Here is a 288,358-nt window from a genome sequence, read left to right as displayed (position 1 = left end):
GCACCTCACACTCAGAAAAGGGAGGGAAAATTGGAAATATTCTTAATTTCAATACTTTCTTCCAAGTACAGTATTTTAAATAAAATTCATTTTTATTGAAAAAAAAAGTTCCACATACTGAAGTTTATGATGATTAGTTAGGGCGTGTCTCTCGAGAAGCTTGAGAGCTCATTTGAAAGCTCAGAATCCCTGCTGCCAAGCACAGGGCCTGGAACACAGTGGGTGCTCAGCAAACATTTGTGGAAATGAAGAGGGAAAGAGATAATTCAGTGGGTTGATAAGTACTTTGTTGTTAAACAACAAAAAGCATCAGGAATAGGCTACTCTATCCTATAGGACTAGACTATAAATTACTTGGTAAATGTTTATTCCCTAAAGATATTTTCTCTTTTTCTTGCTTAACAGACAATAACATGAACAACTAACAGAACAACGAAATTAGTCTTTCCAGAATCAGCAAAACGTGTAGAGATGAATCATTCAAATTTTTATGGGAAAATCCTAGACTCTATTATTTCTTCAATCAAGTATGGACAATCTTCTGCCAAGAGCCAGTTCATCAGTAAGAATAGAAATGATTTTTTAAAACAGTTTGAGCACCTCCATTCCCTGCCCCAAGTGAGAAAAAATTGCTTTGCAGTGGAGTCTCCTACCAGGTTAGGCTTCTGGTCTGGCTGCAGCTTTGCTATAACAGCTGCTGATTAGCTTTTTCTAATGTCTGAAGAGGAACACGGTGATCTAAAGACACATTACACTAAGCCTGTAAGCCCTTACAGCACATACTAAGACCTGGAGCCTCTGCAGTTCCTCAGGCCATCCTGGAGGAAGGGACAGTGCTAGTGAACTTCACAGAGGTCACTGCTGGCAGCAGCAAGGGAGAAAAGAGGCAGCCTGTGGGTAACAGACGGGGTGGCAAGACACCAGGAATCCTTTTCAATAGCTACTAGGCTAAATGCCCTTCACCTAATCAGATCCCTCCTATTCAGGCCAGCAGATAGCACTCCTATAACAGAAAAAGAACTGGACTTGAACTCTGGGGGCCTAAGCTCTGGGGCTGGGTCTGTCACTTACTAACCTTGACTAGTCACAAGCTCTCTGAGCCTCGGTCCCTTTATCAATACTGAGGATAATAATCCCAACCCTGAATCCCCTCCTCACAGGACTGTTCTGAGAACTAAATGAGACCGTGGTCAATGTGTTACTCATACATAAGAAATGTAAATAATACAGTAAGACAACAATGAAAATGCTAATCATTGTCATAACTGCACTTGATGAGTAATTGGCACAGAGCAGCAAGAGTGACAACGTTATCAGCAGGAATGACAGCAAAAACAAACCACCCTCCCACCACTACTGTTTATTGAATGCCTACTCTGTGCCAGCTCTGTGTTAGGTGCTCTACTGACATTATCTCCGTAAAACCTAACAACAAGCCTGTCGAGCAAAAATCATTATCTGCATTTTCAGGGAAGAAAATGAAGACTAAGACTGACAAGAAAGTTGCCCAAGGTCATAATCAATGCTTTCAGGTTCATATGACTTCAAAGCCACTTCCAGTTTACTCTATTACACACATTCCCTCTAAAAAATGGGCTTGAAAATTAATTGCTGGATCTGTAACTGGAAGATTTCCAGCACTAATATGCTAATCTTCTTACATATGACAGACAATAGCTCTCCTCTTCTCAGCTGGATAACTCCCAATAGGCACTCGCTCACAAACACAGAGTATCCCGCTAGCTCCACTAAAGATTTACACTCCCTGGGGGAGGAAATGAGGCCTTCCTGGCTACACTGCATTAGCCACCCTAATGCACTCGCTTTCACTCATAGTTTTCTAACCACAAGGCAGGCACATAGTGAAGTCAAGTTTGTTTCCTGTGGCCAGCTGCTCACACATGGAGCCTCCAGGCCTTCCAGGAACCGGCCAGCCCCAGCCTGCCTCCCATCAAGGGCTGTGAGGCCCCAGAGGCCAGAAATACGACCAGGGGCCGTGGTGCCTAACCTTAGCTCTGCTGCGGCCTTGCAGCCCAGAAAGCACAAGTTAAAATTTTAGAATCAAAAGATTCTAACCCAGCCCTTGCTAACTGCTATTAGCACAACCCGGCCAAAGTTACTAAGCTCCCGAGTCTCAAATTCCTCATCAGTAAAAAGGAAATAATATTACCCACCAGGTAGGGTTCTTTTTAGAATTGGTATCATCTCCTCTTCTTTATTTCTGCCTCCAATTAGCCATATTTAAAATTGGCAGAGTGATACCATGCTAACTTCCTCAGCATTACTTTACACAGGTGTCTTGTCAGCACTACAACAGTTTTATATGTACCTAATGGAAAATATGGTTTCTTACATTTATATACTACATGATTATAATGTCTGACTCTAACAGTTCTTAGCACAAGGTGTAGCATAAAGCAAATGTTCAGTAAATGCTTTATGGAACAAATAAACACAAGCAAAAATTAATATATATGTAATTCTTAGTTTATGATGCATTTTCACACGCATTACTTTACTCAACTTTTTCAACACTTTCATGAGGTATATGTTATCATGCACATTTTACAAATAAACAAAATTCAGGCTCAGGAGGTCAAATGACTTGCCCAAGGTTATGTAAGTAGGTAAAGGTAAGCATCTAGGTTATTGGATTCTTACATCCAAGAACAATTAATAAATCTTTAAACATAATAATTTTTTTTTAAGTTGACTTACCTTCGATGGAGCCTCAATATTTGGCTCAGACACTTGTAAAAGCCTGACAAGAGCACAGTGAGGTACGTGCTTTCCCTATTAAGCATGACTTCTCCACTACACCATGGGGTTTCAACCACCAAACATATACAAGCAGGTCCTAGTAGCCTCCCTCAGAGGAGCCCAACTCTATTTTCACTGGAACAGGAAGTACCTCTTTTCATCTCTGAGCCCCAATAGTCTTTGAACTATTAGTTCAAAGACTTGGTCTTTGATCTAAGAACATCCCCAGGCAACTCCCACCTGCCAACCTTCTCACTCTACAACCAATGATTTTGATGGATAGAAACCTCAGGTACTCTAGATTCCCTTCATGTCTTCTTCTGCTGAAGATAAGATCTTGGGTCATCAGGCCTTAGCAATAAGATCAGAGCCTTCCCAGCTTATGAAATGTGAGAGACAAAGAGGTGCCTCCAAATGAGAACTTCAATGTCTACTGGAATCCTGGGCACAGAGTAATGGAAGGACCACTAGATTGGGAGGCAAGAGACACATGTTTAAATCTCTTCTATATCAGATTTCTTTCCCAAGCACCAGACTTGTAAAAATAATTGTCCAGGAGTCATGTCAGCATCAAGATGGAGAGAAAGATGTTCCCTTTGTCTCTCTCCTCAATCTCTAACCAGTAAAATATCCATAACTCAACAAAGGTGCCTCTGCCCAACACATCACAATGGTGGAGAATTCTACACATCTGTATATCTAAAGGTGAAGATATGGGAACACATAGAGGAGGTGGAACCAGGGGAACCATGGAGGCAGTGAAGAATCCCAGCTCCCTGGCCTCAACAACTGAGTCCACATTCCCAGAGAACCCAGTAGCAGCAGGGGAGGTGGCACACATGAGTTTGGCTTCCCAGCTACAGTGGCACCCATGGCCACAGGTAATTAGGAAGCAGTGAACCCTACCCATCCAGCCAGAGGCACCCACAACTCCACTCCACCCCTACACACAGTAGTGGAGCCCGAGAACCTGACAACAGGAACATGGCAGAGGTGTCTACCTGACCCAGCTCCCTGCCAACTCCCACCCCCACCTGCAAGAGTGAAGCCTGAAGCTCAGCAGGTCCCAGACACAACAGAAGAGCCCATCATCTTGGTGCCCCAGGCAGCATCACCAGGAACAGTGGCAGCAGCATGGCACCAGTGACTGTGGAAGCACAAAAAAGTATAGTGAGTGCAAGGGGCCAAACTTCCAACAGACATAAAGTGGAGGATGTAAAGTGTGGACTCTCAAATATAATCAAAGGCAGGTCAGGTAAGTGAAACCAAAGACATGTGCTGTAGTGCCACCTACTGGAAAACAAAAGAAAGACCTCTAATTTCTTATCTGTTGAATTGTTAGAAACAAGTAGAAAGATGTTCACTACTTCAAATGCACTGGTAGAGGAACAACTAATCAAGCACCATGAAGAACCACAGTAACACTGTAACACACACACACACACAAAAATTGACAATTCTTCAGAAACCAAGCTTAAAGTCAGAATATTGCAATCTAACTGATAGAGAATTCAAAATGGCTGGCATGAAGAAACTCAACAAGCTACAGGAAAACTCAGAAAGGCATTTTAATGAGCTCAGGAATAAAATTAATAAACAGAGGAATAATTTATCAAAGAGACTGAATATCTGAAAATAACAAAACAAATTCTAGAGCTGAAGACTCAGTAAATGAGATGAAGAATGTATTAGAATGCATTGGAATGAGAGCAGAACATATGGAAGGAAAATTAGCAAGCTCAAACATAGAAATCTAGAAATTATAGAAGTAGAAGGGGAAAGAGAAATAAGATTTGAAAAAATGAGGAAATTCTACTAGACCTATCCCACTCTTCTAGGAAAGGCTGCATTAGGGTAATGGGTACAGCAGAAGGAGAAGAGAGGGAAAAGGAAGCAGAGAGATTACTGAAAGAAATAATAGCTGAGAAATTCCCAATACTGGGGGACAACTATACGGTCCATGAAGCTAAGAGAATACCTAATTACATCAACACAAAAAGACCTTGCCCAAGACACATTATACAAAAACTATCAAAAGTCATTGACAACTATACTACCTAAGGCAATCTACTAATTCAATGCAATCCCTATCAAATTACCAGTGGCATTTTTCACAGAATTAGAAGAAAATTTTTTTTAATTTCTATGGAAACACAAATACCATGAATAGCTAAAGCAATTCTGAGAAAGAAAAATGGAACTGGAGGAATCAGTCTTCCTGACTTCAGACTATACTACAAAGTTACAGTAATCAAAACAGTATGGTACTGGAGCAAAAACAGAAATATAGTTCAATGGAACAGGATAGAAAATCCAGAGATAAACCCATGCACCTATGGTCAATTAATCTATGACAAAGGAGGCAAGGATTTACAATGGACAAAAGACAGTCTCTTCAATAAGTGGTGCTGGGATAACTAGACAGCTACATGTGAAAGAATGAAATTAGAACATTCTCTAACACCGTACACAAAAATAAACTCAAAATGGATTAAAGACCTAAATGTAAGGCCAGACAGTATAAAACTCTTAGAGGAAAACACAGGCAGAACACTATTTGACATTAATCACAGCAAGATCTTTTTTGACCCACCTCCTAGAGTAATGAAAATAAAAACAAAAATAAACAAATGGGACCTACTTAAACTTAAAAGCTTTTGCACAGCAAAGGAAACCATTAGCACGATGAAAAGACAACCCTCAGAATGGGAGAAATTATTTGCAAATGAAGCAACTTACCAAGGATTAATCTGCAAAATATATAAACAGCTCATGCAGTTCTATGTTAAGAAAACAAACAACCCAATCAAAAAATGGGCGGAAGACCTAGACATTTCTCCAAAGAAGACATAAAGATGGCCAACGAACACATGAAAAGATGCTCAGCATCACTTATTGTTAGAGAAATGCAGATCAAAAGTACAATGAGGTACATCCTCACACAGGTCAGGATGGCCATCATCAAATAATCTAGAAACAATAAATGCTGAAGAGGGCATAGAAAGAAAGGGAACCCTCATGCACTGTTGGTGGGAATATTAATTGGTACAGCCACTATGGAGAACAGTATGGAGGTTCCTTAAAGAACTAAAAATAGAGCTACCATATGACCCAGCAATCCCACTGCTGGGCATCTACCCAGAGAAAACCATAATTCAAAAAGACACATGTACCTCAATGTTCATTGCAGCACTATTTACAATAGCCAGGACATGGAAACAACCTAAATGTCCATCAACAGAGGAATGAATAAAGAAGATGTGGTACATATATACAATAGAATATTACTCAGCCATAAAAAGGAATGAAAGTGGGTCATTTGTTCAGGTGTGGATGGACCTAGAGTCTGTCATACAGAGTGAAGTAAGTCAGAAAGAGAAAAACAAATATCGTGTATTAACTCATATATATGTGGAATCTAGAAAAATGGTATAGAGGATCTTATTTTCAAAGCAGAAATAGAGACACAGATGTAGAGAACCAATGTATGGATACCGAGAGGAAGGGGGGGTGGGAGGTATTGGGAGATTGGGATTGACATATATACATTATTGATACTATGTATAAAATAGATAACTAATGAGAACATACTGTATAGCATAGGGAACTCTACTTAATGCACTGTGGTGACCTAAATGGAAAGGAAATCCAAAAAAGAGGGAATATATGTTTATGTATAGTGGATTCATTTTCCTGTACAGTAGAAAGTAACACAACATTGTAAAGTAAATATACCCTAATAAAAATTAATTTTAAAAATAAATAAAAGTAAAATTTTTCAATTTTATTTAAAACCAGTTATGTTCTCATTATATTTTAAATAATATAGAAATATAAGGAGTTAAAGGTGAGTATTCTTCAGGGATGTGGTAAAGATGGCAGATTGAACATAGGCATAGTCTTTTAAAGCCATTAAACCTACAAGTTTGGGGTGAACAGGAAAGGAGACAAGATCAGCATATTGGTGAGCAGTAAATAACTCAAGGAGGAATCCAGTGCTGACAGTGGGCAAAACTGAAGACCAATTTATATATCTATGCTTCAGAATCCTCAAAAGGTTCAGGAATTGGTAGCACAATATGCTTCTGAAACTGGAGGAGTGGAGCAGGGGTGGGGGGTACTAAAGCCAGATTCAATGAAAGTTACTTAAATGCAGTTAGATCCCCAAACTCTTTCCCTACTCTATAACACTGAGTGATTGCCTACACCTTCCTCAGCAGAAAATTGGAGGTTTATTCTCTGGAGATGGAAAAACACAGGATTTCTGTATTAGGCAATGTAAAGTACAGTGAAATATAAGAGTATCATAGGAAAAACAGGGTAATAAAGTAAATATATGCATACTAATGTTGAGATCCCTAACCCTCTTATCTTACTGTGCTCCTGAAATATTACTCAAACTTTTATTCTCAAAGCAGTAGATTAGAAGATTCTTTGCTGGATCTGACCAGCCTAAATTCTAAACACAAAAATAAAGAAAACTGAAACTTCCCTGGTGGTCCAGTGACTAAAAATCCACCTTCCAATGCAGTGGCCTCGTGTTTGATCCCTGGTCAGGAAGCTAAGATTCCCGCATGCCACAGGGCAACTAAGCCCTCATGCTGCAGCTATTGAACTCATGTGCTCTAGAGCCTGCTCACCACAACTAGAGAGCCCATGCACTGCAACTACTGAGCCTGCATGCTCTGGAGCCCACACACCACAACTAGAGAGCCCACACGCCACAACTACTGAGCCCACGTGCTTTGAAGCCAGTATGCCACAACTAGAGAGCCTGCGAGCTGCAACTACTGAGCCCGCATGCTCTGGAACCCACACACCACACCTAGAGAGAGCCCAACGTGCCGCAACTAGAGAAGCCCATGCCTCAATGAAACATCCCACACGTCACAATGAAGATCCCACATGCCGCAAATAAGACCGAACACGGCCTAATTAATTAATTTTTGAATTTTTTATACATAGTATCCTGTCATCTGCAAACAGCGACAGTTTTGCTTGTTCCTTCCCAATTTGGATTCCTTTTATTTATTTTGTCAGATTCCACTGGCTAGGACTTCCAATACTATGTTAAATTGAAGTGGTGAGAGTGCACATACTTGTCTTGTTCCTGATCTTACAGGAAGTACTTTTAGCATTGCACCATCGAGTATGATGTTAGCTGTGGGCTTGTCATATATGGCCTTTATTATGTTGAGGTATGTTCGCTCAGTAGCCTCTTTGTTGAGAATTTTTATTATAAATGGATATTGAATTTTGTCAAAAAGTTTTTCTGCATCTATTGAGATAATCATATGATTTTTATTCTTCAGTTTGTTAATGTGGTGTATCACACTGAGTGATTGGTGGACACTGAACCATGCTTGCATCCTTGGGATAAATCTCACTTCATTATCACGTATGATTCTTTTAATGTATTGTTGAAATTAGTTTGCTGATATTTTGTTGGGGATTTTTGCATCTATGTTCATCGGTGATAGTGGCTTGTAATTTTCTTTTTCAGGGGGGTCTTTATTTGGTTTAATATCAGGGTGATACTGGTGTCATAGAAAGAGTTCAGAAGCAGGCCTTCCTCTGTAATTATTTTTTAATAGTTTGAGAAGAATTTGTGTTAACTCTTCTTTAAGTGTTTGTTAGAATTCACTTTGAATATATGATGGCACTCCCTTCAGGCCTACAAAATTTCTACTGAAATTCAGCCGATAGTATTATGGGAGTTCCCTTGTACATAACTAAAAATGCCACAAAATCTAGTAGAACTAACATATGAATCCAGAAAAGTTGCGGAATGCAAAATTAATATACAGAAATCTTGCATTTCTATACAATAACAATGAACAATCATAAAGAGGTATTAAGAAAACAGTCCAATTACAATTGCATCAAAAGAATAAAATAACGAGGAATAAATCTAACCAAGGAGGTTAAATAACTGTACTTGGAAAACTGCAGGACACTGATGAAAGATATTGAAGATGACGCCGACAAAGGGAAAGATACACCATGCTCGTGAATAGAAAAATCAATATTGTTAAAATAAACTTACCACCCAAGGAAATCTACAGATTCAAAGCAATCACTGTCAAAATGCCAATGGCATTATTCACAGACCTAGAACAAATAATTCTAAAATTTGTACAGAAACACAAAAGACCCTGAATATCCAAAACAATCTTGAGAAAGAAGTACTAAGCTGGAGGTATCATGATCCCTGACTTCAAACTATACCACAAAACTACAGTAATCAAAACAATGTGGTACTAGGCCAAAAACAGACACATAGACCAATGCAACAGAACAGAGAGCCTAGAAATAAACCCACACTCATATGGTTAATTAATCTATGACAAAAAAAGGCAAAAGTATTCAATAAGGAAAAGACAGCCTCTTCAATAAATGGTGTTGAGAAAACCAGACACCTACCTACAAAAGAATCAAACTGTATTACTTTCTCACACCATATATAGAAATAAATTCAAAATGGATTAAATAAACATAAGATATTAGACCAAAATACTTCTAGAAGAAAACTTAGGCAGTACACTCTGTGACATTGGTCTTAGCAATATTCTTTTTTTTTTTTGTATATGTCTCCTTAGGCAAGGAAACAAAAGCAAAAAATAAATAAAATTGATTATATCAAATTAAAAATCTTTTGCACAACAGAAGAAATTATCAACAAAAGGAAAGGACAGCTTACTCAATGGGAAGATCTCTTTGCCATGACATATCTGATAAGGGATTAATAACTAAAATATATAAAGAACTCATACAACTCAACATACAAAAACAAAAATTCAGAGGTCCTTAATAGACATTTTTCCAAGGAAGACATACAGATGGCCAACAGACACATGAAAAGATGCTCAGTGTCACTAATCATCAGGGAAATGCAAATCAAAACCACAATGAGATACCATCTCACACCTATCAGAATGGCTTTTATCAAAAAGACAAGAAATAACAAGCATTGGCAAGGATGTGGAGAAAACAAAAAACTTGTACACTATTGGTGGGAATGTAAATTGCAGTCCTAGTGCAGCCACTAGGAAAACAATATGGATATTCCCCCAAATATCAAAAATAGAACTCCCATATGATCCGGCAAGTCCACTTCTGGGTATTTTCCCAAAGAAAACAAAACCACTAATTGGAAAAGATATATGCACCTCTATGCTCATGGCAACATTCTTTACCCTAGCCAAGATATAACAAGCTACCTAAGTGTCCATCAATAGATCAATGGATAAAGAAGACACGCTCACTCACACTCACACATACATACACACACACACACACACACACACACACAGAGGAATATTACTCAGCCATAAAAAAAGAACAAAATCTTGCCAAATGCCACAACATTGATGGACCTAGAAGGTATTATGCCAAGTGAAATAGTTCAGACAGAGAAAGACAAATATCATATGATTTCACTTATATGTGAAATCTAAAAATCAAAACAAACATACATAGAAACAGAATAGACAAACAGAATAACAAAATAGAAACAGCCACATAGATACAGAGAGCAAACAGGTGGTTGCCAGGGAGGAGGCGGGAAGATGAAAAAAATGTGAGTGAGATTAAGAGGTACAAATTTCTAGCTATAAAATAAATAAGTCACAAGGGTATAATACACAACATAGGGAATATAGTCAACAATATTGTAATAACTTTTTATGGTGACACATGGTAAGTAGTTACCATGGTGATCATTTTGTAACATGTAAAACTATTCAATCACTATGTTGTACACCTGAAACTAATATACTATTGTAAGTCAATTATACTTCAATGGAAAAAGGAAAAAAATTATCTGGTATAAGCTTGGAATCCAAATTCTGCTACCTTTTTCTTACTGCAAAATGGAGACTGTGGGTCTTCCCTGGTGGTCCAGTGGTTAAGACGCTGTGCGTCCACTGCAGGGGGTGCAGGTTCGATCCCTGGTCGAGAAACTAAGATCCCACATGCCACACAGTATGGCCAAAAAGTAAAAAAAAAAAAAAAAATGGAGACTGTCCCTGCTCTTTCAAATGCAGAATTTTAATTAATTTATCCATGAATATAACCCAGGATTCATTCCTGCTTCTTATATATATTCTCTCAGTCCATATTCTCTGGAATTACTCTTATCTTCTAGGATTTTTCTCCTCTACATAATTAAGCTGTGGTTTCTTCTGCTCCAATCAGTCTGACTTTACCTGCTTCCTATCTTCCATGAACCTTCTGACAACGGTCCATTTATGTTCTGTTTTTGTTTTGGAGCACTGTTTTTTTTTTTTTGCTGTACGCAGGCCTCTCACTGTTGTGGCCTCTCCCGTTGTGGAGGCTCCGGACACGCAGGCTCAGCGGCCATGGCTCACGGGCCCAGCCACTCTGCGGCATGTGGGATCTTCCCAGACCGGGGCACAAACCCGTGTCCCCTGCATCGGCAGGCAGACTCTCAACCACTGTGCCACCAGGGAAGCCCTGGAGCACTGTTCTGAGTTCATTTTTTATGTATCTTTTCTGAAATTAAGAAATTTAGCATAACCAGAGAGAGACACATGAATTCACTCTACTACCCTACCCTGATCAAAATTCTTTCTAATATGGTAGTTTAGACTAAAATGCCCATCCAACTATATTAATCTCCCATCTAAAATACTTCCTCAGCTTCAGCACAAAGTCCAAGTTCTTTGGCCTGACATGATGAATCTTTAACTTGGCTTTTGTTCATGCTACCTCACACAAGAAACCACTGCCCTTCTCTCTGGCTCGTATCATTACCTGTGTTGACCTGACACTGTATTATAAATCCTTATTTACATGTTCTGAGTCCTCACTAAATTATAAGATCAAAAGCAAAGACCTTACCAGTCCTTGAGTCTTCAGCACCCAAAGGGCCTATCACATAGTAGTTGTTCATTTTATAAATAAGAATTTGGGCACAAAAGTGCTATTGAAAGAGCTGGATCTCAGACCAATGAGCCACAAATAAAAGAAGTTTAGAGTGGAAAGAACCTTAAATATCATGTTTGTTAAATGAACAAATAGTGAGGACCCAACGATTCCATACAAATTTCCTTGTAATACCAGACAGAATAAGTCACTCCATCAAATATGACCCTCATTGTACATTATTCATGTACCTCTCTTGCAGCCTTTATCCCTCTATTCTGTTGTTAATTTTTTCTCAAAGACTAAGAGAGAGCATATTCAATTTTGTATCACCAACACCTGGGCACAAAGAAGGTGCTACACAAATATTTTTGGTATGCATGAATAAATAAATGCTTAGGAGAACTGGATTTGGTATTGGTCTCTACTACTGACTCATTCAAGGGTACAGAGCAAGTCATGTAAAGTATCTGAGTCCCAATTTCTTAATTTGTGTCATGGAGATAACAATCGCAACCAATTATTTTACAAATAAAATGGAATGATTTGTGGAAAACAATGCCATGCTCCCACAATTCAAAACCACATGCCCCACATAAAACTAGCAAGGAAATAAAGAGGCCTGAGCCACAGGGGCAATATTCTGAACTGGGGGAGATAATGTCCTTGACAGCCTGAGTAGTTTTAATTGTAGATACTAAATCAGTACAGGATTTTACCAAGCAGGTGTCATCCTCTCTGCCATATGGCATGAGCCCCAGGGCCCCTCCTCCTCACCAAGGAACAACAGACCTAAGGCTTTACTGCAGTCTCCTTTATAAGACCTCTCTGACATCTTTCTCAGTTCCCTGCCACAGTGAAAAGAATGCTGGATGGGGACTCAGAAAACCCTAGATCTAATCTGGTTCTGCCACAATAGCAATTATGAGCCTTCAGGAAAGTCTGTTTTGTCACCAGCAGAGAGGGGAGGATAATACTTTCTTCACAAGGTAATTGTGAGGACTAATTATGCTAACATACATAAAGTTATTAACACAATGCCTAGCACATATTAGCTACTCAATAAATAACAGCTGTTACTCCTCCTATACAGGCATAAAGACATTTGAGCCACAAAGCACAGCTCAGCTTTGTTCTGACCCCTTCTTCAATAATTTACAGTTCAGCGATGGGGAGAAACTCCCAAAGATCTCAACATTTGCACATTCTTCCCCATCTTTTAATTCCATCTCTTCCATTTGATGAAAGAGTGGATCAGGGGAAAGTGACACAGACTGCAGATCAGATACCTTATTGTTATTAACCCTTCTTGATTTCAGTTTTATCATCTACAAAACAAAGATAATAAACCACCTCACTAAATTCCAGTGAAGATTAAAAGAGATAGTGAATAAAAAAGGACCTGGTATGCCACAAGGCATTAGATATGTGAATACTTTTTATAATTGATAAGTGTATAAATGACTCAGAGCAAACTTCCCCACTTCTGGAAGCATGCTTCAAAGTATTTGGATGGTTACTCAGTATTGTATTAGAACGTATGACCCCCACTTAAAATTTTTCAATAGCTTCTCATTACCTTAAAGTTATAACTCCTATATGATCAGACCTGTCTACCCTCATCACCCACCTCTAGTCCCTTCACACTTCACATTCTAATCATAACAAACCACTTGCAGTTCTCTGTGTAAGCCTACCTCATGAACCTTGTTACCTTAGCACATGCTAATTATTCTGTCTGCAATACTCTCATCTCTCCTTAATTCTCAACCTAAATAACTCATTTAGCTCAGACTCTACCATCAAGAAGCCTTCCTTATACATCCAACCTTTCATTCAGTAAATTGTTCCTTGCCAGATACATGGATCCGGCAATTAACAAGTGAGACACAGCCCCTGGCCTCATGAAGTTTTAGCATGCTGCACTGTAACTGTGCCTTCATGTTGTTCGCAAGATTGGGAGATTCTTAGGAGTTGGGACAATGCCTGATTCATCCCAATATTGTCACTTCTCCACACAGGACCTGGCAAAGTGTAGGGACTTTGCAAATGTTTAGTAAATCAATATGATTTAGTAAATCCATATGATTACCACCTTCGTACAAGAGACGATATCAGGTATAAAGAATAGCAGTATTCTTTTTAATGGCTGAGTAATATTCCATTATATATATTACCACATCTTCTTTGTCCTCTGTCCATGGACATTTAGATTGCTTCCATGTCTTGGTTATTGTAAACAGTGCTGCAATGAACACTGGGGTGCACGTATCCTTTCGGACCATGTTTTCCTCCAGATACATGTCCAGGAGTGGGATTGCAGGATCATATGGTAGCTCTATTTTTAGTTTTTTAAGGAACCTCCATACTGTTCTCCATAGTGGCTGTACCAATTTACATTCCTAGCAACAGTGCACCCTCTCTAGCATTTATTGTTTGTGGATTTTTGATGATGGCCATTTTGACCGATGTGAGGTGATATCTCATTGTAGTTTTAATTTGCATTTCTCTAATAATTAGTGATATTGAACATCTTTTCTACAGATTGTCATACTGAGTGAAGTATGTAAGGCAGAGAAAGAGAAATATTGTATGATATCACTTACATGCGGAATCTGAAAAGAAATGATACAAATGAACTTCTTTACAAAACAGAAACAGACTCACAGACTTAGAGAATGATCTTATGGTTACAGGGTGGGGGGGAGGCAGGGGGGGAGTGATAGTCAGGGAGTTTGCAATTGACATGTACACACTGCTATATTTAAAACAGATAACCAACAAGGACCTATTGTATAGCACAGGGAACTCTGCTCAATATTATGTAACAACCTAAATGGGAAAAGAATTCAAAAAAGAATAGATACATGTATGTGTGCATATATATATATAACTAAATCACTTTGCTGTACACCTGAAACTAACACAACACTGTTAATCAACTCTACTCCAATATAAAATAAAGTTAAAATAAAAAAGAATAGCAGTATTCTCTCAGTTATGTCACAGCTTATAAGACCCTTTCAAATACATCCACATCTCGTCTTATCTGCTCTGAAAAACAGAATTTGTAAGTTGAGAGAGACAGAGGGATCCTTGAGGTCCTTTAATCTTACTTTCTACCCAATTCATCAATGGTTCCTATAATATCCCTTCAAGTGACAGGACATGCACAACAACTTCGGAATGAATGACTTTAAATTCATAGAATCCGCTCCCTTCAACAAGTAGTCCTAATCCTAGTTTTGTAGACCCAACAAACCCAAAAGAAGGAATTCTCTTCTAAATTCAGTTATTTGAAGACATGTCAGGAAAGGCAAAGTGTATTACGCTCACTTTATTGATGAAAACACTGAAGCTCAGAAAGGCAAATTGGCTTTGCTAATGTTCAAATCTATAAATGAAAAATTGAGTCTAGCAGCCAGTTCTTCTGGTTCCAAGGTTAGGATTTCTACAACGTTAATAAACTAAAGCTGGAAGGGATGCCTACTGTTTATTAAGTCCAAGTCCTTTACTCTGAGGCCCAGGGTGGGAGAGTGACCAAGATGAGTACCCCCCAGCCCAGGCTCTGCATCTACCACACTGACTTGATCCCTAAAAATCATACCTGCCCATATCAGAATAGAGGAAATACAGGCTTACCAAAGTGTCAGAAGGACTATAATCCTCAGCTAATTTACCTCCAAAGGAAAAAGGACACTGGATTTAGTCAGTAAACAATTACAGTTAATCCCTTCTTGAGAGCTAAGGAAGCCTATTCAGTCAAGCACTTGCTAGGCTCAGAGAATAATAATCATAGTGTTATTGGTACTATAGGCCCAACAGCGTGCTAAACATGTTATACACATTACCTCCTCTAATCCTCACTACAGCTCTCAGTACTATTATTATGTCTACTTTTATAGATTTGGAAACTGAGGTTCAGGGAAGTTAAGTAATTTGCCCAGTAGTTATTTAACACATAGATTGGTAGGAATCGAGAGTTGAATCCTGGTGTACTTCTAAACACTATGCCAGAACTGTATCCGTATCAACAACTACATCCTCATCAGGCCTCAGTGGCCAAAGAGATTTCCTGCATTATAAGTGAAAGGGAAAGAATTCATGGCTGGCACTGTGCTGAGCCACCCGTAACAAATGATGACCAGACCTCCTCCTACAGAGGACCCTTCTACATCCATGTCTATTCCCCACAGGGAGAGAAAGACTAAGCCTTAGGAAAAGAGAGGCTTTAATCATCTCAAGTTTAATCAAAGGCAGGGTCTTATTTTCTAAGAATAGATCCAACTTCCTGAAAGCAGATAATTACCATAGTTCACTGATGCTTAGATGTATATTTTTTCACATTAACACGTCTGAAACAGAGATTTGTCCTACAATCAAAGGCATTCCATGGTTCAACTATTTTTCTTTAGTGGCATATAAAATAATGGTGCATTTTACAATGAATGATAGCTTAGATTTGATGAAATATGAAACATAGATCCAATGGAGATCATAGCAAAAACATAAGTTTAAAGACCAAGTATTGTGTTTCTTTTTATTCTTTAATTCCTAAAGGTCTAAGAAGAAACTGACTTCATCAGTTCATTACCAATGGAATTAAGGAGGAGAAAAGTCTACCAAATTCAACCTATTTCTCAACAAGAACCAAGCCCAAAGAATGTCCAAGATCCCAATTCCATCAGATAAGAAATTACCAGGTACAGCTTCTTGGTCCTATGACAAATCAAATCATGAATACATAAACTGTGACAATACGTTCTTAAAATAAACCTTGAACATCCATCTGTACCTTGGAGAAATCAATTCAGGATTGATTCACATTTTTTTCTTGTCCAAAAGTACATCACCTTAGACAGAACAAAGTATAATACTACACCTTCATCTTGTGCACTGGATATTCTGGTATTAAATATATCACCGCTCTACAAAAAACAGGTAAGCACTGCTCTTTTTAAACGTGATTTACAATTTCTATGTAGCAAAATCACATTCCATAGCCCAGAATGACAGAACAGAAAGTACTTTCAATCCCTTCATTTTATAAATGAATAAACTAAGGTTCAGAAGAAAAGAAACTGGTACAAGGTTACATAAATCAGTGGCAAAGTAGGGCTAAAACCCAGAACCTTGGGTTGTCTATCTAGTTTAGGTTTTGCTTATCACATTAGCTACTAATTGGTACAGAATATAAAGTGCTAAAAGAAATAGGAAACATGACAAAAATTGGCATGAAGGATTGTGCTTGGATTATAGACGGCAAACTGTTTAAGGGCCCAAGTTGAAAACACCCTTCCATCACATATCAGTTGAGTCGCTCTGAGTAAGTCACTTACTTTCCCGGAGCCTAATTAATTTGTCTGAGTCTGCAAAATCGGGATAATAATCCTTTCCCTATCAATCTCTCAAGGCCATCATGAGAATCAAATGAGATAATTCATGTGTAATCACATATAAATTGAAGTAGTTTTATCATAATTAGTAGTATGAGAAGAGGGGAAAGTTAGCCCCGGACTTCAACTTCTAGAAAATTAAAAATCCTTCACATGTGTGCATGCACACACATGCACACATACACACATGCACATATACACGTTTGCACAAATTTATACACACAGAAGTAGCTGTATGGGAACATATCTATACATATACACTCAATGTTATTCATTTATGCATGTACAGATGAACATACACAGAATTACCTGAATGTGTATATCTATACCCATATTTAGTCATAAATACTTAAATGGACTTTAATTCCAAACATAGGCGAACCCACAGAGCTATGCTTCCATATACATAAATGGCATTTGTACATATCTACACACATACACATAAAAACAGACTCTTCCAAAGACTTTGCCGCTGAGGCTTTCAAAGCCATCTTCTAATCTGTTGTCTCCATGACAAACTTTATAAAACACAAGCCTTAATCTCCTGACCAGAAAACTTTGCTACCCAGCACCCCTCAACCCCAATGACTCCTTGGAATGACCCAGTCCCTCAATGGAAGAAGTGATACAGACCCAGCAGGGCCAGATATCAGGAAGGAAACATGCTAGGATCATGCATGACCCTCTCCAGGGCACCGCTATGCAGCATGAGCAAAGCTGCAGTCTGTCGTCCTCACCATCTGTGCCTACTGCTGCAAGCCAGATACTTGCTGGGGAAAGCATCCTTCAAAATTAGCTAGCTCATCCCGGCTCTCACCTTCCCCAACAATACTGCCCTTTGAATGAGACAGCATGAACACCAGAAAAAGCACTGGACTCAGAGTTGAGACCAGTGGTTAAGAGATCACTAATTTAGCCACATTAGAAAGGCATTTTGGGCTCTAATGTTTGCAAAACAAGGGGAAACTGGAAGTGGTATATACTAAAGATACTTCTTGCCCTAACATTCTAAGATTCTATATACAAGGCAAGTTTCCAGAAATGTAGGCCTTCCTATGACTTGCCTAAGAAAAGAAAAATCTCTCTGCTATGGAGGTGCTCCAAATAGAGTTACTAGAAGCAAGTGGTAAACTGAAAAGGTACTGGTCAAGGAATTAGGAGACCTGGATTCTAATCCCAATTTTGCAATTAAAAACATTCTGAAAAACATAGTCCCTTATATATAGAGAGAGAGAAAGAGTACACCTAAAGAACATTTATTATTACTGGCCTATTTTTCATTTGATAAAAATCAGTTTCTTGAGGAAGAAATTGCGTTTGCCTACTTAAAAGATACACATTAAATGTCATCACATAATTCATTAATATTGAAAACAAAGTTTATAAGGATGGCTACATTTCCATGGTTCTGTTTTACAACCTATAAAGAACTGGGACTTCCCTGGTGGTGCAGTGGTTAAGAATCCAACTGCTAGTGCAGGGGACACAGGTTCGAGCCCTGGTCCAGGAAGATCGCACATGCAGCGGAAAAGCAAAGCCCATGCGCCAGAACTACTGAGCCTGTGCTCTAGAGCCTACAAGCCACAACTACTGAGCCCACGTGCCACAACTACTGAAGCCCGTGTGCCTAGAGCCCGTGCTCCGCAACAAGAGAAGCCACCGCGATGAGAAGCCCGCGCACTGCAAAGAAGAGTAACCCCTGCTCGCCACAGCTAGAGAAAGCCCACGAGCAGCAACGAAGGCCCAACACAGCCAAAAATAAATAAATAAATATATTAAAAAATAAAAAGAACTTCTACATCAGTGAGCTCATTTATCTGCACTACAGACTCTGGAGATTGGAATTATTATTCCCATTTTGAGCTTCGAAGAAATGAAGTGACTGTTAGAACCTACTGAGTGTCAGAATCTACATCTTCTAGCACAAAGTCTACGTTCTAAATATACAAAATACACTACTTTTAAAAAACCTGCAGTTTCAGGGGATTCCTTGGCGGTCCAGTGGTTAGGACTCTGTGCCTTCACTGCCGAAGGCCCAGGTTCAATCCCTGGTTGGGGAACTAAGATCTCACAAGCTGCACAGCACAGCCCCCCAAAAAACTAATAAAATAAAATGAACTAAAATACCTGCAGTTTCAGAGTAAAGACTCCATTTGATGCAAAAACCCATCATCTTGGCTCTCAAATTCCAAAATTCCATCTCAGTGAAAGTGCCATCTCCACTCTTTCCGATACTTTCTTCCTCCACCCCACACCAATAGGCATCTACTAAGATGAAAACCTTTTTTTTCCTAGACTGCCCTGGACACAATCCCCATACCTGTAAAGCTCTGGCTATTGGAGGTCTTCTTTGAGTTATAAAATTCCAATACACCCAGGACAGCCTGCGGGTTTTTCTTCTGCTCCAACTTGGTGATATTTGATGTCTGAAGCAAGCGGGCCCACTGCTCTGGCATCCCCTACAAGAGAGACATGCGAGGCTGTCAGCAAGGCATAATCACAGGGGATCCTGAATGAAATTCAGAACTAACTCTGATAACTGATGGCAGCTAAAGATGGGTTTAGTCATTCCTTTCTCTCTCTGCCCTCAGAGTTCCACACAGGTCTCTCTTATAACACATCTCTTACTATATCTGTCATTTCTTGTGGTATTTGCCCCTTCACCAGGCTATTCCTCCTTTACAGCAGGAATCATGTCTGATTTGTCTCTGGATCATCAGTGCCCAGCACAGAGTCTGACGCCAAGGGGCCACTTAACCGAGGTCTATTTAAGGAATGGAGATTCAAAGGCTTCTCTAGTACAACTCTGGAGGGGAGGAACGTGTCCCTCTCAAGAATATAAGAAGATAGTAATGAGGGTCTTGGGCAAAGAGAGAGGCATCAGGCAGTCTGGAAAGGATTAAATCTAACAGTGCATAGCCAGAACTCTGTAAGACCAAAGGTCTTTCTGTGACCCAGGACTTACTGTAAACTCGCCTGTGACAGCATCAAAACCAATGTGAGGGCTTCCCTGGTGGCACAGTGGTTGAGAGTCTGCCTGCTAATGCAGGGGACGCGGGTTCGAGCCCTGGTCTGGGAGGATCCCACATGCCGTGGAGCAACTAAGCCCGTGCGCTACAGCTACTGAGCCTGCGCATCTGGAGCCTGTGATCCGCAACAAGAGAGGCCGTGATAGTGAGAGGCCCGCGCACCGCGATGAAGAGTGGCCCCCACTTGCCACAACTAGAGAAAGCCCTCGCACAGAAACGAAGACCCAACACAGCAAAAATAAATTAATTAATAAACTCCTACCCCCAATATCTTCTTTAAAAAAAAAAAAACAAGAAACGTGAATCGTGTACTCAAAATCTGAAGGAAGAGAAATCTCTGACTGTTCCTTCTCCTGCCTTTTTTTTTTTTTTTCTGCAAGAGAAACAGGGAAAAGTAGATAAATCCAGGACATTATTATATTTTTAGGCTTATTTAGCTATTTGTTGAGCTCTTAACTCCTTTAGAGGCCAAGGACTGTGATTAAAAATTCACATGTGTATTTACAGAGCTCAGTGTTGGACCTAGGTTGGAGTAGACAGAGTAGTAAATTAAGCCATGATTAAAGGCTTTTCATTGATCTAAAGTGAGGGAGGGGCAGAAAGCACTTTCATCAGAGTTAATAGTCTTGGTTCTACCACTAATGAGTCAGTTGATCCGGACTCATTGGTGGTAGGTCAAGTCACTTCCTCTCTCTGAACCCTGGTTCCCTCACCTGCAGAACAAGAAGCCTCAAATAGATGGTCTCTAAAGACCCTTCCAGCCCCGGGCATCTTACATTCTATGAGCTTCTATAAGCTGCATCCCGCCATTTTGGTCCTTGATTATGGGCCATTGTAAGGTTCTCTAAATTACAGCATTTTAGATTTGGAACTTGTTTTAATAATATGAATCGCTAATATCATATCAGGTGTTCAGTAGACAGTGACTCAAGTTCTTCACATGTATTAACTTGCTTCAGCCTCACAGCAACCGTACCAATTAGATGCTATCATCCTTATTTTGCAGATAAAGAAACTGAAGCACAGAGATTCAGTGACTTGTCCACAATCACACGATTAGTAATTGGCAGTAGCCAGACCCAAACCCAGGCAGTGTGGCCCAGAGCCTGAGCTCTAACCACTATGCTATGCTGCCTCTCTTGCTAGGATCCTAAAGAATCATGAAGTCCAAATACTTGTAGTCATCCCTCTCCCATCAAGAGTCTTGCATACAGTAGATGTTCACTAAGGTCCTGATGACCTGACAGGGAAAACGTCCAATATTTAAGGAGTTGTATTGCTGAAGTACCCTTGTTAGGGGATGAATTGTGTTCCCCCAGATTCCTATGCCGTAACTCCCAGTATCTCACAATGTGATCTTATTTGGAAATAGGGCCTTTGCAGATATAATTAGTTAAGTTATAATTAGGTCATACTGGAATAGGGTGGGCCCCTAATCCAATAATTCTGGTGGCCTTATTAGAAAAAAAATTGGAGACAGGTGCACACAAGAGAACATCTTAAGATAAAGGCAGAGATCAGAGCAATGTTTCCTCAAGCCAAGAAACACCAAAGATTGCCAGAAAGTCACTAGAAGCTAGGGGAGAGGCATGGAATAGATTTTTCCTCACAGCTCTCAGAAGGAACCAACCCTACAAACACCTTGATCTTGGGCTTCTAGCCTCCAGAACAGAAACAATAAATTTCTGTTGTTTAAGCTCCTGGTTTGTGGTAATATGTTGCAGCAGCTCTAGCAAACTAACATAACCCTCTTCCAACTAAAAAGAGTTTCAGGTTCTTGCTATTAGCTAGACCTCAGCAAGCACCTGCAAATGCAACCCAGCTGAAACAGGCTTAAATACCTTCCAAGGCTCAGCCTGATAATCTTTCTTCCTAGATGGGGACCTACAGAGCCAAGATTTTATACATCTGTAGAAACCCTCCCCCCTTCCTTCAGCCAAGGTTCTTCTTCCTTCAATGTCCTAGGGAAGAGGTAGAGGACAGGACCATGTGGTCTAAACTCACAGAGAACTCCCTACATATCACCTAGGGGTACTGGTTTCAGAGGGTAACTGCAAAAGCTACCATTTATGAAGCTATTAGTATGTGCCAGGCATGCATTAAGAATTTTGTATGCGTTATTTCACTGAATACTCATGAAATGCTGCAAAACAGATATTAATATCCCCATTTTATAGTACTTCTTTTTAATAATTTGCTTGACCATTCCTATCAGTGACAAGCATGACCTGAAAGTATCCAACTTGCCATATACTCAAACCAGAAACACATTGCAGGCCTATGAGGTAAGACCAGAATATCCCCTCTTTAAGGCAAGTGAGCGAGGAAAGGCCAGGAGCCCTGAGCCTCTGGTCTTCCCCACTACCAATCTCCCAAGAAAACCTCCCGAGTTTCTCTTTGTAGGAGAAGTTATTCTCCACGCTATCACAGTCATGTCACAAAATCCTTGGCTCCATGACAAGCTAGACATTTTCCCTCCTAGAAATGCCCAGGACCATACACCAGCAAGGCTCAGCGTTAAAGAATGGAAGCCCCAAATTCACCTCTAAAAGAATTCAATGAGGGCTTCACTGGTGGCGCAGTGGTTGAGAGTCCTCCTGCCGATGCAGGGGACGCGGGTTCATGCCCCGGTCTGGAAGGATCCCACATGCCGCGGAGCGGCTAGGCCCGTGAGCCATGGCCGCTGAGCCTGCGCGTCCGGAGCCTGTGCTCCGTAACGGGAGACGCCACAACAGTGAGAGGCCTGTGTACCGCAAAAAAAAAAAAAAAAAAAAAAGAATTCAATGAGCAGTATCTGGGCTGGGGTCAGACAGGGGCTGAATGCCAGGCTTGTCTGGGCCTATCCTTGGAGTTCATATTAAAAGTATAGGCTAGGGCTTCCCTGGTGGCGCAGTGGTAGAGAGTCCGCCTGCCTATGCAGGGTACACGGGTTTGTGCCCCGGTCCGGGAAGATCCCACATGCCGCGGAGCGGCTGGGCCCGTGAGCCATGGCCGCTGAGCCTGCGCGTCCGGAGCCTGTGCTCTGCAACGGGAGAGGCCACAACAGTGAGAGGCCCCCGTATAGCAAAAAAAAAAAAAAAAAGTATAGGCTAAAGCCCATGGGCTAAAATAAGGCTCCCAAATCCACAGTTAAGGCCCCAGTGCCCAGGAAGAGCTGGACTGCATTTACATGAGCCACTTATTCTGTAACACTTGTTCTACTGCCCTTCCAGGTTGAAATGTCTGAGCCTCACTACCAGACTGAATATTCCTACAGGCCAAAGAAATTATCAGTATGTCACCGGCAAAGCCCATTAACCATTCGCAGGAAATAAACATGGAATCGGGTAATAAAGTCTAACCTTTTTTTTTCCTTTGTGCTGCTTAGTCTAGCTTCACTTGCTCATTGGGTACCGTGTGCAGAAGCCCTGCACCAAGCCCTTCAGACCAAAGCTCCTAGTGGGAAACGGCTGGTCCCGACACCGCAGCTCCGCAGGGCCACGGGCAGAAGCTCTGGCAGGACACCGCATCCAAGATGGCAGCGATGGGCCGCGAACCGAGACGCCGCGCCTGGCTCTGCAATCTTAAGCTTGAGCTGCGCAGCAGTGCCCGCCCACAAGGACTCCTCCCTCCCGCTTCCCTGCTGAGAAGAACCCGATAAAGCAGCCCCGCCCACCGCCTTTCAGCTGAAGCCGAGTCTCTAGAACACAGGCTCACACCTCTCCGTGCTTTGATCAAAGAATAAAACTTTCCTTGGCTTCTAAACCAAACTCAGTCTCATTCTGTTGGTTCAAATGACACTGGGCAGGAGGACCCTTGTTGGGGCCTGACTCAAAAGGGTCAGTAACAAGTATACCCCATAGCACTTTAGATTTACATTTCATAGTAATTACAATAATCACCTTCATCTGTGTCATGCTCTCGTTTACATTTCATAATAATTACAATAATCACCTTCATCTGTGTCATGCTCTAGCTTTGACAAAGCACTTTCACATACCGTAGTTCATTAGCACCTCAAAACAACTGTGTGACAACAGGGCAGTGATTATGGTGCCCAGCTGACAGAAGAAACAGAGGTCCCAAGAAATTAAGTAGCCTGCCCCAGTTTACATAGCAAGTTAGCAGCAGATCTGGGGCCAGGACTGAGGTCTTCGGACTCCCAGCCCCAAGGCCTCTGTATTCAGTCCTTCTGCCTCCTCTGGACAGCTGCTGCTCATGATGATGTTATTTCTCCTCTCTCTCCCAATGCATTCCACTCACCAAGTCATTAATGATTTTATCTTCTATACAGTGATCAAATTTACCCACCTTTCTCTGTCACCATGGCCACCACCCTATTCCAGCCATTGTTATCTGTGGCCTGAATCATTCTAACAATAACCTGTCACCTGCATTCTGGTCCCCTCCAATGTAAGCGGCTGCCAGGGTGATCTATAGCCTTGCTATCAAAGCAGCAACAGCATCACTTGGGAGACTGCTGGAAATGTGGAATCCCAAGCTCCACCCCAGACCTACTGAATCAGACTCTGAATTTTAATAAGATCCCAAATGATCCATGTAACTTTTACATGTGCATGTAAAAGTTTGAGAATCAAGAGAATGTGAAGAAAAACCAGAGACAGGAAGAAAATATTTGCAAAAGATACACAGTTGGCCCTCCATATCCATGGGTTCTTTATCCATGGATTCAACCAACTGTGGATTAAACATATTTGGAAAAATATCCAGAAAGTTCCAAGAATTGAAACGCTGCACTGGAAACTATTTACATAGCATTTACATTGTAGTTACAACTATTTACATAGTATTTACACTGTATTCATTATTATAAGTAATCTAGAGATGATTTAAAGTATAGGTATAGGTTATATGCAAATGCTATGCCATTTTATATAAGGGACTTGAACGTCCATGGATTTTGGTACCTGTGGGGTCCTGGAACCAATCCCTCATGGATACTAAGGGAAGACTCTATCTTATAAAGGACTATTATCCAAAATGTACAAAGAACTCTTAAAACCCAGCAAGAAGAAAACAAACAGCCTGATTAATAAAATGGGCAAAAGATCTGAACAGACACCTTACCAAGAAGATATACAGTTGGAAAAAATGCTCAACATCATATGTCATTAAGGAACTGCAAATTATAACAACAGTGAAATACCACTTCACACCTATTAGAATGGTCAGCATCCAAAACTGACAACACCAGATGCTGACAAGGATGTGGAGCAATAAGAACTTTCATTCTTTGCTGATGGGAACGCAAGATGGTTCAGTCCCTTTGGAAGACAAGTTGGCAGTTTCTTACAAAATTAAACACACTTTTACAATACAATCCAGCAATCACACTCCTTGTTATTTACCCAAATGAGCTGAAAACTATGTTCACAAACAAAAACTCGCACACGGATGTTTATAGCAACTTTATTAATAATTGTCAAAACTTGGAATCAACCAAGGTGTCCTTCAGTAGGTGAATGAATAAATACACTGTGGTACTTCCAGAAAATGAAACATTATTCAGCACTAAAAAGAAAGGAGCTATCAAACTATAAAAAGACAATGAGAAACCTAAAATACATATTAAGATCAGTGGTTTCCATGGGTTAGGGGGGAAGGAGGGATGAATTGGTGGAGTACAGAGGAACTGTAGGGCAGTAAAACCTATTCTCTATGATACTATAATGGTAGATACCTGTCATTATACATTTCTCCAAACCCACAGAATGTACAACCTGTGTAAAATGTTGTAACCCTAATGTAAAATATGGTCATAAATTGAATATGATGTATTGATGTAGGTTCATCAATTATAACAGATATGCCACCCGAGTACAGGATGTTGGTTGTGGGGAAGGTTGTGCATGTGTGTGGGCAGGAGGTTTATAGGAAATCTGTGTACTTTCCACTTAATTTTACTGTGAACCTAAAACTGCTCTAAAAAATAAGCTATTTAGGGCTTCCCTGGTGGCGTAGTGGTTGAGAATCTGCCTGCTAATGCAGGGGACACGGGTTCGAGCCCTGGGCTGGGAGGATCCCACATGCTGCGGAGCAACTGGGCCCGTGAGCCACAACTACTGAGCCTGCGCGTCTGGAGCCTGTGCTCCGCAACAAGAGAAGCCGCGATAGTGAGAGGCCCGCGCACCGTGATGAAGGGTGGCCCCCGCTTGCCACAACTAGAGAAAGCCCTCGCACAGAAACGAAGGCCCAACACAGCAAAAATTAATTAATTAATTAATAAACTCCTTCCCCCAACATCTTCTTTAAAAAAAAAAAAGCTATTTAACAAATACATTGGGAAGCTCTGCTCTGCAGACTTGTATCCTCTCTTTCATCTCCCACTACTTACGCTTCATACACTCTACACCCACTACACTGAACAGTGATGGTTCACCAAACATAATGGGCTCTTTCACATCCCTTCAGTTTGTCTCAAGTTGCTCCCTTTGCCTGTGAATCCTGCCTTTCTCTTTCCCTTCCCTTGCCGGCTCACCACACAAGCCCTTTTATTTATCCTTGTCAGGTCTCAGCTTAAAGGTCATCCCTTCTGTGAGGTCCTCCCTGACCTCTAGTTTGGGCCGTTCTTCACCGTCTCCTCCTCAGACGCCAGTATGGTCTCCCGCAGCACCATACTAGTAATTGTCTGTTTTAAGGGTTTATCTTCCCAGCCAAACTGAGTTCCAAGTGCAGGGGCCACATACAATTTACCATGAATCCCCAGCGGCTAGCAAGGGTCTGGCATAAACCAGGTGCTCAGACAATGAATGAAGAAAGGAATAAATGACCAGGCCCCAAACTCAACTGGCAAGGAGTCTAAGGAATCGGCCTAAGACATGCAAATTCTCTCCAGAGCAAGAATAAAGGTTTCATTTTTACCAGCTCTGACCTGACCTACACAATCCTGTTTTAAAACCTGCTCTATGGGAGCTTCGCACACTGGCCAAAAGATATTCTGAAGTCCTCGTGCCTCCAGGGACCCAGCACAACCCTGATGAAAGGCAGCAAAATGGGGGGACAAACAAGAAGATCTAGAGTCCAGGCCAGTTTTGCCTCTACCACACCATATAGTCCAGGTGTTCATCTCTCTTATCTGAACCATGGAAAGAATGGACTAGATGATTTTTTTATTATTGAAGTAAGTTGACTTACAATATTAGTTGCAGGCCTACAACAAAGTGATTCCATATTTTTACACATTACAAAATGATCACAACAATGAGTCTGGTTACTATCTGTCACCATACAAAGTTACTACAATATTATTGACTATATCCTCTAGGCTGTACATTACATCCCCAGGACTTACGTATTGTATATCTGGAAATCTATCTGGTCTAATGTGTCATTTAAGGCCAGTGTTTCTTTATTGATTTTTCTGTCTAGATGATCTGCCCATTGAGATAAGTGGGGTGTTAAAGTCCCTTACTATTACTGTGCTACTGTCAATTTCTCCCTTTATGTTTGTTAATATTTGCTTTATGTATTTAGATGCTCCTATGTCAGGTGCATATATATTTAGAATTGTTATATCTTCTTGTTAGATTGATTCTTTTTTTTTATATTTCACTTAATTTTTATTCTCAAATTACCTATTTTTATTCAATGTGTCAATAATAGTTTAAATTTATTGATGTATTTATGAAGCTTTATGCTCATTATTTCTTTTTGAATCTCATTCCTTTATTCTAGCTCAAGCTTTGTCTCCTGAAATGTAACCCTTTGATATAGATTTTTTAACATCTTTATTGGATATAATTGCTTTACAATGGTGTATTAGTTTCTGCTTTATAACAAAGTGAATCACCTATACATATACATATTTCCCCGTATCTCCTCCCTCTTGCGTCTCCCTCCCACCCTCCCTATCTCACCCCTCTAGGTGGTCACAAAGCACCCAGCTGAGCTCCCTGTGCTATGTGGCTGCTTCCCACTAGCTACCTATTTTACATTTGGTAGTGTAGATTGATTCTTTTATCATTATATAATGTCCATCTTTGTCTCTTGTTACAATTTGGCATTATACGTGTCGCTACCCTTGCGTTTTTTGTTTCCATTTGCATGCAATAACTTTCTTCCATTACCTCACTTTAGGCTGTGTCTTTAGATCTGAAGTCAGCTTCTTATAGGCAGCATATATATGAGTCTTGTATTTTTAATCCATTCAGCCACTCTGTCTTTTCACTGGAGCATTTAGTCCATTTACATTTAAATTGATAAGTATGTACTTATTGACATTTTATTCATTGTTTTCTGCGATTTTTTTTTTTAGTACTTTTTATTCCTCTCTTCTTCTTTTGCTCATGTTCCCTGTGGTTTAGTGTTATGTGTGGATTTCTTTTTTCTGTGTATCTATTATAGATTTTGGATTGTGGTTACATTGAGGTTCTTATATAACAACATATATGTATATATAGTGCTGATCTTAAGGTGATGATCTCTTAAGTTCAAATGCATTCCAACAAGCCTGCATTTTTACCCTGCCTACTTTAATTTTTTTTATATAATATTTTACTCCTTTGGTTTTATGTGTCCCTTAACCTCTTACTGACTGTGGATATAGTTGATTTTACTATTGATACTTTTGTCTTTTAATCTTCCTACTAGCTATAAGGGGTTGATCTATTACTTTTACTGTATGTTTGCCTTTGCAAATGAGATTTTTTTTTCTTGCTTAATTTTTGTTTCTACTTGTGGTCTTTTTTTCCACTTAGAGAAGTCCCTTTAGCATTTCTTGTAAAGCTGGTTTAGTGGTGCTAAACTCTTTTAGCTTCTCTCATCTGTAAAACTCTTTATTTCTCCTTCAAATTGGAGTGAAAGCCTTACCAGGCAGAGTATTCTTGGTTGTAGTTTTTTTCATTTCATCATTTTGAATACATAGTGCTACTCCCTTCTAGCCTGCAAAGTTTCTACTGAAATTCAGCTGGTAGTCTTTGGGAGTTCCCCTGTACATAGCTAGATGCTTTTCTCTTGCTGTTTTTAAGAATCTCTATATTTAAATATTTTGGCCATTTTAATTATAATATGTCTTGGTGTGAACCTCTTTGGGTTCATCTTGTCTGGGACTCTCTGTGCTTCCTGGACCTGGATGTCTGTTCCTTTCCCCAAGTTAGGGAAGTTTTCAGCTATTATGTCTTCATGTAAGTTCTCTGCCCCCTTTTCTCTCTTTTCTTTTCCTGAGACCCCTATAATGTGACTGTTAGTATGCTTGATGTTTTCCCAGAGGTCTCTTAAACTATTCGTATTTTTTAAAACTCTTTTTATTCTTTCTGTTCAGCTTGAGTGATTTCCACTCGTCTGTCTTCCAGTTCACTGATCTATTCCTCTGTATCATCTATTCTACTGTTGCTTCCTTCTTGTGCATTTTTTATTTCAGTTCTTCACCTCTTTCGGTTCTTCTTCATATTTTCTAAGCCTTTGTTAAACTCTCACTGTGTTCATCCATTCTTTTCCCAAGTTTGTTGTGCATCTCTATGATCTTTTCCTTGAATCCTTTATTGGATTGATTGCTTATCTCCACTTCACTTAGTTTTTCTTCTGGGGTTTATCTTGTTTCTTCATTTGGAATGTATTCCTCTGTCTACTCATTTTGCCTAATTCTCTGTGTTCTTTTCTATGTATTACATAGGTCTGTTACATTTCCCAGTTTTGGAGAACTGACCTTATGGAGGAGATGTCCTCTGGGCTTCCCCTCTGGTCACCAGAGCTAAATGCTACAGGGGTGCCCCAATGTTGGTTTTGTGGGTCCTCCTTTCATGACAAGGCTGACTATTGTGCATGCACTGGTGTGTGGGGCTGGACTCTGGCCCAGCTGGCTGTGAGGACCTGCTTCCTTCAGTGGCTGTCAGTCACAGGAGGCAGGGCCTTGTCCTAGCCTGGCTGGCTTGCAGACCAGGGGATTCTGGGTCTTGTTCCGACCTGCTGCTGGGCAAGGCCAGGTCCGATTGTGGCTGGCTTCGTGGCCATGTGGTCCCAGAGACCATGTCTGCCTGCTGGTGGGTGGAGCTGGGTCCTGGGGTGGCTGGCTGTGGGGCTCTGGAGGTCTTGTAGCTGGTGTCAAGACCCAGGAGGGCTCCAGGGCTGGTGCCAGCACACAAATGGGTGAGGTCAGGTTACTATTCGGCTTTCTGTTTGGCCTTGGGGGTCATGGACCTGGTGCTGGTACACTGACTGTGGGCAAATTCCCGGCACTAACAGGCTAGGGGGAGGACTCCAAAATGGTGCTTGCCAGCACCAGGGTCCTTGTGGTATGATGAGCTCCCCAGATGGCTGCCACCAGAGTCTGTGTTCCCATGGGGTATCTCTGTTGCCTTCTGCCTCTCTGGGAGGCTCTCCAAGGTCAGCAAGTGGGTCTGACCCAGGCTCCTTTAAAATTACTGCCTCCACACTAGACTTGGAGCTTATGAGATTTTGTGCATGCAGATTTTGTGCATGCCCTTTAAGAGCAGAGTCTGTTGTCTACAGCCCTCCACCCCTCCCATACAAAAGCTCCATTGGCTTTCAAATCCAGATAGTTTGGGGGCTCATCTACCTAGTGCAAGACTCCTGGACTGGGGAGCCTGATGTGGGAATCAGACCCCTCGCTCCTTGGGGGACACCTCTGCAATTGTGATTATTCTCCTGTTCGTGGGTGGCCTACCCAGGGGTGTGTGGTGTGTCTTGACTACACTCATCTCTGCCCCTCCTACCCGTCTCATTGTGTTTCCTTCTTTATCTTTTCAGTTGTGGAAAATCTTTCCTGTGAGTCTTCAGATTGTTCTCATCGATGGTTGCTCTGTAAATTGTTGTAATTTTGGTGTGCCCGTGAAAGAAGGTGAGCTCAGGGTCTTCCTCCACCTTCTTGGCCTACCTGGACTAGATGATGTTAAACGCCCTTCCAGCTCCTACTTTCTAAATGTCTGTGAAAACCGAAAGGTCAGTACACTCAAAGCTCTGCAGCTATATCTGTTCCTGACACAGCATCCCACAGTCTTTAACAGGTACTTCACACACATCATTTCATATAATCAACACAATCCTGAGGCTCAATTTTTACTTGGAGATAAGGAAATCGAAGTATGGGCTTACCTACAATTATTTAAGTAACTGAAATTCAAAATGTCTGGCATCACAGCCAAGGCCCTTTACATTTCTACTACTTTAGCTCCCTTAAAAAAATTTCAAGTGGAGTCAAGAAAACATACTTTGGTATGATGAGAAGAAGAAATAACATTAAATAAGAACTTACCATGTATAAGTTACCATTCACAACTATTTTCCAATCCTATGGGATACATTATTACTACTGTCATTTTACAGATAAGGAAACTAAAAAGCAGTTAAATAATTTGCCCAAGCTCATACAGCTAGTAAGAGCTGGGATTTGAACCCAAGTCTCATTCCTAAAGTCCCTTCCTCAATATCTTAATGAGAACTATTTGTCTACGTGCCAGTTGCTAGTGTTTAAGTTATTTATATAAGTGGCCATTTCCACTCCAGAAACAGCTGGTTTGAGAAAGGGAAAGCTAAGGGTGTATCAGGACCCAAATTAAGCTGTCATTTATGACATAAGCGCATCTGTCTTACTCATAGCTAGAATACATGGGACATGCTTCAGGGCTTTGGAATTGCTGTCTCTTCCTAAATTTCCTCTCATCTAGTCACTTAAAAGATTTTAGGGGGCTTCCCTGGTGGCGCAGTGGTTGGGAGTTCGCCTGCCGATGCGGGGGGCGCGGGCTCGTGCCCCGGTCCGGGAAGATCCCGCGTGCTGTGGAGCGGCTGCGCCCGTGAGCCATGGCCGCTGGGCCTGCGCGTCCGGAGCCTGTGCTCCGCAACGGGAGAGGCCACAGCAGTGAGAGGCCCGCGTACCGCAAAACAAACAAAAAAAAGATTTTAGGAAAAAAAAATTATGTTTATGTTCTATTTAGATTTTTGTTTTATATTTATATGCTTTATATTTTCATATTTTATTTCCATTATATGTTATTAATATACTATGTAATATACAATCATAGGCATGAAATGTCAAATACAAAAAATGCACAAGGAACTTTGGTAATAGTGACATGAAAGAGAGTGGCTCAGAGGATAAAGTAAGTGTATAGAAAATAGCCTCAGGGAAATGAAATCATTTAATGCATGAACAAACATATAGGGAAATGCTGAAGTTGGCTTTGCTTCCCCAGGTCACTTTTCACCCCACAACCTTTGCATATACCTCCCAGATCCCCACCTCCAAGTTTTTGCTTACTTTTCCTTCTCCTTGCTTAGAACATTGTTCCTTTCATTCTCCCTGTCAAACTCTCAACCACCATTTAAAGACTGGTTCAAGTGCCACTTCTCCCTGGAAGGATTTCCTGACCTCTCCTCTCTCTGTGAATTCCCAAGACATGGAGTCTGCCAAACCACCATGCATTTAGTCATTTCCTGATTTGTATGATTCTTTGACGTTTTTAAGACTTACCTCCTTACCTAAAATGTAATCTTCTTGAGGACCAAAATCATGGCCTACACTCATGGCTTCTTATTATGATCATTATACTTCTGAATCTCAAGTAGGACCCAACACCAAGCTTACTTAGTTCAGGAACACCTCAGAAAATATTAGGAAGTGACCTCAGAGACTAGGTTACTCTACTCCCCGAGGAAAGAGGCTTGTGTCATAGAGCACATAGCGGTAATACTCAGTTTACCTGATCAAGTCTTTTACCCTTTGTGATATCCCGGCCCCTACTGACTGATTTGACTGGAAGCAACTACTGACTGAAAGAACAGTTGAATACAGACCAGTCCTGAGGAATAATATGAGGAAGAGCTTGGCTGAAGTGGGAGAGGAGGGAAGTGTGGGGAGAAATGAAACTTAGTTGCCAGGACTTATGAGTGCTGTGCAATTTAGGCTGAGTACTTACTGGCTGGAGGCCACAGCAGAAAACTGGGTACCTGAGGCAGGAAAGCAGGAGAGAACTGGAGAAGCCATGCAATCACAGAAGCGTCTGGCACTCAGTAAATATCTTCCTGGAAGTAACAATCACTTCCCTCACATGTGTATAGCCCTTCACAAACCCCATTCACAGTCACTGTCTAACTGGCTCCTCACAAATACTCCAGGAACTGAACAGCATGAGTTATCTCCATTTTACAGCTAAGAATACTGAGGTCAGGCAATTAAAAGAAATACATCTTGCCTAGTTCATCCATCTGTAATATTGCTGTCTTTCGTTGTTTTAGTTTACAACCCCGAAAACTGTAGCAAACTGATGATAATACAAATGATCCTTGTCCATAAAAAAGAAAGAAAGAAATATATCCTGGACTGGGAGCCAGAGGAAGATGGATCCAGTATATCCTTGCCGTTAACTCACTTTACGAACCTGGGCAAGTCCCTTTCTTTCTCTGAGTTCAAATCCTCAATCTGTAAAACAGGTCAATGATCCATGCTCAGGCTAGAGAGAAAGGTAAGTAACAAATCACCTTTCTGGAGAAGATACTACCTCAAAGAACTTGTGAAGGATAAACAGGAGTTGGTCAGGCAGAGATGGGGAAGGCCATTCCAGAAAGAAACAGAATAAACAAAAACCCAGAGGAGTAGTGACAGGGATCTTTGCCCCAGCTTTCTGCCTGTCCAGCAAGCCAAGCAAATTTTATAAACTCTTACTAAGGGAAGATAAAATAAAGAAAATGAAGCAAACTCAGGATCCTGTTAGTCCCATATCCCCAGGCCACAGACATCAGGATCCCTGCGACTACTGCTGCTGCAAGCAGATGACTGGTTTTGGTTTGTCTTATGGTGACAGAAGTATGAGTCTAGAGGCATCTGACGAAAACTTGTGTCTACACAAAAACATGGAAGTGAATATTCACAGCAGCATTAGTCAAAAGAGTCAAAAAGTAGAAACTCAAATGTACCTCAGCTGATGAACGGATAAATCAAACGTGGTATAGCCATACAATGGAATGTTATCTGGTCCTTAAAAAAAAAAAAGAAAAAAGAAATCCAGATCCTTGCTACATCATGGATGAACCTTTAACACATTATGCTAAGTGAAAGAAGCCAGTCACAAAAGGCCATATATTGTACGATTTCATTTATATAAAATGTCCAGGAAAGGCAAATCCATAAACAGAAAGTAGATCAGTGGTTGGCAAGGGCCGAAGGAAGGGAGAAATGGGGTATGGATACTAACAGTTTCTTTTCAGGGTGATGAAAATATACTGTAATTAGATAGTTGTGATGGTTGTACAATCTTGTAATGTACTAAAAATCACTGAATTGTACACTTTGAGATGGTGAACTATGTGGTACATGAATTACATCTCAATGTTTTTAAAAAAGTAAATGTAATTTACCATATTAACAAAATAAAGAAGACAACATATGGAATCAATTAATGCAAAAACGGATTTGCTAAAATTCGACACCCAACTGTGATTAAAACCTCTTAGTAATCTAGGATTACAAGGGAATTTACTTCATCTAGTAAAAAAAGCTAATTACCAAAAACCCTAGAGCAAAAACCATACTAAGTGGTGAAATGTTGACAGTTTTCCCTCTTAGATTAGAAATAAGACAAGGATGTGCTACCACTACTTCTATTCATCATTATACTGAAGGTACTAGCAGTACAATTAGGAAAGTAAAAGAAGAAAATGAAGGATTAGAAAGGAAGAAACAAAACTATCACAGTTTATGGACAATATGATCATGTATACAAACATAGAAAATTCTAATAGAAAAAAACTTCATATCTTAGAGTAGGTAAAGATTTCAGATATAGAACAGAAAGCATTAGAAAGGAAATAATTAATAAATTTGACTATATTAAAATTCTATGAAAGACACCATGTCATGTATCTATCAAAGATACCATTAAGAGCATAAAGAGTACTCCTGAGCATATATCCAGAAAAGACAAAAACTCTAATTCAAAAAGATACATGTACCCCAATGTTCATAGCAGCACTATTTACAATAGCAAGGACATGGAAGCAAACTGAATGCCCATCAACAGATGAATGGATAGAGAAGATGGACATATATACAATGGAATATTTTAAGCTGTAAAAGAGAATGAAACACAGTAAGTCCCCTACATATGAACCTTCAAGTTGTGAACTTTCAAAGATGCGAACACGGAGCTTACTAATGAAGACCTGACAGAATTGGAGGCCCAGAGAAAGGACGAAGACAGACAAGAGGAAGAAGAAGTAACTGAAGAGAGTCACGACGCAGGAAATGGCAAGGGGATTTTCTTTATCTGAGGAGGCACTGTTAGTTTTTGAGGCATAGGACCCAAACGTAGAATGGTACACGAAGGTTGCAGCGGCCGTTCAGAATGCAATCCAGTGCTACCATGTCATCTATGATGAGAACAAAAGAGCTACTACCCAGACATCACTGGATCATTTTTTCAAGAGGGTAGATAGAATTGAATCCAGCAAGCAACCAGAACCTGTGCCATCAACGTCAGGCATCAATGAAATTGCAGCTTGCCCTCCGTCTCCTAAGGTTGATGATCCTTCAGCTCTACCATCTTCCACCCCCTCTCCCTCCTCCAGTCAGTAACTCTTCTTGCCTGTTCACTCGATGCCAGCCCCTGTATGCCAGCTGTTGTACTGGACTACTGTACTTTTCAAGGCACTGTACCGTAAGATTAAAAATGTTTTCTTTATTTTTTTGTTTGTTTTTTATGTATTATTTGTGTGAAAAGTATTATAAACCTATTACAGTACAGTACTATATAGCCGATCGTGTTAGTTGGCTACCTAGGCTAACTTCGTTGGACTCAGGAATGTGTTCTTGTAACAGAACGTTCTTATGTAGGGGACTTAACTGTAAAACTATTTGCAGCAACATGGATGGACCCAGAGATTATCATACTAAGTGAAGTAAGTGGGACAGAGAAAGATAAATATCATATGATATCACTTATATGTGGAATATTTTTAAAATGACACAAATGAACTTATTTAGAAAGCAGAAATAGACTCACAAACATAGAAAACAAACTTAAGGTTATCAGTGGGGAAAGGGCCAGGGGAGGGATAAATTAGGAGTTTGGGATTAACAGATACCCACTACTATATACAAAACAGATAAATAACAAGGACCTACTGTATAGTACAGGGAACTATATTCAATATCTTGTAATAACCTATAACTGAAAAGAATCTGAAAAAGAATATATATGTGAAAAAGTATCCCTGAAACTAATACAATACTGTAAATCAACTATACTTCAATAATATTTAATTTTTATTTTTAAAAGAGTCTATTACTGAAATCAACCCTATATTCATCAATACTACAATGGAAGATATTCTTATAAGAGAATATTATATAGCAATGAAAATAAACATGTATGTAAAAAAAATAGAAATATCTTATAATCAATGTTAATCTCATGAAGGCAAAAAAAATAATATACACTGCATGATTCTATGCATAGAAAGTTCAAAAACAGGCAAACTCATTTATGATGTTTATCTTCTGAAGGAGACAGATGTTAGTGCCTGAAAGGGAAAACATAGGGAGCTTACAGGGGGCTGGTTATACCCTGTTTGTTGGTCAAGGTAGTGGCCACACAGGTGGTCAATGTGATAATTCATTGAGCTGTACACTGCTGAACTGTGCGTTTTTCTATATAAAGATTTAACAAATGCAGTGGAGGAACATACAAGAATCATGGTTCATGAGCTACATATGACCTTACAGAGCATTCAGTCCAATTTATTCATTTTACAGATGAGAAAGAAACTGAAGCCCAGAGAAGGTCATGGAGTTGTCACACAACAAGTGGAAACATTGCAATAGGGACAAAGCCCCAAACAAGATATTTTATATTTTTTAACAGATGCATTTATGATTTTTTAAATAAATTTATTTATTTATTTTTGGCTGCGTTGGGTCTTCATTGCTGCACGCAGGCTTTCTCTAGTTGCAGTGAGTGGGAGTTACTCTTCGTTGCGGTGCGTGGGTTTCTCATTGTGGTGGCTTCTCTTGTTGCGGAGCATGGGCTCTAGGCACACAGGCCTCAGCAGCTGTGGCACATGGGCTCAGTAGTTGTGGCTCACAGGCTGTACAGTGGAGGCTCAGTAGTTGTGGCACATGGGCTTAGTTGCTCTGCAGCATGTGGGATCTTCCCAGGCCAGGGCTCAAACCTGCGTCCCCTGCCTTGGCAGGCAGATTCCTAACCACTGCACCACCAGGGAAGCCCCAGGATATTTTTAAATGTTATTACTTAGAGAATCGTGAACACATAGTTGGTTGATAAGCCTAACTCCTGGTATATCGTATGTACAGCAATGTTTCCAACCCTGTTGACAACAACTATGTAAGTGAATTAGGAGAACACAGAGGAAGAGAAAGAAAGAAAGGGAAAAGGGAGATGGTTAGAGTAAGAAAGACAAAAGAGTACCTGAGATTTGTAGTTTTAGAGGCTTACCTTTTCTGACCTCAGTTTCAAATACAGTATTTGTTCCAGAGGCCCAGGCCCGTGTCCAGAGCTTAGAATCCTGCTCCTGACATTACACAGAACTCTTGAGAACTCCTTAGGAAACCTCTCCTTGGGTCTGTTTAGCCTCAGTGCACAAAATTCTTTAATCTGGCCTTTCCAATAGCCCTATCTAAGCCAACAGGAAATACAGCCTATATGTAGGAAGAGGAAGGCTTTTTACCCCAGGACAATTCTTTAATTCTATATTGGAGGAACTCCACTAAGAGTTGTTATTTCTTAAATCTCATAACAACTCTTAAGTGTTAATCACAGATTCCAAAAGAAAGCCATGACTGCAAGCAATAATAGCCACAAAATTACTACCAACTCTTAATAAGGCCACAGTTTGCATAACCTTTTTCACACCTTTAGCCTTATAATCCATTCAGCAACTCTATGAGGTAAATATTATTATGTACCCATACTACGGGTAAGACAACTGAGGTGAAGGAAGGTAGAGCAACTTACCAAAGGTCGCAGAGTCAGGGATGGTCAATGGTGATAACCTCAAGTGCTTGAACTCCAATGTAGCTGCTTCTACATGCTCTGTGCCTTCCCCATATTGAAGACCAGGTGAATGTGAATGGATGTCATTAAATGCAAATTTGTTTTAAAGTTAAAAGAACTAACTAACTCATTTCTACTAAAGGCATTAGTCTGAACATCTCTAGGATGGGGAAACTTCAAATACTATATGGTGTCTGAGGACTTAGAAGAATTAAAGAGCACAGTACAGAAATCAAGAGACAATGGTTGAAATGCAGACTCCATGCACTGCAACCATGCAGCATGTGACCTCGGGCAGGTCCTTGATTCTCTGAGCCCAAGAGTATCACTGTTGTACAGTGGAAAGGTGCTTGGAATCATAGAGAAGAGCTAAATCCCAGTTCAGCCATCTTAACTAGAAGACCTTGGGCAAGTTACTTTAAAACTATGAACCTCAGTTTGCTGTCTACAGAGTGAAATATTTATCTCCCTGAAAGGATCAGTACATTTCACAAACATGAAAGTTCCTAGTATAATATGTGGTAACTAACAGGCATTCAATAAATAGTAGCCTGGTTATTGCTGTTTCTATTTTATGGTTATTACTATTGTGCTATTGCTATTTGTTATTCATATTTTTATTATTGCTGTTCTTATTATTTTGAGGATCAACTAAGGTAAAGAAAATGTATTTACTTTGTAGAAGCTAAAGAGATTTACAAACATGAGTTATCATTAAATGAAGGAAAGGGTCAGAGTAAGATTTCCCAACCCACTCATTAAGACAGAGAAACTGTGGCTGAGGAAAAAGAAGAATGAATCACCTGATTTCATGAAACTAGAGATTAAAGGCTTGAGGAAATAAAGTGGAAAAAGAAGCCTGCAACCCTATCCATCCTATATTTGGCCAAATCTATTTGCTTCCTGGTAGCATGGGAAATGAGGCTGACGTTGCCAAATCCCAGGTTGCAGTACAGCCATCCAAGTGTCATCACAGATCACTGACCTTGTTTATTTTTTCAAGATTTATTTTTAAGAAGCCCCTCTCATTAGTTCAGCTGAGCTAATCTAAGCTCAAGGCAGTAAAAACTCCAAACTGGAGAGAGAAACACTGACGTAGATCAGTTTTTAAATCAACTTTGTTAAAATCTTCCCAAGCTTGGAGAATTCCACCTCCGTTGTGAAAACGCAGCCAGAAAAGAATTCTAAACTACATGCTGTAGGACTTCTTAGAATAAACCAAAGGCTCCAGAGCCTAGCCACAGGAACCAGACTTTCCCACAGGGAAACTGCAACTCAGCGCAACCTATCACAGGCCCTCAATTACAGCTTCTTGCGATGATTTACGCATCCCCCCAGGTACACACTGAAGCCACGCTGGAGGTCAGCATTAGGTAATGCCCATAGACATTCTACCCATTGCCAGCTCAAATCTCAACCACTAACGCAGCTCACAGAGGGCTCTTCTTTCTCATCTCCCAAATCCCCTTAGACCCCAAAACTACAACTCTGGAAATTCTGATGCTGAAAGTCTGGGTGGGACCCAGGCAGCTGTATTTCAGAAAAGCACCATGAGTGAGTCAGTCGTGTAAGCTGGGCTAGGAACAACTAACAGAGGTAGAATGTTGTGACATAATCTTTAGGAAGACTTAGTTCCACACTCATCCCTGCCACTTTCCAGGTGTGAGACCTTGATCAATTTACTTTTCTCTAAGCCTCAGCCTCCCCAGGTGAAAATGAATTGTTGTGGGTATCAGATAAAACAAGAAATGAGGTTTCCTTTAAAAATAAAATAGTTCAGGGCTGGATATGGCCAAGACAGTGGAGTAGGAAGACCCTGAACTCACTTCTTCCCACAGACACACCAAAATTACAACAATTTACAGAGCAACTACCTATGAGAATAACCCGAAGACTAGCAGAAAAGATTTACCACACCTAAACATGTAGAGAAGGAACCACAGCAGGATGGGTAGAAAGAGCAGAGATGCAGTATAGTCAGGATCCACTCCCCTGGGCCAGTAACCCAAAAACAGGAGGAATATCACAATTGCAGAGGTTCTCCGCAAGGCGAGGGGTTGAAGCCTCACATTGGGCTCCGCATCCGGAGGGTCCTGAACCAGGAAGATGAGCCCCCAGAAAGTCTGGCTTGGAAAACCAGTGGGTCTTCTGTTCAGGAGAGCTGGAGGAAAGAGCCTACACTTTTTTTTTTTTTTAACATCTTTATTGGAGTATAATTGCTTTACATTGTTGTTAGTTTCTGCTGTATAACAAAGTGAATCAGCTATACATATACATATATCCCCATGTCCCTCCCTCTTGCATCTCCCTCCCATCCTCCCTATCCCACCCCTCTAGGTGGTCACAAAGCACTGAGCTGATCTCCCTGTGCTATGCACCTGCTTCCCACTAGTTATCTATTTTACATTTGGTAGTGTATATATGTCCATGCCACTCTCTCACTTCGTCCCAGCTTACCCTTCCCAATCCCCGTGTCCTCAAGTCCACTCTTATTAAAGGGGCACACTCAAAAGCTCACACACTCTGAGTTCCAGTGTAGAGGCAGTAGTTTGAAAAGACCCTGAGTCAGACACATTTGCTAATGTTGGAGAGTCTCACAGAGAGTCAGGAGGCAACTGGGACTCTCCTGGGGGAAAGCGTTGCTTCTCTGGTAATTCAGAGGAGAAATGATATCTTTTTATTGAAGCATAGTTGATTTACGATGTTGTGTTAGTTTCAAGTGTACAGCATAGTGATTCAGTAGTTTTGCAAATTATATTCCATTATAGGTTATTACAAGATATTGGGTATAGTTCCCCTGTGCTATACAGTAAATCCTTGCTGCTTATCTATTTTATATATAGTAGTTTATATCTAGTTTGTATCTGTTAATCCCATACCCCTAATTTGTCCCTTCCTCTTTCCCTCTCCCCTTTGGTAAACATAAATTTGTCTTCTATGTCTGTGAGTCTCTTTCTGTTTTATATACAGATTCATTTGTATTATTATTTTTTTAATTCATACTAAATTTTTTTTCTTTTGTTTTCTTTCTATTTTTTTTTAACATCCTTATTGGAGTATAATTGCTTAACAATGCTCTGTTAGTTTCTGCTTTATAACAAAGTGAATCAGCTATACATATACATATATCCCCATATCTCCTCCCTCTTGCGTCTCCCTCACACCCTTCCTATCCCACCCCTCCAGGTGGTCACAAAGCACAGAGCTTATCTCCCTGTGCTATGCGGCTGCTTGCCACTAGCTATCAATTTTACATTTGGTAGTGTGTATATGTCCAAGCCACTCTCTCACTTCATCCCAGTTTACCCTTCCCCCGCTCCGTGTCCTCAAGTCCATCCTCTACGTCTGCATCTTTATTCCTGTCCTGTGCTTAGGTTCTTCAGAAACACTTTTTTTTTTTTTTTTTTTTAGATTCCATATATATGAGTTAGCATACAGTATTTGTTTTTCTCTTTCTGACTTACTTCACTCTGTATGACAGACCCTAGGTCCATCCACCTCACTACAAATAACTGAATTTCGTTTCTTTTAATGGCTGAGTAATATTCCATTGTATATATGTGCCACATCTTCTTAATCCATTCATCTGTCGATGGACACTTAGGTTGCTTCATGTCCTGGCTATTGTAAATAGAGCTGCAATGAACATTTTGGTACATGACTCTTTTTGAATTATGGTTTTCTCAGGGTATATATCCAGTAGTGGGATTGCTAGGTAGTATGGTAGTTCTATTTTCAGTTTTTGAAGGAACCTCCATACTGTTCTCCACAGTGGCTGTATCAATTTACATTCCCATCAACAGTGCAAGAGGGTTCCCTTTTCTCCACACCCTCTCCAGCATTTATTGTTTTTCTTTTTTGTGTGTGTGGTATGCAGGCCTCTCACTGTTGTGGCCTCTCCCGTTGCGGAGCACAGGTTTCGGACGCGCAGGCTCAGCGGCCATGGCTCACGGGCCCAGCCGCTCCGCGGCATGTGGGACCTTCCCGGACCGGGACACGAACCCGTGTCCCCTGCATCAGCAGGTGGACTCTCAACCACTGCGCCACCAGGGAAGCCCCAGCATTTATTGTTTGTAGATATTTTGATGATAGCCATCTGACCAGTGTGAGGAGATACCTCATTGTAGTTTTCATTTGCATTTCTCTAATGATTAGTGATGTTGAGCATCCTTTCATGTGTTTGTTGGCTATCTGTATATCTTCTTTGGAGAAATGTCTATTTAGGTTTTCTGCCCATTTTTGGATTGGGTTCTTGTTTTTTTAATATTGAGCTGCATGAGCTGCTTGTAAATTTTGGAGATTAATCCTTTGTCAGTTGTGTCATTTGCAAATATTTTCTCCCATTTGGAGGGCTGTTGTTTTGTCTTGTTTATTGTTTCCTTTGCTGTGCAAAAGCTTTTAAGTTTCATTAGGTCCTGTTTGGTTTTTTTGTTTGTTTTTATTTCCATTTCTCTAGGAGGTGGGTCAAAAAGGATCTTGCTGTGATTTATGTCATAAAGTATTCTGCCTATGTTTTCCTCTAAGAGTTTTATAGCATCTGGCCTTAAATTTAGGTTTTTTAATCCATTTTGAGTTTATTTTTGTGTATGGTGTTAGGGAGTGTTCTAATTACATTCTTTTACATGTAGCTGTCCAGTTTTCCCAAGCACCACTTACTGAAGAGGCTGTCTTTTCCCCATGGTATATTCTTTCCCCCTTTATCAAAGATAAGTTCACCACATGTGTGTGGGTTTATCTCTGGGCTCTCTATCCTGTTCCACTGATCTATATTTCTGTGTTTGTGCCAGTACCATACTGTCTTGATTACTGTACCGTTGTAGTATAGTCAGAAGTCCAGGAGCCTGATTCCTCCAGCTCCGTTTTTCTTTCTCAAGATTGCTTTGGCTATTCGGTGTCTTTTGTGTTTCCATACAAATTCTGAAATTTTTTGTTCTAGTTCTGTGAAAAATGCCCTTGGTAGTTTCATAAGGACTGCATTGAATCTGTAGATTGTTTGGGTAGTATAGTCATTTTCACAATATTGATTCTTCCAATCCAAGAACATGGTATATCTCTCCATCTGTTTGTATTATCTTTAATTTCTTTCATCAGTGTCTTATAGCTTTCTGCATACAGGTCTTTTGTCTCCTTAGGTAGGTTTATTCCTAGGTATTTTATTCTCTTTGCTGCAATGGTAAATGCATTGCATTGCGGTGCACAGGCTTCTCATTGTGGTGGCTTCTCTTTTTTTCAGAGCACAGGCTCTAGGCACACAGGCTTCAGTAGTTGTGGCTCATAGGCTCTAGAGTGCAGGCTCAGTAGTTGTGGTGCACAGGCTTAATTGCTCCGTGGCATGTGGGATCTTCCTGGACCAGGGCTCGAACCTGTGTCCCCTGCATTGACAGGCGGATTCTTAACCACTGCGCCACCAGGGAAGCCCTTGTTTGTTTTTTATGTATTATTTGTGTGAAAAGTTACTATAAACCTATTACAGTATAGTGCTATATAGCTGACTGTGTTAGTTGGTTTCCTAGGCTAACTTTGTTGGCCTTATGAACAAATTGGACTTAATGAATGTGCTCTCGGAACGGAACTTGGTCTTATGTAGGCGACTTACTGTACTGGGAGGTGCACTCTGTGGTATCACCTGTCACCCATACACTGTTTTTGGCACTGCCCTCAGCCCGGACTCATCCATGGGAATTCAGGCAATCAGCCCAGGTGTCCCTCAGGCACTGTACTCACAAAACCTCTAGCACAGATCTGTTGGCACAGAACCACTGAAGTCAGGCACCGAGACTGCCACAGTCACTCACCTGGACCCACCATGGGAGCTACTGAGTCAGTCCAAACCTTGACCCCGCCTCAGTGTGCTTGCACGGCAAAGCCTGCAGCCACTATCGCCGGATCCGCCCCAGCCACAGGAACACCAGTAATCTGCTTGGATATCCCAGACAAACTGACTTTACATAGCTACGTGTGTCGCATAAGTCCCTGGGTTGCAGAACCACTGCACACTCAGATTTCAGTCCTGCTTCTGAAGTCGCTCAGCCTCTGGGGATCAGCTGGAATTTCAACCCCACCTCCACTTATGGGCAACCTACCAGCGCTTGCGTGCTCCCAGAGCTCATAGAGATGGAGCCACTCCTGCTGTGAGCAAGTTGAGTAAAGCTGCTATGGCGGGGCCCATCCCTCCCTTCGTGCACATTAACAGTGGGGCTTCAGTGGCAGAGCCCTGCCAGCTGTGAGCACGCTGAGAATGAGGCTGCTGTGGTGAGCCTCACCCCTCCCTTCGAGCATGCATGTTAACAACGGGGCTTCAACGGTGGACCTGGGCTCCTTCCTGCACACACCCCCAGTCGCAGCTTGGACCACACTCCAGCCCCTTCAGGCTGTCTCCATGAAGCCAATCCATCTTCTCTCTGGGTCTGTCCTCTGAATCCCAAGCTTCAGCACCTAGCACCTCACACACACCAGCAGACGTGTGTCTCAGGCTAGGGAGTGCAGGCAGGTGGCCAGACCCTCTGTGCCGGTCTTTCTCTGTTCTGCCTGCTGCAAACTGGCTGCTGCGCTCTCCTCCAAGCCTCTGGAGCTCTCTTTCTGTTCTACCTGATATCCCCACCAGTGAAAGCGCTTCCCAGTGTGAGGGAACATTTCCTCTTTCACAGCTCCTGCCCAGGGCACAGGTCCCATCCCAATTCCATTTTTTTTCTTTCCTCCTACCCAGTTATGTGGTGATCTTCTTTGTAATTTTGGTTTTATGAGATCTTCTGCCAGCATTCAGCAAGTATTCTGTGAGAACTGTTCCACATGTAAATGTATTTTTGATGTATTTGTGGGAGGAGGTGAGCTCCCCATCTTTCTATTCCACCATCTTGATCAGGCTCCCCTTGTTTTATTTCTGATCTTAGAGGGAAAATATTCATTGTTTCACCATTAAAATGATACTGGCTGTAGGTTTTCTGTAAATATTTTCCATCAGATTGAGGAAGTCTCATTCTATTCCTAGTTTGCCCAGAGCTTTGATCATAAATGGGTGTTGATTTTTGTCAAATATGCTTTTTCTACTTTATTTTGTTAATATGGTGGATTACAATGATTAATTTTCAAATGACATATTTATCTGGCACTGTTGGGATAAACCCCACTTACTCATGATGCATTATCCTTTTTATACACTGATAGATTCAATTTGCTAATATTTTGTTCAGGATTTTTGTCTAAGTTCATGAATGATATTGATCTGTATATTTAGTACTTGTAACATCTTTGTCAGGTTTTATATGAGTTTATTGCTGACCTCAAAGAATCAGCTGGGAAGTGTTCCTTCCTCTTCTTTTTTCTGAGTTGGTATGGGATTTCCTCCCTTCCTTCCTTCCTTCCTTCCTTCCTTCTTTTCTTCCTTCCTTCCTTCCTTCCTTCCTTCCTTCTTTTCTTCCTTCCTTCCTTCCTTCCTTCTTTTCTTCCTTCCTTCCTTCCTTCCTTCCTTCCTTCCTATTTCTTAAATATTTGATCAAGCAGTGAAACTCTTTGGCCCTGGACTTTTCTTTATGGTGAAGTTTTTGATATACAAGTTTGACTCTGACAGATAATAGGCTATTACAAATTTATGTATCTTTTCTCAATTCTAGTAAGTTTTGTATTTCAAAGAATTTCTCTACTTCAAGTTGTCAGATATAATGGCATAAAAATGTTCATAATATTCCTTTTTATGTCTAGGATCTGGAGTGATATTTCCTCTTTCATTCATCATTTATCATATTGGCAATCAAACTCTCTCTCGCTAAAAGTTTATCAATTTTATTTATCTTTTCAAGAACCAACTTTTCATTTTCTCTCTGTTTGTATCTTTTCTATTTCATTGATTCCTGCTGTCTTTAGTGTTTCCTTCCTTTTACTTAGAGAAAAATTTACTTTTCTTTTTCTAGATTCTTAAGGTAGAAAATTAATCAATATTAAACCAATCTTCCCTCTAACATTTAAAGTTAGAAATTTCCCTCTAAGTCCTGCTTTAGCTGTACCCCACAAATTCTGTTGTTGTATATGCATTATCCTTTAGTTTGAAATATTTTCCAACTTCCCTTGTGATTTATTCCTTGATCAATGGGGTGTTAAGAAATACGTTAATTTCCAGCATCTAGAATTCATGTTTGTTTCTAATTTAATTTTGCTGTGGTCACAGAACATACTCTGTAAGATTTCAGTCTTTTGAAATTCATCTATTGATGACACTTTTCACACTTTTTAATTTTATGCATTCGTTAACTAATTATTGCAATTTTAGTTATTTTTACTTTTGTCTTTTAACCTTCATGCTTGCTTTTAACCTTCATGCTTGCTTTATAAGTGATTGATCCCCTACCTTTATTATATATTTACATTTTCCAGTGAGATTTTAAGTTTTGTATGCTTTCTTATTATCAGTTAGTGCCATTTCTTTTCAGTTTAAAGAAGTCCCTTTAATATTTCATGTAGAATCAGTGTAGTGGTGATAAACTCCTTTAGCTTTTGCTTATCTTGGAAACTCAATCTCTCCTTCATTTCTGAATGATAAACTTGCTGGGTAGAGAGTTCTTGGTGAGATTTTTTTTTTCTTTCAGCACTTTGAGTATGTCCCACCACTCCTTTGTTGCCTCAAGTTATTTTTCTCTTGCTGCTTTAAGGATTCCCTCTTTATCCTTAACTTTTACCATTTTAATTGTAATGTGTCTCTTTGGGTCCATCTTATTTGGAGCTCTCTGGGCTTCCTGGACCCAGATATCTGTTTCCTTCCCCAGATTAGGAAATTTTTTAGTCACTATTTCTTCAAATAATTTTTCTGGCCCTTTCTCTCTCTCTTCTCCTTCTGAGACCCAAATGTTATTCCACATGACGTTTTCCCAAATCTTCCATATGATATCTTCACTTTTTAAAATTCTTTCTTCATTTTGCTGCTCCGTCTGGGGAAGTTCCACCATTCTTTTAGCTTGCTCATTAGTTTTTCTACCTCATCTACTCTGCTGTTGAAGCTGCTAGTGCATTTTTTCAATTCAGTCATAACTTCTGTTTGGTACTATCTTATATTTTTTATCTCATTGTGAAAGTTCTCACTATGTTCATCCTTTCCTCTCCCGAGTTTGATGAGCATATTTATGACCATTACATTAAAGTCTATCAGGTAGATTGCTTATCTCAGTTTCATTTAGTTGTTTTTCTGAGGTTTTTGTCTTGTTCGTTTGGTTAGACCATATTCTTCTCTCTCCTCATTTTGCCTAATTCTCTGTTTCTTTCTATGTATTAGGTATATCAGCTGTCTCTCCCAGGCTGTTGTATAGATTGTCATGTAGTCTATTTGGGGAAATATGCCACGTACACTTGAAAATATTCTGCAGTTGTTGGGTAAAATGTTATATGTCAATTAGGTCAAGGTGGCTGAAAGTGCTGTTCAGACTTCTATATTCTTTTTGTTTTATTTTTTGTGTTTAATTGTTCTTTCAAGTACTGAGTAAAGAATGTTAAAATCTCCAACTATGATCTCTCTTTCAGTGTTGTCTAATATGTTTTGAAACTCTGTTATTAACTGAAAACAGAGTTATAACTATAATGCCTTCCTGATATACTGACCTTTTCATCATTATGAAATCTATCTCTGTTTCCAGTAATGTTCCATGTTTTGAAGTTTATTCTTTTTCAGAAAATATTTTTATGTTTATTGTTTGCATGGCATATCATTGTCCCATCCTTTCACTTTGTAATCTATTTGTACCTTTGTATTTGAAGTATTTCTTTTGTAGACAGCATATGGTTGGGTCTTGTGTTTTTCTATCTAGTCTGACAATCTCTACTTTTGATTTGAGTATTTGATCCATTTATACTTAATGTAAGTAATTAAATGGTTGAATTAATGATGACCATGTTTCAACTTGTCTTCTATTTGTTTTGTCTGTTATTTTGCCTCCTTTGTCCTTTTCTTTCTGAATCCATCTACTATAAAGAGAGATTCTCTTGCTGGCATTGAAGAAAAATCTGCCACATTGTGAGTGGGCCAAATGGCTAGGACTGGATATGGTCTCTAAACTCAAATCAAAACCCAGTCAACAGTGATCACAAAAAAAGGGACATTTCAGTTCCTGTAAGGAACTAAATTCTGCCAACAACCAGTGATCTTGGAGACTCTAAGTCTCAGAAGAGATTGCTGCCCAGGCCAACACCTCAATGTTAGCCTGGAGAGACTCTATGCAGACGACCCAACAAACCCATGTCTCCACCTGTGACCCACACAAACTGTGAGATGATAAATTTGTGTTGTACTGAGCTGCTAAATTTGTGGTAATTTTTTCTATAGCAATAAAAACTAATACATATGGTAATAGAATCTATCCAAAATGAAGCAAAGAAATTAAATAGGCTACAAATAAACATGAACAGAGTTTCAGTCACTTATAGGATAAAATGAAACTGTCTAACATCTGTGTAATTGGAATCCCAGAAATAAGGTAGAGGCAAAAAAAATTTTGAAAAATAAAGACTGAAAATTTATCCAGTTTGATAAAAATTATACTCTGACTGATCTAAGGAGCTCAAAAAACTCCAAGCAGGATGGACACACACACACACAAACACACTCACTCACTCATATACACACTCATATACAACAAGATAAACTATAATCAAATTACTGAAAACCAGTAATAAGAGAAACAATCTTAAAAAGCAGCCAGAGAAAAAGGACATATACAAGTAAAGGAACAATGATTTTTTTAAAAAAATGGAAGATCTTTCTGGAAGACTTTTCATAAGAAACTATATGAGACAGAAGACAAAAGATCAACTTCTTTAACGGTCTGAAAAATATATCCTAAAGCTAGAGAGGTGATAAAGCATTCCAGTGGCAGCAGTAGGTGCAGCAGTACATGCCCATCTTGGAGATGGTCATGGTGCAAGATGTGACACTATGCTTAGTGTTCAAGGCTCTATTCTCCCCAAACTGAATTGGTCTGGACTGTGTTTTCGGCTTCTTTCCAGTCTTCCTTGTTCCTTGCCTGATTCCAAACTTGGTCCACCCCTTCTAGGTATCTCTTGGAGGTACTCAAACAGCCTTCTCATGCATTTACTTAGTTCAGGCAAAATTGGTTTCCCTAATTGGGCAACTAAAAGATCTTAAAAACAGGAAAAATCCTTAATTTATTTCCTACTTACCTTACTTTCTTATCATCATTCAACACAGTTGGAAGTTGGGGTCAAGTTAACTGAGTACTTTTCTAAGGCATTATAGCCATGTCTTTTATCCCAATTTAAACAGCTCTTTGAGCTTTCCTTTAAAAGTTCTCTCCATTCATGCTTTCCTCAACATTCCCATATTCTTTTCATTTCTTCACTGGATTACTGTTATGGGCTAAATTGTGTCCCACATTCATATGTTGAACCTCAAAATCTGACTATATGGAAACTAGATTAAAACGAGGCCATTGGGGTTGGCCCTGATCCAGTCTGACTAGAGTAGAGAAAATTTGGACACACAGGGAGACATGAGGCAGGGGTGGGTAGAGGTGTGTGCACAGAAGAAAGGCTGTGTCAGGACACAGAAGAAAGTGGCTATCTGAAAGCCAGGGAGAGAGGCCTCAGTAGAAACCAAACCTGCTGACACATTGATCTTGCACCTCTAGCCTCCAGAACTGTGCGAAAATCAATTTCTGTGTCTTAGCCACCCAGTCCATGGTATTTTGTTATGGCAGCCCTAGTTTACTAATAAAACTACTAAAAGTCATAAGGGAGCTGGAACATAGCCTTCAGACTTCTTAACAGCCAGCAGGGTGATCTAAAAATCCATGTAACTCAGGGTTATTTGAGATCTCTCTGTCCCTTAAGAGATTTGAGTGAGCTTGGTTTAAACCTTCAGTTTCACAGAATGAAAGTCCATTTCCTTTCATTTAATTTATTGAAATTTCTGAACTTATTTTTTCATGGTCCCTTTGGATCCACTGCTGCAACTCTAAGTAATGTATGAGTTCAACCCTCTGCCAGCTGGCACGTGGCATCTCATGATCTTTACCATTGTCCGCAATAAATTAAATTAATTCATGATTTTGTGACTGTATCAACTTTACTTAAGGCTCCAAGAGCCATGGGAAGAAAACTGTTTCTGGTACTGCACAGTCCTCTGCTTCCTAACTGGTTTTCCCCTCGACACTGCACTGGCTTCCCAAACCTGTAACTCACTGTGTGATTATACCCACAACCACCTGAATAATAAACTCTAGCTTCCATTCCCTTACTGGACCTATCTCACTTAGCCTCTGAGGTATTCTGCTGAATAATAAGTTATTCTGCTATTCCATCCCTTTACTCAGAAGTCTGCACAAGCTCCCTTGTTTGAAATTCACTTGCCATCTCCTGATTGCTTATATGCAGAGCCTAGACTCGATTCCAGCATCCCCCCTCCACAGTTTTCTCTCCACCTTCCAATATGCATCACCCACAACTGAAGCCACATAAAGCACATTCAGCCCTGGTAAGCATGGCACCTTCTCTGTCCTGGACCTAGGGGCCTAGCCTAATGGCATCAATTGCTATGCCTCTGCCTGCTTCGTCACTGCTCTCTGTGGGCCAGAACCTCTGTTCTTTTGTGTCACCCCACATAGACGGCTTTCAGTTACTTCAGTCTCTCTCACAGTGCCTGGCACAAAGTAGGTACTCAATAACTATGTGATGAATGAATATATCAACAAGTGAACAAAAAATACCCGTGTTCAAAATCTTCCAAGGAGTCTCATTGTTTAGAGGATAAAGTCCACAATGAATCCTGATGCCAAGGGCCCTCCAGAATCTGTGCCCAGCCTCTTTGTCCCAACTTCTCACTGGTCCCCACTCTTTCAACGCTTGTCAAAAACATTAAAGGCAGGCCCTGTATCCTGGAGGCAATGGGTAGGAATTAAGAGAGTGGGCTAGGCCTCTGATTTACCTGTGTGAATGCCAGTGCTCTGGAGTAATTTTTCTTTTTGGCTCTCTCTCCACCTGGAAGGAAGCAGACTATCCATGAGCCTCACAGACCTCTTCCAAAATAGGCCATAATTCAAGGCAGTGGCCAGAAAAGAACATTATCCAATCAAATTCTACCTTAAGCAGAGGGTTTGTAGTTTCCGCCTTTAAAGGAGAACTCAAATGAGGAAATGATGGGCATGATGAGGTCTAAACAACCATGGACTCTTCTAGCTAAAATTCTTCTACCAGATGTCCCCTCTCCCACCCTGAACCTTGCAATCTTGAAGCATTTTCCCTCAAGAATTCTCAAATGTTATTTTCTTGGACAGATAAAAAGACTATGGTCTGGAAAGGGGCAGTGATTTTCCCAGGGTCACCCAGAAACTAAGGGCAAAGCCACAACTAAAATCCAGGCTCCCCAGTTTGTGAACTTGCTCTTTACACAGCACTCTGCATGTCCAATTCTGTGGAAGGTGGGAAGGTGGAGACACTTGTTCTGAACAACCTTCAATCCCTGTCCTATCCCAACTGACCTACACCAAAACAGTAGTAACAGGATTTGATTAAGCTTTAGTGAGAGTCCTTATTCTTAGTATATGGTCTCATTTTTAGGAGGTAGAAGGGGTGTGAGGAGCTGCAAGCAGCATGAGAAGAAATGGGAGGTTCAGATGATAAAACCCTGTCTTCCTGAGAATTCACCATATAGAATTATGGGGAAAATGTAACTGTTTTTTCTCAAATTTACATAAGGACCATTTTTATTTTGGGAAAAAATCATTTAAAATTACAAACATATGCTTACCAATGAAAATAAAATATGGCAACAATGAAAACTGCAGAAACACAATCCATGAGAATCCACATGAACTTATAGTAACTTGGTGTCTGCAAAATAGAAAATAGTTAAAGGATTTACAGCTAGAAGGGATTTTAGATCATGTAGGCCAGGTCCCTTGCTTGGCTGCCAGGGAGGAGACGGGGCAGACCAGGCAGAGGAACCTTGATGATGGGGTTGGTCTCAAACACAGAGAGTACCTGCTGCTATCCTAACAATCCCCCCTTACATGTGCCAAAGGCTCTACAAAGGATAAAATACTTCCCACACTTCTCCCTGGACCCTCAAGATAGGTGTTTGAGGGAGTCCCAGAGATGTCACAGAGCAAGTGTATTCTGAACCCAGGACTACAGCCCAAGTTTCTTGACTTCCAGTGTTCTATGTTTTCATGGCATGGCTTCCCAAACCTGGCTGTGCATCCAAATCTACCTGAGCAGCTTTTAGTAATACAGGTTCCTGGGCCTCACTACAGACTCAGGAATTAGAATTTCTGTATTTTTAACAAGCTTCCCAGGAAAAAGCAACCAGTCTGTGAACCAGCATTTAGGAATCCTTCTCCTAAATCATCATGCTTCAGATAAATATGTTGAAATTATAATTCTTAACTAACATGCCAACTTCTCCAGTCTCCTTGCCTGAATCACCCATTTCACAGAGCTCCATCTTCTAGGTTCTCTTGTATGAGTTTTTCATTTCGCTAGTTTACTCATCCCTTTCCACCTTCATTGTCCCCCTTCTAGTATTACTTGATGGTACTGGGTCTATCATTTTTATTTTTTCTTATGCCGTTTCCACCCTATCCCATGGTCTTTCCTTGGACTGATTAACGATGATAATAATAACAATAACATGAACTATCACGATAAGGATGAGAACAACAACTAACATTAATGAGAATTTACAGGAGTTAAGGAAGCATTCCAAGCACTTCAAAGGTATTTTCACAGTTAATCCTCACAACAGCTCTACTAGGCATGTACATTAGAAGCTCTTAACCAACTTCCACTAAATTGAGGCTCTTAATCCTCTCTGGGAACCTAACTGACCTGTGCTTTGGCCTGCTTCAGGATGCCCACGAAGTGAGCTGTACCGTCACCAAGAATCAGTTGTTCTTACTACCCAAATGGCTTAGAACAGCTGTACCAGTTGTTTAAATTGCGCAGTGTAATTCAGTGTTACTTAAATCTGTAAAATCTGAGTTTAAAAAGTATGTCATTTTCAAGGAAACTAAGTCGATGCTTTGAAAAACTTGATGAAGAAAGAAAAGGTCATTAAAAAATAAACTGCTTTTGATTTAGGTATGAGAGAAACACTAGGAGATGAGGGGAGGATTATAAAAAACTGGGTGGCTTCCTCATTCCCATCATTTCTCCAAATGACTTCACGTTGTTTTATTTTTAATTTTTTAAAGTATTTATTTATTTATGTATCTTGGCTGCGCCGGGTCTTAGTTGAGGCATGCAGGATCTTTTAGTTTCGGCATGCAGGATCTTTTTGTTGTGGCATACAGACTCCTAGTTGCGGGATGCGGACCTCTTAGTTGTGGCATGCAGACTTAGTTGCAGCATGCAGGCTTTTTGGTTGTGGCATACGGGAATTTTTAGTTGCAGCATGCGGGTTTCTTAGTTGTGGCATGCAGACTTCTTAATTATGGCATGTGGGCTCTTAGTTGTGGCATGCAGGATCTTTTAGTTGCAGCACATGGGCTTCTTAGTTGCAACATGCGAACTCTTAGTTGTGGCATGCATGCGGGATCTAGTTCCCTGACCAGGGATCAAACCCAGACCCCCTGTATTGGGAGCGCAGAGTCTTACCCTCTGGACCACCAGGGAAGTCCCTCAAGTTCTTGTTGTGCTTTAAGGAAACAAAACGTAGAAATCATAGATGGTTCATTGGAAAGTATACATAAGCAAGAGAATACAGAATTCAATCAGCTGAAATACACTCAAAGGAAAGACATTGAGTCTATGTCAAAAAGTGAATGATTTAAATTAAAATGTGTGAGCTATGTATGTGGTAGATTGTTTATAAAAAAGACCAAAATATTCCTCCCAAAATGCAGGTCTATATGCAATGTGACTTTGCTGTTCCTCTCCATCAAAAGGTAAAGTCTGTTTCTTCCCTGCCCCACCTTGAATCTGGACTTGACCATGTGATTTTCTTTGGCCAATGGAACATTAGCAAACATCACACTGGGATATCCTTGAAAAGTGTATGTGCATTGGGACTTGACCTCTCTTGCTGCTGAGAACCCAATGCAACCAGGTGAACATACACAAGCTGGTTTCCTTAAGGATGACTGACCAAAAGAAGAGAGACCACAGTCATCTCAGGTAAGACCATAGACATATGAATGAGGCCATCCTACCACTTAGTCCAACCAAACTGGCTGAGCACAGAGAAACCACTCAGCCATCATAGAGAATGTGACAAACATTTGTTTGTTTTAAGCCACTAAGTATTAGGTAGGTTTTTTTTAATGTAGTAAAAAGCTAATACACTGTATATCATTTATTTCACGATTCCCCATTTTAAATTTTTGAATTAACACACCGCTAAGCAAACAGGATTATTTTGGATAAAATTGCTTCTATTGTAGTATTTTTTTAAACATCTTTATTGGAGTATAATTGCTTTACAATGGTGTGTTAGCTTCTACTGTATAACAAAGTGCATCAGCTATACAGATACATATATCCCCATATATCCTCCCTCTTGCAGCTCCCTCCCACCCTCCCTATCCCACTCCTCCTGGTGGTCACAAAATTCCAAGCTGATCCCTCTGTGCTGTGTGGCTGCTTCCTACTAGCCATCTGTTTTAGATTTGGAAGTGTGTATATGCCCATGCCACTCTCTCACTTCGTCCCAGCTAACCCTTCCCCCTCCCTGTGTCCTCAAGTCCATTCTCTACATCCGCATTTTTATTCCTTTCCTGCCCTTAGGTTCTTCAGAACCTTTTTTTTTTTTTCACATTCCATATATATGTGTTAGCCTACAGTATTTGTTTTTCTCTTTCTGACTTACTTCACTCTGTATGACAGACTCTAGGTCCATCCACCTCAGTATAAATAACTCAATTTTGTCTCTTTTTATGGTTCAGTAATATTCCATTGTATATATGTGCCACATCTTCTTTATGCATTCATCTGTCGATGGACACTTAGGTTGCTTCCATGTCCTGGCTATTGTAAATAGAGCTGCAATGAACATTGTGGTACATGACTCTTTTTGAATTATGGTTTTCTCAGGGTATATGCCCAGTAGTGGAATTGCTGGGTCGTACAGTAGTTCTATTTTTAGTTTTTGAAGGAACCTCCATACTGTTCTCCATAGCGGCTGTATCAATTTACATTTCCACCAACAGTGCAAAAGTGTTCCCTTTTCTCCACACCCTCTCTAGCATTTATTATTTGTAGATTTTCTGGTGATGGCCATTCTGACTGGTGTGAGGTGATACCTCATTGTAGTTTTCATTTGCATTTCTCTAATGATTAGTGATGTTGAGCATCCTTTCTTGTGTTTCTTGGCAATCTGTATATCTTCTTTGGAGAAATGTCTATTTAGGTTTTCTGCCCATTTTTGGATTGGGTCGTTTGTTGTTTTAATATCGAGCTGCATCAGTTACTTATAAATTTTGGAGATTAATCCTTTGTCAGTTGCTTCATTTGCAAATATTTTCTCCCATTCTGAGGGTTGTCATTTGGTCTTGTTTATGGTTTCCTTTGCTGTGCAAAAGCTTCTAAGTTTCATTAGGTCCCATTTTTTACTTTCGGTTTTATTTCCATTTCTCTAGGAGGTGGGTTAAAAAGGATCTTGCTGTGATTTATGTCATAGGGTGCTCTGCCTATGTTTTCCTCTAAGAGTTTTATAGTGTCTGGCCTTATATTTAGGTCTTTAATCCATTTTGAGTTTATTTTTGTGTTTGGTGCTAGGGAGTGTTCTAACTTCATTCTTTTACATGTAGCTGTCCAGTTTTCCAGCACCACTTATTGAAGGGGCTGTCTTTTCTCCATTGTATATTCTGGCCTCCTTTGTCAAAGATAAGGTGACCACATGTGCATGGGATTACCTCTGGGATTTCTATCCTGTTCCATTGATCTATATTTCTGTTTTTGTGCCAGTATCATACTGTCTTGATTACTGTAGCTTTGTAGTATAGTCTGAAGTCTGGGAGCCTGATTCCTCCAGCTCCGTTTTTCTTTCTCAAGATGGCTTTGGCTATTCGGTGTCTTTTGTGTTTCCATACAAATTATGAAAGTTTTTGTTGTAGTTCTGTGAAAAATATCATTGGTAGTTTGATAGGGATTGCATTGGATCTGTAGTTTGCTTTTGGTAGTATAGTCATTTTCACAATGTTGATTCTTCCAATCCAAGAACATGGTATATCTCTCCTTCTGTTTGTAGCATCTTTAATTTCTTTCATCAGTGTCTTATAGCTTTCTGCATACAGGTCTTTTGTCTCCTTAGGTAGGTTTATTCCTAGATATTTTATTCTTTTTGTTGCAATGGTAAATGCGACTGTTTCCTTAATTTCCCTGTCAGATTTTTCATCATTAGTGTATAGGAATGCAAGAGATATCTGTGCATTAATTTTGTATCCTGCTACTTTACCAAAATCATTGATTAGCTGTAGTAGTTTTCTGGTAGCATCTTTAGGATACTCTATGTATAGCATCATGTCATCTAAAACAGTGACAGCTCTACTTCTTCTTTTCTGATTTGGATTTCTTGTATTTCTTTTTCTTCTCTGATTGCTGTGGCTAGGACTTCCAAAACTATGTTGAATAATAGTAGTGAGAGTGGACAATCTTGTCTTGTTCCTGATCTTAGAGGAAATGTTTTCAGTTTTTCACCGCTGAGAATGATGTTGGCTGTGGGTTTGTCATACATGGCCTTCGTTATATTGAGGAAAGTTCCCTCTATGCCTACTTTCTGTAGGGTTTTTGGCTGTTTAATTAGGTCGAAAGCTTTTTCTGCAGCTATTGAGATGATCATATGCTTTTTCTCCTTCAATTTGTTAATATGGTGTATCACATTGATTAATTTGTGTACATTGAAGAATCCTTGCATTCCTGGGATAAACTGCACTTGATCATGGTGTATGATCCTTTTAATGTGCTGTTAGATTCTGTTTGCTAGTATTTTGTTGACTCTGTTCATCAGTGATATTGGCCTGTAGTTTTCTTTTTTGTGTGACATCTTTGTCTCGTTTTGGTATCAGGGTGATGGTGGCCTCGTAGAATGAGTTGGGGAGTGTATCTCCCTCTGCTATATTTTGGAAGAGTTAGAGAACGATAGGTTGTAGCTGTTCTGTAAATGTTTGATAGAATTCGTCTGTGAAGCCATCTGGTCCTGGGCTTTTGCTGGCTGGAAGATTTTTAATCACAGTTTCAATTTCAGTGCTTGTGATCCGTCTGTTTATATTTTCTATTTCTTCCTGGTTCAGTCTGGGAACGTTGTGCTTTTCTAAGAATTTGTCTATTTCTTCCACGTTGTCCATTTTATTGGCATAGAGTTGCTTGTAGTAATCTCTCATGATCCTTTGTATTTCTGCAGTGTCAGTTGTTACTTCTTTTTCATTTCTAATTCTATTGATTTGAGTCTTCTCCCTTTTTTCCTTGATGTGTCTGGCTAATGGTTTATCAATTTTGCTTATCTTCTCAAAGAACCAGCTTTTAGTTCTATTGATCTTTGTTATTATTTCCTTCATTTCTATTTCATTTATTTCTAATCTGATCTTTATGATTTCTTTCCTTCTGCTAACATTGGGGGTTTTTGTTCTTTCTCTAATTGCTTTAGGTGTAAGGTTAGGTTGTTTATTTGAGATATGTCTTGTTTCTTGAGGTAGGATTGTATTGCTATAAACTTCCCCCTTAGAACTGCTTTTGGTGCATCCCATAGGTTTTGGGTCATCGTGTTTTCATTGTCATTTGTTTCCAGGTATTTTTTTATTTCCTCTTTGATTTCTTCAGTGATCCCTTGGTTATTGAATAGTGTATTGTTTAGCCTCCATGTGGTTGTAGTTTTTACAGATTTTTTTCCTGTAATTGATATCTAGTCTCATAGCGTTGTGATTGGAAAAGATACTTGATATGATTTCAATTTTCTTAAATTTACCAAGGCTTGATTTGTGACCCACGATATGATCTATCCTGGAGAATGTTCCATGAGCACTTGAGAGGAAAGTGTATTGTTCTTTTTGGATGGAATGTCCAAATCAATTAAGTGCATCTTGTTTAATGTGTCATTTAAAGCTTGTTACTTTATTTATTTTCATTTTGGATGATCTGTCCATTGGTGAAAGTGGGGTGTTAAAGTCCCCTACTATGATTGTGTTACTGTCAATTTCCCCTTTTATGGCTGTTAGCATTTGCCTTATATGTTGAGGTGCTCCTATGTTGGGTGCATAAATATTTACAATTGTTATATCTTCTTCTTGGATTGATCCCTTGAGCATTATGTAGTGTCCTTCTTTGTCTCTTGTAACACTCTTTATTTTAAAGTCTACTTTGGCTTATATGAGAACTGCTACTTCAGCTTTTTTTTGATTTCCATTTGCATGGAATATCTTTTTCCATCCCCTCACTTTCATTCTGTATGTGTCCCTAGGTCTGAAGTGGGTCTCTTGTAGACAGCATATATATGGGTCTTGTTTATGTATCCATTCAGCCAGTCTATGTCTTTTGGTTGGAGTATTTAATGCGTTTACATTTAAGGTAATTATCAATATGTATTTTCCTATTACCATTTTCTTGTTTTGGGTTTGTTAGTGAAGGTCTCTTCCTTCTGTTGTGTTTTCTCCCTAGAGAAGTTCCTTTAGCATTTGTTGTAAAGCTGGTTTGGTGGTGCTGGATTCTCCTAGCTTTTGCTTGTCTGTAAAGGTTTTAATTTCTCTGTTGAATATTAATGAGGTCCTTGCTGGGTAGAGTAATCTTGGTTGTAGGTTTTTTCCCTTTCATCACTTTAAATACGTCCTGCCACTCCCTTCTGGCTTGCAGTTTCTGCTGAAAGATCAGCTGTTAACCTTATGGGGATTCCCTTTTATGTTATTCATTGCTTTTCCCTTGCTGCTTTTACTATTTTTTCTTTCCATTTAATTTTTGATAGTTTGATTAATATGTGTCTTTCTCCTTGGATTTATCCTGTGTGGGTCTCTGCACTTCCTGGACTTGATTGACTATTTCCTTTCCCATATTAGGGAAGTTTTCAACTATAATCTTTTCAAATATTTTCTCAGTCCCTTTCTTTTTCTCTTCTTCTTCTGGGACCCCTATAATTTGAATGTTGGTGCGTTTAATGTTGTCCCAGAAGTCTCTGAGACGGTCCTCAATTCTTTTCATTCTTTTTCTTTATTCTGCTCTGTGGTAGTTATTTCCACTATTTTATCTTCCAGGTCACTTATCCGTTTTTTGCCTCAGTTATTCTGCTACTGATTCCTTCTAGAGAATTTTAAATTTCATTTATTGTGTTGTTCATCATTGTTTGTTGCTCTTTAGCTCTTCTAGGTCCTTGTTAAATGTTTCTTGTATTTTCTCCATTCTATTTCCAAGATTTTGTATCATCTTTACTATCATTACTCTGAGTTCTTTTTCAGGTAGACTGCCTATTTCCTCTTCATTTGTTTGTTCTGGTGGGTTTTTACTTTGCTCCTTCATCTGCTCTGTGTTCCTCTGTCTTCTCATTTTGCTTAACTTACTGTGTTTGGGGTCTTTTTGGAGGCTGCAAGTTCGTAGTTCCCGTTGTTTTTGGTGTCTGCTGCCAGTGAGTAAGGTTGGTTCAGTGGGTTGTGTAGGCTTCCTGGTGGAGGGGACTGGTGCCTGTGTTCTGATGGATGAGGCCGGATCTTTTTTTTCTGGTGGGTAGGACCGTGTCTGGTGGTGTGTTTTAGTGTGTCTGTGACCTTTTTATGATTTTAGGCAGCCTCTCTGCTAATGGGTGGGGTTGTGTTCCTCTCTTCCTTGTTGTTTGGCATAGGGTGTCCAGCACTGTAGCTTGCTGGTCTTTGAGTGGAGCTGGGTCTTAGCATTGAGATGGTGATCTCTGGGAGAGCTTTTGTCATTTGATATTATGTGGAGCCGGGAGGTCTCTGGTGGACCAGTGTCCTCAACTCGTTTCTCCCACCTCAGAGGCACAGGCCTTGACACCCAGCCGGAGCACCAGGACCCTGTCAGCCACATGGCTCACAAGAAAAGGTAGATGGGAAAGAAAGGAAGGACGGAAGGAAGGAAGGAATGAGGGAGGGAGGGAGGGAGGGAAGGAAGGAAGGCAGGAAGGAAGGACGGAAGGAAAGAATAAAGTTATTAAAATTAAAAATTTTTTAATTATTAAAAACTAAAAAAATTTAAAGAAAGAAAAGGAAAGAAAGAAAGAAAGAAGAGAGCAACCAAACCAAAAAACCAATGATAACACACGCTAAAAACGACACAGACACACACACACACAAATGGACAGATAGAACCCTAGGATAAATGGTAAAAGCAAAGCTATACAGACAAAATCACACAAAGAAGCATACACATACACACAAAAAGAGAAAAAGGAAAAATATATATATATATATAAATAAAAAAGGAGAGCAACCAAATCAATAAACAAATCTACCAATGATAATAAACTCTAAATATTAAACTAAGATAAACATAAAACCTGAAACAAATTAGGTGCAGAAAACAAACCCCAAGTCTACAGTTGTTCCCAAATTCCACTGCCTCAATTTTGGGATGATTCGTTGTCTATTCAGGTATTACAGAGATACAGGGTGCGTCAAGTTGATTGTGGAGATTTAATCCACTGCCCCTGAGGCTGCTGGGAGAAATTTCCCTTTCTCTACTTTGTCCGCACAGCTCCTGGGGTTCAGCTTTGTATTTGGCCCCGCCTCTGCGTGTAGGTCGCCTGAGGGCGTCTCTTCTTTGCTCAGACAGGACGGGGTTAAAGGAGCAACTGATTGGGGCCTCTGGGTCACTCAGGCCGGGGGGGGGGGGGGGGGGGGGGGGAGGGAGGGTTACAGAATGCAAGGCGAGCCTGCGGTGGCAGAGGCCAGCATGACGTTGCAACAGCCTGAGGCACGCCCTGTGTTCTCCAGGGGAAGTTGTCCCTGGATCACGGGACCCTGGCAGTGGCGGGCTGCACAGGCTCCCGGGAGGGGAGGTGTGCATAGTGACCTGTGCTTGCACACAGGCTTCTTGGTGGCTGCAGCGGCAGCAGCAGCCTCAGCGTTTCATGCCTGTCTCTGGTGTCTGCGCTGATAGCCGCGGCTCACACCTGTCTCTGGAGCTCGTTTAGGCAGTGCTGTGAATCCCCTCTCCTCAAGCACCCCGAAACAATGGTCTCTTGCCTCTTCGGCAGTTCCAGACTTTCCCCCAGACTCCCTCCCAGCTAGCTGTGGTGCACTAGCCCTCTTCAGGCTGTGTTCACGCAGCCAATCCCAGTCCTCTCCCTGGGATCTGACCTCCGAAGTCCGAGCCTCAGCTCCCAGCCCTCACCCACCCCGGCGGATGAATAGACAAGCCTTTCAGGCTGGTGAGTGCTGGGCGGCACCGATCCTCTGTGAGGGAATCTCTCCGCTTTGCCCTCCACACCCCTGTTGCTGCGCTCTCCTCCGTGGCTCCGAAGCTTCCCCCCTCCGCCACCCGCAGCCTCCGCCAGCGAAGGGCCTTCCTAGTGTGTGGAAGCTTTTCTTCCTTCACAGCTCCCTCCCAGAGGTGCAGGTCCCGTCCCTATTGTTTTGTCTCTGTTTTTTCTTTTTTTTTTGCCCTACCCAGGTACGTGGGGAAGTTTCTTGCTTTTTGGGAAGTCTGAGGTCTTCTGCCAGCGTTCAGTAAGTGTTCTGTAGGAGTTGTTCCACATGTAGATGGATTTCTGATGTATTTGTGGGGAGGAAGGTGATCTCCACATCTTACTCCTCCACCATCTTGAAGGTTTCCCTATTGTAGTGTTTTTATTCCCAATTTACAAATAAACAAATAACCTGTCTGAGGCCCAGACAGGTTAACTAACATTTCCAAAGTCACACAGTAAGTGGTAGAGCCAAGATTTGAATCTGCATATTCTAACCCAGAGTGTGGGCTGCTTAGGAAAGTCCTTGGGATACTGGCCCCACCTCCCTGAATAAAGTGACTGTGGGTCCTTTAAAAAAGCCCAGGCCAGGTGTAGAAGGAAGTTTTTTACTTACATTCTTTTATACTCTTTGAATTTTGAATCACATGAATTTATTATCAATTCAAATATTATGAATTAAAATATTAAAATGAAAAGTCTTACTTAATAAAGTTTTATTTGATATATACAAAGGGACAACTTTAAGACATTACTGATTTAGGGGGGATAGGATTATGGAGGAGTGTACTGCTTTCTAATTTATAGATTTTCATAATGATTGAATTTTATATAATGAACAAGTTTACTTTGCAATCAATTTTAAAAAACAAAAATGTTAGAAAAGTATATAGTACATACATGAAGTGGGATGGTATGGGGACAGATAAGTGGAGAGGCTTTACCTATGCCAAGGGACCTGCCATCCAAGGTTTCCTTGAGGGTCATCTATAGAAAACTGCCCGAGCCACCAAGAAAGAAGAGGTAAGCAATTTTACACTGCCACCAGAGGGCCTCAGTACAGCACTGGCCCTGTGAGATTGTGCCCTTGGCCTTGATCCCCTTTCTCCTGCTCCTGACCCTGATCAAGACAGAAACAAGGGCCAGTGAACCTGGAGTTATGGAGAAAGCAACAAGAAATATTTAGGCCTCTCATTTAAAAAGCTTTAATTTTCAAGGCAGTTTAGAGTCTGGGTTATTCTCTGGACTAGACTGTTGATGCTGAACTGAGGCTTTTTGGTGACTAAACTGTACTTTAAGAAATTATCTAAGAATGACTAGAAAAGCTATGGGATCTGAGTGAGACCTCATTCAAGGGCAAGGAAAGATCTAGTTCACAGAGCAGTTTAAAGAGTCAGTGGAGAGAAATTAAGCTGTTTTCTGTTATAGATGTCCGACTCAGTCAACATACTCTACACTGATTTGAAAAACAGCTTCTGTAGCAGTTAACTGGTTAGCTGGGGTTCCCTCTACAGACAGTAAGTGGTGGGATTTAGCTGGGATTAAAACACAGGTCTTCAGGTCCCCACACTTCTGGCCATAAGCAGTAGCAGGACAGAGGTGAAATCAAGCTCGGTGGCTGGACACTCACTCTCCTTTGCTCAGGACACACAGTTTTCACTTTGGAATCAAGTACACTTGATTTTCTCCCCACACCCCATGCCACTGTCATTGTTGTTGTGCCTACAGGAAGGTGTGGCTGCAGTAACAAAACTCTGGAGTCAGACCTCATTTTGAATCTTGTATCATGTGAAGCTACAAACTTCAGATCCCCCATGGGGATACTCCTAGTGGCTAACTCAGAGGGTTAAATTACATAATGCATGAAAGGCAGTGTGAAGATTCAATATTAATTCAATTATTAAAACAACATTAATTTTTCCCTGAAAATCACAGAAGGATCTGGGTGAGAGAAAGGGGAATGCCATTTCCAATGTCACATAAATCTCTGCTCTTAAGCAACTTCCCTGGGGACTGCACAGTAGGCAGTGTAGGGGTGGGGTGGGGGACAGAGACCCCTATTATACCAGAGTTGGAAGAACAATCTGGACCATCAGCTCACCATGAAGAAGTAAGGGTGATTTATCTCATTTAGGACCTGAATGTTGTCTGTGGTCACTGAATGAATGCTGGAGCACCAGGCCAGTGAGAAAAGCCAAGGTTCATTGACGATGTATAAGTTGATGTTGATGTTAACTGCTTTATATTCTCTGGGAAGAAAAAGAACCCACAGGAGATTTAGACTTAATCTTACTCTCATCATGTAAAAGGGAAACAGCCACCATGTCTGTGAAAGGCTGTTGCTTAAATCACCAGAAGTAGTTGGTAGTAGGACAACTTATGATATGACATGCAGAATGAGCTCATGTTACGGTGAGATAAAGGACTGGATTTAATACCTTTCCTCCTGTACCAACAGTAGTAGTTTAGTAAACTGGCTTCCTAAGGGAAAGAGGAGGGAAGGAAGGAAGGAAGGAGGAGAGGGAGAGTGGGAGGGAGGGAGGAAAGAAAGGGAGATGGAGGGAAAGAAAAAAGAAGAAAAGCCCTAACTGTAGAATTTGCCAATTTCCATGGTGTAAATACTCCCACAATTTGCTCCCATAAGCTGAAATGCACCAGCTCCAGTACACTGTTTTGTAGTAAATGTACTTCCTTCCATCAGAGTACTTACCACACTCTACTCTATTTATCTGCTTTCCTATCAGTCTTCTTTACTTGACTGTAAGCAAATTAAAAGCAGAGACTGTGTCTTACTCATCTCTGTATATCCAGTACCTAGCATACCTGCCTTCAGAAATAGTTAAAGGAAGGAATGAAGAAATGAATACCAATTTGGTGAATATTTAAATTTCAAATATAAAGAATTTTTATAAGCATTGAGTAGGGGGAATGGAACACAACACTTCCCAATGTCAGAACTTCAAATGTCAGTAAATATTTGTGCACTATCTACAGAAACAGTAGAAGAACACCTAGTCAAGTTGTTATTTTCAGAGATTAAATTTCTCAGAAAATACACCATGTAAGTGCCTTCAAAAGACTTTTTAAACCCTGAGATGGTATAGCATATTGAAAACAGCTCTGTACAAGCCTGGGTTTGAATCCCAGCTCTGTCACATACTAACCTGGCAATTTCTTAGGCTCAGTGTATACACTGTAAAATAAAAATAATCATACCACCTTTACAGGAGTGCTTGCCATTAGTTACCCAATATGTTAGATTGTCTTTAAGAGAATTCTACAGATCACCTAAAGATAAATTTAAAAAATAGAAATAAGGAAATGGTTTTTAAAAACCTACTTTTTATACTTTTTGAAACCAACACATAAAAACCAAACACATTTCTATATATTAATAAACATATAGAAATTGAAATTTAAAACAATACTATTAGCAATCACTCCAAAGAAAATTAAATACTTAGGTATAAACTTAACAAAACAAGGAAGGATCTGAAAGCTGTAAACTGCATAATAGTGATGAAAGAATATGTTTAAAACATAGGAGCAATCTTTGAGATCTAAGAGCTAGACCAAGAACTCTTAGACTTGACACTAAAAGCATGATCCATAAAAGGTAAAATATAACTATTTTGTAACTATGGAATCTATTGAAGGCTTTCAACTTCCAGGGGAGTTTTGGATGGTAAGTTATAGTTAACTTTGGTTGATTTCATCACTTGGCACAGTAGCAGTTACAGTACACCAGCCCCTAGCCCCATGGCAGGCAGCTGTGCCCATGTTCCTGAAGCAGCTTGCACACACCTTGTAGGAGCCAAGGTGAGCCAAAAGGATGCTATCCTTCATATATTAGGTATCTGTGCTCTGATCACTGATTGATGCTTCCATCCAAAGAGCTGTAGACAGAGTAGGGAAGCCATGATTTTTGTACCTTCCCCCATTGTTGCAAACCCCTCCCACTCCCACTGAAGTGACTACCAGGGGTTAAAAGGGCCAGCACTCTTTCCTCCCCACCTTTTATTTTTCTTTTTTTCCCTTTTTGGGAGTCATACATTAAAGACTAGGACATGCAAAAGCAACTTTATATATGGGGAAAATTAGAAAGTGACATGTATGAGCAGGGAAAGGAACAGAAGAGATTTGAGAAGAACTCAGGCTGATCCTTGGCACAGAGACAGCCAACAACAACAAATAAACAAATAACAAAAATACAGCATACCTTGAGGAAGGGAAGAATCTGATTTCTAGAGTTACCAGATTATTAGATTGAAATATACATTTTTCAACAAAAAAAAATCACAAGGCATACTAAGAAACAAGAAAATAGGGTCCATTCAAAGGAAAAAAAATAACTTGATAAAAACTGTTCCCAGAAAAGAGCTGTTGGCAGATATATGCTAGACAAGGACTTGGAAACAAGTATTTTAAAGATACTCAAAGAACTAAAGGAAGATGTAGATAAAGTTTAAAAATGTATAAACAAAATTTAAATATTAATAAAGAACATAAATCCTAAAAGAGAAACCAAAAAGAATTCTAGAACTGAACAGTATAGTAACTGAAATGAAAATTTTATTATTAGGATCCAAAGGCAGATTTGAGCAGGTAGAAGAAAGAATTGGTGAAGTTGAAGACAGGCCAATAGACATTAACCATTCTGAAGAACAGAAAGAAAAAAATTGAAGAAAAATGAACAGCCTAAGATGTCTATGGGACACCACCAAACAGATCAATATATGCATTCTTGGATTCCCAAAAGGAAAAGAGAAATAGACCAGGACAGAAAGAATATTTGAAAAAATAATGGCTTAAAACTTCTCAAATTCGATCAAAGACATGAAGGAAAACATCCAAGAAGATCAACAAACTCCAAATAAGATGAATTCAAAGGGACTCACACTGAGATGCATTATAATCAGATTTTCAAAAGCCAGAGAGAGAATGCTGAAAGCACCAAGAGAGAAGCGACTTGTCTCATACAAGGGATCCTCAACATCACCAGCAGATTTCTCATCAGAACTTTGGAGGCCAGAAGGCAGTGGACCAACCTATTCAAAGTGTTAAAATACTGTCAATGAAGGATCTTATATCCAGAAAAACTGTCATTCAGAAGTGAGAAACAAATTAAGATATTCCCAGAAGAACTAAAGCTGAGGGAGTTCATGGCCACTAGACTCACCTTGCAAGAAAAACTAAATGGAGTTCTGCAAGGTGAAATGAATGGACACTAGACAGTTACTCAAAACTGAAGGAAGAAATAAAGATCTCAATAAAAGCAAATATATGGGGAATTATAAAAGCTAGTACTACTGTAACACTGGTTTGTGACAGTACTTTTAATTTTCTACATGATTTAAGAGACTAATATATCTAAAGAAAAAAAATTATTAGTCTAAAAGTTAGTATTATTGTAAATTTGGTTTGTAGCTCCAAAAGTTGTTTTCTATGTAATTTGAGACTAATGCCTTTTTTTAAATTACTAGTTTATGTTTTGGGGCACACAATGTATAAAGATTTAATTTTCTGATGTTAACAACCCAGAAAGGTAGGAATAGATCTGTAAAGGAAAAGAGTTTTTCTATATTATTGAAATTAAGCTGATATAAATTCAAATAAGAGTGTTAAAGCTTTAGTATAGTAAATGTAATTCCCATGCTAACCACAAATAAAATAGATATAGAATATACACCCCCCAAAAATGAGAAAAGGATTTAAACATTTCACTATAAAAGGTCAACAAAACAACAAAGAAAATTGTAATGCAGAAACCAAAGTGACAAAAAAGGTATAAGGCATACAGAAAGTAAAGAAAGAAAAAAAAACAGATGACAGAAACAAAATAACAAATACAGAAATGACAGAAGTAACAGTGTGACAAAAGCCCTCCTTGTCAGTAATTATTTTAAATATAAATGGGTCAAACTCTCTAAGTAAAAGACAGAGACTGGCAGAACAGATAAAACATATGTTTCAATTCATGATGTCTACAAGAGACTCACTTTATATTCAAAGACACAGATAGATTACAAGGGAAAGGATGGAAAGACAATCCATGCAGATAGTAACCAACAACAGCAGGGGTGGCTATGCTGATATTAGACAAAATAGGCTTTATATCAAGGTTATAAGAGACAAAGAAGGACATTATATATTAATAAGAGGTTCAATACAGCAAGAAGATACAACAATTATAAACATTTACACACCTAATGACAGACCAGCAAAATTTACACAGCAAAAACTAACAGAATTGAAGGGAGAAATAGACAGCTGTACAATAATCATTAGAGATTTCAATATCCCACTCTCAACAATGGATAGAACAACCACACCAGGTAAGTAAGGAAATAGAGTACTTAATCAACACAAGGACTAACTATATCTAACAGACATATACATAATACTCAGCCCAACACTAACAACATACACATTCTTCTCAAGTGCACACTTTGCAAGATAGACCACATGTTAGGCAACAAATTAAGTCTCGATAGATTCAAACAGATTGATACCATACAAGTATCTCCTCCAACCACAACAAGATGAAATTAGAAGTCAATGACAGAAGGAAAACTGGAAAATTCACATATTCATGGAACTTAACACACTTTTAAACTACCAATGGATCAAGAAAGAAATCACAAGGGAAATTACAAAATACTTGGAGACAAATGAGAATAAAAACACAACATACCAAAACTTATGGCATGCAGCAAAAGTGGTGCTGGGCGTAAATTCATAGTTATACATGCTTACATTTAAAAAACAAGAAAGATCTCAAATCAGCATCCTAACTTTGTAACTTAAGGAACTAGAAAAAGATGAACCAATTGATCCAACATAGCAAAAGAAAGAAAATAATAAAGATTAGAGCAGATATAAATGAAATTGAAAACAGAAAACCAATAGAGAAAATCAATGAACCCAAAGGTTAGTTCTTCAAAAAGATCAACAAAATTGATAAACCTTTATCTAGATGTACTATTAATAAAAAGAGAAACCCAAATTACTGAAAGCAGAAATAAAAGTGGGGACATTACTACCAATTTTACAGAAATAAAAAGGATTATAAGGGAGTACTATGAACAGCTGTATCCCAACAAATTGGATAACCTAGATGAAACAAATTCCTAGAAACACAAAACCTACCTTTTAATCATAAAGAATTAGAAAATGCAAATAGACATACAATGAATAAGGAGATTGAATCATTAACCAAAAACCTTCCAACAAAGAAAAGTCCTGGACCCATTGCCTTCACTGTTGAATTCCACCAAACCTTTCAAGAAGAACTAATACTAACCCATTAGGATAGCTACATCAAGAAAAAAAAAACCAGAAATCAACAAGAGTGCAGAGGATATAGAGAAATTGGAACCCCTGTGTACTGTTGGTACAGCTGTTATGGAAAGCAGTATGACAGTTCCTCAAAATATTAAAAATAGGATTACCATATGATCCACAAAGTCCACTTAATGGATATATTGCCAAAACAATTGAAAGAAGGGTCTTGAGATATTTGTACACCCATGTTCATAGCAGCATTATTCACTATAGCTAGAATGTGGAAGCAACTCAAGTGTTCATCAACTGATGAATGAATAAGCAAACTGTGGTGTATACATGCAATGGAATATTATTTAGCCTTAAAAAAGAAAGAAATTCTGCAATGGATGGATTTAACATGGATGAACCTAGAGCATTTTATGCTAAGTGAAATAAGCCAGTTGCAAAAAGACAAATACTACATGATTCCACTTATATAAATCAAAATCAGAGAAAGAATGCAGAATGGTGGTTGCCAGGGTCTGGGGGTGGGGGAGTTGGTAGGGATGTTATTGTTTAATGAGTATAGAATTTGAGCTTATAAGACAAAAAGAGTTAGGTAGCTTGATGGCAGAGATGGCTGCACAATGTAATGAATGTATATTAGAATGACTGAACTGTATGTTTACAAATGATTAAAACAGTACATTTTATATTATATGTATTTTTACCACAGTTAAAACACTTTTTAAAAATGACTAAAATCTGAATAAACTATAGACTTTTAATTTAAAAACCTTATGTTCACATGAAAACCTGTACACAAATGTTCATAACAGATTTATTTATAATAGCTCATAAACAGAAACAGTCAGATAGCCTTAAGTTGGTGAATGATTAAACAAACTTCAGTACCTCCACATAATGGAATACTACTCAGAAATGAAAAAGGATAAACTATTATATACGTAATAACCTGGATAACTCTCAAAGGGAATTATAGTGAATGAAAAAAAGCCAATCACAACAGGATATATACTCTATGATACTATTTATATTACATTCTCAAAATGACAAAATAATAAAAGTAGAGAACAGATTAGTGATTGTGGGTTTGAGGTGAGGGGAAGTGGATGGAAGTAAGGGGAGTGTAGTTATCAAAGGGAAACAAAAAGAATACTTCCAGTGATGAAACTAGTCTATGTCTTGGTTGTGGCACTGGATATACAATCCTACACATGTGATAAAACTGCACAGAGCTATATATACAATCACACACAAGATGAATATAAGTAAAACTGGGGAAATTTGAATAAGATTAGTGGATTGCATCAATGTCAATACCTTGGTTTTGATATTGTACTAAAGTTTTACAAGTTTTACCATTGGAGTAAACTGGGTAAAAGGTATACAGGATCATTTTGTGTTATTTCTTACAGGTTAATATGCAATTATCTCAAAATAAAAAGTTTAATTTAAAAAATACAATTTTTTAACATCTTTATTGGGGTATAATTGCTTTACAATGGTGTGTTAGTTTCTGCTATATAACAAAGTGAATCAGTTATACATATACATATGTTCCCATATCTCTTCCCTTTTGCGTCTCCCTCCCTCCCACCCTCCGTATCCCACCCCTCCAGGCGGTCACAAAGCACTGAGCTGATCTCCCTGTGCTATGCGGCTGCTTCCCACTAGCTATCTACCTTACGTTTGGTAGTGTATATATGTCCATGCCTCTCTCTCGCTTTGTCACAGCTCACCCTTCCCCCTCCCCATATCCTCAAGTCTGTTCTCTAGTAGGTGTGTGTCTTTATTCCTGTCTTACCCCTAAGTTCTTCATGACATTTTTTTTCTTAAATTCCATATATATGTGTTAGCATACGGTATTTGTCTTTCTCTTTCTGACTTACTTCACTCTGTATGACAGACTCTAGGTCTATCCACCTCATTACAAATAGCTCAATTTCGTTTCTTTTTATGGCTGAGTAATATTCCATTGTATCTATGTGCCACATCTTCTTTATCCATTCATCCGATGATGGGCACTTAGGTTGTTTCCATCTCCGGGCTATTGTAAATAGAGCTGCAATTAATATTTTGGTACATGACTCTTTTTGAATTATGGTTTTCTCAGGGTATATGCCCAGTAGTGGGACTGCTGGGTCATATGGTAGTTCTATTTGTAGTTTTTTAAGGAACCTCCATAGTGTTCTCCATAGTGGTTGTACCAATTCACATTCCCACCAGCAGTGCAAGAGGGTTCCCTTTTCTCCACACCCTCTCCAGCATTTATTGTTTCTAGATTCTTTCATGATGGCCATTCTGACTGGTGTGAGATGATATCTCATTGTAGTTTTGATTTGCATTTCTCTAATGATTAATGATGTTGAGCATTCTTTCATATGTTTGTTGGCAGTCTGTATATCTTCTTTGGAGAAATGTCTATTTAGGTCTTCTGCCCATTTTTGGATTGGGTTGTTTGTTTTTTTGTTATTGAGCTGCATGAACTGCTTGTAAATTTTGGAGATTAATCCTTTGTCAGTTGCTTCATTTGCAAATATTTTCTCCCATTCTGACGTTTGTCTTTTGGTCTTGTTTATGGTTTCCTTTGCTGCGCAAAAGCTTTGAAGTTTCATTAGGTCCAATTTGTTTATTTTTGTTTTTATTTCCATTTCTCTAGGAAGTGGGTCAAAAAGGATCTTGCTGTGATTTATGTCATAGAGTGTTCTGCCTAAGTTTTCCTCTAAGAGTTTGATGGTTTCTGGCCTTACATTTAGGTCTTTAATCCATTTTGAGCTTATTTTTGTGTGTGGTGTTAGGGAGTGATCTAATCTCATACTTTTACATGTGCCTGTCCAGTTTTCCCAGCATCACTTATTGAAGAGGCTGTCCTTTCTCCACTGTACATTCCTGCCTCCTTTATCAAAGATAAGGTGACCACATGTGCGTGGGTTTATCTCTGGGCTTTCTATCCTGTTCCATTGATCTATCTTTCTGTTTTTGTGCCAGTACCATACTGTCTTGATTACTGTAGCTTTGCAGTATAGTCTGAAGTCAGGGAGCGTGATTCCTCCAGCTCCGTTTTTCGTTCTCAAGATTGCTCTGGCTATTCGGGGTCTTTTGTGTTTCCGTACAAATTGTGAAAATTTTTGTTCTAGTTCTGTGAAAAATGCCAGTGGTAGTCAATTTTTAAAAATATAATAAAAATGTACTCTGGGTTTATAACAAAAATATTATTTATAACAACAATAGCACAAAGGGCAGCAGTCAATGGAATTAAGATTTTAATATTCTATACTCTATATTATGGAATAATTTAACTCAAGGTGGATTGTAATAAGATAAGGATACTTTTTATAATTCATAGAGCAACCAGTAAAAAATAATTTAAAAATGTAAGAATCCAGTAGAGGAGATAGAATAGAATACTAAAAAATAATTAACTAAAAAAAATTAAAAGGCAGGAAAAGAATGACCAAAATAAACAACCTAGAATAAAAAGGACAAATAGAAAAAAATAGTATGATGTAATATAAACCCAAGTATATTAATTATTAAACTAAATATTAATGGGCCAAACATTCCCATTTAAAAGCAGAGACTGTCCTACTAAATATAAAAGCAAGAACCAATAATATTTTATGAGATGTTTATAAAAGACGTACTTTAAATATAAAGACACAAGGCAGTTGAAAGACAAAGGAAACAAAAAGAAATATCACACAAATACTAATTATAAGAAAGCAAGTGTGGCAATATTAATAAAAGTAATCTTTAGGCAAGAATTATAACCAGAGAAAATGGACATTTCATAATGAAAGGGTGGATTCACCAAAAAGACCTAACAATTCTAAAATGCAAATACACCTAATAAAAGAGTTTAAAATATGAGAAGCCAAACAACCATAACAATCACAATAACAGAAACAAACAGAGCTAAAGGGAGAAATATACAAATCAACAATCATAGTTGGAGATACTACACCCCCTTCTCCATAACTGACAGATGATGCACAAGGAGGCCTTAATTTCTCTCTGACTGAAGAGGTTGCTCCCAGAAGAAAGAAGGAAGAAGACATGGTCTAATCTCCTTGTCAACATACCTACATATTTTCTAAATATAATAATAATATTTACCAGGAAGAGAGACCTTATGTATAGAACATTTTTTAAAAGGATGTTTCTGGTTGAGTATTTCTTTATTATATATTTTGTAAATAAATACAGAATGTGGATTTATGAGGCATGCGTCCCTGGAGAAAGTCACATAAGCCATACAACTCCCTGGGAGTATTAAATGCAGATGTTCTGTAACTCAAATGCTCTCCTTCTAAGTGAAATAACCCTGCAAACACTCACTTGGAGGCCGTATCTATTACTGTGGGCCACAGAGTATGGGTCCAATAAAGGAAGAAACCTGCAAAGTTGAAATCAATGTCTCTAACCTCTCCTTGCTTTGTCTGAGCCTCTTGATAGACTGCTGTATCTTTGAAATTAATAATAAAACTTCATAGTAGGTAAGTTCTCTGATGTGTGTGAGTTTGATCTGCAAACTAATGTTTCGTGTTAACTGAATAGAAAAAGCAGGGGGAAGATGCAGTATAAAATGCTTAAAAAGACTATCAACCAATTTAAACTAATTGATATTTATAGAATATCACACCCAACAAATGAAGAGAGCTCACCTTTTTCAGGTGGACATGGGAAGTTCACCAAGATATACAGCATAGTGGTCTATAAGAAAAGTTTAAATACATTTAAAGTATTGAAATCATGTGTTTTATAATGTTCACCGAGCACTCTTGATTAGCACCAAGGTGAGCTTTGGTGAGATTTTTTGTCATTTCTATGTGTCTGGACTACAGGAAGAAATCAATGGGGAGGAGATTTATAAATCAGCATTCATGTCAAGACAAATCAAAATAATGCCTCTATTATTTCAATCAATAAACCATCTTTATTCCCAACATCTGATATACACATTGTGTCCATCTGTTTGTATTTCAAATTGGCAGCTTTGCCTTATACCAAAACAAACCTTTCAAAGGCGTGTCAATAAAATTAAAAATTTTAAAAGAAAAAAAATAAAGTATTGAAATCATATAGAGCTGTTCTCTGGTCACAGTGACCTTAAATCAGAAGTCAATAACACTAGATAGACGGAAAATCCTCAAATTTTAAAAAAGTTAGCAACATGTTTCTAAATAATCCATGAGTCAAGTGGGAAATAAAAAAACTTTTAAATATTTTAAGTTGGATAATAAGAATATATCAAAATTATTTGTGGAATGCAATTAAAGCAATGCTTGCAGGGAAATTTACAGCCTTAAATGTTTACATTAGAAAGGAAGATCTAGAATCAATCACCTAATTTTCTGCTTCTAAAAGAAGAGCAAATTAAACCTAAAGGAAATAGAAGAAAGAAAATAATAAAGATAACCGCAGTCAAAGAAATAGGAAAGAAAATGTGCAACAGAATAAAGCTAACAAAGCCAAAATTTGGTGTTTTGAAATGGTTAGTAAGATTCATAAACCCCAGGCAAGACTGACCAAGAATCAGAGGGAAAATAAAAATGTTCAGTACCAAAATGTATTGGAACTACAGGTGACAGTTGCACAACACTGTGAATGCACTAAATGCCACTGAATTGTTTACTTTAAAATGGTTAACTTTATGTGAATTTCACCTCACTAAATTTTTAATAAATTAAAATTTTTTAAACACTTAAAAATTCCCACATCAGAAATAAAACAGAGGGCATCTCTATATTCATATAAGTTTGATCAAAGTAATGTATTTAAAGCATTCTCAGTCAAAATGGCAAGGTCACAATGTCTTGTGAGTGTGGTCTGATGGAAGTAAGCACTGCTCACAGAGAATGTATTGGAAATGTGATCATAATAAGTATTCTGGTCATGAACAGTATACAAATAACAAGTTACAACCGCTTAACTTCTTAAAATTTAGTGTTTCTTGAGGGGAATGACTTGGAATAAAGTCTGCTCATGAACTGTCACAATCAACCTTGTATTATAGGCATATGGAAGAAACCCTTATTCTTCTTATTAGAATATATAGTTTCCTTAAGAAAAAGGATGATGCCTCGCTTATGTTGACTTTTCACATAAAACTAGCATGGCGCACTGTACATATTACTACTCAGTGAATATTTGCTGAGCTAAATTAAACTGCTTGATTTTCTAATAGGACTCAGGATATGATCTCTCTTAAGTCTGATGCCAGCTGAAACTACGCCCATATAACTACGGCCAATGAATAACTAAAGGCTTATTAGTGAAAGAATTTGGACTCTGGAGTCTGTCAGGCCTATATTTAAATCTCAGTGTGGTACCTTACTGACCAACTGTATTGACTTTGGTGAATTACCCAACCTCCCTGAACTTTTCCTCTTTAGAGGCAAGATTCCTCCTTCGCAGAATGGTGGTGATGATAATTTCCAGGGCACAGCATGTAAGGATGGTGATGATAAAAGCAACATTCATACAACAACATATGAACAACATTATGTTCATACATTTGCCCAGCATTTTGCTCTGTGCATATATGCATTATGTCACTTAATCTTTTAACCATTCTATCAAGTTACTGTTATCCTTAATTTTCAAATGAGAAAACTGATTATTAGAAACTTGTCCAAAGTCACACGTGTAGCTGATGGGTAAGCCAGAATTTCAAAAAGAGCCTGTGGTCTACCAACAGAACTTGACACATAATAAAGGCTCAATAGTGGAAGCTATTATAATTATTTCCAACTACTAGATTAATCTAAATTATGGTTAGGAGAGAAGGAAATCATCTTGGAGCCATTTTCTCTTTGATAAAAAAGTAAAAGGAAATAGAAATACACTCAAAACAGAGGAGTAGTTGGGCAAAGAGAAATCTTCTGAATGGGAAAAAGAGGTAAAACATGTATAATTATCTAATTCTAAAAGAAAAAAGACATATTTTATGATCATCTCCCCCCATGGCCAGAGAGGCTGGAAAAGTCGGAACATGAACAGAGGTGTATCCAACAGCCTAGCTCATGGCTTGAGATACAGAAAGATATCTAGGGGAATTTTTACTAGCTCAAGAGATTTTGGAGATATATATGTATATCTGAACAAAATACATATACATGTTCAGACTGTCTCTGAAGCCTTTACAATTATCTGGAAAAAATTATTTTTAATCTAAGAGAAAGGGAATATGGATTAAATTAAACAGTGATTAATAATAGTTAAGTTTGAAAAAGTTACCACTTTATTCCCAGGTGCTTTTAATTCTAAAAATTTGTCTCTGATTATATATTTATAAATGTGGTGGTTAAGAATTTCAGTTTCTTCTCATACTTGGCTGTTTTAAGGGTTTTTCTAATAATGATTTAATTATGTTCTGAATTATATCTATAAGAAATCTGGCTATCTGGATTACAAAGTTATTTACAAGGTACTGCAATCCATCTAGTAATGGCAGAAGAAAATCGACAACTTTCTGAGTTCTGACTTTTCAATGATCAATTTATATAAAAACAAAAACACCAAGCATACAAAAAGGTGTGTTGAATGATGAGAGATTGAAGCATGAAGGAGGAGCTGAAGAGTATGTTCCAGGAAGAGTCTACCCTTGATAAATGTTTGTTGGCAGAGATGGAGGGAAGGGTAAGAAGATGAAAACAGGAGATTCCAAAAAGATAGCCACACACAGAAATCTTGAGGTGGGAGGGGGAACCTAAGTAGCTTGGTTGGGATACAGATTTCGTGCAAGTAAGGCAATATATGCCAAAAGAGATGTGGTCAAACACTTTCCTCAATCCACTGTAGAACAGCCTCTTGTGGTCAACATTTATTCTACTGATATTTTCTTTTATGAGGCGTTCAATGGAGAATAACTGGCCCACTTGCTGAAAACCAGGAGCTCTTTTCCTGACATACTCCCTATCAAAACCAGGCAACCAAAAAATCTGTAAGGAAAAACAGGAAGTCCTTCAGTGGATAATCCAGCTGTTTAGGTACAAACAGCCCCAAGTAGAATGGCTGGAGCCCCATTCCAGCATGGGTAACAGTCTATAGGGAGCAGAGAGATTCTAGCCCTTGGTGATAGAGTCAACCTGGCCTAATATTGTCTAATGAATTCTTATAATGGGGCTTTCACCCAGGTTGTTCTGGAGCTGAGTTTTCCCAGTTAACATCATGGGACCAAGGGTCCACTGTGTCCTCACACTGGCCAGAGTGGATGAGGAGCTGGTACGTGTGGATGAAAGGTGGGAATCATAAACATCTCCTCTGGCTAATGATGCTAAAAATCATCTTTGCAGGGGGTCATTTCCTGCCAACAGGGAATGCTACTATGACTCATCGGTGGAAATAGTTCTATTTGCAAAAAGACACATATTTGTTCCACTCATAGCTTTCTTCTATATTCTGAGAATTTAAGACATTTGGAATGACTGACTGCCCAAATGCAGAGTTGCTTCTGAAAAACATGATGAAAAAGTCTCTGCTCAAAAAGTCTCTTTATATGTCATTAACGAAAGCCAAGTCCTCAAAGCCTTAGTGTTCCATACCAAGGCTCTTTCTTTTTTCTCTTTTTTTTTTTATAAGGACCAATGGCTATAGAACTTGAGTGGCTTGGCCAATTAAATAAATTATTCCCCCCAGTGGGGAGCAGCAACTAAGAGAAGAAAGATGGGGTAGATTCTTTCTCCCCGTTACCTCGAGGCTCCTTCTAATAGCTGTATGCTGGTGATGGTGCAGGTCACATCATATAGCCATTACACACATTCCCTTTTAACAGAGTGGTGACATTTCATTTGGTTTGTAATAGCAAATAGCCTCAATGTTTTTCCCCACTGATGTAAATTTCATTGGGTCATTCTCAGATGGCCACATATAGCTGTATAAAGTAGTCATCTCCATTTTTACAGGGAGCAGAATTATTTTAGGATCCCAGGGAAGATCTACAAGGTAGGTCAGATTCAGCTGCTATGCTCCTGGGACATGCTACCCACCTCCCAACCTCTACCATAAATACTAAGACAGACATACCAGATGTTGCTCAATCTTAGAGTCAAGGATCACGCTTACTACATGGCGGACACACAAGCTTCTGTGAAAATGTCTTGGTGCAGGGGCATTAAGATCAAATATCACAGATTTTTTTTCCTTCTGTGCAAGTTCCAATAATTCAGTTAGTTTTGGAATCTTCTGATTTCCTGCTTTTTCTCTATCAGCCTCTGATAGGGGCTTCATATTGTAAAATGGTTTGAACTAAAAATAAATATATCAGAGAAAACACTGGCTCCTATCAAAGGCATTTTCCAATTCTCCTGCTTTTAGTCCCATACTCAGCCCTACCTCCATGTTGGTCCATTACCATTCAACCCACCAGGCCCTCCAAAATACTGGTCCTGAGAGAAGATTTGCCAAGAAGAGATATTAAATGTAATCTCCATAGGTAATCATGGTATTTGGATTGATTTATTCTATATTGTAGAACCTGCTGTATTTGTACTGAAGGTCCTTCATGTTCTTGTCTTGAAGTTCCTTTTCAACCTTTTTTTAACTATAACTCAAAATATTACAATCCTCTTTCAGTTGCACTGGCTTCCACATTTTCTCTCACTGTTCTAGTTTTGTGTAATGGAAAGAAAATAGGCTTTGACTTCAGACTGAATTGAATTCAATCCCAGCTCTATCACTCATTTGCCTTTGTTACCATATCCACCTGTTAAAATCCTATCCTCAAACTGCAAAGCCCAGTTCAAATGCTACCTCCTTAATGAACCCTCCCTTAAATATTCCTAAACTAAAGAGACTTCAATGGTGCTAAACCCCAATGACCCATTTTTAGGCCTTTGTAATTGTATGTCTCATTCTGCCTTCTTCAGTCATTTGTACACATCCTAGACCAGATTCAAATCCTAGCTTCATATACTTCTTGCTGTGTAACATTGGTAAAACCATTTAAAATGTCAAAGTCTTCATTACCCTAATATAAAGGGGAAGGGGAGAAGTAATCTATGTATTCACAGGATTATTCTGAAGATCAAGTATGATAAAATATTTACCAGGTCTAGGAGCATGTCTGGTACACAGAGAAGTGCACAATTCACAATAGTTCCCTCACTCTCTACTGCTTCTACTGCAGTGCAACTCCCTAATGGCAGGAACTGTTATAATTTCTTTGCAGTACACAGCATTTCATCTTATACCTCAGTCCATACATATATTAGCTATGTTAACTTTAATAGATGGCTACTTTTATTGTCATTTGCCAATTTGTAGGTAAAGTCAGTGATAACAGGCTATCTCTCAGGAGAAGGAAGCAGCAGCTACCTCACATTTTACCAAGACTCAAATAATCTCTCTTTTTCTCTATACAACTTTATCTTCATTCTCCTTCTCACACTTTCCATTTCTTCTCCATCCTTTGACTTCCTAAGCAACCTGCCCTTTCTCACCTTTTTCTCAAGAAAGAATCAATCACATTGCACAATATTCCCATGCTATACCTAAAGGCAGATCGTAAGTCTGGAATTAAACCATGGTCTACATCTGAGTAGAGGTTTATAAGTAAAGGTTTTCTTAATCCTCAGGAAAATAGAAATTTGCTTTGGAATACAAGCTTTTGTTAGATTCTACCAGATCTAGACCAACTGATGCACTTAATCATTAGACCTTCATGAGGGGAAAATTGTTAAAAGAACAGGATGGGAAAGACCAAGAAAGGATTTAAATAACTCAGCTGTGCATAATTTTTAAAATGTCCCTGAATGGGCAAAAGGAATAAGAAATGCACTATACAAGGAATTTATTTATGAAAACTTTACTTTAATGATAAAGTGGATGAAAAATTCAAAATAGTAAAACTATAAAGATTAATCAATAGGAGAGTTTAAAACTAGATTCCAGTAATCTCTAAATAGCATTACAGGGTAGATCTAATATCTGAAGTAAGTTGAGCCTCTTTTTTATATATAAAATGGGAGGACTTATCCAGAAAAATAAACTGGAAAGGGACAATGCCAGTTTAGACTATCTCCAATGTAAAGTTGAACATTTTCAAAACAGTACTAAAAAGCCCTTGGTTCTCTATGCCTATGCTTAGAAAAATTTCAAGTAGAAGAGCCAGTGGGTGATTCAATGTATCATATTGGTTTAGAAGTAGGAAAATTATCCAAAATCTGCCCAATGATGCCACTTTGAGGGAAACAATACCACTCAACAGACAATTATGAGAACTATCTGTAAATATCAATGAACAACAATACAGTTTTCTTGTTGATACAGGTACAACTACCTTTACTATTAATGTCACTACCATAGAAAATCACATTTCTCAGAGCACTAAAACCAAGAAGTGGGAATTTTTAACAATCCTAAGTCCTTTTCCATGTCTTTATCTATAACTGTCAGAAGAATACTACTTTCTTCTCTATGGCACATTCTTATAAGCTTTGTTAGGAACCTACTTTGCAAGAACCACCAGAAGAAATGTACCACAGAAAAATTATTATCAGGAGTCATAGAAAATTCTACTGCACATTATCAAATTATAACTATGGACTTGAGTATGTTGATTCAAAAAAATAACCAAATAATTGTCCACGGTACCAGAACCTAAGGGGAAAAGAGGCAGAATAATTGGAGTTAAACCCACAAGAGTTCAGATTGACTCTGTTGACACTGTTGCCTAAGATCCTATTAATGCTGAAGTTAGAAAAGATCTAAGCCAACTATAACAGGCAATATAACAAGGCTTAATTATCCCTTGCATTAGTCCAAGCAATATGTCTACTTTACATGTTTTTTAAAAAACCCAAAACTGAGATGGTGGTCTGCCACCAATATCTGTGAGCTATTAACCAAAGAGTTATACCTCATTTTCTAGCACTGCCTAACCTGAATGTACTCTCTTTGGTCCTATCTTTACTTTCTTTCATTTCCTAGCTTATAAAGACAGCCAATATTTATTGCTTTCACCAGAGCAAAATCAACACTTCACCTGGAAAGTTATGTTTCAGGCATTTATGGAAGTCCCATCCTGCTTATCTCAAGTCTTAAACCAAGATCTTAAGGATATGCAGTAACCCATACCCATCTTGAAATTCTAAGACTGACTCTATAATTCTATTCACATAGACTCTAAGGAGAAATTTTAACTCTACAAAATAACATTTCATTATCCAGGAATCAGCAAACTTACTCTGTGTGAAGGGCCATACACTAAACATTTTTGACTTTGTTAGACATATAGTCTATGTCACGATTATTCAACTCTGCTATTATATTGCAAAAACAGCCATAGACAATTCATAAGTGAATAAGTATGGCTATGTTCCAATAAAACTTTATTTATGGATACTGAAATTTGACTTTTATATAATTTTTATGTGTCATGAAACATTATTCTTTTGATTTTTCTTCAACCATTTAAAAATGCAAAAACCATTCTGAGCTCACAAGCTATAAAATAGTCAGTGGGCTGGATTTGAACAGCAGGCCATAGTTTGCAAACCCCTGACCTCAGCCATGACCTATTGGCTAAGGAGAGACATAATCTAGTGAGAGATTACAAATTAACCAAAATTATCCAAGGCCAAACACTCAAGAAAATTAAGATGATTTCTGGGATTAACTGGATGTTTTAGAGTATAGGTAGCAAGCTTTTTTGAAATAGCTCTCTGTATGATTTGACTTACATCTTGGAACCATTCTCACAAAACACAGAAAGACCTTCAGTGATCTCAAAATATTTCTTCAACCATCATCTTTGCTGATCTTCCAGATCATCATAAATCTTTCTTTTTGAAAGTAAAAGGGAAGGCCATAGTCTATGGGTATTAATTTAACGACAAGACATACATCAAAGACTCTGCCTATTAATGCCTATTCCTTGATCCAAGGGTTTCTATCTTTGCCTCAGAAAAACATGCAGTCTTAGCTAAATTAGTCTAATAATCTTCAGATCTCATAATAGGTTCATCTATTTTATGGTACCACATTCAATATAATACCTCTTGTTAACTTAAAATATCCAGTATTTTTATATTAGTTGATTAATTACAAAATACCTACCTTCTCTTTCTCATATTACCAGTTACTAATGTAACACGCTTAAGAGCAACTGTATTATCCTTATCAACAAAGGAGAATCTCATCATTTCTATAATTTGAGAACTGTCCATACCTGGAACAGATCTTTTGGATGCTCCTATATCAAATCTTGATTTAATGTTACTTATTGATAGGTTAAACTTAAAAATGAAAAAAGGTAATAATAGGCTGATTATGCAATAATTTTTCTAGATTCCCTTATAGAATCTCAGATCCATTACCAGATATCAAATTGGCTCAACTGGCCAAAATTATGGCTGTCTCTATGGCATGTGGGATTACTAAAAATAAAAGGGTAAATATATGCATTGCTTGTTTGCCTTTCAAGTGATTCACAACTTTGGAATGTTATGGGGGAAAAAATAGAGATTTTTAACCTCTTCAGTTATCTGTATTAAAAATGAATAATAAATACGCATATTACTAGATGTTTTGGAACTCCCCAAACAAATTGCTGCCCTAAAGGTAGAGCCCCACAGTAAAACAGACATTAGAGGAAATACTTTGACAGATCATCAACAGATGATCTAAACAGAATGCTCTGATTAATGTCCTTAGACAAGGGCCTCTTATAGAAAAGAAAGACCAACCTATGGAATTCAAGAATTCCATCATTAATGCAAACTTGGTAATTGAAGAGAAATTTATTCTCTCACAGTTTGGAGGCCAAAAGTCTAAAACCAAGGTGTTATCAGGCCCATGCTCACTCTGGCGGCTCTGGCGGAGAATCTGTCTGTACTAGCTTCAGGTGACTGCTGACATGCCTCGGCCTTCTTTGGCTAATAGCCACATCACTCCAGTTCCTACCTCCATGATCACATCGCTTCCCTTCTCTGTGTGGTCTCCTCTATATGTAAGTCTGTTCTCCCCTTGTCTCTCCATTACAACAATACATGATTATATTTAAGGCCCACCCAGATAATCCAGGATAAGCTCCTTCTTTCCAGATCCTTAACTTAATCACATCTTTTGCCTTTATGATAATGGTCACAGGTTCTAGGGATTAGCATGTGGCTATATCTTTTCTGGGGTCACCAATCAACCTACTACACCAACTCAATAATGATTATTTGTGTAAGTAATACCTAAATGAAGGGAAATATACTTAAGCTAGTAGAAGATTTTTTAAAATGCTTGGGGTGTAATAGCGAATGTTTGTCATGACAATTCTCAGAGAAAATATACATAAAACTTCACTAAAGTTGGTTGTGTCTCTTGTATAATTTCTGTCTTCTTTTAATATGTGGGAATCAAGCTTTTTGATGTTAACCCAGTACAAGGTTAAATGTTCTATGGGGCTGTTAGACCTCTCCAATTGTAGGACTCCCCAAACCCTTAGAAAACAATGTCTGCTTATAAAGGCAGACATTGCCTTTATATATATATATATATATATACACACATATAGGTTTTCCTAGGAAACAGCCTTCTAAGGATATTGATTCCATCAACAGGAATTGAATAATTTGAGGTAATTATCAAAAATTTGTCTTTCACTTTGGCTGATACAATAAATATATAATTTATTATAGTATTATAAATAACATAGCCCAAGCCCTTGGCATACAACATCACAGTTTAAATTCTTTAGCCTGAGTAAATATAGAAAATAAAAAAGCACTAAATTTACTTTTAACCAACTAGCACCATTGTTAACACTTTGTGTTGTAGCTCCATTGGGTGGGTGATGTTTATTAAATGCATTTATAAGGACTTGCATTGGACTTGGTTTTGTGGCAGTGGATGGTACTTGAAATGCAGTGTTTCAGGAAAATTAATTTATCGATGCCATCAACTATACATTTTCAACAACACTGAGAGAGAAGAAATGAGTATGACACACAGATTTGCTTACTAACCCCTGGATAACCATTCATTCAGCAAGTTTATGCTGTGTGTTCATAAAACACCAATCCTGCCCTCAAGATATTCACAGTATAGTAAGGGAGATCAGACAGACAAACAGACAAATAAAACATGATATAAGTTCCATGACAGTGGTCACTGAAAAAGTGACCTTCTTAGAGTTGGACTACAGTAACAATAAAATACAATATTGTTACAAATACAATGTCCGCAAATACAATTTGCGGAAAACTTCAAATGCATTATTTAATTCAACCACAGAACACTACATTAAAAATGAAAAAACTGAAGCTTGAAAGGATAAATGACATGCCCAATGGTTCAACTAATAGGTAAATGATAAGTGACACCCAACTGTGCAACAATTGATGAACAATTCCAGGCAAAAATCTAACCCTGATGCTGGGATTCTTTCCTCAGCTGTATTATTTCCCACTATAAATATGCTAGAATAAGGGTACTCAAAGTACTGGTTAGTAATGAGGTGGGGAGCTTGTACCAGGATATATTTTAACCAACTACTTTCTTCACCAAGAAATCTTGCTATGTAAAGAAAAAAGTCAACTGAACTAAACAGTGTGTTTAGTGACACAGCTGATTTAAATTAGCCGGTTGTTCTAGAATAATAATAATTAAAAAACAAATAGGTGGGTACAATAAGTTACAGAAGATTTGAGAGAAAGTGAACTATAGTTGCTTTAGTTTATGATAACTGAAAATAATGAATGTGGTAAGAATCAATTAAATACATTAAAATTTTGACAAAGTTGGTTCAGAAACAAACTCATTTAAGATTTTTTCAAGCCTTGTGAATCCTTTACCAACAAATGTTATATTATTGCAAGATTGTAATTCAGTTTTCTCTTTGTTAAAATGACAAAACTGATCTTTGAATATTCAGTCTTTTCCTTAAAATATGGACGAAATCTTTATTTACATTGTGGGTCATCTGCCCAAAATATCTGTCCTATTTTTCCCCAAAATAACTGTGTACTTTGTGGTAACCTTGGCATGCCTGGTATTATTTTTAAATAAAAACAGAAGTTCCTCACTTCTGAAGGAACTCAAGTTCCTTAAAATTATGTTATCTTCTGCTATTTTTATTTTAAAACATTGTATTACCAGTCTGCTTAATAGGTAGTAAAACTACAAACATTCATTGTTCTCAAGTACTTAATATTCTTAAGTGACCAACCCACTACAATAACATTTTTTATATCACCTTTCCAGTATAGGACTCTAAATTCAGAAAAACAGAACTCCTTGAACAACGCAGGAGTTAGAGGTGCTGATCCCCACGCAGTCAAAAATCTGACTGTAACTTTACAGTCGGTCCTCTTTATCCACAGTTCTGCATCTGCGGATTCAACCAACCACAGATGGTGCAGTACTCAGTATGCATTTTTTTTTTAAATCTGCATGTAAGTGTACCCATGCAGTTCAAGCCCATGTTGTTCAAGGGTCAACTGTAAAATTATTAAATACTTTTACAACCAGATTACGTGCTGTTTCTTAGATAGCAAAATATCAAAGGTTGAATTCTTCATGCTATATGCCATATCCTACTTACAAGCAAGAAGGATGCCAGAAACACTTAGATATGTTTGGTACGCTCTGAATTACTTTTAATCTTGGCAATATTCCTTGTTTACAAATCTATGGTAAGTGTATGTTTATCATTATAAGCAACAGCCAAATGGTTTTCCAGAGTGGCTGTATCATTTTGCATTCCCACCAGCAATGCATGGGAGTCCAATGGATCCATATTCTCACCAGTTATTGCTATTCCCAAGACTTTCTTTTTTTGAAGTCATTCTATATGTTTTACCATAGTATCTCATTGTGGCTTAAATTTGCATTTCCTTAATGATTAATTAAATTGAGCATTTTTTCATGTGCTTATTTGCCATCCATGTACTTCTTTGGTGAAGTAGCTATTCAAATATTTGGCCAATTTCTGATTTTTGAGTTTTGGGTTTTTTTTTAATTATTCTAGATAAAAGTCGTTTATCAGATATGTGATTTGCAAATATTTTCTCCCAGTCTGTGACTTGTCTTTTCATTCTCTTAACAATGTATTTCACAGAGCAAGTTTTTCATTTTGATAAGGATCAACGTATCAATTTTTTTCTTTTAAGGACCATGCTTTTGTTGTTCTAAGAACTCTTTACTAATCCAGGGTCACTGCAATTTTCTTCTACACTTTCTACCAGAAGTCTATACTGAATAATAAAAATAGAAGATTTTATTTTTAAGTGTCATTTATTCCTTCTCTGATTCTCTTTCTTTCATGTCGATCCAAGTTTCTGACCTATGTTATCTTCCTTCTCTCTGAAGAACTTCTTTTGATGTTACTTGCTAGGCAATTCTCTTGGTGACAAATTACCTCAGTTTTTGTTTGAACAAGTCTTTATTTCTCCTTTAATTTTGAAGAATAATTTTGCTGGATATATAATTTTAGGTCAGTGGGTTTTTTTCTTTCAACATTACAAATTGTATACTCTTCTTGTTTGCATGGTTTCTGATGAGAAGTCTGATGTAATTCTTATCTTTGCTCCTCTGTAGGTGAGGATTTTTACCCCTCTCTTTGGATTCTTTTGTCTTTGGTTTTCTGCAGTTTAAATATAGTATGGCTAGGTATAGATCTTTTGGGTATTTATCCTGCTTGGTGTTCTCTGAGCTTCCTGGATATGTGGTTTGGTTTCTGTCATTAATTTTGGAAAATTTTCTGCCATTAGTACTTCAAATATTTCTTCTGTTCCTTTCACTTTTTCTTTCTCCACTTGGAATTCCTATCACATGTATGTTATACCTTTTGTAACCATCCCACAATTCTTGGCTCTTCTGTTCTTTTCTTTTTTTTTACATTTCAGTGTAGGAAGTTTCTAGTGATATATCTTCAATATCACTGATTTTTCCTTATCATTTTCCAGTCTACCAATGAGTCCATCAAAGGCATTCTTTATTTCTGTTAACTGTTTTTGATTTCTAGTGGTTCCATTTGATTCTTTCTTAAAGTTTCCATCTCTCTGCTTACACTACTTATTTTTTCTTTCATGTTGTCTACTTTTTCCACACTTCTGTTAGAGCCCTTAACATATTAATTATAATTATTTTAAATTCTCTGACATTTCCAAAGTCTGTGTTATATCTGAGTCTGGTTGTGATGCTTGCTTTGTCTCTTCATACTGTGTTTTTTCTTGTCTTTTAGCATATCTTATAATTTTTTTGCTGGAAGTTGGATATGATGTAAACAGTAATAGGAACTGAGATAATCATGCCTTTACTGTCAGGTTTTATATTAATCTGGCTAGGACCTGGACTATGTTTAATGTCTGCTATAGCTATAGGTACCAGAGGATTCAGTTTCCTTCTTTTATTTTGTGCCCTATCATATTTCTCTGGGTTCCTTAAGAACTTAAACAGAGTCTGTTTAAGTTCTCTCAGTCATAATCCACTTTTATTATACAGAAGCCCTGTTCATGTAAGGTGCTGAGGAAGGGAAGTACACTATAACCTTATGATTAAACCTTTGTATTTTTTAGTGGGTCTGAGTCTGGGCTATGACTTTCAAAAGCATTTCTTAGTATTTTTTTTCTCTACCTTTACATGACAGAAAGGCTAGAGAGGGCTTCAGTTGACTGATTTCCCTCCCCATGTATTTGATAAGGTTATGGTAATGTGGTTACTTCTGGAGACTAAGCCTTTGTAATGGAGAATACTCTGGATGTATTTCAAAAGGGTTATATTCTCCTTTCCCTGTTCAAAACCGGAGATGATTTTGTTTTCTTGATCTTCACTGTAAGAACCTGATGGAGTTCCTGGAGGCAAAACCCACAAAAATGTGGGGGCCTGTATAAAACTGGGCCCTCAGGAGTTTTTAAGACTCAAACTAGTTCACACTCAGCCTTCAGCAGTTACTCAATATTACCACTTAAACTGCTCCTACCAGTTACTGGCTCCAATGGCTTCTGCTTCTGGTAAGCTGATCTTGGCTGTGATTCTCTATATTCACTTGTCTCTCCAGATTTCAGAGTAACGGTTTGCCCTACAGCTTCAATTCTCAAATGTATCCAAGAAAATTCATTGATTTTCAGTTTGCTTGGATTTTTTCTTGTTTTAAGGAGGGCAGTAACAACTTCCAAACTCCTTATATATCAAAGTTGAAAACTGGAAGTCCTCTCTGATTAGATTAAGGCGGTTTGGGGGTTTGCTTTCTTCAAATATTGACTTTGTATCCTGTGTCCACCCTAAACTCACCTATTAATTCTTGGATATTTCTGGTAGATTCCTTGGGATTTTATACATAGACAGTCAGGTCCTCTGCAAACAGAAATAGTTCTCTTTCTTCCTTTGCAATCTGTATGATTTTTTCCTTACTTATTGCACAGGCTAGGACTAACAGTATGACTTTTTTTTTCATTTTAACATCTTTATTGGAGTATAATTGCTTTACAATGGTATGTTAGTTTCAGCTTCACAACAAAATGAATCAGTTATATATATACATATGTTCCCATATCTCTTCCCGCTTGCGTCTCCCTCCCTCCCACCCCTCCAGGCAGTCACAAAGCACCGAGCTGATCTCCCTGTGTTATGCGGCTGCTTCCCACTAGCTATCTACCTTACGTTTGGTAGTGTATATATGTCCATGCCTCTCTCTCGCTTTGTCACAGTTTACCCTTCCCCCTTCCCATAGCCTCAAGTCCATTCTCTAGTAAGTCTGTGTCTTTAATCCTGTTTCACCCCTAGGTTTTTCATGACATTTTTTTTTCTTAAATTCCATATATATGTGTTAGCATATGGTATTTGTCTCTCTCTTTCTGACTTACTTCACTCTGTATGACAGACTCTAGGGCTATCCACCTCATTACAAATAGCTCAATTTCGTTTCTTTTTATGGCTGAGTAATATTCCATTGTATATATGTGCCACATCTTCTTTATCCATTCATCCGATGATGGACACTTAGGTTGTTTCCATCTCTGGGCTATTGTAAATAGAGCTGCAATGAACATTTTGGTACATGACTCTTTTTGAATTATGGTTTTCTCAGGGTATATGCCCAGTAGTGGGACTGCTGGGTCATATGGTAGTTCTATTTGTAGTTTTTTAAGGAACCTCCATAGTGTTCTCCACAGTGGCTGTATCAATTTACATTCCCACCAACAGTGTAAGAGGGTTCCCTTTTTTCCACACCCTCACCAGCATTTATCGTTTCTAGATATTTTGATGATGGCCATTCTGACTGGTGTGAGATGATATTTCATTGTAGTTTTGATTTGCATTTCTCTAATGATTAGTGATGTTGAGCATTCTTTCATGTGTTTGTTGGCAGTTTGTATATCTTCTTTGGAGAAATGTCTATTTAGGTCTTCTGCCCATTTTTGGATTGGGTTGTTTGTTTTTTTGTTATTAAGCTGCATGAGTTGCTTATAAATTTTGGAGATTAATCCTTTGTCAGTTGCTTCATTTGCAAATATTTTCTCCCATTCTGAGGGTTGTCTTTTGGTCTTGTTTATGGTTTCCTTTGCTGCGCAAAAGCTTTGAAGTTTCATTAGGTCCAATTTGTTTATTTTTGTTTTTATTTCCATTTCTCTAGGAGGTGGGTCAAAAAGGACCTTGCTGTGATTTATGTCATAGAGTGTCCTGCCTATGTTTTCCTCTAAGAGTTTGATAGTTTCTGGCCTTACATTTAGGTCTTTAATCCATTTTGAGCTTATTTTTGTGTATGGTGTTAGGGAGTGATCTAATCTCATACTTTTACATGTAGCTGTCCAGTTTTCCCAGCACCACTTATTGAAGAGGCTGTCCTTTCTCCACTGTACATTCCCGCCTCCTTTATCAAAGACAAGGTGACCATATGTGCGTGGGTTTATCTCTGGGCTTTCTATCCTGTTCCATTGATCTATATTTCTGTTTTTGTGCCAGTACCATACTGTCTTGATTACTGTAGCTTTGTAGTATAGTCTGAAGTCAGGGAGCCTGATTCCTCCAGCTCCGTTTTTCGTTCTCAAGATTGCTTTGGCTATTTGGGGTCTTTTGTGTTTCCATACAAATTGTGAAATTTTTTGTTCTAGTTCTGTGAAAAATGCCAGTGGCAGTTTGATAGGGATTGCATTGAATCTGTAGATTGCTTTGGGTAGTAGAGTCATTTTCACAATGTTGATTCTTCCAATCCAAGAACACGGTATATCTCTCCATCTATTTGTATAATCTTTAATTTCGTTCATCAGTGTCTTATAATTTTCTGCATACAGGTCTTTTGTCTCCTTAGGTAGGTTTATTCCTAGATATTTTATTCTTTTTGTTGCAATGGTAAATGGGAGTGTTTTCTTGATTTCACTTTCAGATTTTTCATCATTAGTGTATAGGAATGCCAGAGATTTCTGTGCATTAATTTTGTATCCTGCTACTTTACCAAATTCATTGATTAGCTCTAGTAGTTTTCTGGTAGCATTTTTAGGATTCTCTATGTATAGTATCATGTCATCTGCAAAGAGTGACAGCTTTACTTCTTTTCTGATTTGGATTCCTTTTATTTCCTTTTCTTCTCTGATTGCTGTGGCTAAAACTTCCAAAACTATGTTGAGTAAGAGTGGTGAGAGTGGGCAACCTTGTCTTGTTCCTGATCTTAGTGGAAATGCTTTCAGTTTTTCACCATTGAGGACGATGTTGGCTGTGGGTTTGTCATATATGGACTGCATTATGTTGAGGAAAGTTCCCTCTATGCCTACTTTCTGCAGGGTTTTTATCATAAATAGGTGTTGGATTTTGTCAAAAGCTTTCTCTGCATCTATTGAGATGATCATATGGTTTTTCTCCTTCAATTTGTTAATATGGTGTATCATGTTGATTGATTTGCGTATATTGAAGAATTCTTGCATTCCTGGAATAAACCCCACTTGATCATGGTGTATGATCCGTTTAATGTGCTGTTGGATTCTGTTTGCTAGTATTTTGTTGAGGATTTTTGCATCTATGCTCATCACTGATATTGGCCTGTAGTTTTCTTTCTTTGTGACATCCTTGTCTGGTTTTGGTATCAGGGTGATGGTGGCCTCGTAGAATGAGTTGGGGAGTGTTCCTCCCTCTGCTATATTTTGGAAGAGTTTGAGAAGGATAGGTGATAGCTCTTCTCTAAATGTTTGATAGAATTCGCCTGTGAAGCCATCTGGTCCTGGGCTTTTGCTTGTTGGAAGATTTTTAATCACAGTTTCAATTTCAGTGCTTGTGATTGGTCTGTTCATATTTTCTATTTCTTCCTGATTCAGTCTTGGAAGGCTATGCCTTTCTAACAATTTGTCCATTTCTTCCAGGTTGTCCATTTTATTGGTATAGAGTTGCTTGTAGTAATCTCTCATGATCTTTTGTATTTCTGCAGTGTCAGTTGTTACCTCTCCTTTTTCATTTCTAATTCTATTGATTTGAGTCTTCTCCCTTTTTTTCTTGATGAGTCTGGCTAATGGTTTAACAATTTTGTTTATCCTTTCAAAGAACCAGCTTTTAGTTTTATTGATCTTTGCTATCGTTTCCTTCATTTCTTTTTCATTTATTTCTGATTTGATTTTTATGATTTCTTTCCTTCTTTTAACTTTGCGGTTTTTTTGTTCTTCTTTCTCTAATTGCTTTAGGTGCAAGGTTAGGTTTTTTATTCGAGAAGTTTCCTGTTTCTTAAGGTAGGATTGTATTGCTATAAACTTCCCTCTTAGAACTGCTTTTGCTGCATCCCATAGATTTTGAGTCATCTTGTCTCCATTGTCATTTGTTTCTAGGTATTTTTTGATTTCCTCTTTGATTTCTTCAGTGATCACTTCGTTATTAAGTAGTGTATTGTTTAGCCTCCATGTGTTTGTATTTTTTACAGATCTTTTCCTGTAATTGATATCTAGTCTCATAGCGTTGTGGTCGGAAAAGATACTTGATACAATTTCAATTTTCTTAAATTTACCAAGGTTTGATTTGTGACCCAAGATATGATCCATCCTGGAGAATGTTCCATGAGCACTTGAGAAAAATGTGTATTCTGTTGTTTTTGGATAGAATGTCCTATAAATATCAATTAAGTCCATCTTGTTTAATGTATCATTTAAAGCTTGTGTTTCCTTATTTATTTTCATTTTGGATGATCTGTCCATTGGTGAAAGTGGGGTGTTAAAGTCCCCTACTATGAATGTGTTACTGTCGATTTCCCCTTTTATGGCTGTTAGTATTTGCCTTATGTATTGAGGTGCTCCTATGTTGGGTGCATAAATATTTACAATTGTTATATCTTCTTCTTGGATCGATCCCTTGATCATTATGTAGTGTCCTTCTTTGTCTCTTCTAATAGTCTTTATTTTAAAGTCTATTTTGTCTGATATGAGAATTACTACTCCAGCTTTCTTTTGGTTTCCATTTGCATGAAATATGTTTTTCCATCCCCTTACTTTCAGTCTGTATGTGTCTCTAGGTCTGAAGTGGGTCTCTTGTAGACAGCAAATATATGCGTCTTGTTTTTGTATCCATTCAGCCAATCTGTGTCTTTTGGTGGGAGCATTTAGACCATTTACATTTAAGGTAATTATCGATATGTATGTTCCCATTCCCATTTTCTTAACTGTTTTGGGTTCGTTATTGTAGGTCTTTTCCTTCTTTTGTGTTTCTTGCTTAGAGAAGTTCCTTTAGCAGTTGTTGTAGAGCTGGTTTGGTGGTACTGAACTCTCTCAGCTTTTGCTTGTCTGTAAAGGTTTTAATTTCTCCATCAAATCTGAATGAGATCCTTGCTGGGTAGAGTAATCTTGGTTGCAGGTTTTTCTCCTTCAACACTTTCAATATGTCCTGCCACTCCCTTCTGGCTTGCAGAGTTTCTGCTGAAAGATCAGCTGTTAACCTTATGGGGATTCCCTTGTGTGTTATTTGTTGTTTTTCCCTTGCTGCTTTTAATATGCTTTCTTTGTATTTAATTTTTGACAGTTTGATTAATATGTGTCTTGGCGTATTTATCCTTGGATTTATCGTGTATGGGATTCTCTGTGCTTCCTGGACTTGATTAACTGTTTCCTTTCCCATATTAGGGAAGTTTTCAACTATAATCTCTTCAAATATTTTCTCAGTCCCTTTCTTTTTCTCTTTTCTTCTGGAACCCCTATAATTCGAATGTTGGTGCATTTAATGTTGTCCCAGAGGTCTCTGAGACTGTCCTCAGTTCTTTTCATTCTTTTTTCTTTATTCTGCTCTGCATTAGTTATTTCCACTATTTTATCTTCCAGGTCACTTATCCGTTCTCCTGCCTCAGTTATTCTGCTGTTGATCCCATCTAGAGTATTTTTCATTTCATTTATTGTGTTGTTCATCATTGTTTCATCTTTAGTTCTTCTAGGTCTTTGTTAACTGTTTCTTGCATTTTGTCTATTCTATTTCCAAGATTTTGGATCATCTTTACTATCATTATTCTGAATCCTTTTTCAGGTAGACTGCCTATTTCCTCTTCATTTGTTAGGTCTGGTGGGTTTTTATCTTGCTCCTTCATCTGCTGTGTGTTTTTCTGTCTTTTCATTTTGCTTATCTTACTGTTTTGGGGGTCTCCTTTTTGCAGGCTGAAGGTTCGTAGTTCCTGTTGTTTTTAGTGTCTGTCCCCAGTGGCTAAGGTTGGTTCAGTGGGTTGTGTAGGCTTCCTGGTGGAGGGTACTAGTGCCTGTGTTCTGGTGGATGAGGCTGGATCTTGTCTTTCTGGTGGGCAAGTCCACGTCTGGTGGTGTGTTTTGGGGTGTCTGTAGACTTATTATGATTTTGGGCAGCCTCTCTGCTAATGGGTGGGGTTGTGTTCCTGTCTTGCTAGTTGTTTGGCATAGGATGTCCAGCACTGTAGCTTGCTGGTCGTTGAGTGAAGCTGGGTGCTGGCGTTGAGATGGAGATCTCTGCGAGATTTTCGCCGTTTGATATTCTGTGCAGCTGGGAGGCCTCTTGTGGACCAGTGTCCTGAAGTTGGCTCTCCCACCTCAGAGGCACAGCACTAACTCCTGGCTGCAGCACCAAGAGCCTTTCATCCACACGGCTCCTTAATTTGGGATGATTCATTGTCTATTCAGGTATTCCACAGATGCAGGGTACATCAAGTTGATTGTGTAGCTTTAATCCGCTGCTTCTGAGGCTGCTGGGAGAGATTTCCCTTTCTCTTCTTTGTTCTCACAGCTCCCAGGGGCTCAGCTTTGGATTTGGCCCCGCCTGTGCGTGTAGGTCGCTGGAGGGCGTCTGTTCTTTGCTCAGACAGGACGGGGTTAAAGGAGCCGCTGATTCGGAGGCTCTGGCTCACTCAGGCCGGGGGGGGGGGGGGGGGGGGGGTGGGGGGGGGGGTAGGGAGGGTCACGGAGTGCGGGGCGGGCCCGCAGCGGCAGAGGCTGGCATGACGTTGCCAGCCTGAGGCGCGCCGTGCGCTCTCCCGGGGAAGTTGTCCCTGGATCCCGGGACCCCGGCAGTGGCAGGCTCCACAGGCTGCCCAGAAGGGGGGCGTGGACAGTGACCTGTGTTCGCACACAGGCTTCCCGGTGGCGGCAGCAGTGGCCCTAGCGTCCCATGTCTGTCTCTGGGGTCCGCACCTTCAGCCACGGCTCTCGCCCGTCTCTGGAGCTCCCCCAAGCAGTGTTCTTAATCCCCTCTCCTCGCGCACCAGGAAATAAAGAGGGAAGAAAAAGTCTCTTGCCTCTTCGGCAGGTCCAGACTTTTCCCCTGACTCCCTCCCAGCTAGCCGCGGTGCACTAACGCCCTGCAGGCTGTGTTCACGCCGCCAACCCCCCTAACAATATGATGTTAAATAGAGTGATGAGGCATCCTCCCTTTTGCCAGGTCTTATGGAAATGAATTCAGTCTTTCATCACTCACTATGATGGTGGCTATAGGTATACTGTTAAGAAAGTTGCTTTCTGTTTTTAGTTTTCTGAGAGAGTTTATCAAGAATGGAACTTGATTATATTATTTTCTTCTTTGTGTATGTTAACATGATAAAATTCATTCATTTTCAACTGTGAACCAGACTTGCATTCTCAGGATAAAACCCCTTTGTTCATGACATGTTATCCTTTTTATATATTACTGGATTCAGTTTGTTAATATTTTGTTGAGGATGTCTACATTTTTATCCACAAGGGATACTGTTCTAAAGATTTTTTCAAATGGCTGGGACGTCCCTGGCTGTCCAGTGATTAAGACTCCATGCTCCTGATGCAGGGGGCAAGGGTTTGATCCCTGGTCAGGGAACTAAGATCCCCCATGCTGCACAGTACAGCCTAAAAAAAAAAAGGATTTCTTCAAATGCCTTTTTATGGATTTGTTATCAGAGAAATGCTGATATCATAAAAATTCATTAGAAATTATTCTCTCCTCTTCTATATTCTGGAAGGTATTTGTAGAATTGGTCTTATTTCTTCCTTGTGCATTTTGTAGAATTCACCAGTGAATATGTAACCAAGCAGGACCCCATGGGGGCCTTCCCAGGACAGACCCTCCCCCATATCCTCTGCTTTAGCTCCTCTCTGAAGTACCTAGATAATAGTATTTGATGCACATTTCCTGAGTTGTTTTGCAGATGTAAAAATCCCCCCTCTCCAACAAATGGAAGGTGTTATCTACTTGAGACCATGAGCACATAGCCCCAGGCCTTCTGGAGCCTAAGGACTGATAATGTTAATCCCTGTGACACCACCCTTATACCTCACCATCAGCCAATCAGAGAATTGTGCACAAGCTGATCACATACCCTTCAAACCCCTGCTCCCTCACCTGGCTTTTAAAAGTGCTTTGCCGAGGGCTTCCCTGGTGGCGCAGTGGTTGACAGTCCGCCTGCCGATACGGGTTCGTGCCCCGGTCCAGGAAGATCCCACATGCTGCGGAGCGGCTGGGCCCGTGAGCCATGGCCGCTGAGCCTGCGCATCCGGAGCCTGTGCTCCACAACGGGAGAGGCCACAACAGTGAGAGGCCCGCATACCGCAAAAAACAAAACAAAGCAAAACAAAACAAAGAAAAAGTGCTTTGCCGAAACCCTTCAGGGACCTCGGGGCTTTTTAGGGCATGAGCCACCTTGTCTCCTTGCATGGCCTTGCAAAAAATCTTGCTCTGCTCCAGACTCTGACGTTTCAGTTTGTTTGGCCTCAATGTGTGTTGGGCACACGAACTTATGTTAACAAATACATCAGCAACTGGAATCTTCTGTTGGAAGTATTTACACTACAGATTCAATTTATTTAATAGCTATAACACTATTTAGTTTGTGCATTTCTTCTTGAGTGAGTTTTGGTAGTTTGTGTCTTTAAAGAATTGTTCCATTTCATCTAAATTGTCACCTTTATGAGCATAGAGTTGTTCATAGAAAATGGTGTGCTGCTACATGTTTAACAATGGGCTCTCCATGAATATAAAGGCCTGATCTGTACTGTTTGCCAATTTTTGTTGCTTAAATACTACAACCATGCCTAATATCATAACTGGTTTAACAACTAGTTTCAAAAAGTTCTGAAATGTAATAACTGGCCCTCATGAGCCAATATGAGCCAGCTCCACAGTTCACACTATTTCATTATTATCCTTTTTTAATGTCTGGAGAGTCTGTAATGAGGAACATTCTTTCTTTCCTTAATATTGAAAATTTGTCTTCTCTGTTTTTGTCTTGGTCAGTTGACTAGAGGTTTATCAATTTTGTTGGTCTCTTTAAAGAATAAGTTTTTGTTTCACTGACGTTTTCTATTTGTCTGTATCTATTTCATTGATTTCTGTTCTTTATAATTTCTTCTGCTTATTTTGGGTTTAATTTGCTCTTCTTTTTCTAGTTTCCTAAAGAGAAAGCTTAGATTATTTATTTGAGACTCTTCTTTTCTAATATAAGCAGATAATCCTAGGGTTTTTCCTCTAAGAAGTGCTTTAGTTGTAATCCACCAATTTTAATATGTTGTATTTTTATCTTCTTTCAGTTCAAAGTATTTTCTAACTTTCCTTGACATTTACCTTTTATCTATGGGTTATTTAGAGGTGTGTTTTTTTAATATTTGGGAATTTTCCAATTCTAAAAAAGAACCAAACAGAAATTCTGGAGTCAAAGAACTCAACAAATGCAGTAGAATGCACTGAAAATAGAGCAGATCAGATGAAAGAGAGAACAGTGAGCTGTAAGATAGGAGTCTAAAAATAATTTGGGTAGGAGATAGAACTAAGGTTTTTAAAAAGTAAAAAAAAATCCCTGCAAGAGCTATCAGACTCCATTATTAGAGCCAACATAAGAATAATGGGTATACCAGAAAGAGAAGAAAAAGAAAAGGGGACAGAGAGTTTACTAAAGGAAATAATAGTTGAGAAATTCCAAACCTGGGCAAAGACCTGGACATCCATGAAATTAATTGATCACCTTATTATCTCAGTGCAAAAAACCTTCTCCAAGACACACTATAATGTAGCTGTCAAAAGTCAATGATACAGAAAAAAAATCTTAAAGACTGCTGTTGGGGGTGGTAGAGAGTAACCTTAAAAAAAAACAACCCCCTAGACTATCAACAAATTTCTCAGCAGAAACTCTACAGGCCAGGAGGGAGTGGAATGACATATACAAAATATTGAAAGATAAAAATTGCCACCCAGAAAACTCTATCCAGCAAAGTTATCCTTCAGATACGAAGGAGAAACAAAGGCTTTCCTAGACAAACAAAAGCTGAGGGAATTTGCTACCACTAGACCTGCCTTACCAGAAATGTTGAAAGGAACTCTTCTATCTGAAAAGAAAAGACAAAAGTACACAAAACTCTAAGTAAGGTGATAAATAGGATTAGGAAACTGTAACTCTATTTTAGAATAGGGTGTTAAACATTTGATTATAGCATAAAGGTTAATGGAAAAGAGCACTAAAATGGACTGTAGCCACTATAATTCAGTAATGAACTCACAGTATAAAAAGAGGTAATTTCTGACAGCAAAATTATAAAAGGAGAAGAACAAAAGGACAGAACCTGTATGGGCAAATGAAGATAAGTTGTTATCAGTAGAAAACGGACTAATTTATTTATGAGACATTTTATTCAAACCTCATGGTAACTGCAAAAGGAAAATCTAGTGCAGAGACATGAAACATTTAAAAAGGGGGAAACTGAGCAAACTATCATGGAAAACCAATTTTAAAAGGTATACGGAGAGCTTGGCCAAGATGACAGAGTAGGAAGACCCTCAGTTCACCTCCTCTCATGGGTTCACCAAAATTACAAATATTTACAGAGCAACTATTGATGAGAAAGACCAGAATCTAGCAGAAAAAATCTTCTATAGTTAAGATATAAAGAAGGAATCATGAGACATGTAGGAGGGGTGAGGTTGCAGTGTAAAACCATACCCCCAGGTGGGAAACCCACAAATGGGAGGTTAATTGCAATTGCAGAAGTCTTCCCCAAGAAGCAATAGTTCTGAGCCCCACATCGGGCTCCCCAGCCAAGGGATCCTGCACGAGGAAGATGACCCCACAGAGCATTTGGCTTTGAAGGCCAGCAAGGCTTACTTTTGGGAGACGCAGAGGGCTGTGGGAAATGGAGACTCCATTTCTTCTTTTCTTTAATAAATTTATTTATTTATGGTTGTGTTGGGTCTTCACTGCTGCACGTGGGCTTTCTCTAGTTGTGGCAAGTGGGGTCGTTGTGGTGCGCAGACTTCTCATTGCAGTGACTTCTCTTGTTTCAGAGCACAGGCTCTAGGCGTGTGGGCTTCAGTAGTTGTGGCACGTGGACTCAGCAGTTGTGGCTCCCAGGCTCTAGAGCGCAGGCTCAGTAGTTGTGGCACATGGGCTTATTTGCCCTGCGGCATGTGGGATCTTCCCGGACCAGGGCTCGAACCCATGTCCCCTGCATTGGCAGGCGGATTCTTAACCACTGCATCACCAGGGAAGTCCCAGAGACTCCATTCTTAAAAGGCGAACAGAAAATCTCACATGATCCAGGACCCAGGGCAGAAGCAGAAATTTGAAAGAAGCCTGGTTTAGACATACCTGCTGATCTCAAAGAGTCTCCCAGAGAGGCAGGAGGCAACTGGAGCTCATCCTGGGGACAAAAACACTGGTAGCAGCCATTTTCGGCAGCTCATTCTACCACATGGACACTGGTGCTGGCAAGCACCATTTTGCAATCCTCCCTCTAGCTTATTAACACTGGGACCCAACCCAACCCAACAGCCTGTCAGCACCAGTACTGAGACACCTCAGGCCAAGCAGCTACCTGGGTGGGGACACAGCTCCACTCTCCAGTAGGCAGGCTGCCTTAAGACCCCCTGAGCCCACAGGTGACCTGGGACACAGCCCACACACCAGTACACAGGCACTAGACCCAGGACCCCAGGGCCCTGCAGCCAGAAACCCTAGGACACACCTCTGCCAGTGAGTGGACTGGCACTAGCCCCAGGACTCAGCTTCATCCACTGGTGGGTGGGAACCAGCAACAGGATCCCTTGGGCCCTGATCCCACCAACCAGCAGGTGGACACCAGCCCCAGGACCAATGCAGCCCCAGAGCCTGCCATAGCAGGACCCAAACCACCTACCAGCAGGCTGGTACCACCCCAGGACCCCCTGGGTCAGAGCCCTACCTACCAGAAGGCCAACACCAGCTCTGAGACACCTTGGGCCCCTCACCCAGCTATCCCAGGATAAAGCCCCACCCACCAGTGGGCTGACATAAGCTTTTGGACACCCTGGACTCCAGAGCCAGCTGTGTAAGGAACTGGCTCCACCCAACAGCAAGCCACACCAGCTCCAGTACCCCCAGGACCCTGCAGCAAGAGATTCTGACACCCACCTCTACCCACCAGTGAACTGGCACTAGCCCATGATACCCTATGCCCTGGCCCCACACCAGCAGGCCACACTAGCACCAAGATACCTTGGACTCCTCAGCCAGCCACTCTGGGGTCCAGTACCACTCACCAGCAGGCCAGTACCAGTTTTGAGATACCTCGGAAACCACAGCCAGCCATGTCAGCGCCCCCACCAGCAGACCAACAAAAGCAGTAAAATCAAATACGTCTGCAATTAGCATTAAAGGATACAAAACAAAAAGCAGTAAGATATGATGTCAAAAACCATGGGGAAAGAAGACTGAAAATGCAGAGTTATTAAAATGAGTTAGAAATTAAGAGATTAGCAACTTAAAATATTTACATATATATATAAGTATATATATAAATAGATATATGTAAATAGATATACACACACACACACACACACACACACACACACATAAACACACATTGCTATTATACACCTCATGGTAACCAGAAACCACAAATGTGTAACAGATACACACACAAAAAAGAGAAAGGAATCCAAACATAACACTAAAGGTAGTCATCAAATAACAAGGAGAGAGGAAAAGAGAAGACAAAAGGAACAAAAAAGAACTATAAAAACAATTAACAAAATGACAATAAGTATATACTAATCCATAATTACTTTAAATATAAATGGCCTAAATGTTCCAGTCAAAAGACCTAGAGTGGCTGAATGAATACAAAAACAAGACCCATATGTATGGTACCTACAAGAGACTCACTTCAGATCTAATGACACAGACACAGAGAAAGCAGGGGATGGAAAAAGATATTGCATGTAAATGGAAACAAAGAAAAAGCCAAGGTAGCAATACTTAGACAAAATAGACATTAAAGCAAAGATTGTAACAAGAGCCAAAGAAGGACATTACATAATGATCAAGGGATCAACCAAAGAAGATATAAAAATTGAAATATGTATTTACCCAACATAGGAGCACCTAAATACATAAAACAAATATTAACAGAAAAACAGGTAGAAAAACATAATAATACTATGAGAATTTAACACCCCACTTGCATCAATTGACAGATCATCCATAGAAAATCAATAAGGGAGATCAGCTCAGTGCTTTGTGACCACCTAGAGGGGTGGGATAGGGAGGAAGGGAGTGAGACACCACAGGGAGGGGATATGGGGATATATGTATACATATAGCTGATTCACTTTGTGATAGAGCAGAAACTCACACATCACTTTAAAGCAATTATACTCCCATAAAGATGTTAAAAAAATAAATAAATAAAAAGATAAGTGTAAAACATGAAAAAAAAAAGAAAATCAATAAGAAAACACTGGGCTTAAATGACACATTAGACGAAATATGTATCTATTAGACTTAATAGAATATTCCGTCCAAAAGCAGCAGGAGACAGACACATTCTTTTTGAGTGCACATGGAAAATTCTGCAGGAAAGGCCACAAAACAAGTCTCAATAAATTTAAGAAGATTGAAATGATATCAAACAACTGTCCTGACCAAAATGTTATGAGACTAGGAATCAACTACAAGGAAAAAAACTGCAAATACACAAACACATAGAGACTAAACAATAAGCTTACTAAACAACCAATGGATCACTGAAGAAATCAAAGAAATTTTAAAATACCTGGAGACAAATGAAAACAAGCCAACATCTATGGAACACAGCAAAAGCAGTTTTAAGAGGGAAGTTTATAGTGACACAAGACTACCCCAGGAAACAAGAAAAATCTGAAATGAACAACCTACCCTTACACCTAAAGGAACTAGGAAAAGAAGAACACACAAAACCCAAGGTTTAGAATGAAAGAAATACAAAGATCAGAGCAAAAATCAATGAAATAGAGACTAAAAAAATAAACAAAAGAAAAGATCAATGAAACTAAGATCTGGTTTTTTTAAAAGATAAACAAAATTGATAAACCTTTAGCCATAGTCATCAAGAAAAAGAGAGCGTCCTTAGCAGGTGCAAACTATTATATATAGAATGGATAAACAACAAGGTTCTATTGTATGGCCCAGGGAACTATATTCAATATTCTGTAATAAATCATAATGGAAAAGAATATGAAAGAGAATATTTTATGTGTATATATATATATATATATATATCCAGAAACTAAGACAACATTGTAAATCAACTATACTTCAATAAAAAATAAATTAAAAAAAAAGAAAAAGAGAGGGCCCAAATCAATAAATCAGAAATGAAAAAAGTTACAACTGACACCACAAGAATATAAAGTATCACGAGAGATTACTACAAACAACTGTATGCCAATAAATTGACAATCTAGAAGAAATGGAAAAACTCCTAGAAATGTAAGATCTCCTAAGATTGAACCAGGAAGAAATAGAAAATATGAACAGACCAATTACCAGCAGCAAAACTGAATCAGTATAAAAACAAACAAACAAAAACAACAACAACAAAAACCCAATTCCCAATAAACAAAATCCAGGACCAGAGGGCTTCAAAGGTGAATTATACCAATGTTTAGAGAAGAGTTAACGCCTATCTTCCTCAAAATATTCCCAAAAGTTGCAGAGGAAGGAATGCTTCCAAACTCTTTCTATGAAGCCAGCATCACCCTAATAGCAAAACCAAAGATACAACACACAGAAAAAATTACAGGCCAATATCACTGAATAACATAGGTGCAAAAATTCTAAACAAACTATTAGAAACTGAATTCAACAACACATTAAAAGGTCCATACACCATGATCAAGTGGGATTCATCCCAGGGATACAAGAATGGTTCAATATCCACAAACCAATGTGATACACCACATTAACAAATTGAAGAATAAAAATCATACGATCATTTCAATAGATGCAGAAAAGCTTTCGACACGGTTCAACATTCATCTATGATAAAAACTCTCAACAAAGTGGGTATTGAGGGAACATATGCCAACATAAGAAAGAGCATGTATGATAAGCCCACAGCTAACATCATTGTCAAAGGTGAAAAGCTGAAAGCATTTCTTCTAAGATCAGGATCAAAACAAGGATGCCCACTCTCACCACTTTTTCTATATACTAACAATGAACTATCAGAAAGAGAATTAAGAAAATAATTCCATTACTGTACCAAAAAGAATAAAATATCTAGGAATAAATCTAACTAAGGAAGTAAAAGAATTGAACTCAGAAAACTATAAGATGCTGATGAAATAACTGAAGACAACACAAACAGATGGAAAGATATACTGTTCATGGATTAGAAAATTAATATTATTAAAATGACAATATTACCCAAGGCATCTACAGATTCAGTGTAATCCCTGTCAAAATACCAATGGCATTTTTCATATATCTAGAACAAATAATTTTAAATTTTGTATGGAAACACAAAAGAGCGTGAAGAGCCAAAACAATCTTGACAAAGAAGAACAGAGATGTAGGAATCACGCTCCTGGACTTCAGACTATACTACAAAGCTACAGTAATCAAAACAGTATGGGCCTTTCCAGTTTTTATAGCAGGAGGTGGTCCTGTCTCTTAAAGTAGAGGACTTCCCAAATACAAGAACAGTCTGGGGCTCAGAGTAGCCTGCCCAAGATATGCCATAATGCACATTATTTTGAATTAAAGTTACTTGAGAGAGGAGATTCAAGATGGCAGAGGAGTAGAAGGATGTGGAGTTCAACTCTCTCTATGGAAGCATCAGGAATACATCTATAGATGCAACAATTCTCACAGAACACCAGCTGAAAACTAGCAGAAGACCTTGGACCCCGGAAAGAACTATAAAAATCCCTACATAACTGGGTAGGATGGAAAAAGAAGGGAGAGGAGGAGGAGAGGAAGTGGGACAGGGCCTACATGCCAAGGCAGGGGAGCTGAAGCAGAGGAGAGATTCCCGAATTCGGGGAAACCCTCTCTCCAACACAGAAATCGACTGGGACAGAAGGGAAGCATCTGAGGCTGTCGGAAGAGGGCCAAGTGGCCAATCTGTGACAGATGGGACAGAGTGAGAAATACACAGATAGTCTGTACCATGGCCCAACGCGCCCCGGACTTGGAGGTGTGTTCACAGATGTGCAAGGGGGCTGGGAGCTGGAGTGTGGGGATTTGAGAAGAGGCCTGGAGCAAGAACTGCTGTTGGCTGTGGGTAGACGGACTGAGGGGACAGGAGGGAGGAAACCCGCAGCAGGGAATGCCTACAGAGGAAGACTGGACTGCCTTGGAAGCAGGGCATTACTGCTGAGTCACACACAGGGGAAGGAGCTGCTACTGTAACCTCTCTCTCCCCACATGCCAGCGCTTGCTGCTGAGCAATAAAAAAAAGCCCCCTCAGAGCTGGCCTCCATGCACTGGCTGCAGGGCAAAAAAAAAAAAAAAAGCCCAGGGAAGAGACCTTCACGATGGCGGAGGAGTAAGACGTGGGAATCACCCTCCTCCCCACAAACACATCAGAAATACATCTACATGTGGAACAACTCCTACAGAACACCTACTGAATGCTAGCAGAAGACCTCAGACTTCCCAAAAGGCAAGAAACTCCCCCACGTACCTGGGTAGGGGAAAAGAAAAAAGAAAAAACAGAGACAAAAGATTAGGGATGGGACCTGCACCTCTGGGAGGAGGAAAACTTTCCACACACTAGGAAGCCCCTTCACTGGCAGAGACGGGGGGTGGGAGGGGGAAAGCTTCAGAGCCATGGAGGACAGTGCAGCAACAGGTGTGCAGAGGGCAAAGCAGAGAGATTCCCGCACAGAGGATCGGTGCCAACCAACATTCACCAGCCTGAGAGGCTTGTCTGCTCACCCACCACGGTGGGTGGGGGCTGGGAGATGAGGCTTGGGCTTCAGAGGTCAGGTCCCAGGGAGAGGACTGGGATTGGCTGTGTGAACACAGCCTGAAGGGGGCTAGTGTGCCACACATAGCTGGGAGGGAGTCCGTGAAAAATTCTGGACCTCCCTAAGAGGCAAGAGACCATTGTTCCAGGGTGTGTGAGGGGAGGGGATTCCTTTCCAGTGTGCCAACAGAAGGCAGAGCACCACCTAAACAAGCTCCAGAGATGGGCACGAGCCATGGCTATCAGCTTGAACACCAGAGACGGGCATGAAACGCTAACACTGCTGCTACAGCCACTAAGAATCCTGTGTGCAAGCACAGGTCACTATACACAGCTCCCCCACCCCGCCCCAGGAGCCTGTGCAGTCCGCCAATGCCAGGGTTCCGTGATCCAGGGACAACTTCCCTGGGAGAACACAAGGCACACCTCAGGCTGTTGCAACGTCGTACTGGCCCCTGCCGCTGCAGGCTCACCCGGCATTCCAGTTATAACTACTGCACACCTCCCTCTCCCCGGCATGAGTGAGCCGGAGGCCCTAACCAGCTGCAGCTTTAACCCCATCCTGTCTGGGCGGGAACAGAAGGCTGAGGGCAGCCTACACGCAGAGGTGGGGCCTAAACCAAAGATGAACCCCAGGAGCTGTGCGAACATAGAAGAGAAAGGGAAATTTCTCCATGCACCCTCAGGAGCAGTGAGCTAAATCCCCAAAATCAATTTGAGGTACCCTGCATCTGTGGAATACTTGAATAGACAATGAATCAGCCCAAAATTGAGGCAGTGGACTTTGGGAGCAACTGTAGACTTGGGGTTTGCTGTCTGCAGCTGACTAGTTTCTGATTTTTATGTTATCTTAGCATAGTTTTTAGCACTTGTTATCATTGGTGGATTTGTTTATTGGTTTGGTTGCTCTCTTCTTTTTTTTAATTACTTCTTTATTTTTGTATTTTAATTTTTTTTTACTTTAATAATTTTATTGTATTTTTTTCTCTTTTTTTTCTCCCCCTTTTCTTCTAAGCCATGTGGCTAACAGGGCCGTGGTGCTCCAGCCTGCTGTAGGCCTGAGCCTCTGAGTTGGGAGAGCCAAGTTCAGAACATTGGAACACCAGAGACCTCGTGGCCCCACGTAATATCAATCAGCGAGAGCTCTACCAGAGACCTAAGTCTCAACGCTAAGACCTAGCTCCACGCAACAGCCAGCAAGCTCCACTGCTGGATGCCTCATACCAAACAACTAGCGAGACAGGGACACAACCACACGCATTAGCAGAGATGCTGCCTAAAATCATAATAAGGCCAAAGACACCCCAAAACACACCACCGGACGCGATCCTACTCACCAGAAAAACAAGATCCAGCCTCATCCACCAGAACACAGGCACCAGTCCCCTCCACCAGGAAGCCTACACAACCCATTGAACCAACCTTACCCACTGGGGGTAGACACCAAAAACAACGGGAACTACGAACCTGCAGCCTGTGAAAAGGAGACCCCAAACACAGTAAGTTAAGCAAAGTGAGAAGACAGAGAAATATGCAGCAGATGAACGAGCAAGGTAAAAACCCACCAAACCTAACAAATGAAGAGGAAATAGGCAGTCTACCTGAAAAAGAATTCAGAGTACTGATAGTAAAGATGATCCAAGATCTTGGAAATAGAATGGAGAAAATACAAGAAACGTTTAACAAGGACTAGAAGAATTAAAGAGCAAACAAACAATGATGAACAACAAAATAAATGAAATTAAAAATTTTCTAGAAGGAATGAATAGCAGAATAACTGAGGCAGAAGAACAGATAAGTGACTTGGAAGATAAAACAGTGGAAATAACTACCATAGAGCAGAATACAGAAAAAAGAATGAAAAGAATTGAAGATAGTCTCAGAGACCTCTGGGACAACATTAAACACACCAACATTTGAATTATAGAGGTCCCAGATGAAAAAGAAAAAACGAAAGGGTCTGAGAAAATCTTTGAAGAGATTATAGTTGAAAACTTCCCTAATATGGGAAAGGAAATAGTCAAGTCCCGGAAGCACAGAGAGTCCCATACAGGATAAATGCAAGGAGAAACATGCCAAGACACATGTTAATCAAACTATCAAAAATTAAATCCAGAGAAAAAATGGTAAAAGCAGCAAGGGAAAAACAACAAATAACATACATGGAATCCCCATAAGGTTAACAGCTGATCTTTCAGCAGAAACTCTGAAAGCCAGAAGGGAGTGGCAGGACACTTTTAAAGTAATGAAAGGGAAACTCCTACAACCAAGATTACTCTACCTGGCAAGGATCTCATTCAGATTCGACAGAGAAATTAAAATGTTTACAGACAAGCAAAAGCTAAGAGAATTCAGCACCACCAAACCATTTACAACAAAAGCTAAAGGAACTTCTCTAGGCAGGAAACACAAAAGAAGGAAAATACCTACAAAAACAAACCCAAAACAATGAAGAAAATGTTAATAGCAACATACATGTCGATAATTACCTTAAATGTAAATAGATTAAATGCTCTGACCAAAAGACACAGGCTGGTTGAATGGATACAAAAAGAAGACCTGTATATATGCTGTCTACAAGAGAGCCACTTCTGACCTAGGGACACATACAAAGTTAAGGGATGGAAAAAGAAATTCCATGCAAATGAAAATCAAAAGAAAGCTGCAATAGCAATTCTCATATCAGATGGGGAATTCCCTGGCTGTCCAATGGTTAGGACTCTGTGCTCTCACTGCCGAGGGCCCAGGTTCAATCCCTGGTCAGGGAACTAAGATCCCACAGGTCATGCCGTGCAGCGAAAAAAAAAAAAAAAAAAAAGGAAAAAGATATACCTTTTACATGTATCAGTATTCCATTACCAGGATAATGCTATGTACCAAACATGGACAAAACCTTAGTCACACATAACAAAAAGCACCTACTACTCACACATCTGAGTTGATTGGCTCTCAATTCTGCTTATCTAGACTGGCCTCAGCTAGAATGACCAGACAACTCTGCTCCATGCGTCACTCAACCAGGTTGGCCTGAGTATGTTCTCATGGTGATGGAAGTTGTCCAAGAGAACAAGTCTCAATGTCAAGCCCATCTCAAGCTTCTGCTTCAAGGGGTGTCTTGAAGTCAAAGTCAACTCATGGTAGAGGGCACTGTAAAGTTGCATGGCAAAGGGTGTGAACACAAAGAGTGTAATTAAAGGAAGGGTGAGAATCGAGGCCAAATGATATAATCTACCTCACTATATTATCAGCAAATCAAAAAACCTTGAGGCAAAAAGCATTAGCAAAGGGGCTTCCCTGGTGGTGCAGTGGTTGAGAGTCCGCCTGCAGATGCCGGGGACACGGGTTCAAGCCCTGGTCTGGGAAGATCCCACATGCCGTGGAGCGGCTGGGCCCGTGAGCCATGGCCGCTGAGCCTGCGCGTCCGGAGCCTGTGCTCCGCAGCGGGAGAGGCCACAACAGTGAGGGGCCCGCGTACCACAAAAAAAAAAAAAAAAAAAAAAAAATCATTAGCAGAGACAAAGAGGGACATTTCATAATGATGAGAAATTACTTTTAAACAATTTTCCATTTATAGGCACCTAATCACACAGCCTCTGTAGGAGAAACAGACAAATCCACAATCATTGTGGGAAATTAAGCACACTTCTCTCAATAAAAGATATAATAAGCAGATAAAAAAAGTCTGTAAGGTTATAGAAGATTTTAACAACTTAATAAATTAGTCTTAATAAACATTTATAAAACACTGTACTCAATGACTGCAGAATTTATATTCTTTTCAAATGGAAATGGAACATTTATCAAAAGTACAATTAAGCCAGAAATCAGTAAGAAAAAGAGAACTAGAAAATCCCACATTTGGGAATTAAACACCATATTTATAAAAACCCATGGGTCAAAGGAAAAAGACCACGATTGAAATGAGAAAAGAGTTTGAATCGGTTGATGATCAAACTACATGAACTTGGTATATGACTAGCTGCAAATATTGGAGCGTCTAAGAAATATGCTGTGAACAAAAGTTCTGTGACTGGGAGGAAGGGGAGCTGCTTGAATACTGAATAAAAGGGAGCATTTAAACCAGAATCATTACCATAACCATTTTCCACATATCTACAGATCTCTAATTTTGTGTTCAACAGCCAGAATAGGCAAGTTCACATGAAAATCAACAATATTTAGGGAAAGATCAATAAATATTGTTTCCCTTGAAGCTCCTTCTCTGATTTCCAAACCCATGTATCCAACAGCCTACTGAAATCCCCACCTGGATTTTTCAGGGGCATTTCAAAATTAATATGTCCAAAGCTGAACCCTTGACTTTCCTTCCAAAACCTATTCCTCTCGAAGTCTGTCCCATCTCAGTAAAGGGCACCACTCTTCACACAGTTGCCTGAGGCAAAAACCTGGGCTTGCCTGTCAGGATTAAGATACCAGAAAAAGACTCACTCTCCCCCCATAAAAACTAGAAAACTGGACAAAATGCATGAAACAACTACTTTCAGACATTGAAAAGGCAGCCGTGAGCAGTGACCGTCAAGAGAGGAACAGACGAGCGCGCCCTTCACACCTGCAGGGACTTCCAGATAAGCCGAGCCACCGGGCCTGCCCAGGGGGTGCGGGGCTTGGTACCGCTGTGCCGAATGGGAACTGGGGGCCGGCTCAGGTGGAGCCCTTTGTTTTCAGCGTCGTCCCTCGGGCAGGGGTCACAGTGGCAGCTTGCAGCTACAGCTTCACCTGACGTGGTGAACTGACTGGGTAGAGGGCCTCAGGTGTGCCTGCCAACTTGAGAGTATTAATGTATTAGAGTATTTTCTAGAGATGCTTACGGGGGAAGCACGGAACTGGCCACGGTACTTACGGTAACTTCACAGCCCCAGACCTAAACCTGGAATTCAGGCCGGAGAAGCCGGCGTCTCTCAAGATGGAGGCCAGGCGGAAGGAGGAGCCCAAGGCTGCAGGGGCGGGTGGGCGTGGCCAGGGGCCTGGCCCCAGATGCCCAGTCAGACACTAAGACTGAATTTAAAGCCGACACCCGACCTTAGCTCCGAGCACCACGCTTTAAATGTCTTTTAAGGTTTACCCTGTTTGTTTTGTTTTTGTTCTTCTAAAAATAACATAAACTTAACTCTTGTTAACATTTAGTTCAGGCATTATTTTCCAGCCCACTTATTCATAGATTGTCTTTTTTTTTTTTTTTTACTATTTTTTCTTGCCTTTTTTTCCCTAAGCTGCTTCAAAAATAGACCTGTTTTAGTCTTGTTTCTTTGTTTAATCTTTGATTCATACAGCTATTTCTCTAGCTCTGACCTCACTTCTGAGCTCTAGATTCTTGTCTCCAACTGCCTGCTGGTCATCTTCATCTGAATGTCCTGCTGTAGACACCTCAAACTCAGTAAACCGTAACCTAAATTATCTTTCCATCTCCTGTGGCTCCAAATTGCTAAATAACAAGATCTGAAACCTACTCCTCATTCTTAGCTCCTCCTTTTCCTCCACAAACCCCCTCCCACCTTATACCAACCAAATTCTGCTTATTATATTTCCTTATTAATATATGAATATATTAATATTCATTTCTATTCATTTCTCCTAGTTGTTCTCTTGTTAACTTCAATGCCCACTAGGCCCCTAATCACCTCCCTGGGCATCCACTGCTTAGTACTCTGCTATCTATGATAAGCGCTAAGGCAGGTACTACAGTAGACTCCCAAAGAATCTCACTGCTTCCAGTTTATCTTTCACAAAATCTACCTTTCAAAGATCAGGTAGTGAGCTTGTTAAAATGCAAACCTGAACATGGTTAAAGTTCATTCCTAAGGTTAAAGTTTAAGCTCCTTAAATTGGATCCTGCCTTTCTCTCCAGCTTCATCTTCCACCCACTCTCCTTCATCCCCACTCATATTGAAACTCCAGCAAAACCAAACCACTTGTACTGCTCCCCTACACCACTGTGTATCTTTCTTCATGTTGTCCCTACTGCCAGGCTGACCCACTTCCCACCCCCCAACTTTCACCTGTTAACTCCTCTTGTTGGTGGAAGACTCAGCTCAGGAAGCCTTCTTTGATCATCGCCACCCATTCCTCACCACCAGACTCGGTTACATACTTCTTCCTCTTGTCCCATACGTCCCTCCAAATGATTGCACCCACTGAGATTAGGTAGCAATCAAGGGATTAAGCGATCTTTTGCGATATGAAGATTTTCTGAAACTTCATTCTGACTTTTTCTTTAGACACCTTTTCCTCTTATCAACAGAGAATGAAACAAGCTGTAGAGGTTGGTCCCATGTTAGGGCAAATACAGACCTGATCCTATCACTCTTGGTTTTAAAGCAGAAGCATAAAACTAAAGCATGCAATACAGAATATAGAAAAGGCTACCAAAGAGCTTATCAAATAAGTCTAATTATCACATTATTATTTCAAAGAACATAAGTATTCAATTAATCTCTGTGGGAGGCTTTAACTTTTAACTTGCCTGTTAAAAATCAGTAATGAAAGTTGACTTGGGGACATGAAAGTAAGAAACCACAGATTTCCCATTGATATCTAGGAAGGTTATTTTCCCAGCTTTATTGTCCCAACAAAACGGACTCAATTTTGTAAACTCATTAATCTAATTAATTTGTAATAAATATTGTTTTAAGTGTGGTGGGCCCTATCTGATCCTAGACAAAAAGTATGATGAACTCAAACAAGACTGTGTCGGAAGAACTTAGGTTTTTTTTGAAGACTCTTTCAAAACTACAAACTGAAAGTTTGCTAGTCATTTCTTCAAAACTCTACTTTCCTTCTGTAGAATATAGATTCTCAGTCCAATAGCTTCCATAAGGAGCAAGATGACCTGAGATGGTTTTTTCTAGTGATCATTGTTACACTATCATCTAAGGGAAAATTCTGCATAAAATGACATAAGAGAAATTGTAGTTTGCTATGGACCATAAAGTCTAATTCAAATACTTTGCAAATGTATATTCTCCCTCTCTGTCTCTGTCTCTGTCTCTGTCTGTCTGTCTGTCTCTCTCTCTCTCTCTCTCTCACACACACACACACACACACACACACACACAAAGCTGTATGCTATTTAAACATCTAGGATGGCACATGGTCACCTAGGCCTTTGCATATAGGAGAGGTTTCTCAGCAAAATATAAGAAGCTAGTAGTAGTATAAAAACACAGCAAATTCCTAACTTTGCCTGCATCCTAAAGTCTAGTCAATATCTATCTCAACTTTTTGTTTTCTAATTACTGTAAAAGCAATTTTATTGCTCACTGCTTGGAATGAAGGATGAGTCAGGGGTTGTTTTAAGTACCAGTTACCTAAATCTGAAAAATGATAAAATTGACACAAAGAAAGAGATAAATTTGAGACCTATAGATAAATGTCACCTCATCAGCTGAGTGCCAGCCTCTGATTTCTCTTTCTTGGCGGCATGCTGGGGCTTGATGCAGATTCTAGTCAACTGTGCAGCAGTGTATCAACCCCAAAGTTTGGGCCTTATTGCTGCTAAATATATATGGCATTCCTGTTGTAACAAATGTCCTTATTAAAAGGAATGAATCTCCTTTTAACTGGAAGGTCACTGAAATTAATATTTTGCTTTTAATACACCCATAACAAAGAAATATTGAACTACAAGTCTGAAAGAGATACTAAATACTAACATTAGGGCTTAATCCCTTAGCAGCTTGGCAAGAAAGAAAAAGAGGTCCATGCTTTTGAACAGAGTATCCTCAAGCAGCCTCAAGTGGATACAGGTTTTTATCAATGTTGATTGACCTTTGATTCTGTGGACCAAAACCAGTTACTGGCTAACAGGCTCAAGCACAACTTAGACTCCTAGTTGTTGGTTCTTCTATAAAACCTTCAATTTAGTGCCAATAAAAGAGTACGAGGCATAAAGTCTCCTGACAGACCAGGTAATTCCAAGCATTATAAAATAGGACTGCATTTGCTATGTGACAGGGATCGTGTTAAATGCTTGCACACGTCTTATTTCCTCAGGGTCTTAGAGTTAAATACTATAATTGTACTCATTTCACAGGTCTAGAAACTGAGGCTCAGAAAGATTAAGTAGCTTCTCCACAGTCACACATACCTCTGACAGAGCCAAAAATTAACCCAGCCCATTTGACTCCAATTACACTGTGCTACTTTGTTTCCTTAGACCTATGTGGTTCAGTTAAGTGGCTACTAGCCACCTATGGCTATTTAAGCTTTAATTAATACAAGTTAAATAAAATGTAAAAGTCAGTTCCTTAGTCACTAACCAAATTTCAAGTGTTTAATAGCTGCGTGTGGCTGGTGGCTACCATACTAGACAATACAGTTATAGAATTCATTATTGCAGAAAGTTTATTGGACAGTGCTGGTCTAGAGTCTCTGGTAACTGGGAAGCTCTCTCTCTTTTCTGATAATGAGAATTACGTAAATTACCTCGTTACTTGACTTCCAGGAAGTCAAGTATCAAGTATACTTTAGCTCAAGTATAGCAATACTTTAGCCCCTGTGGTCAACATATTTGTGTTCATCTTTTTTTTGGTCCTGATTTTCTGCCTGTATTTTTTTCTTATTGTTTCACTGAAAATGTTCTGTTTGCAGGTTTTCTTAAATTATTTATGGAAAAGGCAGGATATAAATATAAATAAATAAAAATCAGGACACATGACCTGATTTTTGTATGACCTTTCTGGTATAAGGTGCAGAATAGGACTCATGAGCCAACTATATGCTGTCTTCAATAAGCTCACTTCAAATATAACAATATAGGCTGGATTAAAGTAAATGCATGGAAAAAGTTTTATCATGTAAGTTTTATCATGAATCAAAGGAAAGCAGAAGAGGCTACATTCATACCAGATAAATTATATTTCAGAGCAAAGATAATTACTAGAAACAGAGAAGGACATTATATAATGATAAAAAGGTCAATCCACAAAGAAGATATCGCAATTCTAAATATGTATTTGCAGCAGACAACAAAATTACAAAGTATGTGAATGAAAACTTGTTAGAACTAAAAGAGAAATGGACAGATCCACAATAACAGTTGAAGTCTTCAACACCCAACTCACAACAATTGATAGGACAATTAGACTGAGAATCAGCGAATATGTAGAATTCAACAACAACATCAACCAACAGGATCTAATTGATATTTACAGAATACTCCACCCAAGAGCATCAGCATATGTATCCTTTTCAAGTGTGTATAGAACATATAATAACATAGACCATATTCTGTGCTTGAAAACAAACCTCAACAAATTTAAAAGGGTTTAAATCATACACAGTGTTTTGTCTGATCCACTGGAATCAAACTGGAAATCATAACAGAAGGATAACATAAAAATCTACAAATATTTACAAACTAAACCACATACTTCTAAATAATCTATGGGTCAAAGAACAAATCTCAAGGTAAATTTTTAAAACACACTGAGCTGAATGAAAGTGAAAATACAACACAAAAAATTGTGGGACACACCTAAGGCTGCGCTGAGAGGGAAATTTATGGCACTAAATGCATAAATTAGAAAAGAGGAAGTCTCAAATCAATAATCTAAGCTCCCATCTCAAGAACCTAGAAAAAGAAGAGCAAAATAAACCATAACATAGAACAAACAAAGCCAGCAGAAAGAAGGAAATTATAATAAAGAGGTATGAGGCAGGAGGGAAGTAGATGTGGCTATAAAAGTAATATGTGGTAATAGAAATGTTTACATTTTCATTATATCGATGTCAACATTTTGGTTGTGATATTGTTCTATAGTTTTGCAAGGCATTACCAGTGGAGGACACTGGATAAAGAGTATGTGGAATACCTCTGTATTATTTCTTACATTTCATGTGACTACAATTATCTCAAAATAAAGAGTTTAATTTTAAATACAAACAACAAAACAAGAGTATTTTATAACACAAATATAAAAAGAATAATTATCCAGAATATACAAAAAATTTCAACAAATAAAATATTTAAAAGATGACAAAGTAGAAAAAAATGAGGAAAAGATTTGAAAAGGCACTTCACAAAAGAGTAAAAGCTATATGAAATACTGCAGTACACACACCAGATTGGTTATGATGAAATAGTCTGACAATATCAAATGTTAGCAAGGACTGACTCAGCAATGTGAAAAAGGTTGAGCAATGTGTATGAACTCCAACACTGGTGGGAGATTAAAGTGGTACAACTTCTTTGTAAAACTCTTAGGCATTATCTTAAAATAATTGAAGAGATACATGCCCTGTGATCTAATAATTCCACACCTAGGCTATCTTCTAGATAAATGTGTGCTTGTGGGCACCACGATAAATATACAACACTGTTCATAGCAGCATTACTTGTCATAGCCCCAAATAGCAGCTAACTTACATGCTCAACAGAAGAACGAATAAATGATACCTGCACATCCATACAACTGAATAACATAGAGCAAACAAAGTCAGATGACCAGACAGCACACACACCAGGCCTTTAGAATAGGATTTATAGGAGGAAACCAACAGCAAGTTTGGAAGTCCCCTGTTGCTCACTGCAATTTGGAGTCAGCACACAGGGATGAAAGGGTCCTGGCATGAATATGGCTGTACAGTGTCTCCTAATCAACTCCCTCCTCTCTCACTGCCAATAAGGAAGGTTGTTTCTTCACAAAGGAAGAGATTTAAAACCATAGAGTGGCTGCCTGACAAGGGTTGTGATCCAATACATGCATGACATGGCAGACCCATGGCTTCTAGCCCCATTCACCACTTTATCATACATCAGGTAGGAGTGCACAGGCTGTTTCCTGACGAGGGGCAAAAGGACATGTCTTGATATGGTAGACAAGCATTCCAGTAGAACTGATTTCCTTAAGCATTCAAATGTAGCTAGTTCCCATGGAGCTCAAAGGCCATGTCTTTTCTAGGAGGCCAGCCTGCAGAGAATCTTGGGAAAGTTAGCCCTCATTTCTCAACCACTGAAGTTCTCCAACTCCAATCTCGGTGTGGCCTCTATGCATTATACCCCATTCCATCTGTAATATATACCATTTCAATCTATAGGCAACCCTGGAGAATGGTTAGTACAGTGACTAGGGCAGTGGTTCTCAAAGTTGAGCTGTTGGAATCACCTTGGGGGCTCATCTGCAGAATGCAGATCCACGGAGGTCTCTGAGAATTTGCAGGAGTTCTCAGGTAATGCTAATGTTGCTGGTGCAGGTACCACACTTTGAAAATCTCTGGAAAAAGGAAAGCCATGAATAGTCCTTTCCTAAATCAGGGGCTAAGGGAGCTTAGACTCAGACAAGAAATGAGGTACCGGAGTTCTGACTGGGGTACATTGGATAACTATAGTGCCTTTCCCCATATGCAGAATACAGATTATTCTACTTGCCACTAATCATGATCCATAAAAACAGGATGTGTTGATTAGGGCACAGACAGCCCTTTGGCTATAAGCTTATGAAGATCAGTTCTGTGATCTAAATCCACCTGGTTAAAATAATAATAATAACAATAATAAATAAAATCATCCTGGCTAAGGAATCCAGGCTAATCCACTCAGTGACTAGAATGGTCTCTAGTTAAGAGACTCTAGGACTAGAGTTAAGCTATAGCATAACTGGCAGATTTCCTACTGTCTTCAGCCACAATTACCCCCAACCAGGAGTACGACTATGTAATGTTTCCTAGCCCTCCCCGCCACTGCCAACTGGGAAGTTTTCTCCTTTACATCTCAGCCAGGTGGTGGCTATGGGCCTGAGAATCACAGAAAACATGAAACAGCTGTGTTATCACCTCAGGTTCTAGGTCATGGTTAATGGAGGGAAACAGGTGACAGCCATTTGACCACACAGGAAAATAGCCTAGGAAGGGCATATTATGCAGTCCATCGTTGTGTGTGTTTTTGTGTGTATGTGTGTACATTGTGTGTAGTTAAAGTTAACATTCATAGTTACAGGGCTTGAATAAAAACTAACCAAGACCTGTAGGATTGCTCCCAAGTCTTTCCCAATCACCAAGAATCTTGTCATCCCAGGAGGTAGGGAAAGAACTAAACATGGAACTTAAGTGTCCATTGTTCACAGTAAATTTCATAGGCAGGGAGTGGGTAGTATAATTCAATGGAGTAACATAGGAAACTGGGAGTAGATAAGTGTTAGGAAACACTGGAGTGCTTCAAGCTCCCTTTGCTGCATCCAGTAACTGATGACTGATTCAGCATTGTGACAGATTAGCAAAGGAGCCACTGTCAATAAGTGATGCACGGAAGAATGGGGTGGCCTGGGTGACAATCCTCCGAAAGGGATCCAAGTATAAGATAGTATGTACTTCCTCCAAATGCCTCCCATGGTTTCAGGTATTCCCTTATTTCTGGTGAGAGGCTTCTTCTGAAAACATCTATAACTGGCCCAACATAATCACCTTAACAGGAACCCAGGAGTAGCCCCATCACCACCAATCTCCTTGCTCCATGGTCCCATAGGAGTTGGACTGCATTTACTTACACCCAGAGGTGAGGACATCTAGCACAATGCTAGGTGGCAAAGTTTACAATAATATCAAATGCAGGATAAAGATATTACTGTGACCTCAGTTGGATGGGCCGCCACTACCCAGCCTCATGGCGTAGCAGTGCCTTCAGGTTGGATCTGCTCACTCTTAGTACAGGGTATTGTGCAGACTTCCCAACTACCAAAGAGAATCAGGGTTTAGGAAAAAGTGCAGAGGTGTAGAAAGGAACATCTAGGTTCAGGTCCATGTACTACTCCAGTTATTTCCCCATCCCCTAACTCCTGGGTCCCTAACAGATGGCTGAGAGCATATAGACCCTTGCAGGGTTTGCTGGGCAGAATTCTAAGATGGCCCTTCTACGGTCTGAATGTGTCCCTCTCCCCCAAATTCATATGTTGGAATCCTAATGCCCAATGTGATGGTATTAGGAGGTGGGCCCTCTGGAGGTGCTTAGGTCACGAAGGTGGAGCCCTGATGAATGTGATTAGTGCTCTTATAAAAGAGACCCCATAGAGCTCCCTAGCCCCTTCCACTATGTGAGGACACAGAGAGAAATTGGCAGTCTGCAACCTAGAAGAGGGCCTTCACCAGGACCTGACCATACTGACACCATGATCTTAGACTTCCTAGCCTCCAGAACTGAGAAATAAATTTCTGTTGTTTATAAGCTACCCAGTCTGTGGTATTTTGTTATAGCAGCCCAAACAGACTAAGACAGCCCCCCAATATTCCCTGCCTTTGGTATACGTGTACCTTTTCCCAGTTGTTCAATACATACAGTAATATAGGTACTATAGTGAAGGGATTTTGCAGATGTAATTAAGTTCCCAAATCAGTTGACTTTAAGATAGGGTGATTATCTAAATAAGGCTGACCTAATCATATAAGCCCTTTAAAAGCAGTTTTCTCTGGCTAGTTGCCAAAGTGGATGTCAAAGAGCTATGTTCTAGCTGGTATAGAAGAAGGCAAACATTCATTTTATGAACTGCCTATGGTGGCCATGTGGCAAGAAACTTCAGGCAGCCTCTAGGAGCTGGGTCCTCCGCTGACAGCAAGAAAGTGAGCACCTCAGGAACTTCTCTGGTGGCGCAGTGGTTAAGAAGCCGCCTGCCAATGCAGGGGATGTGGGTTCGAGCCCTGGTCCGGGAAGATCCTATATGCCACGGAGCAACTAAGCCCATGCGCCACAACTACTGAGCCTGCAAGCCACAACTACTGAGCCCGTGTGCCACAACTACTGAAGCCCATGCGCCTAGAGCCCCTGCTCCCCAAAAAGAGAAGTCACAGCAGTGAGAAGCCCATGCACTGCAACAAAGAGTAGCCCCTGCTCGCTACAACTAGAGAAAGCCTGCATGTAGCAATGAAGACCCAACACAGCCAAAATAAATAAATTAAAAAAAAAAAAGAAAGAAAATGAGGACCTTAGTCCTACAACTACAAGAAAATGAATTCTACCAACAACCAGTGAGCCTGGAAGATGACTCCAAGCCCCACATGAACTACAGCCCTGGCTAACACCTGGACTTTCAGCCTGATGAGACCTTGAACAGGAAAACCAGCTGGAACCGAGCAGAACCCTGCGCCCCCCTCCCAAGTACACATCCCCTCTACGTCTCCTGCCTCTTCTTTATAGAAAAGCTGAAGTCTCCAGGCCTTCCTGAGTCACAAAAGAGCAGGCTCAAGCAGCTAATGGTTAGGACAACAGAGTCACAGACTCAGTGTCTGATGCACATTCCTGAGCTGTTTTACAGACACTGTAACTGCCACCAGAGGGAAAAAGCTAACTGCGTGATGATCAGACTGCAGCCATGACGTGAACTGCTCCATCTTGAGCAATATTGAACCTATGGCTAGCACAATTCCAAGAACTGGCCTTAAGAGAATGGGATTAACACTATTGCTCATAATAATCTATATCCTTGTGGGCATCAAAATAATTTAGCTTGCTCTGCCTTTCTATGTAAATGAGCAACTACAATGGTCAGCAAAGAGATGGTACAGACCCACGTCAACATCTTCCACTCTGAGAACATGACGCCCTATTTCAGCGTGAAGAGGTTACAGAAGACCGACCTTCACTCATAATCCCATAGAAATGGAACGATGTTCTGACAAGCGGGGATTTGTAAGCAGCTTTTGGCAGGAAAGAGCTCTTTGCAGGAAAAAGCTCTCCGCAGGAGGCACCCTTTTGTCTTGTCACTAACCTTAAACCAGGCACCCCCATGCTCTACTCATCTCTGGCCCTAGCACACCTTTCAAATCTTTTGATCACACAATACCTTGTCTAATCTCTTGGTTCTTTCTGTAGATCAAAGAAGTAGAAATGAAGTAATTAACAGATGACCAGATCTCTTCCCTAGGTTCCCCTTCAGTAATATTGTGAACAAACTCTGTGAACAAGATAGCATCTAAAGAAAAATCACAAGAAGTCAACAAGCCAGCACACAAGCCTGCACAGTGTGGGATGGCGAAGACTCTGACCTCCATCTCAACGATTAACTGAGATTATGTCCCTTTTTCCCTTTAAAAACTTTCATGGCTGAGCAGAATCTTTGGAGATGGTTTTGGGGGAACAATGAATCCACCAGCTCCCCGGATTGCTGGCATTCTGATTAAAAGCAACTTTCCTTTCTACCAACATCTGTCTCTTTCTCTCGAGTATTGATTTTTGAGCAACAACCAGATGGACCTGATTCAGTAAAACAGCCACATCATGCTCCAACTTCTGACCTATAGAAACTGTGAGACAATTTGTGTTGTTTTAAGCCACGATGTTTGTGGTAATTTGTTATGCAGTAATAGAAAACTAACACATAGGGGATAGATGTGTTCAGTACTCATATAGAATTAGACAAGCAGTGATTGTCTATGAGTAGAGAGTTTCAGAGTTCTGTTTCCACACTCTGCAGGCAAGGAAAGGCATGGAAATATGCGGTTAAGCTGCATGGACCTGAAGAATATTCCATTATCTGAGTGGATGTCTAGATATACCAGTAGTAAATGTTACCAAACAAAAGTTTGAGTGTCAGACACACAGTAAGGCCAAACAAACCGAAACATGAGAGTCTGGAGCAGAGAAAGGCTTATTGCAGAGCCAAGCAAGGAGAATGGGTGGCTCGTGCTCAAAAACCCCGAACCCCCCAATGGTTTTTGGAGAAAAGTTTTTACAGGCAAAATTTGGGGTGAGGGCTGAAGGGTTGTGTGACTTCTTCTGATTGGTTGGTGGTGAGGTAACAGGTTGATGTTCCAGGAATCTTGCGCTCAGCCTGTACCATCCTCCACCTGCATGGGGGCCTTAGTTCCTGCAGAAGAACTCAAAGATGTTGTTACGTATATCCCTTGAGGAGGAACCAGGATCCTGCTTTAATGGCTACATTACAGTTTCTTTTTTTTTGGCTGTACTGCACAGCATGTGGGATCTTAGTTTCCCAGCCAGGGATCAAACCCACACCCACTGCATTAGAAGTGTGGAGTCTTAACCACTGGACCACCAAGGAAGTCCTGCACTACAGTTTCTTGATTCTTCCTCCTTTGTTTCTGCATTTCCTTACTTCACTGATTAGAAACTGTTTAATCTGCTCTTTGGAACTCAGTAAGGTCTAGAAGGCTGAAGCCTTGATCTTGCAAATAAGAAAGGAGGGGACATGGAACTGCTTTTGTGCCCAGGTGGGGCCCACAGGGTCCTGTTCGGTTTCATAAACAGTCATCCCTCTAATGCTTAAACTGAGTGTTGGAAAGTTCACAGGACAGCCAACACTGGGGTTTTAAAACCCAACCAATCAGATAACTCTAAGATTCCAGAGGGGTAATTAACTAACAATTCCTCAGCCCTCATCAGACTAACCAGTTTACTTCTGCAATCTCAAAGTTAGGAGGTACAATCTTTGGGTCTTCATCATTCCTGTCTTCTGATGGGCCATACCATCATCTAACATTCCTTCTACCTTATACATAAGCAATCCAATTGTACTTGTCCTTTCAGTAACTGCACGGAGGTTCTCCTGTGCCTGTGTATTTTTTTCATAATATCGGGGGTCACCAATCATCACTTTTGACCCCTTAATCTAAACGCCATAACCACATAGCTTTATAAGAGTTGTTGGCTCACTCAGTCCTCACTGGAGTTACCTCCTTCACTTGGAGGTGGGGATGGGGAGTGTGATGGTTAGTTCTGTCAACTTGTCTGGGAAGCCCATTATCTGGTTAAATGTTATTTCTGGGTGTGTCTTTGAGGGTGTATCCAGAAGAGTTTAGCATTTGAATTGATGGACTGAATAAAGCAGATGGCCCTCCCCAGTGTGGGCATCATCCAATTAGTTGATGGCCTGAATAGAACAAAAAGGGAGAGGAAGGCTGCTCTCTGACTATACAGCTGGGACATTGATCTCTGTCTGACTATACAACTGGGATATTGATCTTCTCCTACCCTCAGTGCTCCTGGTTTTCAGGCATCAGACTTGGACTAGAATCTACACCATGGCTCTCTGGCTGTCTGGCCTTCAAACTACACCACTGGCTTTCATGGGTCTCCAACTTGCAGATGCAGATCATGGGACTTCTCACCCTCCACAACTACCTAAGCCAATACCTTATAATATATGAACATTTTTGGCCCATTTCTCTTAATTAAATTATATTTTAAAGTGTTAAGAATAAAGAATACACATTGAAGTATATAGTGGTAAAGGGGCAGCTTATCTGCAACTTAATCTCAAATGATTCTGGAAGAAAAAAAAATTTTTTTTCCCTAAACTTTAAAAATATCAAAATTAAAAATTAGAAAAGAAAGGAAGGGGAGAAGGAAGGAAAGAAACAAAGAAAGGCATACTCCAAGTAGAATATTTTCATCTCCTTTTATTGAAGGAAATAAAACTTGTGCTGCAGAGGCAGTAGTACCTCAGAGCATGACAAGGTAGCCATTGGGGCTGACATGACAAGCCATAATGCTGGCCAGGGGTCCTACCATAATGGGAGGACCAAAACCACAAAGATAGCAGGAGGTAGCAAACATCCCCAACACCCAGTGCAGGCATTTCCATTTGCAGAGAGCTTGGCCATGCATTGTAAAAACAGGGTCCCCTCACAGCTGGCAGACTATCATCTCAGGCCAACAAATCCATCCAAAACTAACACGTAGCCTCAGATTTGGAGATCGTTCCCTTTGACCCAAAGATTCAGGCCATCAGAAGATCTGAGTTAATCTTTTAGCTCCTTATTGCTGATGGAAAAAGAGGCTGCGTTCTTGAAACATCACATAGGTATAGCTGGACAGGTGCTGATGCCCAGCCTTGTTCTAAAAGCAGCTAAATTTTTTTTCCTGACTTTTCACACTGCTCTCACCCAGCATGTGCTCTAGGAAACCTCTCAACGTTCTAAACAAGGACAGAATGAGGGCAGCAGCCTAGGGGGATTTAGGGAGTCAAAAGCTGCTACATAGCCAAGACCATTTCACAAGAAATAGCATGGGGAACACTATTGGGTCAAGATCCTCCCAAACAGCTGCTAGAAGCATACACAAAGAAAAATGTGGTAGCTCTCCCTCCCATATCAGGATCAGCTGTGCCAAAGTCATGGTCCAGAAAAAAAGAGCCATTTCATATCCCTGGAAGAATATCAACCTCCATGGCATTTCTCAAGTTATTCCAATTTTCAAGTACATTAGTGTGTTTGGGCAGTTTTGAAATAGAAAAGCAAGCACTAAAGAAAAATCTCAACCGACTGCAAATTGATAATGTTATAAAGCCAAAAATTTATACAGTCAAGAACTGATGGGTGGAGGAAGGATTCTGCTATGTAGAAACAGGAGTCCAAGGGTTTATTCATATAAGCCCTTGATCATAAACCACCCTCACATCCACAGATTGGGAGCAAATTCCTTATTTTAAAATGGCCATCATCCGATTAGTCAACTGCAGTTCTCTTCGATGCTGGACACACGGTTTTCAAGGATCAAAGTCTTGAGAGCACTAGATCAGGAAAGGGGAGGAGCAAGACAAGGAAGAGCATCAGGGGCTGGAATTTCCGAAATGAGCATTTATTTCACAGAAGGCGTGGCACAATGAGGCTGGGGTGACGTGGTTTTAGTGATTGTTCTTGGTTGCCTCCTTTGCTGCCGCAATCAGTGGAGTGAGGCTGGAGAGGGGCTTGGCAATCTTCAGGAACTGATGCTAAAGAGGAGAAAAAGAACAAAAGACACATGACAATTTACCATTCTTCCTCAGCAACCATTACAAGATGATAAGGGCATCCATGTTTGCACAAGGTGCTGCCTGGAGAGCTTCAGATCATCATCCCCAAATTGAAGCATATCTTTAAAAGATAACATATCATTTTGGAGAACTGTTTGGCAGTATCTACCTACAGCTAAATACACATCTATCCTATATCCCAGCAATTCCACTTCTAGATATATTTCCAAGGGAAATGAGCTTGTGAATCCACCAGAAGACACAAACAAAAATGCTCATAGCAGCTTTACTTATTACAGTCATAACTGAAAAGAACCCAAATGTCCAAGATAATGGAAGAATGAATAATATTATATTTATATAATACCACACAAAAATTACAGAGCAACAAGAAAGAATAAATAATTGATACACTAACAACAGGATGAATCCCACAGACATTATGTTGCATGAAAGAAGCCAGACACAAGAGAGTTCATATTGTATGATTCTATTTTATATTAGGTAAGACCAAACTATGGTGATAAGCAGAATAATAATCAGCTCAGAGGGAAGGTTATTACTTGATCATGACCCAATGGTACATTGCAATACTGCATTTCAGGAGCATTGATCTAGCAATTTGTTGTTCTATCCTTGAATCTAGTAAGGCTAATTAACCCAGGAAGGACTTCAATGGCTTGGTTCCTTCCCAAACCACTTTCACTGGGCTGTACTTTGGGCCACACCCACAACTATTAAAGAAGACCGTTTTGGAGAAAACACCATATGAAACCTATTTTTATGTTTTCAGTAAAAAACATTACGGAAAGCGAATCTTTATGTAACTCAGAGCCTCTTAACTATAAATGACTTTTCTTACATTTACTAGTGAAAAAGCTTTGTGTCTTGAGGATGTAGGATGTTTCTTCCATTTGATAAGAAACATAGGAACTAACATATTTCCTTTTCTGTCCTCGCTACCAGGAAACTAAGAACCAAATCTGATGTTTACACAAAACTATTTAACTCAAATGATTAGCATATTTGATTCGTCTGCCATCCTCATAAGTCTCTTTATTAATCATATTGTATATGTATATACACACACATATAGACATATTTACACATATTCTTTGCTGGAAGTGCTTCAACTTCTTTTTGGACAGAGATAGGATATAAAGAGGTACTGAGAGCAAGAAGTTACTATTACTACAAAAGGAATAAAAGATCTTGGCTAAATCATGAAGATATGAATTCAAACATAAAACCCTATGTATTTCTGTCCATATATGTGTTTTCACAGGAGACAAAGATGTGAAGCTTTCATGATTTAAGACTCTGAAAGTCATGGTTTTGAATATTTACAATGTACAGTAACAAATTAAAGAGTCAGTGTTCTCAGGTCACATGTTTATACAACTCCCCTCCCAGCTGAGAAAGCAGCATGATCCAACACCCAACTGGGAGGCCTCAATTTCCTTCTCTGTGTAATGAACAAAGCAGATGAGATGAGCCCTAAGGTCTTTCAAGTTTTAACACTCTGAGCCAAGCAGTGGCCAAGAGCATACACACTTGAGGGCCAAACAGACATAGGTTGACATCCTGGATCCACTGCTTATCAGCTACATAATCATGGAAAAGTTACTAAACACTTGATACCTCAGTTGCCTCACCTGTAGAAATGGGAAAACAAGAATCTATTAACTCACAAGGTTATTAAAAAGAATAGATGAAAAAATACATAAAGTGCTTAGTGCCTAGAATGTGGTAAAAATTCAACATAATGTGTTTATTAGTAGCTATATTATATCAGGAAGGAAACTCTAGAAGGCATTCATCTTTCAATAACTATATTTTAATACCTAATTAACAATATCATCTTGAGGCTTAGAATAGTATTTGCACATTTCCCAAAGCTTAGGGTTTCCAGAACAAACCTCATATAGAAGGCAAAGGATCCTATATTATACTGCCTGTTATAAGGGGGTTTTATTCCCAAAGGATGCTAGAAACTAATGGGTTACACTTGGCAGAACTCAGATCTCATATCTAATAGACCAGTGCTCTGTAGTCAGTTACTCTGATAACAAAGAGGTACTAAATATATTCCAGAGGGTAACATTTCAACGAAGGTTTAAGCAATCCCATTTAATTCACAAGTATTTTCTGAATACCTATACTTTACTGAAGTGTAGCTGATGTACAATGTTATATAAATTACAGGTGTACAATATAGTGATTCACAATTTTTTTTTTTTTTGCGGTACACGGGCCTCTCACTGTTGTGGCCTCTCCCGTTGCGGAGCACAGGCTCCGAACGCGCAGGCTCCGGACACGCAGGCTCAGCGGCCATGGCTCACGGGCCCAGCCGCTCCGCGGCATGTGGGATCTTCCCGGACCGGGGCACGAACCCGTATCCCCTGCATCGGCAGGCGGACTCCCAACCACTGCGCCACCAGGGAGGCCCCACAATTTTTTTTTAACATCTTTATTGGAGTATAATTGCTTTACAATGGTGTGTTAATTTCTGCTGTATAACAAAATGAATCAGCTATACATATACATATATCCCCATATCCCCTCCCTCTTGCGTCTGCCTCCCACCCTCCCTATGCCACCCCTCTAGGTGGACACAAAGCACCGAGCTGATCTCCCTGTGCGACGCAGCTGCTTCCCACTAGCTATCTATTTTATATTTGGTAGTTATATATGTCCATGCTACTCTCTCACTTCGTCCCAGCTTACCCTTCCCCCTCCCCGTGTCCTCAAGTCCATTCTCTGTCTGCATCTTTATTCCTGTCCTGCCCCTAGGTTCTTCAGAACCATTTTTTTCTTAGATTCCGTATATATGTGTTAGCATACGGTATTTTTCTCTGACTTACTTCACTTAGCATAGTATCCTCCAAATCCATCCATGTTGTTATAAATGGCAAGATTTCATTCTTTTTATGGTTGAGTAGTATTCCACTGTATGGAATATTCTTTATCCATGCATCTGTTGATGGACACTTAGGTTGCTTCCATATCTTGGCAATTGTAAATAATGCTGCTATGAATATTGGGCTGCATATATCTTGTCAAATTAGTGCTTTTGTTTCTTTCATATGTATACCCAGGAGTGGAACCACTGGGTCATATGGTAGTTCTATTTTGAGTTTTTAAAGAAACTTCCATACTGTTTTCCATATTGGCTGCACCAATTTACATTCCCACCAAGAATGTAGGAGGGCTCCCTTTTCTCCATACCCTCTCCAGCATTTATTATTTGTGTTCTTTTTGATGATGGCCATTCTGACAGATATGAGGTGATATCTCATTGTGGTTTTGATTTGCATTTCCCTGATGCTTAGCGATGTTGAGCATCTTTTCATGTGCCTGTTGACCATCTGCATTTCCTCTTTGGAGAAATGTCTATTCAGGTCTTCTGCCCATTTTTTAACTGGGTTGTTTGGGGTTTTTTTGCTGAGTTGTATGAGCTGTTTATATAGTTTGGATATTAACCCTTTATCAGTCATATCACTTGCAAATGTTTTGTCCCACTGAATACCTATTTTGAGTCAGGTCTCAGGTATAAGAGGAGACAAGAGATTAATAAGATAGAAGTTATAATCTAGTAAGAAAGACAGAATTGTTCATAACTAACTTTAACGCGGTACAGTATGGTAGGTCCTGCCCTGCCCTGACCAGTTGCTCTTCGTCCTCATAATACAAAAGTAACTGACTATGAAAGCCTACAAATTAATCACTGTCATTAAGTTGCATGTGATACTTATTAAAGCACCAGTTGGCACTGTAGTAAAATAACACTAGGCATGAGAAATTGTACCTGAGACATAAATGTTAAATACAAATAATGTGGTCAGCTAAAAGCAGTTTTTACAACCATATGAAATAATTATGCTGTAATTTCAGGATTAAGCTGGTGGAATATAAAAGGCTTGGTAAACCCCCAGCTCCGGGTTCCCCACAGCCTGGGAGGATCTTACTCCAAACAAGCAGACTATATGGGACTTCCCTGGCAGTCCAGTGGTTAAGACTCTGCACTTCCACTGCAGGGGGCGTGGGTTCGATCCCTGGTCAGGGAACTAAGATCCTGCTTGCTGCATGGTGCAGCCAAAAATTTTATAAACAAACAAACAAACAAACAAACAAGCAGACTATCATCCCCACCATCTGAGAGGGTTTCCAATGAAGAAACTGGGAAGACTCGAAAAGCTGCACTAACTATCCTCTAAACTGATGCCCTCTGATATGCTGAAAATCTACCTTTTGAGCTTATCCCAGTAAAATACAACTTGTATAAGATTTGAACATCAAAGAGTTTCTTCTCATTAAGACTCACTCAAACTCTGCCAGACTAGTTCAGGCAGAACAAAACAGGCACCAGAGGAAGATACAAGCAAAGCTCAACAGGAGCTCAGAAAGTAACTCTATAAGATACAGCCTAGGAGAATGTACAGAGTTTTAATAGGCTGAAGAAGAGCCTAAGGGAATAACATGAGCAAAGGCCCAAGGATAAAGATGAGGGAACTAGGAATACAAATTGAGCATGGGATGTGCTAGGACAGAAGCTTAGTTCTATAACAGCCAGTACCTCACAGACAAAAATGAAGCAAAAAAAGCCTTGGTTTAGTGATTTCTCGAATTAGGTGCTTCCCTGCATAGGGACAGTTACCTGCAACAGCTCTTTAGCTGAACCTCTCTTCTCCACATCCATTTCAAGACAGCGGTTCAGAAAGTCTCGGAAGATAGCTGACAGCTTCTCTGGGTTCTGAAGCTCCGGGGTCCCATTGGTGGCGATGAGGTACAAGGCCTGGCAATACAAACAGAGAATTGCCTTGGGCTCCAGCTGAGGTTCTCTCTTGGTCCCCAGACAGGCCCTCTAGAAATATGGTCAGCTGCTTTCTGCCTTCAGAACACAAAGAGGCAGCTTTGGTATACTGGAAAGAATATGAGTTAAGGGTCAGGTTTAACATTTAAAGGCCATGTAACCAGGTGCAAGCCAGTGAACTTCCAACTTCTTCATCTGTAAAACAGGGATGATAACAGTGCCTGACTCACATGTCTGAAAAATAAAACAAGATAGTATATTAAAAGCACTCTGTAAGCTTATGAAGTGTGTTACTGACCCAAGGGTTTATTATTATCCTTGATTATGGATCTAAATGGTTTATTATTCATTTAGCCTGATGATTTAAACACCTGCCCATTTGCTGAAGGAAATTATTCCTGGTGCCATCACTTCAGTCATCTAAAAACTCATCTCTTCTAGCAGGACAGAAATATGTATAAAGGAAGAGTTCTGTAAAGGAGCAACCTGTTTCACTGTTGCCATCCTGGTCCCCTAACATGAAGTATCTCCTGGGAAAGGTAAAGAAAAACACAGTCAAACTAAACCTTTTAAAGCACTCAGCACTTTAATTCATAAAGTGTTTACACAAATACTGTTTCATTTAATGACCACAATAACTCTGGGTAATAGGCAGGGCAAGAATTATCATCCCCATTTCACAGATAAAGCCCAGAAACATAAAGAGATATGCCTGGAATCATGCTGTTTACACAAGTTCATGTCCTCTGACTCTACTCCCAGTCTTATTTCTGTCACGCCCTACTGATATCATTTTCAAGGCCACTCTAAGGTGGAAGAAGATGAGTGGCATGTGGATCCACAGGGCAAAACTGGGGGCCGAGGGTAGAAACTACGAAGGTAGTTTTACTTTGGTACACTAAAGCACTTTTTAATAATCAGAGCTATCCAACTAAGATTAGATGACCACCTATCAGTGACAATGCACAGGGAATTCCTGCACTGAATGGGAGGTTGGAATAAACAACAAAATGAAAACAATAAAAATAACTCTCACCTTTGCCCATGATCAAAATTACCAACCTACTTGCATCTGTATTCACATACCCTGCTTTCCCTCTCCTATTACAATGGATAAATTGGGCATATTCTAATATAATGCTCTTTACTTCAGTACTTGATCCAACCCCCTTCATCTACTTAAGGACATCACTCCTACAGATGTCACTTCTCTCTTGAACATGACCATTTTCCTCTCCACTAGATCAGTCCCATCTGCACAAAAACATGCTATAATAATATCTTAAAAAAAAAAAAAAGGGACCTCCCTGGTGGCACGGTGGTTAAGAATCCACCTGCCAATGCAGGGTAGACGGGTTTGAGCCCTGGTCCGGGAAGATCCCACATGCTGCGGAGCAACTAACCCCATGCGCCACAACTACTGAGCCTGCACTCTAGAGCCTGTGAGCCACAACTACTGAGCACGCATGCCACAACTACTAAAGCCTGCGCACCTAGAGCCTGTGCTTCGCGACAAGTGAAGCCACCACAATGAGAAGCCCACGCACCACAACAAAGAGTAGCTCCTGCTCATTGCAACTAGAGAAAGCCCCCGTGCAGCAACGAAGACACAACACAGCTATAAACAAACAAACAAACAAACAAACCCTCCCTCGACTCCACTTTAAGATATTGCTCCACTGTTACCTTAACAAAACTCCTTACCTTAAAGCAAAACTCCTTTAAAAGAAAACAACAATGAAAAGTAAAAACTAACTGCTTACACATGTCATCTCAACTTTGCCCACTCTGGTGAATTTACTCTAATTAGGCTTTCATTCCTATCACTCCAGTGAAACTGACTGTCAAAGTCATCAATAACCTTCACACTGGCAAATCTAATGATCATTTCTTAGCGTTATCTTAAATGCAACCTATCAGTCAGGTTTGACACAGTGATCCATCCTCCTTCTCGAAACACTTTGTCCTCTTGGCTTCCAGGACACTTCTCTCAGTTCTCCTACCTGGAAGGCTACTCATTGGCCACTTTGCTAGCTCCTCTAACCTGTAAACATGACAGTATCCCAGGTCTCAGTACTCTCCCCTCACTCCCTAGGTGAGTGATCTCATTATCAACTAGCTCAGATTTTTAAATAAACCAACTATATAATACCTACTAATAAATTTATATTTAGAGTACTGACCTCTCACCCTTGAACTCTGAACTCTTATGCCCAATTCTACTCAGTATTTCCACTTGGATGTTTAATAAACATTTCAAATTAACATAGAACCTTGTCCACTCTGTTCACTCACTTCAGGGACACTGGCCTCCTCCTTGGTTTTCCCTAGGATGTATCAAGCACGTTCTCAAAACAAGTTCTTTATATACTTGACACCTGGAAAACTCTTACGTCAGATTAATCTCATGGCTCGCTACTTTATTTTCTTCAGATTTCTCCTCAAATAACTTATAAGAGAAGACTTCATTCTCTACCTAGAATAAAATAGCACACTTCTCCCTCCTTCCCCCCTTACTCTTAAGCCACTTACTCTGCTTTTTTTCACAGCTCTTATCTTCTCTTACTATATATTAATTTATTATCAGTAGAACAGTTTCTTGCCCATGATAAAAACTCAAATAATCATTGAATAAATGAATGAATGACTGCTAATATACCTTTTCTTTAAGCATTTATACTTTAAATTCAACAGTGCCTAGTTTTTATCCAGAAAAGAGAAATCCAACAGCCCAAAGATCTTGATATGGGCCTAGTAATACTCACTCTCAGAGGATTTTCATTAAGGTAAGGGGGCTCCCCTTCAACCATTTCGATGGCCATGATGCCCAGAGACCAAATGTCAACCTTAGGCCCATAGGCCTTCCGTGTCACAACCTCTGGTGCCATCCAGTACGGTGTTCCCACCATAGTGCTCCGTTTGCTCTGCTCTGGGGTGATCTGGGCACAGAATCCAAAGTCAGCTAGAAAAAGAAAGGACAAGACAGAAAGGGTTTATATGTAGGGTATGCCTTCTGTAAATATTGACTATGTGCCTACCCCTAGGTATCAAGCTCTGCCTGCATCCTAGCCACTGCATCCCTTGTCTCTCCAAAGCCAGAATCACTTAACTGCCACCTTCAGCTCTTAGCCTGTCTCCTGTTCAACCCTGAAGGAGGAACATAACAAATATCATCTCTGGCTTCCTTACCCCTCCTCAAACCAGAAGTGCTAGGCATTAAAGTCCAAGCCACCCCCATTGACCTTGATTACTTGCCCCAATACTGCTTTCTTCTTGAAAATCATTCCCATACACCAGTATCTGGTAACTAGGTCCTTGCTTTATTGCCTGGGCATGAGTCCTGGACTTAAACCCTAATCACCTACAACTAGGCATGGCCCTGCTTTAATAAGTTCCTCACCCTGTGCCCCAGGACAGAGACTGCTAACAGTCCTCCCATAAGCAGCCCATCCACCTGTGACACAACCTGTTTGTCTGGACTATTGGTCCTTACACATTCGAACAAAATGTTCTGCCTGCAGTTCATTCCCATTATATTGCAATTATATGTTTATTTAATTATGAGGCCTTCAATAAGAAGGACTGTCTTCTTACTCATTTTTTTCATTCCCAGAGGGCCCAGCATACAACAGACAATTTAATAAAAGTTTGCTGAATGAATGACTGAATGAAAGAAGTTACACTAAAGTCTTTCTTCTAATTATGTATTTTGTGTTTCCCATACTAGATTGAGAACTACTTAAATACAGCCAAAAGTATCCTCAGCGCCCATCACGGGTCCTAGCACATAGTGGGCATTCAGTAAAGTTTTTTGGCTGAACGTATAAATGAGTGGGGAAAAAAAAAGAAATGTCATCCTATATAGTGCTGAGTAATATAAAGTGCCCACATATCCAAGGAAATACAGATTCTCTGGTGAGTCTTGTAGCTACTCTTATATGATTATCATCCCAGAGGAGACAGGGTCCCACAGGGAAGAGAAGTATTACCACTCCTACTCACTTAGCTTGACAGAGCCATCCATTCCCAACAGGATGTTGTCACTCTTGATGTCTCTATGAATAACTTGGCTCGAATGCAGAAACTCCAAAGCCTGCAGGCACTATTGAAGTGGTGTGGGCAGAGGGAGAAAGAAAGGACATATAATATGAAGACTTACAGAAAATCGCTAATCCAACCTGCTCATTTGATGATAACAAAAGTGAGGCCTCAGTGAGTAAAAGGACTTACTCCAAATAAGTGGAAGAGGCAGGTCTGGAACCTAGTCTCCTGTCTCCTAGCTAAGCATTCTTTTAACATTCCGTGCTGCCTTATATCTTTCTTATAATGTACTTGACCATACTGTATTATAACATAGCTTATAATAGTTTTCTTTAACTACGGGAGTTCCTCCAAAGTATTTTAGAGTTGTTTACAGAACATCAGCACCTTGACAAAGAACCCGAGGCAACAAAAAATAAATAAATACTGAGGAAGAATGGAAGGGATTTCGTAATGAAAAAACTGGAGGAAAGTGAGAGTCACGTTTGGGAAACTAGACAAATGGAAATGATATTAGAAGCAGTGAACTTAGGAGGATAATCTTATTTTGGTGAGGAGATAAATTTGTACTGTTTGGGGTATGCTGGTTTTTATATTCCTATAAAGAGTTGCAGACTAACATCCGTAGGCCACTGCAAATGTGAATCTTGAGTTCTGTAGAGAGACTGGACTTGAAATAAATGTTTACAAGTCATTCGTGAAGAGGTGATTTTTTTTTTTTCTTTTTAAGTTATGGTAATGGTTGGAACTGGCAAATGCTATAGGAGATAGAGGAGAAAGAAAAGAACCTTGGAAAATACCCAGACTTAGCAAGCAGAATAAGTAACATAGAGACTGAATGGAACAATGAAAATGCATGGTTCTGACCAACAATATTATTCTAGACAAATCTCTTACTCCCTCTGGGCTACTGGCTATCTCCCAACTGTAAAATGTGGGGATCAGAAAAGATACTCTCAGAGTTACTACTAAATCTACTAGTTTAAGTTCATAACCGAAAGCTAAAATTTTAGGGGCTTCCACTGATTAAAAAACACTAAAAATGCAAACCAATTAGAAGATACTATTTAAATATTCTCAACTTAATACTTCACTTTCTAAGAACATATCAATGGCTAAATTAAAAGCAAACCAATATCCAGAAGCGGCTTTTCCCTGGAAAAGTATGACTTGCTTTCCTAAGGAGGCTAGAGACTTTGGCCTCTGGATGTAAAAAATTATGAACAGGGACTTCCCTGGTGGCGCAGTGGTTAAGAATCCACCTGCCGGGGCTTCCCTGATGGTGCAGTGGTTGAGTCCACCTGCCGATGCAGGGGACACGGGTTCGTGCCCCGGTCCGGGAAGATCCCACATGCTGCGGAGTGGCTGGGCCCGTAAGCCATGGCCGCTGAGCCTGAGCGTCCGGAGCCTGTGCTCCGCAACGGGAGAGGCCACAACAGTGAGAGGCCCGCGTACCGCAAAAAAAGAAAGAATCCGCCTGCCAGTGCAGGGGACATGGGTTCAGTCCCTCCTCCAGGAAGATCCCAGATGCCACGGAGCAACCAAGCCTGTGCGCCACAACTACTGAGCCTGTGCTCTAGAGCCCGGGAGCCACAACTACTGAAGCCCACTCACCTAGAGCCCGTGCTCCACAACAAGAGAAGCCACTGCAATGAGAAGCCCGTGCACCACAACAAAGAGTAGCCCCCGCTTGCCACAACTAGAGAAAGCCCACACGCAGCAACGAAGACCCAAAGCAGCCAAAACTTAATTAATTAATTTAAAAAATATATAAACAAAAAGGCTGATTTCAAGAAATTGGAACCCTCATGCATTGCTGGTGGGAATATAAAATGGTACAGCCACTGTGGAAAACATTTTGGCCAGTCCTTAAAATATTAAACATAGAGTTGCTGTATGACCAGAATTTCCACTCCTAGGCATATACCCAAGAGAAATGAAAACATACATCCAACCAACAACTTGTACGTGAATGTTCACAGCATCATCCATAACAGCCAAAAAGTGGAAATTACCCAAATGTCCATCAACTGATGGAAAGATAAGTAAATAGAATCTTATTTGCTAGTAAAAGGACATATGCTATAACACGGATGAACCTTCAAAACATTAAGCTAAGCAAAAGAAGCCAGTCAGATGCACATATTATATGATTCCATTTACATGAAATGCCTGGGACAAGCAAATATATAGAGACAGAAAATAGATTAGTGGTTGCATAGGGCTGGGAGGGCTGGGAAAGAGGGTGGGGCGGGGTGACTGCTAATAGATACGGAGTTTCTTTTTAGGGTGTCGAAAATGTACTAAAATTGATTATGTTGATGGCTATATAACTCAATATACTAAAACCCATTAAGTTATACACTTTAAATGGGTGAATAATATGGTATGTGAATTATATCTCAATAAAGATATTTTTAGAAAGGGGAACTATCTCTATGAGAACTTAAGGATATAGTAATGCCACCTATTTAGGTAGCATTTAAATGTTTCTCCAAATGCTTTTTGATCCATATGGTACCCCTAAGGCATATACAGTGTGAATGTTGCAATTTCTAAGATAAATCACTTGAGGCTTATTGATTTCCCCAAGCATACATTTGCATGTATCTCAACCAGTGAAAGTCAGTCCCTGGGGTGACTGAAAAACGTCTTAGATATTACAATGGTGTGGCTTTCCAAAGGTCCCCAGTATATAAACAGATATACAGTTTACCTATGGTATCAAATTTCATGAAGGGAATGTGATTAGGCAAAAATGTCTTAAAAGGCTCCTGGGTGGGGGAGGGAAGATAATGAAACAAAAGTTGAGAAACACTGCCTTAGTGGTACAGCAAAGAAAAGAAATCACATCTCCTAAGAATCCCAGGCCTGTGTTAATTCCATTAACCTATGTGTGTATGTGTTCTAGATCCCAGGGTTTTTAATGAAAATGTGATATTTTCTAGGACAGTATTGATTTCACATGACTTTATCTTTCCTAATATTAATATAAAAGTACATCGCTATGCCTCCAAATCTTGCATCATCAAAACCCAAGCATACTGATCCCCATAAAACTCTGAACCTAATCTTCTAATCACTTAAATCTTCTACTCTCCCTCATTCCCAAACTTTTCTATTATTAGGCTATCAGAAAGTTCCAGTCTCTTATCAGCAAAGCACCCAATATGCTCAACTTCTTCTAATACTCCCCTCATCTTCTTGCTCTAACAAAAATGTGGCTATCCCCTGAGGACACTGCTTTTCATGGAGGCCTTGCAGAGGTATTTATTTTCCCTTCTTATACAAGCATTTTACAGACTTGAGACATATAATAGCAATGAGGAGAGAGGAGAATACCTATTTAAGCTTTGTTTCCTACTTCTTTTGCCTGCAAGTATTTTACCCTAGATTTTTGCTTGGCTTACTCTTTCACACCATTCAGATCTTTACTCAAATCTATGGCAAAACCTTCCCTGACTACCTCCTCTGTCGCTATCTTTTTACTCTACTTTATTTCCTTCATAGCACATGAATAAAGCAGGAAAGCAGAATAAAAATATGATTAAAATATATACCCATATAAAAGAGGTAAAGGAAAATAAGTGTTCATAGCAGTTACTTTTAAGAGGTTGAAATTATGCGTGATTATGCATATATATACATATGTGTGTGTATATATATATATTTTTGGAACTTTCTAACTTTCAGAATATAGTAATCTTTAAAAACAGGTATAAAAAGAGGATGATGGGAGAGAGTACAACTAATTTCTCCCACCTCTACAGTGCCCAGGCTGAGATTCCTTCAGATGCAGAACTTTGAGATATATGGATATGGAGACCATGTCCTGCTCAAGTCTGGTTGGCCACTTGCCTTACCTCACGGCACACAGCTGCAATCTGGCCTTCATCCATGCAGGTTTCTGTTACCACGTCTGTCAAAGAACCTCCAGCCAAATATTCCATGACAACCCACAGCTCATCTCCCACGAGGTAACTGTAGGAGTAAAGATAAAGGGTGAGAAGGAATAGAGTACACTGGACCAGAGCAGTGGCTTTCAAAGGATAAGCATATACCAGAGTGACTCTGCATTTCCCTCAGTTCTGGAAGAGTCCAGCGTTCTTTTTTCTAAGGAAAAGCAGAATCTGTGGGACAGGATCACTAACTTGACATCTCTTAAGGACTCGCCTGGGGAAACCAAAGCACACTGTTCTGTGAAGCCCCAAAAGACAGAGCTGCAATCACTAGGTTGAAGATACAAACTTATTTCATCACAACACAAAGTCGTACTTCCTAAAATCAGGCATGATTCCCACACCTCTCTGCATGAAAGGAGAGAGCATCCAAACATTTGACAAAGATGGGATTTGGAGTCCATCTTACCAATATTAGGGAAAGTCACTAAACCTCCTTTAGAGTTCTATTAGATTTGAGATCCATAAGACCCATACTGGGTCTTGTTCAAGATTCCATTCCCAGAAAGTGTGGCACAGTAGATGTCAATATTTACCGAATAATTCAATGAGTAAAATAAAAGATAATTGTAAATGTAAAATGAAGTATTGACTATAAGAGCCATTGAAAAGCTGTAGAATTTTATACCCATAGCCATTATGCTGACAATGATCTCCATTTTGAATGTCTCTGATTCTAAGAATGGAATAAATTCAGTAAAGGCTGCAAAACCAAAGCTGCTTCTGGAAGCCAAGGGTTCCCAATTAGTACTGTATCCCTAGAGAGATTATGGGGCTAACATGAGTTAAAACTGATAGTCTCACTCAGGGACTGGATCACTCAGCTCTACTATGTGATAAACAAAAACGTCACCTAGGAGAGACCTTCAAGATGGTGGAGGAGTAAGACGTGGAGATCACCTTTCTCCCCACAAATACATTAGAAATACATCTACATGTGGAACAACTCCTACAAAACACCTACGGAATGCTGGCAGAAGACCTGAGACTTCCCAAAAGGCAAGAAACTCCCCACGTACCTGGGTAGGCAAAAGAAAAAACAGAGACAAAAGAATAGGGATGGGACCTGCACCTCTGGGAGGGACCTGTGAAGGAGGAAAGGTTTCCATACACTAGGAAGCCCCTTCACTGGTGGAGACGGGGGTCGGAGGGGGAAGCTTCGGAGCCACAGAGGAGAGCACAGCAACAGGGGTGCAGAGGGCAAAGTGGAGAGATTCCTGCACAGAGGATCAGTGTCGACCAGCACTCACCAGCCTGAGAGGCTTGTCTGTTCACCCACCAGGATGGGTGGGGGCTGGGAGCTGAGGCTTGGGCTTCGGGCGTCAGATCCCAGGGAGAGGACTGGGGTTGGCTGTGTGAACACAGCCTGAAGGGGCTAGTACGCCACAGCTAGCTGGGAGGGAGTCCAGGAAAAAGTCTGGACCTGCCTAAGAGGCAAGAGACCATTGTTTCCGGTGTGCGAGAAGGGATTCAGAGCACAGCATAAATGAGCTCCAGAGACAGGTGCAAGCCACAGTTATCAGTGCAGACACCAGACACGGGCATGAAACGCTAAGGCTGGTGCTGCAGCCACCAAGAAGCCTGTGTGCGAGCACAGGTCACTGTCTACACCTCCCCTCCCGGGAGACTATGCAGCCCACCACCACCAGGCTGGCGTGATCCAGAGACAACTTCCCTGGGAGAACATACGGCGTGCCTCAGGCTGTGGCAACGTCATGCTGGCCTCTGCCACCGCAGGCTAGCCCCGCATCCCGTACCCCTCCCCCCCCCGCCCCCCCCCGCCCCCCGCCCCGGCCTGAGTGAGCCAGAGCCCCCTCATCAGCTGCTCCTTTATCCCCCTCCTATCTGCGTGGGAACAGACGCCCTCAGGCGACCTACATGCAGAGGCGGGGCCAAATCCAAAACTGAACCCGGGAGCTGTGTGAACAAAGAAGAGGAAGCAAAATTTCTCCCAGCAGCCTCAAGAGCAGCAGATTAAATCTCCATAATCAGCTTGATGTACCCTGCGTCTCTGGACTACCTGAATAGACAACGAATCATCCCAAAATTGAGGTGGTGGACTTTGGGAGCAACTGTAGACTTGGGGTTTGCTTTCTACATCTAATTTGTGTCTGGTCTCATGTTTATCTTAGTTTGTATTTAGAGTTTATTATCATTGGTAGATTTGTTTATTGATTTGGTTGCTCCCTTCCTCTTTTTTTTTTTTATATATACGTATTTTTTTTTCCTTTTTCTCTTTTTGTGAGTGTGTATGTGTATGCTTCTTTGTGTGATTTTGTCTGTATAGCTTTGCTTTTACCATTTGTCCTAGGGTTCTGTCTGTCCGTTTTTTTGTTTTGTTTTGTTTTAGTATAGTTTTTAGCACTTGTAGTCATTGGTGGATTTGTTTTTTGATTTGGTTGCTCTCTTCTTTCTTTTATTACTTTTTAATTTTTTTATTTTTAATAATTTAAAAACATTTTTTATTTTAATAACTTTATTTTATTTTTTTCTTTCTTTTTTTCTTTTTTTCCTCCCTTTTCTTCTGAGCTGTGTGGCTGACAGGGTCTTGGTGCTCCGGCCGGGTGCCAGGCCTATGCCTCTGAGGTGGAAGAGCCAAGTTCAGGACACTGGTCCACCAGAGACTTCCCAGCTCCACATAATAACTAACGGTGAAAGCTCTCCCAGAGATCTCCATCTCAAAGTTAACAGCTCCACTCAACGACCAGCAAGCTACAGTGCTGGACACCCTATCCCAAACAACTAGCAAGACAGGTACACAACCCTACCCATTAGCAGAGAGGCTGCCTAAAATCATAATAAGGTCACAGACACCCCAAAACACACCACTGGATGTGGTCCTGCCCACCACAAAGACAAGATCCAGCCTCATGCACCAGAACACAGGCACCAGTCTCTTCCACCAGGAAGCCTACACAACCCACTGAACAAAACATACCCACTGGGGGCAGACACCAAAACCAACAGGAACTGCGAACCTGAAGCCTGTGAAAAGAAGACCCTCAAACACAGTAAGTTAAGCAAAATGAGAAGACAGAGAAACACACAGCAGAGGAAGGAGCAAGGTAAAAACCCACCAGACCAAACAAATGAAGAGGAAACAGGTAGTCTACCTGAAAAAGAATTCAGAGTAATGATAGTAAAGATGATCAAAAATCCTGGAAACAGAATGGAGAAAATACAAGAAACGTTTAACAAGGACCTAGAAGAACTAAAGAGCAAACAAACAATGATGAATAACACAATAAATGAAATTAAAAATTCTCTAGAAGGAATCAATAGCACAATAACTGAGGCAGAAGAACAGATAAGTGACCTGGAAGACAAAATAGTGGAAATAACTACCACAGAGAAGAATAAAGAAAAAATAATGAAAAGAATTGAGGACAGTCTCAGAGACCTCTGGGACAACATTAAACGCACCAACATTCAAATTATAGGGGTCCCAGAAGAAGAAGAGAAAAAGAAAGGGACTGAGAAAATATTTGAAGAGATTATAATTGAAAACTTCCCTAATATGGGAAAGGAAATAGTCAATCAAGTCCAGGAAGCACAGAGAGTCCCATACAGGATAAATCCAACGAGAAATATGCCAAGACACATATTAATCAAACTATCAAAAATTAAATGCAAAAAAAAAAAATAGTAAAAGCAGCAAGGGAAAAACAACAAGTAACAGACAAGGGAATTCCCATAAGCTGATCTTTCAGCACAAACTCTGCAAGCCAGAAGGGAGTGGCAGGACATATTTAAAGTGATGAAAGGGAAAAAACCTACATCCAAGATTACTCTATCCAGCAAGGATCTCATTCAGATTTGATGGAGAAATTAAAACCTTTGCAGACAAGTAAAATCTAAGAGAATTCAGCATCACCAAACCAGCTTTACAACAAATGCTAAAGGAACTTCTCTAGGCAGGAAACACAAGAGAAGGAAAAGACCTACAATAACAAGCACAAAACAATTAAAATGGTAATAGGAACATACATATTGATAATTACCTTAAATGTAAATGGATTAATGCTCCAACCAAAAGACATAGGCTGGCTGAACGGATACAAAAACAAGACCCATACATATGCTGTCTACAAGAGACCGACTTCAGACCTAGAGACACATACAGAATGAAAGTGAGGAGATGGGAAAAGATATTCCATGCAAATGGAAATCAAAAGAAAGCTGGAGTAGCAATTCTCATATCATACAAAATAGACTTTAAAATGAAGACTATTACAAGAGACAAAAAAGGACACTACATAATGATCAAGGGATCAATCCAAGAAGAAGACACAGCAATTGTAAATATTTATGCACCCAACATAGGGGCACCTCAATATGTAAGGCAAATGCTAACAGCCATAAAAGGGGAAATTGACAGTAACACAATCATAGTAGGGGACTTTAACACCCCACTATCACCAATGAACAGATCATCCAAAATAAAAATAAATAAAGAAACACATGCTTTAAATGATACATTAAACAAGATGGACTTAATTGATATTTATAGGACATTCCCTCCAAAAGAACAGAATACATGCTCTTCTCAAGTGCTCATGGAACATTCTCCAGGATAGATCATATCTTGGGTCACAAATCAAGCCTTTGCAAATTTAAGAAAATTGAAATCATATCAAGTGTCTTTTCCGACCACAACGCTATGAGACTAGATTATCAATTACAGAAAAAAATCTGTAAAAAATACAAGCACTTTGAAGCTAAACAATACACTACAAAATAACCAAGAGATCACTGAAGAAATCAAAGAGGAAATCAAAAAATACCTAGAAACAAATGACAATGAAAACACGAAGACCCAAAACCTATGGGATGCAGCAAAAGCAGTTCTACGAGGGAAGTTTATAGCAATACAATCCTACCTTAAGAAACAAGAAACATCTCAAATAAACAACCTAACCTTACACCTAAAGCAATTAGAGAAAGAAGAACAAAAAACCCCCAAACTTAGCAGAAGGAAAGAAATCATAAAGATCAGATCAGAAATAAATGAAAAAGAAATGAAGGAAGCAATAGCAAAGATCAATAAAACTAAAAGCTGGTTCTTTGAGAAGATAAACAAAATTGATAAACCATTAGCCAGACTCATCAAGAAGGAAAGGGAGAAGACTCAAATCAATAGAATTAGAAATGAAAAAGGAGAAGTAACAACTGACACTGCAGAAATACAAAGGATCATGAGAGATTACTACAAGCAACTATATGCCAATAAAATGGACAACCTGGAAGAAATGGACAAATTGTTAGAAAAGCACAACCTTCCAAGACTGAACCAGGAAGAAATAGAAAATATAAACAGACCAATCACAAGCACTGAACACGAGACTGTGATTAAAAATCTTCCAACAAACAAGGATCAGAGATTTGAATTGACTACAAACTTACCAGGGGTCAACAATGAAACAGAACTCTTAAAAAAAAAAAAAAATCAAATCAAGTTCTGTAGTGTTTAGAACAAAGGAGGGGTCCCAATGTCTCCGTAATGGTGAAATCTCAAACGAAACTACTGAATGTCACATTTTAAGAGAATGCAGACAAACTAGAAGTTATTCAGCAGGGTAAGCAGGATAAGGAAAGATTTGAGATGCAGAATGATTTAAAGACCTACATGTTTGACTCAGGCAGATGGGCTGAAGGCATTCCCTGGGATAGAACAAACAGTATCAGGACCAGCTGTGAGAAGATACAGGGTGGTAGGGTTCAGCCTAACCCAGAATACTGTGCAGCAATCAGAGGTGTCCACCAACATGCAGGGTCATTGGCAGAGAGCCAAGCATCATAGATGAATCTTAAATGGAGGCAGTTCTGAGCACTGGTGTTGCCTTCTCCCCTAAGAGCTCCACCATCCATCCATCCCTAAGGCCCTATCTCTCTGACAGGACTACCACTCCATACCTGTCCAAGTAGTTCACAATATTTGGGTTCTTGTTTTCCCTCATGACCAGGATCTCATTAATAATCAGCTCTTTCTTCGGCTGCTGCTGAAGGTTCATCTGCTTAATGGCCACCTGAAATCAGAGTACATTCAATGTACAACCAGAGTCACTCAGCATTTACTGAAGACCTACTAAGTACCAGACATAAACACTAAGGAGATAGAAATGAGTAAGATATGGTCTTAGCCCTTGAGGAAATCACAGTTCATCTCTGGAGACCAGCGGTACTCAGTGTGAGGTCCCCAGACCAGCAACATCAACATTATCTAGGAATGTGCTACAAATAAAAATTTTCAGTCCCCACATAAACCTACTGAATCAGAAATTCTGTGGGTTGTTTTTTTTGTTTTGCTTTTTTTTTTTTGCACAAACTTTCTATTTAATGGAAAAGATCACTTGCTGAGTATAAGGATCATTTATTACTTGGTATTGGTACTGGTGTCACTGGAGATGAGGATAAGACATAGTTATGAAGAATTTAAATGAGGAAGTGAAAGAATTTAAAAACTGATCTTTCCATTCATCTCTCTACCTTCTTAGATCTCTACTTAATCCAAGCCTAAGTAAATAGGGACTTCCTTTTCCTCAAAAACTCTGCACTTTAATAAGCCCTCCAGGCAATTCTCATGTGCACCAAAGTGTGAAGATCAAACTTGCTACTAAATAAAATACATATATTAGAAAAATACTTTTAAAAATCACAATATAAAAGAGGTATGCTACAACAAAAGTCCCTACAAAGTGTTACAGGAACATAAAACTCGGCCAAGAACTCTTTCACACTATCAATGCAGAGGTTTCATAAAGGGGAGATGAGTTTTTGAACTTGTTGTGGAAAAATAAATCAGAGTTGACCAGGTTAAGAAAGAATAGAAAAAGGGGATCCTTAATGTTTATGTATGAAAAAGATATTGATAGGCTTTGTATCTACAGAAATAAACAAATTTTCACATAATACAAATTTAAGGAACACGTTAGTTTCCAAGGCACTTTTGTGTCCTTTTTATGTGTCGGGTACTATGTAGGGTATTCTCAAATGTATTTCATTTAATCCTCTGAGACACGTTATGAGTTAAATATTACTACTGACCCCCTTTGACAGATAAGGAAATTGTGATTCAGAGAGGATATGTGACTTGCCTACACAGCTATTCAGTAGCAAAGTCAGCATTAGAATCTCAAAAGTGACGCCCATTTATCCTGCACACACAACCAGATTAATCTTCCCCACAGTACACATTTGGTGACTCTCTCCCCTGTTCAAAGCAGAAATGGCTCCTGTTTGCCTAGAGATGCTCCTTGGCCCAACATTCGAAGTCCTTATGATCTGACCCCTATCTTACTTCTTTGTCACTGTATTCCTTCATATACTACAATCTGAGCTTCTCTCCATTTAGAACATCTTGCTCCACTGTTTTTACATGTTCCAAACCTTCTCATACTTTGTATCAGACCAAAAGAAACCTCATTCTCCAAACCAGATAGGCTTTTTGCCTTCTTTAAAGCCCCGTAAGATTATCCTTATACCTCTCTTGCGTAACTCAGCACATACTGAATTGTATGATGATTAGTTAGGGCGTGTCTCTCGAGAAGCTTGAGAGCTCATTTGAAAGCTCAGAATCCCTGGTGCCAAGCACAGGGCCTGACACACAGTGGGTGCTCAACAAATCTTTTCAGAAATGAAGAGGAAAAGACAGAATTGAGTGGGTTGATAAATACTTTGTTTTTAAACCACAAAGAGCATTAGCAATAGGCTGCCCTATCCTATAGGAGTAGACTTTAAATTATTTCCTACATGTTTATTCCCTAGAAATAACAGCCAAGAACATGAACACCTAACAGAACAACTAAAATTAGCCTTTCCAGAATCAGCAAGAAGTGTAGAGGATGAATAATTCAACTTTTATGAAGAAACCCCAATTTCTATTATTTCTTCAGTCAAGTATGGACAATCTTCTGCCATGAGCCAGTTCATCAGTAAGAATAGAAATGATTTTTTAAAACAGTTTGAGCACCTCCATTCCCTGCCCCAAGTGAGAAAAAATTGCTTTGGAGTGGAGTCTCCTACCAGGTTAGGCTTCTGGTCTGGCTGCAGCTTTGCTATAACAGCTGCTGATCAGCTTTTTCTAATGTCTGAAGAGGAACACAGTGATCTAAAGACACATTACACTAAGCCTGTAAGCCCTTACAGCACATACTAAGACCTGGAGCCTCTGCAGTTCCTCAGGCCACCCTGGAGGAAGGGACAGTGCTAGTGAACCTCACAGAGGTCACTGCTGGCAGCAGCAAGGGAGAAAAGAGGCAGCCTGTGGGTAACAGACGGGGTGGCAAGACACCAGGAATCCTTTTCAATAGCTACTAGGCTAAATGCCCTTCACCTAATCAGATCCCTCCTATTCAGGCCAGCAGATAGCACTCCTATAACAGAAAAAGAACTGGACTTGAACTCTGGGGGCCTAAGCTCTGGGGCTGGTCTGTCACTTACTAACCTTGACTAATCACAAGCTCTCTGAGCCTCGGTCCCTTTATCAATACTGAGGATAATAATCCCAACCCTGAATCCCCTCCTCACAGGACTGTTCTGAGAACTAAATGAGACCGTGGTCAATGTGTTACTCATACATAAGAAATGTAAATAATACAGTAAGACAACAATGAAAATGCTAATCATTGTCATAACTGCACTTGATGAGTAATTGGCACAGAGCAGCAAGAGTGACAACGTTATCAGCAGGAATGACAGCAAAAACAAACCACCCTCCCACCACTACTGTTTATTGAATGCCTACTCTGTGCCAGCTCTGTGTTAGGTGCTCTACTGACATTATCTCCGTAAAACCTAACAACAAGCCTGTCGAGCAAAAATCATTATCTGCATTTTCAGGGAAGAAAATGAAGACTAAGACTGACAAGAAAGTTGCCCAAGGTCATAATCAATGCTTTCAGGTTCATATGACTTCAAAGCCACTTCCAGTTTACTCTATTACACACATTCCCTCTAAAAAATGGGCTTGAAAATTAATTGCTGGATCTGTAACTGGAAGATTTCCAGCACTAATATGCTAATCTTCTTACATATGACAGACAATAGCTCTCCTCTTCTCAGCTGGATAACTCCCAATAGGCACTTGCTCACAAACACAGAGTATCCCGCTAGCTCCACTAAAGATTTACACTCCCTGGGGGAGGAAATGAGGCCTTCCTGGCTACACTGCATTAGCCACCCTAATGGACTCCCTTCCATTCATAGTTTTGTAACCACAAGGCAGGCACATAGTGAAGTCAAGTTTGTTTCCTGTGGCCAGCTGCTCACACATGGAGCCTCCAGGCCTTCCAGGAACCGGCCAGCACCAGCCTGCCTCCCATCAAGGGCTGTGAGGCCCCAGAGGCCAGAAACACGACCAGGGGCCGTGGTGCCTAACCTTAGCTCTGCTGCGGCCTTGCAGCCCAGGAAGCACAAGTTAAAATTTTAGAATCAAAAGATTCTAACCCAGCCCTTGCTAACTGCTATTAGCACAACCCGGCCAAAGTTACTAAACTCCCGAGTCTCAAATTCCTCATCAGTAAAAAGGAAATAATATTACCTACTTCATAGGGTTCTTTTTAATATTAATATTTAATATAACCTCCTTTTTTCTATCTCTACCTCCAATACAGCATATTTAAAATCAGCAGAATGATACCATCCTTCCTCCTTTACCATTATTTTATCACAGGTTCCTGTCAGCATTATAAGAGTTTTATATGTACACAATAGAAAGTATGGTTTCTTACATTTATATATATGATTTTAATGCCTGAATCTTTCACATAGGTCTTAGCGCAAAGTGTAGCGTAAAGCAAATGTTCAGTAAACAGTCTGTAGAATAAATAAATATTAATATAAATGTAATTCTTAGTTTATGGTATATTTTTGCACACATTACTTCACTCAACTCATTCACATTTTGTAAGGTATATGTTATCATGCACATTTTATAAATAAATAAAATTCAGGCTTAGGAGGTCAAATGACTTGCCCAAGGTTTTATAAGTAAGTAAAGGTAAACATCTAGGTTATTGGATTCTCACATAAAAGAACAATTAATAAATCTTTAAACATAATAATGTTTTTTCTTTTAAGTTGACTTACCCTCGATGGAGCCTCAATATTTGGCTCAGACACTTGTAAAAGCTTGACAAAACGTGCTTTCCCTATTAACCATGACTTCTCTAGTACACCATGGGGTTTCAACCACCAAACATATACAAGCAGGTCCTAGTAGCCTCCCTCAGAAGAGTCCAACTCTGTTTTCACTGGAACAGGAGGTGCCTCGCTTAAGCTCTGAGCCCCATTAGTCTTTTGAGCTAAGATCTTCCCCAGGCAACTCCCATATACAACCCACCTTCCAACATTCCTGCTCTGCAACCAAAGAGTACAATGCAAAGAAACTTCAAGCCTTCTAGATTCCCTTCATGGCTTCCTTCTGCTGAAAATAAGATCTTAGGTATCAGGCCTTAGCAATAAGATTAGAGCTTTCCCAGCTTATGAAATGTGAGAGACAAAGAGGTGCCTCCAAATGAGGACTTCAATGTCTACTGGAATCCTGGGCACAGAGTAATGGAAGGACCACTAGATTGGGAGGCAAGAGACATATGTTTAAATCTCTTCTATATCAGATTTCTCTCCCAAGCACCAGACTTGTAAAAATAATTGTCCACCAGGCAGTTTCACAAGAAAGTCTCTCAGGCAACATCTAACTTCCTCAAATCTGTACCTCCTCCTTTGTTCTTTCTCCTTGACTAGTACCACTCACTTGTGAGCCATCCTCACTTTCACCAAATTCTGTCATATCTACTTAGGTACCTCTCAAATTCATCCACTTCTCCCCATTCATACTATGCTACCACCTTAGTCCAGACCATCATCTCTCACATGGAATTACACAGTAACCTCCTGACTCATTGCTCCACTCTTATCTCCCCCAATCTCTTCTCTGCACTGTAGGCACAGTGACTTTTTCCAAAATCTGTAAATCTCATCATGTTAAGGAGTTCTAGTCTGCAATACTGAGAAACTAGAAGTGTCCCTATTGAGCTAAGAAGGGCAAAAACTTAACAAAAAGAAACAGTGGAACTGAAGGAGTAGTAGTTGGTGGTGGATACTTACCTCCTGTCCTGTGGCCACATCCATTGCAGTGTACACAGTGCCTGAAGCACTGAACAACAGGTGGGGGAAAGAAAAAAACAGGTGTTAGATGAAGTGACATTTGTCAAATGAAGCTCTACACACAATCCGGCAATGCAAGTGTTAATAAAAATAGCAGCAAAAATAATCCTCCCCATTGCCTCTCCCACTCCACTCTCATGAGAGGCAGTATGTAGTAGTAAAGAGAATATATGCTCTAGTGGCCATCAGGAAGTGAGGGAAGAAAGGAGGGACGGACGAAGAATGGCAGAGAAATACTAGGAATAATGCTAGGAAAGTAATCATGTCCATTCTAAATGACTAAAAACCACACTTTATGCCCATAACCATGAACCCTGTGTGTTTGTAGATGAGTGATATGCAACAATATTTGTAACCTTACATGTCAGTATGTCAGATTTATATGATGCGATTGAAAGAAACTTAAAATTCTATGTACTGCAAAAATGTATTCTAGGCAAGCTCTGTGATTATGCTTCCCAGGGAAGTCAGGTCAATTCGGGGGAAAAGTCACTTGTAAGTTTGCCTGGAAGACAGAAATTATGGTCACCAGCTTCCCAACTACAACTCTTTAGTTAGGATCCTAGCTACATGTCAGGAAGTTGGCATCATAAGATATGGACAATCAAATAAGGATGGGATTCTTTGCATTGGCAGTTTTTTCCCCATTGCCTGATCATCCTACCTCTAGACATCTTCTGTCATAAAGCTGATGTCTATATTCCTGTCCCCATTCTCCCCTATCCCACCAGATATACCATTCTTTAAGGGCAAATATGCCCAGTCCTCAGGGAACTGGACATTTTGAGACTGTGTCTCCATGATTACAGAGGCTCAGAAGCTATTGAGGCCCACTGGTTAGTTCCTGATTGTTTCTGCCTCAAATAGACATATGATTAGACATATGAATTCCAGGTCAAAAAAACCTTCAGGTATTAAAGGGAAAAAAAGAAACAAGCAAAATTATAATAGTACTAATTTATCTTATTTGTGTGCCATGTACAGTTTTAAAATCATGGAATGTGGAAACATCAGCATAGGTGCTTAATACATATTGCATTCCTCCCTTAGCACTAACACACCTGACAAGTAAGCAAGGAAAAAAACTTCTCCAGATAGTGCCTATTTATGGGCCTCATCCATCCGAACACACACATCAGCAGTTTGGGAGGTGGAAGACCCTGAATCCACAGCCCCTTTCGCTTAAATGAAGAAACTGAAGTCCAGAGATAGGACCTGATTTGCCCACACTTGTCTGTGTACCTTTCTGCTACATTCTTAACATCTCAATGTAATTATCTAAAGGAAATACCATCCCAGATTACTCTGAGGCAAGCAAAACAATTTCTTCTCAAGGTGTTAACTACCTTATACTGGTTCAGACTCACAAAAGCACCAGACCAGGAAAAAATGAGATGCACTCAAGTCCAGGGTTGTTTTGAAGATTGAATTAAACAATAGATGCAAATAACAGATGTAAGCTGTAGAATACTGTACAAATACAACATCAGTGTATTATGCATTACTTTATCTTATTTCAGAAGTTCTTGGATGCATAAAAAAGAAAACTAAAACAGAAAGCTTCAATCACTTCATTAACAACAATGCTTTCACTCAAGTTAACACTGACAGCTTTCTACAAGCCAGACACTTTTCTTCAGTTTCTTTTTAATTTTAGCTAATTGGGTATATCTGTAGAAATCTTATTATTTTTCTTTTTTATACAGAGGTATAACTTACCTAATCTGCACAAATCTCAAGTACACAACTTGATGATTTTTCAATACGTACACACCTACATGTTCACCATCACGATCACCCCTGAAGGTTCTCTCTTGCCACATCCCAATCAACACTCCCCTCCCAGACGCAATGATTATTCTGACTTATATTAGCATTAGTTTTGCCTGTTCTTTAACTCCATATAAATAAAATCATACAGCATCTGCTCTTTTGTATCTGGCTTCTCTTACTCAAAATAATGGCCACTTTTAAGACTTATCACAGTATATTATAATTTTTTGTTTGACTGTCTATCTCCTTCTGTAGACATGGGGTCTCTGAAGGGAGAGACTGATTCATAGCTGTATTCACAGTGGCTAGCATCTAACAGGAATTCAGTTAAGATTTGCTGAGTTCAGTACATTGAGGGCAGTATACAAGATGCAGAGAAGGAATCAGAGAGCAGGAGACATGAATTCTGGCATCCACTAGAAAAACAGATCCCATTATACTAGCAGAAGAGTCTGCAGCTCTGAGTCTTCCATTTCATATTAGTGCTGGTAGGTCTCAGCATCAGGTGAACAGGGTTAATCTGGAAAAGCAGAGCTATAATTTGGGAAGAAGGTTTGTGCCAAGAAAATAAACGGGTTTTTCACTCTCACCACAGGTGTATTTTTAGCAACCATGTCAGCTAATGGCACATCTCACATATTAAACATAATTCTGTAAACCTGAGGTCAGCCTAACAAAACACCTTCAGATGGGTGAGGGGTGAGGTGGAGAAAGAAGAACAAGATTTATGAGAGGCAAAACAAAAGCAAAATCGTATATACCAGCACACACAATTTTAAGTCATTTTTCTAGGGAAGAAAATGCCCCTACTAACCCTTGTCCAATCTTCTCAAACCGTGTATATTTCTTCTTAGGATCACCCACACTCACTATGCTCCCTTTGAAAGAAACACAGAACATGAATCAGTTTTTCCCAGATCAACATACAAAACAGGCCCCATATTTTCCCAAATGCTGAGCTGGCAAGGATGAAAGAACTATCTCCAATACCTAAAAACCACACTAAGCAGGTCCTTAGTTTTCCCTCTTTAAGTTTCAACCAGAAGTTTCATCTCCTTACCGCTTTTATTCATAGTACTCTAATCCAATTCTAAACTCCTAAAAATTATTCATTCATTTTAAAATCCATTCATTCAATAGACATTTACTCATTTTAACATGCTCACTTACTATGTACTAAGCTCTATGTTGAATGCCACAAATAAATAGATTAGACACAGTTAAGACAGTCTCTGCTCTCAAGAAGCTCTAATCTCAGAGGAGACAGGCAATAAGTATAAAGTTCCATGAAAATATAATAACTGTGGTGATACAGAAAGAGGCAAAAATATAGACTGGAAAGGCTTCAGAAGGGAAGTGATATCTGGACTAATTTTTACAGGGTTAGTAGGAATTAGCCAGGGAGAGAAAGTCAAGAAAGGGTTACAACAGAAAGTACTTCAAGTACAAAGACACAGAGGTATGAGAGAGTTGACAGTTTCAAAACAAGTATTCTGGAGATGGTAAAACTGAGGCCCATAGAAAGGAAGATACTTCCCCTCAAGGTCACACAGCAAATTGGTGTCACAGCTAAGATTAGGAGCTTGGTTTTGGTCTCCCAGTCCAAAGCCCTTTCCACTAATGCCAATTACTAGTATTTGGTACTTTTCACATACATTATTTCCTCTGACTTACAAATGAGACAGGTATTAACATCCCTATTTAAAAGATGAGAAAAAGGAGGGCCAGAGAACAGTAGGAAATCACCCAACATGCAGGTTAGTGGCTGTGCTTCAACCCAAGGGTCCGTAACTCCCAGGCCAGTCTGCTTTCCATAATTCTATGTTCTAAGTATTACTGTTTAAAAAAAAATATGGTTCAGAGAAAAAGAATACATACAAGAGTAAACAGACGGCTAGGTAAGTGGCTTTTCTTATTTCATCATTTCGTAAGGGCTCTGGGCAAGGGCAACTTTTAAAAGAGTGAAATATTTTTTAAAGGTCAAGTAAGAATTATCAGGACAAAATCAAGAGCTGCTAAGCTGAGGAACCAGAAACCTCAGCTTTAAAAAGCAATGCCAGTGTGCAGACTTGACCAAATCAGTCACATCAAATCCTCTTTAGAAGTAGATAAGTTCAAAGAATAAATCAAAGGCCTTGTCAGATGATTCTTCCAAGCCTACAGACCAACCCAGTCCTTTCTTCTCATATGAATTCTCCTGCAGATTACTGAAAAAGAGAAACAAGCTACCCTAATATTTCTGGTCACTAAAAAAAAGTAAAATGGAAGTTTCCACCTGACTGCAAGAAACAGCATGTTCTGATTACAGGAGCACAAGCTGCGCTCTAACCCCAGCTCTGTCACTGTTTGGCTGTGTGAATTTTCGCAGAGTATTTAGCATCGCTAGCCTCAAATACCTTAACTGCAAAAAATGAGCATTATAATGTCTGTCTTCAAGGGTTAAAATGAGGAGTAAATGAAAAAAAATCAAGAAAATGCCTTGCTTGTCATTTGGTACATAGCACAGGCTCACAAAATGTTAGTTTCCCTTACTTCTTTTCCTTCAGCCAAGATGGCAGATCCATCTTCTGTCAACAGAAACATCAATAATCAACATAGCACTCTTTCCCACCAGGTTTAGACAAGGCCTCAGTCTTTCTCAACACAACATTCCAGACTATTCACTAGGTAAAAGCTATCTGTCATCTCCATAACCCATGCCCAGTGCTAAGTGATTTCTAGCCCTTAAAGTGGGCTATCCACGCTATCATCACATTCCCATCCTAATGTTGCATCTAATCAGGGCTGGGGAGACAGAGGAGGTGGGTGCAAGGACAGGTGAAGAGAAGCACAGTCTGGCTAAGATATAAAGCACAGCCAGCCAGCCACATACACCTAGCGCAGAACCAAGATCTTTATAGCAATAGAATTCCACCTTTGTGCTTGACCAGTCACATACCAGAGGGAAATTAAAAAACCTGGGAAGTGCTTACGTAATTTCTCCAAGATCTCCTCATCAGACATTTTAGGCTTCTTCTTCTGCTTCTCAGTATTCCGGGTCAGAGCATCTGGCGGAGTGGTATTATTCTCAGTAGGTGAAATGGGAGATGTAGCCACATCCCGAGTTGGAGTAATAGGAAGTGGTTCAATCACAGACCGTGTGTATACCTGCATTGTTGGTGCAAAAATTTGGCAAGGCCAGTCTCTCTTAGATGTGTGTGTTAGAACATCCACAGAAGAACAAATCCCAGTAAACTCATCCCTTCTCCTAGGTCAAAATCTATGTTACTCTTCCTCTATACTCAGGCTGTGAGGATGGAATGGCCTTCCTTGCTCTCACTATACACAACAAGGGTTAGTGAGAGTCTGAGCACTTAAGATATTCAGTACAAGTTAGACAACTCTCATTATAAATAGTTTAAAGGACATTCTGTCATTAGATGGGAATCCCCTTCATCTGTAAAATTCTATTCTTTCCCAAGCTGAAATGAATATCCTGTATTCCCATAGTACTTTCCACGGCTAATACAACACATTATCTTCATTTGAGTTACTGCCTCTTTAAATCCTGAACCCTCACAGAGAAGGAACTGCAATTGTTCTTCTTTAAGAGGCAGTAACAGTGTAGTCATTTAGATCACAGACTCTGGAACCTGACTGACTGGACTTAAATCCCAACTCTTATTCTTTTTTTTTTTTTTTTTTTTTTGTGCGGTACGCGGGCCTCTCACTGTTGTGGCCTCTCCCGTTGCGAAGCACAGGCTCCGGACGCGGAGGCTCAGCGGCCATGGCCCACAGGCCCAGCCGCTCCGTGGCATGTGGGATCTTCCCGGACCGGGGCATGAACCCGTGTCCCCTGCATCGGCAGGCGGACCCTCAACCACTGCACCACCAGGGAAGCCCCCAACTCTTATTCTTACCTTGTATGACTTTGGGCAGATTATTTAACTTGTCTATGCTTTAGTTTCCTCATTTGTAAAATGGTGATGTTAGTGATACCTATCTTATAGAGCTGCTGTGGTAATAAATTAATTAATGTGTGAAATGAGTAATATCACACCCAAAAGACACTAAGCTTTCAAATTTTGGCAAATATTATTATATTTCCTATTCATTCATTTACTTAATAAACATTTACTGAGAATATATTCTTTGCCTTGCTGTACAAAATGCTGCCCCATCCACTATTCCTGTGAAGGAAGTCTTGGAGAAAGTCCTAACTGCAAGGCAAAAGGGATAAATGTCAGAAGATACGAGCAAACTGTATACTATTAATGTACAGAAGAGGTGATCATACGTTATACTGCCTTTCCCCAGGAGATGCATCAAGGCATTTATCACCTTTTTTCATAAAAATATCACAACAATTTTTTGGTTAGTCTATAAGCTCTAAGAAGACAGGGAATCTGTGTCATTCATCCCTGAGTTCCTATATCTAACCAGTTGCCTAACAGAAAGCAAGCATTCAGGAAAATGTTTGATGAATCGATAAATAAATAAATAGGATTCTTCAGCTGGATCTTGAAGGATGGACATGATTTTAATAGGTAGAAAAGGGAGAGAACTTTCCACATAGTGGAAATAGCAATAAGTCAAGACACAGACCAGAGACTACAGCTTCTTTCCTGACTACTCCAGCATAATGATTTCTTAATTTTCTATTCTTGTACATGTAGACAAACTATATCCCTGGCACCTAAACCTGTACTTTCATGCCTTCTCCTCCTCCTTTAGTTTTCTTGACATGCCTCCTTAAGGGCACGAACCCTGCTTTTTCCTTCTCTAAAATTCTCTTTTTCTGGCTCCCAGCACAGGTCTGCTCACATAAAAAGGCCACTGTGCTACGATGGAATACAACCTGGACCTGGGGTCAATTACCTGCTTTCAGTTCTAGCTCTTTTGCTTACTTAGAGACTTTGGGTAGATCAATTAACCTCTCCAAATCTCAGCTTCTTCTATAAATTAGGAATTAACAATGTCTTTTTAGAAAGGAATGCTATCAAGATCAAATTTATCAATTCATTCAATACTAACTGCCTTTCTAAAACCTTCCAAGAGCTATATTAAGCACTGCAGATACATACATATATATATATATGTATTTGCATATATATGTGTGTAAATGTATATGTGTGTGTGTACACACACACACACAGGAGTTCGTGGTTTAGTGGGAAAAATTTTTAAATGAACATACTTGCAAAACAAAAAAACATACCAATATGAGATATCCTGAGAACACTCCAATTTGAAGCTCATTTTCCTTAAAGTGACTTTGTAGCCTACAGAGAGGGTGATTCCACAGATTCTGCTTATAAATTCTAATCCTAAAAAGGTCATCTAATCCCCCTGAGTTTCCTCCACAGCATCTCCATAGTCAGTCAACCAACATCTGCTTGAACACTTCCACGGATTCTCTAATCCAAAGACAATCTTTTTTTGTATTATCAGAGTTTAAGCCCTAGATCATTCTTTCATTATGAAGCTCTTGTCATAATAAAAAGTCCAAACAAAGAAACACTAGTAGAGTATCATCTGATGAGAGATCAGTGCTCAATGAGGCTAAACCATGTAAAAGGCAGATTGTGCCAAGTGAGGGCAGAGGGACCTGGCTATTCAGAGATGCAAGAACCTCAAAAGAAGTTAAATAAAAATCACTGCCGGGCTTCCCTGGTGGCGCAGTGGTTGAGAGTCCGCCTGCCGATGCAGGGGATGCGGGTTCGTGACCCGGTCCGGGAGGATCCCACATGCCGCAGAGCGGCTGGGCCCATGAGCCATGGCCACTGAGCCTGCGCTCCACAATTGGAGAGGCCTGCGCTCCACAATTGGAGAGGCCCGCGTACCGCAAAAAAAAAAAAAACAAAAGCACTCCTGATGTCCAGCATATTAATAGCACTAATGTTTTTATAGATTCTCTTGAGTCTTACAGTATCATCAATGATGTACTAAGAGGCTGAACACTGCACATTTAACAGAGAAGAAAAGATCTATAGCAGACTAATATGTTGCTTCCCAGGAGACTGGAAATAATTTATGTTAGTCTTGCACTAAGTAACATTAATTCTGTATATCTTTCTGTATGTGAACAGGCTAAGTAAACTAGGCCTAAGTTGGTACAAAGACCAATTATCTAGGACACTTTGGGACTATGTGCAAACTAATGATAAATAAATACACCACTTCTTGTCTTTAATCATACAGAAAATACCTTTCAATCAAGGTAATTTGGTGATTTCACCACCTGCAAAATCTAAGGACCGCTACCAGATTATTAAACCTCTAGGCCTCAGCAGCCACCCCTCACTCCCCCTCCAAACTCTAATATATCACAAAGCTGCCCACGTCCCCAAAGACTCACAGATTTTGTGTGCTCTGGGCGTGGAGCAATCACTGGAGGTGGGGTAGCATCATCATCATCTTCATCTTCTGAAACTGGTAGCACTGCAGGGGTCTCAGACACCGTCTTCACGTTCTGCACAGTGGAGAAAAGCCAGATTCAGCGTGTCCAGCTGACATGCAACTTAAGCTACCAGAGTCACCAATCTCCCAGAAGAAACCTTCTCCTGACACTCCTTCTGAAACACACATCCGCCTCAAGATCTCCACCTTTCTGTAGCCAGTCTCAGGAACTCAGCCACCTTCCCTCTCTTCTTTTAGATACCACTCCCCACTCAGGCCCTTGGGGGCTTCCTTCTCCCACCCAAAGCCTAACTGTGGATGGGGAAACCAGCTTACAGCTTCTCTACGTGCCTAGCCCAATCCAAACCCTGAACACAAGATCATAGTTCCTTCTTCTTCTATGAATTTTACTCCCTATGCTAAAGAGAGGATAAAGTACAAAATGCAGGGGAGGGATCAAAAGTTTGGGATTTCACAAAGTTTATCATTGTAATTCCTTAGTCCTTTCTGATACGATAAGTGGAAGTCCTGAGAGGCCTTTCCCTCTCCTTTTCCTTTCTTTACAAAAACTTACTGCAACCATTATGCCATCAGGTGCCCTTGCCTCAACCTGAATATACAGAACATCAGAAGACCCTTGTCTCAAGAAGACAATGAGTTTTTCCCCATACTGGATGCTATCTATTTCACTAAGCTTTTGCCCTGTCCTGGAATGAACCTTACCAGCACCACTAATTGAATATGCTATAATCTCAGCAACTTGATTTTCCCATGTAAACTGTACCAAAGCTGGGCTAAGACTGGCAGGTTTTAGGGCAGGTCCAGGCAAAAAGATCATACCATTACTGTTTATAACACATATTCAAGAGACAAAATAGCTCCAAAACATGAGATTTTTGATAGAGATTAAATGATTACAGTGTAGGGCCAGAGAAGCAAGGGATTTTTTGTATATATTGATATAATTCAACAGTTTCAGATATTTTCAGAGCATCTGCTTTGTGCTCAGTAAGATACTGTGATGAATGCTTTTGATATAAATGCACAAAAATGAAAAAGACGGCCCATGTCCTAAAGCAGCTCACCATATGATGCAGGAGACAGAGGGACAATTCCCTTCTGCTGCCATTTGGGACCTCTGGAGAGAGGAATGTCAGGAGTCAGAATGACAGGGGATAAGTGAAGGAACTGTCTAGTCAAATGCTAGTCTAGAGCTACTGTGTGGGAGCCTGGTATTTACTACATTTAACATACTAAGGTAAAGAAAACTGGCAAGCTCATAGATTCTAACAGGGCCTCCAGTGCAGGGCATAACTAGAAAACTGCCAGTGACAGGCATATGTAAGCAACTAGCTTTGGTGATCACAGGCAATGAATCCATCCTCTGGGTCTCAAGTTTCATCACTCCAGGAACGTGGAAGAATAGGACAGGTATAATTTGAGGGGTGACCCTAAGTCACTTTTAGTTCTAAAATCCAATAGAGGTTCTTCCCTTGTCAAAGCACATATTTTGATATTTTTCTGCTCTAATTTCTCTTCTCCCTAATATTTCACTCAGCAAAATTTAACTAGGAACCCAAAATGAGAATGCGGTTAACTCAGCAGTCTCTTCGTCATCAGGTGAAGAGGCCCTAGGGCTGACTAGCGTAGACTATAAACACTTGTTTGTTGCCTCCTAAAACTCTATAAGGAAGGGGATTTCATCATTCTGTTTTCCACAGGTGATGACTTCGTGTGGTAGTGTTAACAACTACCAGAATCAAGAGATTTAGGTTTTTGTCCCAGATTTTTATTTCTTATCCCTGTGTTCTTTGGCAAGCCTGTCCCACTCTAAGCTACAGTTTCTCATCCATAAAATGGAGGTGATGACAGAAGCTCTCTGCCTACCTCAGAGGGCCACTGGGAGGAAGAAATGAAGTGATGTGAGTATGCAAGCACTTTGTAAATGGCAAGGGGCTAGAAAGATGTAAGGAATCAATTAAATTATGATTATGTTTAATAACCACAAACCTCTTTTTTAAGAAGTGACTTCAACTCATCCATTCATTCACTGTGTACCAGGCTCTATTCAAAGCTCTGGGGCTATACTGAAGAACAAATTAGATAAAGCGCCTGGTTTTATGGATTACATTTGAGAAGAAGATACAGTCAAAATTAATCACCAAACTACCAGGCAGTAATAAGATAAACACAGGAGAACAGAGAATGCTTGAGGGTAGGGAATTATTACTTTACATACAGTAGTCATGGAAAGGCCTCTCTAATGGCCTGAATGAAATGAGAAAATGAGCCATCAGACCCTCTGGGAAAAGAATATGCCTGGCAGATGGAAGAAATACAAAGACTCTGAGAGAAGGGGACATGCTTGGTGTGTTCCCAAAACCTCCAGGTGCCTACCGATACTACTGAGGAGTGCTTATGATTTTAAAACTGCTGAACTTTGGGTAGAAACATAGGAATCTCTGACGTTCTGGCCCAGGATTGCTCCCATCCATCCCACCCTAGCTCCATCAGAGGAGGGGTTCTTCCAGGACGAGGTAGGCTGTAACTATGGGACCCAAGAGGGCTTACATTCATTTGAAGCAGTGGGCAATGCCCAGGCCCAGTGGTGCCATCAGTGGAAGTGACCTCCCAGAGGTAGTAGCAGGAGAGTGTCAACCACTACTAGCCTGAGGTTGCAATCCTGAATAAGGCAAACAAATTCTGGCCAAAGGTACAGCAGACACTAGAGAGAGGCCCCATACTAGTCATACATGCCTGGCTCTGTGCATGTACCTAAAAACTTCGGAAGAGCCAAGCAGAAAGTAGAAGTTTCTGGACAGCCTTGAAAGAGGTCTCAATAATTAGCAAGGATATAGACTTTAACAACACTATCAATCAACTCAACCTAACTGACATGTACAAAACTTCCCACCCAAGTTCTACAGAACACACATTACTTTTAACCACTTATGGGTAATTCTTCAGATAGAACATATGCTGGGCCATAAAACACATCTCAATAAATTTTGAATGACTGAAAACACACAAAATGTATTCTTTAACCACAGTAGAATTAAATTAGAGATAAACAACAAAAAGGAAATTTCTCCAAAGAAGATAAACAAATGCCAAAAAGCACATGAAAAGATGCTCAACATCATTATTAGGAAACGCAAATTAAAACCACAATGAGATACCACTTCATATCCACTGAGATGGCTATAATCAAAAGACAGACAATAGGGACTTCCCTGGTGGTCCAGTGGCTAAGACTCCACGCTCCCAATGCAAGGGGACCAGGTTCAATCCCTGGTCAGGGAACTAGATCCCACATGCCACAACTAAAGATTCCACATGCCGCAACTAAAAGATCCCACATGCTGCAACTAAAAAGATCCCACACGTGGCAATGAAGATCCCCATGCTGCAATTAAGACCCGATGCAGTCAAATAAATAAATAAATACTTTTTAAAAATGACAGACAATAACAAATGTGGGGGAAGATATGGAGAAATTAGAAGCCTCCTAACGTTGGTGGGACTTTAAAAAGGTGCAGCCATTGTGGAACGCAGCCTAGCAGTTCCTCAAAAGGTTAAACATAGAGTCACCATATGACTCAGAAATTCTACTCCTAGGTATATACCAAATAGAAATGAAAACATAGATCCACACCAAAACTTGTACATGAATGTTAGTATGAGCATTATTTAGAATAGCCAAAAAGAAGAAACAAGCCAAATGCCCATCAACTGATGAATGTAAAAAATGTAGTATATCAATACAATAGAATATTACTCAGACATAAAAAGGAATCATGCTGATACATGCTACAACACGGATGAACCTCGCAAGCTTTTAAGTGAAAGAAGCTAGACACAAAAGACTACATGTTATACAAGTCCATTTATATAAAATGTCTAGAAAAGGTAAATTTATACAGACAGAAAGAAGATCAGTGGTTTCCTAGGGTTAGGCATGGGAGTTTGAATGAAGTGTAAACGAGTACAAGGGAACTTTTGTGGTGGTGGCAATATTCTAAAACTAGACTAGTGATAGTTGCACAAGTCTATAAATTTAATAAAATCATTGAACTGTACAATCAGTATGGGTGAATTTTATGGTATGTAAATAATACCTCAATAATGCTGCCTTTTAAAAGTTAAATTTTTAAATTATATGTAAAACCAGTAGGTTCTCATTACACATTTCATATAATACAGATATATAAGGAGTTAGAAGTGAAAATTCCTCAGGAATGCCTGACAAACATGGCAGATTGAACACAGGCATCTATTTCTTAAAACCTCACTAGAACTATAGTAAACGAATGGCCTTTTAAAGGCATTAAACCCGAAGGTTGGAGAGAACAGGATAGGAGGCAAGATTAGCAAAGGAGGCAATGGCTGATGGATGAGCAGTAACTGTCAAGGAGAATGATTCCAAGGCTGATGGTAGGCAAACCTGAAAACCAATCTACATATCTATGCTGCAAAATCAAGGCAAGGTAAAACAGAGTAAATATTTTTAAAAACAGAGAATCAGTCCAGGAAGTCTAAAAAACCAGGAGTTCCAGTAAGAGAAAACAAAGAAAAGTGGGGAAGACATCATCAACGAAATAATTCAGGAAAATTTCCTAAAACTGAAGCCTTGAGTCCAGGTTGAAAGAGTCCACAAAGCTCCTCACAAATTAAGTAGGTGAATATAGGGATGTAATTATGAAATTTCAAAGCAGTGGTGACAATAAAGATGCTACAAACTTCCCAAGTGAAAAATAAAAAATAGGTCAGATGCAAAGATGCAAGAATAAATAGCTTTGAACTTGAATAGCCAATGCTGAAAGCTAGATGACAAAAGGGCAATGTTTTCCAAATACTGGTAGAAAATTATTTTCAACCCAGAATTCCATATTCAGCCAAATATCAATCAAATGGTGGAATAGAATAGAGGCGCTCCATTTTGAGACCTGAAAGATATTAAATATTTACTTTCTCAAAGCTACTGGAAGATGGACTCCACCAAACTGGGAAGCCAACTAAAAATGAAGAAGCATTGCACAGAGAAACTCCAATACAGAAATTTCAAAGACAATAATCTTAAAAAACAATAATCTTCTAATCCTCTAACTCTTCCTGAATCTCCTTGAATAATCTTCTGTGTCCCTTATTCTCATACTTTCCATGTGTTTTTATATTTTATATCAATAATCCACTCTTACATGCATCTTTTAATCCTTGGGAATTTGTTCCTTCAACTATACTTTTAATTTCTAAGAATTCTTTTTTTTATCCTCTGATTGATCTACCTGCAGTGTTTTTGTGGATGCAACATCTATAGAACCTCTCAATATATTAGATTTTTTAAAACTTTCTTTCCTGAATTATCAATTTCCTCTGGGGTCAGTTTTATTTCTTTTTCTTGGTCCTTCTCTTTAACGCTTTGTTTCTCTCAAATGTCTAGAGATCCTTGGCTCTCCCCTCATATTTATCAGTGAAAAACCATATTAATTAGTGTATTCGACTAGCATGAGTTTCCTCTGTAGTTGTGTAAGTCTATTTCTCTGCTGTACCTTCCTCTGAATGGGAGGTCTGATGCAGTCTGTACGTGAGTTATACAGATGTGGTAACTGGCAAGCATCACTTTAGGGTGAGATGCCATGGAAGAGTATGTATGGTATGTATACCTCTCCTCCCAGTTGTCAAAAGCATCAGGAATTTATCCTTGGGATGCAGAAATTTAATGTATTTTCTTCCACTGCAGAGCTATTTCTCCTTTTTCCTCTACTTTATGCCTGTTGCAGAGATCTGTAGTTAACTCCAGTTCTGCTCTGCTTCTCTCTCTTCTCTCCCTGTACCCACACTAGGCATTTTCCTCAAGTAGGCAGTTTACCTTCTTCAGACAAGTATCTGGTTTAAGCTTAGGATCAACCTTCTGGTACCTTTTGCTCACTGTAACATGGACACTGCCCCTGCTGTTTCACTTGCAGAATTTAATTTACTCTTGAAGATGACCCAAGATTCCTTCCTGTTTTTTTTTTTTTTTTTTTTTTTTTTTGCAGTACGCGGGCCTCTCACTGTTGTGGCCTCTCCCGTTGCGGAGCACAGGCTCCGGACGCGCAGGCTCAGCGGCCACGGCTCACGGGCCCAGCCGCTCTGCGGCACGCGGGATCCTCCCGGACCGGGGCACGAACCCGCGTCCCCTGCACCGGCAGGCGGACTCTCAACCACTACACCACCAGAGAAGCCCTCCTTCCTGCTTTTTATATATATTCTCTCAGACCATTTTCTCTTGAGCTACTCTTATCTTCCTAGGAAATTTGTCTTCCACATACATACAGCAGCTGTGCTTTCGGCTGCTCCAATCAATCTGATCTTATCTGCTTTCTACCTTCCATGAATTCCCGACAATGGTTTATTAACGTCCTGTTTTTGTTTTGGAGCACTGTTTTGAATTCATTTTTTATGTATCTTTTCTGAAATTAAGAAATTTAGTATAGCAGGAGACGTAAACATATGAATTCACCCCACTACACTGACCCAATTTCCAGAGGAATCTTTCTAAGATGGTAGTTTAGACTAAAATGCACATCTAACTATCTCACTTAAAATACTTCCGATTTAAAATATTTCCTTAGGAGACCTTCAAGAAGGCGGAGGAGTAAGAAGTGGAGATCACCTTCCTCCCCACAAATACATTAGAAATACATCTGCATGTGGAACAACTCCTACAGAACACCTACTGAATGCTAGCAGAAGACCTCAGACTTCCCAAAAGGCAGGAAATGCCCCACGTACCTGGGTAGGGCAAAAGAAAAGGGAAAAAAGAGAGACAAAAGAATAGGGATGGACCTGAACCTCTGGGAGGGAGCTGTGAAGGAGGAAAAGTTTCCACACATTAGGAAGCCCCTTCACTGGCGGAGACGGGGGTGGGGGTGGGAAGCTTCAGAGCCACGGAGGAGGGCACAGCAACAGGGGTGCAGAGGGCAAAGCGGAGAGATTCCCGCACAGAGGATCGGTGCTGACCAGTCCGCTCACCTGCTGGGATGGGTGGGGGCTGGGAGCTGAGGCTTGGACTTAGGAGGTCAGATCCCAGGGAGAGGACTGGGGTGGGCTGTGTGAACACAGCCAGAAGGGGGCTAGTGCACCACAGCTAGCCAGGAGGGAGTCCAGGAAAAAGTCTGGAGCTGCCAAAGAGGCAAGAGACCATTGCTTCGGGGTGCTCGAGGAGAGGGGATTCAGAGCACGGGCCTAAACCAGCTCCAGAGACAGGTGCAAGCCACGGCTATCAAACGGACACCAGAGATGGGCATGAAACACTAAGGCTGCTGCTGCAGCCACCAACAAGCCTGTGTGCAAGCGTAGGTCACTACCCACACCTCCCCTCCAGGGAGCCTCTGCAGCCCATCACTACCAGGGTCCCGTGATCCAGGGACAATTTCCCCAGGAGAAAACACGGCATGCCTCAGGCTATGGCAATGTCATGCTGGCCTGTGACGCCGCAGGCTCGCCCCACATTCCGTACCCCTTGCTCCCCCCGGCCTGAGTGAGCCAGAGCCCCCTAATCAGCTGTTCCTTTAACCCCATCCTGTCTGAGCGAAGAACAAAACTCCTCAGGTGACCTACATGCAGAGGCGGGGCCGAATCCAAAGCTGAACCCCAGGAACTGTGAGAACAAAGAAGAGAAAGGGAAATTTCTCTCAGCAGCCTCAGGAGCAGCGGATTAAATCTCCACAATCAGTTTGATGTACCCTGCACCTGTGGAATACCTCAATAGACAAAAAATCATCCCAAAATTGAGGTGGTGAACTTTGGGAGCAACGATATATACATTTTTTTCACTTTTCTCTTTTTCCCGTGTGCCTGACAGGGTCTTGATGCTCACACCGGGTGTCAGGCCTGTGGCTCTGAGGTGGGAGAGCTGAGTTCAGGACATTGGTCTACCAGAGACCTCCTATCTCCATATAATATCAAACAGCAAAAGCTCTGCCAGAGATCTCCATCTCAACACTAAGACCCAGCTCCACTCAATGACCAGCAAGCTACAGTGCTGGACACCCTATGCCAAGCAACTAGCAAGACAGGAACACAACCGTACCCATTAGCAGAGAGGCTGCCTATAATCATAATAAGGTCACAGACACTCCAAAACACAACACTGGATGGGGTCCTGCCCATCAGAAAGAGAAGATCCAGCCTCAGCCACCAGAACACAGGCACCAGTTCCCTCCACCAGGAAGCCTACACAACCCACTGACCAACCTTACCCACTGGGGGCAGACACCAAAAACAACGGGAACTACGAACCTGCAGCCTGTGAAAAGGAGACCCCAAACACAGTAAGTTAAGCAAAATGAGAAGACACAGGAATACACAGCAGATGAAGGGGCAAGGTAAAAACCCACCAGAACAAACAAATGAATAGGAAAAAGGCAGTTTACCTGAAAAAATATTAAGAGTAATGATAGTAAAGATGATCCAAAATCTTGGAAATAGAATGGAGAAAATACAAGAAAGGACTAGAAGAACTAAAGAGCAAACAAACAATGATGAACAACAAAATAAATGAAATTAAAAATTTTCTAGAAGGAATCAATAGCACAATAACTGAGGCAGAAGAACGGATAAGTGACCTGCAAGATAAAATAGTGAAAATAACGACCACAGAGCAGAATACAGAAAAAAGAATGAAAAGAATTGAAGATAGTCTCAGAGACCTCTAGGACAACATTTATCGCACCAACATTCAAATTATAGAGGTCCCAAATGAATAAAAAAAAGAGAAAGGGTCTGAGAAAATCTTTCAAGAGATTATAGTTGAAAACTTCCCTAATATGGGAAAGGAAATAGTCAAGCCCAGGAAGCACAGAGAGTCCCATACAGGATAAATGCAAGGAGAAACAGGCCAAGACACATATTAATCAAACTACCAAAAATTAAATACAAAGAGAAAATAGTAAAAGCAGCAAGGGAAAAACAACAAATAACATACAAGGGAATGCCCATAAGGTTAACAGCTGATCTTTCAGCAGAAACTCTGCAAGCCAGAAGGGAGTAGCAGGACATATTTAAAGTGATGAAAGGGAAAAACCTACAACCAAGATTATTCTACCCAGCAATGATCTCATTCAGATTCGATGGAGAAATTAAAACCTTTACAGAAAACCAAAAGCTAAGAGAATTCAGTACCACCAAACCAGCTTTACAACAAATGCTAAATGAACTTCTCTAGGCAGGAAACACAAGAGAAGGAAAAGACCTACACTAACAAACCAAAAACAATTAAGAAAATGGTAAAAGAACATACATCGATAATTACCTTAGGGGTAAACAGATTAAATGCTCCAACCAAAAGACAAAGACCAGCTCAATGGATACAAAAACAAGACCCTTATATATGCTGTCTACAAGAGACCCACTTCAGACCTAGGGACACATACAGACTGCAAGTGAAGGGGTTAGAAAAAGATATTCCATGCAAATGAAAATCAAGAGAAAGCTGGAGTAGCAATTCTCATATCAGACAAAATAGACTTTGAAATAAAGACTATTACAAAAGACAAGGAAGGACACTACATAATGGTGAAGGGATCAATACAAGAAGAAGATATAATAATTGTAAATATTTATGTAACCAACATAGGAACACCTCAATATATAAGGCAAATGCTAACAGCCATAAAAGGGGAAATTGACAGTAACACAATAATAGTAGGGGACCTTAACACCCCACTTTCACCAATGGACAGATCATCCAAAACGAAAATAAATAAGGAAACACAAGCTTTAAATGACACATTAGGGCTTCCCTGGTGGCACAGTGGTTGAGAGTCCACCTGCCGATGCAGGGGTCACGGGTTCATGCCCCGGTCCGGGAAGATCCCACATGCCGTGGAGCGGCGGGCCCGTGAGCCATGGCCGCTGGGCCTGAGCGTCCAGAGCCTGTGCTCAGCAACAGGAGAGGCCACGGCAGTGAGAGGCCCATGTACCACAAAAAAAAAAAAAAAAAGACACATTACACAAGATGGACTTAATTGATATTTATAGGACATTCTATCCAAAAACCACAGAATACACTTTCTTCACAAGTGCTCATGGAACATATCCAGGATAGATCATATCTTGGGTCACATATCAAGCCTTGGTAAATTTAAGAAGACTGAAATCATATCAAGTATCTTTTCCGACCACAATGCTATGAGACTAGATATCAATTACAGGAAAAAATCTGTAAAAAATACAAACACATGGAGGCTAAACAATACACTACTAAATAACCAAGAGGTCACTGAAGAAACCATAGAGGAATTCAAAAAATAACTAGAAATAAATGACAATGAAAACACAATGACTCAAAACCTATGGGATGCAGCAAAAGCAGTTCTAAGAGGGAACTTGATAGCAATACAAGCCTACCTCAAGAAAGAAGAAACATCTCAAATAAACAACCTAACCTTACACCTAAAGCAGTTTGAGAAGGAAGAACAAAAAAACCCCAGTGTTAGTAGAAAGAAAAAATCATAAAGATCAGATCAGAAATAAATGAAATAGAATGAAGGAACAATAGCAAAGATCAATAAAACTAAAAGCCGGTTCTTTCAGAAGATAAACGAAACTGATAAACCATTAGCCAGACTCAGCAAGAAAAAAGGGAGAATACTCAAATCAATAGAATTAGAAATGAAAAAGGAAAAGTAACAACTGACACTGCAGAAATACAAAGGATCATGACAGATTACTACAAGCAAGTATATGCCAAAAAATGGACAATGTGGAAGAAATGGACAAATTGTTAGAAAAGCACAACTTTCCGAGACTGAACCAGGAAGAAAGAGAAAATATAAACAGACCAATCACAAGCACTGAAACCGAGACTCTGATTAAAAATCTTCCAACAAACAAAAGCCCCAGACCAGATGGTTTCACAGGCGAATTCTATCAAAAATTTAGAGAAGAGCTAACACCTATCCTTCTCAAACTCTTCCAAAATATAGCAGACGGAGGAACACTCCCAAACTCCTTCTAAGAGACCACCATCACCCTGATACCAAAACCAGACAAAGATGTCACAAAGAAAGAAAACTACAGGCCAATAACACTGATGAACATAGATTCAAAAGTCCTCAACAAAATACTAGCAAACAGAATCTAACAGCACATTAAAAGGATCATACACTATGATCAAGTGGCGTTTATCCCAGGAATGCAAGGATTCTTCAATATACGCAAATCAATGTGATATACCACATTAACAAATTGAAGGATAAAAACCATATGATCATTTCAATAGATGCAGAAAAAGCTTTTGACAAAATTCAACACCGATTTATGATAAAAATCATCCAAAAGTAGGCATAGAGGGAACTTACCTCAAGGCCATATATGACAAACCCACAGTCAACATCGTTCTCAATGGTGAAAAACTAAAACCATTTCCACTAAGATCAAGAACAAGACAAGGTTGTCCACTCTCACCACTATTATTCAATATAGTTTTCAAAGTTTTAGCCACAGCAATCAGAGAAGAAAAAGAAATAAAAGGAATCCAAATCAGAAAAGAAAAAGTAAAGCCGTCACTGTTTGCAGATGGCATGATACTATACATAGAGATCCTAAAGATGCTACCAGAAAACTACTAGAGCTAATCAATGAATTTGGTAAAGTAGCAGGATACAAAATTAATGCACAGAAATCTCTTGCATTCCTATACACTAATGATGAAAAATCTGAAAGAGAAATTAAGGAAACACTCCCATTTACCACTTCAACAAAAGAATAAAATGCCTAGGAATAAACCTACCTAAGGTGACAAACGACCTGTATGCAGAAAACTATAAGACACTGATGAAAAAAATTAAAGATGATACAAACAGATGGAGAGATATACCATGTTTTTGGATTGGAAGATTCAACATCGTGAAAATGACTATACTACCCAAAACAATCTACAGATTCAATGCAATACCTATCAAACTACCAATGGCATTTTTCACAGAACTAGAACAAAAAATTGCATAATTTGTATGGAAACACAAAAGACCCCAAATAGCCAAAGCTATCTTGAGAACGAAAAACGAAGCTGGAGGAATCAGGCTCCCTGACTTCAGACTATACTACAAAGCTACAGTAAATAAGACAGTATGGTACTGGCACAAAATCAGAAATATAGATCAATGGAACAGGATAGAAAGCCCAGAGATAAACCCATGCACATATGGTCACCTTATTTTCAATAAAGAAGACAAGAATATACAATGGAGAAAAGATAGCTCTTCAGTAAGTGGTGCTGGGAAAACTGGACAACTACATGTAAAAAAATGAAATTAGAACACTCCTTAACACCATATACAAAAATAAACTCCAAATGGATTAAAGACCTAAATGTAAGGCCAGGCACTATAAAACTCTGAGAAGAAAACAGGCAGAACACTCTATGACATAAATCACAGCAAGATCCTTTTAGACACACCTCCTAGAGAAATGGAAATAAAAACAAAAATAAACAAATGGGACCTAATGAAACTTCAAAGCTTTTGCACAGCAAAGGAAACCATAAACAAGACCAAAAGACAACCCTCAGAATTGGAGAAAATATTTTCAAATGAAGCAACTAACAAAGGATTAATCTCCAAAATTTACAAGCAGCACATGCAGCTCAATATCAAAAACACAAACAACCCAATCCAAAAATGGGCCGAAGACCTAAACAGACATTTCTCCAAAGAAGATATACAGATTGCCAACAAACACATGAAAGAATGCTCAACATCACTAATCATTAGAGAAATGCAAATCAGAACTACAGTGAGGTATCACCTCACACCAATCCGAACGGCAATCATCAAAAAATCTACAAACAATAAATGCTGGAGAGGGTGTGGAGAAAAGGGAACCCTCTTGCACTGTTGGTGGGAATGTAAATTGACACAGCCACTATGGAGAACAGTATGGAGGCTCCTTAAAACACTAAAAATAGGTGCTTCCCTGGTGGCACAGTGGTTGGGAGTCCGCCTGCCGATGCAGGGGACACGGGTTCGTGCTCCGTTCTGGGAAGATCCTACATGCCGCGGAGCAGCTGCGCCCGTGAGCCATGGCTGCTGGGCCTGCGCGTCCGGAGCCTGCACGTCCAGAGCCTGTGCTCTGCAACGGGAGAGGCCGCAACGGTGAGAGGCCCGCGTACCACAAAAAAAACAAAAACAAAACACACACTAAAAATAGAACTACCATACGACTCAGCAATCCCACTACTGGGCATATACCCTGAGAAAACCATAATTCAAAAAGAGTCATGTACCACAATGTTCACTGCAGCTCTATTTACAATAGCCAGGACATGGAAGCAACCTAAGTGTCCATCGACAGATGAATGGATAAAGAAGATGTGGTACATATATACAATGGAATATTACTAAGCCATAAAAAGAAACGAAATTGAGTTATCTGTAGTGAGGTGAACGGACCTAGAGTCTGTCATACAGAGTGAAGTAAGTCAGAAAGAGAAAAACAAATACCGTACGCTAACACATATATATGGAGTCTAAAAAAAAAAAAAAATGGTTCTGAAGAACCTAGGGGCAGGCCAGGAATAAAGTTTCAGACATAGAGAATGGATTTGAGGACACAGGGAGGGGGAAGGGTAAGCTGGGATGAAGTGAGAGAGTGGCATGGACTTATATATACTACCAAATGTAAAATAGATAGCTAGTGGGAAGCAGCCACATAGCACAGGGAGATCAGCTCAGTGCTTTGTGACCACCTAGGGGGTGGGATAGGGAGGGTGGGAGTGAGATGCAAGAGGGAGGAGATATGGGGATATATGTATATGTATAGCTGATTCACTTATAAAGCAGAAACTAACACACCACAGTAAAGCAATTATACTCCAATAAAGATATTAAAAAAAATAAAAATTAAACAAAATACTTTCTTAGCTCCAGCACAGAGACGAAGTTCTTTTGCCTGACATGATGGATCCTTAACAACTTGGCATTTGTTCATGTTACCTCACACAAGAAAGCATTGATTGCCCTTTTCTCTGGCTAGTATCATTGCCTATGTTTACCTGAAACTTTATTATCAATCCTTGTTTATGTGTTCTGATTCCTCACTAAACTGTAAGATCAAGAGCAATGACCTTACCTGCCCTTGATCTTAGGCATTCAAAGAGCCTATCACATAATAGGTGATCATTTTATAAATGAGAATTCAGGCACTTAAGTGCTATGTAATCTGGGAGATATATCTCAGACCAATGAGCCACAAATAAAAGAATTTTCGAGCTAGAAGAAACCCTAAAGGTTATGTTTATTAAATGAACAAATCGTAGGGCCCAAGAACCTTGTGCAAACTGTTCTGTACTACCAAGCAGAATAAATCACTCCATCAAATATGACCCCCGTGGTACATTATTCATGTACCCCTCTTGCAGCCCTTATCCTTCTATTCTGTTGTTAATTTTTTCTCAAGGACTAAGACAGTGTAAAATTTATCTGTGTATTACTAACACCTGGGCACAAAGAAAGTGCTAAGTAAATATCTATGGTATGAATGTATAAATGAATGCTGAGGAGAACTGAATTTTGTATTGGTTTCTACTGCTAATTCATTCAAGGATAGGGAGCAAGTCACATAATCTCTCTGAGTCCCAATTTCTTAACTTGTGTCATGGAGGTTATAATCTCATCCAATTATTTCCCAAATCAATTGGAAAGATCTGTGTGAAACCAATATGGAAAACAATGCAATACTACCACAGTACAAACCAATACTACCACAGTCACATATCCCCCATGTGAAACTAGTAAGAAAATAAAGAGGACTGAGCCACAGGGAAAAGTCTGAGTTGGGGAGAAAAATGTCCTTTACAGCCTGGTAAACCAGTACACGTTTTTACCAAGCAGGTGTCATCCTCTCTGCCATATGGCATGAGCCCCAGGGCCCCTCCTCCTCACTAAGGAACAACAGAGCTAAGGCTTTACTGCAGTCTCCTTTATAAGACCTCTCTGACATCATCTTTCTCAGTTCCCTGCCACAGTGAAAAAAATCCAGGACAGGGACTCAGACGACCCTAGTTCTAATCTGGTTGTGCCACAATAGCAATTATGAGCCTTCAGGAAAGTCTGTTTTCCTACCTGTGAAGTGGGGATGCTAATCTCTTCACTAAGTAATTGTGAGGACTAATTATGCTAACATACATAAAGTTACTAGCACACTGCCTGGCACATATTAGCTACACGATAAATAATAGCTGTTACTCCTCCTATAAAGGCATAAAGACATTTGTGCCACAAGGCACAGCTCAGCTTTGGTTAAGGTCCCTTCTTCCATAATTTGCAGTTCAATAATGGGGAGAAACTCCCAAGGATCTTAACATTAGCAAATTCTTCCCCACCTTTTAATTGTATCTATTCCATTTGATGAAAGAATGAATCAGGGGAAAGCGATGCAGACTGGGAATCAGATATCTACTGCCATTAACCATTCTCAATTTCAGTTTTATCATCGATTATACAAGGATAATAACCCACCTCATTAAACTCCTATGAAGATTAAAAGAGGTAGTGAATAAGAAAGGACTCAGTATGCTACAAGGCAATGGACATATGAACATTTTTTATCATTGATTACAGTATAAATGACTCAGAATAAACCAATCCCCATTGCTGGAAGCATGGTTCAAAGTATTTGGATGGTGACTCAGTATTGTGTTAGAATGTATGACTTCCCCACTTAAAATTCTTCAATAGCTTCTCATTACCTTTAAGATAAAGTTAAAATTCCTACATGATCTGACCTGCCTCCCCTCCCCTCCCCACCAGCCACCTCTAGTCCCTTCACACTTCACATTCCAATCATAACAAACCACTTGCAGTTCTCTGTACAAGCCTACCTCATGAACCTCCTTGTCTTGGCACATGCTAATTATTCTCTGTCGGGAATACGCTTGTCTCTTCATAATTCTTCCCCAAGATAACTAATTCAGCTCAGACCGCACCATCAAGAAGCTTTCTTTATACACCCAACCTTTTATTCAGTAAATTGTTACTTGCCAGATGCCAGGGATCCAGTAATTGACAAGTCAAACATAGCTCCTGGCCTCATGAAGTTTTAGCATGCTGCACTGTAACTGTTTGTGCCTTCATGTCACTTACAGGATTGGGAGATTCTTAGGAGTTGGGATAATGTCTGATTCATCCCTATATTGCCACTTCTCCACACAGGACCTGGCATAGAATAGGGGCTTTGCAAATGTTTAGTAAATCAATATGAAATAACCAACTTTGCACAAGAGACAACACTGGATATAAAGAATAGCAGTATTCTAGTATATAAGTCACAGCTTAATAGCCATTAAGACCCTTTCGGATACATCAGCATCTCATCTTATAATCTGCCTTGGAAAACAGAATTTGTAAGTTATGAAGGGCAGAGGGACCTTTGAGGTCACCAGTGACTCCTATCACATTCCTTCAAGTGATAGGGCATTCACTACAACTTCAGAGGACAGAATGAATGACCTTAAATTAATAGGATCTGCTCCCTTCAACAATTAGCCCTAATCCTGGTTTTGTAGACCCAACCAACCCAAAAGAAAGAATTCTCCTCTAAATGCAGCTATTTGAAAACATCTCTAAGTAAAGTGTATCATTCTCATTTATTGATGAAAAAACTGAAGCTCAGAAAGGCAAACTGGCTTTCCTAAGGGTCAAAGTGAAAACTGAAAATTGAGCCTAGCAGCCAGTTCTTCTGGTTCCAGGGTTAGGATTTCTAGAGCATTCATAAATTAAAGCTGGAAGGGATGCTTATTGTTTATTAAGTCCAATTCCTTTACTCTGAGGCCCAGGGTGGGAAAGTGACTAAGATGATGAGTACCCCCCAGCCCAGGCTCTGCATCTACCACACTTGACTTGATCCCTAAAAAATCGTACCTGCCCATATCAGAATAGAGGAAATAAAGGCTTACCAAAGTGTTAGAAGAATTATAATCCTCAGCTGATTTATCTGCAAAAGGAAAAAGACAAGGGACTCAGTCAGTAAACAATTACAGTTAATCCTTTCTTGAGACCTAAGGAAGCCTATTCACTAAAGCACTTGCCAAGCTCAGAATAATAACAGTGTTACTGGTACTACAGGCCCAACACCATTTTAAACACATTATACACATTATGTCCTCTAATCCTCACTACAGCTCTCAGTACTATTAGTATGTCCACTTTCACAGATTTGGAAACTGATGTTCAGAGAAGAGAAGTAATTTGTCCACAAATTACTTAACACAAAGGTTATTAGGAGTCAAGATTTGAATCCTGGTCTAATTCTAAATACTAGGTTAGAACTATATCCACATCATCAGGCCTCAATGATCAAGGAAATTTCCTGCATTCTAAGAGAAAGGGAAAGAACTCCTGGCTGGCATCACCCTGAGCCATCTATAACAAATCATGACCAGCATGTGGCTTTAGCTTTTAGAAAGGGTCCTCCTATATCCATGTCTATTCCCCACAAGGAGAGAAAGACTAAGCCTTAGGAAAAGAGATGCATTAGTCATCTCAAGTATAATTAAAGGCAGGGTCTTATTTCTAAGAATAGGTCCAAGCTCCTTCAATCAGATAATCACCATATTTTATTAATTCCGAGACATGTATTTTTTCACATTAACATCTCAGAAAGAGATGTGTCCTACAATCAAAAGTATTTCATGATTTAATTGGCAGCTTCTTTTTCTTTAGGGGCATGTAAAATAACAATGCACCTTACAATCAATGATATCTTAGACTTGATAAACTACGAAACAGACCCAATGGAAATCTTAGCAAGAAAATAAGTTTAAAGACCAAGTATTGTTTGAATTTATTCTTTAATTCCTAAAAGTCCAAGAAGAAATTGATTTCACCAGTTCACCACCAATGGGAATTAAGGAGAAGAAATATTATATCAAATCCTACATCTTCCTCACCAAGAAACAAGCCCAGAGAATGTCCAAGATCTCAATTCCATCATACATGAAAGTATCAGGTATAGCTTCTTTGGTCCTATGACAAATTATGAACCCATAAACTGTGACAATATGTTCTTAAAACAAACCCTGAATAGCCAGCTGTACTCTGGATAAATCAATTCAGGATATAGCTTAAACATAATTCACTTGTTTTTCTTGTCCAAAAGCACATTCTATACCAAGTGCAATACTATGCCTTCCTTGCACCACCCCTAACCTTATGTACTGCTAGTATTTTTGAGGACTGGGTATTCTGGTAATAAATATATCTCCACCATATAAAAAATAAGTACGTTTGCTCCTTTTAAATGTGATGTACAATTTCTGTATATAAAAATAAAATTCCATAGCACAGAATGACAGAGCAGAAAGTACTTGCAATCCCTTCATTTTACAAATAAATAAACTAGGGTTCAGAGGAAAAGAAACTGGTTCAAGGTTACATAAATCAGTCGCAAAGTAGGGCTAAAACCCAGAACCTGGCATTGTCAATCTAGTCTAGGCTTTGCTTATCACATTAGCTACTAGTTGGTACAGAAGATAAAGTGATGAAAAGACAGGAAACTTAACAAAAAATTGGCACGGAGGATTGTGCTTGGGCTTTTAGACAGCGAAGGATTTAAAGGCCCAAGTTGAAAACACACTTCCAACACTGGTATATCACTCAACTGATATGTTGAGGTTCTGTGAATAAGTCACTTAATTTCCCTGAGCCTAATTAATTTCCCTGAGTCTGCAAAATGGGGATAATGCCCTTGCGTTTCCAATCTCCCAAGGCCGTCATGAGAATCAAATGAGATGGTTTATGTGCAAGCATATACAAATTGAAGTAGTGTTATCATAATTAATAGCATGAGAAGAAAGGAAATAGGAAAATGAGAGATAGGACATTAAAAATAACTGTGCTAGGGCTTCCCTGGTGGCGCAGTGGTTGAGAGTCCGCCTGCCGATGCAGGGGACGCGGGTTCGTGCCCCGGTCCAGGAGGATCCCACATGCCGCAGAGCGGCTGGGCCCGTGCGTCATGGCCACTGACTGAGCCTGCGCGTCCGGAGCCTGTGAGGCGCAAAAGGAGAGGCCACAACAGTGAGAGGCCCGCGTACCGCAAAAAAAAAAAAAAAGGGGGGCCTTCCCTGGTGGCGCAGTGGTTGAGAGCCCGCCTGCCAATGCAGGGGACACGGGTCCGTGCCCCGGTCCAGGAAGATCCCACATGCCGCGGAGCGGCTGGGCCCGTGAGCCATGGCCACTGAGCCTGTGCGTCCGGAGCCTGTGCTCCGCAACGGGAGAGGCCGCAACAGTGAGAGGCCCGCGTACCGCAAAAAAATACAAAATAAAAAAATAACTGTGCCATAAACAACAAGGTCCTGCGTATAATACAGATAACTATAATCAGTATCCTGTGAAAAACCATAATGGAAAAGAATATTTTAAAAAAGAATGTATTTATAACGGAATCACTTTGCTGTACAGCAGTAATTAACACAACATTGTAAATCAACTATACTTCAATTTAAAAAAAATTTTTTTTTAAAGTGCCAAATATACAGTTTTGCTTGGAGTTGCCTTGGTCTTCAACTTACAGAAAACAAAAAATCCCTCACGTGTGTATGCATGTGCACACACACACACATTTGCACAAATTTATACACACAGAAGTAGCTGTATGGACACATATCTATACATTCTATACATATACACTCAATGTTATTCATTTATGCATGCATGGAGGAACATATACACAATTACCTGAATGTGTATATCTATACCCATATTCACTCATAAATACTTAAGTGGACTTTAATTCCAAACATATGCAAACCCACATAGCTATGCTTCCATATACATAAATAGTATTTGTACACATCTACACACATACACATAAAAACAGATTCTTCGAAAGACTTTGCTGCTGAGGCTTTCAAAGCCAGCTTCTAATCTGAAGTCTCCACAACAAACTCTTGAAAACACAAGCCGTAACCTAGAAAACTTTCCTACCCATCAACCCTCAACCCCAATACTGCCTTGGAATGACCCAGTCCCTCAATGGAAGAAGTGATACAGACCCAGCGGGGCCAGATATCAGGAAGGAAACATGCTAGGATCATGCATGACCCTCTCCAGGGCACCGCTATGCAGCATGAGCAAAGCTGCAGTCTGTCGTCCTCACCATCTGTGCCTACTGCTGCAAGCCAGATACTTGCTGGGGAAAGCATCCTTCAAAATTAGCTAGCTCATCCCGGCTCTCACCTTCCCCAACAATACTGCCCTTTGAATGAGACAGCATGAACACCAGAAAAAGCACTGGACTCAGAGTTGAGACCAGTGGTTAAGAGATCACTAATTTAGCCACATTAGAAAGGCATTTTGGGCTCTAATGTTTGCAAAACAAGGGGAAACTGGAAGTGGTATATACTAAAGATACTTCTTGCCCTAACATTCTAAGATGCTATATACAAGGCAAGTTTCCAGAAATGTAGGCCTTCCTATGACTTGCCTAAGAAAAGAAAAATCTCTCTGCTATGGAAGGAGGTGCTCCAAATAGAGTTACTAGAAGCAAGTGGTAAACTGAAAAGGTACTGGTCAAGGAATTAGGAGACCTGGATTCTAATCCCAATTTTGCAATTAAAAACATTCTGAAAAACATAGTCCCTTATATATAGAGAGAGAGAAAGAGTACACCTAAAGAACATTTATTATTACTGGCCTATTTTTCATTTGATAAAAATCAGTTTCTTGAGGAAGAAATTGCGTTTGCCTACTTAAAAGATACACATTAAATGTCATCACATAATTCATTAATATTGAAAACAAAGTTTATAATGATGGCTACATTTTCATGGTGCCATTTTGCAACCTATAAAGAACTTTCGTATCAATGAGCTCATTTATCCTCATTACAACCTCTTGAGATAGGAATTATTATTCTCATTTTGAAGCTCAAAGAAATGAACTGACTACTAGAACATAGTGAGTATCAGAATCTAGATCTTCTAGCACAAAGTCTATGTTCTTAACACGTAATATCACAGTACTTTTTCAAAACATGCAGTTTCAGAGTAAAGACTCAAGTTTGATGCAAAAACCCATCATCTTGGCTCTCAAATTCCAAAATTCCATCTTAGTGAACGTGCCATCTCCACTCTTTTGAAAAACGTTCTTCCTCCACCCCACACCAATAGGCATCTACTAAGATGAAAACCTCTTTTTTCCTAGACTGCCCTGGACACAATCCCCATACCTGTAAAGCTCATGTACTTCTGGCTGTTGGAGGTCTTCTTCGAGTTATAAAATTCTAATACATCCAGGACAGCCTGCGGGTTTTTCTTCTGCTCCGACTTGGTGATATTTGATGTCTGAAGCAAGCGGGCCCACTGCTCTGGCATCCCCTATAAAAGAGACATGCAAGGCTGTCAGCAAGGCATAATCACAGGGGACCCTGAATGAAATTCAGAACTAACTCTGATAACTGATGGCAGCTAAAGATGGGTTTAGTCATTCCTTTCTCTCTCTGCCCTCAGAGTTCCACACTGGTCTCTCTTATAACACATCTCTTACTATATCTGTCATTTCTTGTGGTATTTGCCCCTTCACCAGGCTATTCCTCCTTTACGGCAGCAATCATGTCTGATTTGTCTCTGGATCATCAGTGCCCAGCACAGAGCCTGATGCCAAGGGGCCACTTAACCGAGGTCTATTTAAGGAATAGAGATTCAAAGGCTTCTCTAGTACAATTCTGGAGGGGAGGAACGTGTCCCTCTCATTACTATAAGAAGATAGTAATGAGGGTCTCGGGCAAAGATAGAGGCATCAGGAAGTCTGGAAAGGATTAAATCTAACAGTGCATAGCCAGAACTCTGAAAGACCAAATGTCTTTCTGTGGCCCAGGACTTACTGTAAACTCGCCTGTGACAGCATCAAAACCAACGTGAATCGTGTGCTCAAAATCTGAAGGAAGAGAAATCTCTGGCCGTTCCTTCTCCTTCTTTTTATTTGCTGTAAGAGAAACAGGAAAAAGGAGATAAAAACATTACTACATTTTTAGGCTTATTTAGCTCTTTGTTGAGCTCTAAGCTCCTTTAGAGGCCAAGGACTGATACAAATGAGTCAGTTGACCCAGAGCAAGTCACTTCCTTTTTTCTGAACCCTGGTTTCCCCATCTGCAAAATGAGAAGACTCAAGTAGATGGTCTCTAAAGAGCCTTCCAACCCAGACATCCTACATCCTATGAGCTTATATAACCTGCTTCTGCTTGTTTGATCCTTGATTATGGACCACTTTAAGGTTCTCTACATTACAGAATTTTAGATTTGGAAATTGTTTTAATTAAATGAATAGCTAATATTTTATCATGTGCAATGATTCAAGTTCCTTCTTTTTTCTATTATAGTTGATTTACAATATTATATTAGTTTCAGGTGAACAACACTGTAATTCAATATTTGTATACATTATACTCCATTTAAAGTTGTTATAAAATATTGGCTATATGCCCTGTGCTGTAAAGTATATCCTTGTATCTTATGAATTAATTCAAGTTCTTTATTAATATTCACTGTAGCCTCACAACAACCCTGTAGTTAGGTACTGTCATCCTTATTCTGCAGATAAAGAAACTGAAGCACAGAGACTAAGTTATTTGCCCAAGATCAACTGGATAGTAACTGGCAGCAGTCAGACCCAAATCCAGGCCGTCTGGCCCAGGCCCTGAGCACTAAACCACTCTACTATGCTGCTTCCCTAGGCTACAAACTTAAAGAATCACTAAGTCTGAATATTTGTAATCATCAAGGGTGTTGCATACAGTAGGTGTTCACTAAGGTTCTGCTGGTCTGGCATAAAAAGCTTCAATATTTAAAGAGTTGTCGTGCCCTTGTCGTACCCTCGTATTCCGCCAAGATTCATATGTTCTTAACTCCCAGTACCTCAGAATGTGACTTTATTTGGAAACAGAGCCATTGCAGATATAATTATTTAAAATATGATTAGGTCAAATTGGAGTAGGGTCAGCCCCCTAATCCAGTCAATGTCCTTATAAAAAGGGGATATTTGAAGACAAACGTACACAAGGAGAACACCTTATGAAGATAAAGACAGAGATCAGAGCAATGCTTCTTCAAGCCCAACAAATCACCAGAAGCTAGGAGAGAGGAATGGAACAGATTTTTCCTCACAGGTATCAGAAGGAACCAACCCTACAAACACCTTGATCTTGGACTTCTAACCTCCAAAACTGAAACAATAAATTTCTGTTATTTAAGACCCCTAGTTTGTGGTAATTTGTTGCAGCAGCTCTAGCAAACTAATATAATCCTTTTCCAACTCAAAAGACTTTCTGGCCTTGGTATTAGCTAGACCTAGTCCACTGGAGCCTCAAAACAACGGTGTGACAAGCAGGGTAGTGATTTTGGTGCCCATATGACAGAAGAAGCCAGAGGTTCCAAGAAGTTAAGTAGCCTGCCCAATGTTACAGAGCAAGTTAGAAGCAGATCTGGGGCCAGGACTGAGGTCTTCGGCCTCCCAACCCCAAGGCCTTTGCACTACTATATATAAAATAGATAACTAATAAGGACCTACTGCACAGCACAGGGAACTCTACTCAATACTCTGTAATGGCATATATTACATTATATAATAGTAATATATATTATTACTATGCTTTTAGAAAAGAACCTAAAAAAGAATGGATATATGTGTATGTATACCAGATTCACTTTGCTGTACACCTGAAACTAACAAAACATTGTAAGTCAACTATACCCCAATAAAAATTTTAAAAATAAAAGCTATAATTTCATACACAAGAAAACCCTCAACAATAAGAAAACGCAATTAATGAAATACGCAAAAGACCTGAAGAGACACATCACCAAAGAAGATATAGATAGAAAAGATACTCAATATTGTATTTCATTAGGGAACTGCAATTAAAACAACAATGAAAAACCACTACACACCTATTAGAATGGCCAAAATCCAAAACTGATAACACCAAATACTAACAAGAATATGGGGCAACAAGAATTTTCATTCATTAGTAGTGGGAATGCAAAATGGTACAGTCACTAAGACACGTTGGCAGTTTCTCACAAAATTAAACATGCTCTTACCATACAATCCAGCATTCGTGCTCCTTTGTTATTTACCCAAAGGAGCTGATAACTTGTTCACACAGAAACTTTCACGTGGATGTTTGCAGCAGCTCTATTCATAATTACCAAAACTTGGAAGCAACCAAGGTGTCCTTCCATAGGTGAATGGATAAGTAAACTGTGATACATCCAGAAAATGGAATATTATTCAGCACTAAGAAGAAATGAGCTATCAAGCCATGAAAAGATAATGAGGAACCTTAAATACATATTACTAGGTGAAAGAAACCAGTCTGAAAAGACTATATACCATATGCTTCCAACTATCTGACATTCTGGCAAAGGTAAAACTATGGAGACAGTATTAACGGTCACTGGTTGCCACAGATTTGAGGGGAAGGAGGGGTGAATTACCAGAGCACAGAGGAATTTTAGGGTGGTGAAACTATTCTATATGATACTATAATGGTGGATATTTGTCTTTATATACATACACTTGTTCAACTCATAGACGTAAAACACCAAGAGTGAACTCTAACGTAAAATACAGACTTAAGGTGAATATGATGTGTTGATGTAGGTTCACATATTGTAATGTACCACCCCAGTATAGGATATTGGTAGTGAGGTAAGTTGTACATATGTGTGGGCAGGAGGTTTATAGGAAATCTCTGTACTTTCCACTCAATATTGCTGTGAATGTAAAACTGCTCTAAAAAATAAACTCTTGTTTTTAAAGACTTTCAGAACTCTGCTCTACAGACTTACATCTTCTTTATCTCCCACTACAGGCATACCTCGTTTTACTGTGCTTGGAGTTACTGCACTTCACAGATATTATACCTTTTACAAATTGACGATTTGTGGCAACCTCGCATTGTCAGATGATGGTTAGCATATTTTAGCAATAAAGTTTTTTTTTTTTTTGCAGTACGTGGACCTCTCACTGTTGTGGCCTCTCCCGTTGCGGAGCAAGGCTCCGGACGCGCAGGCTCAGTGGCCATGGCTCACGGGCCCAGCCGCTCCACGGCCTGTAGGATCTTCCCCGACCGGGTCACGAACCCATGTCCCCTGCGTCGGCAGGCAGACTCTCAACCACTGCGCCACCAGGGAAGCCCGCGATAAAATATTGTTTAATTAAGGTATGTACATTGTTTATTTAAACATAAATGTACACTTAATAGACTACAGTATAGTGTAAACATAAGTTTTATATGCATTTGGAAACCAAAAAAATTCATGTGACTCTTTTTATTGTGATGCTCACTTTATTGTGGTAGTGAGCATCACAATAAAACTGGAACTAAACCCACAGTATCTCCAAGGCATGCCTGTACTTATGTTTCACACATTCTACACCACTGAACCAGTGATGGTTCACCAAACATAATGGGCTCTCCCACACCTCTTCCTATTGTCTCAAGTTACTCCCTTTGCCTGTGAATCCTGCCTTTCCCTTTCCCTTCCCTTGCCACCTCACCATACAAACCCTTTTATTTATCCTTGTCAGGTCTCAGCTTAAAGGTCATCTCTTCTGTGAAGTCTTCCCTGATCTCTAGGTTGGGGAGTTCTTCACCCTCCCCTCTGTTCCCACAGCACCATTATAGTAATTGCCTATTTTAAGGGTCTATTTTTCCAACCAGACTGAATTCTAAGTTCAGGGGCCATGTCTAATTTATCACGAATCCCCAACAGCTAGCAAAAGCCAGGCATAAAATAGGTGCTCAGACACTGAGTGAAGAAAGGAACAAACAATCAGACACCTAACTCAACTTGACAAGGAGTCTAAGGAATCTGCCTAAGACATGCAAATTCTCTCCAGGGCAGGAATAAATGTTCCATTTTTATCAGCTCTGACATGATTTTCACAATCCCGTTTTAAAATCCTGCTCTGTGGTAGCTCAGCACACTGGCCAAAAGATATTCTGAGGTCCTAATGCCTCCACAGACCCAATATAACCCTGATGAAAAGCAGCAAAATGCAGGGGGCAGCGGTCGGGGTGGGGGGGGGAGGACACACAAGAAGGTCTAGAATCCAGGCCAGTTTTGCCTCTACCACACCATACAGTCCAGGTGCTCAGCTTTCTCATCTGAACAATGGGGAGAATGAACTAAATGATCTTAAGTGCCCTTTCAGCTCCTACACTCCAAATGTCTTTGAAAACAGAAAGATCAGCACTCTCAAAGCCCTGTATCTACATTTCTTCCTGACACAGCATCCCACAGTTTTAATAGGTACTTCATATACATCATCTCATATAATCACCACAATCCTGAGAGTCAACTTTACCTGGAGATTAGGAAATTGAAGCATGGACCTGCCTACAGTTCTTGAAGTAATTCAAATTCAAAAAGTGTGGCATCAAGAGCCAAGGCCCTTTACATTCTACTACTTTACCTCCCCTAAAGAATTTCAAGTTGAATCAAGAAAACATACTTTGTTATAATGGGAAGAAATGACATTAAATAAGAACTTACCATGTATAAGATACTATAACCATAAAATATTTTCCTTAATTCTTATAATCCTATGGGATACATTATTACTACTGTCATTTTACAGATGAGGAAACTAAAAAGCAGTTAAATAATTTGCTCAAGTTCATACAGCTAGTAAGAGCTGGGATTTGAACCCAGGTCTGATTCCAAAGGTTCTTTCCTTAGTATCTTAGTGAGAACCATTTGCCTACATGCCAATTGCTAGGGTTTAAGCTATTTTTACACTTGGCAATTTCCCTTCCAGAAGCAGCTGCTTTGAGAAAGGGAACGGTTTATTACGGTTCATAAATGGTTCATTTATGACATAAGTCCATCTGTCTTACTCATAGCTAGAATGCATGAGACATGTCGCAGGGCTTTGGAATTGCTTTCTGTTCCTAAATTTCCTCTGATCTAGTCAATTAAAAGATTGTAGAGAAGAACACTTATGTTATTTTTATGCTTTACTTGTATTATTTTTATGTTTTACTTAGATTTTTGTTTTATAGTTATATATCTTATATTTTATATATTATTTCTATGATATGCTATGAATATGCCATATAATATACCATCACAGGCACGGAATGTCAAATACAAAACAAACTTCGGTAATGGAAACACAGAAAGACAGTGGCTCAGAGGATGAATAGCCTATAGAAAAGAGCCCCAGGAAAGTGAAATCACTTAACACATGAACATATAAAGAGTATCTGACATTTGTAGTTTTAAGAGGCTTACCTTTTTGGCCTCAGTTTCAAATAGAGTATTTGTTCCAGAGGTCCAGGCCCACGTCCAGAGCTTAGAATCCTGCTTCTGACATTACAGAGAACTCTTAAGAACTCCTTAGGAAACCTCTCCTTGGGTCTGTTTAGCCTCAGTGCACAAATTCTTTAATCTGGCTTAATAGCCCTATCTAAACCAACAGGAAATACAGGCTATATGTAGGAAGAGAAAGGTATTTTACCCCAGGATCATTCTTTAATTCTATCTTGGAGGAATCCCATTAAGAGTTGTTCTTTTGTAAATCTCATAACAACTCTTAAGTGTTAATCACAGATTCCAAAAGAAAACCATGACTGCAAGCAATAATAGCCACAAAATTACTTCCAACTCTTAATAAAGCTGTAGTTTACATAACCTTTTTCACACCTTTAGCCTTATAATCCACTCAGCAACTCTCTGAGACAAATATTATTATGTACCCATACTACGGGTAAGATAAGTGAGGTGAAGGAAGGTAGAGCAACTTACCAAAGGTCCCAAAATTAGGGATGGTCAATGGTGATAACCTCCAGTGCTTGAACTCCAATATAGCTGCTTCTACATGCACTATGCCTTCTGCAGACTAAGTGAATATGAATGGAGGTCATTAAATGCAAATTTGTTTTAAAATAAGTTAAAAGAACTAACCAAATCAGTTCTACTAAAGGCATTAGTCTGAACATCTCTAGGATGGGAGCCTTCAAACAGTACATGGTGTCTGAGGACTTAGAAGAATTAAAGAGCACAGTCCAGAAGTCAAGAGACAATTGTTCAAATGCAGACTCCATGCACCGCAACCATGTAGCATATGACCTTGGGCAAGTCCTTGACTCTCTGAGCACAAGAGTATCAGTGGAAAGGTCCCTGGAATCATAGAAAAAAGCTATAATCACAGATCAGCCACTCCTAACCAGATGACCTTGGGCAAGTTACTCAAACTGAACTACCTCAGTTTACTGTCTACAAAGTGAAATATTTATCTCCCTGAAAAATTGGCACATTTCACAAACATCAAAGTTCCTAATATAATATGTAGTAACTAACAGGCATTCAATAAATAGTAGCTCGGTTACAGCTGTTACTTTTTATGGTTATTACTACTGTGTTAGTACTATTTGTTATTACTATTTTTATTACTATTGTTCTTATTATTTTAAGGATTAACGAAGATAAAGAAAATGTACGTGCTGTGTAGAAGCTAGAGAGATTTACAAACATGAGTTATCATTAATAAAAGAAAGTGTCAGAGTAAGATTTCCCAACCCACTCATTAAGACAGTTTAGAAACTGTGGCTAAGGAAAAAGAAGAACGAATCATCTGATTTCATGAAACTAGAGATCACAGACTTGAGGAAATAAAGTGAAAAAAGAAGCCTGCAAAACCATCCATCCTAATATTAACCCTATCTTTGGCCAAGTCCATTTGGCTTTCTGGTAACATGGGAAATGAGGCTGACATTACAAAATCCCAGGTTGCAGTACAGCCATCCAAGTTTCAGCACAAATCATTGACCTTATTTTTTTTTTTTTTAAGATTTATTTTTAAGAAGCCCTTCTCATTGGTTCAGATGACCTAATCTAAGCTCAAGGCAGTAAAACACTCCAAACTTGGAGAGATAAACACTGACGTAGTCCAGTTTTAAAATTAACTTTGCTAAACTCTTCCCAAGCTTGGAGAATTCCACTTCGGTTGTGAAAATGCAGCCAGGAAAAGATTCCAAACTAAATGCTACAGGACTTCTTAGAATAAACCAAAGGCTCCAGATCCTAACCACAGGAACCAGGCTTTCCCACATGGAATTCTGCAACTCAGCGCCACCTATCACAGGCCCTCAATTACAGCTTCTTCCAATCATTTATGCATCCCCCCAGGCACACACTGAAGCCACGCTGGAGGTCAGCATTAGGTAATGCCCATAGACATTCTACCCATTGCCAGCTCAAATCTCAACCACTAACACAGCCCACAGAGAGCTCTTCTTTCTCATCCCCCAAATCCCTTTAGACCCCAAAACTACCCCTCTGGAAATTCTGGCTCCAAAAGTCTGGGTAGGATCTGGGCAACTGTATTTCAGAAAAGCACCATGAGTGAGTCGGACGTGTAATCTGGGTTGGGAACAACTAACAGAGATAGTATGTTGTGATGTAATAGATACTTTAGGAAGACTTAGTTCCATACTCATCCCTGCCACTTTCCAACTGTAAGACGTTGATCAATTTACTTTTCTCTAAGCCTCAGCCTCCCCAACTGAAAATGAGTTGTTACAGATATCAGATCAAACAAGAAATGAGGTTTCCCTTAAAAGAAAAGAAAAAAAAACTTCATATTTGTATAGTGTTTTAGAGTTTAGAAAATGCTTTTACATCCACTACGTCAAATGACAAAAGCCTACTCATGATATGGGATGGATGGGAATTATAATCATTCCCCACTTTACAGTTAAGGATACAGGGATTAAAATAAATAGGTAAAAGGGCAAAAAAATCACAGAGTTAATAAATGTTAGAGGTAGGACTCAATCCAGACTAAGTCCAGTTCTAGCCCATTTCTCTGTATAGCTGGTATAAATTCTCAAATACTTCATGAAGGGCATACCACTTCAAAGACTGCCAACACTGCGGTGCATCCTTCTAGGACTAAGTTAAGCACGAAGCGGCAAGTCAACAAATCCTTATTGGTTGAATGATAAAATCAAAAAGCACAAAATCAAGCTGAATAAAGTTTCCAAACAAAAGGAAAAAAGTCATTTATTTCATTTTGATGTATGCATTAATTATAGCCATCTAAGGTCTTAAAGCAAAGGAGAGAAACCTATGTGCTCAGGGTATGTATAGGAAATACAAAACTAGGTGGTGAAAGAGAGGCCACTACATCGTTTCACAAGAACTTCTTAGAACTCTATGCTTTCTACATCTATGCTTTGAATTTATAGAGCTACAGCTTTGATCTTGAGCTATGAGACTTATTTTCAGACCAGACTTGGCCTAGGGTTACTCAGCGAGGATTTCCAGAAGAACCTCTGCATCTACAGCTTTATAGCTGAACAAAGTACTTCACAATGGCCTAGTTTTGTTTCACGTACATATACAATCTGATCCAACCTCATCTTTATATCTCATTTATGTAATTATAGCATTTCAAAACTATAAGAGGCTGTATATGTCTACTGGTTTGACTAATTTTTTTTAATTGTTTTTTATTGAATGAAAGATTCTTCAAATTCTAGAGTGCTTTACAATTTTCAAAGGTTTCACACACGATTTCTTTTTTTTTAAACTTTTTATTTTATATTGGAGTATAGCCAATTAACAGGGTTGTGATAGTTTCAGGTGCACAGCAAAGCAACTCAGCCATACATATACATGTATCCATTCTCACATGATTTCATATAACCCCATAATAACCCTCTTTTTCCCATACCCCTGTATTATCTTTTCCCCCTTCCCTCTCCCCACTGGTAACCACTAGTTTGTTCCCTATATCTGTGTGACTCTAATATTTTAGATGAAGGCACTGAAGTCCAAAGACAAGTAACTGACCCAAACCAGGCAGCCAAATTATGAGAGAACCAAGACTACAACACCCATATCCCAATCGCCATCTCCCCATTCAATACATAAGGTCATCCCTTCGGTTCCCAATGATGTCTAAACACTTCCATCAGCTGTTTTGTTTTTTTTTTTAACAGAGTATTATTGAGATATAATTCACATACTATACAATTCACCCATAGAGTCTAAAATTCAGTGACTCAATACATTCATGGAGCTGGGGAATCATCTCCACAATCAACTTTAGAACATTTTCATTACCCCAAAAAGAAACCCCATACCTCTTAGCCACCGTCCCCTAAATCCCATTCACATCCCCCTACAACCCTAGGCAACCACTCTTCACTTTTTGTCTATGAATTTGCCTGGATAATATGAATTTGCCTGGAAAATTCACATAAGCAGAATCATACAGTATGTGATCCTTTGTGACTGGCTTCTTTCACTAATAATAATGTTTTCAAGGTTCCCCCTTTTGTAGTATGGATCAGGACTTCATTTCTTTTTGTTACCAGCTAATATTTCTTTGTATGGATATATCACATTTTATTTATCCATTCATCAGTTGATGAACATTTGAGTTGTTCCCACTTTTTAGCTATTATCAATAATGCTGCTATAAACATTCATGTACAAGTTTTTGTGTGGACATGTTTTCATTTTTGGTAATATAGTAACTCTTTATATTTTTGATATAACGTCCTTATCAGATATATGATTTGGGAAAATTTTCTCCCATTCTGTGGGTTATCTTTTCTCTTTCTTTCTGAAGCACAAAAGTTTTAATTTTGATGACGTCTATTGGTCAGGAATCTCATCATCTTCCTGGTTTGTCAGTAAGAACAATTCCAACTTTTTATTTTTTATTTTTAAAAGTCCTCCTTACTGCATGTAGAAACTTGGGCTGAAAGCCTACTTATTTATAGAGATCAAGAATTATGGCTGATAAAGTACAATATTAAAAATAAGCACACATCTAAACTGAGGGATCAACAAAGTGGCTATATATGTGGGAGAAGATTCTATGGTAGAGTAACATCACCTAGATCATAGCCCCTCGCCTAGGAAGTTGGCAGCTACTACATAAATGAATTAGCCAGAAAACAAAGTTAAGCAACTTATGTGTGCCTCTTCTATCTAGACCCCAAAAGAGCTCACAATGAAGGTGGGGTAGAGGAAAGGGTAAACACAAAGATGCATGCCCAATGTACTCAATAAGAGTCCTCAATAGTTCTCATTTCAGTTTTTCAACAATCATTTCCTATATGTAAGATCACTGCCTATTAGACACCTCTATGTCAAGACGTCTCAAATACAAAGTGTCTAATATTATCTTTTCACTTCAAATGTAATGTGTTTAAGTCATCATCTTTCCTGCTCTCCAACCATCAACCTTCCTCACTTGTTCCTCTTCCTGTGTTCCCTATTTGGTTAATGATACTATTATCTACCATCTCCCCTGATCTGTAGTTATGCAGGTATATTTTTCTGCAACATATTTTCTGCAATTCACCACTGTACTTGACATATTTGGTCTACTGTTTCAGAATGCCAATTCTGACTTTACCATGTAGCCTACTAGCTATGCCTCCTAGCTTCAATCCAAGAGTAAGAGAAAGGGTACTGGGACTTCCCTGGTGGCAGAGTGGTTAAGAATCCGCCTACCAATGCAGGGGACACAGGTTCGAGCCCTGGTCTGGGAAGATCCCACATGCCGCAGAGTAACTAAACCTGTGTGCCACAACTATCGAGCCTACGCTCTAGAGATCGCAAGCAACAACTACTGAAGCCTGCGTGCCACAACTACTGAAGCCCGTGCACCTAGAGCCCGTGCTCCACAACAAGAGAAGCCACCGCAATGAGAAGGCTGTGCACCGCAACGAAGAGTAGGCCCTGCTCAACGCAACTGAAGAAAGCCTGGGTTCAGCAGCGAAGACCCAACGTAGCCAAAAATTAATTAATTAATTAATTAAAAAAAAAAAAAAGAATCTGGATACAAGGGACTTCCCTGCACTGCTGGTGCAGTGGTTAAGAATCCGCCTGCCAATGCAGGGGACACAGGTTTGATGCCTGGTCCGGGAAGATCCCACATGCCGCGGAGCAACTAACTCCGCGAGCGACAACTACTGAGCCCGCATGCCACCACTACTGAAGCCTGAGCACCTAGAGCCAGGGCTCCGCCACAAGAGAAGCCACTGCAATGAGAGGCCTGCGAAGCGCAACAAAGAGTAGCCCCCGCTCAACACAACTAGAGAAAGCCCGTGTGCAGCAACGAAGACCTAATGCAGCCAAAAATAAATTAATTAAATTTTTCAAAAAAATAGAATCTGGAAAGATGACATTCCAAATGAAACTAGTTTGGGGGAAAAACCATATCCAAATGAAGACATTTCAATATTTCTTATATTTTGTGAGGTCATAAACAGTTTAAGAACTTAAAAAGTAAGTAAATAATATGGCTTCAGATTGCCCAAAATCTGGCAAGAGCATAATTATTTTCCTAGAATTTTGGTCAGATATAGTTAATACAGTATAATAATGGGTCTATTTTCCATTTGACTTCACAGTCATTTCAGGAAAAGAAGATAAGGAATAAGGAAAATATTTAATGAGAAAAAGAGGGATTAAAGGAAAATTAAATCAAGGAAGGGACAAATATTATATTCAGGTTACCAAAAAAATTTTTTTAAGTATACAAATGATGAGAAAGAAATGAAATACTGTACTTTTATCACCAGGTAAGATGGCTCGGTAAAATCGGTCCTTCTTTTTCTTCTCCTCGGGGTTTGGAGGCAGAGGTTTGGAACCGTGGTTTAGGGTTCCAGCATCTTTGCTGCCAGCTCCAATCATAGTGCTGGTATTTCTCATCGGAGGGGCTGGGGGTTTGTCTTGAATGTCTAGGCCGTTATTCGACATTGTCAGCACCAGCAGCAGCTACTGGAATCAGAAAGAAGAACATAACTCTTTTATTATTTTTTGAGCAAAAGGAAATAGGTATTGAAAATTTTAAAGGAATCCAAATTTTACAACCCTTCCTCCAGGACCCACCTCAAGCCCTTCCACTGCATACCATGACTACTGCTATCTTATTCAGTCCACCATACTCAAAGATGTAATACCTACTCTGTGCCAAGCACTGCTGAAAATTCACAAGGTTCTTGCTTTTCTCTTCATTCTCCTATTTAAGGCATTGGAGAGCACAAAAAGCCACCATGATGTGATTTAAAAGGCAGAAATTTGGCCCAGTTAAACTGAGAATGAATCCCTGTGCTACTTAACAAGCTTTAGAGAAATTCCTTAACCACTTGGGTTCCATTCAGTCATTCACGTGAAGATTAAATAAAACTGCCAACAGCATTCCACATAGTGAGTTCTCTGCCAAGCTCTAATTTTGTTACCTTAGGAAAATCATTCCTTCTCTGGTAGGAATTGTATCACTATACCAATGGTCAGTAAAGCTGCTGGTTTTGTAAACAGTTTTACTGGAACACAGCCACATCCATTCACTTACATATTGTCTATGGCTTCTTTCACATTCTAATGGCAATACTACGTAGTTGCAACAGGCCTAAAATATTTAGGTTGTTCACAAACCTACAATATTTTACTATCTGGTCATTTACAAGAAAAGTTTGCTGATCCCTGGCCTTTATCATCTCTCCAGTATCTCCTTCCTCTAAAATTTGACCTTGTTCTAAATATATGATAATCAATGCATTAACCATCTTGTCCTATATGGTGCTGAATTTACAGGCAATTTCCAGTGCTTCCGGGAAACAGAAGGAATAAAATCTAAAAGAAAAGGAAAAAAAATCCCTATCACATGGAACCAGTAGTTTTAGTGAAGATAGATGTTATTACCTCAAATAAGTGTGCTTGACAATAGATAAATATGAATATATCCAGAGTTAATAAAGTTTCTCATTATTCTTCATGCTACAATGGAAATTATATCTTTTTTTTGTTTTGTTTTTTCTCGGTACGCGGGCCTCTCACTGTTATGGCCTCTCCCGTTGCGGAGCACAGGCTCCAGACGCGCAGGCTCAGTGGCCATGGCTCACGGGCCTAGCCGCTCCGCAGCATGTGGGATATTCCCGGACCGGGACACGAACCCGTGTCCCCTGCATCGGCAGGCGGACTCTCAACCACTGCGCCACCAGGGAAGCCCCTGGAAATTATATCTTTAACCATGACAATTTAGAATGTAAGCTCCTTAGAGTCAAACACAACAGTGCTTTTTAGACTGAAGTTTCTAATCATCAAAAAAAAAAAAACAGTGTAATAATCATCAAAACTTTTCAGAAATATAGATGTCCTTGTATGACCCTCATAAATTCTGATTTAGTATGGCTGGGTTAAGCCCAAAATTTATAATTTTAAAACTTAGTGATCCCAGTGCCTGCCAGAATTGAATACCACTGCTTTAGAAGTTAACTACTTAAATGCTATGGACAAAATCTATAGGAGCCTTAACATTTTCTAATAAGTGCAGAGCTAAATGATCCCTTGCATCCATTTTTTCCCTCAATCCTTTCTCCACATGCCATCAGTGATCTTAAAACACTCATACCTCTACTTAAAACCCTTCAGTGACATCCCAGAATAAAAGCTAAAGTTCCTTAGCTTGCTTTTAAAGGCCCTCCCATTGTTTAACCCATTCCACCATCAGCTTCATTTCCCACCACTACAACTCCCTCTAATTCCCCTTATACTCTAGCCACACCCAACTTCTTCAAGTATACTGTAGCTTTCACACTTTCATTCCTTTACACACGCTGTTCCCTCTGCTTAGAATGCCAATTTCCCTATCCTCAAATTCACTCATCCTTCAACTGCTTTTTTTTTTTTTTTTTTTTTTTTTGCCGTATGAGGGCCTCTCACTGTTGTGGCCTCTCCCATTGCGGAGCACAGGTTCCAGATGCGCAGGCCCAGCGGCCATGGCTCACGGGCCCAGCCGCTCCGCGGCACGTGGGATCCTCCTGGACCGGGGCACGAACCAGCGTCCCCTGCATTGGCAGGCGGACTCTCAACCACTGTGCCACCAGGGAAGCCCCTCAACTGCTATTTCTTCTATGAAGCCCTTTTGAAATGTTCTCACCTTCAAGAAGTTAAGGTTCCCTCCTCCACACTCCAAAGGCAATGGGTATATTTCCAGGTTATCACATTTATTTTTACTATGTTTTAATTATCTTCGCCAGAAGAATGTAACCCAAAGGTCAGGCACGATTTTGTCACCTTTGTAATCCAAAAGAGCCCAGTATAGTATCTAACTCAACAGTGGATTCAATAAATATTTCTATTAATCAAAAGTTTGACAGAGTTATATACCTCGCCTTTAAGGAATTCAGTACAGACGAAATTTTAAGGTCCTTTGCAATCTTTGATATTGAACTGTCTCACAAACTAAGCCATTGCACCTGGACACAGCTTGCATTCAAACCACACTTCAGAAATCTCTGTTCTCCTGAATTTGCCAAGTACTCTCTTACCCTCCTCTTGCCCTACCCCCCCCACCCCCAATGCTTCTTGTCATCTCCTCTGACTGATAAAAATCTTACTCATCTTTTAAGATCAAATTTAAACTTCATCTGTTTATATAATTCATCCTGACCTACCTCTGACAAACCCACTGCTCCTCACTTCTCTTTTTGAACAAAAGAAATCAAGTAAGCAAGGACAATCTTGTTAATCTAGAGTAACTCTCTGGGTGGTGTGCTTTTTATCCATTTCTTCCAGTTTCATTTTGCAGATTTGTCTTTGCTTTCCCTCCCAGCCCCAACTCAAGTCCCTCAGCTCCCCCAAAGAGAATTTCTACAGGCCCAGCTCTCAAGAGTAACTTCTCACTCCAGACTGCCAGTTCCAAAATTACACTCCCTGCAGCCACCTGATACCCTAAGCAGGCCCTTCCTTGCCTCTTAGGTCCTTCAGCCAAAAGCTTCATTGAATATTACTCCTTTTCAGGATGACAGCCCAGAATTGCACCAAGAAAGGTTTCATCAGGGCTTCCCTGGTGGCGCAGTGGTTGAGAGTCTGCCTGCCGATGCAGGGGACACGGGTTCATGCCCCGGTCTGGGAGGATCCCACGTGCCGCGGAGCGGCTGGGCCCGTGAGCCATGGCCGCTGGGCCTGCGCGTCCGGAGCCTGTGCTCCACAACAGGAGAGGCCACAGCAGTGAGAGGCCCACACACCACAAAAAAAAAAAAAAGAAAGGCTTCATCAACCTTTCTGATAAGGCTTTTCTTCATTTCTCAGTTCTTCCAGTGTGTTTGGAGAACTCTAGGTGGTAGATCACCACTTTCAAAAAATATTCTAAATTATTAAAACCTAAAATCTGTTGTTGGAATACAATGTTTGAATACTCTGTACCACATTCCAGCCCAGGTCATCTAGCCTGTGCTTGAAAACCTCCAGTGATAGGAAATCTACAGTCTCACAAGTCAGCCTATTCTACCTTTGGTGACCTCATTTAGAGAGCTCTCACTTATATTGCTTTTTTTTTTTTTTGCGGTACGTGGGCCTCTCACTGTTGTGGCCGCTCCTGTTGTGGAGCACAGGCTCCGGGCGCGCAGGCTCAGCGGCCATGGCTCACGGGCCCAGCCGCTCCGCGGCATGTGGGATCTTCCCGGACCGGGGCACGGACCCGTGTCCCCTGCATCGGCAGGCGGACTCTCAACCACTGCGCCACCAGGGAAGCCCTCACTTATATTGTTTTATCTTCTCACACTGAATTGCAATTATTTGTTTACACATTTGCCTCTCCCTGCACTTCCCTTCCCTGCCAGACTTAAGACTATGAACTCCTCAAGAACAAAGTTCAGTCATCGCAATCCCCAACACCAGGCCTGGCACAGAACAGGTAATCAGTAAAGATTTGTTGAACAAATGAACAAGCAAATGAATAAATAAAAGAACAACAAATGAACAAACACTACTTCCACCTATTATTTCTAAATCCTAGATGAGGGCTACTCAGCGAAAGTCTATTGCCTCTTCAGAACTTTACGTACCTGAAATCATCTCTCAAGACTCCCCCCACCGCCCAAAATCTATTTTCTCAGTGCTAAACATTGCCAGTACTTTCAACTATACTCACAGAACACAAGTTTGTGCCTTCTTGAACCTTTCCTTTGAACTTACTTGGACTTAATATTTTTACACTACTTTCCAGTTTCTCTGCAGCCCTCCATCCAGTCCTTTCCTATGGCTTCTGCACAAGTCTTTACTCTCTTTACACTTCATAGATCCACTCAGAGGTCATTTTGTCCATCTATACCTAGCACAATAATTAGCACATTTTAAAACCTACACTATTCTAAACTTTGTTTATAGGAAAACAAGTCCAAAATTTCAATCCTGATAGGAAAAAGAATTCTTTTTTTAAAAATTTTTATTGGAGTATAGTTGATTTACAATGTTGTGTTAATTTCAGGTATATAGCAAAGTGAATCAGTTATACATATATCCACTGTTTTTTTTAAGATTATTTTCCCATATAGGCCATTACAGAGTATTGAGTAGAGTTCCCCGTGCTATACAGCAGGTTCTTATTAGTTATCTACTTTACATACAGTAGTGTGTATGTGTTAGTCCCAATCTCCCAGTTTATCTGTCCCCACCCTTATCCCCTGGTAACCATAAGTTTGTTGTCTACATCTGTGACTCTACTTCTGTTTTGTAAATAAGATTCATTTGTACCCTTTTCTTTTTAGATTCCACATATAAGCGATATTTGTCTTTCTGTGTCTGACTTACTTCACTCAGTATGACAATCTCTAGGTCCATCCATGTTGCTGCAGATGGCATTATTTTGTTCTTTTTTACGGCTGAGTAATATTCCATTGTATGTATGTACCACATCTTCTTTATCCATTCCTCTGTTGATGGACATTTAGGTTGCATCCATGTCCAGGTTATTGTAAATAGTGCTGCAACGAACATTGGGGTGCATGTACCCTTTTTTGAATTACAGTATCCTCCGGATGCCCAGGAGTAGGATTGCTGGGTCATATGGTAGTTCTATTTTTAGTTTTTTTAAGGAACCTCCATACTGTTCTCCATAGTGGCTGCACCAATTTACATTCCCACCAACAGTGTAGGAAGGTTCCCTTTTCTCCACACCCTCTCTGGCATTTATTGTTTCTAGATTTTTTGATGATGGCCATTCTGACCAGTGTGATGTTACCTCATTGTAGTTTTGATCTGCAAGAAATACACTCAGCTCTTGAATAACATGACCAAATATATATTAAATCTTCTAGCAATCTCTGCTGGTCAAAGATTTGGAAGGATGACAAGCCAACGCCTTCTGACAAGCTGCAGAATAAAGCTAAGCCCGAGGCCAACATTTAGAATGAAAGTTCATCAATCTTAAGTCCAGCCCAAACATGTTTATATATTTCTATATTTGCCATTGGCTAGATTTGACGGATCTAAATGTAAATCAGAAGTAGCATAGTTTAGGTCAGAATAGGGTCAGCGGGGTGAGAATTACCTCAAGTATAGTTGGAAAATCCTCTGGCAGAGAGTCAGAAGACTTGAGTTCCAGTCCCCACCTTTAAATTTCTGTGTGATCTTTGGCAATTTCTTTCTGCTTTTTGGACCTCCGTATTCCTGTTATGTGAGGGGGTCAGATTAGATGACCTCTAAGGTTGCTTCTGGCTTTCATGTTATGTGTATCTTAAAATCTTTACTAACCTTTATCTATCCTAGATGACAAACTGATATAACAGAGAGAAAGACAGATTGACCATGTGTTACCAATGCCCCAGAGGCTCAGGGAGCCTAATAATTTATAAGCAACTAATTATACTGAAGTACTAATTATTAATCAACTGAATGACTCTATAATAAATGTAGGATCACTGTGAGGTTTCAAAAGGGCCACTGGCAGGGCGATATAGTAAAAAGATGACTGGAGTTAAAATCAGACAAGTTTAAGTCCTGGTTCTGTTATTTACTAGCTGTAGTCCTAATAGAACTCTCTTCACCTATGAGCTGCAAACTGTTGTTTCCTCCTGAGCAGTCAGTCTCTAGACAGACACTAGTCAAGAGGCAACCAAGGAGGGGAAGTGATTTATGTTTCTTTTTCTATAAAAAGCATAAAGATACAGTGCTAGAGTAGAAAAAAGGGAAAGAAAACACTTTTCAAGTAGCCAGTATGTACAAGGTACTTTACATACTGAACAAAACCAGTCAGGGATTCAGAGGAGTATGTTCACCAACAATTACTTCTTTCTACTTTACCACATCTAGATTCCACAGCCACAAGTATAAATCACAGCCAAGATAATCAAAGATTTTAAGATACACATAACATGAAAGCCAGAAGCAACCTTAGAGGTCATCTAATCTGACCCCCTCACATAACAGGAATACGGAGGTCCAAAAAGCAGAAAGAAATTGCCAAAGATCACACAGAAATTTAAAGGTGGGGACTGGAACTCAAGTCTTCTGACTCTCTGCCAGAGGATTTTCCAACTATACTTGAGGTAATTCTCATCCCGCTGACCCTATTCTGACCTAAACTATGCTACTTCTAATTTACATTTAGATCCGTCAAATCTAGCCAATGGCAAATATAGAAATATATAAACATGTTTGGACTGGACTTAAGATTGATATTTACTAAATGTCTGCCATGAGCTAAGCAACAGAGAAGATAATTTCTTGGTCCTCAAATCAGCCATGTGAAAGTTATGTACACCTTTTACTGCACTTGCAGGCTCTTCATTCAAGTACAATTCAAATAAATAATTTTTAATGAGTACTTACTCGTAAGGTGCTATGCCAGAAACCAGGGATATAGAGATAAATAAATGAATATGTTCCCAACTCTAGAGGTTCTCACGGTCTAGTAAGCAAGACAGACAGGACCTAGAAAACCACAATGTCAGGCCAATTGTGAACAGTGCTGTAGAATAGTACAAGCAGTAAAATGTCAGAAGAAACAGAAAGGAAAGACTATATTAAACTGAGGTCATCAGTGAGGCTTCACAGAAGAAGTGGTGTTAAGAGTAGGGGCTTAGGAGAATGCCCTGGTGATCCAGGGGTTAGGACTCCACACTTCCACTGCAGGGGGCATGGGTTCCATCTCTGGTCGGGAAACTAAGATCCCACATGCTGCGCAGTGCAGCCGAAAAAAAAGAAAGAGTAGGGGCTTAACGAATAAATAGGTCAGACTAGTGGTCTTTGACTCTGGACTATTAGAATTCCCTAGGAGCTTTTTAAAACACCAGATGAAGTACTTAAGAGAGGAAGTATACTAATATCTGCAATTTACTTTGAAATGCATTTTTAAAAAGTAAGATACATTAGTGGATGAACATAGGGATGTGATATAATATACATGTCAATATATAATATATAATGGATGTGATAAAGCAAGTTAACATGAAAATGTTAATGGTAGAAGAATCTACATGGCGATTACACAGGTATTCACTATAAAATTCTTTCAACTTTGCTATATGTTTCAGATTTTCCTAATTAAAAAGCGGGGGCGGCAGGGGTGCGGGGGGAATACCACCGCTTTAACTCTGATTTTAATTGGTCTGGGATAGGCCCAGGCATTGGTATATTACCTTGACCAAGGAAAACAGACAATAAAATGAATGATTTTGACAGAGAACGATGACGGCAAATATATCCCAGACCACAGGAATAACATGTTTGAGAGTACAGTGTGGTAGAACGCATCATGAAGGTGAAAAAGTAGGACACAGCAATCACAGAGGACCTTTCATTTTGTGCAATACATACAGCGCTAGTCAGAAAAATGGTCCTTTCTAAGCAGTTCTAGATCTGTACAATGAATGTCCCATGTTAAAAATAAAAGATGACGCTGTTGATTAAAAAAGGCTGAGGGATGACAATGAGAAAAGAAGTGTTCCCTGGAGGAGGGGACCAGCTGCTATCCATCTGCACTGACGACTCTGTGGTGCCTTGAGCTCACACAATGGGACTTGGAATTTAGGAGAGTTCTCTAAATTGCCTAACAAAGTTGCTAAAATTCTTTTAAGAGTATCCCCATTGAACCTCCTGGACTAACCGTCTTTACAAATAGGGTTTCAGCCATCGCCTGGGGCTGATATTTCAATAACCACTAACATTGATGGAGTGTACAAGAAAACCTGGAAATCTATTTGGTTGGTATTATTTTTCTCATTCATTCATGTAAATATTTATTCATCACCTACTGTTTGCCAGACTGTGTTAGGTGCTGGGGATAAAAGAGTGAACAAATCAGAAGAAGCAAAATCTCAGAGATGCTGCCAGCCACCCAGGGTCACACAGCTAGTGGAGAGCAGAGGCAGGAACCTGAAATGAAGTCTGTGTGACTGCAGAATCACCTCTCTTTCCACTATACCATACCTCACTGTTCACTCTAGAGGCAAAGGAATGGACTAGATAACCTTTAATATTACCTCAGGCCATTATTTAAATGAAGATGCGGAAGGAAAAAAGAAATAAAACCTATCTCATGTATTAATCACATTTCTCAGTTCCAACAACTCAGAGCTGCTAAGACTGGTCTGCTCAACACTCCACCCAAGACTGGGGAGTACTGCATGCCCTTGACACCTGGTTATGAGAATCTGATCTTTAATTAAATTGTGCCAGGAGGTTTTCTTGGCAGAAGCCTGGAATGCTACAGTCTTGAATTTGCTGAGGGATGTCCTTCTGACAAGTCAAAGACATTCCCGCTATGCAGCCTCCAGCCACTCGCAGTGGTTTAGCAACAAGAAAGCAACTGCTGAGGTAGCAGGGAGGAAAACTGGAAGCTCTTTCTGAGCTGTTAGGAAAGCTACTTTAATTTTTGACCCTCAGTTTCCTCTTTTTAAAAATACAAATAGGATTGTCTATTTTACAGAGCTATCATGAGAATTGAAAAGCATATATAAAAGCTCCTAGCATGCTGCCTGACACAAAATAGATGTTCAAAAAACACCTGTTCTCATCCCCCACTCATCTATCCAGTTTCATCTCTTCCATCTCTAAACTTGTCATTCCAACCCAATCTGCTTTCAGGCTACTGCCTTTGCCCACACTGTTCTCTCTGCCTAAAATGTCCCAACTTGTCTGCCAAGAAAACTCCTACTCATTCTTCAAGACCCCGCTTGATTCACTTCCTCTACAAAACCTTCACACAGCCCTCCTATTTCTACCTTGCCCCAAATTTAATAGCATTTTATACATAATTCTATGCAGCAGGTTCCATATGTCATGATATCAACCTCACCAGACCATGAACAAGTCAAGGGACAAAACTAAGTCTGATTAATGTCTATGTCCCCGAGTCCCACCCAGCACAGACCTGGCACAACTAGGTAATTAGTAACGGTTCACTGACTAAAATGCAGCCTGGTTTAGAGAAGAAAAACACAGGAGTTGGAAGGATCTTGAAAAATCAGCTAGTTCCAAATCTTTATTTCATAGTTCTAACATGAAACCCATAAGGGTATGCAACTTAGCTAAGATCGCTCAATGAAACAGAATACCTGGAAAACTTCCTACAATTGGAGAGGTATGAGAGGCAGCAGAGTGAAATGGAAAAGGCAGAGAGATTTGGAGTCAGAGACTTAAATTAACTTATGTTGACCCTACACCTTCACCCTCTCCTCCCCCTACCAATAATACTACACATCTTCCTCACCCCTATCACCCCTGCAGATAGTCACCAGAGTCGCTCACAGAAACCAGCACCAAATGTCTTATAATCCTCCTCCTACCATCTTGGGAAATTCCTGACCTGTATCCCCCGTTGAGCTATTCCCAATAGTTAAGGGAAAAATTCAAATTTAAGCTTCAAACCTCCAGCCCTCCCCACAGATGGCCTGAAATGAGAAAATAATCACTAAAACCTGAGGCTCATACAATCTGAGAGCTGAAGGAACCAATAAGGTGATCTAGTTTAACCTCCCAAGAAACACTGGAATCTATACTGCTGTCTCCTAGATAGATGATCTTCCAGTCAATCTGCCTGAACATATCCTATGATTTCCCACACTGCCACACGCTGCCTCAAAGCAACATATTCTCTTGGAAGTATTAGGAACAAAAGAATGAAAATAGACTGCCCTCTCAAGTTTAAAAGAGAATCACAACTGATTTAATCAAGCTTCCAGTGTCCATTTACTTCAGACAGCCTTGACCACCCAAACTCTCATACCCAACCTGTCCTGTATGTCCTCTAATCTGACCAAATTCCTCAACCCTTTCCTGACTCTGGATCCCTCCCACTATTTCCTCTGGAACTTCCCATTTGTCATGGGCTCATTCCCCTTGCCTCTTTGCCTTAAAAGAAATTTGGTTATCTCCTGAGAAGGAGCCTTCTCTAGCACCTCTCTCAACTGAAGGCTGTTTTCTCTCTTACATCCAACCTATCAGTGTGGTCCTTAATTTTCAGTGCCATTTCCAAACCACTCCTTTTTCTTCCTCTTGTAAAACTTCTGTTCCTTTGAGTAGCCTCCACTGGCTGCTATCACACTCCCTTGCTGCCTAATACCTACTTCCTGGACACTCCACTCAAAGGTCCCTAGATCAGTGTTCTTCTGTACCCTTCCAGTTAACATTCTAGGTGATTCAACAGCCACAATGATGACCCTTCCAATACTCTGGCTATTTCATTTGCTGACCTATAGTCCAAGTTAACCAATACTCCCATGATCACACCCTGGACTTTATCCTCAAAATGTTCATTGACTCCAATATCTAGAGAGAATCATATATACTCCAAACACAACTTCCTACCCATGTAGCTCACTTGTTCAAGAACTTCCACTACAATTCCCAGACTTTATTTTGAGCTCCAATCCACTATCGGTTAGTCCCCACTACAATCACTTTCTTTTTTCCCTAAACATAGTCCAACAAAATCACTTAAACATCAAAAACCATCAACCTGGGCTTCCCTGGTGGCGCAGTGGTTGAGAGTCTGCCTGCCAATGCAGGGGACACGGGTTCGTGCCCCGGTCCAGGAAGATCCCACATGCCGTGGAGCGGCTGGGCCCGTGAGCTTTGGCTGCTGAGCCTGCATGTCTGGAGCCTGTGCTCCGCAACGGGAGAGGCCACAACAGTGAGAGGCCCCGCAAAAAAAAAAAATAAAAATCAACCCTCTAAAATTCAACAACAAAAAAAACAAACAACCCAATTCAAATATGGGCTAAGGATTTGGATAGACATTTCTCCAAAGAAGACACATGAATGGCCAACAAGCACAAGAAAAGATTCTCAACATCACTAATATTTAGGGAAATGCAAGCCAAAACTACGAGACACCACCTTATACCCTTAGGATGGTTACTATCAAAAAACCCCAGAAAACAACAAGTGTTGGTGAGGATGTGGAGAAACTGGAACCCTTATGAATTACTGGTAGAAATATAAGATGGTACAGCCACTATGGAAAACAGTAGAGCAAACAGCTCCTCAAAAAATTAAAAATATTACAGAATTACCATATGATCCAGCAGTTCTACTTCTGGGGTATATACCCCAAAATATTGAAAGCAGGGTCTGTAAGAGCTATCTGTACACCCATGCTCATAACAGTACGAACAATAAACTATTGGCTCATTGGCTAAGGGAGGGGGTGAATGAGAGGCCCAGTTGATGCTCACTTGAGGCAAGGTAAATCTGATAAAAAACAAAAACAAGAACAATCAACCCCCTTGCCTTCTCTCCCTTTCCAAAATTCAATTGACAAGATCCCAGCTTTGGGATGGTTGAGCTCAACTCTCTCCAAACTGTCTCTACATTGAAAGAGCTGAGTATCCTAGAGAACATTACCTGGTTGACTGTTTTAGCTTGAAAATTATGAGGCTCTCCCTACTTATGATTACCTTGCCTCAAATGAGCATCAACTGGGCTTCTCATTCACCCCTTCCCTTAGCCAATGAGCCAACTTTCAATGAGAAAACAGAAATCTTTGCAGAAGAACTCTATCTTCCCACTCCTAAATCTGTATGCTTCCCTGCACTGTACCACCCAGTTACAATGAAGGAGGTGACCCTTCTCCCATCAAAAGCCATCCTCTCATTCTCTCTTCTCCCTCTACTCCTTTGCTTGTACTCCCTCCTCTCACCTGGAATGATCTCCTCCTTCAGCAGCTACATTAATCAATCTCTCTCTCTCTCTCTCTTTCTCACACACACACACACACACACACATATTCAGTCATTCCACAAACACTTATTTAGCATCTACAGTGTACCAATACTAATCTAGCTGAACAGGACAAAGTCCCTGTGTTCATGAACTTTATGGATTAGTAAGAGAAGCAAAGAAATAAGCAAATAAATATACAATGTCAAGTCCATAATAAAAATTAAAGAGTAGTTCGTGTGAATATGAAGGGACAGGGATGGGGATGGTACATAAGATAGTGATCAGGAAAAATTTGCTATGGAGGGGAAAGGATTAGAAAGGCGAAGCATGAGAGGAAAGGGATTAGAAAGGGGAGCAGTAAGAATGGAGAAAGTGGGGATGGGAGAAAAGGTGGGTAGAGCGCAGGACAGGAAAAATGTTCAGGAGTAGGAAGCAGAAAGAAAAGTGGGGAGAAGATGATAAGGAGGTAGAGTCACAGAACAACTGGGGGGAGGAAGGCAGTCCAAAATAATCAAGGTAGGTTAGTATCAGGCCTGACATGTGTTTCTTAGTTTCAGATGATCAAAAAGGAAAGAATTATAGTGATTAAGACATTACACAGCCTCAAGGTCTGTCATTAGCTTGACGGAGTACGGAGGAAGCTCCAGAGAAGACAGCCAAGTTTAAAGCAGCTTTATGCCCAAGTATCGAACAATTGGCCAGTTTGGAGAAAAACCATTAATATACCTTGATCTGCTTCTTCCCAACCCCATCTCCCTACACCCAATATACCTACACTCAACACTAAAATAATCAGCATTCTCAACCTCTGCCTCGTCTGTGAAGCCACTGGGTCCTGAGCAGCCCAGTAAGATGCCATTCAAAAGACTGGCTGGAAGACAGGGTACCAAGGTCTTTTTCCCAAGTTTGCCTCCAAGGTCTGTTTCCCAAGTTTGCCTATCTCCTACAGTGTTGAGGGGGACATTTCTGCAGTCCATTCTAGGGCTTTTACCAACTCACCTTTCCAAAAGGCAGTTTGACGGCCTGAAAATGCCAGAGTCACAAACAAAATGTCAAGCCCTTCATTGCACAGATAAGGAAACTGAGGCCCCACAGAGGCTACCTGAACAGGACCAGCCCCCCCACCCCACCCCACCCCAGGTCTCACAGCTCTCAGTTTACTCCATCTCTTAACAAGTCACTTATAATGCAATGCCCCCCCCCCCAGCACCCAAGAGAAAAGCCCCATGGTCCCAGCAGGCCAGCCGCTAATCCAAGGCTGAGGGAAGCATCACCCTAGCCGCCAAGCAGAAGGGTGCTTGCGAAGGGGCAAGGCTCCTGAGGCCGAGCAAGTTCCTCCAAAACCAGCTTCCCCTTCACACTCTTCCCTAGCCAGAGCTCTGATTCCAGGGATGGCCTAGGCCTGGGTGGGCTCATCTGGGGGTTCCACCCTAAACCCCTTCTCTCACTTAGGGTCTCTTAAAGGAAGAGACCCTAAATCTACCGGACTCGCGTCACCACTCCCCGGAAGCCAGCAGAGACGTCCCCACCCCCCCACCCCCCGCCCCAGCACCGCGCAGCTGAGCGCGCCCCAGGGTGGGCCAGCATTACCTGGCGGCGGGATATGGCCCCGGCATCTCTGCTTACGGTTTTTGTAGCAGAGCCGCACCTCCCTCACGCCTGGCCGGCCGCGCAACACCCTGGGCTCCACCCAGGTGGCTCTACTTAGCTGGGGCCGGGCTCCCAGCAGCTCGGCCGCCCCAGCTCTGGCTCCAGGGCGCAACACGCTCCCGCCCTCGCAGGGCGCAGCGAAAGCTCTGCTCCAGGGTTGGCGAAGCAGAAGGGGCGGGGAAATAAGGGAGGGAAGGAGGCGGAAGAAAACCGCGCTTCTCCTTTCTGCAAAGAGGCTCCGAGGGAAGGCGGGGAGACTACTACCTTGCCACCCTCTCAGCTATTCTCCCCAACCTAGTCTTCAGCAGGGGGTAATTTCTCAGTGAATCCAGGCTTTCCAGGGACTGTCAGAGCTTCCTGGGTGGGCCCCAGAGTCAAGGAAGAGAACCAGAGCTCCCCTGTGCCTTAGTTTCTCCAGCTGGGTCTGGACTCCAGGACAACTCAAATCAGACCTAGCACTCTATCAGATTAGGCTTCAAGGAAAGAAATGAGCCTACCCACCGCCTCGAACAAAGGTGTCAGGTGCTAATTCTAATGCCCTAGGGAAAACACTGGGTGGACGCTTATAGCTGCTTCTAAGCAAAGAAAGCTCAGCAGCAGCTACCATTTATTAAGTGCTGTTGTGTACCAGGTACTTTACAAAATCTTATGTCTGTCTCACCGCAACCTTATGAAGTAGACACACTACCAATTCACATGTGTCAAAACTGAGTTCCAGGAAGAATATGGTTTTGTACAATAAGTATTTCTTAAACACATATTGTCAATCAGGCATTGTAAAGGGCCCTGAGCAGAACAATACAGAATATTTACCAACACTGGCCCAGACCCCCTAAATGCTAGTAGTGCCCCTCAATAATTGAAACAATAATAAACACCTTCACACATTTCCAAATGCTCCGTAGGACGTAAAATTACCTCGTCAACTACCCCTCTATGTCTTGCTCTTGAGAGAGGTGTCAGGAGTCAGATTATGCATGGTCTCTTGTGGGTCATAACTAGGAGTCTGGGATTTGTTCTAGGCTTTAGCAATTGGAAAGCTTTGGAAGGTTTTAAGCAGAATGACAAGGTCTAATCTATATTTTTTAAAAATCACTGACTGCTGAATGGAGAACAGAGGGGAGAGTTATGGAAATAAGAAGACAAATCAGTAGATTCTTTCAGAACTCCAGGCAGAAGAAGACGGTAATGATTTAGAATAACATATTGGAAGAAGAGATGAGAAGAAACAAGAATATTCTAAGCATACAGCTTGGAAGAAGCAGCAGCCGAACTCGGTAAAAGACAGGATGTGATGAGTGAGAGAGGGCAGTGACTTCCCCAGGACCACACAGCTGGTAAATGGCTGAGTCATTCCAACTTTGGTCTGACTCCTAAGCCTATGCTTTATTTCTCTCTGCCATGTCAGTCATCTTTGTATTGACTGCCATATCCCTCTCCCTACAACCTGGCAAAGAGCAGGTAACCAGCATTATGTCTGATCAATAATTTAAGTGTGCTAGAGAGAAATTTTCCCTGACAGATGTCTACACCTCCATTTGATATGCCCAAAGTAATCTAATTGCAGAAGGATGTAGAGGAAGAACTCCAGGAGGACAGAAAGAGCTCTTCTGTTAAGTATTTTTCACCTTTCCCAGACCCTAAGTACTTGTGCTATTCCAACTATCAAAGTCTCAAATTTGGTAGAGGAGACAGGAAATTTCTTGAAGATTCCCTTGCCCACACAGAGAATCGGTCAGTAATACAGACTGGAGGGATCTGCTGCACTATGAGAACTCAGCTTCAAAGTAGTTTTAGGATGTTCTTTTGGGCCCACACCCTTGTCCTTCAACTTATGAATGAGAGGAGAACCAAAAAGAGTCCGCAGTCTTGGACATAGTTTTTCAAAGTAATCATCAATAATCATAACATCTGACCTTACCCAACTTCCCATCCCATGCAGCATTTGCTCTTACAGATAGGCTCGGCTGGAATATGCAGGAACAGAAAGCTCATCTGCAACGAGCACTATGAGACAGTGCTTCCTAATATTCAGCCAGGTGCCTCTCTGTAAACTTCAATTCTGGCTACTAGAGCACTCAGAAAACGTCCTTCAACGCCAAATCATATTAAAGGCTTTCAGATATGTGTATATGGTGATCTATCAAGGCCATGCACATTTTCTCTTCTCCAGAATAAACACACTCAGTTCTTTTAATCATTTGTTCATTCAGTAACTATTTAAGCATCTTGTACAAGCCACCAGAGACATACACACCATCGAACAGGACTACACCTTCAAGAAGTTTATGGTTTGAGTATGGCAGTTTTTAACTTGCCCTGTGTATCAGTATTACCAGGGAAGCTTTAAAAATATATACTGAAGTCCTAGCAGAGATTCTGACTCAACTGGTCTGGGATGTAGCCTAGGCAACGTATCTGATCAATATAACTATAGCTACATATAGATATCTATCAGAGGACTAATACTATCTGATTTCAAGACTTACTATAAAGCTACAGTGATAAAGGTGGTGTGTTATTGGTGAAAGGACAGACAAATATATCAGTGGAACAGAATAGAGACCCTAAATAGACATACACAAATATAGTCAACTGATACTTGACAAATGAGCAAAGGAAATTCAACGGAGAAAGAACAGTCTTTTCAATGAATGGTGCGAGAACAACTTGACATCCACCTGCAAAAAAATTTAGACACAGACTTCACACTTTTCACAAAAATTAGCTCAAAATGTATCCACAGACCTTAATGTAAAATGCAAAACTATAAAATGACTAGAAGATAACAAAAGACAAAACCTAGATGACCTTAGATTGGGTGATGGCTTTTTAGATACAACAACAAAACCACAATCCATAAAAGAAAAGGTTGATAACTTGGACTTATTTAAAAATTATAACTTCTGTTCTGCCAAAGACAGTATTAAGAGAATGAAAAGACAAGTCACAGACTTGGTAAAATATTACCAAAACACACATTTGATAAAGGACTTATATTCCAAATATACAAAGAACTCTTAAAACTCAACAATAAGAAAACAAACAACCCAATCAAACAATGGACAAAAAAAATCTGGACAGACACCACACCAAAGAAGATACAGAGATGGCAAATAAGCACATGAAAAGATAATCAACATCATATGCCATTAGGGACTTGCAAATTAAAACACAACAAAATACCACTACTTACCTATTAGAACGGCTAAAACCCAAAAGAGTGATAACAGCAAATGTTGGTGAGGATGTGCAGCAACAAGAATTCTCACTCACTACTGGGGGAATGCAAAATAGTACAGCCACTCTGAGAGACAGTTTGGCAGTTTCTTATAAAGCTAAATATAGGCTTACCATACAATCTAGCAATTGCACTCCTAGGCATTTATCCAAATGAGTTGAAAAACCTGTCCACAAATATTTATTGCAGCCATACTCATAATTGACAAAATTCAGAAGTAACCAAGATATTCTTCAATAGATGAATGGATAGACAAGCATCCATACAATGCGTATTATTCAGCAATAAAAGAAATGAACTATTGGGCTTCCCTGGTGGCGCAGTGGTTGAGAGTCAGCCTGCCGATGCAGGGGACACGGGTTCGTGCCCCGGTCCGGGAAGATCCCACATGCCGCGGAGCGGCTGGGCCTGTGAGCCATGCCCGCTGAGCCTGCACATCCAGAGCCTGTGCTCTGCAAGGGGAGAGGCCACAACAGTGAGAGGCCCGCGTACCGCAAAAAAAAAAAAAAAAAAAAAATAGAAATGAACTATCAAGCCATGAAGACCTAGAAAAACCCCAAATATATACTGTTAAGTGAAAAAACTAGTCTGAAAAGGCTGACTCCAATTATATAATATTCAGGAAAAGGAAAAACTATAGAAGCAGCAAAAAGATCAGTGGTTGCCAGGGGCTAAGAAAGAGGGGGCAGGGATGAACAGGTGAACCATAGGGCTTTTTTTTTTTTTTTTTTTTGACTGCGCAGCGCAGCGTGCGGGATCTTAGTTCCCCAACCAGGGATGGAACTCATGCCCCCTGCAGTGGAAGCTCGGAGTTGTAACCACTGGGCTGCCAGGGAAGTCCCCACAGGGCATTTTTAAGGTGGTAAAACTATTCTGTATGATACTATAATGGTGGATACCTGATATGATGCATTTGTCAAAACCCATAGAAATATACAACACAAAGAGCTTTAGTTAATAATAATGTATCAATACTGATTCATCAATTGTACCCACTGATAACAAGATGTTAATAGAGGAAGGGCTGGGAGGAGTGGGAGAGATGGAGTACACAGGAGGTCTGTGTACTTCCTGGTCAATTTTTCTATAAGCCTAAAACTGCTCGAAAAATAAAGTCTATTAAAATAAAATAAAGGGCAAATATCAAACAAAAAAAGACATATAAGATAAACCTCATTTTCTTTTTCATTAGATTCATTAGACCTAAAATTACTCTGTCAAATTATTGTAAAAGTTTCTAAACTCTCTCAATTTCTATGCTTACCTCATTGCAGACTGGGAACAGTTCAAACTCTACTTTGAGTGATCTGGGCACCTTTTACTAAACACAGTCCTGTTTGCAATCACCCTGGTGCAACTAGGGCACCTTCCACTAAACACAGTCCTGTTTGCAATGACCCTCTTACTGCCTGGTACCCTGTGGGAAAGGTGATAGTCTAAGGGCAGTCTATCCCCTATAGAACGTAGTTGGACTATCACCTCCATTAACTATACTTTGTACTTCTAATAATTCAGTCTGAAGCTGCACTAGCTTTTTAGCCACTGCAGTGCCTTTGGCTGACACTGGCCTTAGGCAGCCAAAACCACAATTTTCATAAGAATAGCATCAGGCTAGGTCTCCTCTAGGCTCCCCATATTTTGCCATTTCTTTCAGACTTAAAATATAGAACTTCACTGCCATCCACCTTAAATTTCATCTTTTTTGGCTTCAACCCACCTTTTCAAGCTCACTCGTTCTCACTCGCTCATTCTCTCTCTCTCTGTCTCTCTCTCTCTGTGCCATCTAGCATAGTAGTTTTTCCTTCCAGTCTTTATCACCTGCAAATCTAGTAAGTATTCTATCTCTTCAAACATTTATCAAACATCTACCATGTGCCCTTGCCTGTACTTGGTTACAGGGATTAAAGATGACCTAGAAATGGCCTATGACTCCAGGAATCATCACTAATAAGGGAGAGTGGCATACATAAAACTGTAAAAAGTACTGCACTAGAAAACTGAATAAACAAAATAAACAGGATAAGATGGAAGAAACTACAAAACATGTATCATATAGTATAAGGCAGGACCACTAATATCTTTAGCAAGGAAGATCAAATTCAGGCATCTTCTGTTCTAGATTTCAGTTCTCAAAAACCAGATGCTGGTTTGGTTATAGAATGCAGACCAGCCAGCTCACATGCTGTCTCTTTCAATGGTGGGTACTGCTATAGGAAGCTTGGCTAACCATGGCTTCCTCTGATGAAATACAAGACTCATGAAATTGAGGTATATTAATAAGAAGCCAGCATTTTATTTATTACTGAGGGCTAGTAAATTATAATCAAGGAAGAAACTATTAGCTAAAGAAATGAAAAAGCAGAATCAAATGAGGTAGAAGGGACTTTAAAAGACTAAACTACATAGTCAATGAAAGAAATAAAATCCTACATATATCAAATAACTGGCCCAAGTTTACACAAGTTAGCAGTTAACTTGTTTTAAGTGCAATTACTCCTTGCATTTATATAGTCCTTTGGTTTTCCAAAGTAAATAATTCACAAACTATTCATTCAACCCATGGATCTTGACCAGTGATGTTTTGTCTATGTAGTCATCTTAGCCTAATCAGGCCCTTTCAGGTCATTCAGCTGACTTCTACAAGCATATGAGTTTGCAACCACTGTTAACACTATACAAAGGCTAATGATCAGTAATAATTAGCAAAATTTGTTTAGACATTACAGGTTTCCACTGATAGTGGCTATAGGATTTGAAAGTGATTGTTTTTATTTGATTCTTGTGCAACCACAAATAATTTAAGACCAATACATTTACTGATTGAGAATTACAACTTCTGATATTACCAGTTAAATGTAGGAGGAAGTGGGGACTTCGCTGGTGGTGCAGTGGTTAAGAATCTGTCTACCAATGCAGGGGCCACGGGTTCGAGCCCTGGTCCGGGAAGATCCCACATGCCGCAGAGCAACTAAGCCCATGTGCCACAGCTGCTGAGCGTGAGCTCTAGAGCCTGCAAGCCACAACTACTGAGTCCGTGCACCACAACTACTGAAGCCCGCGCGCCTGGAGCCTGTGCTCCACAACAAGAGAAGCCACTGCAATGAGAAGCTCACGTGCCCCAACGAAGAGTAGCCCCTGCTCACCGCAACTAGAGAAAGCCTGCACGCAGCAACAAAGACCCAACACAGCCAAAATAAAAAAATAATAATTTAAAAAAATAAAGTCTTTAAAAAAAATGTAGGAGGAAGTCAGTCAACAATGATGATTTGGGTTCTATTAAAATAGTCACCTAATATACCATTCTTTCTTGTAATTACATGGCAGAGCCAGTTGTCTATTAAGGACTATGGAATGAGGTGGAGAATAAAATAAATAGATAACAATAATGGCTTACCAAAATACTTCAAGAAAAGAAATAAGCAATGGGAGGATGGAAAAGGGGGGAAAAAGGCAAAAATCTATTCAGTGCCAGTCAGATACAAAGCAACTAACTAAATCAAAATGTACACGAAGTTCAAACAAGGCAAAAAGTACAGAGAAGGGAGACACCAACTACATCTGTAGAGCTGGGGGAAGTTTTGTGAAGGAGACAGTATTTGGGTTGGGTATTAAAAAGGAGTAGAATTTTCATAAATAGAGGTACTGAGAATGGGGGTGAGGGTTGAGAATCCCCTTGAGGGAGCCACAAAAGCAAAGGCCCAAAGGAGGAAAAAGCATGAGCTCAGTTTAGGAAATAATAAATAATCTAGACATTCAAGGAAATAGTAAAATAATCTCATCATTCATTCACCATTTACTGAATTTGTTCTACATGCCAGATACAGTGCAGTCACAAAGGATGAAAATATGAGGAGACCTACTTCTTACTTTCAAGAAACAGAGCATTTTTAAAGACAACAGAAGACAAACCTGTGTCACTGGCAGTCAGACTTAACAGATCCAAAAATCTGTTCCTTCTTCACCTGTCCCCATCTCAATGCAATTCTACTCCTCCAATTACCCAAGCCAAAAATCTGATTCATCTTTTTTTAATATATAAAAATTTATTTATTTATTTTTGGCCGTGTTGTGTCTTCGTTGCTACGTACGGGCCTTCTCTAGTTGCAGCGAGCAGGGGCTACTCTTTGTTGCAGTGCGTGGGCTTCTCATTGTAGTGGTTTCTCTTTTTGTGGAGCACAGGCTCTAGATACGTGGGCTTCAGTAGTTGTGGCATGTGGGCTCAGTAGTTGTGCCTCACAGACTCAGTTGCTCCGCAGCATGTGGGATCTTCCTAGACCGGGGCTCAAACCTGTGTCCCCTGCATTGATAGGCGGATTCTTAACCACTGCGCCACCAGGGAAATCCCAATCTGATTCATCTTTGACTCCATTTTTTCTATCACCTTTACCTCAAAGTCACCGGCAAATCCTAATAACTCTACCTTCAATATATATCTACAATCCAATCACTTCTCGTTACCTTTACTGCTACTGCCTTGGTCCAAACCATCAGCAACTTTTACCTAGAATAGTGGTTCTCAATATTTGGAGGCTAGGGGGGAGAGATTTTTCTCCAAAGGAGAAGTTTGGCAATGTCTAGGGAAATTTTTGTTGAAACAACTGAGGAGGTACTACTGGCATCTAATGCGCAGAGGTCAGGAATGCTACTAATAATACTATGATGCACAGGACAGCCCCTCGCAACAAAGATTACCTGGCCCAAAATGTTGACAGTGGAGAAACTGTGACTTAGAGTATTGCAGTAGACTCTTAACAGATCCACTCCTGCCTCCCAGATGATCCTTTTATAATGTAAGTCTCAGATCACATCACTCTCTTCTGCTCAAAATCTTCCAGTGGCTTCCCAAGTCCCTCAATGTAAAAGCTAAAGTTCTTAGGAAGACCTACAAGGCCATACATGATCTTACCTCTATCCTCCTCCTCCACCCCCCATCTTACCCTGCTACATCTCTGACCTGGTCTCCTACTTCTCTCTCCTTCACTCACGCTGCTCCAGGCACAATGGCTTCCACCAACAGGCTATGTACACTCCCACCTCTGGGCTTTGGTACCTATGGTCACTCCGCCTAAAAACACATTTTCCCCCAGATATCCATATGACTCCTTTCCTCACTTCCTTCAGGTCTCTACTCAAATATCACTTCATCAGAGGTCTTCCCTGACCACTCTTCATAAAACGACAGGAACCTCTCTTCACTCCATCTCAGCACTCTTTATTCCCTCCTACTCTGCTTTATTTGTATCCATAGCACTTACCATCAACTGACATATTTGTTTGCTTTTTGGTTGACTCCCACCAATAGAACATATGCTCCACAAGCAAAAACTTTTCCTTTATCCCCCGACCTAAGAACTATTCCTTGCACACAGTAGGAGATTGGTAAGTAATGGCTGAATGGATGAATAAGTGAATGAATAAGTGGAGCTGGAAAGACCAGTCAGGAAGAAACTAGAAAGACCAATGAAGGCCAGAAATGTGGATATAATCTTAGAATTGGCCTAAAGAAGAGGTTGCCCAAGAGTGATTATCTTGTCATATGCCATACAAATCACTTTGTCTTCTCCATCAAATAGAGACAGAGAGAGTAACGGGGAATTCTATTTTATATCAATATAAGAACATTATAATAATCAGAAGTATACAATAATGAAATGGATAATCTTTAAAGTATTAACACCCTCAATCAACCTCTCAGCACATAGGATGCAGTAACAAATTACTCTCCCATAATTTTCCCCTCTGCTTATCCTTTTGGATTCAGTTCAAATGTCACCACCTCTACCAAGGTTTTTCCAAACTCCCTCAAACAGAGTTAGCCACTGCTACTTATGGTCCTCAGAGCAATCTGTCCACTTATCTCAATTTACTAAAAGTGTTTGTTAATACATTATTATGACTGAATTTTGCCCTCCTTACCTCCATAATTCATATGTTGAAGCCCTAACCCCATCTGCGACTGTATTGGAGACAGGGCCTATAAAGAGGTGATTAAAGTTAAATGAGGTCAAGGAAGTAACTTCAGAGGAGGATCTGATGGATATGGAAGTGGTCGTGGATTTGGGGATGGCTATAAGGGGTATGGAGGAGGACCTGGAGGTGGTAATTTTGGAGGTAGCCCTGGTTATGGAGGAGGAAGAGAAGGATATGGTGGTGGAGGACCTGGATATGGCAACCAGGGTGGGGGCTACGGAGATGGCTATGACAACTATGGAGGAGGAAATTATGGAAGTGGAAATTTTAATAATTTTGGAAATTATAATCAGCAACCTACTAACTATGGCTCAATGAAGAGTGGAAACTTCGGTGGTAGCAGGAACAAGGGGGGACCATATGGTGGAGGAAACTATGGTCCAGGAGGCAGTGGAGGAAGTGGGGGTTATGGAGGGAGAAGCCAATATTGAGCTCGTTTCTATTTACCATGGGCTTCACTGTATAAATAGGAGAGGATGAGAGCCCAGAGGTAACAGAACAGCTTCAGGTTATCGAAATAACAATGTTAAGGAAACTCTCATCTCAGTCATGCATAAATATGCAGACTACACCAGAGGAGATGCAGAGAGCCATTTTGTGAATGGATTGGATTATTTAATAACATTACCTACTGGGGAGGAAGGATTGTAAAAAAAAAAAAGCCTTTGAGACAGTTTCTTAGCTTTTTAATTGTTGTTTCTTTCTAGTGGTCTTTGTAAGAATATAGAAGCAGTCCTTCTTTGATAATGTTAAATTTGTAAGTTTCAGTTGACATGTGAAACCTTTTTTAAGATTTTTCTCAAAGTTTAGAAAAGCTATTAGCCAGGATCATGGTGTAATAAGACATAACGTTTTTCCTTTAAAAAAAATTTAAGTGCGTGGGTAGAGTTTAAAAGCTGTTATACATTTATAATTTAATATAATAATTGTAAAGGAAAAAAAATGTTAAGTGCGGTCATAAGGGAGGAACCTTGATCAAATAGAACTGCTGTCCTTATAAAAGAGGAAGAGATACTAGAATCTCTCTCTGTCTCTCTCTCTCTGCCTCAAGGACAGAGTGAGAAGGCAGCAGTCTGTAAGCCAAGAAGAGAGCTCTTACAAGAAGCCAAATCCTGCCAGAACCTTGATCTTGGACTCCTCAGTCTCCAGAACTGTGAGAAAATAAATTTCTTTTGTTTAAGCCACCCAGCCTAGCAGATTAAAACATATACCGTTTCACCTCTAGACTGAAAAATTACTTTATGTCCCCATTTACTATTATATCCCCAGACCAGAATATGGCAACTTTAATAAAATGTAGGCACCACGACATATTTTTATGGAATGATATAGAGTACAAATACTTTTTTAAAAACCATATTAAAAAGTCATCAAAGTCAAATGACTTTCAAATGCTTAACCAATAACTATTCTTCCCTTCATTCTCGCTAAATAAACCCTAATTTTGTTCAGGAAGGCAATGAGACAACTAAATATTCATTTTCCCAGCCTTCCTCAAAGTTTGGTGTGCCCATGTGACACAGTTTTAGCCAGTAAAGTCATGAAAAGCTTCTAAGAATTCTGGGGAAATGGTTGCTTTAAATACAAAATAGGACATAGAAGAAGTGCTAGTTCTGCCTTTCCCCCTTTCTTCTTCCTCAAACATTCCTGCTGGAGCTATAGTAGCCATCTTGTAACTATGAGATCATAAGCACAAAGGCTGAAAGCAAACACTCTAAGGATGCAGACTGGAAAAACAGAAATAGCCTGGAATCCAAATGGTATTGTGAGTAACTGAACCCACGCCAGCAACCATCCTTTCTCCTCCAGACTTCTTGTCAAGAAAGCTAATCCCTACATTTTAAGTCATTGTTAGGTTTTTCTACTACTTACAGCTGAAGACATTCCTAATTAACACAAACAAGAAGCATACTAGAGAATCAAGAGGAAGAGGATTCTTACTAGTCTGAATCCTCTACTCCTTATCAGCCACTGGCCCCTAACCATAAATGAATTTCTCTTATTAGCATGAGATTGGAGATCATCTAGCAAATTTTAAAAATACAGAGTAGATATAAAAGGAGGACTGCACAGTAACAGACACCAGACAATCACTCTTCCTAATAAGTCCTTATTTTTATAAGAATAACGTTATAACTCTGTCTTCTTCAAAAATGGCTTTCAAGTTGCTTGCACATATAAAAGATAAGATAGATAGACAGACAGACATCCTAGGACAATAGTAATCATCAATGGGGTATAGGTCATAAAGTAGAAGAAAATCACAGCAAGTACCAAAAAACCCACACTGAATGTAGCTATTGCAATTCATGACCGAATTTTGCTCTGTGTATCCTGGAAGCCAAATCAAAATCAAAAGGAGGGCTTCCCTGGTGGCGCAGTGGTTGAGAGTCCACCTGCCGATGCAGGGGACACGGGTTCGTGCCCCAGTCTGGGAAGATCCCACGTGCCGCGGAGCGGCTGGGCTCGTGAGCCATGGCCGCTGGGCCTGCGCGTCCAGAGCCTGTGCTCCACAATGGGAGAGGCCACAACAGTGAGAGGCCCATGTACCAAAAAAAAAAAAAAATCAAAAGGAAGGGAGTGAAATTCAAACTATTAACTCTCATTGTCTAATGGAAGAAGTATATCAGTTTTGTTACGAGACAACCATCATCAGTTGAAGCAAGGATTGGAAAACTTTTTTCTGCAAAAGGTCAGACTAAATATTTTAGGCTTTGCAGGTGGTATCATTGCTGTGTCAACTACTCAACTCTGCCTGTGTAGCACAAAAAGAGCCGTAAACAAATGAGTATGGCTGTATTCTAATAAAACTTTATTTACAAAGACAGTCAACTGGCCAAATATGTCCTACAGGCTATAGTTTGCTGACCCCTAAGTCAGAAGATTCTTGGATGTAAGCACCAGACCTCTTCTGGCAGTGCAGGAATTTGGCTTGAGTGCAACAGCCACTAGCATCAGTGCTACTTCAGTGACAGAAACTCAACCTTGCAGCTGATGCTACCTGCCTCTACAGCCAAAGAGAGAAAGTTAGCTCCCCATTACCTTTTCTCTCATGTCATTAAGTCCTAAACCAAGTGTGGTGTGGGCATACGGTATTGGTGAAAGCTAGGTCACTGCCAGTGCCCTAGAAGCAAGGAAGTTTGAGAAGCAAGTATCTAAATTTTTATCTCCTTTAGGGGACAGCATCTTTGCCACCAAGAAGACTCATAAAACAGGGGACACGCGGCTTCCCTGGTGGCACAGCAGTTAAGAATCCGCCTGCCAATGCAGGGGACACAGGTTCGAGCCCTGGTCTGGGAAGATCCCATATGAGCACGTGTGCCACCACTACTGAAGCCCACATGCCTAGAGCCCGTGTTCTGCAACAAGAGAAGCCACCGCAATGAAAAGCCCGCGAACCGCAACAAAGAGTAGCCCCCCCTCGCCGCAACTAGAGAAAGCCCGCATGCAGCAACGGAGACCCAACTCAGCCATAAAAAAACAAATAAATAAATTTTTTTTAAAAAAACGGGGGACACAAAGTGCTGTGCAGTAAAAACAAATGACAACTATCCATTTCAGTTAACTCTTACTTATACCTTCCTTCCATATATAAATTGGTTTTTTAAAAAATACTCAACTAATCAACAGGGAAATGCACATCAAAACCACAATGAGGGCTTCCCTCGTGGCATAGTGGTTAAGAATCTGCCTGCCAATGCAGGGGACACGGGTTCGAGCCCTGGTCTGGGAAGATCCCACATGCCACGGAGCAACTAAGCCCGTGTGCCACAACTACTGAGCCTGCACGTCTGGAGCCCGTGCTCCACAACGGGAGAGGCCACGACAGTGAGAGGCCCGCGCACTGCGATGAAGAGTGGCCCGCGCTTGCCGCAACTGTAGAAAGCCCACACACAGAAACGAAGACCCAACACAGCCAAAAATTAATTAATTAATTAATTAATTTTTTAAAAAAAACACAATGAGATATCACTTCACATCTGTCAGAATGGCCATCACCAAAAAGACCAGAAATAACAAGTGGTAGAGAGGATGTGGAGAAAACCGTTCTCATGCATGCACTATTGGTGGGAATGTAAATTGGTGCAGCCTGTGGAAAACAGTATGGAGGTTTCTCCAAAACCTAAAAATAGAACTACCATATGATCCAACAATTCCACTCCTAGGTATATATCTGAAGAAAATGAAAATGCACCCCAATATTCATAGCAGCATTATTTACAATAGCCAAGATATGGAAGCAACCTAAGTGTCCATCAACAGATGAATGGATAAAAATGTGATACACACACACACACACACACACACACACACACACACAATGGAATACTACTCATCCATAAAAAAGAATGAAATTTTTGCCATTTGCAGCAACACAGATGGAGGGTATTATGCTAAGTGAAATAAATCAGACAGAGAAAAACAAATACTCATATGTAGAATCTAAAACTACAACAAACTAGTGAATATAACAACAACAAAAAAAGCAGACTCACAGATATTGAGAACAAACTAGTGGTTACCAGTGGGGAGAGGGGAATGGGGAGGGGAAAGATGGGGCAGGGGATTAAGAGGTACAAATTGCTATGTATAAAATACATAAGCTATAAGGATATATTGTACAACACAGGGAATATAGCCAATATTTTATAATAACTATAAATGAAATATAACCTTTAAAATTTGTGAATCACTATGTTGTACACCTGAAACATAGACTATTTACCCCAACTATACCTCAATAAAAAAAAGAACAGTAGAGAAAAAAATACACTCCAGCCTAACATATTGTCACTAACCCTAACAAACTAAAAATGCTCTCACCTTCTCCCCAAAAAAGGGACAACACACAGTCTCATTAGTTGCAACATCCCAGCATTAAATTCTAAGGAATTTATCTCTATTTGTTGAGTGCTTTAAGTACCAGGTACTACTCTAAGCCTTCATGCCTTTGTTCATGCTGCTATTTCTGACTGGAATAGCCTTATCTCTCCTTATCTCCCTTTGTTTCCAGGAAAACTCTTAATCTTCAGGTGTCCTCTCCTCTAACTGGCCATCTCTGATGCAGTCCTGCCCAAAAGTTTGAATAGGTCTTCCTCCCTCAGGATATTAGAGCACCTCATGAAAACTCTTCTCACCTTATTTACCACAGGTGTCTTACATTTCCAGCCAGACTGTAATTCCCTTTGCTAAGGGAATGTTTCATTCATTCATTTCCATTCCCTCAGTACCTAATCAAAGCCTCATACATAGAAGGTTCTCAACAATTATACCTACTGAATCCAAACAAATCTAAACAATAAGAGCATCACATACCTTTTGGCCCAGCCGCCTAATTTCCTTTTGTCTTGCTGATTCCTCTTATATCCCAGGATATATTCTTGTTTTCAAGGCTGCCTTAAATATCTCTCCTAAATATTTAAAATCCTGCAGCAACACAAGTGCTTCTTTAAAAAGATGATTATAAATAAGTTCTTTATAAACCCAAAAGCAGTTTTAAGGTCCACTGTGTCGTCAAAGCATAAGACCATTTTAAAAGGTGTATCCCATTTTAAGGACTCCTAGACTCAAAACACTTTTAGACACAGATTTCTCTTTAATGAGCTCCCATCTTTCTTGCCACTGAAATCTTTCTTCTCAATTAAGCTTAGACTCCAACTATAGTGTTCCACTGTGTCAGCCAAGGCTTCGGAAAATAAGTACCTTCTATAAGATATGACAATCCCTAACATTTATGCAGTTCTTTTTTTTTTTTTTGCGGTACGTGGGCCTCTCACTGTTGTGGCCTCTCCCGTTGCGGAGCAAAGGCTCCGGACGCACAGGCTCAGCGGCCATGGCTCACGGGCCCAGCCGCTCGGCGGCATGTGGGATCCTCCCGGACCGGGGCACGAACCCGTGTCCCCTGCATCGGCAGGCGGACTCTCAACCACTGCGCCACCAGGGAAGCCCTATGCAGTTCTTTACAATCAACAAAGCACAGTCGTATCCATCATCCAATTTAATTTTTGCATACAATCCTGTGAGATTTCTCCTCACAAGCAAAGCCCAGTCCCAAAGCCGTCTCTCGTGGACTACTACCACCACCAGGGCCACCCCCTAACCCCACCAAACACACACACACACACACACACACACACATTTGCTATAGCTCTTCTCACTCATACAGATAATCTATTATCCATAGTGAAGTGTGAGCAGCCTCAGGGAAGGAACCAGGCCTACCAGTGTATAGCACAGTAAATGTTTGATAATTGTCTGCTGAATAAACAAACCAAAGTGAGTTAGGCAAAACAGACAGCATTTTTATTTCAATAAAGTAGAAACTGAGATGACTTTCCCAAATTTTCCTAGCTAAGACTATAATCAGGGTATTCTTGATTTTCAATTCAGGACTCTTTTTACCATGCTGCCCTCTCCACGGATTGGTCAGTGTACAAAAGAAGGAGTCCTGAACTGGGACTCATAAGTCCCGGTCCTCAGACAAGCCACTTAACTTCTCTGAGCATCAGCTTCCTCATTTTTTACAAGTGGGAACAATCACACAGTCTTTTCCTCTCAGAACACACTGTGAAGACTAATATAAGATAATGTGAGTAGAAGTGACTTGAAGAGTGAAATGATATACTAGGCTACAGACAATGCTTAGGTTGATGACTCCCACTGTCACTGACAAAGTCAAAATCAGTCTGCCCTAGAAGAAACATATTTATCCTAATAGCTAAAAAATCAGCTTTATTATCCTCATTTTACAGATGAGAAAACTGAGGCACAGAGAGCATAACACTTGCCAAAGACCGCAAACCTAGTAAATATTAGACCTGGAATTAGATAGAATTCTAGTCCATCACATCCTAAAGATCTTCCCATACTGCTTCGCCAACATTACAGAATAAAAGCTTTCAATTGCTTCTAGACTGATGGAACAGTGCTAATCTTGAGTTGAGAACATTTCATTGTCTCTCAGACCAAATCAAACTAAGTTAGCCTTGTAGGTAAGTGCAGCTTGATTGCCATCCCTGTGGTGCCACACCTCAGTAGGATGAGCTAAAAATTGAATATGTATATTAGAAAATGTTCTGATGTGAATTTTGAAATTATTTTAACTAGACTGAAAATCTGACAGGAAAAGCAAAAGTGAACAATCTATTTTTTTTTTTACCATTCATTACAGTGATTATGAAACATGGAAAGAGCCTAGGCTTTGAAATCAGACAGTTCAAACTTAAGAGTAGAAAAGAAAAACCTAGACAAAGGCCAGGAGAAGGGAATTAGCAGAGAGGATCAAGATCTGACAGTGGCTGGAGCAAGTAGGAGTGGTAGTGAGACGTAAGAAAACACAGTCCCCTATCCTCTTCTTCCTCCCCAAACACCCCCACAACCTGCAAGAAACCTAACCTGTGATGCTTCTTTTCTCCCTACAGCACCTGAACAATGCAGATTAGTAAGTCACTGAGAAAGTCTAAAACCCTCCTTTGCTAACACTTCCTCCTAAATGCCTCTCCGGAGACAGACTGAATGGCAGACAGGCTGTCAGAAGACACATGTTGTCATCATACTGTCCTTCATACAGTTTGGGATAGGGTTTTTTTTTTTGGTAGTGATGTAGCTGCTATTACTGGCAGCTTTAAATACCCACATACGTGTAGCCAGCAATTATTTTATTTGGGAAGAGAGTGTAAAGAAATTTGTTTTAAAGAACATATTTGGAATTTACAAAAGAGGAAAGCCATGTGAGTACATAATTTTCTCAGCAAGAGCTCTGGCATAGGGCAGGTATCTGACCCAGCAGTGCCACGGTCCAAACCCCTTCCTGTAGTTAGAGCCTCTTAGACCTCACCAAGGCCTATAAACAGATTTTAAATAAAAACAACAGACTCACAGTTGCTGTATGATCCAGCAATCCCACTCCTGGGCATATACCCAGACAAAACAATAATTTGAAAAGATACATGCACCCCTATGTTCAGAGCAGCACTATTTACAATAGCCAAGACATGGAAACAACCTAAATGTCCATCGACAGATGAATGGATAAAGAAGATATGGTATACATATTCATTGGAATATTACACAGCCATTAAAAAGAATGAAATAATGTCATCTGTAGCAACGTGGATGGACCTAGAGATTATCATACTAAGCGAAGTAAGTCAGAAAGATAAATACCACAGGATATCACTTATATGTGGAAACTAAAATACAACACAAATGAGCATATCTACAATACAAAAATGGACTCACAAATATAGAGAACAGGCTCGTGGTTGCAGCGGGTGGGGGGGAAGGATTGGGAGATTGGAATTAGCAGATGCAAACTATTCAATATTATATATGGGATGGATAAACAACAAGGTCCTACTGTATAGCACAGGGAACTATATTCAATAACCTGTGATAAACCATAATGGAAAAGAATATGAAAAAGAATGTATATATATATACACATATATGTGTGTGTGTGTGTATAACTGAGTCACTTTGCTGTACAGCAGAAAATAAACACAACATTGTAAATCAACTATACTTCAATAAAAGTAAAAAAAAAAAAAAAAAAAAAAAAGACTCACAACCCAGAATTCATTCCCTCGACAACTTCCATCAGGTGCTTTCGAGGACCAGCCAATGAATCAGAGACAACAGATAAAAATTAATCATGAAAACAGGAAGAATGAGCTAAGTACTCCATCAGAAGAAAAAAAGGGATTAATTTTTACTGTGAAGGTCAGAGAGGCTTCACCAGGTAACCCCCTCCCCTTAAAAGTCCCCTCCACACTGTTCTCAGATTCTGACATCTCACACCAGACATCTGAAATAGGACCCCAAGGGATTCTGTCAAATTGTGAAGAAAGGAGTTGGCTAAGTCAGGTAGAGGAGAAGGCAAAGGCAAAATGGAAGAGTATATGTACTGGGCTATGTCTAAGGAATGGCCAGTGACCATGACTGGAGTGCAGGGTACACAGAAGAATAAATAAGAAATGAGGCAGGAAAGGCACATTTGGGTCAGATCTTAGAAGGCCTTGAATGCCAGCCTAAGGAACTTGAAATTTATTCTACAAACAAGGGGAACTATTATTAAGCAGAGCTATGGTGTTTGACATATTTTAGAAAGATCACTCGAAGTATGTAAGGTAAGGGAAGATTAGAAGTGGTAAGACTGTTAGGAATCTACTGTGTTATAATAGTCTAGTTAAGAGATGATAAGAGCAGCCCAACATTGTCTACACTGTCTATACCCCAGGTCTACACTGGGGAGGGTAGAAGGGAGAGGAAGCCTGGTAAGAAGAATCAGAGCCCAAGGTGGTGAGAAGGGCATCCACACATAGGGCAGGGAGGAGGACTGAGTATAGTGAGGAGGGCATCCATATTGGGTGTGGGGAGGGTTGCCTGACACAGTATGTCAGAGCCCAAGGTGAAGAAGTGAAGGAGTCCCAATGGTAGAGCAGCCTGGTTTAGGATGTTGGAACCCAAGCAGAATGAGGAGGGCATCCACACAGTGGGAAGAGCCTATAATAGGGAGCTGGAACTTCATTTCCTCACTATGTCTACTGAGAGGGCCACCACCCAGCACCAATCCAACAGCAATAAGCATATCTAGCAGCCAGACCTTGGCTTCTAAATACTACTGAACAATAAAAGAAACTACGGCTCCTTGGTGAAATGGATTATTCCAGGCCTGGGGCACAGAAAGCACAAATGAATCTAGAATATCTTGTTTGGTCAGAAAGAAAGGGAGTGGTCAAAGAGTAATAGGGACATAAAAGTAGACAGAAGCCAACCTGAATGGGGCTCCTAGTAGCCAAATCAGGGAGAATTTGAACATCAATAAAAAATGATATAGCAATAGATTGCTACCCATTGAATAAAGTAGGAAGCCAAGAGTCCAAACAGATACAAATAACTAACTATATTGAAAGTTTGGCAAAGAGAAAGATATTTACATAGTTTCATAGTACCTTCCTATAAAATACTTATTAATTATAGCTTCACAGTGGAGAAGCCTGGCAGACACCGTCCTGAGCAAGTTAGCAAACTGAACATCAACAGTAATGAGACAATGGCAGCAAAATATAATAGAAAGAATATGGACTCTAGAGTTAGGTCTAGTTTTGATTCCATACTCTGCCGCCTTGGGCTGGTTATTTAACCTTTCTGAACTGGAATTTCCTCACCTACCAAATGAGATAAAGTTGTTCTTGCGAAGTGTTGGAGAAATAATGCTTACAGCACCTATCAAAAGTGCCGAGAACAGTAGCGGCTTAAAATGTATCTATTACTTAGCTCTTTTTTGCTACATTTTATAACATTTTGCTATTATTTACAACATTGACAATCATTTGCATTATTGTTTATGTTTACATTATGTGATACATTATTTGCAACTCTAACTTCTGCAAATAACTCATGTTTATACCCAGTTCTATATGCATCTAGGATATCATTTACAACTAATATATCAAGCCTATGAGATTATGCAATAGAAGTGGTCTCCTCTTTTCAATTTGACAGATGAGGCAACTGAAACATGAAGAGAATGCACTGATGTGCCCAATGTTTAACAGTTAGCTAAATGTACATCTCAGCCCTGAAAGATACCCCCAGTGACCTCTCCTCCTCATAAAATTTATGTGTTACTTAGGGACATGGCCTTTTTCAAGGGAATTTGGAATAATATGAAAGAAAATAATCTCTCCGAGATGGGAGTGTGATTAAGGTGAACTAAGAAGGAGTAAAGGATCTTTTTACCACTCAGAACACGAATAGGCACCTAACTACCTAGCCACTTGAAACTTACCAAAAAAAAAAAAAAAAACCCAAACTCTTCAGAAGGACTTAAGTGAAAGAAGCCCCACAAAAGGCAAGTAATTTCACAATATGTTAAAACTAGAAGGGATCTGAAATACCACGAAGTCCAACCTTCCCTTCCCATGTACAGATGGTGAAGCTGAGACTTGGAGAAGGGAAAGGACATACCTCACAAAGAGTTACAATATGCCAACCCTAGGGAATTCCCTGGCAGTCCAGTGGTTAGAACTCCACGCTTCCACCTCTGGGGCACCAAGTTCGATCCCTGGTAGGGGAACTAAGATCCTGCAAGTCTTGTGGCGCAGCCAAAAAAAAATGCCAACCCTATAATCACTGAATGGCCTGAAAATAAGGTCACTGTAGAGTTCATTTGGTAACTATTTATCACACATCAACACAAGATACTGTCTTTATCACACTCTTGTGTTCTCAACTTTAAGCCTGTGTTTTTTTCTGTCTCCTCAATTACAGTGAATGGCGCCAACATCTTAGTAATTCATGTACTCCTACAGGCTTGGTAAGTAGCTGGTGCCCAATAAGTACCTGTCATAAAATACAGTATGATCCCAGGTAGCTAGGTTGTTTTAACATCCAATAACATCAGTCAATACACCATATTAACAGAACAAATGAAAAACAGCCATAAGATCGGGCTTCCCTGGTGGCGCAGTGGTTGAGAATCTGCCTGCCGATGCAGGGGACACGGGTTCGAGCCCTGGTCTGGGAAGATTCCACATGCCGCGGAGCAACTAGGCCCGTGAGCCACAACTACCAAGCCTGCGCGTCTGGAGCCTGTGCTCCGCAACAAGAGAGGCCGCGATAGTGAGAGGCCCGTGCACCGCGATGAAGAGTGGCCCCCACTTGCCGCAACTGGAGAAAGCCCTCGCACAGAAACGAGGACCCAACACAGCCAGAAATAAATAAATAACTAATAATTTAAAAAATGAATATCTGCTTATAAAAAAAAGCCATAAGATTATTTTATTGATAAAGAAAAGGCATTTGACAAAATCCAACACCTTTTCATGTTAAAAGCACTCAAGAAAACAAGAATAGATGGAAACTTCCTTATACCTGATAAAGAGCATGTATGGAAAACTCACAGCTAATATGATACTTAATTGGTAAATAATTGAATGCTTTCTCCCTAAAATCAGGAACAAAACAAGGATACCTGCTCTTGCCACTTTTATTTAGCATTGTATTGAAGGTTCTAGCCAGAGCAATTAGTCAAGAAAAAGAAATAAAAGCATCCAGATTGGAAAGGAAGAAGTAAAACTTTTTCTGTTTGAGATGACATGATCTTATATACAAAAAATCCTGAGGAACCCACACAGGCGCACACATATACACATACATACAGACACACACACAAAAATTATTAGAATTATAAAGTTCAACCAGGTTGCAGGATACAAGATCAATACAAAAATCAATTTTATATCTATACACAAGCAATGAACGATCCAAAAATTGAAATTTTAAAAAATTCCATTTATAATAGCATCAAAAAGATGCTATTATATGTGCCTATTGACCATATATAAATGGTCAATAGGCACATAAAAAGTTGCTCCACATCATTAGTAATTAAGGAAATTCAAATCAAAATCACAATGAGGTAGATGCCATTTCATATCCACCAGAATGGCTGTAACAAAAAAAGAGAATAATAAGTGTTTATGAACATGTGGAGAAATTAGAACCCTCATACACTGCTGTGGGAATGTAAAATGCTGCAGTTCCTTTGGGAAAAAGTCTGGCTGTTCCTCAAAGGGTTAAACATAGGGCTACCGTCTGAGCCAGCAATTCCATTGCTAAGTATATACCTAAGATCAATAAAAATATACATCCACACACACAAAATGTTCAGAGTACCATTATTCATAGTACTAAAAAAGTGGAAACAATCCAATGTCCATCAACTGACAAACTGATAAATAAAATGTGGTATATCCATACAATGAAATATTATTCAGCAAAAAATATCATCAAATATTACTCAGCAATAAAAAGAAATTATACAAGTTACAACATGGATGAACCTTGAAAACACACTAAATGAAAGAAACAGGATACAAAAGGCCACATACTGTATGATTCCATTTATATGAAATGTCCAAAATAGACAAATCAAATCTAAAGAGACAAAAAGTAGATTAGTAGGTGTCTAGGGCCAGGGTGATGAGAATGGGGGAGAATGGTGAGTGCCTACTAATGGGCACAGGGTTTCTTTTAGGAGGCCTAATGTTCTAAAACTATTCAACAGAACATGTGATGATGGTTGTACAACCCTGTGAATATACTAAAAAACATTGGATTGTACACTTTAAGTAAGTGAATTTTATGGTATGTGAATTATGTCTCAATAAAGCTGTTAAATACACACACACTATGGTAGAGTGACAAGAGCATCCCCTGGTCTTAAGAGTAAGACCTAGGTTCGAATCCTGGTTCTTACTTCTCACTACCTGCATCACGATGACTTCTCCCTGAACCTTACTTGCTTTATTTGTAAAATTAGGATAATAATAGTAATCACTACCTTTGCAAAGTGGCTGCAAAATAAGGTAAGAAAACAGACATGAAAAGTGCCTTGCATACAGCTAATTTCCTAAGACAGTTACTTTCTCTTGATAGACATTTCTTGTCACTAGTTTAACTGACAAAAATATTTGAAACAAAGAGAGGACATTTTTCTCACCTGATTTAAGTAGCTTTGTGGTATTTTCCTACAAGCTATTAATAAAAAGAAAATGAGCAGACCCCCAAATTTACAATGAAGACTAAGAAAGCTCTAAAGTTATGAACATAGGCACTCAGCATGCAGTACTGAAGAAAGAAGGGTTATAAGTAGATACCCAATTGCCTTCTTTCCCTAGAACCTAAAACTACTTTGTTTCAATTCCTATACCCTGACCACATTACCACTGAAATATGACGTCATTGTTCAGGAGAGATAACAGGATTCCTAGTTCTGGGTTGGCAAGGAGAATGAGGCTTTCCTGGTTCACAGTAGACACTTATCCTGTGGTTGGAGGCCACACCAGGACACCACTGGTGGGCAACCAAAGATGGAAAGGAGAAACAAGCAGCTGTTTAATACTTTTGTTTATAGAAGGGAACACCGGGGGATTTGCCTAAGGCCACACAGCAAAATCATATAATCTCAACTGTATGATAGGTATATGGCAAGCAAAACAATGTTTTACAAAGAATTCTGGGCCTGAAGATAGGGAAAATCAGATCTAGTCCCAAAATTGCAACCAAATTGCTGCCTAATCTTGAATAAATCATTCTCTCTGATTCTGTTCCCTTCCCATGTGCCTACTAATTCAGAAATTTCACAAATAAAAGTAACTACTGCACACACGGCACTGTGCTGAGATAGTGTGTTGAACAGAGTCTGTTTACATGTAAGTCTGTATTTATGGAGTTTACAGAAGAGAACGCTACAGAAGTCCGATATCAAAAAATAAATAAGCGGGCTTCCCTGGTGGCGCAGTGGTTGAGAGTCCGCCTGCCGATGCAGGGGACACAGGTTCGTGCCCCGGTCCGGGAAGATCCCACATGCCGCCGAGCGGCTGGGCCCGTGAGCCATGGCCGCTGAGCCTGCGCGTCCGGAGCCTGTGCTCTGCAGTGAGAGAGGCCACAATGGTGAGAGGCCCGCATACCGCAAAAAATAAATAAATAAATAAATAAATAAGCAAGCCCATTGTAACATAATTACAACTTGTGATACACAGCCAGTGTCAATCAGGAAGGAAGAAGTGGGTAGGAGAGCACATATGCAGAAGAAAACGTCATCAACAAACTTTAGATTACAAATCAGAAGGAGTTCCTCTCACCTCTCCCTCCATCACAAATAGGGGCTCAGTATTTCTTTGCCATACACGTTGTCACCTGACTGCCTGCTGCTTTGTGTGGCTAGAGCACCACGGTCAACCACAAAAAAAACATAAAACATATACACAATAAACGCCAGCTCCACCAGTTTCTTCTCCTCTCTCTGAGTCTCAGTGTCTTCAACTATAAAATGGCCATAATTCTATCTACTTCACAACACTATTCTGAAGATAAAATAGGAAAAAGCGCTTTGGAAACTAATCCACTCCAGAGTGCCCCCAGTGCTCAGTACAGGGTTAGACACAGTACAGCTTCCCCATCTGTAAAACTGCAGTAACATCTGTACCCACTTCACAGCGTGACTGTGAGGATTAAATGAGATAACATATACATAAGGTACTTAGCAGAGTCCCTGACACATAGCAATTCATAAAAACATTAGCCGCTATCAATTCACTGAACCTTATTCCCTCAGTTTAACCGTTTGTAAAACAGGGACAAGAAGAGTACCTAACTCATAGGATTATTATGGAGATTAAATGGGCTAATATATTTAAAGCCTCAGAACAGTGTCTGGCACACAGTAGGTGCTATTTGAGATTTTATTATTATTATTATCATCATCATCATCATTAAATTTATCTTTTAACTGTCCCTACAATTTGCATGTATGTAGACCACTGGTTCTCAATCAGGGCTGATTTTATTCCCTAGGGGACATTTGGCAATGTCTAGAGACATTTTTGATTGTCACAACTGGAGTGGGGGTAGACGCTACTGGGTAGAGGACAGGATGCTGCTAAACATCCTAGAATATACAGGACAGCCCCTAGCCCCTAACATAAAATGATATGATCCAAAATATCAATAGTCTCAAGATTGAGAAACTCCAATACAGGCTAAACAAATCAAACAGAAGTTCTCTCTTTCTCCTCCTCTAAACTCCTAGAGTATTTTATTTGGATCTTTCTTCTGGACTTTATTAAACAGGTATAAAAGTTTTAGACCTAAAACAGATTTTAGAGAGCTCCTTACTTTACCAAGAGCTAAAATGGGCAAGTAGTTTATGAAAGAACAGAGATTCAGTGGGAAAGCCAGAACTGGAACCCAGACTGGTGCTCCTTCCACGAGCTAATTCACATACCTAGCAAGCACTTCCTCTTTCTCTTCCCCACTCCCTCCAACCCTCTCCCTCTTCATCTCTCCCTCCCTCTTCATCTCTCCCTCCCTCATCCCCAGGTTTGGAAACAAAATCTGTTTCTTTTCTAGCATCATCAGAAGTCAGAGAAGGGCTGACCTTTCTCCCCACCCTTCCGTTGCCTGCCTTCTCAAGGACCTGCCCTTTAGAGCTCCAGCCGAGACTTTGGATAAGAAGCCAAGATTTCTTCCAATTTACCTGCCCTGGGTCCTTTCTTGCAGGAGCCAAGCTGAAACTGCTTTGGTCACTGCTCTCTCCCGAGGTTAGGCAGGCGTTCTGCCTAAAAGTATAACTTGGGTCAGACAACTTGGATTAATCTCCTTTTCCTTGTCTATGGGAATGAACTGGTCTCCGGAAGGGGCCAAAGGCAAGCTGTAAAAACTTACATTGGACTTTCTCCCCAAGAAGGGGTTTTGAAGAGAAAAATGACTGTGGTATCTTGGTAAGGAAAACATGGAGAAAGGATACATAAGAGAAAAACAGTGAGGGCTTTAACAGAGTACTCCGCCACACACAGGACTTCTCGAACATTTCCCACATCTAATTCTTACCAGTACTTCAAGGACAAATGCCTGACTCCTCAAAAAAGCCTCCGATGACCACTTCAGTCCATGAAAATATTAAGCAAGAGTTCATTATGAGCCAGCCACTATAGTAAATTTATCTCATTTAATCTTCACAACTTGAGGTAATTATTTATCCCCATTTTATTTTTTTTAATAAATTTTTTAATTTTATTTTTATTTATTTTTGGCTGCATTGGGTCTCCGTTGCTGTGCGCGGGTTTTCTCTAGTTGCAGCGTGCGGGGGCTACTCTTTGTTGCGGTTTGTGGGCTTCTCACTGTGGTGTCTTGTTGCGGAGCACGGGCTCTAAGTGCGCGGGCTTCAGTAGTTGTGGCACGCGGGCTCAGTAGCTGTGGCTCGCGAGCTCTAGAGCGCAAGCTCAGTAGTTGTGGCGCATGGGCTTAGTTGCTCCGCAGCAGCACGTGGTATCATCCCGGACCAGGGCTCGAACCCGTGTCGCCTGCACTGGCAGGCGGATTCTTAACAACTGCGCCACCAGGGAAGTGCTATCCCCATTTCAGAGATGAAGAAAATGAAGATAGCAGAGGTTAGTAACTTACTTGCCTATTGCCTTAGCCGATAAGTAGCACAGCTGCAATTTACCCCTACATCTTTCAGACACCAAAAACCTAAGCTCTCAACTACTTTACTAAATTGTTTCTCAAGACAGTTTCCCCTTTCTTTGAACCGCTATCACATTTACTGTCTGTATCATATATTAAGCAACTAATTTCAGGGTGCCTTTTCTTAGTTACATGTGAATCAGATTTGTTCCAGACCCTGTGCTAGATCCTGTGAATAAAAGATATAAATAGCAGTCTCTTCCCTAAAGCAGGGTTTATCAAACTGTTCTGACTACAATCTACAATAAGAATACAATTCAGATGGAATCCCAGTACATACACACACATGCACATGTGTGCACACACACCGTAAATATAAAACTGAGACAAAAGTTTCAAAAGACAATCCTTGTTCTTCGTATATACAGTATATTCTGATATTTTCCCTGGTATATTTGACTTTTTTTTTTTTTTTTTTTTTTTACTTTTTTAAAATGCTGGTCCAGCGTACTATGTTAAATCCGTGAACCATGGGTTATGAGGTACAGCTTAAAAAAAAAAACCAAACACTTCCCTTGAGAGCTCCCAGGTTAAAGGGAGAAATAAGACATGAGTAACAATAAAAATAATTACAATAACAGTAGGCAACATTTCAGGAACTCTTATTACATGTCTAGCACTTTGATAAGCACTCTACATGAATTACTGGAGCCAAGATCCAACCCAGGTCTGCCTGTTTGAATCCAATATTCTTTTCACCATACTATACTGCCCACACAGCATGAAAAGTTCTATAATAAGAAACATTTCCATGAGGCATGGAGGTCAGGGGGAGGGAACGGTTTGGAAACTTCACAAAATAAAGATTTCTGAATTGTGACCTGAAGTGGACACTTTCAAGAATGTGGCAAATGAGCTCCTACAGGTGGTCTATAAATATTTGTTGATGGAGTCCTTCTACATTGTCTTGTGATGGGGAAAAACAGCATGATATTTTTAGATGGAAATCTATGTAATTTTTAACTGATTCTGTCTCTCCTAATAGAAATCTCAAGGTACCCAGCCACATGGCACTAAAAAAAAAAAAGTTTTAGAGTTTGGTATAGCTTCTCTGTAAGAGCTGTCTATGAAAAGGCATCCAGGACTGGCTGCCAGGAGACCAGGGTCCTAATCCCAGTTCTGTCACAGAATTTCTGTGTATAACTTTGGGCAGATGTCTCTACCCTCTGGAATGCAGTTACTAATTCATAAAATGATAATGAAAACAGGACATATGATTAGCAAGTTTCTTTCTAGTATTCATATATTCTAATAGTAATAAATTCTAATGATTCTAGTACTAAAAAACTCAGCAAGTCCACAAAAAAGAATAAATAGTTTTAATAAAAATCACTCAGACACAAGGTTGAATCTGAGGCTCCAGAACTGAGCTCATGGGTCTCTGTCTTGCTTGATCCCCTTAGCTGGAGGCAGAATGGAAGATGCACACACAATGGCCTGATATACACCATTTCATCTGCCTGAGCCTAAACGCCCTTATGTGAGAGGCCAGTGATTAGAAGGCACACAGCAGCAGATTTTAGTTTTATGAGCCAAAATGTCAAGCCATGAAAATGACTGCCTCTAGCAATAGAGAGCTCTTCATCATGAAATTATGCAAACAGACACTGGAGAAATACTTGACAGGAACTTTGCAGAAGAAAGTTAAACATGGGGTAAAGGCTGTGTTAGATGCCCCTAAAGGGAACTTTCAGTCCTAAAATTCTACAATTCTCTCCTCACACAACAGAAAGATTAGCAGATTCTGGAGGGAAATAAAACACCCAAGGAGTTTTCTTTTCCATTCCCCTTCCCTCCTTCCTTCTGTGTTTCCATCACAGCACACTAGGTCATTCACTTCCACAGACATCATGGCTATACTACCCTCCTCTTTTCAGGATTTGTCTTCAACTCATGAAGAGGAAATGAGGGGTTAAGTTGTCAAGGAAAAAACCACCATGTATATCTGCAGTGGCCCAGGTCCACACCAGGGAATACTCCTCTCCTAGGACAGTACGAAATTATGACATTGGCTCCACCCAGCCGTATGCAAACTCAAGGGGAGCCACCAGTTTCTCATGGCACACAGACTGCTGGCCCTCAAAGCATAAAGTTAGGAACCTAGTGTGAATATCTAATCTAGCCCCAGGCACCCAGATTGGCCTAAGATACGCCTGTCATTGGAGAATCAGTTGTTGTAAACTGAGTCCCTGATGCCATCACTGGGTAACCTTGGGCCATTTACTGCTTCACTCTGAGTCTGAACAATTCTAATTATAAAATGTACTAACTGTAAAACAAATATATAAGATGATCTGTACAACTTTTCTACTATTAGTTTTGTTATTCTATCAAATTATAAGAAACTGGTATTCTTATAATTAGCATCTATTCTAAATTCTCAAAGAGGTAGTACAAAAATAACAATAATTAAAAACTTACATACTAAGTTCACAGACAGACACCCCAAAACACACGAATGGATGTGGTGCTGCCGACCAGAAAGACAACATCCTGCCTCATCCACCAGAATACAGGCACCACTCTCCTCCACCAAGAAGCCTACACAATCCACTGACCCAACCTTACCCACTGGAGGCAGACACCAAAAACAACAGGAACTACGAACCTGCAGCCTACAAAAAGGAGACCCCAAACACAATAAGTTAAGGAAAATGAGAAGACTGAGAAACACACAGCAGATGAAGGAGCAAGGTAAAAACCCACCAGACAAAACTAATGAAGAAGAAATAGGCAGTCTACCTGAAAAAGAATTCAGAGTAATGATAGTAAAGATGATCCAAAATCTTGGAAATAGAATGAAGAAAATGTAAGAAACATTTAACAAGGACCTAGAAGAACTAAAGAGCAAACAAACAATGATGAATAACACAATAAATGGAATGAAAAATTCTCTAGAAGGAATCAATAGCACAATAACTGAGGCAGAAGAACGGATAAGTGACCTGGAAGATAAAATAGTGGAAATAACTACCACAGAGCAGAATAAAAAAAAAAAGAATGAAAAGAATTGAGGACAATCTCAGAGACCTCTGGGACAACATTAAATAAACCAACATTTGAATTATAGGGGTCCCAGAAGAAGAAGAGAAAAAGAAAGGGACTGAGAAAATATTTGAAGAGATTAGAGTTGAAAACTTCCCTAATATGGGAAGGGAAATAGTCAGTCAAGTCCAGGAAGTGCAGAGAGTCCCATACAGGATAAATCCAAGGAGAAACACACCAAGACACATATTAATCAAACTATCAAAAATTAAATACAAAGAAAAAATAGTAAAAGCAGCAAGGGAAAAACAACAAATAACATACAAGGGCTTCCCCATAAGGCTAACAGTTGATCTTTCAGCAGGAACTCTGCAAGCCAGAAGGGAGTGGCAGGACATATTTAAAGTGATAAAAGGGAAAAACCTGCAACCAAGATTACTCTACCCAGCAAGGATCTCATTCAGATTCAACAGAGAAATTAAAACCTTTACAGAGAAGCAAAAGCTAAGAGAATTTAGCACCACCAAACCAGCTTTACAACAAATGCTAAAGAAACTCCTCTAGGCAGAAAACACAAGAGAAGGAAAAGACCTACAATAACAAACCCAAAACAATTAAGAAAATGGTAATAGAACATAAATATTGATAACTACCTTAAACGTAAATGGATTAAATGCTCCAACCAAAAGACATAGACTGGTTGAATGGCTACAAAAACAAGACCCATATATATGCTGACCTAGGGACACATACAGACTGAAAGTGAGGGTATGGAAAAAGATATTCCATGCAAATGGAAATCAAAAGAAAGCTGGAGTAGCAGTTCTCATATCAGACAAAATAGACTTTAAAATAGAGATTATTACAAGACACAATGAAGGACACTACCTAATGATCAAGGGATCAAGCCAAGTAGAAGATATAACAACTGTAAATGTTTATGCACCCAACATAGGAGCACCTCAATACATAAGGCAAATGGTAACTGCCATAAAAGGGGAAATCAACAGTAACACAATAATAGTAGGGGATTTTAACACCCCACTTTCATCAATGGACAGATCATCAAAATGAAAATAAATAAGGAAACACAGCTTTAAATGATACATTAAACAAGATGGACTTAATTGATATTTATAGGACACTCCAACCAAAAAGAACAGAATACACTTTCTTCTCAAGTGCCCATGGAACATTCTCCAGGATACATCATATCTTGGGTCACATATCAAGCCTTCGTAAATTTAAGAAGACTGAAATCATATCAAGTATCTTTTCTGACCACAACGCTATGAAACTACATATCAATTACAGGAAAAGATCTGTAAAAAATACAAACACATGGAGGCTAAACAATACACTGCTAAATAACCAAGAGATCACTGAAGAAATCAAAGAGGAAATCAAAAACTACCTAGAAACAAATGACAATGAAAACAAGATGACCCAAAACCTATGGGATGCAGCAAAAGCAGTTCTAAGGGGGAACTTTATAGCAATACAATCCTACCTCAAGAAACAAGAAACATCTCAAATAAACAACCTAAACTTATACTTAAAGCAATTAGAGAAAGAAGAACAAAAAAAACCCAAAGTTAGCAAAAGGAAAGAAATGATAAAGATGAGATGAGAAATAAATGAAAAAGAAATGAAGGAAACAATAGCAAAGATCAATAAAACTAAAAGCTGTTTCTTTCAGAAGATAAAGAAAATTGATGAACAATTAGCCAGGTTCAACAAGAAAAAAAGGGAAAAGACTCAAATCAACAGAATTTCAAATGAAAAAGAAGTAACAACTGACACTGCAGAAATACAAAAGATCATGAGAAATTACTACAAGCAACTATATGCCAATAAAATGGACAACCTGGAAGAAATGGACAAATTCTTAGAAAAGCACAACCTTCCAAGACTGAACCACGAAGAAACAGAAAATATAAACAGACTAATCAAAAGCACTGAAATTGAAACTGTGATTAAAAATCTTCCAACAAACAAAAGCCCAGGACCAGATGGCTTCACAGGTGAATTCTATCAAATATTTAGAGAAAAGCTAACACCTATCCTTCTCAAACTCTTCCAAAATATAGCAGAGGGAGGAACACTCCCAAACTCATTCTACGAGGCCACCATCGTCCTGATACCAAAACCAGACAAAGATGTCACAAAGAAAGAAAACTACAGGCCATTATCACTGATGAGCATAGATGCAAAAATCCTCAACAAAATACAAGCAAACAGAATCCAAGAGCACATCAAAAGGATCATAAACCATGATCAAGCAGGGTTTATCCCAGGAAGGCAAGGATTCTTCAATATATGCAAATCAATCAATGTGATACACCACATTAACAAACTGAAGGATAAAAACCATACGATCATCTCAATAGATGCAAAGAAAGCTTTTGACAAAATTCAACACCTATTCATGAAAAAAACCCTCCAGAAAGTAGGCATAGAGGGAACTTTACCTCAACATAATAAAGCCCATATATGACAAACCCACAGCCAACATCGTTCTCAATGGTAAAAAAATGAAACCATTTCCTCTAAGATCAGGAACAAGACAAGTTTGTCCACTCTCGCCACTATTATTCAACATAGTTTTGGAAGTTTTAGCCACAGCAATCAGAGAAGAAAAAGTAATAAAAGGAATCCAAATTGGAAAAGAAAAAGTAAATCTGTCACTGTTTGCAGATGACATGATACTATACATAGAGAATCCTAAAGATGCTACCAGAAAACTACTACAGCTAAACAATGAATTTAGTAAAATTGCAGGATACAAAATTAATGCACAGAAATCGCTGGCATTCCTATACACTAATGATGAAGAATCTGAAAGAGAAATTAAGGAAACATTCCCATTTACCACTGCAACAAAAAGAATAAAATACCTAGGAATAAACCTACCTAAGGAGACAAACAACCTGTATCCAGAAAACTATAAGACACTGATGAAAGAAATTAAAGATGATACAAACAGATGGAGAGATATACCATGTTCTTGGATTGGAAGAATCAACATTGTGAAAATGACTCTACTACCCAAAGCAATCTACAGATTCAATGCAATCCCTATCAAACTACCACTGGCATTTTTCACAGAACTAGAACAAAAAATTGCACAATTTGTATGGAAACACAAAAGACCTCGAATAGACAAAGCTATCTTGAGAAAGACAGACGGAACGAGAGGAATCAGGCTCCCAGACTTCAGACTATACTACAAGACTCCAGTAATCAAGACAGTATGGTACTGGCACAAAAACAGAAATATAGATCAATGGAACAGGATAGAAAGCCCAGAGATAAATCCACACACATATGGTTACCTTATTTTTGATAAAGGAGGCAAGAATATACAATGGAGAAAAGACAGTCTCTTCAATAAGTGGTGCTGGGTAAACTGGACAGCTACATGTAAAAGAATGAAATTAGAACACTCCCTAACACCATACACAAAAATAAACTCCAAATGGATTAAAGACTTAAATGTAAGGTCAGACACTATAAAACTCTGAGAGGAAAACATAGGCAGAACACTCTATGACATAAATCACTGCAAGATCCTTTTTGACCCACCTCCTAGAGAAAGGGAAAGAAAAACAAATATAAACAAATGGGACCTAATGAAACTTCAAAGCTTTTGCACAGCAAAGGAAACCATAAACAAGTTGAAAAGACAACCTCAGAATGGGAGAAAATATTTGCAAATGAAGCAACTGACAAAGGATTAACCTCTAAAATATAAAAGCAGCTCATGCAGCTTAATAACAAAAAAACCATCAACCCAATCCAAAAATGGGCAGAAGACCTAAATAGACATTTCTCCAAAGAAGATATACACATTGCCAACAAACACATGAAAGGATGCTCAACATCACTAATCATTAGAGAAATGCAAGTCAAAACTACAACGAGGTATCACCTCACACTGGTCAGAATAGCCATCATCAAAAAGTCTACAAACAATAAATTATGGAGAGGGTGTGGTTAAAAGAGAACCCTCTTGCACTGCTGGTGGGAATGTAAATTGATACAGCCACTATGGAGAACAGTATGGAGGTTCGTTACAAAACTAAAAATAGAACTACCATATGACCCAGCAATCCCACTACTGGGCACATACCCTGAGAAAACCATAATTCAAGAAGAGTCATGTACCCCATGTTCACTGCAGCACTATTTACAATAGCCAGGACATGGAAGCAACCTAAGTGCCCATTGACAGATGAATGGATAAAGAAGATGTGGCACATATATACAATGGAATATTACCCACCCATAAAAAGAAACAAAATTGAGTTATTTGTAGTGAGGTGGATGGACCTAGAGCCTGTCATACAGAGTGAAGTAAGTCAGAAAGAGAAAAACAAATACTGTATGCTAACACATATATATGGAATCTAAAAAAAAAAAAAATGGTTTTGGAGAACCTAGGGCAGGACAGGAATAAAACACAGACATAGAGAGTGGACTTGAGGACACGAGGAGGGGGAAGGGTAAGCTGGGACTAAGTGAGAGAGTGGCATGGACATATATACACTACCAAATGTAAAATAGATGGCTAGTGGTCAGCCGCCCCATAGCACAGGGAGATCAGGTGGGTGCTTTGTGACCACCTAGAGGGGTGGCATAGGGAGGGTGGGAGAGAGACGCAAGAAGGAGGAGATATGGGCATATATGTATATGTATAGCTGATTCACTTTGTTATAAAGCAGAAAGTAACACACCACTGTAAAGCAATTATACCCCAATAAAGATGTTAAAAAAAAAAACTTAGCAACTAGTAAGCACATATTATGGGGCAGGTACAGTACTTTACCTGCTTATCTCCTTTAATCTTCACAGCAATGCTGGTTTACATATGAGGAGACAAACTGAGAAAGGTTAAGAAACTTGCCCAAGGTCACATGGGTAAGTGGGAGAGCTGGAGTTTCACCCAAAGCTACTGATTCTTAAATCTCGGCCTTGTTCCACTAAACCATTCATTTCCAGGCTTCTATTCCAAAAAGAATATTTATCTGGAAAGTAAGAGACCAAAGAATAGGGAAAAGATTGCTAGAGATTAGCTTCAATCAGCTGGAAAGATCTGCTTTCTACAGCAAACAGGAAAATAACAAAAAGTGCTGGAGTCTCCAAAAGACAAGAGGCCTTCTCAATGATGGAAGCAAAATTCATCTCAATACCTCCCACCCCTACCCACTCCATTAGTTTAGTCTACAAAAGATAGACGGGCTTGGGGACAAATTATAGGCCAGGGAAAGTATGTTTACATCTAAATAATTCAAAGGAGGCAGAGGTCAACTTAGAAAACAAGCCCTCTCACTTGCTGCTGACTCATCTAGCCCCCTCCTCTTCCAGGAAGTCTGTTCCATGACCTGTACCTCTCCAAAGAAGGCCTTCACTCTCCTAGATCTGGATCCTCATTCCTGAAGAAGCTACATCACCTTAGAAATGGAAGATGCAGCCATCAGCAATGAATGTTCACCTCTCACAACACTGGCTTAAAACAAAAAACTAAAGAGGAAAGGATGAGAAAAAAGTCTAAGTTTCTTAGGAACTGCACTGCTAAGGACCAGTGTCTTAGGGAACAAATGTCTTTGGAGACATCCAGGCCCACTGTTCTGTTGTAGAAATGCAGAAAGGAGGGTACTCCAGCACCCCTGAGGCAACTGCTTACCCAATGGCAGCAGAAAAACCAACCCCTTTCTTTACACAGAGAAGTCTTTTGAGATCACTCAATCCAGGGATTTCCAAGCTTTTTTAAAAGCCTCTCAACCTCTTCTTCCAATCAAATCTTATGGAAACACCAATACTTAAACAGATAAAAAGTAGAACTGCTCTGGCTGAAAAGGAGATGGGGAAGTTCTACTTCCTCAGCCTCTTTTTCCTCTTCCTAATCTCACCCCCATATTCTGTGAGGTTGCATTTCAAAACCCTGAGACTCTAGCTTAACACTACCATGTTAAACTTAAGGAAACTAGGGTCCAGAGAAAACATGTCTTTGTCAAGATCACACAGTCAGTTAGTGCCAAAGCTGGAACTCAAATTCAGATGTGCTGACTTATAGGGCAGTCGATTTCCCATATCATCACACTACTCCTTTGGGATAATCACATGAAAATGAATATGAAAGCATTTTTAAAAGCACTAAGTGCACAGGCCTGTACAGTTCCCTCAGCGAAATTTCTCTAAGGATAAAATAATTGTAATGCTCAGACTTCTAAGGACAATTTCACCACATACAACAGCACCCAACAGCAAAGAAATCCTCTCGTGTTCCCAATCCCTCAGTAAAGTGTCTGACTATCTATAAAAACAGGCATGATTATGTCACCAACTTAGACTGATAGTAGATAACTGAGACTCAGGAGGCTTCTGAAGGATTCCCTGCTCCCTGCGTCCTGAGAAACCATCCCTTAAAGACATATGGGAACTCTCCTGGCATCCACCATGCATGAAACATGGAACAGAATCTGCACCTGTACATTACGGTTAACTCCTTAATAAATGATGTGTATAGGCTAGGCCTCAAAGATTTTCTACAACTGTGGTAGCTAGCCTCCAAGAAAAATACCCTGCCTCCTGGTATTTGCACGCTGTGTAACCTTTCCTACTTGGTAGAAGGGTCAGTATGTATGATCAAAAGAATACAGTAGAAGTGACAGCATGTCACTTCTGAAATCAGATTCTAAAAGACATTGCACCTTCTGTTTTGGTTGCTCTCTCCTCTCTCTGATCACTTGCTGTGGGGAAGCCAGGTGACATGCTGTAAGCTGCCCTATGGAGAGGCCACGTGGCAAGGAACTGAAGATGTCAGCCTGTTAACAGCCAGCAAGAAACTGAGGCTGGCCAACAACCAGATGAGTGAGTGTGGAAGGGGATCCGCTAGGCCCAGTTGAGCCTCCAGATACCTGCAACCCTGGGTAACAGCTTGACTGTAATCTCATTAGAGACACTGAGCCAGAACCACTCAGCCTAGCCACTCTCAGATTCCTCACGCTTACAGACTGTGTGAGATGATAAATGTTTATTTTTTAAGCTGCTAAGTTTCAGAGGCAATTTATTTACACAGCAATAGATAACTAATAGAACCACAAAACTAAGGTTTCCTGGGTTTACATCAGAAAGTCCGTTATGAAACCGAAAGTCCCTCTGAAACAAAATCCAAGGCCTCAAGGGTTGGGGCTTCTCCTTAAATAATAACTGTCTCCATTGCTTATTCATAAGGTGACCAGTTGCAAGTCACTTCATCTCTCTTACCTGTGATTTCCTTGTTGAATATATAGGGACATTTTCCTTGCAGAGTACTGTGAGGATTAAATGGGAATAGTTTGTAAAATTATCTTTAAAATAGTTGGAACTATACAAATTAAAGTTGTTACAAAGACCCTGGAAGGTAACCCACCAAGCCCACGCCCAACAGCAACTGCTCAATGAAGTCAAATGGAAAGGCCTCTTCTGGGCCACTCATCCAACTGTATTAAAAGTATCCCCTCTATCACTGCCTGTCATAATAACAATAGGAAAAAATTACCAGTGCTTGATATTACATATCAAGCATAGTGCTAAATGTTATCGCATTATTTTCTCATTTAATGCTACATTTAACCCATAGAGAAAACTGAAAGAGGTTAAAATCATTTGGTTAGTAATGGAGCCAGGATTGAACTTCATATCCATGCAACTCCAAAGACCACGTTCTTTCCACTAAACCCATATGCTGTTCACTACACAAAGGAGTCTGAAAGTATCCAATACAGAAGGCATACAGGCACAACTTAACAAAAGAGATGAAAAAATGAAAGAGACAGGAAGAAAAATCACCTTTCAAGTTAATGGGGAAATTAAAAGATTCAGGAGATGTAGAGTCTGGTCCTGTCTAGGGCACCAAGCAATTGTTAACACCTTGGACAAGTTATCTGTCATTGAAAATTTTTAAAACCCTCAGATTTACATAGTGCTTTGGAATCTACAAAGCATTCTGAAGTACCCACAAATATTTGATTGTCACAGCAACCCTGGAAGGTAGTTTTAATAATCTCCATTCTATAAATGAAAAAACTGAGACTAAGAAAGAATTCCAGTAATTTGCCCATGGTTATTAGACAGCTGGTACATGCCAGAGATAATATACCTAGATTTCTTTATTCTCAGAAGTACCTGAGACTCAAAAGGTTTAGGGAATGCTCAAAGGTCACAACAAAGACAAGAATCCAATTTACTTCTTATTCCCCTAATCCAGTGAGCTACAAACTGGGTATGCAAACCAGATATGCAAACCTGGAGAACTTTTAAAAAACACTAATGCCTGGGCCCCATAACTATCCCTGCCCCCTCCTCTCCCTGCAAAAAAATTTATTTGGTCCTGGGGGGAGAGGGGGGGCAGGGATCTGAGTATCAACGTATTTTTAAGCCTTCTAGGACTAGCCACACTTGAGAACTACTGCCCTAACCCCAAGAGCCACAGGTTAAAAAATGTCATGATCCACCCTCATTTCCTAATGTGAAATTCTCTCAGTGAAGTCATCTACTTTTCTGTAAATTCATTACATTTACAAAGCAAAAAACTTCTATTATTATAAACAACTAAGTTAAAATAATTTAATTTCTGTTACCTAGAATAAATTTTTATGCACCATGCAATCAATATCTTAATGGTCAAGACTGGTTATGTGATATGCAGCAATAAAATTGCTTATAGAAAGAGAAAAGCTGCCCACAAGAGTATACTGTGAACAAAACAACTAAGAAAAAGATTGAAGTAATCTTTTATCTCTAAATGTCCCTTCTTGGGGATCTCAGAACTCCTTGGTTCCACTAAGATGAATTTCCTGGAGCATCCTCTAATGAGGGTTTGGATACTGCAAAGACTTGTCTCATAATATCTCCACTTCTCTCTGCTAATTCAAGTCTTACCTGACCAAGTTCTTTCCTTAACCATCGAGCCCATTGTTATGGGTTTAAATTGTGTCTCCCAAAAAAAGATTTGTCGAAGTCCTAACCGCTAGTACATCAGAATGTCAGAATGTGACTTTATTTGGAAATAGGGTCTTTACAGAGGTAATCAAATTAAAATGAGGTCATGAGGGCCAGCCCTAACCCAATACAGCTGCTATCCTTATAAGAAGGGGAAATTTTGACACAAGAGACAGATACACACAGAGAGAAGACTGTGAAGGGACACAGGGAGAAGATGTTCATCTACAAGCCAAGGAATGCCTGAGACTTCCAGAAGCTAAGGAGAGGACTGGAACAGATCCTTCCCTTGTACCTTCATGGGGAGCATGGCCCTGCCAACACCTTGATTTCAGACTTTCGGTTTCCAAAATTGTAAGGTTATAACTTTCTGTTGTTCTAAGCCAACCAGTTTGTGGTACTTTGTTACAGCAGCCCTAGGAAACTAATCATCTACCTTTCACTAAATTCTCAAAGTTTGTACCCAGTTTTTTGGTGGAACTGTTTAATTTTTTTTTTTATCATATGCATCCTACCTTCCTAATGAAAGCAAAGCCTCTCAAGGAGAGGAACACCATTTTATACATCTTTTGTATCATCTACCACTCTTAGGGAAAGACTGACCTCGGAAAAAGTATTCAGGAAACATTTGTTCACTTGATTACTTTCTGGAAAATGTTCAACAACCACTGCTGGTTGTTTCAGAATCTGATAACCAGAAAATCACTTTTCCTACTTCTATAATTCTGTCACATTGGAATTAGCTATTCTAAAATCAACATTCTTTTTCATGAGCTTTTTATATATCTATTATATAGATAATACCGCATACTCTCTAGTACCCATAAATAAAAATTTCACAAAATCGTAGAATCATGTACTGTGTGGGACTGGAAGAGAGCTTACAGACCATCTAGTGCAGTCCTGAACTAATATCTTCTTAAATGTATACAATATCATTTCTCTCTCTTTTATGGTAAATGCCACATTCTCCCTTGGCCATTGTATTAGTTATTGGTCTACAGGGCTCCTTCTCACTACCCACCCACCCACCACTAGGCTATAAGTACATCGAAGGTTGAGAAAAAAAAAGTAGCAACATCAAAACAGTACCAATTTTTAGTCCAAAAAGAAAAATATACTGGTGAGATACTTTAACAGAATTAAACATTGAGGTACCTTAAATAGGTTAGGTCCTGAAGACCCCACAGCTGCCTGGGATGATAGGAAGTAGAGATTCCAAACAGTTCTTAGAAATTCACTCCAGTAGCTCTCAAAAGGGCAGACACTGCTTTCTGCTTAACTGACATAAATGTATTAATAGTACCCAAACCTCAGACTAAGAACAACAGTCTGGCCAAGTATCTTGTTGTTCCACATCGCCACTAGTATAAACAGAAGTCCAAGCCAGCATCAGAAAAACACTAACTCAGACTTCCAAAGAACTTCTCAGTTCCCAATAGGCTGCAATGACTTCCTAAAGGAGTCCTCTAGGTTTGTGCTGAAGTCCAGAGAAAGGGCTGAGCAACACTAAAAGACATCAACACATTTTCAAACTGGTGAACTCCTGTTCATTTCACACTCAAGTGTCACCTCCTCTATGGAGTCTTTACTGCCTCTCCTCCTCCCTTCCCCCTTCTTGCTTAGATAATACTTTGTACATCCCTCTATTATATATTCATCACTGAATGTTACAGTAATTCTAGCGTCTGTCTCTGTCTTGCTAGAGCAGACACACAATAATCATGGCTGCAAAAAGCAAAAAGCTGCTTCTTCTCATGCTAAGACCTCAGTTACCCTGGCTTATCTTAATACCAGGAGGAAAAGAAAAAAAAAGGTGAAATATTTTCAAATAGCTGCCTGTTTACTATGTATTGTCTAAGAGCCATGGATTTCCACACTGTGATTCCTCGTTTTTTTCAAGTATTGTGCTCTGGTCGATATGGTAGGCTGGTTCAGACAGACTTTAAAATACCCAGTCCTGTTTGTCGGAGTCCTAGGGCCTTAATCATCCTGAACAAGGGGCTGGAAGTTAGCACTAAAGGATCAGTGCTCTTCAGGAATCAGGAAAATCTCAGACTCCTTAGGACAGTAAGGGTAGAAAGAACTCAGAGGGCACCCAGCCAACTTCCTCATTTTACAGAGAGGGAAACTGAGGTCCAAAAAGGGGAAAGGATTTGGTCAAGGTCCCATAATCTGCTACAAGCAAACTCATGTTTTGATTCCCAGTTCAGTGCAACTTCTGATATATCTTTCCTCTTTTTAAAAAAATTTTCAATCTCAAAAATGAGTCACAGGAAGGTAACTTGTCCAAGGCCATATACCTAGTAGATGATGAAGCCAAGATTTGAACCCAGGACATCTCCTGGGAAGATCTATTCTCTCATTTACTCTCATGGTGAAGTTTTTGCAACTCCATATATAAATGCAACTTTACGTTCTGTTCCTTTAACTTCCTTTGAAGTTTGCTTCTAGTTAAATTTGGCAAATTAAAAACACATTTACCTGTGATCTCCCCAAAAATCACACTAAAATGATACTAAAGATATATTTTTTTAAAAAAAGGTATAAACCTAAACAAGGAAGAGAATGGGTGAGGGGACATCAGAAGACGAGACATTTCAACAAAATTTTAGACTATCCATAATGAATGGGGTATTTGTAACCAAAAAAGAATGGCAAAAAAAAAAGCTTTAACCCAGAGCCTTGCATGGTCCCTAGGCAGCAGAGATGTGTGGTACCTGGACAGCAGGATCACATCCCCCAGAAAGAATCACTGGATTAGAACGTATAAAGGAACAGGCCTAGGAAGTATAAATCACTTGCTCAAACTCACATAGGGCTAACAAGAGCTTGAACCTTGGTCTTCATATTTTTGTTACCCTTCTGTAACTCATGTGCTATTAGTCAGACTTCAGAGAATAAAAGGATGACTCAATAGCCCATGTCACAAAACAAGGAGACAGAGGTGTTTCCCAAGGTCTACCTTTTGTCCTCCTTTACCAACTCCAAAAAGTACTTTGTGTTTAGGCTCTCCCTGATGAGAGCTTAGGCTGTTCAAACAGTTGGGGTAAGAACCCCATATTCCAATTCATGTTCCAACTGTCTGATACAGCTCTGAAGATGTAGGTTACCAGCACCTGACAAAAATATGACAAAGTTTGGAAACGAAAGATTTCAAAAGCACTAACAATGTTTCAGGTCAAATCTGAGCTCATCCCCCTTGCCTATGATAGTGTGAGAGAGGCAGCTTTTCATCCCTTTTTAGAACAGAACATGCCCAAATGTAGGTGTTGTTATTTCTGCCAACCAGCTAAAACAGTTTAATTTTAAATGCCAAATTACAGGATTGCCTACAGAACCAATTAAGGCATTAATGACTCTAAGGCCATTTCTTAATACAGCAATAATGTGAGTGCCACAGCTATTTGAACCCTACTCCCATTTGAACTCATGTCCATCACTGCATTAAACACATCTACATACTCAATTTGTGTTTTTCTGATGTGCACAGAAAGAATACTGAATTAGGAGTCAGAAGAATAGTTCTAAACACAGCTCAAGCTTTGGAGTCAGCAAACAAGTTTGAATCCCAGTCCTCTGAGTCCTAATCTCTCTGGGCCTCAGTTACTTCATATGTAATACCTACATGAGAGAACTAGTGTAAGGATTGAGAGTATCTATATAAGGCAACTTGCACAGCAATAAGGCACCCAGTAAACGTTAGTTTTTTCTGTTATTGATCAACTGGTAAATACCAGGTACTTCCAACCTTCGAAGGGCTGATTGTTTTGAGTAAATGTTTAGGGTGAGACAGGATAGATGAACAAATAATTCCAATATAATATAGTACAAATAAGTATAATACAACAAAATAAATGCTGTTATAGCCATTGGAACAAAGTATCACATTAACACTGGGAAAAAAAAAGGATACTAATTCTGTCTGAAACAGGAGGAGAGTATCAGGGAAGGTATGAGAGACAGAGACATCTGAACTGGGCCTTGAAGGTTGTTGAGTAGAAGCACAGCAAGCAAAGGAAAACATCTTAAACAAAAGAAACCATGATGGGCTTCCCTGGTGGTGCAGTGGTTGAGAGTCCACCTGCCGATGCAGGGGACGCGGGTTCATGCCCCGGTCCCACATGCCGCGGAGCGGCTGGGCCTGTGAGCCATGGCCGCTGAGCCTGCGCGTCCGGAGCCTGTGCTCTGCAATGGGAGAGGCCACAACAGTGAGAGGCCCGTGTACCGCAAAAAAAAAAAAAAAAAAGAAACCATGAAAAACAAGTTAGGGAGATATGAAAGAGAACATATGGCTTATTTAAGCAACAGTGACAAAACTTAGGAGAGTAGAAGTGGATGGGTTACACAGGAGCAGAAGATTAGCATAAGGAAGGGACTACCCATAGGAGTATTTTACTGAGAGAAAAGTGGTATGAGGGGCAAGGAGAGGTACTCATCTGAGACGCACTTGAAGAAAATATTTACCAGAGAAGAACAGAAATAACATCACCATTATGATTATAAAGGGTTGTAATGTGGAGGACGGCTTGAATTTATTTTGTATGACCCAAAGGTCAGACCTAGGAAGGTGGATGAAAATTAAAGAGTGACACAAAAATGGCCTAGGAATATTAATCACGTACAAAGTGAGCCATTTGGAAGTGAAAAGGAAATGTCCATTCTTTAAGTGGTGAAATTAGCTCAGGGAGCTCAAGGAAGAAACTCTTATCTACTGGCTAAGGAACCCAGGCTTTCTCTTCCTCTTTGGGGACACGACTAGACTTGATGGGCATTTGGTGCAACCAGGTTTGAGGAAGGTGCTTCTGCCACTTCCTGAAGCCTTACACAATTCAGTTCAACCTCAAAAGGGAATGCTAGCCCTCACAGAAACAGCCTAAAAAGAAAACTAAAGCAGGCAATAGACTTTAAGGGAAACTAGCTTAAAGAAAGAGGGGCAATGAGAATGCAGAACATCAGAGGCATCCATTCTCTGTTACCACATTAATGGAGGAAGTAAGCAATGGAACAGCTGCACACCATTATCTACATGTCTGAGTTGTGGGAGCCATAGAGGTCATCCAGTCCAACACCTCATTGTACAGAGTTAACTGAAGCCCAGAGAAGGGCAGGGAGAGCTACGCCTAAAAACAATTTAACATACACTTTACACTTCACACAGGCTCTCTGAGTTGTATTATCTCAATTTTCCTCAAGGCAAAACAGTGAAGGAGGTGTTATTTTCCAAATGAGACACTAAGCTCTTTAGAGCATTATAAAGTTTGCGTTAGTTATTCTTATGGATTTCTGCAGTACATAATGCTTTCCTTTTTGATCCTATGGGTTATAAAAAAAATTCACCTTGAGGACTGGGGTTCTCCCCAGGCAAATAATGCAGACTAGGAAACAGTTTCTTAATACCTCATCCCTATTGCCCTACTCTCTGAGTCTACGACTTTCCAGTGTATAAACTGTTTAATAAAAATTATTCTTTTTCAGTTCCTGTACTGAGAATAGGAAACAGATTTGAATCAGATAACACCCCTGCCTTCAAGAAGCTCCCATTTGGTAAGGAAGACAGACACGGCATTATCTTTGAGTTATAAAGACATGGGTTCACCCAAAGTTAGCAGAAGGAAAGAAATCATAAAAATCAGATCAGAAATAAATGAAAAAGAAATGAAGGAGGGGCTTCCCTGGTGGCGCAGTGGTTGAGAGTCCACCTGCCGATGCAGGGGATACGGGCTCGTGCCCCGGTCCGAGAAGATCCCATATGCCGTGGAGCAGCTGGGCCCGTGAGCCATGGCCGCTGAGCCTGTGCGTCAGGAGCCTGTGCTCCACAGCGGGACAGGCCACAACAGTGAGAGGCCCGCATACTGAAAAAAAAAAGAAAAGAAATGAAGGAAACAATAGCAAAGATCAATAAAACTAAAAGCTGGTTCTTTGAGAAGATAAACAAAATTGATAAACCATTAGCCAGACTCATCAAGAAAAAAAGGGAGAAGACTCAAATCAATAGAATTAGAAATGAAAACGGAGAAGTAACAACTGACACTGCAGAAATACAAAAGATCATGAGAGATTACTACAAGCAACTCTATGCCAATAAAATGGACAACCTGGAAGAAAAAGACAAATTCTTAGAAATGCACAAACTGCCAAGACTGAATCAGGAAGAAATAGAAAATATGAACAGACCAATCACAAGCACTAAAATTGAAACTGTGATTAAAAATCTTCCAACAAACATAAGCCCAGGACCAGATGGCTTCACAGGCGAATTCTATCAAACATTTAGAGAAGAGCTAACACCTATCCTTCTCAAACTCTTCCAAAATATAGCAGAGAGAGGAACACTCCCAAACTCATTCTACGAGGCCACCATCACCTTGATACCAAAACCAGACAAGGATGTCACAAAGAAAGAAAACTACAGGTCAATATCACTGATGAACATAGATGCAAAAATCCTCAACAAAATACTAGCAAACAGAATCCAACACCACATTAAAAGGATCATACACCATGATCAAGTGGGGTTTATTCCAGGAATGCAAGAATTCTTCAATATATGCAAATCAATCAATGTGAAAAACCATATTAATAAATTGAAGGATAAAAACCATATGATCATCTCAATAGATGCAGAGAATGCTTTCGACAAAATTCAACACCCATTTATGATAAAAACCCTGCAGAAAGTAGGCATAGAGGGAACTTTCCTCAACATAATAAAGGCCATATATGACAAACCCAAAGCCAATATCGTCCTCAATGGTGAAAAACTGAAAGCATTTCCACTAAGATCAGGAACAAGACAAGGTTGCCAATTCTCACCACTCTTATTCAACATAGTTTTGGAAGTTTTAGCCACAGCAATCAGAGAAGAAAAGGAAATAAAAGGAATCCAAATCAGAAAAGAAGAAGTAAAGCTCTCACTGTTTGCAGATGACATGATACTATACATAAAGAATCCTAAAGACGCTACCAGAAAACTACTACAGCTAATCAATGAATTTAGTAAAGTTGTAGGATACAAAATCAATGCACAGAAATCTCTTGCATTCCTATACACTAATGATGAAGAATCTGAAAGAGAAATTAAGGAAACACTCCATTTACCACTGCAACAAAAAGAATAAAATACCTAGGAATAAACCTACCTAAGGAGACAAACGACCTGTATGCAGAAAACTATAAGACACTGATGAAAGAAATTAAAGATGATACAAATAGATGGAGAGATATACCATGTTCTTGGATTGGAAGAATCAACATTGTGAAAATGACTATACTATCCAAAGCAATCTACAGATTCAATGCAATCCCTATCAAACTACCAATGGCATTTTTCACAGAACTAGAACAAAAAATTGCACAATTTGTATGGAAACACAAAAGACCTCGAATAGACAAAGCTATCTTGAGAACAAAAAACGGAGCTGGAGGAATCAGGCTTGCAGACTTCAGACTATACTACGAAGCTACAGTAGTCAAGACAGTATGGTACTGGCACAAAAACAGAAATATAGATCAATGGAACAGGATAGAAAGCCCAGAGATAAACCCACGCACATATGGTCACCTTATCTTTGATAAAGGAGGCGGGAATGTACAGTGGAGAAAGGACAGCCTCTTAAATAAGTGGTGCTGGGAAAACCGGACAGGTACATGTAAAAGTATGAGATTAGATCACTCCCTAACACCATACACAAAAATAAGCTCAAAATGGATTAAAGACCTAAATGTAAGGCCAGACACTATCAAACTCTTAGAGGAAAACATAGGCAGAACACTCTATGACAAATCACAGCAAGATCCTTTTTGACCCACCTCCTAGAGAAATGGAAATAAAAACAAAAATAAACAAAGGGGACCTAATGAAACTTCAAAGCTTTTACACAGCAAAGGAAACCATAAACAAGACCAAAACACAACCCTCAGAATGGGAGAAAATATTTGCAAATGAAGCAACTGACAAAGGATTAATCTCTAAAATTTATAAGCAGCTCATGCAGCTCAATAACAAATAAACAAACAACCCAATCCAAAAATGGGCAGAAGACCTAAATAGACATTTCTCCAAAGAAGATATACAGACTGCCAACAAACACATGAAAGAATGCTCAACATCATTAATCATTAGAGAAATGCAAATCAAAACTACAATGAGATATCATCTCACACCAGTCAGAATGGCCATCATGAAAAAATCTAGAAACAATAAATGCAGGAGAGGGTGTGGAGAAAAGGAAACCCTCTTGCACTGCTGGTAGGAATGTGAATTGGTACAGCCACTATGGAGAACAGTATGGAGGTTCCTAAAAAACTACAAATAGAACTACCATATGACCCAGCAATCCCACTACTGGGCATATACCCTGAGAAAACCATAATTCAAAAAGAGTCATGTACCAAAATGTTCATTGCAGCTCTATTTACAATAGCCCGGAGATGCAAACAACCTAAGTGTCCATCATTGGATGAATGGATAAAGAAGATGTGGCAATATATACAATGGAATATTAGCCATAAAAAGAAATGAAATTGAGCTATTTGTAATGAGGTGGATAAACCTAGAGTCTGTCATACAGAGTCATACAGAGTGAAGTAAGTCAGAAGGAGAAAGACAAATACCGTATGCTAACACATATGGAATTTAAGAAAAAAATAAATGTCTGAAGAACCTAGGGGTAAGACAGGAATAAAGACATAGACCTACTAGAGAATGGACTTGAGGATATGGGGAGGGGGAAGGGTAAGCTGTGACAAAGTGAGAGAGTGGCATGGACATATATACACTACCAAACGTAAGATAGATAGCTAGTGGGAAGCAGCCGCATAGCACAGGGAGATCAGCTCGGTGCTTTGTGACCGCCTTGAGGGGTGGGATAGGGAGGGTGGGAGGGAGGGAGACGCAAGAGGGAAGAGATATGGGAACATATGTATATGTATAACTGATTCAGTTTGTTATAACGCAGAAACTAACACACCATTGTAAAGCAATTATACTCCAATAAAGATGTAAAAAAAAAAAAGACATGGGTTCAAATTCCGGATCTACCCTTTGCTAGCTAAGGCAAGTCATTTCCTTTATCTAAACTCCATATTCTGTATCTGTGTAACTGAGGGCAGTATCATCAGCTTAATTCAAAAAGCTACTTGTTCGCATTTGGTAAGATAATGTATTTAAAGCATGCAGAAGAATGTCTGATGGTGGAGCTGGCGAGAGATTAGGGGCCACCAAGGGTTTATGGACCCCTATGGGTCACAGCAGTTCTCCACTTCAGATATTCATTCTTTCAATAAAAAATACATTGTATATCTACTGTAAGTCGGGTGTTCGGAGCAACAGAGGACTTAGAGATAGTCCCATGACTTTGAGGCACTATAGTGTCAGAGACTGAGATCATAATGAAAGAAGTTTTCACCGTTAAGGTCCTGACATACTGATATTCTGTGGGCTGCAGGCAGTGGTGACCAAAAATAGTACCACTTATCCCATTTCCATTTTTCCTCCCAAGTTTCGCAGCCACCAAGTTTCCTCCACCTCTTCTTCAATCAATTCACCATATTCAATGCCTGCCATCTCCAGAGGCCCTTCCCTGGATTGAAGAGCCTGAGCATAGGCCACTACAGTTCAGAATAGAAACCTGACTAACAGCAAACCCCACACCCTACCCCACCTACAGCCTCTGAATCAGACTCCACAAAATAGTTTTAAAGCCCCAGAATAAGTGCTGCTATATCTATGTTAAGCCTTTAGAGGAACAGTTCTGAGAAGACAGAACTAAGTCATCTGAGAATATATCAAACACTCTCTGAACACCTCTCATGTGCCAGGCACCATTTTGAATGCTTTACATACATTAATGCCCTCAAAACAACTCTGCAAGGGAGCTATTATTGTCCCAATTTTACAAAGGAAAAACTGTGTTCACAGAAATTAAATGACTTGCCCTAAAATCACAGTTTATAGGTGATGGAGCTGAAATCCATAAGCAAATTTGCCTTCCTTTTATCCACTGTATCTCACATGGTATTCTAATAATAACCCTGTGAGGCAGGTAAGAAAGTATCAGCATTATCCTATTTTACAAAGGAAGAAACTGGTGCTTAAGGAAGTGATATTACTTTCTCAGGAACAAGTCAGTAAGTGGCAGAGCCATGGCTTTTACTCAGATCTTTTGCCCCTAAACCTGTGCTCTTCTCACTACCCCACATTTCCTCTTTCACTGCCTTGCAGAATGGTATAGTAGAAATATACTTAACAGAGTCAGAAGGGCTGAGATGTGGTCCTGACTCTGGAACTAACTTATTGTATATATTGTTTTAATTGTATAATATTAAGTAATTTTTTCTTCTCTTGGCCTCGGTTTTCTCATTCATAAAATAAGGGTATTAGATTGGATAACCCTTAGGTTCCCCTTCATCTGGAAATCTAGGTTTTAATTAGTACCAACAAGACTAGAAGCAGTTTCTCTGGTTTCCTTGCCACCCAACAGTAACTCTCTAAAAGAAAAAAAAAAAATTAACTGTTATTTGTAGTGATAAGGTAAGAAGTGCTCAGCACCACAGAGTAGAAATTACCCATTCAATTTCATTCCTTCCTTCTTCGAACACCCTACATGTAAACATAGAAAAGGTCACAAGCTACCTAATAACACAACACTGGCACCTCCTCTAAGTGGCACATTTAATAACATGCCAAGTATGTCTAGGAGTGAAGAGTGTGTTCATGGCAGGGCCCTTCTTCCCACTGTTGGAGTCACAACACTTCTATTCACTAGGTAATCTTCCTAGGTTGGAACATCAGCTCTGCTTCACTTACAGCAGACCAGGCTTATGACTTTAAATCCCATCAGATATAAACAATTTACAAGTGACTCTTGACTATTTAATATTATAGAACAAAAAATGAAATTTAACCCCAGATGTAATTCTTCCATGCCAAGAAAACAGAAGAGGGCAAGAAGCAGGACCCAAGACTGGATAAATTACTTCCCTGTCTAAGTTTCTTTATATATAAAGTAAGGGAGAGAGTCCAAACCAATCCTAAACACCTTTCCCATTGTAACCTAATATGAATTTATAAATATTCCATATTTAGAAAATGTGAAATGTGTAAAAAACAAAAAGTAGGAGGAAGAAGGCATAGTGTTACACATTAAAATGACCTCAGATAAGAAAATTCTAAAAAATGCCAAGGCAGAACATAAAATACGTATGGTCACATCACCCCCCAATACATATTAGTTATAAAAGCAAAAATAAAAATCTATAGCCCTGTGACAGCTGAAGTAAATAATTCACATAATTCCCTCAGGAAAAGACTGCTGAGGCAGAAAACCATTGCTCATGCAGTTAAACCAGAGCTGATCTGAAAATGAATATGATCTGAATATGATCAGATCTGAAACAACTGGAAATTGTTTCCTGAAACCAGGAAATTGTCTTAAGAGGAAAGACAAGCCTAAGGGAGCAAGCCTCCCCTTGACCTCGGAATAAAGTTCATACTGCTTTAGCCAAGCATCATAATTTTCAGTAAATATTTACTTATTAATACGCTAAACAATGAACTAAGTGCTTCCACATACTTTTGTTCATTTAATTCTCCAACATTCCAGTAGTTATAGTCCCTATTTTACAGAAGAGGAGTTTGAAGCTCAAAGAGGTAGAAAGACCAGGATGAGAACCCAATCTCTGACTCCAAGTTCAATGTACTTTCTACTTCATCCCTGTTATATTCTATCTCCTTCACTGTACAGGTCCCTCACACATCCCTTGTCTAGTCTGAAATCTCACAACAAGCTTGTGAGGCAGACATTCATGATTCTCATGAACTGATCCCTACTCACCTTTATAGTTCTGAAATGGACGCTACTGGCTAGCCAGCATTCATTCCCCTCTTCCTCCCTCCCAATAGAGCCCTGATTTTTATCCAGTATTCATTCCTCAGTAGCCAATGTAACTAAGGCAGTTCTCAAATTTTAGCATATTATCAGAGTCAAAAATCACCTGAAGAGCTTGTTAAAACACAGGTTCCTGGGCCCCACACCCAGAGTTTTCGATTCAGTAGGTCTGATACCTGGCCCGAGAATTTGCATTTTTAACAAGTTCCTAAGTGACCACTTTTTGAAAACCACTGTCCTAAGGGAAAGCTGACCCCAAACCTAGCTCCAAGGGTAGGTCTTCATTCTACACCCAAACCAAATATAGTAATCCCATTCTCCTTGCAGTGATTAGTCCAAGAACTCAGGCTTAACCAATTGGCATCTGGCACATCCCTTGAAACTCTTGCAGTTCAGGGATGGGTAAGTGGCCTAAGGTGGTCCAATTGCACTAAAGGGGAAATTTTGTCCATTTTGGGAGATGAAGTCAGTGTCTGCCTCTGTCTCTCTCTCTGCCTCTTTCTGCCTCTCTCCCTGTCTCCCTCCCTTTCCCCCTACCCCTCTGTCTATGTATCTATATCTCTCTCATCCACTGGTTAACAAAGAAACTTAGCCCCTCCAATGGTTACTATCAATTTACCACCATGATGGAAGACAGCTTGGGGATATAAGTAACACAATCTTCTACTTTTGTGTTGTTATAATTTTCAATTTATATAAGTTTCAATATGATATAAACCAAATTTGAGTCAGAATTGCTGCTTAAAGAATTCCAAATGACATAGAATTCGGTAATAGAAGATGGTACAAGCCACCTGAATACTCTCTACAGTGGAATCTGTAAATTGCTTTGCTCAACACCTATTCTAACCCCTTTCTAGCTTTGAGTACTTCAGAGATTGGAAAGCAAAAAAAACCTGTATTTCCCAGACTCCCTCCTAAAAGTCATTTAGGTTCTGCTAATCAGATGCTCTCACACTAGATACTGATTTGTAACTATGTATTAGATGAGTGGAGAGACTGGGCACAGGACACCCCTTTTGCTGGAACAAACTGCAACAGAGGCAGCATAGTTCTAGATCTAGCAGTTGTAGCAACAGCTGCCTGATTCTGCAGCTTCTAGATTATGGCAAAGACAGCAGCATCCTTGAGAGCTTTATTCTTTGGTGCAGTTTGGAAAGTTTATTCCTGGAAGCTCAGCCTGGGTCCATTTCTTCTATTCTCCCAAAGACTCTTTCATCTCGCTGGTATCCTTTAATAAATCAATTTTCCTTGAACTTGCTAGAGTGGATTCTGTTACTTGCCCCACTAATAAGAACCCTGACCAGTAAACTACCCTACACTAAAGATAACATATAATATTTGCCATCATGTTCGCATAACAACTGACCCTTTCCTTCCTTGTCTTTGCATCAACAACTCTTCCCTCAGTGTGGAATGTCCTCCTTCACAATCATCCCATTTGCAAAAGTTGCCCACTTCCTCCAGGAAGAGATTTACATAATGAGGAATTAATCACAGAAGAAAGGAAGAAAACCAACTTGACAGAGGAAGACTGAGCCCTGAAGAATGAGCAGTTGACATCTGGCAGAGAAGGGGCAAGGAGGATGGAGGGAGCGTTTCAAGTATAAAGAATAACATTCACAAAGGCAATAAAGTACCTCTTGCCATCAAGGACTGACCCTACAAATTCACAACTTCTTAGAGCTGGGAATGATGCTATAGCATATACTGAGTTTTGCTAAAAAATAATGTTGAATACAAGTGATTTTTATAGTCAGTTTTCAGTAATTAATAAGCACTAATAACTGTGTACAAAAAAACTACTACATTAGGAGCTATAGGGAAATTCCCAAAGCAGAGATCACAGTCTTCCACTCTTAAAGATTTACAGTATAGAGAGAAACAAAGACATCTGAAAAGATCAAGGATACAACACAAATACTACAAAGACAAGTGCAAATTCATATAAACAACTGTAAAGAAAAAAGTTTCAAGTCACTAGAGTATCTAATAATAGGTGTTATTCAGAGAAAATTTTTTCTAAAAGAATTCATTAATACACCAAATACTTACTAAACATCTACTGTATGCTAAAAATTATTTTAGTTGCTGAGGAAACAGAAGCAAGCACAAGGTCCTTGCTTTTACAAGGCTTAAACTCTAACTGAAGGAGAATTAGGAACAAAGGTTTCAAGGACAGGGCTGTAAATTAAAGCACTGGTCATTAGGCTCATTTTCACTTCCCTATCCTGTAATATGGATAATTATGAGAGCCAACATTTATTGAGCACTTGTTTTGTGCCAGAATCTGCTAAGTACTTTACAATTATTACCTCATGTGATCCTGGTAACAAACCTATGAAGTAGGTGCTACTGTTAATACCACTTTAAGGATAAGGAATCTAAAACTACAGAGGTTAAGTAACTGCCCCCAGATCAGAGAGTCAGGAATTGGCAGAGCCATAGGATTCCAAGTTAGGTCAGTAGCAGAGGTTTTTAACTGCTACACAATATAGAGGACAAAATTATATTTATATGAGATAGAGCTTTGTTAAAATAGGAGGCATGGAACTGTTAATGTGGCATGAGGTTGACCATCTCTGAGGGTTTTTGTTTCCTTATGCCATAAAATGAGGGGTTAGATTCCCTAAGCAATGGTCACTTTCAGCTTCTGTTTCTACGGTTTCAAAAACAATGTCAAAAAATTTTCAGGTGCCTGGTCCAGGTGTTGTTAGTGAAAAGGTACTTTGAAAGCTGACACTATACTGTTCTTATCCACTGGCTGAGACCCTGTGTTTCCATGCTTTCATTAAAGGGCATATTAGCATTATATTAATTGGCATAAACAGCTGTAGCATAAACCTCCTGCAGAATAGAAGGCTGGCAGCACAGAGAACAAAGGGAGAGGCAAGAAAGCAATGATTGGCTGACCTGGATTCATCTAGGTCAGGCATGGCATTTGGTCCCTCTGCATTTCTAAGTTCTCGTGAATGTGGATGCCCAGGCAGCAGCCCAAAGCCTTCCTCATTTCCATCTCAATCTCTAGGAAGAATTACAATGAGAACAAGAGCTATTGCGGCAGAGACCAGACTCTGAATATTAAAGTACACACTAGGCAGGAGCTAGCAAAAGGAAGAATAAGAGATGTTCTCTATTTGGACATAACAAAGTATAACAGTCAAACCCTACTCACTCACCTGCCACACAAACTGTACCAAACGGTACCTTTTTTTTTTAGCCACGCAGTGCAGTTTGTGGGATCTTAGCTCCCCTCTCCAAACAGTACCTTTTCAAGACACTTTTCCAAATCTCTTCAATTACTGTTCACTTCTTCCTAACCCTTTGCTTTATTAGGTATCTCCTATGTGCCAGACTCTGAGCTAGGCCCCATAGGAATATAATGAATAATGCAAAATCCCCAACGTCAGGGAAATAAATCTAATGGGGGACAAGTGCATACAAAGGGATTCTTGTTATCTGGGTATAACTAATACCCAAAAATGCCACTTAAGTTAACTGATGAAGGACAAAACTACAATAAAATAAAATAAATAAAAAGTAGATGGGGTCTTTAATTTTTCAAAATAAGTATAAAACAAAATTTTGTAATTTAACAAAATGTAAGCTATAATTGCCACTAAGGTAATTCTTAAACCAGAGAACATTGGTCATTTCACATTTGGCTTTCAGAACACGTTGATGAAGAGGATCAGTTTTGTAAAAATATTCAGGAGCTTCACCAGTTTTTGCCAAGGGTCTCTCTTAATCCTTTGTTACTCAAATCATTGTCCTCTGAATCTCCTATTATGACATTACTCATGTTAATTTTTCCTTCAATTTTAAACTGGTCTAATTTTACCTAATCCTCATTTGTCAATGACTTTTGTGTGTGTGGTTCAAGCCATTCTCCAATATCACTTTATTTCAAATTCATAAAATTCTTTATGTTTTGCAGAAATTTCAGTTTTCCTTTTAGAATCTACTTGCATCATATTGTTAGATGTTAATTATCCTACCATTTGAAATGCCCTTACTGACAAAGAGAGTGAGGAGGACAGAGCCCAGTGGTGAGCAGAGAGGGATGTCTGAGTGGGGAGTAATTTTATAAGTGATCAGTTCCTATGGATAATAAATGAACATCTATATATCTAATTATAGTGCACAGGACCAAAAGAGTGCTATGGAAATTCAAAAAAGCTTAATAAATATTTGTTGAATGAGTGGATAAATTATTTTATTCAATAATTCAACAAGCATTTATCGAGAGCCTAGTACATGCCAGACACTGTTCAAGATACTGAGTATACAGCAAGGAACAAAACAAAGTACTACCTGTCTTAGTCCATTTGGGCTGCTATAAGAGAATACCATAGACTAGGTGGCTTACAAACAAAAGAAATTTACTTCTCACAGTTCTGGAGGCTAAGAAGTTCAAAATCAAAGCACCAGAAGATTCAGTGTCTGGTGAGAACCCTTTTCCTGGTTCATAGATAGCCATTTTCTCTCTCACATAGCAGAAGGGGAGAGGGAGCTCTCTGGGTCTACTTTATAAGGACACTAATCCTATTCATGGGGGCTCCACCCTCATCAACTAATCACCTCTCAAAGGCCCCACCACAAAATATTACCACTTTGGCATTTGGATTTAACATATGAATTTGGGGGAGGGCTTCCCTGGTGGCGCAGTGGTTGACAGTCCGCCTGCCAATGCAGGCGACGCGGGTTCGTGCCCTGGTCCAGGAAGATCCCACATGCTGTGGAGCAGCTGGGTCCGTGAGCCATGGCCGCTGAGCCTGAACGTCCAGAGCCTGTGCTCCGCAACGGGAGAGGCCACAACACTGAGAGGGCCGCGTACCGCAAAAAGAAAAAAAAACAAAAAAGAATTTGGGGGAGACATAAACATTTAGTCTATAGCATACCATCAAGGAATTTATAGTCATGAATGGGTGGATGAGGGCTGCAAGCCTACATGGAAGAAATGGCAGCCCAGTTGGATCTTGAAGAATGAAGAGCTTTAATAGCATAGAGGAAAAAGGAATTCCAGGCTGAGGGAACAAAGTGATATAACATATGAATGTGTAGTAAACTCAGTCTTTTTAGGGATGGATTAGGGTCAAGAGAGATGAGGCTGAAGAAGTAGGCGGGGTCAAAGTGTAATGTTCCCTGAATAACAAACCAATTTACATGTTATCCTACCAGCAATGGGGATACACTGATGGCTTTTGAGAAAAACAGTAACAGGATCAGAAAAATTACTCCAGGCAGAATAATGGATGAATAAGAGGGCAGAAAGACTGGTGGCCAGCACTATGCAGAACAGTATGGAGGTTCCTCAAAAAACTAAAAATGGGGCTTTCCTGGTGGCGCAGTGGTTGGGAGTCCGCCTGCCGATGCAGGGAACGCAGGTTCGTGCCCCGGTCCAGGAGGATCCCATATGCTGTGGAGCGGCTGGGCCCGTGGGCCATGGCCGCTGGGCCTGCGCATCCGGAGCCTGTGCTCCGCGGCCGGGGAGGCCGCAGCAGTGAGAGGCCCGCGTACCGCAAAAAAAAAAAAAAAAACTAAAAATAGAGTTGCCATATGATCCAGCAATCCCACACCTGGGCATATATCCAGACAAAACTATAATCGAAAAGATACATGTACCCCTATGTTCACAGCAGCACTATTTCCAAGAGCCAAGACATGGAAACAACCTAAATGTCCATCGACAGATGAATGGATAAAGAAGATGTGGAATATATATACACAATGAAATATTACTCAGCCGTAAAAAGAATGAAATAATGCCAGTTGCAGCAACATGGATGGACCTAGAGATTATCATACTAAGTGAAGTAAGTCAGAAAGAGAAAGACAAATACCATATGATATCACTTTATGTGGAATCTAAAATATAACACAAATGAACTTATCTATGAAACAGAAACAGACTCATAGATATAGAGAACAGACTTGTGGTTGCCAAGGGAGAGAAGGGGTTGGGGGACGGATGGATTGGGAGTTTGGGATTAGCAGATGCAAACTGTGATATACAGGATGGATAAACAACAATGTCCTACTATATAGCACACGGAACTATATTCAGTATCCTGTGATAAACCATAATGGAAAAGAATATGAAAATGAATATGTATATATATGTGTATAACTGAGTCACTTTGCTGTACAGCAGAAATTAATACCACATTGTAAATCCACTATAAAATTTTTAAAAATGAAAAAAGAAAACAAAACAAAAAGACTGGTGGCCAGGACACTAGTTAAGAGGTAATTTTAAAACCTAGAGACAAGATAATTATGGTCTAAACCAGAGCACAGAGGATAGTGAGATAAAAACAAATTTGGAAATAACTTCAGAGATAAAACTGACAAGGCTTGATAATTCTTGATAATGTGAGCTCATTCATTCAGCAAATATTTACAACACTCAATGTGGTCCTGGCACTGTACTAGGTGATGGGGTACAAAGGTGAACAAAAGAGATGATCTTTGACTCCATGGAGCTGAAAGGCTAGACATATAACAAACAGACAGGTACAGAATTACAGGTCATTATAAAAGCCATTACAGAAAATAACAAATACTGTAAGATGAAAATAGAGGGGATCTTCTTTAGATCAGATGGGTCCTGGCTTCCAGTAGATACCCAATATTTAGAAAGAAGAATATACTCAATTTTCTTAAAGAAGAAAAAGAGGGAGGCAGAGAAAAGCTAGACTTGTGAAGAAGCCAGAAATGGAGAAAAGCATACCAGGGGAGAAGAACAGGTGTGAAGGCCCTGAGGCAAGACTTTCTCAAACTTTGTAGAAGGGGATGGAGGGGGGGGGAGAGGAAAAACAATGCCAATCACTCTGAAACACAGCCACTGAGGTGGAGAGTGACACAAGATGAAGTTAGAGAAACAAAAAACAAGGTCAGGTCACTCAAAAACTTAAAATCACATTTAAGATTTCATATTTGGGAATTCCCTGGCAGTCCAGTGGTTAAGACTCGTCGCTTTCACTGCCATGGGTCCGGGTTCGATCTCTGGTTGTGGAACTGAGATGATACAAGCCACGTGGCACAGCCAAAAAAAAGAAAGAAAGATTTTATATTTTCTCCTAAATAAAACAAAAAACTTTTACAGGTTTCAAGCAAAGAACTCAGTTAAAAGATAGTCCAAGGTAGGGACTTCCCTGTTCCCTGGTGGTACAGTGGTTAAGAATCCACCTGTCGGGCTTCCCTGGTGGCGCAGTGGTTGAGAGTCCACCTGCCGATGCAGGGGACACGGGTTCGTGCCCTGATCCGGGAAGATCCCACATGCCGTGGAGCGGCTGGGCCCGTGAGCCATGGCCGCTGAGCCCGCGCATCCCAAGCCTGTGCTCCGCAACGGGAGAGGCCACAACAGTGAGAGGCCCGCGTACCAAAAAAAGAAAAACAAAAAACAATCCACCTGTCAATGCAGGGGACACAGGTTCAATCCCTGGTCCAAGAAGATACCACATGCCTCAGAGCAACTAAGCCCGTGCGCCACAGCTACTGAGCCTGCACTCTAGAGCCCTTGAGCCACAACTACTGAGCCCGCCTGCTGCAACTACTGAGGCCTGCGCACCTAGAGCCCATGCTTCTCAACAAGAGAAGCCACCACAATGAGAAGTCCGTGCACCGCAACCAAGAGCAGCCCCGGCTCGCCGCAACGAGAGAAAGCCCACACGCAGCAACAAAGACCCAGTGCAGCCCCAAATAAGTTAATTAATTAATAAATTTTTTAAAAAAGAAAGTCCAAGGTAGAGATGATGGTAGTTTGGATTAGAGAAGTGACAACAGACATGGAGAGAGGTAGATAGATTCAAGCAATACAAAGGAAGTAAAATTAACAAGATAGGGAGTGGAGTTATCCATATGAAGGACAGGAGAGAAGGGTGTCAGGAGAGAAGGAGGTGTCAGGGATGAACCTTAAATTTCTGGTTTGAGCAACTAGAGAAACAAAGATGCCACTTACTAAGACAGTGATAACTGGGAGAGAACCAGGTTTGTGGAAAAAGACCAAGAACGCAGTTTAGAGTATATAAAGAAGGAGATGTTGTAAGACCTCAGAGTGGAAATATCAAGTGGGTAATTGAATATATGAGTCTAGAGTTAAGGAGAGAGGTTTAGACTAGAGATATCTGGGGAAATACAGAAGTTGAGAGCTTATATATAGTATTCAAAGGTAGGACAATGAATGAAATCAAGTAGAAAGAGAGTACAGTGTAAGAGAAGAGGATCTCTCCCTTGAGGAATTCCAACATTTAAAATCAACATTGTAGAAAAGGCAACAAATTAAACTGAGGAATGGTCAGAGGTAGGAGGCAAACAAGGAAAGTGATATCACAGAAGGCAAAGCATATTTTAAAGAGGGAGTAATCAATAAAGGCAAACATACTGAGAGGTCCAGAAAGATAAGAATGAAATGGAAATTCTGTGGCTGCTAACAACACGAAAAGAGAGCCATCCAAGCACTATGAGCCTCTCAATGAAAGAACACACCAACACCTATAAAGTGGCCATGCAAAAAAAAAAAACAAAAAAAAACCTGGATTTGATCAAGCCTCTAGATACTAACTTACAAATAATGTATAACCAAGGAACTTGTTAAATTATAACAGGGAGATGCAAAATCCAGACAGTGAGAAACTTTATAGGACAACTGGTTTCTTCAACAAATAATCTGAAAGGGAGAAAAAAGAGACTGAGAGGAAATTTAGAGATTAAAGGAAACATAAAAGACATGTCAACCAATCTCTCTTTGTAGCCCTTATCTGTTTCAAACTGTTAAAGAAAAAAAAAACAAAGAAAGAAAGAAAAGTATGACATTTGCACCACAACTGAACATTTTGATGATATTAAGGGATTATGGGAAGGGGAGTGATGTATGTGTGGCTGCGGTTTTGGGGTTGTTTGCTTTTTTTCTTTTTTTTTTTTTAAGTAGATTTGGCACCATAGGGGTCATTACGGGCCTTAGCACAAGCAGTTATGATAAGGTGGGGGGATGGGGGTAGAAGCAGAGTGGAGTAGGCTGCCAAGTAAATGGGAGGTAAGGAATTAGAAGCAGAAGTTGTAAACAGCTATTTAAAGAAGACTAGTATTGAAGGAAAGCAAAAAAAGCGCTTAGCTGAAGGCTGACATGGGATCTCAGGAGCGCTTTTGTTTGGTGGAGAAGGGGAAAACTGTTTTCCTTTAAATAAAACATTTCAATGCTGCTTATGATAACCCAGTAGAAAGCAAAATGTCATGACGTAGTGAAGTGAGGTTTCTAAGACAGGACCACAGGAAAGAATCTAAAAGCATATGAAGGATCAGGCCTTTCCTTGAAAGAGAATCATTTCCTTCATTGTAAAAAAAGGAGCGAAGGCAAAAATGGGTACAATCCAAGTAGATTCTCAGATTCAGAAGTAGGAATATAAAGCTTCTGTTTTATTTGTGATAAATGAGACAAAGTGAGGGGTAGTAGAGAAGTGAAAGCACAAAAGGGAAAGTGGGGCTTCCCTGGTGGCACAGTGGTTGAGAGTCCACCTGCCGATACAGGGGACACAGGTTCATGCCCCGGTCCGGGAAGATCCCACATGCCGCGGAGCGGCTGGGCCCGTGAGCCATGGCCGCTGAGCCTGCGCGTCCGGAGCCTGTGCTCTGCAACGGGAGAGGCCACAACAGTGAGAAGCCCGCATATCGCAAAAAAAAAAAAAAAAAAGAGAGAGAAAGTGACAGGTGGAGACTGAGGGGAGAATTACAGATAACCCTGAAGGAAAGCAGCTATTTCCAGAGCTAGAAAATACAGGGGGGAAAAAATAGGCTTTTGGAAATGGGAAATAAGTCAGTTGAACAGACCAACTCCTGAAGAAATCATTAAAAGAAAGGCTGTGGTGGTATTCTCAGTTTACAAATATTAAATCCTGTCAAGAGCCTATTAGGTCTTCATATCACTTGATCCAGTAATTCCACCTATGGGAATTTATTTTAAAGAAATAAACTCTGAAAGTAAAAAGCTATATGTAGTGTTACAGATAAAATTACAGTGTAATTTATTACAGGGAAAAAAACCTAAATGATTGTGATGGTTAGTTTTATGTCAACTTGGCTAGGCTATAGTACCCAGTAGTTCAATTAAACACTAAACTAGGTGCTGCTGTGAAAGTGTTTTATAGATACAGTAAACATCTACATTCAGTTGACTTTAAACAAGGGAGATTATCCTTCATAATCTGCATAGGCTTCACCCAATCAGTTGAAAGACCTCAAGAGCAAAACTGAGGTTTCCCTGCTAAAGAATTCTACTGGTTCTGTTTCTCTGGTAGAACACTGACTGATACAATGGTATTAGGCAAATTATGGAATAACATCTTAAATTTTATAATGAACACTACACAGTAACATGGGGGAAATGTTTATAAGTCAAGAAAAAAAAGGCAAACAAATGTAGGTCTACATTGTGATTATAATTATGTAAATAGGTATGTTTACATACAAGAAAAAAGGGAACAAGAGTTTATTCATTTGACTGATGGAATTGTGCCTGAATTTTAAATTTATTAACAGTATTACAAAATAGTTTGTTAAATAGAGCTCTGTTATTTTTAATGGAATAAAGTTAGTAACATTGTACGTGTTAAGCCTTATTAGAATTGTGGCCCTATAAAGAAATTGGTACTAACCTAAAAGAACTCTGCCAATTTTGAAATGTTGCCTGGGAGAGTACTAAAAAAAAATTTTTTAAGGAAACTTCTGGAAAGCAAATATACCTAAAAGGGCTTTAATCCAATGCCATTTTTCAGTAACATTTAATTCTTCAACTCAAATAAAATGAAGAAAGACCCAGCATGGCAAAGTAGCTGGCGATCAGCTTAAGAATTTTCCACATCCTTAGCTAGCACCAGGGCATGCATTCAACTTTGACTCAGGTCAGAGATATTTGTACTGGGCACCTAAATATTTAACACAGTGAGGTTTCTTCTCTCCTGGCCTCTCCCAACATCAGACAATTGAAAGGATTCTTGTATGTTTGCTAAACTTGAGTGAAGAAGTCATACGGACCTCAGTTTGAATGCTGGCTCCACTTTCAAATTCATTCAATCAAAAAACATTTATGGCACTTCCCTGGTGGTGCAGTGGTTGAGAATCCACCTGCCAATGCAGGGGACACAGGTTCGAGCCCTGGCCCGGGAGGATCCCACATGCCGTGGAGTGGCTGGCCTGTGCACCACGACTACTGAGCCCGCGCGCCTAGAGCCCGTGCTTCTCAACGAAAAGCCACCGCAATGAGAAGTCCACGCACCACCACAAGAGTGGCCCCCACCCGCCGCGGCTAGAGAAAGCCCACACGCAGCAACGAAGACCCAACACAGCCAAAAATAAAAATAAATAAAATAAATAAATTTATTTTAAAAAATGTAAAAAAGGTCTTCCCTGGTGGCGCAGTGGTTGAGAGTCCGCCTGCCGATGCAGGGGACGCGGGTTCGTGCCCTGGTCCGGGAAGATCCCACATGCCACGGAGCGGCTGGGCCCGTGAGCCATGGCCACTGAGCCTGCGTGTCCGGAGCCTGTGCTCCGCAACGGGAGAGGCCACAACAGTGAGAGGCCCGCATACCGCAAAAAAAAAAAAAAAAAAAAATTTATGGAGTAGTTACTATATGTTAGGAACTGTAACTACAACAGGGAGCAAAAAATATATATATACTTTTTATTTTAAGGAAAGGGGTACTATGTTAAAATTCTTTCTCTTTAAGGTGTCATGCCTTAAAGAAAAATGATTCTCTGGAGCATAGGGTCTAGTAGGGCAGACAGACAATCAAATAATGCCATAGAGTAGTGGGTAAGAGTATGAATGCTAAAGTGTTTAAGGATGAAGTGTACTGATGTCTGCAACTTTTTTTGAAATGCTTCAAAATAAGATGGATTGATGAATAGATTAAGGGATGGATATTCAATAAAGCAAATATAGTAAAATATTATAGAACCTAAATGAGTATATGAGTGCTCACTAAACATACTCCCATTGCAATATTTTATTATAAAGAATTTTTAAACATACAAAATAGTTGAAAGAAGTGTATTGCTTCAAGAGGAGTCAGCCTAAAGAAGGGATTTTTCTTTTTTAAATAAAAAATTCAGACTTCCCTGGTGGTTCAGTGGTTAAGACTCTGCATTTCCAGTGCAGGGGGTGTGGGTTTGATCCCTGGTTGGGGAACTAAGATCCCACGTGCCAAAAAAATTTTTTAAAAAGTTGAATAAAAAATTCAATCTTTGACGAAGAATTCTACTTAGATACTATGGATATCCAGAGGCAATCTCAAAACCACTTAAAAACTTTGATTAGTCAATTTAATCAATTTACTCCTCAATATTTATTTGCTTGTTTGTTTCAGCTGACAATGATAGAGAACATTCTACACTCAAGACACTATGCTAAAAGTGCTGGTTCATCTCCTCATTCTAGCACCAAGGGGTGGGGGGTGGTTTGGGCAGTCACTATTTGTCTCTGTCTGTAAAATCTGATTTATTCATCCCTTCTCAGTCTCTCAGGATTAACTAGGATACTGCACAGGGTAGCATCTTGAAAGGTCTCTTCCTACCACACCAGCTTCATCTCATACCATTCACTCTTGTTCCCTACGGCACATCAACCATAATGTCCTGTGTTTAGTTCCTCCATGTTGAGCTAAACCAGTGTTATCCAATAGAAATATAATGCAAGCCACTAACACAAGCTACATAGGTAATCTTAAATTTTCTGGTAGCTATATTTTAAAAATTAAAAAAGAAAAGCAAGTTAAATTAATTTGAAAAAATATTTAACCCAATTTATCCAAATATTAACATTTCAACATATAATCAATATAAAAAGTTAATTACTTTAAATTCTTTTTTTCAGTACTAAGCCTGAAACCTGGTATGTATTTTACACTTATAGCACATCTGTATATGAACCAGCAACATTTCAAATGCTCAGTAACCCACACTGAACATCATAGCTCTAAACTTTTACCTACTTTCAGGGTCTTTGTGCACTTAAAATGTTCCCTCTGCCTGCAATGCTCTACACTCCATTCTCTGCATGACTAGTATCTACTTATCTTGCATATCTTATTTTAAAAGTATCATCTCCTCAATGGGGCCTTCCTCTTAGCACTCCAAAATTCTCTACCCTACTCCTTTATCTTCTGTAGGATTTATCAAAACCTGCACCTACTTATTTGTACATTTAATGCTTTTCTCTTTATTCCCCTCTGGAGTATAAGCTTTATAAGAGCAAGGACAAGGACCATTTCTGTATTGCTTATGACTGTACTTCTAGTACTAAGCACATGCCTGGCACATAGGAAGCGATCAACAAATATCTGTAGACTAATTAAGGGATAGATAAATAGAAGCACTGTAGAGATGCATTTGGTTTGTATGCATGTGGAGGTGTATATGTTTTGTCCCTACTCTACCAACCCACACATAAGAATATTCTCAGCAGCCATTCCCAAGTGGCCTGGGGCCTTAACAAAGTAGTCAGCTTCAGACAACTCTCTGGCAACTGGCAATGGATAGAAACAACATGATTTTTGGAAAAAAAATGAACTGCAAATAGATTTTAACATTCTCCAAGGAACCAGGATTTTTTTTTTTAAGTCAAGGGAAAATGAAGGAAGTGCCACTGGTCAAGGCAGCACCCAAATGTTCAGGAGCCAACACCAGATTTGGAGACAGATGATATAGATTAAAGATTCCAATTTGCAAACTCCCAGCTCTGTTATCATGGACAAACCATTTAACTTCTTTCCATCTGTAAAAATATGATGCATTAAGGACAGAATTAAATGAGATTGTATACGAAAGTGTTTTGAAAACAGTAAAGCCTAAATATATATTGTCTCTAGGCTGCTTAGGAAACGTGGACTTACAAAAGTGTATCATAATGAATTTTTCCCCTTTGCTCATCTAGTTTCTTGTTTTAAGTTACTTTGCAGATTACATATAGATAACTTCTTGAACTGACCAAGCAAAATGTACCCGGACACCAAACAAAAATATCAGACTCTGGACCGGCCAGGTAATTCCAGATGGGAAAATAATCTTAAATAGAAGAAAATGTTATAAAATAGTAATTCTTCAACAGGTGATTGGGGAACTAAGAGTCCTTCCAACTATACCAAGTCCCTCTCTACCCATGCCCCAACCTGGAAATTTAAATTTTACTCCTCTAGCCCACTGAGAATTGTTTCCATAGTGAAATACTGCTACTGATAGACTATGGGGATCATGGACTATTTTACTATGGAGTAAGGGTGAGGGCAGGGGAGAGAAGAAGATAAAAATATTTTTTAAATAAATAAAAAAATTTAAAAACACTGTCATAAAATATCTGAACTAAGAAGCTGGCATCAAATTTAATACATCTAGCAGGAGAAGCCACCGCAATGAGAGGCCCGCGCACCACAACGAAGAATGGCCCCCGCTCGCCACAACTAGAGAAAGCCCATACACAGCAACAAAGACCCAACACAGCCAAAAATAAATAAATAAGTAAATAAATTTTTTTTTTTTTTTTTAAATTTAAAACATCTATGTGACAGCTAAGGAAAACGGAGGCTCAGGGTGGTTAAGTGACTGGCCGTAGTTACACAGTAATAATCATAAAAATGTCTTCAAATCCCAACTTGATCTCTCTGCTTCTAAATCTTCTAATCTGTAAAATGAGTATAAAACAGTATCTCTCTTATAGGATTATTCTGAGGAATAAATGAAAAACCAAATGTAAAGTACTTGGCACTGTGAAAGTCCCCAGTAAAAGGTCACTTGTAATGAGGCTGAGGATGCTGATTTGTTCCTGAGGTCGTTTATCCCCAACATACAATGAGGCTGGGGGGAGAAGGTGGCTGGGAAACAGGGACATCGCTATCCCAAACTCATTTTTTAAGAAGATTAAAAGGGTATAGATGAAATGCTATAATACTTACTATTGGTTATCTTTCTATAATAAAACTCTGATAGATTTGTTGTTGTCCTTGTTTTACCTTTTATTCTTCCGTATTCTCCATATTTTCTACAAGAATCACATATTACTTTCATAATAAAAGAAACATAAATGTATTTTTTTTTTTCATAAATGTATTTTTAAAACAAACAAGGGGGGCTTCCCTGGTGGCGCAGTGGTTGAGAGTCCGCCTGCCGATGCAGGGGACACGGGTTCGTGCCCTGGTCCGGGAAGATCCCACATGCTGCGGAGCGGCTAGGCCCGTGAGCCATGGCCGCTGAGCCTGTGCTCCGCAACGGGAGAGGCCACGACAGTGAGAGGCCCACGTACCGCAAAAACAAACAAACAAACAAACAAACAAGGGGGTTTGAGTAAAGACATTCAAATTGGAATTGTGACTATCTGACGCTATTTTAGCTTGCTGGACCCTGGTTACCAACTCCTAGAAAAAAAAATCTATTTAAATGATTAAGGAAAATCCGAGAAAATGCCCACAGAACCTTAGAGCTAAAAGCACTTTTATAGATCACTTAGTCCAAACTCCCAACTAATAGCCAACATGAGTCAAGCACTTTACAGCTTATGAATTGCTATGCATTTATCTATGGAGCTCACCTGATCCTCACAACACCAGAAAAGTATAAGAGAGCTACAGTGTATTGGAAGAAGCACAAGCTCAAGAGTCAGAAGGACTGGTCCTCAAACCATAGCTGTGCTGTACAGCCTCAGGCAATTCAATTAACCTCTGTTTTCACTTCTATAAAATGGACATAAAATAATTCCTGTCTTAGCTAACCCAGGGAGTTGCTGAAAGAATAAAGTGAGATGACATTAGTGAAAGTGCTTTGTACGCTATCCAAAAGGCCATTCATCGTCTGAGCCTTGCTTTCCTGTCTGCTCTTACCACTCCCCACCTTGCACCCCATCCTCTAAGTGTACTAAACTACTCAGAGTTCCCCAAACATGCTCTCAAGCCTTCTAGCCCTTATACCTCTCTCTTTCAGAAAGGTCCTCCTTCTCCCTTCTCTTTCTACCTCTCCCCCACTGTCTTGGTTAACCCCTGCTTATCTCTCAAAATCCAACTTAGGTGTCACTTCCATTGAGAAGGCTTGCCAGACCACCCCTATTTCAGGTGAACTAGATGCCTTTCCTCTGTCTTCACATAGCACCAATATATATATCCATGTGTCATTTTTTTTTTCTCAATATAGTACAGTTGTCTACAGACATGTTTGTTTCTCAAATATAAACTTAAAGGTAGGGACAAGGTATCATCTATCTGTTTCTTCACAGCCCATGACAATGTCTGAGGCTTAATATGTGTTTAGCAAATAAAGGGACTTTAGATGACAATTAAAACAGTTTTCATATAATAAGTACCAAAGACATTTATGCAAAATATTATAAGGCAGTACTTTTCAAACTTGGCTGCATAACAGAATCATCTATAACTTTTCAAGAATAGAGATTCCAAGAGATTTTGATTAAGTAGACCCGAGATAGAGCCCAGGCAACTGTATTTTTTTTCACATCTTCACAAGTAGTTCAAACCCATAGCCAAAATTAAAAACCACTGCTATACAGAATTGCAGTCATAAAATTACAACAATTGTACCTAACATCTATATAACTTAACATCTTACAATTCATTTTCACTTGTTATTCATTTAATCTTCACAACAACCCTGTGAGTTAGGTATTATTTTTATTTTCCAAATGAAGAAACAGAGATTTAAATAAGTTAAGTGTCCAAGTAGGTCTTTGCCTAACTTCAAATTTACTGCTCTTCCTTCTACATCTCTCTCCTTCCCAAGAAAAATGATAAATAATATTGCCATAAGATACAAAGTACTATGAGGCAAGGATTCAAATGAGAAAGCCATCAATCCCTTTGTGCAAATCAGGGAAAGAGAGATTAAGGAAAGCTAGGCCTTCAAGATATAGGCAGGAAGATGAGGGTGGAGGCCACACATATACTGTCACTGTCATTTATCACCCCAAAAGATTCAAAAGGCAGATTCTATAAAGGAGAAAAATGTCCTTGCAGCCTCACTTAGTACTTACACAGTCTGAAAGGGAAAGGGACATTGGAGAGAACTGGAAGTAGAAAAGTGGAAGAAGAAAGCCCCATATACAAGAATGAATTTCCCAAGGCTGCATGCAAATTACCACACCCTGACTCCATGAATAAGAGCCAAAACATAATGGACTTTTTATAATTAAGACTTAGATAAATTTTAGAGAATTAATCAATACCAAACAAAATCATATTTATGAGGGATCAATGAACCTCTGGTTCTTCCTTGACTTGTTGCTACACTATTCCTAAAGAGGGGATAATCTGGAGGATCCTGGCACATAGAAGATTTCTCCCATCTCAAAGACTAGATGGGAGAGTGGAGGAAGTTATTTATGAGAGATAAAGCTTAACACTAAAGCAGAAAAATGTATTACATTATGTTAATAAATCTACATTGGCAAAGGAAAAATGAATATTCAGGCACAGGTGGCTCAGAACATGGATAAAGTCTGATCTCCCAACTTCAGTAAAGAAGTGTTATCCTATAAGTCTGCAATATCATGACCATCTGGCAGAGTTTTATCAGCAGTTATTTTTGGGGGGTTCAAACTGTGGACTTCAGTTGGGATTTCTTAGTGAGAAGAGGTTAGAGAGATTAGAAAGCAATCTAAAAGGACATTACTAGTGCCCCAAAGTCTAGCCCGATAGAGTTTAAAAGGCAATATGATATAGCGGCAAAAATAAAGTACATTTAGATTCAAAAAAATGTAGTTTTAAACCAATATTTAGTCATTTGCTAATGATGCGCCTTTGCGCAAGCCAATGGAAATATCTATTTCACATGGCTGTTGCGAAGACTGAACAAAACGCACCAGGGAGGGGCTTCCCTGGCGGCGCAGTGGTTGAGAGGCCGCCTGACGATGCAGGGGACACGGGTTCGTGCCCCGGTCCGGGAAGATCCCACATGCCGCGAGCGGCTAGGCCCGTGAGCCGTGGCCGCTGAGCCTGCGCGTCCGGAGCCTGTGCTCCGCAACGGGAGAGGCCACAACAGTGAGAGGCCCGCGTACCACACACACAAAAAATGCACCAGGGAAAGGTGCTATTCTTTTTCCTAATGAATGATAAACGTAAATCCATGTAAGTCTTTCTTCACCAGTCTTTCTACGCACAAAGAAAGAGAGGAGGCTAAATGAAGAAAGATTTTAACTCTCACAGCAGTACACTTACAAAACATTCCTACACCCGCCATACAGAAAAGTTAAAGCAGCTGGGGTAATGAACATGCCACATAACTGCTGGTATCAGATGGATACAGACTGGAACTGAGGTTTGCCACTTACTTTCTACAAAAGCTTAAACGAGTTCCCTTTGCCAGTCTGAGTTTCAACCTCCTTATCCATGATATAGAGATACTAGCAATCTTCTTACATGCTTATTTTGAAGATTGGAAAAAATATCTCCCATAGTATCTGGTACATAACAGTTGTTCAATAATGTAAGCGGCTGTTAATAAGTTTACCACCACCTAACAACCAGCTAACAAATTATACTTTTCAAAAGTTTCTTTACATTCAATGTTTTTTCAGTTGCTTCATAGCTGTAAGCTAGTCATAGCAACTGTTACTAACCCTATTTTACAGTTAGGACAAAAGGCACAAAGATAAAATTACTTCCATAAGGTCATGCAGTAATATAGAGACTAAATTAAGGTCTCCTGACTTTCTCTGGGTTTTATTACCCACCCCACCCCAAATTATAACATTAGTCCTTAGGAATTAAAATGAAACAGCATATTCTTTTTGATAAACTTAAACTTCTCTCTTTACTATTTAAAAAAAAAAAAGTTTTTTCCCTACTTTCTAGTCATGATTTAGAAAGATAAAAAGGGGGGAAAGGAAAATTCATTAACAACAGAATTGAGAATTATCTCAAATTAGCAACTGCTGATTCTACCTTGATTTTTGTTTTAGTTTTCCCCAATAAAGCCATCAACCTCTTAATTAAAAGATTTTGAAGTCTGCTTATCAAAATGATGCTTGTTTGATAAACGATTCCAAAACTGAGAAAAAAAATTAGAAAGCTTTGTCCCATCTTTATGAGTATGCATCACTTTATCCCTCTATTTAATTTCTTCATTTCCACACTTATCACATCATGTTTTAGTATCTTTAACTCCTTAAGGACTTGAACCACATCCTATGGATATCTGAACATCCTGTCCAAGCATGGGACCTGGCATATGGTAGAGAAGGACTCAACAAGTGTTTACAAATAAATGAATCAACAAATGAAGCCAATCTCCCAGAGGGAAGTTAGGAAAGGAGAAAACTGGATATGGTATCTTAGGGCTAATAAGAAAGTGAAAGAAACAAAACATTTTAAGAGCTTCACAAGGAAGAGAAACCTTTGTGTGGAGTCAAACAGGCCCTTGTATGGCTTTAAGCATCACTAGAGAAAGACAAAAACCACAGCAGATCAGGAAGAGATAGTTTCAAGTTAAAAGGTTCAAAATCAGGGTGCTTATTTAAACTTGCAAAACCACTTGCAAGTTCCCAAGAAACAATCCTGGCCTAGGATATTTTAAGTGCAATTTTAAGGTCCTGGCTGAAAGAAAAAAAAAAAAAAAAATCCTCCAGGCTTCGGTGGAGAAAGACAGATGTAAAAGGGAAGAAAAGCTCAATCTAAAATAAATCCCCCAAAATGTTAGAATCCACTTGGCTTTGCATATTGGAGTGTGGTTCCTCTTCCTACTGAGAACTATTCTTGAATAAACCCCCAACGTAGCAGCTGGCAATAAATGGGATTAAATCATTTTTATATTATTCATTCAACAAATATTTGAGTGCCTGCTATATACAGTCACTATTCTAGGCCTTGGGATTAAAGCAGTAAATAAAACAAAATTCTCTGCTTTCAGGAAGCTTTCAATCAAGTGGCAAAAATAGATGATATGGAATGGAATGGAGTATAATAGGATAGGATGGAATGGAATGGAACAGAATGGAATAGATGGAATGGAATGTCAGGCAGTTTGTACCCTGGAAGAAAAAGGAGGGAGGGGGGAGGAGGGGAGGTGGCAAGGAGCTGGTCTTACCAAAAGCAGATCTTTTAACCCAGTGATTCTCAAACTTTAGCAAGTATCAGAATCACCTGGAGGACATGTTAAAGCAAATATTTGGAGTCCCCAGCCCTAGAGTTTTTCGTTTGTAGGTCTGGAATGGGACAAACAACTTGCAATTCTAACAAATTTCCAGATTGTATTGATGCTGCTGGTGCAGAGACCACACTTGGAGCTAATTATTCTAACCCAAAGAATTAGGTAACCTCTAACTCATGGGTCTTGACTTGCTTCTTTATTCATACATTCACTTCAAACACTTATTCACTGCCAGAAGCTTTGCTAGGCACTAGGACTAAACAGATCCTGCCCTCAAGAAATTCACAGGTTCATGGAAAAGACAGGCACAAACTCAAATATTTGCAATAGAGAGCTATAGAGACCTCTAAGAGTGGTCTGTACATGAGCCAGAGGGTGGAAGAGCAACTCATTCTATGGAGGTAATAGGAGGAGAAACTAAGGGACTGCTTCCCAGAGGTCCAACAAGCACTTCTCCACAGGCAGGTACAGGGTGGCATTCCAGGCAGAAAGAACAGCACATGCAAAAGCAGAGATGAGAAGAAAGTGGCAAGGGAGTTACAGAAAGTGAGGCTGCAAAGGCTGGCAGTATTCTAATCTCTGAGAGCTTCTTACTCATGTCAAAGTGTATAAAATTTTATCTTTAGGCAATGACTAGTCGGGGTGGGGATAAATCACTGGGTTTTGTTTTACAAAGATCTCTCTGGATACACAGTGCCCTCCTTTTAGAAAGCACTCCTTCCTCCAAACCTAGCACAGGGCCTCATAACATGTGCTTAGTAAATGTATACTGAATTGAACTGAACAAGCTCTTTGTCAAGTGCTATTTTATAGATGAGAAGCAGGTCACCACCTTCCCTGAAGGACTCACTTTGGCCAGGACAAGACCTGAAAAACAGGTCCAGCAGCCTCAATTATTGCACACCACTCCCTGTACAACTGGAGTACAGACTAGGGAAAGCCTTCATTGTTTACATGTCTACCTCACCCACTAGACTTTGAGCTCTTTGAAGACAGGGAGTGTCTTAATAGATTCTAAATCCCCATAGCCCTAGCAGGAGACCTGAAACACAGCTCTCCAGACTCCAGTAACGTCGGGTAAATGAGTGACTGAATAAGCAAATTTACCAGATAGACCCATGAGCTAATGTAGGTAAGCTTCAGCGAATGTTTCAGGGTCCATCACTCCAAAACCCCTTCTGAGAAGCAGAGTTTCTAGTTGAGGTGAGGTGGATTTCATATGCACCTGATTTGGGATTTCCCAAATAGGAACAAAAAAATGTTACAAGTGCTGTGGTAGAAATCCTACCAGGCCTCTGAGGGACCCAGTGAGAAAGTTTTGCCTGAGAGGAGTATGGGGCAGATGCCAGCAAAGACTTCACACTAGGGGTAGTGGGGTGGGGGGATGCTTCAGTAGAGTCTTGAAAACTAAGTCGGTGGTAGACATCTGCCTGTTTCTAGGGCACAAGAGCAAACTCCTGGAACTTTAAGACTGGAAGTCACCTGCTCAAGGTCACACAGGAAGTAGATGAAGTCATAAGGTAAGACCAATGAGGAGGCATCTGTGTACTGTTGACTCCTGTTTTCTCCTGATAAAGTTGAGAGAACCCAAAGACACAGTAGGCAAAATTAAAGATTTTTCTCAGGAACAGCTCTTAAAATAAAGGCTAGGCTAGTGGATTCGAATTTTTATTGGTAACCATAGTACTAACCCTTCCCTTCACCTTTCACAGTTCGGGGGGGCGGGGGGGGAGCATAAGACAGTTACCCAAAGGGCTTAACAAACAACAAGCACTTGGCTCCCAACACCCACAAACACCCAAAACTTCCCAAGTATTCTTCCAAAACACTCCCGGTAATGTTTGCTGTGAAAATATTCAATACAGTAAAGACTATAATAATCACGTCTTTTGAAATGGAATAATGAACATAAAGTAACTCCAATTCTCCTTTCCCCGTTTGTTTTTAACTCCACATGTTACAGAGTATTCCCGGGGTGGGGGAGGGGCAGCACAAGTCAAGCACTATCCACTCGTATTTTTCAAGGAGTTCAACTCTATAGGTGATTCCCCACCACGGCCTGGACAGGGGTGATTTTTTCGTGCACAATGAATCTGACGCCGCCTTGCTAGGCTTTCCCGTCGCGGGCCAGGGTTAGGATCGGAGGACCACAAAGTTCGGGAGGGAGTCGCTCCCGGGGCCGGACCTGTCGGATCTCCCGTCCCCTCCCCTGCCCCTGTCTTCCCCCGGGCCCCTCAGGGCCCCAGGCGTCCGAGGCCGGCGGCTGCGCCGGTTAGTACACAGGGGGCCTTTGTTGGTCCGACAGAAGCGGCCAGCCTCGCAGGGGCCGCCCCCGCCTCGCCTCACCTGGCGCCCCCGTCCAACCGGCCCCACCGCGGAGAATGAATGGGCCCCAGCGCCCCACCCCGCGCCGCCCCAGCCCCACAGCCAGGGGTACCGGGCGGGAGGCCGGCTCTCACCTTCCGCGCACGTTCGGCTCGACTCGGCTCCTCCTCCTTCTCCTGCTCGGAGGCGGCGGCCGAGCCCGGGAGTGAGTGCGCGAGTGCACGAGGGGACGCTTCACTTTCTCCCTCCCGCCGCCGCCGCCGCCGCCGCCGCCGCCGCTGCTCTCTCGGCGCCTCCCCACCCCGCTCGCGCCGGGGAGTCCCTCAGGACTGGGCGGGGGTGGGGGGTGGTCAGCGACCGTGGGGGGAGTCGGATAGGGGGGAGGCGGAGGGAGCTAGGCGACTCGGCTGAGGGGGGTGCGTGCTCCCAGGGTCAGAGATGTGAGGAGCTCGGGTGGCCTCTGGGGGAGGAGGTGGGGAGACAGAGAGTTCTTTGAGGGGCTCTCGCGAGCGCGGGGCTTCTTGAAAGAGGGGATAAGAGTCTGAGGGAAAGCGTCTGTGGAGTAGGACAGCAGAGCCGGGGTGGGAGGGGGCGGGTAGGCGCGACAGACGATTAGAGGGGGAGGGGGGAACCGTGAGGGGGCGTCTACGGTGCTGCCGACACCTTGGACTCTAGCTGCAGCTGCAGCCGCTGCAGGGCCGCCTCCCCAACCTAAGCCGAGCTATTGTACGCCGGTCCCCGGGCCGACCGCCTCGCCCACCGGCCCCCGCCCTTTCCCCCGCGAGGCTTAGGCGCCGGCGTTGCCCGGCTCGGCCCGCCTCCCGCAGGTGGGAGGGGGCGGGGAGGGCTGGACAGACCTACGTGAGCGAGGCCAACCGGGGGGGAGCGGGGGGAGCAAGCTCCTCGAATGACGTCATCGGTGCATGACGCAAGAGGCTGGGGAATCACCCGGCCGCCGCGTGACGTCATTGCACCCGCGTCTCACCTCGAGCCCCGCACACTATACAGGGGCAGGCCCCTTGGACGCGGGAAGGCTTTGGGACGGTTTCTGGGGGCGTTAGTGGTGTGTCGAAGAAGATGGCTCATCCCCCAGTCTTATGGTCCTCTTCAGGTTATAAAGCACCACGGCATCTGCTAGCTCTTTGCCAAGCGCTGAATTTGGAAACTACCCCATCTCCTGGGACCTCAGAGCCAGACATTTATTATACTGTTTCTTTTTTTCTGGAGAGGGTAAGGGGGTAAAGAAATGATAATGGAGGTTTCAACTGCTGTTACAGACAGAAAAGAATGGGCTTCTTTTCCCGCTTTTCTCCTACCTGAAGGCTACATTCAACGCAAAGCTTTTTCCTGAGCTCGGGTTCTGTATCTCCCAGTGCCTCTTCTATTTTCCAATGCAGTGCTTCCAAACCCCACTGTACCTCAAATTCCACATGATCCAAACTGAAACATTAGTGACGAAGGGTTTGGAATCAGATTGCTTTGCTTCAAATTCCAGCTATACAAATGTTAGTGACAGGACCTTAACATTTCTAAGCCACAGTTTCTCTATACGAGTGTATCTTAACTTGATCTCTTTAAGCCTCAGTTTTACCATAATAATAGCAAGTGCAATTTAGCATGTATTAAGCCCTTTGAAATGTTGGCTATTCCTACTACGTTTTTCCCCCAAGCTTGCAACTCACATTACTTTCTGGTCTTACAGAACGGACTGCCATCCAGCAGTCCACTGACCCAGAAACCTGAACATAGCCCCCCATTCTTCCTCTCTCAACACTCTTATCAAATTGGTCACCAAGTCCTAACTATTTCTCAAGTCCTTGCCCTTCACTCACTACCATCACCTAGACAAATGGAGCAGCTTTCAGTCTCTCCAGATTCAACCCATTCCTACTGGTGACCAGAACGTCCTTTTAAAACCACAGATCTGATGTCTTCCCCTGTTTAAATACTCTGAAAGGGTTTTGTTGCTTTCAGGATAAAATCTAAACTCCTTAACTTGGCACTGTACAACCTTGGTGATTACACCAGCCTTTCTAGCTTCATCTCACATGGTATATCTTTTGTTCCAGCCACACTGAAATGATACTTAATGTTCTTTGAACACACATTGCTTCATGTATCTAGCCCTTCTCTCTTTATCTCACTGGCCAACACCTATTCATTCTACAAAGCCCAGCTCAAATGTCCTTTTCATTTGTTCATTAAACTAATGTTTCTTAAGTTTCCCTGAGCCTTCACAATGCTGTAATCTTATAATACTTCCATGCCTTTAATGGCATGTAGCAGACAGCATAGTAACTTTCTTTGTGTATCTGAGGCCCTGAGCTCCTTGAGAGCAAGTCATATGCCTACCCGTACTATCCATATCCCCAGTATCTAGAATAGTGCCTGACATATAGTAAGAATCAGTGTTATGAAAATGTATTTAATAAATGCTCACAAAGTACTTACCTTGTGCCAGATACTATTCTAAGCACCCTCTCTTTTAAACCTCTAACAACCCTTTGAGATAGACTACTGTTATCCCCCTATTTTATTGGTGAGGAAACTGAGGTACAGAGGGGTTAAGTAACTTAGCCCAAGATCATAACCCAGTAAATTAATTCTAATCTAAACTGTTTTTGCATGGTCTCAGTGGTGGGCAGAATAGTGGCTCCCTAAAAATGTTCACATCCCAATCCCCAGAGCCTATGAATATATTACCTTCAACGACAAAAGGGATTTTGCAGGTGTGATTAAATTAAAGATCTTGAGATGAGGAGGTTATTCTGGATTGTCCAGGTGGATTCAGTGTAATCACAAGGATCCTTAAACGTGGGAAAAGTAGGCAGAAGAGTGAGGAAGAGGTAGATTAGACTACGTAAGAGGTCAGATGTGAGATGTGATTCAATGTGAGGAGCACTCCATCCACCTTTTGAAGACAGAGGAAGAGAGCTACCAACTAAGGAATAAAAACAACTCCAAAAGCTGGAAAAGGCAAGAAAACAGATTGTTCCTTGGAACCTCCAGCAAGGAACAGAGCCCTGCCAACACTGTGATTTTAGCCCAGTGATACTAATTTCAGACTTCCAGACCACAGAACTGTAAAATAATGAATGTTTGCTGTATTAAGCCACTACAGTTGTGATAGTTTGTTACAGCAGCAATAGGAAACTGACACAGTCTCAAGTCAAGTGTGACTGCTTATGCTAACAAGTGGGAAGGGGTCCTTGTTAGAGGTGCCAGGTTCTCAGTTGCATCCACCCAAATATCTCCATCCCAGGCCTCATCCCACTCCCCATAGGAACGCTGACTTTAGCATAAGAGAACAGTCAAGGGGTCTCTGAAACCCCAACTATTACATTCTGGGCCTGATTTTCAGCACAATCTGCTCTCTAGCTGCAGGAAAAGAGGGTTTTTAAAAAATCTTCCATGTAGGTCTTCTGGATCTCATACATGTCCTGAATTGATAGGTGGATGACCTGAGCCTGAATTTCTCTTTCTTCAGGGCTTTTAAGATAGTTCCAGTCAATTCCATGAATTATAATTAACATTACTCCCATCCCATTCAAGTGCTAGAGCATGCATTCTCAATAATGACAATATCAACCTCCAAGGAAGTGAAAACTTGTTCTTAGTTGGGCAAAACGCATCTTAGATTTTATAATGGTTTGTGTCCTCCAAAGCTCAACCCTATTTGACAAAATCTTATTCCTTAGTATTTCATTTCCCTGGCTAGGGATAATTTATTGAGTTATAATTGATATACAACATATTATTCATTTTAGGTGTACAACATAATGATTTGATACATGTATATATTATGAAATGATTGCCACCATAAGTTCAGTTAACATCCATCACCATATACAGTTACAATTTTTGTTTCTTGTGATGAGAATTTTTAAGACATACTCTCTTAGCAACTTTCAAATATGCAAAACAGTATGTTTAACTATAGTCACCATACTGTACATTACATTTCCCAGACTTATTTATAACTGGAAGGCTGTACCTTTTGATCACCTTCACCTCTTTTGCCCACCTCCCACCCAGAATACTTTAAATTAATTTAATTTTTCTCCCTAGGGGGACAATATTTTTTTAAATGGCTGAGAATCCCTGTGCTAGAGCTACTACATAATCTGGTGTATTCCTTCCACTTGTACTTCCAGTCTTCCACAGGTGAAGAGTTTAGTCGTTGTGACTGCACAGCATATCAGGGGTTATCACTGCTCAACTTATCAAAAGCAGAGTCCTTGTTGCCATCTGATCAGTGAGTGATTCAGTTCCAGAATCCATCCTGAGGGTGTTCACTCTGAGGTCACTCCTGGTATCAGCTAACTAAGTTTAGATTTCCCAAAAAGCAGAGCCTAAGATAAATACTTGGGTTCAGGTAGTTTATTTGGGAGGTGATCCTAGAAAACAGAAATGAGACGGGGGAAGGGAAAACCAATGTAGAGTGTGTTATTGAGGGTCTCACTTCTGCCATAACCTCAGAGAAACATATAGAACGTCTCCCAGATTAGAACCATCTGAGAGGACTTCCCTGGTGGCTCAGTGGTTAGGAAACTGCCTGCCAATGCAGGCGACAGGGGTTCGAGCCCTGGTCCTGGAAGATCCAACATGCCGCAGAGCAACTAAGCCCGTGCGCCACAACTACTGAGCCTGTGCTCTAGAGCCCACGAGCCACAACTACTGAGTCCACGTGCCACAACTACGGAAGCCCGCGCACCTAGAGCCTGTGCTCCGCAACAAGAGAAGCCACGGCAGTGAGAAGCCCACGCACCGCAACCAAGAGTAGCCCCTGCTCGCCGCAACTAGAGAAAGCCCATGCGTAGCAACAGAGACCCAACGCAGCCAAAAATAAATTAATTAGTTAATTAATTTTTTTTAAAAAAAAGAGGGCTTCCCTGGTGGCGCAGTGGTTGAGAGTCCGCCTGCCGATGCAGGGGACACGGGTTTGTTCCCCGGTCCGGGAAGATCCCACATGCCGCGGAGCGGCTGGGCCCGTGAGCCATGGCCGCTGAGCCTGCGCGTCCGGAGCCTGTGCTCTGCAACGGGAGAGGCCACAACAGTGAGAGGCCCGCGTACCGCAAAAAAAAAAAAAAGAACCGTCTGAGAGATGAGAGCTTTTATCCACAGGCTTCCATCCCTATTTGAATGATGATTGCCCCCAGGGCTGTTGACTCCCAAGGACCTTGTGACTTTGCTTGCAGGGCTACAGGTATCAGAGAAGGTCCTAAGGCAGAATAAGGAAAGATGTAAAGTGTATACTTGAGGTGACACACTAGCACCATGAGGAGAGTTGGAACTGTTTTCCAAAATTTCAGCTGAACTTAGATGTGGGTTAAAGGAATATGACAAGTACCAGAGATATCTGCCACAGACTAAGTGGGTTTCTTTTATAGTTTCACATTATAAAACCAACTTTAGTAGATAACACCAAACCTATGTTCCAAAATAATTGAACTAATTTACACTTCCACCAGCAATGAGAGTTCCAGCTGTTCCACATGCCCACCAGTACTTGGCATTATCAATCTTTATTATTTTAATCATTTGGTGGGTATGTAGTGATATCATATTATGTTTATCTGCATTCCTTTGATTACTAATCAGGTTGAAAACCTGTTCATAAGTTTGTTGGTCATTTGGATATCCTATTTTGTGAAGTGTCTGTTCAGATCTTTTGCTCAAGTTTTTAATATCAACTTTTTTGGAGTATAAATTACATGTGATAAAAATACACCTATTTTAAGTGTTTAGCTTGATGATTTATGACAAATGTTTATTCCTTGTAACCACTACCATACCCATTCTGACCCAGAAATTTCCCTTGTGCCCCTTTACTGTCAATCCCCTACCCCCTGCCCCACCCTGGCAACCAATGATCTACTATCACTGTAACTTAATTTTGCCTATTCTAGAATTTCATGTAAATGGAACCGTATGTACTTCTTTGTGTCTAGTTTCTTTCACTCAGCATAATGTTTTTGAGATCATCCATGTTGTTCATGTGTCAGTCGGTACTTCCTTTTCATTGTTGAGTAGTATTCCATTGTATGGATATACTACCACTAGTTTATCCATTTAACTGTTGATGGGCATTTCAAGTTTTTGGCTATTATGAATAAAGCTACTATGATCATTCATGTACAAGTCGTTATGTGGATATATATTTTCATTTCTTTTGGATATGAAATGAATGGGTTGTAGAATGAATGCATATTTAACTCTAAAAGAATTGCTAAATTGTCTTCCAAAATAGTTATGCCACTCAGTGTCCTTTTCACATGTCCCCATCTTTCTTCGAGCACTTCCTTGCTTTTTGGCCCAAGAGGTTCCAGGCTCTTCTTGCACTTTCTTTGACCCAGTCCTCAAATAAGTCATGTCTCCAAAGAGTTCTTATTCCTTTCATTGAAGAACAGTATTTACAAGCCAAGACCTGTGCACTAGCTGAGTTCGTTACTGGGGAGAGTCACTGTTCCCAGGTGCTCTCGGTATATATAAGACTCCAAGCAGACTCACTCTCACTCTCCTTCTGGCCTTTGAAAAGCGTGGCACCAGGAATTCTATAGCCACAAGGAAATGAATTCTGCCAACAACTTGAGGGAGCTTGGAAGCCTCTGATGATAATGCAAACTGTCAACACCATGTTTGTAGTCTTCTGAGACCCTGAGGAAAGGACCTGCCTAAGTCGTCCACAGACTTCTGACCCACAGAAACTAAGATGATAAATATGCGTTGTTTTAAGCCACAAAGTTTGTGGCAATTTACTGAGCAATAGAAAACTAATACAGGAGGGGTAGGAAAGAAAGCTCCACCAGTTAAAGGCACTCATGAAAGTTTGGGAAGGCAGAAGTGAGGCAGAGGTCATCTTCTTGCTGCTTTGGCTACTGCTGCTGGAAGGAACAGTTATGGAGACTTTGGGTTTTTCTGTAACAGTATCTCAGTGGCTACTCATTAACTTTGTGCTTATCTCGAGGTAGTTGTTGTCGCAGCAGCAGCAGCATCCTGACCCCTCAGTTGTATATTCTTGAAAATCAGTAGCTCCATTGGTGGACTTCTGATCCCCTTGCTCCCTAATTGTACAAAAGGTGGCAGTTCCACTGGCAAGTCAGTTTGGCAGTGTTGTTCTGAGAGTTATTCCTGAAGGTCCAGCCTATAACTTACTCCTCCTAAATTTGCAACAACTTTAAAAGTACCTCATTTTTCTTTAAACCGTTTTCGACTAACAATAGCTTGGGCGCTTTTTGCTTCCTGCATCTAAAGCTTACTGATATACCCATCTTTGCTTGAGCTAGTTTAAAAGGCTTCCTGTTCCCTGTAGCCAAGTGATCCCAATCTAAGATACCAATGAGGCCACTAAAATTGATGGTTGCAACAAGCAGGGGAGGGGAACTGAGGAGTTCAGTGAGGCAGGGCTAGGGCTAATTCATTCAACCAACACATCTCATCCCCTGCTCTTTGTTGGGGCCTGGAAATAAAGAGATGGATCATGAATACCCTTGCCCTCAAAGAGCACAAAATCTAGTGGGGAGACAAACACATATATGAATAAGTCATAGTACAACATGTTATGACTTGTAAAGGAATTAGTTAAATGTAGTGACAGCCCAGAGAAGACAACAATAATTCTGCCTCCCCAGGGGTATTGAGATGGCCTTTGAGCTGGGTCTCATAGGATGAGTGAGTCTAAAAAGAAGGAAGAGAAAAAAGACCCACTACCCACAAGCCTTGCTGAACCCAGAGTAAGTCAGTCACTTTCAATTCATCATTCCATTTAACCCTCACAACATCCCCATATATAGGTATTATTATCTCTTTTTTATAAATAAGCTGGGCCCCAAAGAGGTTAATAATTTGACAGTGTCACACAACTGAATATAATAGGAAACAGTCCATAGGATCTACTGTAGAAAATGGATAAAAATACAGCATAAAATATTTATTTCAGGGTATGAAATCATTTGAAGAATCATTGGGAATGCTAAAGATAAAGACTCCAGGCTGAGCTTTCAGGAGTGACTCCCAAGTCCTACTGGTGGGAGCCACCAACGGAGCTGTTGCCCTCCCACAGAAGCCTCTCTTAAGGCTGCTGGCTCCAGAACCGTGCCATCTCCTGCAGTTCATACCAGCACAAATGGTTACCTTGTACCCTGCCTCTCTCCCCACTTAACTCAGTTCCAAACTCAAGTCTTGCTAGGATACATCTTATCTGTGAATCCTAGTTGGAAACAAGTCTAGGAAATGTGATTTGGTTTTCCAGCCTCCAGTACAGGAAGACATACCAGAAGGCAGCTGCACGGGATGTTGAATAAATCAATCCATAATTTCTGCCACATTTAGTTTGGTAGGCTTAAGAATATTGATTCAAAAAAACAGTAAAATGGGGACTTCCCTGGTGGTCCATTGGTTAAGACTTCGCACTCTCAGTGCAGGGGGCCTGGATTCGATCCCTAGTCAGGGAACTAGATCCCACATGCTGCAACTAAGAGCCCACATGCCGCAACTAAAGATCCCGTGTGTCACAACTAAGACCCGGTGCAACCAAATAAATAAATATATATATATATATTTTTAAAAACACTAAAATGATTAATAATGCCAATCATGTGGACACTCTTATATACTACCGGGGGAAGTGTAAACTGACATAAACTTATTGGAAGTTACTTTGAAAGCATCTAATAATATTTAAAGCATGTATCTACTATGGCCCAGCAACAGCACTTTTAGGATTCTATCCTACCAAGGGAAAAAAAAATAGGACAAATACATGAAGTTTAAGAATGCTTCCTGCAGTACTGTGACTACATAAATCTGGAAACAACCTCATATCCATCAATAGGTGACTAATTAATCGAATGATACATCCATACAGCAGAATACTATACAGGCATTAAACAGAATTAAATGGATCTGTATGTACTGCCCTAAAAAGATGTCCTTTATTGTTGTTGAGTGCAAAAAAACAAGCTGTAAGAAATTTGTATAATATAATCTCATTTTTTGTTTTTTAAAATGAAGGTAAATGATATATCAGTATAAGTATAGGAAAAATTGCTAGTAGTGCTTACTCTTGGGAATTGGAAAGGGGAAGGTAGGGGGACTGGACTTTTACACAATTTATATAATTTTTTAAAGCTGAGGATTATAGGTAAGATTTGCTTTTCTTGGTTTAATTTTCAGTATTTTTCTTATATATATATATGTGGGGTGTGTGTTGTGTGTCTTTGAAACTTTTTTCAAAGGATAATCTAATACATTTTAAAATATTTTAATTGAAGTATAGTTGACATAATATTATGTTAGTTTCAGGTATACTACATAGTGATCTGACAATCAAATACATTACAAAATGATCACCATGACAAGGCCAGTAACCACCTGTCACCATATAAATTATTACAGTATTATTGATTATATTCCCTATGCTGTATATTACATCCCAATGAGCTATTTATTTAATAACTGGAAGTTTGTATCTCTTAATTCCCTTCACTTATTTCGCCCCACTTCCCCACCTCTGACAACCACCAGTTTGCTCTCTGTATCTGTAAGTCTGTTCCTGTTTTGTTTTTTTGTTTGTTTTGTGTTTTGAGATTCCACATATAAGTGCAATTATACAGTATTTGTCTTCCTCTGTCTGACTTATTTTGCTTAATTTAATACCCTCTAGGTCCATTCATGTTGTTGCAAATGGCAAGATTTCATTCTTTTTTATGGTTGAGTAATATTTCATTGTGTATGTATACCACATCTTCTTTATCCATTCAGCTATCAATGGACATTTAGGCTACTTCCTAGAAATAAAAACAAAATCTGAAAGGTGTGGTTCTCCAGATGGTTCTCCTGATTCTCCAGGTAGGTAGAAAGATCCATGCTGAGGCCCAAATCTGCAGGGTCAGTAAGAGTTAAAAATGTAACTTGACTCTGCCCTGCTGGGTAGAGGAACAAGTCGGGGGTGATATGCATTTGGGAATTGAGTGAACATCTGCAAGTCCATGGAGGGGAAGGTGTGCCCAGGTCCTTATGTCTCCATAGAGATGAGTCTGCCATGAGGGCCTAGGCATGGTAATAGGCCCTAGGGTTATGAAGATAAGTAATATAATCCTTGTTCTCAAAATGTTTACTGCCCAAAGAACAATAATACCAATGAAAATTTATATCTGAAATCATAATTTTTACATAGATCTGTATAGCCCTTAACAATTTACAAAACACTTTTCTTCTCCCTTGATTCTCTCAACAGCCCTGTGAAGGAGATATGGCAAGAGTCATGTCCCCATTTCACAGATGAGAAAACCGAGGCCCAGAAGAGAAAGTGACTCATTCAAAGTGCATATACCAACTGCATTTTACCAACTGCTTTTATAACCATTAATTAGTTCACTAGGGACAAAGCCAGGCCTAAGAGAAGGGCTTGGGGAGAGTGGTACTGGGCTCCAGTACTGTGTGTAGTGTGTTCCTGTGATGCAGCCCATTCAGCTGCTTGATCCAAGAATTCCATCCAACTCAACAACATGTACGGGGCCAGTTATGCTCTGTTCCAAAGGACAAGGCTGTTCAGCCATCAGTATGAGAACAAAAGGATCTCTACCTTGCTCTGTCCTCTGACTGTTAGTCCTACAGTCCTGTGTTATTTTGCATTTTCTGACTTTGCACTAGTGTTCACATTATTGTATTCAAGTGTTTTGTTTTGCTTCTCACTAGAATATTAATCCCCATAATGGTAAGCATGCTTAATTATTTGGTGTCTTCTAAGACTGTGTCTCTCTCTTTTGTTACTTTTTTCAGCTGCCACCTTCAGTAAAACTACAATTTATACATGTAATGGAAACAAGTTTTATAAAACAGTACTTATCCTTAATCTGAGAAATGTATCCTGATATTTTGTATTGTATTCTATAGAATTTCACTTTTTACTAGTCTCTTAAATATAATCCAGGGTTGGATTCCGGAACAGAAAAAACATTAGTGAAAAACAGGTGCAAGCCAAGTAAAATCTATAGTTTAGTTAATAATATTGTACCAATGTTAATCTCTCAGTTTTGGTAAATGTGCCATGGTGATGTAAGATGTTAACATTTTAGGGGAAGCTGGGTGAAAATATGTAGAAACTTTCTGAAGTATCTTTGCAACTTATCTGTAGATCTGAAGTTACTCCAAAAGAAAAAGTTTATTAAAAAAAATACCAAATGTGTGGGGTAGGAGGTGGTGAAACAGGTGAAGGGGGTCAAAGGGTACAAACTTCCAATTATAGAATAAGTTAAGTCGTGAGGTATAATATACAGCCTGGTGACTGTGGTTAATAACACTGTATTGTATATTTGAAAGTTGATGAGAGAGTAAATCTTAGAAGTCCTCAATACAAGAAAAAAATGTATAACTACATATGGGGATGGCTGTTAACTAGACTTATTGTGGTGATCATTTCACAACATATACAAATACTACAACATATACAAACACATTTCACACCATATACAAATATCATTATATATGTATCATTTCACAACATATACAAATACATTGTGTTGTATACCTGAAACTAATATAATGTTATATGTCAATTATACCATAATAATAAATGAATAAATAACTTACATAACATGAAAAATTAAAAGTTCTAGCTTGACAATTTAAACTGATTTCGTGACCCACTAATGGGTTGCAATTCACACTTCGAATGTTGTAGGTGTTTGCTATCATTTTATTTATTTATTTACTCTCTTTTTTTTAAGATAGATTTTATTCATTTTATTTATTTATTTTTGGCTGCGTTGGGTCTTCATTGCTGCACGTGGGCTTTCTCTAGTTGCAGCAAGTGGGGGCTACTCTTCATTGTGGTGTGTGGGCTTATTGCAGTGGCTTCTCTTGTTGTGGACCACGGGTTCCAGGCGGGCGGGCTCAGTAGTTGTGGCTCACGGGCTCTAGAGCATAGGCTCAGTAGTTGTGGGGCCCGGGCTTAGTTGCTCTGTGGCATGTGGGATCTTACCGGACCAGGGCTCGAACCCATGTCCCCTGCATTGGCAGGCAGATTCTTAACAACTGCACCACCAGGGAAGCCCTTGCTATCATTTTAAATAATGCTGGTGGGAATAGTTGTGGTGATCTATGAAAGCCCATGATCGTTCTTTCTCTGATTCTCATCACTCCCACAGCTGACCTCTCTCCCAGTCCTTGGCCTTGTCTATCTTGTCTTATGCTCATTTTTGTCTATATGGCCTATCTTTGAAGGGGTCTCCTTGCCTGACTCATCTGTGGGCCTTCAAAGGGATACATGATATATATTTGTTAAATAAATGTCTGAAGGAATAGCTGTGTTTCAACACCCTTGCTTGGGAATTTTTCTGCCTCTTCAAATTGTAGGAAATTTTTGTGTATACATAGAAATCTAGTATAAAATCTTTTCTGAAAGCTTTATGTGAAACAAAGATTTCCAAACTTGGCAGAAAGCCTTTTCTGACAACTTCATGACCATCTTTGGGACTTCCTTTTTTCTTTTTTTTAAATTGGGGCATAGTTGTTTTGCAGTGGTGTGTTACTTTCTGCTGTACAGTGAAGTGAATCAGTTATATGTATATATATATCCACTCTTTTTTGGATTTCCTTCCCATTTAGGTCACCACAGAGCATTGAGTAGAGTTCCCTGTGTTATACAGCAGGTTCTCATTAGTTATCTATTTTATACATATTATTGTATGTATGCCAATCCTAATCTCTCAATTCATCTCACCTCCTCATTCCTCCCTTGGTGTCCATATGTTTGTTCTCTACGTCTGTGTCTCTGTTTCTACCTTGCAAACAGGTTCATCTGTACCACTTTTCTATGTTCCACATATGGAACTTTCAATAACAAAGGAAGAACAGCTCCTCTGAAAAAGGTTTTAAAGTTTTTTAAACTTTTATTATTATTTTATTTCACAAGTGACACGCATTCACTACTGAAAAAAAATAAAATAAAAATGGATGAAGGGCTTCCATGGTGGCACAGTGGTTGAGAGCCCGCCTGCCAATACAGGGGACGTGGGTTCGAGCCCTGGTCTGGGAAGATCCCACATGCCACGGAGCAGCTGGGCCCGTGCGCCACAGCTGCTGAGCCTGCGCTCTGGAGCCTGCGAGCTACAACTACTGAGGCCACGTG

The 288,358-nt window shown here is 40.1% G+C and overlaps 2 protein-coding genes across 9 annotated transcripts; both read right to left on the bottom strand.

Moving 5' to 3' along the window:
- Nucleotides 1-50,933: 50,933 nt before the first annotated feature.
- Nucleotides 50,934-77,992, bottom strand: GDPD4 (glycerophosphodiester phosphodiesterase domain containing 4). The gene is made up of 6 exons (XM_029209355.1): nt 77,987-77,992; nt 77,678-77,899; nt 76,433-76,593; nt 63,462-63,609; nt 51,773-51,855; nt 50,934-51,003 (listed from the first exon to the last, which is right to left on the bottom strand). The coding sequence occupies exons 1-6, from the start codon at nt 77,990-77,992 to the stop codon at nt 50,934-50,936; spliced, it is 690 nt and encodes a 229-aa protein (XP_029065188.1).
- A 43,577-nt stretch (nt 77,993-121,569) lies between these two features.
- On the bottom strand, nt 121,570-276,632 carry PAK1 (p21 (RAC1) activated kinase 1). 8 transcript variants are annotated; one of them, XM_029209056.1, is made up of 15 exons: nt 202,600-202,742; nt 188,631-188,841; nt 176,913-177,013; nt 176,259-176,406; nt 171,988-172,025; nt 155,008-155,121; nt 151,643-151,817; nt 149,485-149,548; nt 146,838-146,886; nt 141,648-141,760; nt 135,639-135,756; nt 131,737-131,836; nt 130,500-130,696; nt 127,579-127,716; nt 121,570-122,900 (listed from the first exon to the last, which is right to left on the bottom strand). In XM_029209056.1, exons 2-15 carry the CDS (start codon nt 188,818-188,820, stop codon nt 122,814-122,816), a joined length of 1,632 nt encoding a protein of 543 aa, XP_029064889.1. In that variant the 5' UTR covers nt 188,821-188,841; nt 202,600-202,742; the 3' UTR covers nt 121,570-122,813. The 8 variants fall into 8 exon arrangements, with proteins under 8 accessions (XP_029064889.1, XP_029064893.1, XP_029064894.1 ...); XM_029209060.1 differs by lacking the exon at nt 202,600-202,742 and adding an exon at nt 276,543-276,632 and having other exon boundaries at nt 121,588-122,900; XM_029209061.1 differs by lacking the exon at nt 202,600-202,742 and adding an exon at nt 275,361-275,543 and having other exon boundaries at nt 121,588-122,900.
- Nucleotides 276,633-288,358: the final 11,726 nt, after the last annotated feature.

Source organism: Monodon monoceros, unplaced genomic scaffold (genome assembly GCF_005190385.1).
Source record: "Monodon monoceros isolate NGI ecotype Baffin Bay Population unplaced genomic scaffold, NGI_Narwhal_1 Super_Scaffold_7, whole genome shotgun sequence".
In the NCBI taxonomy this organism is placed as follows: domain Eukaryota; kingdom Metazoa; phylum Chordata; class Mammalia; order Artiodactyla; family Monodontidae; genus Monodon; species Monodon monoceros.
This window is presented reverse-complemented; position numbering and strand designations above follow the sequence as displayed.

Coding starts and splice junctions, on each gene's coding strand:
- GDPD4 (XM_029209355.1), bottom strand. Junction 63,610..76,432: donor TACAGTGGATTGAGGAAAGT/GTTTGACCACAT, acceptor TTTTCTTCCCAG/AGAATATAAAGCAGTTAACA. Junction 51,856..63,461: donor ATCACCCTTACTTCTTCATG/GTGAGCTGATGG, acceptor TCTATTTTGCAG/ACACCAAGTTACTATAAGTT.
- PAK1 (XM_029209060.1), bottom strand. CDS start 188,820: ATGTCGAATAACGGCCTAGACATTCAAGACAAACCCCCAGCCCCTCCG. Junction 176,407..176,912: donor CTGTCACAGGCGAGTTTACA/GTAAGTCCTGGG, acceptor TCTCTTTTATAG/GGGATGCCAGAGCAGTGGGC. Junction 122,901..127,578: donor CAGCTAAAGAGCTGTTGCAG/GTAACTGTCCCT, acceptor TCTCCTCTTTAG/CATCAGTTCCTGAAGATTGC.